This window comes from Dendropsophus ebraccatus, chromosome 12 (assembly GCF_027789765.1).
Source record: "Dendropsophus ebraccatus isolate aDenEbr1 chromosome 12, aDenEbr1.pat, whole genome shotgun sequence".
Lineage (NCBI taxonomy): Eukaryota > Metazoa > Chordata > Amphibia > Anura > Hylidae > Dendropsophus > Dendropsophus ebraccatus.
The window spans coordinates 52,411,147-52,672,987 of record NC_091465.1 but is presented as its reverse complement, the minus strand read 5'-3'; the positions used below and the strand labels follow the sequence as shown (position 1 = coordinate 52,672,987).

Below are 261,841 nucleotides of genomic sequence, written 5' to 3'. Positions count from 1 at the left end.
TGTCTGGTTCTATGTAGTAATAAAGGAATAAAAGCAGATACTGATTATATATATATATATATATATATATATATATATATATATATATATATATATACAGTGGTACCTTGGTTTAAGAGTAACTTGGTTTAAGAGCGTTTTGATATAAGAGCTCACAGTTTTTCAAAATTATGACTTGGTTTAAGAGCATTGCTTTGGTTTAAGAGCTCCTGTACTGTGGGAGCGCGCATGGAGGAGGGGCATGGTCTGCATAGCGGGGTCTACAGCCCTGTACTCAGACCCAGGAGGTCTTCCTCACCTTCCAAATCATACCAGATCCACTTCAGGCTGGGGACAGGACTGCATCAGGGGACAGGACTGTGGAGGTAATCTCTTCATAGCTGTTACCCCTTTCTCCCCGGACAGAGAGCGCTGCATGTATGTGCCCACATCTGCCCTGTTCATTCCTTCCTGCTCCCTGCAGTCTCTGTCAGCCCTTGTGTTTCCCATCCTCTCCATTACTGTACAGTAACCTATAATATCACATATTCTGCTGTTTCTTAATGTTTGTTTCATTAATTTTACGTGTTATTCAGAATAATAAATCATTATTTTTTGAGTGTGGAACCAATTGTCTGCATTTCTGTGATTTCTTATGGGAAAATTTGCTTTGGTTTAAGAGTGGATTTGGATTACAAGCACGGTCCCGGAACTAATTATGCTCGTAATCCAAGGCACCACTGTATATATATATATATATATATATATATTAATCTGTTTTAATTTTTCATTTTATGTTTTTAAATTCTCTTCTCTGTAAGTGTTGTACTGTTGGTGTTAACAGTATTCAGAAATATACCTTACAGCACCCACAGGTAAAATTGTATTTTAGGAACGTAGGACGTATGAATGTAGCGATACTGTTCATTATCTTAACAGAATAAAAAGTTTTATTCTGTTGTGATTCTTAATGCAAAGTTTTTAGAACACTAAAAAGTTCAGGAAAAAAAATCATAAAAAGTTCTGCAAACAATAAGGCATCTTCGGGTGACACGTTTCTTTGAACATGCTGTCATATAAAAATCCACATATAAATCATGAGACAAACAACGGTGACCACATGCAGGAAGACTTTATTTAAATGTAGTTCTGCGATGCTCTTTAAAGATTTATGCCTCGTGAATGCAGCCCTATAAATTCCAGCCCAATGTCGAAGTTCTTTTGGCATCCAGAGATGGCAAATCATTTGAGCTGAGCTCTGACGCGGGGTAGGAGGGACTGATTGACAGGTACACACACAGATCTTTTCATAGGTAACATTCCACAACATGGAAACATTTCTATCAGAGTGACTGTGAATACTTAGGTAGGTCCACTGTGGACTAAGGATAGGTATTGTCATGACACTGTATGGGGTAAGGTAGTTGTACATATGACAGTGACCTGCACAAGCATAAGCTCATATCCACACTTAGATACATGCTTTACCTTCTTACCTCCTCAGGGTCCTACAAAGAAGAAAATAATATTGATTCTATGGGGCTGGCTTATTCTGCTACAGTCATCCCTGTTAAGACAGGAGATCTTGGGGGTTGTTCACTAACTGTCGCTATTTTTTGTGTGAAACACATGGGCTATGAGTTGACTATTTGGCTGGTTCCACATGGTAACTTCAAGTTTTCGGACCCCCGTTCATAATCATTAACAAACCCACATGTCATACAGTATGGGCTTGTATAATACTGGCGTTAAAGGGATAGTTCAGCAAAAAATAATAAATAAATAAATTCTTTCAAATCAACTGGTGCCAGAAAGTGCCAGAGATTTATAATTTGCTTCTATTAAAACATTTAAGTCTTCCAGTACTTATCAGCTGCTGCATGTCCTGCAGGAAGTGGTGTATGCTTTTTAGTCTTAAAGGGGTTATCCAGTGCTACAAAAACATGGCCACTTTTCCCCTACTGTTGTCTCTAGTTCAGGTGCAGTTTGCAATTAAGCTCCGTTTACTTCAATGGAACTGCGTTTCAAAACCCCAAACAGTAGGGGGAAAGTGCCATGTTTTTGTAGCGCTGGATAACCCCTTTAAGAGCAGTAGAGGTTTTCTATGGGGATCTGCTACTGCCCTGGACAATTCCTTATACAGGCAGAGGTGGCAGCAGAGAGCACTGCATCAGTTTGGAAAGAATACACCACTTCCTGCAGGATATACAGCAGCTGATAAGTACTGGAATACTTGAGAATTTTTTAATAGAAGTAAATTACAAATCTCTGGCACTTTTTATGACCAGTTGATTTGAAAGAAATTTTTGGCTGAACCACTCCTTGTGTCATGAAGTAAACTAGGTCTATAGTAATGTATAATGTTAAATTTAACATACTTCAAATAATTTACGACATTATAACACAGCTAGTGGTCCTAAACAAAGCAGACCCTATTGGTCTCTTTTAAGGGGAACTTCAGTTAACAAATATTTAACCCTGTTCATTCCCCACTCATAATCTAAGCTTCTTTGTAATAGATTCCTATTACACAAATTGGTCCATTTGTCTGCAGCACATCCTGATTCAAAATGCCGACGCTGCTGAAAATCCTCACTTCCCGGACCATTCTGTCTCAGCTCTTCTGTTGTCCCCCTCCCTTCTGGGACAGAGGTGACATGATCTCTGTCTCTTATGTTGCCAGGTTAGCTGTAATGTAACACAAGGCAACAACAGCCTCTCCTGAGTGGTATAGGGTAAAGGAGACACTGTTTCATCTCATCTTTCTCTTATCTATGTAGATGAATAGATAGCTAAAAACTGTATTACTGTGCAAAGCAGAAGCAGATCAAGCCAGTAGTGGGTGGATGCTACCCAATTGCCCCACCAGATTCTTAGTGAATCCGGCGGGGCCATTGGTGACGGGACTTTATTTACTAGTACTTCAGCCCTCAAATCTTTACAGTGAGATGATTAGACAATCAAATCCTATCTTTTACTTTTGACTAAAAGGTTTCCATATTCCCAGTTGATTTAAGTCATGGCTGTAAATAGTATTTGTTTCCTTAAATTACGGCACCAGTTGGGATCCATGCACTAAGACTCGAAACTGGTCACCATTAGGTCATACTTCAATCTCTATACAGCCCTGTATAGTCTATTTGCATAGTATTATGTAAATTTTAAAAACACCCTAGGAAATGTTTTTTTTTTCTATAGTGTAGAATAGGCTATTGTTTATTGATAATAATAATGGAGAGGCTCTTGTGTATACCTTTTTTATCTATGCAGTGTGCATAGGTTGCCTGTCATCTTGATCCCTATTACTCCTCTGATTTGGCTCTCTATTGTTGCCTATATCTCCCATGATGCCTCTGGCTTTAAAGGGACAGAGAGGATGAGACTTAGGACTAACACCTTAGTGTGAACTACAATGAAAAAGAAAAGATTGGCTTCCTTAAGGTTGCCATACATATCAGTTATCTCTCCCATCTGGGGGTTGGGGATTGATTTTATATAACGCCTGACCCCTATCTCCATCGACATCATCTGCCAGTGGTCATTTGGGAAAGCCCCACAGACCTGATACTGAGCGTCGGGTACGGCCGACAAAGTGTAAGGTGTACAGAGGCCTTTAATGTGGATGGTTCTAAGTTTACTTTTCCAGTGCTTGGCTTCCTGTCTTCATCATAACATCAAAGGCACCGCACAAGCCATTAGCCATCAGGCTGAACATGTTACAGGGTGTGCCACTGGTGTAGTCCCTCTTTCATGAAGTGTGGGACAACCTTGTGAAAACCCTTGTGCAAGCATGACTACAACCATGACTGGTGTAGGACTTCAAGTCCCATGCTTTTCCATGACCGTACACTAAATTCAAGTCAAGTAAACACAGTATTGCAACACATATGCTATAAATATTATCTGGGAATATCAACACTTGGGCGTACCAGGTCCAAGAGGGAATCACCTCATCATGTGTCACTAGCATGTAGTAATATTCTATTTCAGCACATACTGTAGATTGAGTTACATTTGAACCTGTTTCACATTGTAAGTGACTCAATACATTCCCCTTTGGCCATATAACTAGTAATACAGCAAAAAGTGAGAAGCTTCTTTTCGTACATTTTCCCAGGAACTATTACACTTACTATAGGCTACTTATTATAAAGATAAAGAAATAGCATGAACAAAGCAACAATGTACAGAAACTATAATTACACGATTGGCATTACACTCATCCCCTTGCATTAGGGTATGTGTAATCTACATGCAAAATTATAATACTAAATAATATGCAATTATGAATTTCCTATGCAAAATATCAAGATATTGATAATGATTAATTCCGTTACCTTACTCTAATGCTATTAAACCCCACTGATGTGTGGGCAATAATCATAACAAAGACTATGATTATTATGTCATGTTTTTATATCAATCAGCCACCAGTCATACAGCCATGAAAATAGTAAAGTTTCATGTTAACTTCTGTTAAAGGAGAAGTCCCACCAACTGTAAAAACGGCAGGCCGGTTGGGATGGGTAAGAAAATAACAAACACGTTAACTCACCCATCCCCACTGCCCAGTCACTGACTGTCTAAGCAGGCAATCGTGCTCAGCCAGGTCGTGACATTGCTGCTCTAGGAGCCGGGTACGTGACGTACCTGGTTTCCTGCAGAAGATGACAGCCTGCGGCAATAAACAAGACCCCAGAGAGGTGCAACAGATTCACAGGGAGGGGGGAGTTCAATTGACATATCAATTGTTTGGGCGGAGAGCAGCAGGAGCAGAGGCGCGAGCCCTCCCATAGACACACTGTGAGACACTGAGGCAGGTGGGATTCCGCGGTGGAGGGCTCCGCTGTGGAATTCCGCTAATTTTGGACATACCCTAAGTTTATTTTAGAGAAAAATAGTATTACTTTAATGCAATTTTTTGTTATGATATTTTTTACTTATTATTTTTATTCATGTATTACCAGGTGGAATTACAGAGGATACACAGTTAAAAAACAATGGGCCTAATAATAATAGTAATAACAACTTCAATGTTATTTCTCAGGATTGCAAGTCTGTACTAAAAAAAAAAAAAAGCATGTCGGTGAAGGTGACCAGTCCTTTTTAATTGCTACCAAGAGGATGTCTTCTTACCCCTTCTATGTTGTTGGCAAGAGAGGGATCTGGCCAGTTCTCTTGATGAGGTGGAAGTGGGATACCCAACCCATTTTTATATCCATTGGGATTTCATCCTGAGACTGGAAACACACACTGCAGCTTTTTGGAAAACTGCCACTGTAGTTTTTGTGCCAAAACCAGAAGTGGATTCAAATGGGATGGAAAATATAAAGGGATGACTTTAGATGTTTTTCTGTTGGATCCTATTCTGGTTTGGGCACAAAAACTATTGTGGCAGTTTTCCAAAAAGCTGCAGTGTGTGTTTCTAGGATGTCAGGATGCAAATACAATATACAAATACTTGTGAAATCATTATATACAGGGTGTGGAGCTGTTGTTTTTAGGGGGACATCATGTGGCAGTATTATATTCTAGGGATGCAGTGTGAGACTGCTGTCTTTGTATAGAGGATGAGGATCTTCTGCAAAATAAAGGAACCAAAGGTGTCTTGGTGGCAAACTTTGTTCAAGTAAGATATAGCTGAAAGAAGTTATGGTGGTCTGCATCAGTTGGTGCAGAGAAGGAAGAAGTACTGAGAAGACCTCACCTTTGAGTCACCAAAGTTTATTGCATATACTTCCTATCTATATTCTGTCAGTACTGTGTTCTCTTGTAAGACCTACAGCAATGGTGGGTGAAGTAAAAACTCCTAGCATAGCTTTAACATTACACAGGTCACAATGGGAGCGGTAGTTTTAACATTGTGAGAATTCTATAAAGTGTTAGGGTGCCTTCACACGTAACGGATCTGCAGCAGATGCTGCGAATTTGCAGCGAAATCCACTGCGAATCCAGTGCCGTTCATCCCTATAAAAACACATACTCGCAGCAGAATTGACATCCTGCTGTATTTGAGTTAACCCTCCGCACGGCAGCACTGACTGGCTGAGCGGGACCGAGCCGAGAGCCTCACATGCAGCCGTGGCGCCGAGCAGGTAATGTATGCTCTTGGCGGCAGGCCACAGGGCTGCGTGTGGCATGGAGTTAACTCACATACAGCGGGATGTCAATCCCGCTGCAAGTATGTGTTCTCATAGGGATGAATGGCACTGGATCCGCAGCGGATCTTGCTGCGAATTCACAGCGTGAAATCCATTGCAGATCCATTACGTATGAAGGCACCTTTACTCTGATTGCTGATTATTAAAGTAGCAATAACTTTTTCACAATACATTGTGGGCATTCATTTTACCAAATGGGGAGCTAAATGTTATCTCTGGCTATGAAAACATTTGAGATGTTGCTATGGATACACTACACAGTCCCTAGCAACCACTGTGTCAGATAATTCAGGTTTTCAACATTTATTTCTTCCCTTCTACTCCAGAAATGGGCACAAATGTCTTACAGCACAATATCATTTCATATATTTTTATTGACCTTTTACAGTCATGCAGTTTCAATCTGGATCACATAAAATACAGTCTTCCTCATAGGACTCTTGTGAAAAGTAAACATTATGTGATCTTTAAAGCCCATGAGGTAATCTAGGCGAATACACCTATAGGCTGGGTTCACACTACGTATATTTCAGTCAGTATTGTGGTCCTCATATTGCAACCAAAACCAGGAGTGGATTAAAAACACAGAAAGGCTCTGTTCACACAATGTTGAAATTGAGTGGATGGCCGCCATTTAATGGCAAATATTTGCTGTTATTTTAAAACAACGGCTGTTATACTGAAATAATGGCAGTTATTTACTGTTATATGGCGGCCATCCGCCATACAACACAGATCCTTTCTGTGTTTTTAATCCACTCCTGGTTTTGGTTGCAATATGAGGACCACAATATTGACTGAAATATATACGTAGTGTGAACCCAGCCTTACTGAACTTTCTGACATTACAGTCTACAAATCCTATGAAAAAGCAGAGGGGGAAGCCATTTTTAAAACAGTCCAAATACAGACACAAGACCTCTAAATGTAGATGCAGAACTAGAAGGTGTTAGGGACCGTTCACACTACGGAATCGGCTCAGAAATTCTTTGTGTAACATGTCAATTCTTTTAGCGGAGAGGCGCTGAGAGCAGAGGCGCGCAAGCCCTCCCATTTAAACAGATAGCAGACAGGACTTGGTACCAAGTCCGCGTACGGGGGTTCCATATGGAATTTTGTCGCCGATTGCATAGTGTGAACTAAGGTATTAGGGCCTGTTCGAACTGAGCAAATTCGTTTATTTAAACAAAATTGAAAAAATGTAAACAAAATATTCAAACATCTTGTCTCCCATCAAGCACATCTCTGACGTCATTAGTCGGCAACTGCAAAGGGAGCTGCCAGAAGGGGATCTTAATGATATGTGTGTCCAAGTGCATTCCTCAAATAACCATTATTAACCTCACTGATGGAATAGTACAGTGTGTAAGTATGTGTGTATTTCTGGGAGTGGTCTCATATTTGATACTGAATAAATAGAGATGTTTTTGAAAAATTTGATCCTGTCATTTTCTTAAGTCCATGACTTCCTTCTTGGTGTTGCAACTTCAATGTTGAGTGTAACTATACTAATAGTTCAGATCATTTCCTTTTCCAAAATCAACTGGAGGTAATTTATCAGTGTTTTTGTGTAAGTTTTGGCAAATAATGTAGGCAAATTTTTGTGCAATGTCAAAAAGATAAAAAAAAAAAAAAAAAAAAAAAAAAGTATGAATTTCCCTGTTTTACTCAAAAATTGCAAATTTTTTTTACCTTAGTTTTCTGGCAAAAGCAACAATAAAGTCCTCTTACTGTGGATAGGGAACAAGTATGTTCTAACTGAAAAACCCCTTTAAAGCGACTCTGTACCCACAATCCCCAAACCGCTTGTTCCTTCAGATAGCTGCTTCTAATCCAAGATCTGTGCTGCGGTCCGTTTGGCAGGTGATGCAGTTATTGTCCTAAAAAACAACCTTTAAACTTACAGCCCCATGCCCAAAGGCCGTGGCTTCAAATATCTGTGCCCTAACTTTGCACCACCCCTTTGTCCCTCCTCCCCACCCTGTTCATCATTAGAAATGCCACTGGAACATTTTCTCCATGCTGAACATTTGCACAGGTGCCTTAACGATCCAGCCCATGTGCCGGGCTGACACAGCTGACGAATAGTAGGCAATCTGCCTGGAGCATTCCTAATGATGGGAAGGGAAGAGGGACAGAGTTGTGCCAGCCTAATGCATACACAATCTAGGCCACTCCTGTAGGGCACGGGGCTGCAAGCTTAAAAGTTGTTTATTTAGGACAATAACTGCATCACCTGCCAAACAGACTGCAGGACAGATCTTGGATTAAAAGCAGCTATCCGAAGGTACAAGCGGTTTGGGGGGGGGGCAGATTGTGGGTACAGAGTCGCTTTAAATGGGTTGTCCAGGCTTAGAAAAACATGGCTACTTTCTTCTAGTAAAAGCACCTCTCCTGTCCTCAGTTTGGGTGCCGTTTGCAGCTCTGTTCCACTGAAGTCAATGGAGCTTAGTTGTAGTCCCACACACAACCAGAGGACAGGTGTGGTGCTGTTTTTGCAATAAAGTAGCTATTCTTTTTGGGATAGGCTCTTCAAGTTTTTTTCCGTGGTTTTTTTCTTATGTGGTAGAGGGGCCAAAGAAATAAAAGGCTTGGTGAGGACTGCTACCCTACTCTTCCTATATGTACATGCTTATTAGTATCTAAAGGGAAATCACAAATCATCAGGGTTGTCCATTGCATTTCTCCCCACCTTACCAATCTTGATTTACAGATTTCTCCCAATGGCCAAACAGGAAAGGATCTAGAAAAGAAGATCCAGGGTTGCCCCAGTGTGGTTCGGGCAACATTAAAGTGATGAAAGAACCTTTGGAAATTTTCAAAAAGAACCTAAGACCAGAGAATGTGTGAGGTTAGGTATTAAGGGTAAGGATTCTAGACTTCTTGTGAGTAATGTAATTGAAGAACCAACTTTCTTTAGCCATCATATCTTTTTATCCCAGTTAAACAAATACTGATAATGAAAAACTACCCATAATACTAACACATAACTAGTTTGCTAATGCAGTTACATATATCATTCTATACACTTAAATGGCCCAGGAGGGGCAGCTAAGATTTGTTCTAGAGGACACACCTTATAGCCAAATCCTGTCAGCCTTTCAAATATCAGTAGGACAGGAATGCATAGCTGTAAGAATTTATATAAAAGATATGATGACATCCTGACCTTTTATGAGGACTGCAGATTAGAGATAAACCTTAAAGGAACCAATCAGCACTATTGTATTTTTAACATTTCAATTGTTGTTTTAGTCTTAGGAGTCCAGTGGGAGGTCCTAATATATACTTAGTTCTCTTTGCTGTAAAACATGATGCATGCAGACTGAACTGCATTTTCAATGTGAAGTGTTCCCTTTAAAGGTTATGTGTCAGCAGAAAATGATATATTATATAAATAATGATTTTATGCTAAGCATATTTTTATGCATATATTTTTGATGGCATTTTTTTTTTTCAAATTTCCCATTATAAAATAATCCTGATATCTTGCAGTTCTCTTTCTGACCACTGGGGCTACAACTAAGCTGAGACTTCATGTTCTTTCTGTAATCATTAAAGGAGGCTGCTGTAAAGTGTTTTGTACAGTATTGCAGCAACAAGTGAAACGAGTAGATAGAGTCAATAGCAGCTCCCTGTGAATTGGCCTTTTCAAAGGTCACAGAATACACTCAGTGATGTTTTACATTCATCTCAAGGGAACAGGCTGTCTATTGTCATCTATGTCCATGAGTCTTGCTGTAAAGCATGTCACCAAATGCTGTTAAAAGCAGCTCAAGCAAGATGGCAGCCCCCATAACAATAAAAAAAACTGTAAAATAAAATAAATTACAGTCAGAAAATAGAAACAGATTAGAATAAAAGAACAACTTTTAGTATCTGGCTCTAGGCCATGTTCACACAAGATATGAGACCGGAGACTGGCGGTCTCTAAAAAGATCATCCCGGCAGGTACTGCAGTACCAGCCGGATGATCTTTAGCCCCGCAGAGTTCGGATGCAGGCGCATCCCTGCGCGACCGCATCAGAACTCTCCACAGCACACTATGGAGCAGGCTGCCGGACATGTCGGTTGTTTGCGGCTTCGTGAGAGATCCTGGCCGGAGCGTATACTAAGTGTCTACGCTCCGGCCGGGATTCCTAGGCAGCAATGGCATGTATATTTCTGTAAAAATCTGAAAATATACGGCGTGTGAACATAGCCCTAATCAGTAAAAGAAAATCTATGTGACACATTCCCTCAAGTCTGTTCTGCCCAGTGGAGAGAACTCACTCTGTAAGTTCAGTTGACGTGAAAGGATGAGGTAGAAAAGCAACAGAAAAGTGTTAGGAGGGTTTTCATTCTTCCCTCAGATCCTAGACTTCTTTATCTTATACACTGAGACTACTTGTCAAGCTGTTTACTACCTAAAACCAGCATGAAGTGCACTGTAAACACCTACATAAACTCTTGGAAAGTGTTTTATGGATTTCACAAACATATAGCCAAGAGCCGGCAATAATTACCTCTTAACCTCAACAAGTATGAGCTATGTTCCACAACCACAGGAATTTGACATAGTTACCTTTTTGCATTAATTTACTCTTACTTGATACTAGGAAATGTTCCTGTCCTAATGGAAGCTCCATTATGTATATAGCAGTGGAAGCTGGATGCTAATGGATAATAGTTTAAGATGTCATTTCTACGGTCCGTGCGTATATATATATATATATATATATATATATATACATAATGTGCTATGGAATGAACTCAAGAACTTCCGGCATCATTATTCATGTGTCAGTACAGTAGCGCGAAGATGAAGGCTATGTTCCCACACAGTGTTTTTGCTCATTATTTTGCAACCAAAACCAGGAGTGGATTGAAAACACAGAAAAGCTATGTTCACACACTGTTGAAATTGAGTGCATGGCCGTCATTTAACTGCAAATAATTGCCGTTATTTTAAAACAAAAGGCTGTTGTTTTGAAATAATGTCCGTTATTTGCCGTTAAATGATGGCCATCCACTAAATTTCAACAGTGTGTGAACATAGCCTTTCTGAATAGCCATTGAGGGATCTCAGGCACCTGTTTGTATCAGGCACTAAATGTAACTACAACCCTGTGTGTGTGTCAGTCAGTTACAGTTAAAGGGGTTATCCAGCGCTACAAAAACATGGCCACTTTCCCCCTACTGTCTCCAGTTTGGGTGGGGTTCAGGGACGGATTAACTTTACCATAGGCCTCGGGCTGTTCACCAAACCTGGGCCCCAAACCCCACTGTAACTATGGCAACACTAGGGTGGTGTTCATAGTACAGGATAGATAATATCACGATGAATTGATTTTTGGTATAAAAACAAAACAAAACAGATTTTTTTGCAAATCATGACAGAACTGTAGCCAGGAGACATTACACCACTGAAAGTATAAGTCTTTTTGATTGTCCATGGGCCCCCTGGAGCTCAGGGCCCCGGGCTACCGCCCAAAAAGGACCTATTATAATCCACTACTGGTGGGGTTTTGAAACTCAGTTCCATTGAAGTAAATGGAGCTTAATTGCAAACTGAATTGCAGCTGAACTGAAGACAACAGTAGGGGGAAAAGTGGCCATGTTTTTGTAGCACTGGATAACCCCTTTAACTATGCTGTAAACTTTAAGAGGCAAGCAAACCCACAGGTCTGCAGGGAAGGGGGGGGGGGGGGGGCTGCCCGGGTGATTGCTAGATCGCCTGGACAGCCCATAGCAGATAGCAGTGGTCTTCTATTCCACGGAGCGACTACAGCAGATCGTTGCTATAGTAGTCGTTTGTCTTTCAACATGTTGAAAGACAAACGTCTGCAACAATCAGCCAACATTGTTCATGTCGACTGATCGTTTCCTTCTATAACACAGGATGATTATCGGTCGTAACGACTGATATTGGCCGAATATGGCCGATAATCGTTTTGTGTAATAGGGCCTTTACTCCAGTATAGTTGCTCACTGCTTTAATAGATGAGAGATGGGACTAGAACTCCCTAACAGGGTATATGAAAACTGTTCTTCTTTATCAGACAATGGCTGTAACGATTTATTGCTACATACAGTATCAGTTTTATTAATACATTAAGACTATTAATAACTCAAATGGCTCTTATAAGTAACACAGCCCTGAACATTCAGCTCCCAACCTTAAAGTAAGTGCCCCTTTATAATCATTAGGATAATCAAATGTCATTTCTGTAGTTTTCATCAGTGATCTATCTGCACATTGTATCACTGCCAAAAATAACTCTTAATAAGAGAGATCTGAATTGTAAAGTAGCACACCTATCACTGTGGTGTATATTTCGCTTTCCCAATATAGACAATATAAATAATAATAAAGATCATATGAGGTAACAGGAGCCAAATCACCTGGGTGTGCTGGATTACAGAACATTATTGTATCATTTTCCCTGTATCCTGCTAGTTGTAGCAGGTCTGAAAGGCAAAGCATTATCAGGCTATAACTTCTTAAAGGGGTTTTCCCATTTCAGCTTTCAGATGGGAAAGATTGGCCACTAATCCTGGTCATGGCAGGTATTTTTTAAAGCAGTAAATTGCCTTTCTGCCACCACTGTAGCTTATCTCTCAGAGAACAAAGGGTCCACTGATATAATCTATCAGTGGAGTCTCAGTAGACGCCCGTACATGACAGGTTCAGCCAACATAAGTATAAAGTGTATGGGGGACCTTGAGATCAGGCAGACTTGTGATAAATTTTATAGATGAAGTTCAATACAAGTGTTGGTGGTCAAGCGGTTACTGGAAATGAATAAATTTTTCATACATAGGATATATATTAGTGGCAGACATGCTCACATACCATTGATATGTAGATATCAATGTACATATACATGTAAGACCCAGGGCCGTATTTGCCACTAGGCACCCGTGGTCCAGTGCCTAGGGCACCTGCAGGACTCATTTTTTATTTTATTTAGTTATTTTTTTCTTAACCCCCTCCGCCGCCTGCCGCTGACGTCCGCGCCCGGGCGGCAGTTCGGGTGCCGCTGAGCCACATCTGTGAGCTTCTGGAGTGTGATACAGAGGCTGACTGTGCCGGAAGCTCACCCCGGCGCTGCATTACAGAGGAACTTCCAATACTGCCTCCGTCCCTGTCGCCTGGCTGATCCCCCTACCCCCGGGTGATCCCCCTACCCCCCTGTCACCTCAACTGCCCCCAATATTCTCCCCCTGCCACCCTCCCATCTTCCCCCCTCCTGTCCCCCTCATCTTCTCCCTCCTGGCCCCCATATTTTCCCCCTGCCACCCTCCCATCTTCCCCTCCCTCCTGCCCCCCCAGCTACCCCCCTCATCTTCTCCCTCCTGGCCCCACCATATTCTCCCCCTGCCACCCTCCCATCTTCCCCCCCAGCTGCCCCCCTCATCTTCTCCCCCTGCCATCACAGCTGCCCCCCCATCTTTCCCCCTGCCACCCCAGCTGCCCCCCAACTTCTCCCCCTGCCACCCCAGCTGCCCCCCAATCTTTTCCCCCTGCCACCACAGCTGCCCTCCCATCTTCTTCCCCTGCCCCCCGATGATCTCCCCCTGCCATCTCAGCTGCCCCCCATCTCCTCCCCCTCCCCCCCAGCTGCCCCCATCTTCTCCCCTGCCATCTCAGATGCCCCCTATCTCCTCCCCCTGCCCCCCCAGCTGCCCCCATCTTCTCCCCTGCCATCTCAGCTGCCCCCCATCTTCTCCCCTGTCATCTCAGCTGCCCCCCATCTCCTCCCCCTGCCCCCATCTTCTCCCCTGCCATCCCAGCTAACCCCCTGCCCCCCATCTTCTCCCCCTGCCCCCAATCTTCTCCCTTGCCATCCCAGCTGCCCCCAATCTTCTCCCCCTGCCACCCCAGATGCCCTCCCATCTTCTCCCCCTGCCCCCCGATGATCTCCCCCTGCCATCCCAGCTGCCACATCTTCTCCCCCAGCCACCCCTAGCTGCTCCCCCTCCCCCTGTTGCCCCAGATCCTCCCCCTGTACCCCACCTGCTCCCCCTGTCGCCCAGCTTCTCCCAGTCACCCCAGCTGCTCCCCCTGATCTCCAGCTTCTCCCCCTCCCTGTCGCCCCAGCTGCTCCCTCTGTTCCCCAGATTCTCCCTGTTCCCCAGCTTCTTCCCTTGTCACCCCAGCTGCTCCCCCTGTCACCCCAGCTGCTCCCCCTCCCCCTGTCACCCCAGCTGCTCCCACTCCCCCTGTCACCCCAGCTGCTTCCCAGCTTCTCCCCCTCCCCCTGTCACCCTAGCTGCTCCCCCTGGCACCCCCAGCTGCCTCCCTTCCCCAGTCACCCCCAGCTGCCCTCCTGCCCCAGTCACCCCCAGCTGCCTCCCTTCCATTGTCACCCCAGCTGCTCCCCTTCCCCCAGTCACCCTAGATGCTCCCCCTGTAACCCCCAGCTGCCCTCCTGCCCCAGTCACCCCCAGCTGCCTCCCTTCCATTGTCACCCCAGCTGCTCCCCTTCCCCCAGTGACCCTAGATGCTCCCCCTGTCACCCCCAGCTGCCCTCCTGCCCCAGTGACCCCCAGCTGCCTCCCTTCCATTGTCACCCCAGCTGCTCCCCTTCCCCCAGTCACCCCAGCTGCCTCCCTTCCCCAGTTACCCCCAGCTGCCCTCACTGCAGACAAGTTGTGGTTGGAGAAGTCTTCATGATGCTGCGCCAGATGGAGAAGAAAGCAAAAAGTGAGCGATGGCAATCGGAGAAGACGTCAACTGTGAGTAACTGCACTGTAATCACTTCTATAGTGTGCAGAGCCTGTGTATCATTGGGGTCTAAATGGGTCAGTGTATTGTTTGCGGTAGTGTACTGACACAGCCCTGCGGTCACTACAGTACACTAGCACAAACTTTTAAACTAAGACCCAACTACAACAGCTGCAGGCACTACAACTCCCAGCATATCCTGAATGCTGGGAGTTGTAGTGCCTGTAGCTGTTGTAGTTGGGTCCTAGTGCATTATACACTGGATGCTTTGTGGGAGATCAGAATACAGAGATCTGTGAGGGCTCAGTGTAGGGAAGTGACCCCAGAACATCACTAATAGGGTATAGAACAAAAACATCTACCACTATCCCCTATTAGTGATGTTCTGGGGTCCCTTCCCTACACTGAGCCCCCACAGATTTATGTATACTGATCTCCATAAAGCATCCAGCATCCAACTACAACAGCTACAGGCACTACAACTCCCAGCATTCAGGATATGCTGGGAGTTGTAGTGCCGGGCATCAAGCACAGCGGCACCCCAGTACGCAGCACCCAGTACTACTGACAGCCGCTCAGTAGTACTGGGTGCTGGGGTGCCCGCTTGCCAGCTGTGCCAAGGTATACACCTTGCATGTAACCTGCCAGTGCCGAGGGGGAGGGTGCACAGGGTGGGGGGGGGGTCGAGGTCTCAGCATGCAAAGGGCAGCATGAACTCTAAATACAGGCCTGGTAAGACCATAGTTGCTATGCTTATCCTTAAAGAAGTCGTGGGAAAATTTTTATTAAACCATTGTATTGCCCCCCCAAAAGTTATACAAATCCCCAATATACACTTATTACAGGAAATGCTTATTAAGTGCTTTTTCCCCTGCACTTACTACTGCATCAAGGCTTCACTTCCTGGATAACATAGTGATGTCATGACCCAACTCCCATAGCTTTACGGGCTCTAGCTGATGGAGAGGATGATGGCAGAGGGATGCTCAGTGTCCCTCAAGTGCCCTGTGTGCCTCAGTGTCCCCTGCCATCAAACTCTCCAGCAGCCACAGCCCGCACAGCTCTGGGAGTCGGGTCGTGACATCACCATTTTATCCAGGAAGTGAAGCCTTGATGCAGTAGTAAGTGCAGGGAGAAAAGCACTTTATGTGTATTTTCTGTAATAAGTGTATATTGGTGATTTGTAAAAATTTTGGGGGGCAATACAATACTTTCATAAAATTTCCCCCCAGACTTCTCCTTTAATAACCAGGCACTAGGTGCATGGGGCCAATGGCATCTGCCCAGTAAATCCCTACCAACAATCATAAACCAAACTCCAATATTTAATGTAATCTAAACATATAAGTAAAGTACATTCTGTAAAAATAAATCTGAATACAGTCATCATTGTGTGATGAAGTCAAATATTGCCTAACTAGCTAAACCCCTCGGGGCAGGAAAGGAACTAACATTATGAGCGTGACAGCTGACCAGGGCCGTTTCCAGGCTTTGCCGCCTGAGGCAAACCTGGCTACAGCCGCCCCCCCCCGCCGAACAGCCAAACACCCCCCCCCCCCGGGAACCTACCAGAGAGCGGGGTCTGTAGTTGCCAGAGTGCCGGCCCGTTGCTGTGGTGTGTGGTGGTTGTGGTGGCTCCAGTATTGGTACGGGAGGGGGGGGCAGGTCGTATGCAGAGGCTGGTCGCAGGGTTGTTAGGGGCCTGCAGTTGCTGGCGCGGATTCCTGGGTGGCTATGGGGGGCCTTCACTGTTGTCGCGGATTGCAGGGGAAGAAGGGAGATAGCTGCTGGCGCCTCGTGCTAGTCGCTGCGCTGTCTCTTTCCTTTCACCAGTAGCGTCTCCTGTCCCCAGCACTGAATGCTGCTGAGCTGCTACTGGGAGAAGGAAAGAGAGAGCAGCGGCGGTGACAGGTGCCGGGACATTGCTGTGTGATAGCAGTGTCCCGACACTTACCAGAGCGCTGGGCAACACTCCAGGTGACGTCGGACAGGGAACCTGGCAGTACGTGGGGATGCCGGGGAGCGCTGGCGGCAAGACATGCGGTGGGGCCGCGACTGCTGCTGTCATTTTAGCTAAGTTAAACTTAACTAAAATGACAGCGGTGAAGATCTTGCCGCCCCCTGCAGGGATGCAAAATCTGCCGCCTGAGGCGGAATACTCATTCAACCCCCTTTATCTTTTGAGGGGGTTTTACCTGGAACATCTTTTCCCCATATTTCTTGTAGGGGCTATTTATATATTTAATTAAATTAAAGGGAAATTATCAGCAGGTTAGACGAATCTAATAACTCCCTTTTGCACAGGACGAATAGCTCCCTATTGCACAGGAGACGCTGAGGAGCAAGGTAGGACTCTTACCTTCCTCCTCAGCATCATTCTGGTGCTGTCTTTTGTGCCACAATCCGGTGAGACCATTAGGAGCACTGGGGCAACCATAAGCAGCACTGCCTGTCCCCATAGCAATGATCTGTCAGCGTCTGGCCCACCTCTTTCTAATGATAATTAATGCAGCTGGCGGGCCAGATCGGCACTATCGGGGCGGGCAGTGCACCTAATGGTCTTACTGGTCCGAGGAGCAAACTACTAACTGCACTGGAACGGTGTAGAGAAGGAAGGTAAGAGACATACCTTCCTTCTCAGCGTCTCCTGTGCAATAGGGACATATCAGCAGGTTATATTCGCCTGACCTGCTAATAGTTCCCCTTTAAATAAATAGATAAATTAAGGTTAGGGTAGGGTTAAAGTTATGTACACTTTTAGAGCCAGTTAGACTACTCCTAAAGCCAAATATAAGGAATTTCATAGACATCATTAGAACACAACTTAAAAGTTGTCCTGCCCTGCCTTATGTCTATGGTTGGCTTCAGGGTGTAGTACAATCACAACGGGAGTGCCCTAGGTTGTACACAATATGTGTTCTAGCACAATAACATCACAAGACATGGTAACACCTGCAATATATAGAAGCTTTATGAATGTCATAAAACTTGCAATTGACATTCTCATGTGTATTACAAGAATAATAAAGCCGCAATCAGCAGTTCTAAGCACAGCATCCGCTTGTAATGACGACACCAATACTATTAGCCAATATCTTCAACACATCTATATATAGAACCAGTGTGAGGTCTGTATGATTAAGCTGAAATATTGCTTAATAATACATACCGCTACTCCTGTGTGATGACAATAAGATGACATAGATCTAGGTGTACGCACCAGGACCATAGTGCATAACTGAGTCAGGACTGATCTTTCACTTACAATCATAACTATAGTCAATAAAAGGGCATTGTGTAATAATAAATACGACTATGTAAAAGGCTGAAAATAGACTCTTGGAAATCTTGGCTTCTCGAAAACAATGAGCTATTTTGGCTCCATTTGCCATTATCTATGTGACTGTAGGATACATTGAATATTCCTCAGTGTACATCAGTGGGTAAAGGGATCTGGAACTGTGACAAGATAAAGTACAAGACATGCGCTAAATACTTCTGCCAGACCTGATGATAGCTGTAGGGGGTGATGGATGTGGTTACAAGCACTGAGCAATATGGATACATGCATGCTGCTGTGTGGACCTGTCTGACATCTATGGAGGAGAGCATCTAGACAAAAACTACCTCCCCCTCTCCCTCTGGTCCTAAATATCAGTGCTGAAGACTAGAGATGAGCGAACCGGGTTCGGGTTTGGGTCGATCTGAACCCGAACGTTCATTAGCTGGGGCTGCTGAACTTGGATAAAGCTCTAAGGTTGTCTGGAAAACATGGATACAGCCAATGACTATATCCATGATTTCCACATAGCCTTAGGGCTTTATCCAACTTCAGCAGCCACCGCTAATCAAATGCCGAAAGTTCAGGTTCGGATCGACTCAGGCATGCTCGAGGTTCCCTCATCTCTACTGAAGACCTATATTTCCACCAAGTGGATAAAATCCTTGAGCTAAGCAATATAGTTACATATATTGTGATAAATATCTTACATAAAGCATTTACACCTGACCTGCCATATTGTACTCTTATTTGTGTATGTCAATAAATTGTACTACTTACAACTACCAGGACTAGTAGTCTAAAAAAAGATATTTTACTACAATTTTCAATACAGGGAGCAAAGAAACAAACTATGCACTGCATATGGGATACCAGCTGAATGGAAACTAGTTTGTATATGTTGATCCCTTTATAGACTATAGATAAGTTTAGCAAACATATACCACAAAGAGCGTTACGTCAGTTTTAAAGTTACAACACTCTTAAATGCACAGATGTGAAGCATATTGCCATATTCCGTATACAGAAGAGTAATGAAACCATGACTGAGCATAAAGAAAATAAGAGGACTAGATTCCCATCAGGGAGCTTCATCCCTTCAATAAATTCATAGAAGAGTCAGTGCCACTTCCCCACAGATCCTGAGATAGAAGCTGTAAGCTGTGCAGTGCTTGTTATTGACACAACAGACGTCTAAGCCTCCTGAAGGTAACACGAACGCAAGAAACAGAACAAAAGGTTACCGCTCACCTTAAAACAGGAGCAGTCAGGCAAATCCAAGCAGGTTAATCCACAATCCCAGAGTGATAATCACACATTCCTTTTATGAAGGGCCCAAGGACAGCTCCCTGTGTGTGTGCACCTTCTCCAGGTCCACAGCTACTAGTGTGTGACAGGTGCAGGGCTCTCTCAGTATTTCTCACATGGGGCACACCCACATTCCACAACACTTGGAAACTAGGTGTAGTTTGGCAACCTACTCAAACATGCCACACAGATATACCTTATAGAAGGCGTTCAAGGTGGCTTTTTTAAGAGGCCTGAGGGTGCATTGAAAACTGATGGCAAAAAAGAGCTGCTACCCTGGTTCCCCGAAAATAAGACATGGTCTTATGTTAATTTTTTCTCCCAAAGATGCGCTAGGTCTTTTTTTCAGGGGGTGAAGAAGAAATCACATTTATTGTTGAACAAAGGGCGTAAAGAAGAAATCACATTTATTGTTGAACAAAAAATAAACATTTATTATATACTGTACAGTCTGGAGAATGTAACGAACACCCACAGCAGTTCCTGGACCACTTGTACAGCAGGGATGGTAAAGCAGCTTCCGGCCACCAGGGGGAGCTCACCACAGCGCACTCGCACATCACAGCAGGGACAGAGTACGGTATGGCGGCAGGTATCGGGATAATGGCAGACTGTGTTCAGCTCTACATCCGGTGGTAGGGGACAACAGGGATAGCTCAAGACAACGGGCATCTCGATGCCTTGCCTGCTTATTTACAAGTGACAGCTGCGGAACGGGAAATCAAGGTTTGCGGCAGGTGACGATCTTCATGTCCTTCATACAGCTGCTCTGCAATGGAATGTGAAGATACAGGACAATGGCAGCAGGCTAAAAAGAATGAAAGCTGCATGCCCTGGTGTTCTGTTCGGCGGGCATGCTTCTAAACAAAAACTTTGCTAGGTCTTACTTTATATTTAGCAATTCAGAAAAAACTACTACAAATCTCTACTACTGTATCAGGTCTTATTTTCAGGGGATGTCTTATTTTGGGGGAAACAGGATATCTCTCAGCAGCCACTTTACAGTCATGGCCAAAAGTTTTGAGAATGACACAAATATTATATTTTCACATGATCTGCTGCCCTCTGGTTTTTATGTGTGTTTTTCAGATGCTTTTATCACATACAGAAATATAATTGCAATCATATTATGAGTAACAAAAGCTTATATTGACAGTTAGAATGAGTTAATGCAGCAAGTCAATATTTGCAGGGTTGACCCTTCTTCTTCAGGACCTCTGCAATTCTCCCTCGCATGCTCTCAATCAACTTCTGGACCAAATCCTGACTGATAGCAGTCCATTCTAGCACAATCAATGCTTGGATTTTGTCAGAATTTGTTGGTTTTTGTTTGTCCACCCGTCTCTTGATGATTGACCACAAGTTCTCAATGCGATTAAGATCTGGGGAGTTTCCAGGCTATGGACCCAAAGTCTCTATGTTTTGTTCCCTGAGCCATTTAGTTATCACCTTTGCTTTATGGCAAGGTGCTCCATCATGCTAGAAAAGGCATTGTTGATCCCCAAACTGCTTGTGGACGGTTGGGAGAAGTTGCTCTTGGAGGACATTCTGGTACCATTCTTTGTTCATGGCTGTGTTTTTAGGCAAGACTGTGAGAGCCGATTCCCTTGGCTGAAAAGCAATCCTTCACATGAATGGTTTCAGGATGCTTTACAGTTGGCATGAGACAAGACTGGTCGTAGTGATCACCTCGTCTTCTCCGAATAAGCTGTTTTCCAGATGTCCCAAACAATCGGAAAGGGGATTCATCAGAGAAAATGACTTTACCCCAGGCCTCAGCAGTCCACTCCCTGTACCTCTTGCAAAATATCAGTCTGTCCCTGATGTTTTTTCTGGAGAGAAGTGGCTTCTTTGCTGCCCTCCTTGAGATCAGGCCTTTCTCCAAGAGTCTTCGCCTCATAGTGCGTGCAGATGCACTCACACCTGCCTGCTGCCATTCCTGAGTAAGCTCTGCACTGCTAGTTGCCCAATCCCGAAGCTGAAACACTTTTAAGAGACAGTCCTGGCGCTGAGGTGCAATCTTTCTAGCTGCGATACTCTTTCCTATTAGGCCATTTTTGTGCAGTGCAATGATGACTGCACGTGTTTCTTTAGAGATAACCATGGTTAACAGAAGAGAAGCAGCCCAGCACCAGCCTCCTTTTAAAGTGTCCAGTGGTGTCATTCTTACTTAATCATGACAGATTGATCCCCAGCCCTGTCCTCATCAACACCCACACCTGTGTTAATGGAGCAATCACTGAAACGATGTTAGCTGGTCCTTTTAAGGCAGGGCTGCAATGATGTTGAAATGTTTTGGGGGATAAAGTTCATTTTTTAGGCAAATATTGACTTTGTTAGTAATTGCTGTTAAGCTGATCACTCTTTATAACATTCTGGAGTATATGCAAATTGCCATTTAAACGGAAGCAGGAGACTTTGTAAAAAATAATATTTATATCATTCTCAAAACTTTTGGCCATGACTGTACATTCTTTTACAGGTATTGTCCAACTTTGAAAACCTCTTCTCCTACTGAGGGTTACCATTATACCTATTGAAGGGATTTCATATGCTGAAAGGTATTGCATTCAGAAATAAAAGGTAGTCATAGTGTACAGTAAGTGCTTGTTCTTTATCCAGTGTCACTATACATTGGCCAAGATTTTCTAAACCTAATTGTTAGGGACCTTTTACAGGCAGAAATGATCACTGCCTATAATAATTGGCCTGTGTAAAAGGGCCAGCAATCTGCCAATAAACGAGAAATTTCTCATTTGTTGGCTGATTGCATCACTAGTCAGCCACATGATTTTTAAGCCTAAAGGGCCTATTATTGTGCAAAAACTTGTTAAATTGTTACAATTTAAGCAATAATCTTCTGGTGTAAACGCTGCAACAATTAAACACAGTATACAGATATGAACGCAATCCTTCATAGTATATTTACGATCAAAATTACAATCATATTTACAATGGTAATTACGATCGCATTAACGACTTTTCATATCGATTTATTATCTTGTCTAAACATCTAAAACTACAAAAACGGACAAGGCACTACCCCACAAGATAATATAGTCAATAAGACAGCACACTAAAAAATTCCTAGGATGCTCGAACCGAATTGGCATGGAACAACACAAATCAAACCCACAAACAAAAGCATGCCAAATATATCGGTAGCACATCCAATGATAAATATTAACAAAGTAAATCAATTAAAGTGTAACAGGAATAAACTTTATTGGTACAAAAAAGCAAGTGGGACACACAGGTTAAAAACACTTAAAATGCACAAACAAACCAAACACTGTGCCGTGTATAATAAGCACGGTACAAGGACAAGCCGATATAAGGATATAGGGGATCCTCACTGGTGAGAGTAATGTGAAGTAAGATAGACATAAGTACAAAGATAATGCAAGATAAATAAAAAGAAGGGCCGAGGCCAAAAAGATGTATATCACCAGATGAGAGGATCCGTATCGGCGTCCACAGAACCCCATGCGTTCCGTCCCCACTTGTGAATTTCTCAAGAGTACCCTTGAGAAAGTCCCAAGTGGGGACGGAACGCGTGGAGTTCTGTGGACGCCGATACGGATCCTCTCATCTGGTGATATACATCTTTTTGGCCTCGGCCTTTCTTTTTATTTATCTTGCATTATCTTTGTACTTGTGTCTATCTTACTTCACATTACTCTCACCAGTGTGGATCCCCTATATCCTTATATCGGCTTGTCCTTGTACCGTGCTTATTATACACGGCACAGTGTTTGGTTTGTTTGTGCATTTTAAGTGTTTTTAACCTGTGTGTCCCACTTGCTTTTTTGTACCAATAAAGTTTATTCCTGTTACACTTTAATTGATTTACTTTGTTAATATTTATCATTGGATGTGCTACCGATATATTTGGCATGCTTTTGTTTGTGGGTTTGACTCGTCTAAACATCTATAGTTTAAAATAAAAAAATCATTGCTTGTCGTTCGCTACACAACATCTGTATGTGTAAAAAAGCTTTGCACATGAATGCTGATTTTGCTGATCAGCACTTACTGTATTTGAATTGAGTCATTGAAAAAGGCCCTTAGACCTTCATATGTGTGTTGGGAGGACACCTAGTCTTGCGTAGGTCCCTTTTGTGTATCCCAAACAGTTCTGACCAGTTGAGTTATTAACTCTGTGAGTCCTCTGAAGGGGCCTTGTTGTATCTGCTATCAGATCATTTATGTTTTGTGAGTTGCCTTGATGAATCAGACTTGTTTTTCCAGCACATCCCACAGATACTTGATTGGATTGAGGTCTGAGGAATTTGAAGCCAACACCTTGAACTCTTCAATGTGTTCCTCAAACCATCACCAGGACCGTGTTTCGTTTCATCTGGGGCTCCAAAATGGACAGAGTGAAGCGCTCCGTGATGTACAAGGAACCCTGCAAGGGCGGAAAAGGTGTTCCGGATATCCCTACCTTGCTGCGGGCAGCCTTTGTATGTGACTGTGTGCGGAGGACTCTGCAACAGAAGAATGGCTCTGCGGGCAGGTCCATGTCTCGCCTGTTCCTCCTCCCCCTCTGGAGGGGTCTGAGCTGGGACAAGTGGGACAGCTCCATCCCTTACAACTGGCACACTCCCTGGTTCTACGGGGGCGTCGTCAAGTTTGTGAGGGAACACCAACTGGAGGGACTCAAGCCCGACTTGTGGAAGCCAAAAACTGTCCACAAGCTCATCAGAGCACAGGACTCTATGGAGCTCGTTCCAGGGCTCACTGCGGCCACCGCAGAGACTGTATGGACTAATGTGGCTTCGGCGAAGTTGACCAACGGGCACAAGCACTTGTCTTGGATGGCCATTCAGGGGGGACTGCCTTTGAGGTCATTCATGCATGCCCGCAACCTGTGCAAAACGCGGTACTGCCCCCGGTGCCCCTTCGTGGAGGAAACATCTTTGCACCTCTTTTGGCAGTGTCCGTTTGCTCAGGGCCTGTTGGACGCCCTGGAACTTGAACTCAGTGACTGTGTGCCCAGGAACAGGCTAACGCACTGCGCGGTGCTGTACGGCCTGTTCCCTGGGAATTTCGGCGATGAGGCAACCCGGGAGGCCTGGCGCCTTATGAACTGTTTTAAGGACGCTATATGGCTTGCCAGGAACCGCCTCATTTTGAAGAAGGAGAGGATGTCCTTTCTGGACTGCCGCAGGCTGGTCCACAGCCTGCTCAGAGACTATTCCATCATGGACAGATCGGACCAGGAAGAAGAGGATTGATACCCCTCTCCTTCCCCCTCTCCCCTTGTGTTGTGTTGTCTTTCAATAAAGCTTCGGGCCTCCATCATCATACTACTACCTCCTTCATCCTCCTGCACCTCCATCATCATACTACTACCTCCTGCACCTCCAAGATCATACTACTACCAAATCATCATCATACTACTACCCATTCATCTTTCTGCCCCTCCATCATATTAATACCCCTCCATCATCCTCCTATGCCATTATACTACTACCCACTTCATCTTCCTGCCACTCCATCATATTACTACCCCTCCATCATCCTCCTACCCCATCATACTACTACCCCCTTTATCTTCCTGCCCCTCCATCATATCACTACCCCTCCATCATGCTCCTTCCCCCTTCATCCTCCTGCCCTTCCATCATCATACATCATCTACATCATCATAGTAGTACCCCTCTCATCCTTTTGCCCCTCATCAGCAAACCAGTACCTCCTTCATCATTCTCCTGCCCCTCCATCTGTATTTAAAACAAAAAAAGATATACATACCTCACCTGTATGGTTCCTCTAGTCCCCCAGCGACCCCTCTCCCTGCTCTGCTTGAGTGAGATTGCTAACGCCGGAAGGGACGGGGCTTCCCACGGTGTTGTGTGTGTGTGCTTCTCTGGACATGTATGTATAAATGACAAGATGAATGTGATTTTTTTTCAGACCCTGGGTGGACCTGTCAGACTGCCCTGACTAATCTTACTGATCATAATAAATGGTTGGCTGGGAGGAGGTGTGTAGTGTGGTATTTATGCAGTGGCACTGTTGAATGCTGGCACTGGAATATTTAGTGAAGTGTGCCTCTTGCAGGCGCTGGTCGCCCCCTCCCTTAATTGGTGGGGGGTGGCGGGCGCTGGCAGGGGGAAAAAGGTTTGTGTGTGGGCGGGTTGGAACATAATGGGCTGGTCCACTACGGTGTCTCAAATTATTATGCAGTTATGAAAGTTGCTGGTAATTATGTTATAAGTTTGTGAATGTTTGGTCCAGCTGGCCTGGCTCGGGTGGGCAGGCCTGGATTGGGGGAGTGTGGGGGGGTTGTCTCCATGCAGACAGATTAGGGTAACAGTTGTTTATGTTAATGGAAGGTTTAATGGAGTGCTAGGCAGGATACCCCAGGATTCGGGTTAACGCCAAGTTGGGCCGCGGGGTGACTCCACAGGTTGTTAATTTGTTGTGAGGGGTTGGGGATCTAGTTGGGAGATGTTCTCTGTATTTCGGTGGGATTGGGTTAAGAGAGTAATTGTAGATTATCTGTTGACTTTTGTAAAATCAATAAAAAATTTATGGGAAAAAAAGGAAATGCTGTGGCTGCACTGGATGGCACGTCATCAATAGGAGAGAAAATCAGTGCACTGGAGGTACTGGGCCCGTCTCCAGTGCTCCAGACTTGCTCATTAGCATATTTGGAAACAAGGATTTATTTAGGGATTATCTAGTATTAATTTAAGAATAAAGACTTTGGTGTACCTATACCTGCTATGTGCTTATTTCTGCTACTGCTTAATATATTGCAATAATGATCTATAAGGACATACAATAAACATGCTCTTGTTATTATAAAAAAAAAAAATCATGCTGTAAAACAAAGCTACTTACCAGAAATCCAGGTCCAGTCTCCTGAAAGCAGATTTTCTGACTTGTGCTGGTTGTAAAAAACAGAGACTAAACACAGGCAGTCTGACCAGTACAGAGTCGAAGCTCAATGTGTCCGTTAATCACATGAATGCTTTCTCTGTGAGTGCGAAGATGGCCTGGGAAACATGGGGCTTCCTGTATATAGACTCTTTGAGGAAAAAAAAGTCAGAAAACAGGAAGTACCATGTTTTCCATGATAAGTAAAAAAAAAAAAAAAAAGCATGTAAATTGCAAACTTGTTTTTTATCACATCTACTGTTGTTTAAGAAAGTTATAAAAACAGGTACATTTCAATCGCTGATGGTTTCACAAATCAAAACTGTAGCCATCAGATCAGTTTCCTTTTTTAAAAATGTGGTTGTCTTGGTGAGACATCCTTTAGGCTATGTTCACACAACGTATCAGACCGGCTGTTCCGTGACCCCGGCCGGATCATGAAACGGCCGGTCTGTGCCCGAATCATTGCAGCCGGTACTTGAGTGCCGGACGGATGATCTGTCCCGCCGCAGAGCTCTGATGCGGGCGCATCAGCGCGCGCCCGCATCAGATCAACCCCCTGCACACTATGGAGCGAGCAGCCGGAGCCGCTCGCTTCATAGTGTGAACTGACAGGGTTTCCTACGGCCGCAATTCATTGAATTGCGGCCGCAGAAAACTAACATGTCAGTTATTTGCGGGGCCGCACGGGATCCCGGCTGGAGTGTATACGGGATCCCATTGAAACGAAGGCATTGCCATCAGCAACAACGGCCGTAGTTTTACGTAGTGTGAACATAGCCTTAAAGTGTATCAGGGTCCTATGAACATGTATCAATAGTACATAGGTTTGGCTTTTCGATGTAAGATGAGGAGGTCCTCCTTCCATCCATATCCCCAAGCAATTGAATCTCTAAGTATACCAATAAATCACAGAGCTGAACAGATTGCAGATGATTATAAATTTCAAGGATCACATATGTACTAAAATGAAATATCTTTCCAAACGTTGTACAGTATTTACTCACAGATGTTCACATGTATTTTATTTGCATGTGTATTGTATAATACAAGCGGAATTGTTTTGTTATTGTGAAGCAGCCTGAGGTATCTGCAAGGAGACATGACGCAGGAAATATTCTCATCACTGAACGTACTCGGCCTGCGACAATGCTCATCACGAATGCTGTCTGAGCTGATGTACATACATTTCTATAGAGTTATGCTGATTCATTGGATGAAGTCATGTTGGAAACAATGAATCCCGGGAGAAGCAAAATACATCAGCTCATGACATCATGCACTATGACACTGAACTGCATTTATTTACATAATAGGTGTAGGTTTTTTTTTGTTTAATTTTTAATTTATTTCAAATACATTTAGGTTGAAACTACATCTACTACTTGTAGTTTGTAAGGAGACACATATGTATTTATCTGAGCTGTATACACAGGCAACACTTATTTCTGCTACATTCCATTGGCAGGGTGTCTTAAGTGTGACGAGTTGGGGGGAAAAGGGATCTCCCAGTGAGCAACCATAAGGAGGGTCTCTGTGACCACTACTACATGGTTGTGGTGAGTTTTTATTAACCTTTTAAGGACAGAGCCAGTTTAAATTTTTGCGATTTCGTTTTTTCCTCCTCATGTTTAAAAGGCCACTGCGCTTGCATATTTCCCCCTACAGACCCACATGAGCCCTAATTTTTTGCGACACCAATTGCAAATACAGACTTAATCTTTCTATAAAATATGCTGAAAAAAACTTGTATTTACGCCGTTCGCTCTATGGTAAAACTGACATGTTATCTATGTTCCTCAAGTCGGTACGATTACAACGATATGTAACTTGTATAACTTTTATATTTAACGGCTTTTAAAAAATTAAACCTTTTAAGAAAAACTAAATGGGGGAGATTTATCAAACATGGTGTAAAGTGAAACTGGCCCAGTTGCCCCTAGCAACCAATCAAATTCCGCCTTTCATTTTTCAAAGAGTCTGTGAGGAATGAAAGGTGGAATCTGATTGGTTGTTAGGGGCAACTGAGCCAGTTTCACTTTACACCATGTTTGATAAATCTCCCCCAATGTGTTTAAAATTGCTCTATTCCCATCCTTATAACGCTTTTATTGTTTGGTCTATGGGGCTGTATGAGGTGTCATTTTTGGCGCCGCGATCTGTTCTTTTGGCACCTTCTTTGCGTATATGCTAATTTTTGATAATTTGTTATTACATTTTTTCTGGATTTAATGTAAACAAAAATGCGCAATTTTGCACTTTGGCAGGGTCTTGTGCTTACGCCATTTACCGTGCGAGATCAGGAATGTAATCACTTAATAGTTTGGGTGATTACGCAGGCGGCGATACAAAATATATTTATTTTTTTATTTATTTTTATTTATAAAATGGGAAAAGGGGGTCGATTCAAACTTTTATTAGGGAAGGTTTTTTTTTTATTATACACAGCACTGATCTCCCATTGAGATGCTGTGTATATAATAGAGCAATGATCCATCAGATCGGTGCTCTATTATACTGGTCTGCTGCAGACCATCTACATGGATTGCCGAGCCGGGATCAGCATCATTACGACGCTGAGCCCCGGCCGGCTCATTACAACGGATCAGGCCCAGTCACTATTCAAATGCTGCTGTCAGATTTGATCGGCCACAGCGGCTAATACCCGCGGTCCCTGGCCACACATAGCAACTGGGAACCGCGGCCTCCAGAGAGGGCTCACGCAAGGAGCCCTCTCTGATCCCTCATAACGGCCGCATGACGGGTATACCCGTCATGCGTCGTTAAGGAGTTAAAGTAGGAAGTGGAGGCCTTGATAGTATGGGAATATAGGCTGCAGGTAAGGTCTGGGCAAAAATGGCCACTGGTGAGCGAGGGTGGGAGAGCAGGAGGACTTTGTGTGAGGGAAATCAGTATCCCGAATGCTAGATTAAGATCCCCAACCTCCACCCTATTGTTTTGTTGTATGGTTTTGTGCAATTGTCATCTTATTATGTGATAAGACGTTGATCCAGGGATTTATTCTGATTGCCATATTGTAGTCTGGAAGTTTTCTCCCTGTGGTGGGGCAAATTGGCATCTGCCTCATGATGGGTTTTTTTGCCTTACTCTGGATCAGTAGGGTTATATTGTGATATGAACGTTTCACTTTTTTTTATCAACCTTATTATAAGGGGTTATCCAGCCCTAAAAAAAAACATGGCCACTTTCTTACAGAGACAGTACCACACTTCAGGTGTGGTTTGCAATTAAGCTCCATTCACTTCAATGGAACAAAGTTAGAAAAACCTGCACCAAACTGTAGACAAGAGCGGTGCTGTCTCTGGAAGAAAGTGGCCATGTTTTTGTAATACTTGATAACCCCTTTAACTATGTACCTATTATGTGAGGCGGAAATCACTATCTTTCATCCAAGGTTACGATGGTCAGACTAGGGGCCTCTTGGCAGTGACAGACCTGCTTTCCTGTAGCGCTGCTGTCAAGGTGGGAGGTATGTCAGTGGGACTACCCTCAGAAAATGGACTCTTTTAGTCTCCTGGATGAAGGGTTGTGATTTGTATCAGGCTCCCCATTTGTACTTTAATGTTTCAAATAAAGTGCAGCTAATGCTGCAATATTTACCGCCAAAGTATGTTGTGTTTGTATTTATTGGGGTTTGCATAGGTATATGTATAGGTTTTGGGTTGTTTTAGAAGTGGGGTTAGGAGGTTCACCCCTAATACTTCTCCCATCACTGTGGTGCTGTGCCAACACCTAAATCTTGCTGGAAGCTTTTCTAGGAATGCGGGAGTCCTATTACACGCACAGGCAGTGAGCGGAAATGGTGTCCTATTGAAGTCAGTGGCGGTCTTTTGCATGGAGCGACACACAACAGACTGTCACCGACATAATCATGATCTTTTAGCATGTTGAAAGACTATGCTCATCCAACATTGTGCATGTCAACTGATCGTTGCATTACAACACACACTATTACACTAAAGGATTATCGGCCTGAATGGCATTCAGCTTTTAAATGCAATGATCAATGGACTTGGAGGCCTTTGAGGCAAACCAGTGTTCTGTTGATGACTTTTGGTATTCTGCAGGGTGATACTGCTCTATCGTTGCCTTCTCTCAAATGTGAGGCCTTTCTACAGATGACATACAGCCTTTTTCTCACCTGGCCCTGTAGCTTTAAATTCTCCTTCCTACATGACTGACAGCCCCAGGACCAGTGATGCAAAAAACACCAGTATCTAAAGTAAAATCATGCTTCTTTATTGAGAATGATTATAGCTGCTTCAGTATAAGCAAAGTCTGTGTGGGCCAGCATATCCATATGCTTCTTATACTGATGCCCTTGAGTCTGTTTTTATTAGAGCAACATTCATCTTTATGCTAAACTCAGACCCAGGCACTTTGTTGTATGGTTATACACCAAACACAGCTGACAATTTCAACTTTAGGGTGAGTAAGGTAACCATTCTTAATAATAATTTTGTTGAGTATAGATAGCTAGAACAAGCTTAGCTAAAATGGTCTACCATAAGTTTTGTATTTATTAATAGTTCGTGATGGCTTGGGAAGTGGATCTTTGGACAGCTAAGGGCTCTGGTAAGGGATCTAATATGGAGAGGGAAAATACAAGAATTAAGAGGGATTATTTATATAAAAAGGAAAAAGAAGGTGGTCATGCAGTACCAGATATGGAACTATACTACTACTACGGAATTTATGTACGAATGAAGGATATGTACATTGTAAAGGCATTGGCCTTATTGAGATCCAGGAGTCCTTTGAAGGGTGAGATTATGGGATTATAATAACAGCTCAGTAAATGGGTGGAAAAAAGGGGAAGGAGAGCAGGATGGGGAATATTAGAAGAGAGGATTAAGACCAGAATTAAGGGATTAGGGTTTGTTTTTGTGTGTTACTGTTAAAGTAGAAATGTCCTCTCGGTTTCCAGGCTAATTATATGAAGAAAATATAAATGTTATTAGCATTAGACAATACAATGATTATAAGACAAATGTTAGTTAATAATAAAGATATCTTGTAGGAGAGCTGCCCGAACTGATAATGCAGGGGAGGGATAACTGTCCCCCCACTGAAGGTTGGCAGGAAGTATGGGGGGGAGAGTCACTCCATAATGGTGGATCTCCTGCTCTGTTGCACAGGCAAGTCACGTCCAAGTGGTAAAAGGTTTGCTAAAGAAATTAGGGGGCCAAGCTACTCAAGTGCCACAAGCAGGAATACCTCATTGCTTGCCCTCACTTACCAATCCTCACTTGATTGACACACAGGGCTCTGTACAAAGAGACTCTGTCAGTAGGTTTATGCTGGACAACAAGTAGTCCTCTCCATTATGTGCATGAGCCCAGTAGTCCTGAACATTCATGAGAAGCAGAAAACTCCACCCACAAGCTGCGGATTAGCAGTTATCAATCCATGCTGTGTATAGGCAGCCAACTGTCAATCAGCAGCTGGGGGGGCGGGGGAAGGGTGTGGCAAGAATCCTACTCTCCTGCATATTAGGAGAATGGCTAAACAAAATGGTGTAAGTAATACACCGATCTATTCAGCATTTCTGTCAGTAATTTATGCTGCCCTCATTTAAGGCAGAATAAACCCAGTGATGGATTCCCTTTAAGTAGGGGCTGGGAGCTGAAGGCAACCAGGGAGGTGTGCCAGGCGGTGGCACTTGAGCAGCTTAGCTCTGTCTTCTTTACACTTGGCTATGAAATAAAATAGTAATTTTACCACAACCACCATCAGCTCCAAGAAAGACACAGTTTAGCCAAGCAGCTAATAAACAGTGTCCAAGCTCTTAGCATCAAATACAATTGATAAGATAGATACCTTTACTCTCCTTGTCTCCTCAGGGTAGTATCTGCTGGGAAAGGCTGCACAAAATGTGCCCCCAGGAGTTACAAAAAGTAGGGAATTTGTTATTAAAGCAAATATATAGCAAAGAAACACAGTACTCAATTATTCTATAACCCTGTTGATTCAGCTCAAATGTTCTGGTGGCCAGTCTCTGTTTATTGGCTGCCATGCTATGTCATGCCTCCACATGACTACTGCATCTAATCCCTGGCTGGCCTTAGTGGTTACGTGCCATACTTACTGGCATCACTAATCAGCACTGAGTGCTTTAGACACTCCATTGTTCCAAGTGACCTCAAAGGACCAAGCTTCTAAATAGAAAGCATCAATGCACTGAGGCCCTAAGGGATGATCCAGAAAAGATCATGCTGAAATATAGCCTCACCTGAACTTAACGTGTCACTGTTTTTTCAAAAAACTTTTGACGTTTTTGAAAGTTTTGATCAGCCCGGTATAAACAATCATGAGAATGAGTGGGGACGGGACTGCGCTGCAGTAAGGTCCACTCCTCACTCTCAGTTAATGAAATTCTATGAGGCCGTCTTTTTTAACTATGAGTCCAAATTATCTCATGACACAGAGTCGGGAGAGGACCGTGTGGATTTCAGACCCTAACCGCTTGTCAGAATGAGCCGGGAGAAGGCTGGGCTCACCACGGTCCTCTCCATGCTCTGTGTCATGTGATAAGTTGGACTCATGATAAAAGTCTAGGAGGCTATCTCTTTTAACTAACACAGAGTGGGGAGCGGACAACACAAAAGTCCTCTCCCTGCTTGTTCTCCGATCAGGGATTGTCTAAAACAGTAGCAAATTCCTACAGAAAACCCTTCCTGCTTTGGGCAGTTCCTGTCATGGACAGAGGTGGCAGCAGAGAGTCCCATGTCAGACTACAACACTTTCTGCAGGACATACAGCAGCTGATAACTACAGGAAATTGGAGACTTTTAAATCGAAGTAAATTACAAATTTATGTTACTTTCTGACCCCAGTTGATTTGAAAGATTTTTTTTTGCTGGAGTTTCCCTTTAATGTACAGTATGTGTATGAGAGAGGACACTTATCCCCTGAATGAATGATGTAGAAGCACATACACTGACCGGCCACTTTATTAGGTACACCTGTCCAACTGCACGTTACCACTTAATTTGTAATCAGCCAATCACATGGCGGCAACTCAGTGCATTTAGGCATGTAGACATGGTCAAGACAATCTCCTGCAGTTCAAACCGAGCATCAGTATGGGGAAGAAAGGTGATTTGAGGGCCTTTGAACGTGGCATGGTTGTTGGTGCCAGAAGGGCTGGTCTGAGTATTTCAGAAACTGCTGATCTACTGGGATTTTAACGCACAACCATCTCTAGGGTTTACAGAGAATGGTCCGAAAAAGAAAAAACATCCAGTGAGCGGCAGTTCTGTGGGCAGAAATGTCTTGTTGATGCCAGAGGTCAGAGGAGAATGGGCAGACTGGTTCGAGCTGATAGAAAGGCAACAGTGACTCAAATAGCCAACCATTACAACCAAGGTAGGCAGAAGAGCATCTCTGAACGCACAGTACGTGGAACTTTGAGGCAGATGGGCTACAGCAGCAGAAGACCACACCGGGTGCCACTCCTTTCAGCTAAGAACAGGAAACTGAGGCTACAATTTGCACAAGCTAATCGAAATTGGACAGTAGAAGATTGGAAAAACGTTGCCTGGTCTGATGAGTCTCGATTTCTGCTGCGACATTCGGATGGTATGGTCAAAATTTGGCCTCAACAACATGAAAGCATGGATCCATCCTGCCTTATATCAACGGTTCAGGCTGGTGGTGGTGGTGTCATGGTGTGGGGAATATTTTCTTGGCACTCTTTGGGCCCCTTGGTACCAATTGAGCATCGTTGCAACGCCACAGCCTACCTGAGTATTGTTGCTGACCATGTCCATCCCTTTATGACCACAATGTACCCAACATCTGATGGCTACTTTCAGCAGGATAATGCGCCATGTCATAAAGCTAGAATCATCTCAGACTGGTTTCTTGAACATGACAATGAGTTCACTGTACTCAAATGGCCTCCACAGTCACCAGATCTCAATCCAATAGAGCATCTTTGGGATGTGGTGGAACGGGAGATTCGCATCATGGATGTGCAGCCGACAAATCTGCAGCAACTGTGTGATGCCATCATGTCAATATGGACCAAAATCTCTGAGGAAGCTTCCAGCACCTTGTTGAATCTATGCCACGAAGGATTGAGGCAGTTCTGAAGGCAAAAGGGGGTCCAACCCATTACTAGCATGGTGTACCTAATAAAGTGGCCGGTGAGTGTATGTGGCCAGTGCTCCATTTATTCTGTTACAAAATTTGCTGTTGCCAACCTATTTATATTCAAGGGACAATAAACGTTTTTTTTTTCCTTTTAGGTTGTACACATTTTTATAAAATCCTGGAAAAATCGTGAAGGAAGGTCTACAAATAATGAAAGAGAGACTGGAATTTTTCACTGTAATAAATGTATTTATTGTCTACAACTACAATACTACTCTTATATTTGTCTGCAGACAAAAATAGATCAGACGCAGTATGGAAACAGGACTAAAACACCTAGATGTCATTGTAACACTACTCAACCGCTGTGTGTTAGATTATCAATACACAAAATGACTGCATTTACAAGGTACACCTACATACACCTGGAAAATATTGTAGATTTTATTATGATGAATTAATATTCCATTTTAAAATAAATTGTTTGTCAATATCACTGGAGAAAAAACATGATACTTCAAAACAAACCTAAAGATGGGTTTTCAGGCTCTCTATATTAACCCCTTTAGGACCAGTCCAGAAATGGCCTTAATTAATGGCCAAAATCCTTGCAATTTTCCTGTGTAAAAGTCTGCATTTCATGAAAAAAATGAAAAAATCTGCATTTTTCTAACTTTTTTCGAACTATGCATGTAATAATTTTGAGGCCATGTTCACATTGCGTAAGACACCGGCCATTCTGTTACCCGGCTGGGTCACAGAACGGCCGGTGTCAGAGAAGATCATCCCGACCGCACGCTCCGTTGTGTGAACTGACAGGTACTCAATGAATAGCGGCTGCAGAAAACTGACATGTCAGTTTTTTAGTGGCGCCCCTAGTGATGCCTGCCGAAGCATATACCATGTGTATACGCTCTGTCCAGGAATCCCTCTGACATCTCTTTGGTGGTGACTCTTTTCACTGCCTCTGAATGGTAGCTTAAAGGAGAATTAGGGGGATAGCTTGGCCTAGGTAACATAGCTTGTTGCAAAACAAAAAGAAGGAAAGAGGGAAGACAAAGGAGTCTTTGATTGTTTTATAGTTTGTTAACAACAAACAGCTGTTGTCTCTTCACTATATCATGATCATTGTCATGGAGGCTAACTCTTAGTCATCTGATACCATGCATTATTCTGTTTCTAATATCTTTATGCTATGTGTAACGGGCAGCAGATGTGGACTCGCTGTGCCATCAAACCAGTATGGCTTTGGGCAACACCAGGGGATGGAGTCTAAGTGCCCTCAATATCTTCATCCTACTGAATGTGAAAGCTGGACTTTTGTGGCTTGAGAACACCAGATTTTTCTAAAAGCATGGTTCTGGTATGGGTAGTGGCTGGCCCTAAGAATCAGACAGTGGTGGTGTGTGAGGCACTAGAGAACAGGCAAGGTGTGAGTAATCAGCCAGCTCGGTCATCAATGACAGACTCAGCACAATACCAGGGATGGTCAGCATTGTAGTCAATAAGGTGCACGATCATGGTAGTTGGCTTGGAATGTGGGTCATACAGTTGGGGTCAGCAACAGGAGAGGCAAGTGGCAAAGAAGGGGTCAGCCAGGCAAGTGTAATCCAAGAAACCAACACAGAATGGAACAGCAGACACAGAACACACCTTTACTCGGGAACATAGGGAACCAACAACGCTCAGGCAAGGGGGGGATAAGCTGAGCAACTTTAAATAGGTGCAGGAAGAAGAAATAGGAGACACACAGGCCCTTTAAATTCTAAATGAGCTGCCATGTGCACACCATGTGGACAGTGACAGCTAGAAGCAGAGGCCAGGAGGAATGAGGATGCAGGTGGACACCAGTAGATTGGAGCCAGCGAGGAGTGTGACACAGGATACAATACCCCAGAACCAATGTGTCATTGCTGTTCTGTCTCTATGTAGGTCCGCACTGAAAGGAAGCCTTTGGCTAAGTTTTCTGTGTAAGATGTCTTCTGCACTCCCACTGCTAGGTGTCTCACAGTATTCCGGGAACTGTATAGCACAGTTGAAGGTCTAAATGGTAAGAGTTAGCTATGTACATGTCTTAACTCATGTTTGCCTCCTGCTTGCCAATCGTTATCAAGGGTACCTCAGAAAAGTCTCTCCTTACTTTAACAAACTAATCAGAGGCCAGTCTCACAGTTTCCTTCTGTCTTGCTTCCTTTTTAACAGGTGGAGCAGGCCATGTGGGGGGATTAGTTAGTTTCAGTACTAGTCAACAAGTGTTGCCTGCTGAAAGACTTCGAAGGGCCCTATGCTGGGCAATACACTAATTAAGAAAGTGCATACAGATCCTAATCTCCATTTCTTCAAGCATCCCTACACTTAAGCCATGTCGGGCTAGTGAACCTGCGGTGCAGCTACTGTTATCAGGGATCAAATCGTATCCATGCTGAGGGGCTATCCTGAACTCTATTCTCACTGCTTCACTACAGACAGTAGTTTGAAAAGAGCAATTTAAGCCAATTGACTCTGCTGCACTTTGGTAGGCCCTAAAGGAGAACTCCAACAGCTAGCTCACCCTTAAGTGGGGCCTGTGTTCCTACGTTCCTTGACCAGCAAAAAGCAGATCGTAATAACCATAGACACAGGTATTTCTCTTAAGTCTATTGCCACCCAACCAAAGTGGTTAGAGCTCCAATTAAGTACTAAGGTGGACATTTATTAAGATGTGCCCCTGGTGTACGCCATGGAAAAGATTTTCTGTGGTGTAAGCCAGTCATATCCCCCGCTCGCGTGATGAGCGGGCAGGGGGCACGGTAAGGCAGGGAGAATACGTGGCCTCTTCATGCACATGATTTATCATGATTTACGCCCACTCATAGATAAAAGTAATGCTACAAATCTACACCTGCACCGACGAATTTACTAAGAGGCGTGCTCCTCTATAGGTCCCCCTTATGGTAGCCCACTGTCTCTTAAGTCCAATCTTTCATGTCAACAAGTAACAAGAGACTTTGTCTAAAACCTTTATATTCAGTATACCTGATTAAAGCAGTAAGTCAAGTGTCCAAAGTATTATAGGGATATTTCCAGCCAACTCTCAAGGTATTATCTGCATCTTGCTAACAAAGAGACTGTATAACATGTACTGCACTTTCAAGAATAAAAAGAGTAAAAAGAATACAAGCTGCAACCTGTTTTATTTTAGACTGTGTGTGGTTTCTTTGCACTACTCCTGCACCCAGGGCCGATTCTAGCCATTCTGCCGCCTGAGGCGAAAATTAAAATGGCGCCCCCCCCCCCCAATAATTAGTGATCAACTGCACACATACATAAATATACTAGCAGCAATTATACCACACATATAGGTATATATTAGCTATAAATATACCACACACATAAAAATATACCAGCAGTCACTGTATGACACATAAACATATATGCCGGCAGTGTATGTACTGCATAGTAGGTGCCAGCTGTGCGTATACTGCATGCAAACACATGTACCAGCTGTGTGACCAGTTACCATCATTCCCCCTGTCTCTGTGCCTTAGGCCATGTGCACACTATGTATAACACCGGCCGTTCTGTGACCCAGCCGGATCACAGAGCGGCTGGTATCACTGAAGATCATCAAGTCACTGCAGTATCGGCTGGATGATGTTCATTCTTTCTGAATTTGGGTGCGGGCCCACCCATGTGCGCCCACATCTGAATTCACCGCTGCACACAATGGAGCGTATGGCCAGAGCCACACACTCCATTGTGTGAACTAACAGGTTCTCTGTGGTCGATATTCAATGAATGAGATGGAGAGATAATGATGAACTATAAAGCATGGTATCCACATAATCGCTGTACCCTAACCATGCTTTATAAGTCACCTCCCTTGATCAAATGCAGTCATCCTCCAGAGTGCCCAGTAGAGGATTACTGCATTTGATCAGGGGAGGTGACCTATAACGCATGGTGCCCCCTGTAATGGTGGACATCACCTAATACCCCCAAACACCATCTTTGTTGGTGATACTGACCTCCTAATAGAAAATACCCATATCCCTCCCTCAGCAAAGACTCACTTTACCAGTCAGTCACCCCTACCACCCCAAACACACAGCACCTAGAAACACTGCATACCCACCCCAGCATATATCTACTGTATAATACACACATGCACATTCACACACATGTTTACACACACACACACACACACACACACACTTACGCAATTCACACCATACCTTCTGTTTCTGATCTGTCTCCTGGCTACACAGGTCCTGGAAGGCTGTGGAGAGTCAGGACCTCAGAAGACAGAGCTCATGGTGCAGAGGAGGGGGCCCAGCACACACAGAGGAGGGGGGACAGGCAGCACACACAGAGGGGAGGGGGGCACAGGACAGGCAGCACACACAGAGGGGAGGGGGGCACAGGACAGGCAGCACACAGCTCTGCAGGGTCAGTTTCCTGTTCTTCACACTGTGTTGACCTCTGCAGGCTGCCGTGCTGAGTCCCCTCCTCCTCCTGCTTCCAGTCCCGACGCTCAGGCAGCACACAGTGGAGGAAGCACAGGGATCACATGCTCCACTGTTTGCTTTGAAGAAAAAGCAGCAGGGACCCAGATAAGGCAGCAGGAGGGGGTCCTGTAACACTGCTGGGCGGCTGTTAAGTCAGAAAGGACTTAACTACAATGACAGGGCAGGATTGTGCCGCCCCCCTCAGGGACCTCCGAAGCTGCCGCCTGAGGCAGGATCCTCACTCTGCACCTACACCTTAATGGGTGCGGGTTAGGATCCAGTGCTGCAGCGGTACCGTAACACCCCACAACAACTAGCACCCCTGGGATACCACAGAAGCAGACAGGACTGACCCTGAGGCGGTGGGCAGTGCGGACAGGACCGGGGCTAGAACAATGCCAGGTGCACTAAGTTTAAAGAATACCAAATAAATTATGTTTAAAAAGGTGATGGAAAACAATCTATTGTATGCAATTGTCTCGTCTCTGAAATATTGACATACAAGGTGTAAAGATACTGTAAACCATTTCACAATATCACTTCCTTATCTAATCAAATTCTGCCAATAGATCTTGAATGAGCACAGAAACTAATCAGGGAATTTATAATCTGTGACAAAGGGAAGAAAGCTGGAAGAAATAATTGTGTCATTTCCGCATGCATAACCTATAAAATGATTCCAAGTGTAATAAAAATTGCCTGGGCTTACCTGTATGACTCTACCTATTGCCCAACCAAGACTCACAGTGCCGAGATCTGGCCTCATCATTACAGCTAAAAGCCACTTTCAAAAGTTTATTAAGAAATTGTTTGTTAAATATAGATAATTATACTTCACTTTGAGATGCATGTTCTATGTAAACATGGCCATACATTTTAAGTAACTGTTGGCTGACAGTATCTCTTCTAAGCTCTACATACAAATAAATGGTAAGCATGGCCAAGCATTCATGTTTCTTCTATGGGGAGGGGAGGTGTAAGCCACAGCCAAACAGTTCTGTCGGTGGCTTATCTCTCCTAAAACAATAGGGTCAGGTAGAAAAAAACAACAAGCCTGACCTTGGTCCTCTATCTATATGACCAAGAACAGTGTGTTGAGCTCACTTTAAAATTTCTGGGCACCTTTGAACTTTCCTTTCTAAGGGTCCATTCACACTAAGCAATAGACAAGGAATTGAAGAGGAAAGATTTCTGCTTGAAATTCCTTGTCTATTCAGCTGTGGTAGAACAGAAGCAAAATTTGAGTGGAATTCAATCAGAATTCAAGCCCCATTTACTTCTATAGGATTCCTCTAGCAGAATCCGCCCAAAGAATTGATGTGTCAGTTCCTTGGGCGGAAAGCAGATCTGTGGCAGAACATTCTGTGCAGAAATTCTGCTGTGTGAACAGCAGAGTGGAAATCCCATTTAACCCCTAGACGACCCTGGGTGTACAGGTACGTCCAGGATCGTCTACGGGTGTTCAGAGAGCGGCCGCCCCGCTCTGAACCGCCGTGGTCCCGGGGGCCACACGTAGCCCGGGACCGCGGCTATTAGTGTGCACGGTCCGATCGCCGTGCCCGCTAATCAAGTAATCAGATGCAGCTGTCAAAGTTGACAGCTGCCTCTAATTGCTTGCTGTCAGCCATCCATGGTGTCTAGTGGGGTGGACCGCCCCCCGGGACGTTATCCCGGAGGAGCGATCCACACATCCGGCACCGGCCGGGGTCTGTGCCGTAATGGCGCTGATCCCGGCTCGGCAATCGATTTTCTTTCGGCTGCAGCAGCTGAAAGCAATCCAGTGCCTATCTCATTAATCTATGTGGTAAACTGAGAAAATCAGTGTGCTTATACTAGAAGTCCCCCAGGTGTGAAAAAGAAAAAAGTGTTTTTATTAATAAAAAGCCCCCTCCCCTAATAAAAGTTTGAATCCCCCCCTTTTCAAATGTTAGAGATAAAAATAAATAAATAAACATACTTGGTATCACTGCATGTGCAATCGACCGAACTAAAAATTTTATTAATTCCTGATCTCGCACGGTAAATGGCGCAAGCGCAAAAAAATCCCCAAGGGCAAAATTGTGCATTTTTGGTCGCATCAAATCCAGAAAAATTGTAATAAAAAGCGATCAAAAAGTTGTATATGCATATATGAGGTACCGATAGAAAGAACACATCATGGCGCAAAAAATGACAACTCAGACAGCCCCATAGACCAAAGGATAAAAGCGCTAGAAGCATGGGAATAGAGCGGAGGAACATATATTTGTTAACAATGGTTTGAATTTTTTACAAGCCATCAGATAAAATAAAAGTTATACATGTTACATATCTTTGTAATTGTAACGACTTGAGAAACATATATAACAAGTCAGTTTTAGCCCAGGGCAAACAGCATAAAAGCAAATACCCCCACACATTGAATTTTTTCCTGGTTTCGCAGTGTAACTTATGCAAAAATTCAGCCTGTCATTGCAAAGTACAATTAGTGGCGCAAAAAATAAGGGCTCATGTGGGTTTTTAGGTGAAAAAATGCAAGTGCTATGGCCTTTTAAGCACAAGGAGGAAAAAACGAAACCGCAAAAATTTAAATTGGCCCAGTCCTCTAATGGTTAAAAGGATTGTCCAATGAAAAAAAATTTCTTTCATATGAAGTGGTGTCAGAAAGTTGTACAGATTTGTAATTTACTTCTATTAAAAAATCTCAAGTCTTCCCATACTTATTAGCTACTATATGTCCTGCAGCAAGTGTTGTTTTATTTTCAGTCTGACACAGTGCTCTCTGCTGACATCTCTGGCCGAGACAGGAACTGTCCAGAGCAGGAGAGGTTTTCTTTGGGAATCTGGAAATAGTGTGGGCTTTTAGTTGCCATGATGACTTTAGCGTTCAGTCACATGGACATGACTGCATTGCTGATATCCAGGGCATAATACATCACCCACGACTATACTGCATACATGTGGACCTTGGGTTTTGTGAATGAAGGCAGCATTGGCCTAAGAATTACACATAAAATGACGCACAAGGTTTCCAGTTATGTTCTAGAACTGCACAGAGGATAACAATGAAATGACAAATTTGTCGGCACTCATCTCTTTAGGATGTGTCCCATACAGGTGTGTACGTAACTTCATATGTCATGTTGTGGAATGGTTGCTATGTTCACTATTAGTCACAACCACAATGTGTGTGTCCAGGATGTATTCAAGGGAGACCATGATGTTTACTTAAGGTGTTACGATCATTTAATAAAACTTTGACTTATCATGGAGGCATGTGAAAAGTACTGATCGATTGGGGTCTGGGGCTAGAAACATACTCAGCTTAGTGCATTTCTCTCTTTTTTCTCCCCATGCTACATAAGATGGGCTCTATAGACTTTCTATATAGTCTATCTCCTGCAGCAAGGAGAAAGATGGAAAGAGAAGCGCATAACGAAGGGCTTCTCTCTGCTTCTTCTAGTGGCCAGTGGGGGTCTCAGCACCCATACTACAACCGATCAAAACCTTCGACCTCACTAGTTTTCCTTAGATTATAGTAACACTTTTGGATTCAAAAGCAGATGTGGCGGACATAAGACTCGCATAAAATATTTACACTGGATTTATGAAAAAATAATTTGATGATACCTTTTACAGGTCAAGGTTCTTAACAAGGATCAGAAATCAATAAGAAATGTTTTGTTCCAGAGCAGCCACCACCTTCTGCTATTTATAGCTCTTTAAGGCGTTCACAGGTCTCTTAATCTGCACTGAATAGGACAACATCCCTATGTGTGAGGTCACACGCACTGAAACATTCGCACAATGCAGGTGTGATGCTCACGTTGTTCTTACACAATAGAAAGCCATGTAGCAGAGGATATCAGCCTCAGCTCAGGTGTCAGTAGGCAGCAGCTAGTCGATTCTTCCCGGTCACAATTTACTGATTCAGAATAAACAGATCCATGTCTGTGATTTAGGAGAACACATGGGTGAAACTTCACACCACTTATCCAACTTTAAAACAGCTGGTGCCATAGTGACACCCAGCTAACATAACTACCATTACAGATCTCACAGGGCTAATCACTCCACTTAACCCAACATATCTGATAAAAGTTATGCAGTGATATGGTAGCAGTGGGACATTTCCAGACATTGGAGTAACTGGGAAAGGTAAGACCCCAGAGCAGAGACCATAATAAATTTACACCTTTGACCATGTCCCTCAATAAGTTCAAAACCCAGTCAAGTACAAGCGAATGTACCATCAGGTACATCACTTTGGGTTTTATACCTCAATGGATCGGTGCCGACGCAGGGATGCCGGTGGTGAGGTCCTTTTTTTTAAAATTGCCGCCCGATTCCTGCGCATGTCTCTGGTCTTTTTGGGCACACCGTCCAGGAGAATTGGGGGGGAGGCCCGCCAGCCACCAATATGAAAATCTCCTCTCTGTGAGGCAGCTCCATTAGAATCAATGGAGCCACGTCACAGAAGGGATTGGGTTTCGTCACACTGGGGGCCTACAGCCAGTGCTCCTGAAAGGTTGACACCGTACGTGGGAACTAGGCAGCGGTTAAAAAAGGTCCGCTCCACGGACTGTACATTAGCTTTAACTATTAATTGAAAGGGAATACACCTATTAAACTAGTAGGCTAGACATCAAGTTAAATATTTTTTCAGTCCAAGTAAATAGAAAGGAGATGAGGGCACTCACCCATACATTGCAAAATTCTTCTTTATTCACATATCGTGCAGTTAAAAATTCCAAAGATATCTCCCATGTGGGCAGACGCCATACTGCCTTCACAGCGTTAACATGATGGCCATTGGATGTCGCACTTCCCGTATTTACCTACATTTGAAGAGCACCCCCATTGCACCTTGGTCATAGTCCACATAATACGTCCTTGCAACACGTACTAGCCTATAACAAGGAGTAGTGCTGGTGATCTCTCTCTAAATATTTTTGCAAATACATTCATTTAGCAAACCATCCTCCTTCACCTGATATCCTGCTATTTTTCTCCCATTGTTGACAGCTCATTGCCTAGGTTATCAACCACCCCTCTGCTCTAAATGCAGTGGTCTTACAGATCACCTTGAGTCCTACAAGTTTACCTACATTACTTAAAATGGGAATATCCTTTAAATCATACCAAAGACCAGACCCCAGACTAGACTTCACAATAAAGAAAAAGTTTTTGCATAAATCAATAGTACAAGCAATATTAATAAACTCTGTAATAGGTTTTATTCTGTACTCAAAAAGCTGTTTTCCAGAACACGTCTTATTTACTCATTGTCAGGCAAAGACCCAAAATGAAGATGGGTTCAGCTGTGTCCATTATAACCTATAGAGGGGGAGGGGCTGAGGGAGATGAGTGAGAAGGAAGAGGAGGCTGTTGGTTTGGAGACTGTCTGGGCACATAAAACGCTGGATTCATGGTTCAAAAAGGTCAGTGTTGGTCTGGGAACTTGGTGAGATAACATTGCAGGAGTTGCTGTGAAGAGCTGCCTTTTCTGGTCTCCTCCCCATAAACCATAATGGACAAAGAAATTCTGCTTATTCTGAAATGAGGGGGGAGGCTGCAAAACAGCATTTTAAGTACAGAAGGAAACACTTTTGCTTAAAGGGGTACTCCGGCACGGGGGGGATTTTTAAGCTATGGCCGGGGAGGGGGTGGTTATGGACGGCGAAGGTCACTTACCTCCCCGGTTCCAGCGCCAGGTCCCGGATACACCCGTCCAGCTTCCTGGTGCGAGCCGCCACATGAGACGTGATGTCTCGAGGCAGCTCAGCCATTCAGCGGCCATAGCAGAGTCCCGCCTCGGCTGCTGAATGCCCAAGCTGCCATCCATAACCACCCCCTCCTCGGCCATAGCTTAAAAATATCCCCGGGCTCGAGTACCCCTTTAATAAAACCTATTACAGAGGATTTTTTTTTAAATCGCTGGTACTATTGATATTTATTGATTTCTGACATTCTGACATTTAAATGACAGTCACACTTTAAACATTGCGTAACGTTACTGCGGTCTTACTTTTATCCTCTATTGGTGTGTCTGCTGTATACTCATAGCAAAGTCTTTGAAACAGTCTCTTATACAGCAAAATAAAAAGAGCAAAAAACACAGTGTCCACAAAAGACCCACCAGGGCAAGCCTCCCTGCTGCTCCACACTGCTCCAGGTTGCGGAAGGCAGACAAAGTAGAGAAAGTGTGATCCTGGTGTGGGTATTTGTAGTTCATTCTGCCCTAGGCCTTAAACCCCTTAAACCCCTCCGCCCATCTAAATAATTCAGGCTGCACAAATGATTCCTTGGTTTATTTGGCTCTATTTGCCAGTGCTAAATGGCCATTGTGGCAGAGATCCTGAATGAAGCCTGGACCGGGCAGACAGAACCCTAGACAGTGCAGTTATATTGCAGTTCTGCCTAGGTTTTGCGAGGACGTGTTTCCACATTTGCGTTCGGAATGCAATCAAAACCATAGTCCCCATTTGTCATTATAGAGGGGAGGGGGTTTCCTCCCAATGGGGGGCCAGCCCACCTCCAGTGCCTCAGCCACGGCCGGTGCCCTGGAATAGAACGCCGCTGTACGCGGAAACCAGACCGTGGTTCAAAAAGAGGACTGTGTAACCGGCTTCCCTGTGCCAGCGCCATTCTATTAATGTGAAAAACTTAAAGCGAATATACTGCTGGTACATTCACTTTAAGTGAAAACAGTGCAGTTACATCCAGTGACTCACATGAGGTGTCTTCTCTGAGTTATTCACTTTTCCTCTTCAACCAGGCTGGGACATCCTGAAGATTTCTCCTGCCCATGAATCCTCTCTCCAGAATCTGCCAGAGAAACATTTTTACTTCTTTGTTCCAGCATATATAGGAGCCCCTATGTGCCCCTATATAGTTTTACCCCCCCTCATTTGCCCTCACATAATAGGTATGCTTTGATTCCTTATATAGTAGTAATTCCCCTATTGTATAGGCCTCCCTGTGCAGTCCTCATATAGTGTGAAGCTCCCTCTGTGCAGAATCCATATAGTTTAAGTTCCTACATGCAGTCCCTATGTAGTATCAGTTCCCCCTGTGCAGCCCCCATAAAGTATAGACCTCTCTGTGCAGCCCCTCATATAGTATAGGTTCATTCTGTTTAGCCCTCATGTAGTAGTATAGTTCCACTTTTCAGCCCCCAATATAATATATTCCCCTCTATGAATCTGCTATATAGTATAGGTCCCTTCTGTTGAGTTCTCATGTAATATAGTACACTGTGCAGCCCCCATATAGTATAGGCCTTCTCTGTGCAGTCTTCCCCTATAAAGTATAGGCCTCCTCTGTGCAGCCCCCACCCCATATAGTATAGGCCTCCTCTATGCAGCCCTAATGACAATAACGATTTAAAAAAATAAAATAAAATCACCTGAGAATGAATGGAGAAGCGAGTACTAGCAGCACCCACTCTGCCATTCTAATTAAAGGGGTATTCCCCCCCCAAAATCTCTTTTTCAGCGTTAAATAGCCTACCCATAGCTCAATATATTGCTAAAAGCAAGTAATTACTTGTTCTGAGCCATTCTGGGGCTACTTCTGCTGACTCACCCCCTTTGCATGCACAAAATTACCTAAATGGCGTCCACTCCGACATGCTCATTCCTCCTGGCCACCACCTTTGGTGTTGGGATCACGTGTCCTCCCCTCTCTGACACACACAGATGACAGGCTGGCACCCTCCCTTCTGTGCTGACTGACAGACCAACTCCCTCCCTCAAATGACAGGTTGGCTCTTCTGCTTTGAGGGTGGCCTCCCTTTAAAGGGGTTATCCAGCGCTACAAAAACATGGCCACTTTTCCCCCTACTGTTGTCTCCAGTTTAGGTGCGGTTAGCAATTAAGCTTCATTTACTTCAATGAAACTGAGTTTCAAAACCCCACCCAAATTGGAGACAACAGTAGGGGGAAAGTGGCCATGTTTTTGTAGTGCTGGATTTTGTGGAAAGGAATAATGGGTCAAAGCCAAGAGTCTTTAGAGATTGGCCTAAAGTCAAATCGGTTGGGTAGTAGAGTGGGGTTGGCACCCCTTGTTATAACAAAAAGGACACAGGAAAGTTAAAAGGGTTTAAAAGCAAATGGCTAGGTTGGAAAATGGGGTGGTTTAACTTGGGGGGAAAAGAACCCTTAAAAGTGTTCAGTACAAAGAACTTTGATTAGAAAGATGCATCAAACCCATGATGGTTGCGCAATATTTATTATTGACTTGCACAATAGTTTTCTACAAAATTCTAGTGAAGATGTATGACAGCCATGAAATGGTGTATGTGTGTAACATGTCATCAGTTCTGCCAAATATATTATGCACTGTGTACCGTTGTTCCAAAAATAACGTCTTTTGTTTCCTTTGTGTGGTTTTTGCCTTATTGATACTGAGCCTTATCATCTGCTACAAAGAAGATGATGATTTATAGCTCAGATAAAGGAGCTATATTCATGTAAAGAAAACCTGTAAATATATATCTATTTGAAACCATGTTGAAGTTATACCATTAGTAGAATCACATAATGCACAAGAGTTCTCCCTGCATAGTGTATAATGTAGTGCCTCTAAGCTAGTCATTAGGTCTTAAAGGCATCATTTTAGCCTCAAGATGTAGGTGTAAAGAGTCGGATTAAAGGGAATGTGTCACCTAATTTTTTCTTTTATTGATTTGAATTATTCTAGTTCTTTTTATTCTAGTTTTTTTTTTATTCTACATACTTTAAGCAAGCCTCATGGGCATAGATGACAATAGACAGACCCCTTGAAATGAAAGTGAAACATTACTGAGCGTGCTCTGTGACCTTTTAGGAGGTCATTACACAGGGAGCTGCTATTGTTTTGTATTCTACCTATCTCCTGGTGTCACATGTCGCTGTAATGCTGTACAAATCACTTTACAGCAGCCTCCTCTTATCACCACAGACACAACAGGAAGTCTTAGCTTAGTTTTAGCCCCAGTGGTGAGAATGAAAACTGCAAGATTTAGGATTATTTTATAATATAAAAAGAAAAATGGAAAATTAGAAAAAAAAAAAACATCACTTAAGGTTCCTATAAAATATGTTTAACAAAAAAAAGTAAATGACGTTCTGATACATTCCCTTTAAGGGCTAGATTATTGTCCAGGTTTCATGTTCTGTACAAATGCTCTGTGGATATCCTGGAATCAATGCTTTTTAGACCTGCTTGTGTTAAAAGAATACTCTGGAGAAAAATAACAGGTTATGCCTAGTGCAGGACATGAGGGGACAGCACATGACATAGGGGTTCAATGCACAGCTAAGAGAGGATACCTGCGTCATCCCTCCCCTTCAGGATGTGCACTAAGCATAACACACAATGCCAGTTTTGCCCAGACTTCCTTCCACAAACAGACCCTGTCCATATAAGTATACTTTCATAAGCTGGAATAGCACTATACTATTAGGTGGTCTACTAACATCCACTGCACGGGTATTTAAGAAAAAAATGTATGTGTTAGCAGTGCTAACAGCCATAAGGATTGTATGTCTGGCCGATCTTAAAGAATAAACTTGATTTTTCCAAGTCTAGAGACAAACCAATACTTTACATGTGGTTTAACCAGTCTGACAAGGATTGCGGGGAGGACACAAGGTAAGACAGGTAGCACTGTCATGAATACAATTAACCCCTTACTGACTTTAAAGTGTAACATAGTTAACATTCTTTTCATGCCCTGCCCTATGAAACATACACTGTGATAAGCACTGTGATAAGCAATCACCCACTCTGGTGTGAAAGGCATCTCTAGATAACAGCATAGGACATCAAGCAGCTTTAAATAACTTGTTTGGCAAGATATTATAGATACTGGATACAAAGAGGAAAAAAATTCTAGAATGCCACTAGTGGGTGAGTGCAGAGCAGAAGAATGCAACATCCGTCACCTCCTCATATCCATAGTTATTTCATGTAAGGCAATATAGTATTTTTTTAGATTAAAGTGTCACTGTTGTTATAACTTTTAAAGCCTAAATCAGTAGTAGATGTGATATAAAGCAAAGCGTGTTCGTACCCATGGAAACCGAAAAAAATGCAGAAAAAAATTTACGGTGATCGGGTCAGCGGACTTCAAGACAGGTACACTTTAAACACTCTCTTTTTTTTTGGTTATTAATAATACAATGTTTGCAAAAGGGGTAATTCATGACGAGTAATTAAAGCTGCAGCACTCACCAGTAACCTTAAAGCGTACCTGTCATCATAAAAAACTTTTCACATGTCAAAAGTTTTGATCAGTTAAGGTCTGCGTATACAGACCCATACCGATTGCAAGAGTGAGCTGGGGAGGACCGCGCTGCAACATGGTCCGCTCACTACTCTGTGACAGAAAAAAAGAGTTGACCTCAATAGACTTGCATTAGGAGCCCGACTCATCATGTGACACAGAGCCTGGAGAAAACTTCTCTTAGCGCTGTCTTCTCCCAGCTTGGTCTCACGATCCGTCAGGGTGTAAACACTCAGACCCGGACCAATCAGAACTTTTGGCATGTCTCTATGACATGTCAAAAGTTTTTTTTATGATGACAGGTACACTTTAAAACTTCTTTACTCCAACCACATGGTTCACAAAACAGACAAAAATGTTTGTGTCAGCGTGAAACGGATGCTGCCCTCTTTTTTTGTCTGTTCTGTGAACCATGTGGTTAAAATAAAGACAGTATTGGTGAGTGCCTCAGGTTATAGACTTTAACTGTATGGTTGCTGACCACCACCAAAGCAATAAGTGTCCAACAATCAGCCTCTCACTTCTCCTTACATATAATGCTCAGAGTGTCACCAGTGCCGATGATCATTAATTTGTTTTCTGCATATTCTGTGTGGAGATTCTTACAGAAAGAATGTTCTTTGTTGTCCATAACAACATCAGAGCTCAGCTTCAATTTTACCAGAACTCAAGAATATTTGAAAGCTGAGCTCTGATTGGCTGCAACAAAGAACATTCCGACTGTAAGAATGCTTGAATAATTAATTCTTCAAAGGGGTTATTCAGGATTAGTAAAAGCATGGCTACTTTCTTGTAAAAACAGCACCACTCTTGTCACCAGGTTGTGTGTGGTATTACAATGTAGCTCTATTTACTTCAATGGAGGTGAGCCACAAAATACTTCCAAACTGAGGACAAGAGTGGTGCTGTTTCTGGAACAACACTACTAAGCTAAGTTTTTCTAAGCTTTAAAGGGGTTATCAAGCATTAGAAAAACATGGCCACTTTCTTCCAGGGACAACACGACTCTTAACTCCAGTTCAGGTGTGGTTTGCAATTAAGCTCCATTCACTTCAATGGAACTGAGTTGCAAACCCTGCACCTAAACTAGTGATAAGAGTCATGTTGCCTCTGGAAGAAAGTGGGCATGTTTTTCTAATAACGGATAGCCCCTAATAACTTCAGCCCAGGTTACCTTCATACTTGTTTCCCCTAGTAGAAGCTCCCAACAGCATTATGCACAAGATTTGTTCTTTCAGTAGTCTGACTGCTCCCCCCTTTTTATGGAGTCTCATACAATTTGGCAGAGTAGGCAAGTATGCTTCAGCGACTTTACAGGCCATAGAAATAACATGAACATTAACATGATGGAAAAAAAGCTTCTAAATAAAAAATAGAACAATTTCCTTGTTTAATTAATCCACAAAAGCTCTTTTACGATTACACCAAGGACGTGCCTCGCTCCTTATAAAAGGTGATTTAACCTTACATGTGAAAACTCTTATACAGCCAAGTATAGGTGTATAGAGACAGAACACATACAGAAACAGAAACTAGACTTTAATATCACATAATGTACATTACAGGTGAGATCACGGGACTTATCACAGTAACATTGTACTTCTTCATATAGAGGCTAAATGGCCACTTATCTCCAGAGTATACTAAAGTCATAAAGGCAGCGGTGTTACACTTTAGGCTATGTGCACACTTCGTAAGAGACCAGCCGGTCACGGAATGCCGGCCTCTGAAAGATCCTCCCGGCCGGTACTGCGGTACATCTGTGCGCGCCCGCATCAGAACTCTCCACAGCATACTATGTTTATTTTATTGAAGTTATATTACAAAGTAATATAACTTCATTAAAGCATTGTATTAAGAAAAAAAAATGTCTCTGAAGTACCTCTTTAAATTTGAGTTCGTGTATTTCAGCCATAAATATTGCTAACTGATGTATAAAGACAAACAAATAGCAATGCTATCTGTATAGATATTCTTCCAAAGTGAGGAAAAATTGCTTTGGCACTCACCAATCGTAGCAAAATTTCACAACTTTATTCCAATTATAGTGCAGGTCATTCGGTGTGGACAGGTAAACAGGCAACAGCTGTTTCAGTATGTGTGAACCAGCACTTGCCTCTTTACCTGTCCTCACCGAATGACCTGCACTATACTTAGAATAAAGTTGTGAAATTTAGCTACAATTGTTGAGTGCCACAACAGTGGTACCTTGGTTTAAGAGCAACTTGGATTAAGAGCGTTTTGCAAGAAGAGCTCACAGTTTTTCATAATTGTGACTTGGATTAAGAGCATTGCTTTGGTTTAAGAGCTCCCTGAATTGGGTGGGAGGGGAATAGTCTGCATAGCATGGTTTACAGCACTGTACACTGACCCAGGAAGTCTCCATCACCTTCCAAGTCATAGCATTCAAAGGGGAACTTCGGATAAGAAAAACTTGTTTTCTATTAAAAGTACATTAAAAGTTATATAGATTTACCTATACAATGTATTACCATATCTGTATGGTTCTGCCACACTGGTAGCTGATATAAATCCAGGAAGTGAAGAAAAATGACCCCTGTGTCAATTCACATTGTCTTCTGCTCCCTCTGCTCTCCTTAGGAGACAAATCTTCCATGCCTCTGTCTCACATTGTGTGTGTTTGCTGAGCACAGGCTGATGATGCAGACAGGGGGCAGGGTGTGATGTCACAGGAGGCTTGGCTGGATCCCCCAATCCCCTGAGTGATTCCCCCATCTCTGAATGGCGAGAAGCAGCTGCTGCACTAATTTTACTGATTGTGATGGGTGGGGGACTGTGATGATCAGCTGAGGGAAAGCATTGCATTCTGGGAACTGCCCCACCAGGAAGGACAGAAACACAATACAGAACAACAAAAAACCAAGCAAATGGATTTTTGGTAGTTTCAATACTGGGATGTGAAAATTATTGTGTTAATTTGTTTTCCCTGAGACCCATTGGCATCACAACATATGGGGTATTATCGCCCCTGCGAGCCCCTGGGACGAAGGAATTTTAATGAAATAAATAAGCAAAGCTTTAATCCCCTCCTCCAGGAAGTATAATAAGCCCCACCTTCCCCACACACCTCAGTCAAATTATAACGAATACAATAACACAGGGCGGGTGCCTTGTGATGCCAATGGGTCTCAGGGAAAACAAATTAACACAATAATTTTCACTTCCCTATCGTCCCATTGGCATCACAACATATGGGGAACTAGCAAGTATCCTCATTGGGTGGGTTATTAATCACGGCAGCAGAAAGTACGGATTTAGCAAATACCGTTCTAGATGAACATAGAGACTGCAACCTGTAATGGTTGACAAAGGTGGAAACTGAAGACCAGGTCGCCGCCTGACATATGTCCTCAATGGGCACCGATGTGCGCTCTGCCCAACTAGAGGCTACTGCTCTGGTTGAATGAGCCTTAGTAAACTCAGGTGGAGAAATTCCAGCTGAAGTATAACAGAGGCCTATACAATCGCAGATCCAACGCGATATTGTAGGCTTTGAGGCCTTTTTACCTCTGTTTTTACCAGCAAACAGAATGAAAAAATTTTCTTCTTTACGAAAAGTATCCACTCTATTCAGGTATAACCTGATAGATCTGGGAACGTCCAACAGCGAGAGATCTAGGACTTCTTCAGACGAAGATGAAGGCGAGAAAACAGGAAAAACCACCGACTGGTTAATGTTGGCGTGAGATGCCACCTTGGGAAGAAATCCTGGAAGGAACTTCAAGATGACCTTATCCTGAGAAAATACCACATAAGGGGGCGCAGAACCCAAAGCCTGGAGCTCCCCAATCCTCTTGGCAGAAGTAATCGCCAAGAGAAAAGCAACTTTAAATGAAAGAAATTTGAAGTCTGCTTCTTCCAGTGGCTCGAACGGCGGAAGACATAGACGTCTTAACACTAGGGATAGATCCCAGGTATCTACCTGTCTCACCAGACTAGGCCTTAGCCTGGTCACGGCCTTAACAAAGCTCTTTATTTCGAGGATCTGAAAGAGACGGCAGTTCAGGTGAGCAGATAAGGCTGCGATCTGTACCTTAATGGATCCGGGTTTCAAACCCTTATCGAACCCCTCCTGCAGGAATTCTAGCAACTGTGGAGTAGATGGTTTTATAGGGTCGATCTCCTTGGTAGAACACCAGTTCTGAAATATCTTCCAGATTCGGAGGTAGGATCTATTCGTAGCACTACTACGTGCATGAGAAAGAGTATGCAAAACTTTCTCCGAGAACCCGGTACTTAGTATGGTCCCTCCAGCCTCCAAGCTGTTAGGCTGAGGCTGGCTAGGTCCTTGCACAGATGATGTCCCTGGGATATCAGATCTGGCTCTAGAGGGAGTTTCCAGAATTCTCCCTTGCTCATGTTCATGAGTAGCGTGAACCATGACCTCTTCGGCCAGAAGGGGGTCACAATTATAATTGTCGCCTGATCCAATCGAATCTTCGCTAGAACTCGTGGGATCATGGCGATGGGTGGATAGATGTAAGCCAGCCGAAATGTCCATGGTATGGTCATCGCATCGACTATTGTCGGGTTGTCCGCTGTATATAGGGAACAAAATCTCGTCAGTTTGGCATTGCTTGCTGATGCCATAAGATCGATTTGGGGAAGTCCCCATCTGCGTGTTATCTGAGTGAACACTCTCCTCGAGAGAGACCACTCCCCTGGGACCGTAAGTCCTCGACTTAGTCGATCCGCCAGAGTATTGTGTATCCCTCTGATGTGCATTGCAGATAGCCTGGACACCCTGGTCTCTGCCCAGATGAAAATCTTCTCCACCTCTTTGAGGAGTAAGGGGGATCTGGTACCTCCCTGCTTGTTCAGGTAAGCAACGCAAGCAACGTTGTCTGTCCTGATCCTTACAGACTTGTGCAATCCTATCGGTGGTGAAGTATCCCTTGAACAGCTCTTTCTCATCTTCCGATGTGGAAGATGACTCAGAAGAGGAGGAGGATTTGTCTTGTTGGCTTTTAGACAGAACCGACCCCTAGGGTAGAATAATATATGTATCAGATTCACTGAGAGACACCATTTCTCAGCCAGAAAATATATACTCACAGGCTGAGAAGTGGAAGGAGATATGCTACGCTTACTCTTCTTCTTGGAAGTATGCTGGACTATCTGATTAGCCAAAGACTTTTGTACATAATCCTTAACCCACACAACCACGTCCTGGACGTCAGGCTCATCATTAGACCTAGGCTTAGGTCTGCAAGACTCACATCGAACTGTAATACATACATATATATATATCAACATCTTTTCTTCTCAAGAAAAAAATGGAATAATCTTATCTGAATAGACGATCTTCATACGGTATTCATATCCGTCCGGCAACGGAGTCTCACAATCTGCACAAGCAAAATGCTTTCTTTTTGTAGACTCCATTTCCGACATCTAGGAAGAGCAAATACATGTTTCAATAGACCTAGTCTAATGAACAAACACAATAGACAGCAATTCCAAACCATGCCACAAGGTGGCAGCAGAGTACTTACTTTCAGTATAGCAGGTAGCTTTACCAAGTAGCTGGAAACAAGTAGTGGTGGATACTGTGTGCTCTGACAAGCAGGAAACAGCACCCAAGATCTAACCGAGATCAGACCTCACTCAGACGGCCACTGTCTCTCTATATATACCTGCAGCTCTGCGGTGGAAACGCACGCAGCGCGAGCTGCCCCGAAACGGGAAGTGACGCAGCGCCGACGCGGCGCTGACACGCACGCGTCATGCGTTCCACAGCCCGGCCAAACCGGAAGTGACGTGACACCGCTATGGAACGCACTATGCGTTCCACAGTAACACAAGCTAAAATAAGCATACCGAAATCATGATGAGCTGGATACGCCATCCTGCTGAATACCGGCCTGATGCAGGATCCTGCGGTGACACCTGGACATCCTGGCAACTCCGCAGGTATCTTAAATAAAGAAATAGGGAGGAGGGAGAGAGTCCCCTAGGGCTTTCAGGAAACGAAGTGAAAAAAGACTGAGGTGTGTGGGGAAGGTGGGGCTTATTATACTTCCTGGAGGAGGGGATTAAAGCTTTGCTTATTTATTTCATTAAAATTCCTTCGTCCCAGGGGCTCGCAGGGGCGATAATACCCCATATGTTGTGATGCCAATGGGACGATAGGGAAAGACAGGTAAGTAATGCTATATTCTTCTGCAGAAGTTTCATTTTTTTTAACCTCTACCTAGAGTTCCCTTTTAAGGCTGGGGCTTACATCAGGGAACAGGACTGTGGAGGTGATCTCTCCATAGATGTAACCCCTCTCCCCAGACAGACAGTGCTGCTATATACTGTGCTTACATCTGCCCTGCTCAATTCTTCATGCTCCCTGCAGTCTCTTTAAGCCCTTGTGTTTTCCATCCTCCCTATTCCTGCTATAATGTGCCTGCACTTAAACTCAGCTATACACACTGCTGCTATAATGTCCCTGCACCCACACTCAGCCATAAACACTGCTGTATAGAGAAGTTTGTCACTGTCCTCCTGCACAGCTCTGTGATTCTCACTTCCTGCTGGACACACGCCCCTTCCCTACTGCTGTCATGTGACCACACAGAACTCTGACAGCAGCCCTGCTTCTCTATTCTAGCCTATTGTACTACACTACAGCATTATGGGGATCTGCAGTTCCATTCTGTATCAACTGCAGCTGTTTTTTCAGGTTTATGCACTTACTATACATTATACACTTACAGCTCAGGTAGGGGGGTTTGAGTTGCAAAGAAGGCCCAACTCCATATTAATGACCATGGTTTTGTTGTGGGATGTCCAACATGCTCATATGCTGCAGGTTGGTCAACGGTTCACATGCCTTTGGCCATGTGCTGTGTAAAATCTAAAGTAGAGATATTTCTCATATAGGTTCCCAGGTGGGTTAGGACAACTACTATGTTCAGGACTAGAGATGAGCGAACTGGGTTCAGGTTCGAGTCCATCCGAACCCGAACGTTCGGCATTTGATTAGCTGGGGCTGCTGAACTTGGATAAAGCTGTCTGGAAAACATGACTATATCCAATGACTATATCCATGTTTCCCACATAGCCTTAGGGCTTTATCCAACTTCAGAAGCCACCACTAATCAAATGCCGAAAGTTCGGGTTCGGATGGACTTGAGCATGCTCGAGGTTCGCTCATCTCTATTCAGGACCTAAATAAGCATCCATATTGAAACTGACCTCCATAGTCAGGAACCAGATAAGTATAACTGGTGGTGGGCACATGCAAAAGTGAGAATCTTAGGCTACATTCACACGTTCTGTGCTCCACACGGAAGACGGACGGGAAATGCCTGTAACAGACTTCTGCCCCGCCCAGGCAGCATCTGTGATAAGATGCTGGGAGAGGGGGAACTGTACAGATATGCGCCGGTCTGTAATGAAGCAGCCGCACGGCTCAATCATTACAGCGCGGTGCATATCTGTACAGTTTTCTCGCTCTCAGCCTCTTATCACAGATGCTGCCCGGACGGGGGAGAAGTCCGTTACAGGCATTTCACGTCTGTGTTCCGTGCGGAACACGGAATGTGTGAATACAGCCTAAGGGCATAAACCCACACACCGTATATGCAGCGTATTTACTGCTGCGATACGCAGCAAATACGCAGCAGATTAGATCTAAATAACTGAACACAGCATCAATCTGTACCAACAAATCTGCTGCGGATTTGTTGCGTATCTGCTGTGTATACGGTGTGTGGGTTTGTACTTAGATTGACAGGTCACTTTATTGGCATAAAAACTCCAGGAATAGATGCTGCAGGAAGTCTTCTCATTGCACAAATACACGGCTTACATAAAGGTAATTGATACTTACCAATAAATCCATCCCAGCACCTCCACCCTTATTTTGCCAAGGAGATCTACATATTTTAGCTGACTACTAATGGATGAACCACAATAAAGGTATTGTGAGAACAGAAAACAGGGCCATGTGAATCATCTGATGACCAATACATTTGACATTATTAATATTAGTCTGCAATTGCTAATACTCGAGAATTCTATTATTGTAATGATCAACTCTGATCATCTGAGTGCAGATGGCGTCTCCAAAGGACACAAATAAAATGTCTGCCCCCTATAGACAGGAAAATACTGCCTCCTATTTCTAAACATATAACATAACAAAAATAACTTACTTTGTACCACTTTATACGTACAAGGATACATCTCTGATACTGCTCTCTATAGGTAAGAATATTACTACTACAGTACTATACTGCTCTCTATAGGCAAAAAATAACTATTAAAATATTGCCTTCTACGTATAGGAACATAACTGCTGATTTTGCAGATTTTTCCACCTTCAAATAATAGAGAGGTCTGTAATTTTTATCGTAGGTACACTTCACCTGTAAGAGACAATCTATAAAATACTTTGTGCGAACAGACAGGACGACAGCATTGTATTGAATGGATGGGGCCATATATCACCTCCTTCCTTCAGTAAGAGCATGGAAGATACTTTTTAACTGGAGCATACCATTTAACAATGAAATCAAGTTAAAGTGTATTAATTAATTAAAGTGTATGTACCACCAGGCCCAGGCAGAAGCACTGGAGGCGGGCCGACCCTCAGTGGCCTGACTCCATTAGAAACAATGGAACCCTATGAGAGGGGCTAGGGTTTCCTACCACTAAGGGTGGGTTGGCCCGCCTCCAGTGCTTTTGCCTGGGCCTGGTGGTACAGTCACTTTAAGTTCTATTGTAACCAATACTTATTTTATGCAATGAAATGCAAAATAATTTAAAAATAAAATTGTGATTTTCTTTAATGTCTTTTTATCGATTTGGTGAAGTGTAACTATGATAAAAAAATTACAGACCTCTCCATTCTATGTAGGAGGGGAAGCTTGCAAAAATCTGCAGCGTATCAAATATTTATTTTCTCCACTGTGTATAAGTTACCATATACAAAGTACTACTATAATGCTGCGTCCTAAGTATGGGAATATAACTACCATGATAAATTTACCTATAGACAAGAATATAACTTATATGATATACGAAAAAGAATATAACGACCAATAATTCTGCCCCTATAGACAAACACACTACTATAACATAACTACTATTATACTGTCACGTATGTATGTGATTATAACTACAACACTGCCCCCTAGTAGAAATTCAAGAAAGCTAAATACAAGAATGTAAAATCATATTAAATTTCCAGCAAACCTACAGTAACTGAATGTAAACCTGACCGGGATAAACATATTAATCTACAAGGGTGGACTAGCTTCTATGTTTCCATCAAATTATTATTATTTTTTTTTAGATTAGAGTCAGATACTGGAACATGTTTGTATTTTTTAATTGGTTTCATGTAAAACATTACTCAGCATACTCCATTAAAGAGTCATTCCGGAGTTGCTATAATGATTTTTATTTATACAGTGCCAGGTTCATATGTAGATAAAACAAAAATCAGATGCATCTGTGATGCCAGACCAAAGGGCTACAAACTAAAAATATTGGGGGAGATTTATCAAACATGGTGTAAAGTGAAACTGGCTCAGTTGCCCGTAGCAACCAATCAGATTCCACCTTTCATTTTCCAAAGAGTCTGTGAGGAATGAAAGGTGGAATCCGATTGGTTGCTAGGGGCAACTGAGCCAGTTTCACTTTACACCATGTTAGATAAATCTCCCCTATAATGTTTCTTTGTCTCTGACTGGGAATCAGGGGAACCTCTAAAGAGTTGAATGTACAGAAACATGAAAATATGCGTCCTTTTGTCTATGGTCACCGGGGAGCTGTTTTTCTTAATTGAGTAATAGTTACCTGCATATTCCATTTTGCCACATTTATATGAGATTAATCAAAACTTGAGATTTCATCTTGACTTCCTGTTTGGTTCTGGCTTTCTGATCATCGGAGAAGTTTGAAGGCTAGTTTTTAGCATTGAGCAAAATTTATGAAACTGACCAGGTTCGGCAACTTCTCCAAACCGACCGCTCGGCCTTTAACTCCCTGCATGTAGAAAAGGTGAAGGCAGCCCAAGGACTGCCTGAAAACATGGATACAGCTTCTGGCTGTGTCCAGGTTTTTGGGGACTCCCTAGGGCAGCATCCAACTTCTCTAGATATGCGGGGCCTATAAGCATCGAGGCTGCAGTGTGGATGATGATGCTGGGAGGCAAACCTCTGTCAAAACCTCCCTGAGAGCACAGATCCAGAGACCTCTCTGTAAATGATCCTGCATAGGAGCAGGAAACACTAAGGTGCTGGCATGGTGGCTATATCAATGAGTTAGAATTACGACTTACCAAAAATTTGCCTCTATTCAAAATAAATAGTTTTCATGAGTCCATTGTGACAGCACCCATATATTCCCTTTATTGTTACATATGTTAAGTATGCTCTCTATTCTGTTGGCTGTCAGTACTGAGGTGGTGCTGATATGTAAAAAAAAAAACACACAGCTACTTTCTTGAAAAAACCAGCAGCCCCTGTCCCCAAGGTTGTGTGTGGTATTACAACTAATGGTGCGTTTACACAGAGATGTATCTGACAGATTTTTTTAAGCCAACACCAGGAATGGATTTGAAAAGAGGAAAAATCTCAGTCTTTCCTTTATGGCCTGTTCCTTGTTTATAGTCTGTTCCTGGCTCTGGCTTCAAATATCTGTCAGATAAATCTCTGTCAACTGAAAGAACACATGCAATTCCGTGGTTCTGAGCGGTACAGTAAAGAAGATATTCAAAGAACACCAGGCATTTTTAAAATTTATTTGGGGGGGGGGGGGGATTGGCGGGTACCTATGGGCCCATTTATTCTTGCAATAATCTTATTTCTGGCTGCAGTTAATAGTTTGTTGTTCTAATTCTGTTTTACTTCAAAAGGTTATACTGTTTTCCTATTCAAATTTCTGGCAACAATGATTTGCTATTACAGTTCACTCCAATATTTATTGTGAACTTGAAATAACATCTACTATCTGGAGATGTTTTACACTTTTTCTACAATTTTCATTGTTGCTGGTACACTGTACGAAATTATAGGCATGATCTTGATTTATTGTATTTAGACAATATCAGGTTCTACTATTGTGAGCAATGTCTGTAATCCTAATTTTTTTCTGTCTTCTTGCTTTTGCCTTCTTAACCCCTTAGTGACCGCCGCATGTATTTTAACCGCAGCCACTAATGGGCTTTATTCCGATGCGTACGCCTGTTAACAGCGGCGGCAGCAGAGCGGGGGACCAGTGGTCAGTGTGACAGCTGACCCCCCCCCCCCCCCCCCCCGAAACTCCCCGAAGCAGAGGATTCTCCGCCCTGGGCAGATTAACCCGTTAAATGCCGCTGTCAAAGCATGACAGCGGCATCTAACGGGTTCCGGTGGGTCCCGGTCGGCACAGCGGTCATACTCACGTGATTGCGACGTCACGCGGTGCAGTCTGGTCCCCGATGTCTCCATGGTAACTCCAGGGGCCAAATGAAGGCCGCCGGGCATCAGAGCTTCCCATAGCACACAGTGAAGCGAGCGGCTGGAGGAGGTCTTTCTGCGGCCGGAATTCACTGAATGGGCTCCCGGCCGGAGCGCATACAGTGTGTGTACGCTCCGGCCAGGATCCCATTGCAAATAAGGCTATGTTCAACTCCTCAAAACTACGGCCGTAGTTCTGCGGCGAAAACTACGGCAGTAGTTTTACGTAGTGTGAACATAGCCTAAAACATTACAAAAAACTGATGAAAAAAAACACAAATCCTATACATGTTTGGTATCGTTACATCCGTAACAACCCAATCTATAAAACAATATCAATAATTATACCGCACGACACACGCTGTAAAGAAGAAAAAAAAAAAAAAAAAAACAGTACCAGAATAGCTGTATTTTATCAATCCACTTTAGAAAATACTTCATAAGGGTGCGTTCACACCTACAGGATCTGCAGCAGATTTGATGCTGTGTTCAGTTATTTAAATGAAATCTGCTGCAGAAAATCTGCTGCAGATCCTGTAGGTGTGAACGCACCATAAAAGAGATCAAAAAGTCATATACATATAAAAACTTGGTATCAATAGAAACTACAGATCTTCCCGCAAAAAATAAGCCCAAAACTAGCTGTCGCGCAAAAGATAAGAACGCTATGGATCTTGCAATGTGGCGACAGTTTTTGTGGGTTTTTGCTAGGAAGATAGTTAAAAAAATCTATACAAATGTGGTATCGCCGTAATCGTAGTGACCCAGAGAATACATGTATTATGTTATTAGTGACCGGTGATATGAATTTTTACGGCGATGGGGTCTATACTGCTGCCATCAGCTCTTTATGGCGATGGTTCAGAATAGTGCAGCGGCACCTGTAATACCTGCAGCCTCCTCCTCTCAGCTACCGGAGGGGTTGAGACAGAGTGTGGGGTCAGTCCCGGACGGTCCCCGCACAGACGATTGCCATTATTACCAGTATAATGGCGGGCACCGGTAACGGGCACTGCATGCTTTCATCTCCTCTCACCGTGAATGCACAGTGAGAGGAGATGAATGCATGTGCCCCCCCCCCCCCCCGCCCGAATAACCTTAGTGTTCACAGTAATTAATTCCTTAGGGTGCAAACACACGCTGTATCCGCAGCGAGTTTCTCGTTGCGTATTCGCAGCGAGCTCCGTTAACCCCCCCGGCCGCCAGAGACTATACGTCACCTGATCCCGACTCGGGCTTCCTTCGCTGATTACCGGCACGTCCCGCTCGGCCAATCAGTGTGCTGCCCCGCCGCAGCGCACTGATTGACTGAGCGGGCCATGAAGACGTCGGGACCCCCGAAGCAAGCCGGGATCAGGTGACGTTAACGGGGCGGGCAGCAGATAAATTCACAGCAGGGATGTACATCTCGCGGTGGATACAGGAAGTGTGTTTGCAGCCTTAAAAAAAAAAGATCAAACTCTCATTCTCTCCACCACCAGAGGTGGCGGAGAGCATGGGGCAATGATTGAGGACTAGCCGATGTGTTCCTGGTACAAGTGATCAGCGGTATATACTATATACCACTGATCACTTGTTCCAAATGCTGCCGGCAATTTTTATCCCGTCACCATAAATCATTGGTGACTGGATAAAAAGTCAAGTGCACCGGATTACCTGTACCCATCCCGCATTACCTGTAACCACCCCCGATTACCTGTTACCACCCTGCATTACCTGTAACCACCCCAGGCTACCTGTAACCACCCTGCACTACCTGTAACCACCCCAGGCTACCTGTAACCCACCCCAGGCTACCTGTAACCATCCCAGATTATTCATAACCACTCCAGTTTACCTTTAAACGCTCAGATTACCCGTAACCACCCCAGATTGCCACAAGCTGCCAATAACCACTACAGATTGCCCCAGATTGCCTGTCACTCCTCCCTCAGATTTCCCATCACCACCACAGTTTGCCTGTGACCCCTCCCCCAGATTACCAGTCACCACCCCAGATAGCCAGTAAACACCCCCAGATTGTCCGTTACCAACCCAGCCAGTAAACACGCCCAGAATTGTCCATTACCAACCCAGATAGCCAGTAAACACCACCAGATTGCCCATAAACACCCCAGAATGCCACAGACTGCCCGTCACCACCCCAGATTGCCTGTCACCACCCCAGATCACAAGAAAACACTCCCAGGTTGCCCGTCACCCCCCCCCCCCCCCCAGATAACCTGTAATCTCATTTAAAAAATTTTTTTTTAGTAACTGTGCTATTCTAATAACCGATACTAGCTGCGGTTTTGCTGTAGCAAAATGACGCTCCTTTCCTTCTGAGCCCGGCTGTGTGCCCATACAGTGGTTTATGCCCACATATGGGGTACCGTTGTACTCAGGAGAACCTGCGTTAGAGATTTTGGTGTGCGTTTTCTCTCCCATTCCTTGTGAAGTTGAGAAATTTCTAACTAAACAAACATTGGAAAAATTCTAGTTTTTCATATTTACTGTAAAATTTTGAATACTTTCCTCAAATACCTGTGGGGTCAAAATGCCAACCGCACACCAAGATGAATTCTTTGAGGGGTGCACTTTCCAAAATGGGGTGACTTTTTTGGGGGGGGTGGGGTGGGGGGTGCACTTCACTGAGACTACAGGGACACTGCAAACGCACCTGGCGCTCAGCATTTTCAGTGCAGATTTTGCTGTAGAAATTTCTAATTGGCGCTCCCTTCCTTCTGAGGCCTGCTGTGTGCCCATACAGTGGTGTACGCCCACATATGGGGTACCATTGTACTCAGGAGAACCTGCGTTACAAATTTTGGGGTGCTTTTTCTCTCCTGTTGCTTGTGAAATTGAGATGCTTTAATCTGAACAAACATTATTTGAAAATTTCTATTTTCCCTTTGTCTGTAAAATTGAAAGCATACAGAGGTACAGCAGATGGACCTCTATGACAGCTCTAAAGGGCCATTCACTCATCAGCAATATAAGGTCAGTGCATGGACTGTCAGAACTCCCACCATCAATTATTATAATGCCGGAAGCTCCAAAACAGTTAAAATGTTTGTGCTACTGTTCTGACAGTACTTCTCTATTCTCTATTACTTCGGTGGTTATTGCTCTTAAGTTGAAGTAATACAATGAAAAAGACAAAACCAAGTTAACATAGTTTTTATTTATTTATTTTTTTGCTCAGATTTTCTTTTCATGTGCTTCACCCCCTTTCAGTGCGACAAAAGCATGCAATGCATTAGATAAGATTAGATGTACTGCACGCCCATGTAGAACCTGAGGGACAGGAGATTGCAGCTGTATCTGCTGTAACAAATACATTATATATATATATATATTTATATTTCTCTGGAAAAAAAACAAAACTCATGCATATTGCACATTTCAACACTATGTATATAAAATAATTTTCCTTATATACAAATACAAGTCATTTAGTTGATTTTTTTTGTTTTTTTGCAGTTTGCCTGTTTTGTTTAGTTAATGAACTGGCATGGCACAGTTTAAATCCAGAAGATACATCTAGGCAGTGACCACCTTTGTGGGTCATACCTTGGCATAGAGAAGGCAGAGTTGGCAGTAATACTCAGAAGACTTGTGGAATAGAATAGCAGATGGGGAATGTGCAGTGGAAGATTCCAGGGAATAACTGCATAACCTGAGCCTTTAAGTGGGAATATTGATGTAGAATACATAAACAGATCTAGAATGAGCATGCAGTAAAACCATTTACTACATTAATTTTTTTTATCGCTTAATCCACACTTAGTATCTACTAAACCTGTTTTTATCTTGGTTTATTAACTTGGCCCTTGTTTCTGCATACCTTGGGCATATCTATATTAAAGCGACTGACTTCTACCAATTTACATTTGCCATGCCCAATAAAGTCATTATACATTGCTTCTAACTCTGTTTAGGAGGTGAAAAAATAGTTCTCTACAAGTAGTAGATCTACAGACACAACTGAGTCAATCCTGAAAGTTCTCTAGAACAGCGCCAGCAAGGTAGTCATTAATGGACAACACAAATCAGAATAGTTTTGGCATAAGAGGCCATAGAGGTAGCCAAAACACAGTGCTTCACTTCACAAAGACTTTAAGACAACAGAGAATCACTAAGGATTAAAGGTGTTAAAGGGGCTGTTCGTGCTGTGTTTTTATTTTTCTAATGCTGGATAACGCTTATGACTTCATTTAAAATCACACTGCTTAATACATAAAGTGCCTTCCATGCCAATGTTTCACTGTTTTTTCTTTATCTAACCGTTCACATGCATCGTATCAGTTGAATATGTGGCCATATTTCCTCCTTTCAGGTTTTTGACAATTGTAACCCAATAGTGTTCATACTGTGGCTCTCCAGCTGTTACATATCCACAACTTTCAGCATGTCCTCACAGTTGAAAGCTGCTCTAGCGTTAAACTGTCCGTAACACAAGCTTTAGGCAGAAGTTGTTTGTCCATCCTACTCACATACAAACTCAGTTTAGCTGAATGTGCATATTATCCCTACAGAGGAGTGGGCAACTACTGAATACTTTAGGGGTTGCTTACTCCCAAAAGACAAAAGACAAGAAGGGTCTGTTCACAATGGCTTCGGAGTTCATAGGATTTTATGACCTGATCTAAATCCTCTGCACTCTTAGGCTATGTTCCCACTGCGTAAGACACCGGCCGTTCTGTGACACCGGCCGGTGTCAAAGAAGCTCATCCTGGCCGGTATCTTCACTTCTGATGAACTGGGATGCAGGCGCACCCACATCCCTATTCACCGCTGCACACCATTGTGTGAACTGACATTCCAGTTTTTTGCGGCGCCGCTAGCGATCCTGGCCGGAGTGTATGCTATGTGTATACACTCCAGCCGGATTCCCTCAGCTGCAGCACAAAGTTCAGAAGTAATCATGGCCGTTGTTGAAAATCGGCAACAACGGCCGTGATTACTCCTAAACTTACGTTGTGTGAACATAGCCTTATATTGGGTTGTTTTTTTTCTCCAGATAGTACAGCATTCTGGATTATTCTTATACTCTTAAACCAATAGAAACCTGATAGGGAAAAAAAACATGCATGTGTGAAATAGTATGGAAAACATCAGACAATCCTGTGTGCCAAAGACACATGACGGAGTATTGCCAGTGCCCAATCTGTGTACTCAACCTGTGGCTCTATGTGCCAAGGTAAGTAATATTCATGTAAAGCTAGAGTTATGCAATTTTCTAATAAATGGTTTTGCTTGCTGTCAGTGAGTAACTTAATTCTTTACATCTACAATAATGTCTGCAAGCCAAGAAATCCTCTATGACTTAAACTTCTCTCTCCTGTTCAGTATTCTGAAAATACATTCAAATACTTGAGTATAGGTTGTTCAGCTCACAGAGCATTGTCTAAACTGAAGCCAGATGCACCCACCTCTGAATCAGGCAGCATTAGTTTTCATTGTTTAGATTACAGATGTAAATAAGTTTGCATTTACTGACAGCAAGAACTTGAAAATAAATGGCCATATGTAACATAGTAAATCAGAAATTGCAGAATGTACACAGGAATTATGCTTTATTCACATAAAACCAGAAGACATCTAACTATATGAATGCATGAGAGTCCAGACAGTGCCAAAAATTAAAATATACTGCTACTCCATATGAGGTTTTATTATCTGGCTACCTGTCTTAGTAAATCAGGACATCATGAACGGTCAATGGTAGCATTGTACTCTCCAATCCGAAGACTGGATTCCTGGCCAAAGCTAGAGGTAAGGTGACAGATTGTGACTCCCGTTTAATAAGGTCTGTAGGGTATAGATGGATACATAGTAATAGAACTTGGTGCATTTTCTGACATGTTTGGTATAAAGTGATATAAAACCATATTACAGTAATTACCATAAACCAAGATCTGCTCAACAGATCTGAACAGACACAACGTAAGTACTGTAAACTCTACCTATATCACATAAATGTAATACTGATCCATCTAAAAACTCTCATAGGTGATAAAGACAAAAACATTCTCCATATGTGCTAAAAGAGCATCAGCTCATCTAAAGAGCAGACAGATGCGTTGGTGTAGTACTTAAAGTATATAAACAGATCAGAAAACTGATCAGGTGTAAGCAAGATATAAGTGCTCAGGCAGACAGGAAGGTGAACACCTATGATTGATCTAGCTAGCCGCTTGCCTCCTGAGGAAACGGAATCCCATTTTCTTTAGCTTTATACAGACTTCGCAGACAGTACCCTGCCCCTTCTATCATTCTAATTCACTTGGTTCACCAGGAACTAATGATCCTCACACATGGTCACTCCTCCTTGATAGAGATTTAAAATAATAGCTGCAAGAACTTTAAGGGGGCAGTAAAGCTGCTTTGGACTGGTGGTGCCAGAATCACAGTAATTGGCACAGTAAGCCTTATAAGCATCGCTGCCTAAATTAAGAGTACCTGTCAATTTTAGTATATACATTATAACACCCATATAAAGTTTTGGAGCATCTTTCCTTGGAACTCTGCATTGTATCATACCTCTGTTATTCCTCCTGGAAATGTATACTATTATGACGAATAGGTGTTAGGCAATCCACTGGTCAATGGGACTTCTACCAACTCTGTCACCGTTCAATCGGAGCTGACAGCGTCAGACTTTAGGGACACACCTTACTGACATGAGAAATTCCAGAAGGAATAACAGAGCTATGGCAAACTGCAGAATTTTAAAGAAATGATGCACCAGCTCTGTTATTTCATGGAGAATACGAGTATTTACTAAAACAGACAATGCGGTGAAACAGTCCTCTCTACAGCCTTGACTGAAGACCAGAAGCTCAGAAAAACACAGGATGCAATAAGCGATAGGTGTTTGACATGGGATGAAGTCCTAACATACAATTTAGACAATGCAGCATAAAGGCATAAACAGTGTAACTGTTAAAAAGCTCTAAAACTTGTATTGCATACAAGTACATTCAAGAATACATCAATACACGCAAGTGTTCACAGTTGGAGAGGGTGCGTTACCTAAATCTTACAACCACCATTTTTATTTTTATTTAGGGCTACCTATTGTGGGGGTGCAGACAATAAGGTAACTGTGCATAATATAAATAACTGTATAGCATCAAAGCAGTTTGAACACTGCCCTTGGTTATTGCTGTATGGACAGATTTGCTTTTTTCTATAGACATGTTAGGAGTGCTGGAGTGGGTATAGAAGGGTTTATCACAGTTGTAGTACAACAGATAGAGGTCCAGTGGTTGCCCCATGGGTTAAACAGTTGTTTGGTTATGACAAAGAATGAAGCCATTTGTTAAGCCAAGAGAGCAAACTTGTCCGTAGGCATCACCTGATGCCAGTGCCATCACTTAGACATGTGAATATACATACTAGTATATATTTATAGATTATACATTAAAAAAAATGGATAAAACTATTTTAGAAACTTAGAGGATCTTCGATTTCCTTGAAGTTCGCAGATGGGGAGCTGGCTCTGAAAGTCTGGCTCCAGTGTGTGCAGAACTATGTCATACAAGACACCTTTCCTGTTCCCAATGCAGCTTTCCCTGCAGCAACGGCCAAATCTGGGAAGACGTTGATTCCTGCCAGGCTGGCTCATAGGACTGGTTGTGGCCCAGACAGGCTGAAGGTTGTGTGTCAGGTTGTGCAGTGTCTGAATGATGATACCCTGCGCTTTCAATTGCTGCCTCACTTGGACAGTTTGCTGATCACTCGTATTAGAGCTGCGTTCTCGTCCTTCAATCTTTGATTGTCTGCTTTCAAATCAGAGAGGACCTTTAAAAGTTAATTAAAAAAAAAAAAAAAAAAAAAAAGATTAGACATTAAGTCAAACCTTAAAATGCAGACCTTCTATAGTTTTTTTTTTGTTTTTGTTTTTTTACAGGACCAACATAACGGTAAGTTCATGTTGCCAAAACAGGCAACAGTCTACTAGTTAGTCATCAGCAAGCTACTGCTTTCCAGTGAAAGGTATAAAATTCAGGTAGTAGTGCAAGTTTGCTGCATTGGTGGATAGGCATCTCAACACCCCATCAACACAAACTTTTAAAACATCAAGAGGTAAATGAAATAACAATGACCCTTTATGAATGGTGTTAAAAAAAATGGTGTTATTACCTTTAACTCTTCTTCAAGTTCAGCAGCTTTCCGTTCTAATGCTCTTCTTTCCTGTAACAGATGGTTACACATTTTAAACATTCAGTTTAAAATCTACTTGGAAGTAATTCCGTAAATGTTTTCCTTTACTACTTTTGCACATATTTTGATCCAGTTATCTACATTGCTATATGGTGACAAATGTATTGCAAAAGCCTTAATTTCTGCATATATTTATGTACAATTATTGTAAAAATGTTATCTCAAGGTTGTATTAGATGGCCCAATCTGGGGGGAAACTGAGCACCGATCTGCTAGTTTGGTGCTCGCTTACAAAGTCTATTAGACAGCTCAATAATAGTGAGCTTTGTGAGCGCATCCTGTCAAACACAGTGCCATATTTTACTGAATGCACTTGGAACACGTACAGTTAAAGCGACTCTGTACCCACAATATGACACCTCCCCCCCAAACCACTTGTACCTTCAGATGCAGATTCAGATGCTGCTTTTAATCCAAGATCTGTCCTGGGGTCCGTTTGGCAGGTGATGCAGTTATTGTGCAAAAAATTTACTTAGGACATGTCCTATAATTGTCCAGAAATCCGGCACAGACGCCCCTTTAAAACCTTGTGGAGACATTTGGAATTTTTCCCAGAAGCAGAATTCCAGATGCACTGCTTTACAGCTCCGGCAAGTGCAACTAGGTGTCTACTCTGGCCCTTTAAAGCGACTCTGTACCCACAATCTGACACCCCCCCCCCCCCCCAAACCACTTGTACCTTCGGATAGCTGCTTTTAATCCAAGACCAGTCCTGGGGTCCATTCGGCAGGGGATGCAGTTATTCTCCTAAAAACAACTTTTAATCCTGCAGCGCTGTGTCTAACAGCCGGGGCTTACATTTGTATATGCATTAGGGTGGCACAACCTCTCTGTCCCTCCTCTCCACCCTCCTCATCATTAGGAATGCTCCAGGCAGATTGCTTCCTTTTCCCCACCTGTGTGCATAATGAACATGGGCTGGATCGTTAAGACACCTGTGCAAAGCTTAATCAGCAGTAAATGTTCCTGGATCATTCCTAATGATGAGGAGGGTGGGGAGGAAGGACAGAGAGGTGGTACCAGCCTAATGCATATACAAATGTAAGCCCCGGCTGTTAGACACAGCGCTGCAGGATTAAAAGTTGTTTTTAGGAGAATAACTGCATCCCCTGCCGAACGGACCCCAGGACTGGTCTTGGATCAAAAGCAGTTATCCGAAGTTATCTGAAGTGTTTTGGGGGGGGGGGGGGGGTCAGATTGTGGGTACAGAGTCGCTTTAACCTCTTAAGGACATAGGACGTATGCGTACGTCATATGTCCTCACTTGCACTTCAAAGTGCCGCGATCCCGGGTGCCGCGAGTAGCCCGGGACCGCTGCTATTAGCGGGCACGGTCTGATCACCGTGCCCGCTAATTAGCTAATCGGAGGCAGCTGTCAAAGTTGACAGCTGCCTCCAATTACTGGAGGCAACGTTTCCCTGGAGTCTAGTGGGGGAGATCGCTCCTCCGGGACCTTGTCCCGGAGGAGCGATCTCGGTTACTGATGCCGGCCGGGGACGCGTCCAAGATGGCGCCGTCCTCGGCTCGGCACTCGTTCGTTTTCGCTGCAGCAGCCGAAAGCAAACGAGTGCCGATCTCATGGATCTCTGCAGCATATCTATGCTGCAGAGATCTCAATGAGAGATCCAAGTGTATATACTAGAAGTCCCCCAGGGGGGCTTCTAGTATATGTGTAAAAAAAAAAAAAAAAAAAGTGTTGTTAATAGTAAAAATCCCCCTCCCCTAATAAAAGTCTGAATCACCCCCCTTTTCCCAGGTTTTAAATAAAAGTAAACAAATAAATAAATAAACATGTTTGGTATCGCCGCGTGCGTAATCGCCCGAACTATTAATCACATTCCTGATCTCGTACGGTAAACGGCGTCAGCACAAAAAAATCCCAAAGTGCAAAATTGCGCATTTTTGGTCGCATCAAATCCAGAAAAAATGTAATATAAAGCGATCAAAAAGTCGTATATGCGCAATCAAGGTACCGATAGAAAGATCACATCATGGCGCAAAAAATGACACCTCGCACAGCCCCATAGACCAAAGGATAAAAGCGCTATAAGCCTGGGAATGGAGCGATTTTAAGGAACGTATATTGGTTAACAACGGTTTGAATTTTTTACAGGCCATCAGATACAATATAAGTTATACATGTTATATATCGTTTTAATCGTAACGACTTGAGGAACATGCATAACAAGTCAGTTTTACCCCAGGGCGAATGGCGTAAAAACACATTTCCCCCAAATAAAAGAAATGCGTTTTTTTTTTCAATTTCACCACACTTTGAATTTTTTTCTGGTTTCGCAGTGTACTTTATGCAAAAATTCAGCCTGTAATTGCAAAGTACAATTAGTGATGCAAAAAATAAGGGCTCATGTGGGTTTCTAGGTGGAAAAATGCAAGTGCTATGACCTTTTAAACACAAGGAGGAAAAACCGAAAACGTAAAAACGAAAATGGGCCATGTCCTTAAAGGGTTAAAGGGCCAGAGTAGACACCTAGTTGCAACTGCCGGACCTGTAAAGCAGTGTATCTGGAATTCTGCTTCTGGGAAAAATTCCAAATGTCTCCACAAGGTTTTAAAGGGACCTCTGTGCCGGATTTCTGGACAATTATAGGACATGTCCTATCATTTCTGGGCCTATTTTAAGGCACAGACACCTTTCAGGAAAGATTCTGAAGGGTATCCATGAGAAAACGATGCACATTTCCTGATATGAAATCCGTATATATTTTCCTGACGTGAAGGGGGCCTTGGAGAGGTCATTAATAGTTAAATAGACGTAAAGTTCTGGCATGCACAATGGCAAGCAGTTTCTTAAAGGTTTTGAATCTTTTGGAACACTCCACGATCATTTAAACACAACCTTGTGATAAATGAATGATAAAAATTAACAAATACATACAAATCGCTCAAGCTCCAGCAATGCGGGCCTCTCTGCGTGACGTTCCTGTCGCTGGAAAGACAAAAATAGTTTTAGTTAGATCTTTACTGTTAAACTCTGCTATCCCCTACTGCTCCCCATGTCACCCAGCTTTCCCAGATTCATGAATTACACATATACTCTATAATCCATTGAGATACCCATCACTCCCAGAGTCAGAAAAATTGCATACTTCCCAGAATATTTTTTTTAAAGCAATCCTTTAGTTTTGCCTGACTAAAAGATCATCAAGCAGTCGCAAGTAGAAGACAAGGACCAGCCTAGTTGTATGCCAGAAGAAGCTGTAGCTATAATTCATTGGCAATTATTTGCATGAATTCTACTTCAGTACCATTCATCCTAACACGTACAAGTCATGTTGCTTTTCTGGGCTAAAATTCTCTCTGAGCAGATTTCGTGGTGTCTCTGAAATTCTTTGCAATTAGATCCTTAACCATATGACGTCATTCCCAGGGCACCACCATTAAACAAGTAAGTGTTGTAAACATACCTGCGTGACCCTCTCCAGCTCCAGCTTTATCTGGGTGAGCTTCAGCTCTGCCTCTTGAAGTTGTTCTCTCAGTGATTCATTTTCAGAAATTAAATCTTCATATAACTGTGGAATCAACAGAAGAAATTCCCACTACTGCATCAGGTATTTAATAAGATGGCTACAGCAAATTATATTTTAAGGACTGCTGCCTGTTAAGCAAGTGCTGTCCAAACTAATGGACCATTGCTTTGGCCAATGGCCAAGATGCCATTGGCTGTAGGGCCCTGACACGATCACTGCCCACCATCTTATGGCACCACTAGCCATGTGAAGACCTTTCTTCCAGCAGATTGCTGATGAAGTCTTCAGATTTGTGAGAAAGCATTCTCCTAGAACACAGACCACGCTTTAGCCTATTCTCCAAGCAGTGTATTCTAGCAATGGCATTACTGTTCACCCCCCTCCAAAAGCCATAACTTTTCAATTATTCAACAAAGCTCTATAACGGCTACACACCTTTTTGTAATCCTTGTCAGATTCATCCTTGTGCCTTGGAAAGGAGTATGTCCCAGCTCTGTACGGCAAAATACTGTTTACGCTTTCTGTTATCCTGCAATCATAAAATCAATAAGGCGATGTGCACATCATGTTTAAAGGGGTTATCCAGGAAGCAGAAATCCCTCTGGTCCCCATTGTTCATATCATGGGAATCTACAACTCAGAAGTGTTTAGAGATGTGGAGGGCAGAAGGTGTATATCCCGATCACTACATGCAGGAGAAGCCATGCTTGCAAGTGATGTCCAAAAGCAGTATGATGTCACTGAAGTTGAATATACCCGCCATCTCGAACCTCTAAGTTTTTTAGCTGGCGATACACATTCAACAGAAGGTGCAACATATGCAACTGTATCGGCATATACACTGCCCTCTACAAAAAGGAAGCCCATGGAAAGATGCTCAGCTCAACTCTCTGCAAGTGGACATGTCATCGCTGGAGTTTGACAAACTTATATTGATGCCTGCAACTGACAGGTGTCAAGATGCCAATGTATCACACATAGTCTAATACACTAATACAAATATCTCTCTCTATAATATAAATCTCTATATATATATACACATTTTTTTTTTTTTTTTTTTTTATAAATCCCAAGATGTGCTAGGTCTTCTTTTTCCACAAAGAAGAATTTGATTACACTTTCAGTAAAACAGGGGGCTTGCAAAGGGCTTGAGCCCTGCGGGTGAAAGCAGGGCAGGGGGTTTGGGGTTGTTAGGTGGAAGCGGGATGGGTGGTCTTACTTTGGGGGGTTCATTAAGGGCACTGTGGCTGCAGAGATAATCATTAACACATTATAATTACATTATATGGACTGATCTCCACTTCTTCTACATAATGGGCATGTATAAATAGTTGCTTCAAGTAAATCAGTGACTGGAAGCAGCTCCCCATCAGGGGCTGGCATTCAATAACTAAAGACAATACATATTGTTAGTGACCCACTATGAAATAAACCTGGGGCAAGTGACTATAGACATTGCTAAACATCTGCCTGGTCTTACTTTATATATATTCCATTTATTTGTCAGTATACTGAAAATCATTGTTAGATGGAGGCTTATTTGGTATGTATGTCTTGATGTCAGACATATGAATTGGGCTTACTCAATGTATTGTAATGACAATATCACATTCAGAATCCACACATTCCAAATATTACAATGTTTCAGTGAAGTGTAATGTAGTCTACTTAGGAGAAGTTACCCTGATGGAGCATCCCCTTTACAGTTTAACTGAAAGAACTAGGAAGTGACATAAGTACCTGTGCCCGGAGGTGTCATTGTGGTTTACAGTTTCTGTGTCCTCATTCTCAGTAACCTGTAAAAACGAAACTAATTTAATTACGAGTTTCTGGATAAACAGTCAGCAATGGTAATGAAAGGGCACACAGGTAAATACTGATAAAAACCACCATGTCCTCCCTTGGCATTCTGAATAGGTGACTCAAAAGCTCTGCAGCTTTGAAGACATAAGTAACAAATGCAGGTAAGACTCCTTACATCTACCCTGTAGACTCAGTATGGAGCATCTAACACAGATTCCATCATATTTCATAGAAAGAGTGGCAGAGCATGCGTCTGGTCAAAATGATAGACATCTAAATCTTATAGACCGGAATGTAGGGTTTGTAGGTCACTAGTTTATCAAATCAAATATTTTCTAATCAAATATCCACAAATGGTGTTGACAGTTGTGGTTTTTTTTTGTACACTTGCCCCATACTTTATGCTCTTTTCAATCAACCTATGGAATTCCAGTAGGGACCCTCCCTGGACTTCCATATTTTAGGAATAAGCCTTCTGGCCCTAAATGATTATTTGTTAAACAGTATTCTTCTTTTATTAGATATCTCCATCAAGCTCATAGAACCCAATATTCATACTGAAGGTCCTCCACAATTTCCCAAATGTAATCTCTCTTATATTAGCTAAGATTTCCAACAGTCATGGATGTTCAAACAGCTGAGGTAAATATGGAAGAATACATAACACTTTAGATGTATAGTATGAATGTTAATTGAAGGGGATCTCCAATTAAAACGTACTTAACCCTTATCCACAGGATAGGGGACAAGTAAGAGATTGCGGAGGTCAGATCTCTGTAACCGAAGGTCTCCAGATTTTCCACGGACTCCTCTGTTTTGAATACAACTGCGGGAAGGCACGTGACCTGAGGCTCTATTCATTCCATATGGAGCTGCCAGAAAGAGCCAAGTGCTGTACTCGACTCTGACAGCTCCACAGAGAATAAATAGAGCCGTGGGTCACAAGGGTCTTAATGTGTCATGAAGTTCCTAATTCTGTATCAGCATAAGGACGCAGCTGATGCCAGAAAATCATGTTATCGTATTTCCCACACCTGTGTACGTGCCCTATTTTAACCCCTAGGCGACCTAGGACATACCGGTACGTCCTGGAAGTCTGTCCCCAGACAACCCTGGACGTACCGGTACGTCCTGAGCTATGAAGCGCGCTCCGGAGCGGAGCGCGCTTCATAGCAGATGGGGTCGGCTGCAATCAGCAGCCGGGACCTCACCGGTAATGACACGCTGCAGTGATCGCGCTGCCGTGTGTCATTACCCCCTTAAACGGAGTGTGACTGCGGGGGTCCCGATCGTTGAAACAGACCGCCGGAGGTCTCTTACCTTCCTCCGTGCGGTCTGATCGGCGATCTGCTGCACTGAGCCTGCACAGGCAGGCTCAATGAGCAGAGCGCCAATAACACTGATCAATGCTATGCCTATGGCATAGCAATCATCAGTGTCTAAAATAAAAGTAGTGTATGTAGAAGTCCCCCAAAGGGACTTAAAATGTATAAAAAAAAAAAAAAAGTTAAAAACACTAACACACTACCCCAAAACCCCTCCCCCAATAAAAGTTTTAATCACCCCCCATTTCCCATTATATAAATAAAACATATAAAAATAAATAAATAAATAAACATATAATATACCGTAGCGTGCGTAATTGTCCGATCTATTAAACTATAACAAGCGTCATTGCGAACTGTGTGCACGAAAAGAGGGAAAAAAGTGCGCGGATTACAGATTTAATGTTACATTATATATATAAAAAAAAAAAAAAAAAAAAAGTGATCAAAACGTCCGATCTTCACAAATATGGTATTATTAAAAACTAGAGATCATGGCGGAAAAAATGACACCCCATACAGCCCCATAGGTAAAAAACGAAAACCATTAAAAGCGTCACAATAGGCCCATTTTATTAATATTTAATTGCCAAAAAAAAGGATTTCATAAAAAAAAAAAATATATAACAGAGAATCTGTGTAAACCTGCATATGGTTGTGTTCGGACTGACCTATAGAGTAATAGTATCATGTCCCTTTACCATATAGTGCATTACGTAGACACAGGAACCCCCCAAACGTTACCATATTGCATTCTTTTTTTACGATTTCACCTATTTATATCTTCATAAATAATATATTTGGGATTCCCTCATACATTTTATGGTAAAATGAAGATGCCATTACACAGTACAACTATTCCTGTAACAAACAAGCACTTACATGGCTTGTAGATAGAAAACTGAAAGTTCTAGAGCTCTTAGAAGTGGAGGAGGGAAAAACGAAAGCGCAAAGATCAAAATTTGCGCGGTCCCCTGGGTCATTTTGGGCCTGGTCCTCAAAGGGTTAAAGGAAAAGTCCAGTGAAAATTTTTACTAAAGTATTGTATTGCCATCCAAAAGTTATACAAATCCCCAATAAACACTTATTACTGGAAACACTTATAAAGTGCTTTTTTCCCTGCACTTACTACTGCATCAAGGCTTCACTTCCTGGATAAAATGGTGATGTCACGACCAGACTCCAAGAGCTGTAGCTGTGGCTGCTGGAGAGGATGATGGCAGAGGGATGCTCAGTGTCCCTCTGCCATCATCCTCTCCAGGAGCCACAGCCCGCACAGCTCTGGGAGTCAGGTCGTGACATCACCATTTTATCCAGGAAGTAAAGCCTTGATGCAGTGGTAAGTGCAGGGAAAAAAGCACTTTATAAGCGTTTACCCCAATAATTCTGTATTGGTGATTTCTAACACTTTTGGGGGACAATACAATACTTTAATAAAAAATTTTGCCGTACTTCTTTAATTATCAAACACAAAGCTCGGCCAGTCTCTACAGCAACCAGATATTCCAGCATCAGCTGTGATGGCATGCTGATCAGTTAGGAGCTCCTTCTTGCTCTATGCAGGGCTGTGGAGTCGGCAAGCCGCAGCTTCGACTCCAACTCCTGAATTTTATCAGAACTGACTCAGACTCCTGCTCCTTCATAAATGGCCAGTCATATACCAGGGGAGTTATATATCACACTGGCTGAGCAGCTTCTCCCTAATGTCCTACATGATCCTGGGGCGACTTCTGAGGGAATAAAGGAATACTGTATATAAAGCAGATTCTCCTGTGCGTGCAGTGTATGCAGCCAGTCTCCAGCCTCCATGTCCTAAACTACTCACAACTAGGCTAGATGGAGCAGGTGGTCTTTTCCTGCTGACAATCTTCTATGTTTCTAACTAATATTCACCATACACACAGAAACACTGCTAACAATGCCAGATACCTGTAATATAGAGGTCAGCCATAGTGATATAAAGGGGGTCACACATAGTGATATAGAGAGGGGTCACACAGTGATTATAGAGGTCACACAGTGATATAGGACACTGTGGGGGCGCGCGCACGCACACACACACACACACACACACACACACACACACACACACACACACACACAGCCTGCTGCGGCCATAGCACACATACACACAGCCTGCTGCAGCCATAGTGTGCACACACACACAGCCTGCTGCGGCCATAGCACACATACACACAGCCTGCTACAGCCATAGTGTGCACACACACACAGATTGCTGCAGCCATAGCACACACACACAGCCTGCTGCAGCCATAGCACACACCCACACACAGCTGCAGCCATAGAACACTGAGGAAAAACACACAATCTTCTCCCAGAGAGAAAACACCACACTGAGGACAGAGGTTACTGTTACACTACTTATAAAGATATCCTGTGTAATATAAAGGAGGAGGAGGAGGAGAAGACATATTACATTGCTGCTCATGTACAATCATCCAGCATTCAGGAAAAGAACAGCGCAGATCTCCCCCCACACAATGGGCTCTTCCAGCTCAGAAACAAACTGCCAAATAGTTACCGACAACTTTTCCTCGACCATACTTTTGTAATAGGGCCAGCGTCCGATTACTGATATATTCCCTGACCACCCTTATGTAACAGGGCCAGTGTCCTATTACTGATATATTTCATGACCTTCCTTATGTAATAAGGCCAGTGTTCTATTAGAATGTTGCTCATAATATATATTCATGAGCAAAACTTGTAAAATTCATATAAAAATTCAATTCTACATTTTTTAAAGATTTTTTTTAAAGCTGGAGTCGGAACATTTTTTTCGGACTCCAACTTCGACTCCAGCCAAAACTAGCTCCGACTCCAACTCCACAGCCCTGGCTCTATGGATAACTTCTTGGCATGCTGCCTCTCGGGTCTCAATTGTAAGTCTATGAAGATGGAGTTGGAGATCATAGCAACCTAGGGAGTGAATTGCTTAGCTTTGGTGGGAGTTCGAATATCCAGACCTAAACCACAATCTGACCCCCCCAAACTGCTTGTACCTTCAGATAGCTGCTTTTAATCCAAGATCTGTCCTGGGGTTCGTTCGGCAGGTGATGCAGTTATTGTCCTAAAAAACATCTTTCAAACTGACAGCCTTGTGTCAAACGGCCGTGGCCTTAATTGTGTATGCATTAGGCTGGCACACCCTCTCTGTCCCTCTTCCCCACCCTCCTCATCATTAGAAATGCTCCAGGCAGATTGTGTCCTATTCCCCACCAGTGTCCGCCCGGCACATGGGCTGGATCGTTAAGACACCTGTGCAATGCTCAGACAAGAGAAAATGTTCTAGGGGCTTTCCTAATGATGAAGAGGGTGGGGAGGAGGGACGGAGGGGGGGGGCAAAGTTAGGGGACAGATACTCTAGGCCACAGCCGTTTGATACAGGGCTGAAAGTTTAAAAGTTGTTTTTTAGGACAATAACTGCATCACCTGCCGAACGGACCCCAGGACAGTTCTTTGATTGAAAGCAGCTATCTGAAGGTAAAAGCGGTTTAGGGGGGGAACAGATTGTGGGTACAGAGTCGCTTTAAAACTTTTTGATTAGTTGACTAGCACACTTTAAAAGAAAAACCAAGGTAAGAGAAAGTGTTAAGGTTTTCATATCTTTCTGCAGTTTGTTATTGCCCTGCTCTCTTTACATTATTTTACTTTGAAACATCTTTCACATGTAGCTACACATCATCATGCACATGTGAGCTGGGATGGCATGTTGCATTAATTCCAGAAGAATTCTCAGTCACTGACACTAAGAAATTACAGTAATACATAAATGCCTTCTGGCTAAGCACATTGTTGGGATATGTGCACACTACAGAAACCAGGTGGATCACCCACTGTGGATTCTGCAGTTCGCCCCTGTTTGTGTGCCTCTCCCCCCGTGCAATAGACTCCACTCTATGGTCAGGCAGATTCTGCCGTCCAAAGCAAGAATTAACGGGTCCCTTCTTTGAGTGGGCGGCGGAATCTGTCTGACCAAAGAATGGAGTCTATGACACAGGTGGATTTGGTATTACAGGCACATTTAATGTTAAACACTGCTGTATCATAATTTACAATGATGCTGCAGGAACAGCCAGAACGCTACACTACTGAACACAGCTCTGTCAGTAGTATGAAAGATGATGCACATGAGTCTCATTACAGATAAGTGTTCAGCCTGTAATGTAGTTAGCACATGGGCCGTACATTACAGGCTGCACATGGATGTGTGTATTAAGGCAAACCTGTCTTAAGTCTGCAGACCTGATCGGTGATGAATTTCTCTCTACAACTGAATCAGAATGTGGATCACAGAGTGATAATATCGATGGATACCCGAACTTTTCGACTGTAGAATGGAAATCACTGCCAATGCGGTCAGCAGACTTCGTGACCGGTACATTTTAAGTGTTAAACTGGTCAAAAATCTTACTGACAGCAGGTCCTCGAGTACCCCATAGAGCTAAAATCAGACTCCTCCAGCCTGTGTCATCCTGCCCTGAATGCTGAACAGCAATCCTATCCACAAAGATGGCAGAGCATGGAGGAACATGGGACCAAGTCCCTCACTCTGTCTCCTCCATAGGCATATACAAGGGGTCAGTGGAGGACCCAAAGGAAAGGGCATGGTGACATGCTCCTCTATGGTCTGCCATTTTATGGACAGAATCCAGCAGATTAGGACAGCACAGCTTTGGCGTTTTAGTCAGTAAGTAGAGTATGTACATGTAATACTACTGTACACTGAAAAATGTTATTCTATGATGGCCAACACACTGAAGTAGGCTAAGGTGGTCACCGTACACACCATTCACGGCATAATTAAGGTGTATAGTCAGCTTAACAATTCAGAATAATTTACCCCCATGTTTGCCGACTGTAGTTCTTTTCTCCATCTCCGTCGGTCTCTTGATGTCAGATGGTTTGAGTTTTCTGTTTGACTATCTTCTTTATTAACACTTTCAAGTTCTGCTGTAAGAGAAAGTAAGTATTGTTAGATATAACACACAGAAACTAAGGAATTGTGCAATGCAATCCACTGTGTTATGAACTATTAGAGAATTCGGAATTAATAGTAGGGTGGGGGTACTCTGCTCAAGTACATTTTCTCTTTGTCCCCATAACTATTACCATTAATTTGAGTTTTACTCTATGTATAAACATTAACCCAATGCAGCAATAAAAGTTAAAGGTGTTTTCCAGGAAAATGCCTTCCTGTGCCGTAAAAGAAACTGTGCCAGTCACAGAGCATAGAGGGAAAGTGGGATGTCACTGGCAGGAACAACACGGTAATGGAGACCAGAAGATATGAATGGCATAGCATTGATCAGTATATGCAATCTAATAACTGTACATATAAGTTCCCAGTGTCCTCCAGTGCCATAGCTAAGACTAAGTCTGATCAGTAATGCCTATGACAGGCACATTACATTGCAATGCAGACTGGCACTGTAATGTGATATGCCTATCATCTGGCAATCAGATAGTGAAGTCCCCATGGCGGGACAGTAAAAAAAAAAAAAAAAAAAAATTACAATAGACTAGCTACAAATAGGCTAGATTAGCAGTTATATATGCTGACTCTACCGACCGCTGCTGGAGGCTTTGCTCGAAAATAGGTACTCTAGTTCATATCTTATGGTCATGCCCATCTATCTATGGTTACTGGCAGAGATGTAAAAATCTATTGCAGTCTATATTACCCTTTCCTTTACCTTGATAATTGCAAAAATTATAATAGCAAGACACTAGAAGTCCCCTCTGATCCCGGATTTGAAAGAAGTAATTGACTCCCTTAATAATACCTTTATTTATGAACGCATAATAGCCTTGGGCTCAGTGAGATACCCAAAATTCGCTGAGGAGTGGTCCCCCTGGATGAGCTCTCCTCACTATCTACAACCCCCCCCCCCCCCCCCCCCCCCGCGATGGCATATAAACGGAATCCCCCCTTCCCACAGTTGCCTAATCTACTCAAATATGGCCACGTACTGTTTTCGAAGCACTGAAGTTTAACTAATCGCTATAAGCAATTTGCTTTACATACCCTTGGTAGTATTAAAATTGTTGTTCTGATTATTTGTTCTTCTGCACACTTAAGATTTACAGTTTGAAGATGTAATGCTTTGCCATCTTCTCAATGTCTGGAGATGTTTCATAAGATCTTAACCCCTTAGTGACCGCCGATACGGCTTTCTACGGCGGTCACTAATGGGCCTTATTCTGCTGCCATCAGCTTTTTACGGCGATGGCAGAGAATAAGGCTGCGGGGCCGGGACGGCCCCCACCCCATCCCCCCGGCTACCGGAGGTAGCTGAGGGGTTGGGGCAGTGTGTGAGGTCCGTCCCGGCCCCCCCCCTTACCGACGATCGCCGCTATTAACGTTATAGCGGCGACCGTCGGTAAATGACAGTACCGGTGCCGCCGCCACCTTTCATCTCCCCCCGCCGTGAATCTACGGCGGGGGGAGATGAAATAAGTATCCCCCAGACCTCAGATCAGCCCCCCCTAGTGCCCCGATAACTAACCCCCCTCCCCCGGCGGCCATCATTTCCAAGCTGGCCGCCGCTATCGCTGTGAACCGACTAACGTCTGTTCACAGCGATTAAAAGGTTAAAATGAATGAAAGCCCCATGCTCTCCGCCACCGGAGGTAGCGGAGAGCATGGGGCAGTCATCGGGGACCCCCCTGTGGGGTCCCGGTACAAGCGATCAGCGGTATATACTATATACCGCTGATCGCTTGTACCATGTGCTCCCGGCACTTTTTATCCCCTGTCACCATGAATGATTGGTGACAGGGGATAAAAAGTGATGTCCCCCCACCCCCCAAGTCGCCCCCCACCCCCCCTGTCACCCCCGTCCCCCAGTCACCCCCCCCTTCCCCATATACTCACCGGATCGACGGAGCTCCTTCCTCCTCGACGTCCTGGCTGGTTATGAAGTGCGCATGCGCTTCACAACCAGCCAACTCTGAAAATTTAAAGTGACAGAGACCAATTTGGTCTCTGTCACTGAACTATGATTACTGAGATAGAAAATATCACAATAATCATAGTAATACAGTGAAAATGAATATGTAAAGTACAAAAAGTGACAAACATACAAAAAAATAAAACACACACTTTTTATTATAGTAATAATTGCAGTTTACTCCCAAATTACCCCTAACCCCTCCCCAGATTACCCGTAACCACCGCACGTTGCCCGTAACCACCGCACGTTGTCCGTAACCACCGCACGTTGCCCGTAACCACCGCACGTTGCCCGTAACCACCGCACGTTGCCCGTAACCACCGCACGTTGCCCGTAACCACCGCACGTTGCCAGTGACCCCCTCCAGATTGCCCGTAACCCCCTCCAGATTGCCCGTAACCACCCCAAATTACATGTACCCACCCCAGATTACCTATAAGCACTTCAGTTTATCAGTAACAATCCCAGATTGTCTGTAACCCTTCCAGGTTGCACATAACCCCCCCAGGTTCCCCGTAATCATGCCAGATTACATGTAACCCCCCCAGGTTCCCCGTAATCATGCCAGATTACATGTAACCCCCCCAGATTGCACGTAACCACTGCGCGTTGCCTCTGACCACGCCACGATGCCTCTGACCACCGCACGTCGCCTCTGACCACCGCACGTCGCCTCTGACCACCGCACGTCGCCTCTGACCACCGCACGTCGCCTCTGACCACCGCACGTCGCCTCTGACCACCGCACGTCGCCTCTGACCACCGCACGTCGCCTCTGACCACCGCACGTCGCCTCTGACCACCGCACGTCGCCTCTGACCACCGCACGTCGCCTCTGACCACCGCACGTCGCCTCTGACCACCGCACGTCGCCTCTGACCACCGCACGTCGCCTCTGACCACCGCACGTCGCCTCTGACCACCGCACGTCGCCTCTGACCACCGCACGTCGCCTCTGACCACCGCACGTCGCCTCTGACCACCGCACGTCGCCTCTGACCACCGCACGTCGCCTCTGACCACCGCACGTCGCCTCTGACCACCGCACGTCGCCTCTGACCACCGCACGTCGCCTCTGACCACCGCACCTTGCCTCTGACCACCCCAAATTGCCAATGACCCCCTCCAGATTGCGGTGCCCATGTCAGATTACAGGTACCCACCCCAGATTGCCTATAAGAACTTCAGTTTATCCGTAACCACCCCACATTGCCCGTAACCACCCCACGTTGCCCGTAACCACCCCAGATTGTCAGTAAGCACTGCAGGTTGTGCGTAACCACCCCACGTTGCCCGTATCCACCTCAGATTGTCTGTAAGCACTGCAGGTTGCCCGTAACCAGCCAACGTTGCCTGTAACCACCCCAGATTGTCTGTAAGCATTGCAGGTTGCCCGTAACCACCCCACGTTGCCCGTATCCACCCCAGATTGTCTGTAAGCACTGCAGGTTGCCCGTAACCACCCCACGTTTCCCGTAACCATCCCAGATTGTCTGTAAGCACAGCAGGTTGCCCGTAACCAGCCCACGTTGCCCGTAACCAGCCCACGTTGCCCGTAACCAGCCCACGTTGCCTGTAACCACCCCATGTTGCCTGTAACCACCCCACGTTGCCTGTAACCACCCCACGTTGCCTGTAACCACCCCACGTTGCCTGTAACCACCCCACGTTGCCTGTAACCACAGCAGGTTGCCCATGACCACCACACGTTGCCCATAACCACCACACATTGCCCGTAACCACCCCGCGTTGCCTGTAACCACCCCACGTTGCCTGTAACCACAGCAGGTTGCCCGTGACCACCCCATGTTGTCCGTAACCACCCCAGATTACCTGTAACCACCTCAGGTTGCCCATAACCATCCCTGGTTGTCCGTAACCACCCCACATTACCTGTAATCTAATTTTTTTTATCTTATTTTAGTAACTGCGCTATTCTAATAACCATTACTAGCTGCGGTTTTGCTCCTGTAAATCGGCGCTCCTTCCCTTCTGAGCCCTGCTGTGTGCCCATACAGTGGTTTATGCCCACATATGGGGTACCGTTGTACTCAGGAGAACCTGCGTTACAGATTTTGGGGTACGTTTTCTCTCCTGTTCCTCGTCAAATTGAGAAATTTCAAACTAAACCAACATATTATTGGAAAAATTCGAGTTTTTCATTTTTACTGGCCAATTTTGAATACTTTCCTCTAATACCTGTGGGGTAAAAATGGTCACCACACCCCAAGATGAATTCTTTGAGGGGTGCTCTTTCCAAGATGTGGTGACTTTTGGGGGGAATCTATTCTGCTGACACTACAGGGGCGCTGCAAACGCACCTGGCGCTCAGAAACTTCTTCAGAAAAATCTGCACTGAAAATGCTAATTGGCGCTCCTTCCCTTCTGAGCCCGGCTGTGTGCCCATGCAGTGGTTTATGCCCACATATGGGGTACCATTGTACTCAGGAGAACCTGCTTTACATATATTGGGGTGACATTTCTCTCCTGTTCCTCGTGAAATTGAGAAATTTCAAACTAAAGGAACATATTATTGGAAAAATTCGAGTTTTTCATTTTTACTGTCTACTTTTGAATACTTTCCTCAAATACCTGTGGGGTCAAAATGCTCACCACACCCCAAAATAAATTCTATGAGGGGTGCACTTTCCAAAATGGAGTGACTTATGGCGAGATTTTACTCCGCTAGCACTACAGGGGCGCTGCAAACGCACCTGGCGCTCAGAAACTTCTTCAGCAAAATCTGCATTGAAAAAGCTAATTGGCGCTCCTTCCCTTTTGAGCCCTCCTGTGTGCCCATGCAGTGGTTTACGCCCACATATGGGGTACCATTGTACTCAGGAGAACCTGCGTTACAAATTTTGTGGTACTTTTTTCCTCTTGTTCCTCGTGAAATTGAGAAATTTCAAACTAAAAGAACATAATATTGGAAAAATTCGAGTTTTTCATTTTTACTGTCTACTTTTGAATACTTTCCTCAAATACCTGTGGGGTCAAAATGCTCACCACACCCCAAAATAAATTCTATGAGGGGTGCACTTTCCAAAATGGAGTGACTTATGGCGAGATTTTACTCCGCTAGCACTACAGGGGCTCTGCAAACGCACCTGGCGCTCGGAAACTTCTGCAGCAAAATCTGCATTGAAAAAGCTAATTGGCGCTCCTTCCCTTCTGAGCCCTCCTGTGTGCCCATGCAGTGGTTTATGCCCACATATGGGGTACCATTGTACTCAGGAGAACCTGCGTTACAAATTTTGGGGTACTTTTTTCCTCTTGTTCCTCGTGAAATTGAGAAATTTCAAACTAAACGAACATATTATTGGAAGAATTCAAGTTTTTCATTTTTACTGTCTTCTTTTGAATACTTTCCTGTAATACCTGTGGGGTCAAAATGGTCACCACACACCAAGATGAATTCTTTGAGGGGTGTACTTTCCAAAATGGGGTGACTTATGGGGGGTTTTCTCTCTGCTGACACTACAGGGGCACTACAAACGCACCTGGCGCTCAGAAACTTCTTCAGCAAAATCTGCATTGGAAAAGCTAATTGGCGCTCCCTTCCTTCTGAGCCCTGCTGTGTGCCCATACAGTGGTTTACGCCCACATATGGGGTACCGTTGTACTCAAGAGAACCTGCATTACAAATTTTGGGGTGCTTTTTGTCTCATATTCCTTTTGAAAATGAGAAACTTTAATCTAAACGTATATATTATTGGAAAATTTAAATTTTCAATTTTTTTACTGCCTAATTGTGAATACTTTCCTCCAGCCCCTGTAGGGTTAAAATGCTCATTATACCCCTAGATTAATTCTTTAAGGTGTGTAGTTTCCAAAATGGGGTCACTTATGGGGGTTTTCAGGATACCAGACTTCTAAATCCATTTAAAAAAAGAACTGGTCCCTAAAAAAATCTGTTTCACGAAAATGTGATAATTTGCTGATAAATTTCTAAGCCCCATAACACCCTAAAAAAGTAAAATATGTTTACCAAATTATGCCAGAATAAAGAAGACATATTGGTAATGTGACTTAGTAACTAATTTATGTGCTACGACTTTCTTTTTTTAGAAGCAGAGAATTTCAAAGTTCATAAAATGCAAATTTTTTAAATTTTTCATGATATTTTGATGTTTTTCACAAAAAACACACAAAGTAGTGACCAAATTTTGCCACTAACATAAAGTGCCATATGTCACGAAAAAACAATCTCAGAATCGCTAGCATACGTTAAAGCATCACTGAGCTATGAGAGCATAAAGTGAGACAGGTCAGATTTTGAAAAATTAGCCTGGTCATTAAGGCCCAAACTAGCTGCAGCACAAAGGGGTTAAGACTAATATATTCATACAACTTCGCTACACAAATTGCCTAGCAACCCTGATGTGTATTGTTGTACAATACTGTTTTTCGCTGTTCTTATATAAAAATTATTGAATAAAATTATGGAAACAAAAAATTTAAAATAAAATAAATAAATAAAATGAATGAATGAATGAATGAAGTGCAATACACACACACATTCCTCGTGGCCCCTAATGCTATCAGGTAATAAATAATAATAATAATAATAATAATAATAATAATAATAATAATAATAATAATATACAAAATACACTATAAGAGAACCCATCATCTCATTTTATGTGTCCCTATTATAAAGGTTTGTGTCCCTGCATTTACAAAGATACAGACCGCCTTTGCAGTCCACTTCACCTAAACATCTCTCCTGATGCTGTAACAATGGGGCATCTTGGTGATGTCATTACGTTCCAGCGGCAGTCTGTATCTTTATAAATACACTAAGGGACACAAATTTTTATAATAGTGATACAGTGGTACCTTGGTTTAAGAGCGTTTTGGTTTAAGAGCTTACCGTTTTTCAAAATTGTGACTTGGTTTAAGAAAATTGCTTTGATTTAAAGGGGTTTTCCAGCGCTACAAAAACATGGCCACTTTCTCCCTACTGTTGTCTCCAGTTTGGGCAGTGCCTCTATTAGCCGGCGCTGGTCCCGTTGCCACGCCGGCTAATTAAGCCTCTAAGTGCAGCTGTCAAACCTGACAGCTGCACTTAGAGGCTTCAGACCTCACGTCCCTGGTGTCTAGTGGGACGGATCTCCCCCCCGCGATCGCATCGCGGGGGGGGGGGGGGGGAGATCCGTTCTTCTGCCCGTGCCGGGCCTCAGCGTCGGAATGACGCTGATCCCGGCTCGGCAATAGATTGCTATGGCCTGCAGCAGGCCATAGTAATCTATGACCGATCTAATCGATCTTTGCTGTGTATATACACAGCATTGATCTCTATGAGAGATCAGTGCTGTCTATATACAAGTCCCCCAGGGGGGCTTCTAGTTACAGTAAAAAAAAAAAAAGTAAAAAAGTGTTTTTATTAATAAAAAATCCCCTCCCCTAATAAAAGTCCAAATCACCCCCCTTTTCCCATTTTATAAATATAAATTAATAAATAAATAAATAAATTAACATATTTAGTATCGCCGCGCGCGTAATCGCCCGAACTATTAATCACATTCCTGATCTCGCACGGTAAACGGCGTCAGCGCAAAAAAATACCAAAGTGCAAAATTGCGCATTTTTGGTCGCATCAAATCCAGAAAAAATGTAATGAAAAACTATCAAAAAGTCGTATATGCGCAATCAAGGTACCGGTAGAAAGAACGCATCATGGCGCAAAAACTGACACCTCACACAGCCCCATAGACCAAAGGATAAAAGCGCTATAAGCCTGGGAATGGAGCGATTTTAAGGAACGTATATTTGTTAACAATGGTTTGAATTTTTTACAGGCCATCCGATACAATATAAGTTATACATGTTATATATCATAGTAATCGTAACGACTTGAGGAACATGCATAACAAGTCAGTTTTACCATAGGACAGACGGCATAAATGCAAAACTCCCCAAAATCAAAACAAATTAGTTTTTTTTTCAATTTGACAGTGCAAATGATTTTTTTCCGGTTTCGCAGCATATGTTATGGAAAAATAATGCCTGTCATTGCAAAGTACAATTGGTTTCGCAAAAAATAAGCGCTCATATACGTCTCTAGGTGAAAAAATGCAAGCGCTATGGACTTTTAAACTTAAAATGGAATAAGCAAAAGCGCAAAAACGAAAATAGGCTTTGACCTTAAGGGGTTAAGCATGCTTAGGAGGTAAGTTAGCTTCATAGAGCATGAGGACTGGATGCTCACAATCACTGTTAATGGCATCACATTGAATCAGTGTGATTGTCCCCTAGGGAAACTTAAAAAGTGTAAAATTACAAAGAAAAAACAAAAAACAAAAAAAACACACAACAAAAAACAAGCCATATAAATATTTATATATATATATATATATATATATATATATATATATATATATATATATATATATATATAGATAGATAGATAGATAGATAGATATTAGCTGCCCTCCCCATAAAAGTTTAAATCCTACCCTTTCCCATTTTATATATAACACATATAAAAATAAGCATATTATATAATGTAGCGTGCATAATTGTCCGAACTAAAAAAATATAACAATAGTGTTCCTGTACGATTAACAGCATAAACTGAAGAGCGCCCCAAGGTTGCCAATTTCTTTGTTACATTATATTTAAAAAGAAAAAACAAAAAAAGAAAAAAAAAAAAAAAACTAAGGCGATCAAAATGTTCCATCTACACAAATATGGTACCAATGAAAACTAGAGATCTTGGCACAAAAAAATAGACCCCAAACAGCCATGTAGATAGAAAAATAATAGCGATATGGCTTTTAAAAATGCAAGGAAGAAGAAATAAAAATGCAGAAATGAGAATTGGCCTGGTCCCCAAGGCCAAAATCTGCTGTGTCCTTACAGGGTTAAGGCACTTTCTGGACCAGTCCTGAAGGGGTTAATAGAAGCCAAAATATAAACATTATGCAATGAGCTCTCTCTAGTATCTATTCAGGGAAGGAGGAGCTCAGTGTCAGAAAACAGGCAAGACTGTCATGAATATATGTGAAAAGATTAACCAGCACTAAATTACACACACACGTTATATGTCATTTCCAGTAAACAGAGACATGCTTATTGGGTAGTGGGTGATATTCGTCAGTCACCACAGCTATATATTATACAAATGACAAGCAGAATAGCTGTAATGAAGGCACTACAACATTAATTAAGATGCAAAGTGGTAACATTATATCACCTTTCTTTGTTGGAAAATTCACAGTATTTACAGGTGCAGGAGTGACAGTTTCAGTGTTCAATGCTAAGCGAGATCTTCGGATTGGATCCTGCTCAAAAAGCAGACAGGGAAATACATAAAAACATTGTTTTGTTATGAAATACATCCTCACATGCTAAAGGCCTGTTGCACGGATGCTATAAGATTGGTAGTAAACTAAAAATTGCATAAATTCTGCTGCATTTTAGTGCCTAAAGTTGGCCACACACACATAGGACTTTGATGTCATATGAACAATCCCACCAGCAATGGCCAATTTAAAGGAAACCAAACACCTCGCTAAGAGAACGAAGGTTTATGTTGAACGCTGTGCAAACATAATGTGCTGGTGACTGCACCATATAGACACAGAAGTAGCAGCACTTTAGTCCAGTAAATACACCACATATGCTTCAGAATACATAACAGAAATCCTAGGCTAACACAATTTCTGCCTTATTTTTCCCTACCTTCTTCCAAATATTCTGTTTTGGACAGTCAATGTGAAATACAAGCGAACATATAAAAAACGGACTAATAAGAGCATATTTTATAACCCACGCCAAGAATGCATATTCACACTGAAAACAATCCTGAAGCAGAATACACATATAAAAAAAAGGCAACCAAGACCCGTTGTTGTGGAGCCGAATGATACAGACTGGTAAGCACACATATAGTGTCCTAAAGAACAAAAAAAAAACAACAACTTACTAAAAATATATGAGAATCTATGTAAAGTACTAACCATATTTTCAGCAGTCTGTTCTTTGCCCACCGGCTCTCTGTCATCTTTTTGTTCGGTGGACTGGATTTCTACAGACTTCCCCAGAGTCTTCTCTGCTTCCTTTAGATCAGTAAGTGTGACACCCTAATAGAAAAAACACACACATAAAAAAAAAAATATATATATACTAAAATTATATATAATATATATATAATATATATATATATATATATATATATAATATATATATATATATATATATATATATATATATATATATATATATATATATATATATATATATATATATATATATATATATATATATATATATACTGTAGGGATCTTCCCGGGGGATGGTGTGTTAGGACACAGTTCAGGCAGCAAACTTGTTAGAAACAGCTTTGGTGTTTATTTGTAGCATAAACGGTCCAGCAACATAAATACAGCAACCCCGTGCATTGATAATAAAACAAAAAGGTCTTGCCCGTCTGGGCACTTACTAACACAGGTCACCTAACTGTCACTTCCATAGGCGGTATCGTGGAGTGTGAACAGGCCCCAGCAGTGATAGAACTCCTTGCTCCCAGGAAACACAGCATGCAGGCTGTTCACCCTGGCTGAGAGCAAGAACCTGTACACTGAGCACACCTTTTGCCTTCTCAGGCTGATTGGGATCAGAGCTCACCTGATCCCAAAACCCACACTGGATCGAGGGGGAGGGAATGGCAAGTCCCACTACCAAAACCTACCTGCCATTCCATGTAAGTCCAGGCCCGGCAATAATAAATAATAGCTCAGCAGCATAACACTGCTGAGCACAGATGCCTCCTGGACTCACCATCTCACACTATGTATCAACCTGGGTGAGATGTACATCCCCTCGAGCACTTTACCAGTGACATGTCCACATATCCCCCCCCTCTTCTTCAGACCGGAGGGCTGAGCATTTTGTCCCCACAGGCAGTGTACCCTAGATAGGGCGTCAGCATTTGCCTGTAATTTCCCTGGCCTGTGTTCCACAGTGAAATTAAAGTTTTGTAGGGACAAAAACCACCTAGTCACCCTTGCGTTTTTCTCCTTGTTTAGCTTCATCCATGTTAGGGGGGCATGGTCTGTCACTAACCTGAATTTCCTGCCTAGCAAGTAGTACCTCAGGGACTCTAGGGCCCACTTCACTGCCAGACACTCTCGCTCCACAATGGCGTAGTTTTTCTCGGCCGGGGATAGCTTCCTACTCAAGTACATCACCGGGTGCTCCTCGCCATTCACGACCTGTGAGAGGACGGCACCTAAGCCTGTGTTAGAGGCGTCTGTCTGTACCAAAAACTCTCGCCTAAAGTCAGGGGCAGGGTGGATAAAAATCAATGATTTTTTTAAAAAAATCAAAAAAAAAAAATCGGATTTTTTTGATTTAAATCGGATTTTTTTGATTTAAATCGGATTTTTTTCAATAAACTGCTTTTTGAGGAAAATATTTTACCATCCAAAGGTTCTTCCATCATGAGATAAAGCTGAGTTGTTTAACTCAGTAGAATAAAGGCTGTATATGTTCTCAAATGTTACAACATGAACAGAGTTGAGAAAAAGACCTTAATCCTATTGTTCTACAAACCTATGAATACAGAATCATCCCCTTCAGTACCAAGTCCAAGAAGTTAGACAATATGTTTCTGATTGTTTGGACTATTTTTTTTTTTTTTGTTTAGCCAAATTAGTTAACATGGATGTTTGTTTAAGCAAATAACGTATGCTGTAATGTTGTTATTGTTTCAGTTGAATAAATCCATTTAAATTGTTATTAAGTTCAGGATTATTTTTCTCCTTCCTAAGTACAACAGAACAGTGGTGTCCAAATATGAATGATTAACCCATTAAACTGGGGAGAAAAAAGTAATATAAAAAGTGATTCTAAAAATCTTCATCTACTTGCATGTTAAAGTAGCAAGAACTAGTTTAAGTAGAAACTTTGATTTAAATCACTGATTTAAATCAAACCTTCGGGACTAGTGATTTAAATCGTGATTTAAATCAGTTTGATTTAAAACAAATCCACCCTGGTCAGGGGTAACTAGCACAGGCTGTTGGCACAGGGCAGACTTAAGGCTTTGAAAAGCCTTCTCGGCCTCTGGAGTCCATGTCACCATTGCGGACTTTGCACCCTTTGTCAGGTCAGTTAGTGGGGCTGCAACTGAAGCAAAATTCGGCACAAACCTCCGGTAATAGCCCGTAATACCCAGGAAAGCTCTGACCCGTTTCTTTGTGAGGGGTTGAGGCCAATTCTGTATTGCCTCGATTTTATTTAGTTGTGGTTTCACTAACCCCCTCCCAATAATGTAGCCCAATTATTTGGCCTCCTCTAAGGCTAGTGCACACTTCTCTGCATTGATGGTTAACCCCGCATCACTTATGGCATTTAACACCGCCTGGACCTTACAGAGGTGACTTTCCCAATCCGGGCTAAAAATGACCACATCATCGAGGTAATCACGATGTGGTCGCAGAATCAAGTCCATCAACCTCTGAAAAGTGGCAGGGGCTCCATGTAACCCGAATGGCATCACTACGTATTGGAAGAGCCCATCAGGGGTGGAGAATGCAGTCTTCTCTCTAGCCTTAGGAGTGAGGGGGATCTGCCAGTAGCCCTTAGTGAGATCGAGGGTGGTTATGTACCTGGCATTACCCATCCTTTCTATCAACTCATCTACCCTGGGCATGGCGTAGGCATCGAACTTGGAGATCTCATTTAACTTTCTAAAGTCATTACAGAACCTCCAAGTTCCATTGGGCTTTGGGATTAACACAATCGGGCTGGACCACTCGCTCTGGGACACCTCAATGACTCCTAGGTCAAGCATACGGTTTACCTCGGATGATACCGCCTCCCTCCGTGCTTCTGGTATCCTGTAGGGCTTCAGGTTTACTCTGCTTCTAGGCTCAGTTTCAATATGATGACTAATTAAATGCGTACGCCCTGGTAGGTCAGAAAACTTGCCTTTATTTCTCTGCAGGAACTCCTTAGCTTCCTGCTTCTGGGACACTGATAGAGTGTCACCAATCCTGACCGGAGGGATTGGTGGTGACAGATGACCAACAGGCTTTGTCGCCACCAAGGATTCCCTGTCTTTCCAGGGCTTGATCAAGTTTATGTGATAAACTTGGAAAGGCTTCCTTCTACCAGGTTGGTGTACCTTGTAGTTGACCTCACTGATCTTCTCTACAATTTCATAGGGACCCTGCCACTTTGCTAAGAATTTGCTTTCTACCGTGGGAACAAGAATGAGTACCCGGTCACCTGGGCTAAATGTCCTGATTCTTGCAGAACGATTGTAAATTCTGCTTTGGCCCTCTTGCGCCCTCTGGAGGTGTTCCCTTACTAGGGGCATTACAGTGGCTATACGGTCCTGCATTTGTGCTACATGCTCTATAACACTCTTGTATGGAGTGGACTCACTTTCCCAGGTCTCTTTCGCTATATCCAACAAACCCCTAGGGTGACGACCATAGACTAATTCGAAGGGAGAGAACCCTGTGGATGCTTGGGGCACTTCCCTAATAGAAAACATTAGATAAGGTAGTAAGTGATCCCAATCACGACCATCCTTTTCCACCACTTTTTTTTAACATATGTTTCAGGGTTTTATTAAACCTCTCCACTAACCCGTCTGTCTGTGGGTGATATACAGAGGTACGTAGGTGTGAGATTTTAAACAGTTTGCATAGCTCTTTCATTACCTTTGACACAAATGGGGTACCTTGGTCGGTCAAGATTTCCTTGGGGATCCCCACCCTGGAAAACATATAAAACAATTCCCGTGCAATTGTCTTAGACGCAATGTTTCTTAGGGGTACAGCCTCAGGATAGCGGGTCGCGTAGTCCAACACAACTAGAATGTACTGGTGTCCCCTAGCCGACTTTACAATGGGACCCACCAAGTCCATTGCGATCCGGTCAAAAGGTACCTCTATGATGGGGAGTGGGACCAAAGGACTGCGAAAATGCGACACTGGAGCGCTAAGCTGACATGTGGGGCACGACTCACAGTATTTTTTTATGTCAGCATAAATCGCAGGCCAATAAAACCTCTGGAGGACTCTCTCCTGTGTTTTATCTGTCCCCAAGTGGCCCCCAAGGACATGATTATGGGCCATGTCGAGCACCTGACGCCGGTACGACTTAGGCACCAGAAGCTGTTCCACAACCTTATCATTAATCCTAGTGACTCTATATAAGAGATCATTAGTCATAGAAAAATGTGGAAACTTTTTCTCAGCTTCTGGCTCCTGAGGTACCCCATTCATAACAGTGACCTGCTCTCTAGCATTTTTGAGAGTGGGGTCCTGTAATTGTGCAGTACCAAAATTATCCCTAGACACCTCTAAGTCTGGAACAGTTTGCGCAGTGGGAGGAGCCTCTTCCTCACCAGCCAGGACCTGCAAAGGAAAAGCATCATATCCCTTCTGTACATTTTTATCATTTACCGTGGGTAATGCAATAGACTTAGGGGTCTCCTCACTCCTTTCAGGGGATTGTTGTTTTCCCCATAGAGCCCAGAACAAAGGAAAATAACGCCCCAATATCACATTATGCATAAGGTTTTTAACCACACCCACTTCATATTGTACCGTGCCTAGTTCAGTCCCGACATTAGCCAGTATTATAGGGTAAACCTTTGTATCACCATGTATGCATACCACACTCATATGTCTTTTTGGCACAAAGTCCCCAGCCACCAGGCTGGCATGCACCAGGGTGACAAGGCTTCCTGAGTCCAGCAACGCCTTAACAGAAAAGTCATTTACAGTAATGTTGCAGACTTGTGGTTCAGTCTCTAGTCCAGTGACTGCAACAAAAGACGGCTCCGCAAATAGCGACTGACGCCGGCTAGCGTCACACTCCATGGGCTCAGTGGTAAGAGGGCAATGGGCAGACATATGTCCCGTCTCATGGCATCTCCAGCACTGGATAGGGCCTGGTCTCCTTGGCAGGGAGTCCTTTTTAGGGCCACTTAGCCACCGGGGACCATCACCAGTCTTTTGCCCCTGAGTTACCTCCTGAGCGCTCTTCCCTCTATCAGCACCCCTCCACACTCCCCCAATAGATGGAAGTCTCTTACCAGATGATGGCACAGATCTGGCACTCCGGGGAGGTGACGGTGCTGCAGGAACATCACGGAGGTAGTCCTCGGTCGCCTGGAACCTCTCCACAAGGCTGACGAGTTCGTCGGCACTCCTAGGGTCGCCTTGTCCCACCCAGCGTTGTAGATCAGCAGGAAGGGCACGGAGGTAGCGATCCATCACGACCCTCTCTAGGATCTGGGCAGGAGTAGAGGTGTCTGGCTCCAACCACTTTCTTGCCAAATGGATCAGGTCGTACATCTGGGACCTCGCTGACTTGTCCAGACTGTAGCTCCAGTTGCGAACCCTCCGGGCACGAACAGCAGCAGTAACTCCTAGTCGGGCGAGTATCTCTGCTTTTAGCCGAGGATAGTCTTTGACCTCTTGCTCACTGAGGTCATAATAGGCCTTTTGAGGTTCGCCTGTTAAATAGGGCGCAATCACTTCTGCCCACTCAGTGGAGGGTAACTTCTCTCGCTCAGCCACACGCTCAAAGACAGTTAAGTAGGCCTCAACATCGTCATCAGCAGTCATCTTTTGCAGCGCACGCTGCACAGCTCTTCTCACAGACAAAGTCTCTGGCGCGGCTGCTGCCACCAGCTGGGGATTAGCACCTGCAGACGCCTCTTGCTTTGCTATCAGGTGCTCAATAAGTCTCTGTTGTTGAGCCACCGCTTGTTCATGGCGCAGGTTAGCGTCTGTTAGAGCCTGTTCATGGCGCAGGTTAGCATCTGTTAGAGCCTGTTGTTGCAGCCTATTAGCCTGCTCATGGCGAAGGTTAGCGGCCTCCTGATCCTGTTTAGCGGCTGCCTGAGCCTGTTGTTGTGCGGCCAATGCCTGTTGTTGTTGCAAACTCACTTGCATTAACTGCTTCATCATCTCCTCCATGTTGCTTGTCTGTTTTTGGAGTGAAGCAGCAGCCTTCACCCAGGACATAAGCAGCTGTAGCCAAGTCGATGCACACCGTTGCCCCTAGCAACCGATTTGCCCGCTCCGCAGCACCAATTGTAGGGATCTTCCCGGGGGATGGTGTGTTAGGACACAGTTCAGGCAGCAAACTTGGACTTAGAAACAGCTTTGGTGTTTATTTGTAGCATAAACAGTCCAGCAACATAAATACAGCAACCCCGTGCATTGATAATAAAACAAAACAAAAAGGTCTTGCCCGTCTGGGCACTTACTAACACAGGTCACCTAACTGTCACTTCCATAGGCGGTATCGTGGAGTGTGAACAGGCCCCAGCAGTGATAGAACTCCTTGCTCCCAGGAAACACAGCATGCAGGCTGTTCACCCTGGCTGAGAGCAAGGACCTGTACACTGAGCACACCTTTTGCCTTCTCAGGCTGATTGGGATCAGAGCTCACCTGATCCCAAAACCCACACTGGATCGAGGGGGAGGGAATGGCAAGTCCCACTACCAAAACCTACCTGCCATTCCATGTAAGTCCAGGCCCGGCAATAATAAATAATAGCTCAGCAGCATAACACTGCTGAGCACAGATGCCTCCTGGACTCACCATCTCACACTATGTATCAACCTGGGTGAGATGTACATCCCCTCGAGCACTTTACCAGTGACATGTCCACAATACACACACACACATAGTAACTTGAATTGAGAGCATTTTGCAAAAAGAGCTCACAATTTTTCTAAATTGTAACTAGGTTTAAGAGCATTGCTTTGGTTTAAGAGCTCCCTGTTTTGGGTGGGAGGGTGTGTGGGGGAGGGGCATGGTCTGAGTAGTGGGGTCTACAGCACTGTACTCTGACCCAGGCAGTCTCTGTCACTGTCCTCCTGCACAGCTCTGTTATTCCCACTTCCAGACTGGTCCATGCTAAAAAAAAATACCCCCCTTCCCTATTGCAGTTATGTGACCACACAGACCTCTGACAGTCCTGGCACAGTTCCGGAACGAAATATATATATGCATATGTCTGTCTATCTCAGATCTATCACCCACAAGAAAGGTCTTGAGGGAGCCATTTGGTAGCAAGGATTACTGCTAGGCTGATTGTAATGTCACTGCAGATAGCAATCTGGGTGACTAAGTATTCTTTATAGGATTCCCCGCTGGTTGTTTTTGCAGACATTTTCAAATAGAAAAAAAAAAAAAAAAAAGTAACAAACGTGAGAAAGAGATGGAAGAGAAGTTTGGATATTTACCTGAGTAGAACGTCTTGACTGCCTCATGAGCCGAGAGCGAGCCTTTCTTTGGGACTCTGATTCTTCATCACGGACAGGTGTTTGATACGACCTGATAAATGAGTGTAATTAAACAGCTTCTTAGTGCACAGTGAAAGGTCTTAAGTCAACAATATCTTGTGTATAGTATTTAGTATGTGGAAGAAACCACTACCCCACTTTCACCCCTACGAGACATTGCTAGGATTATTGCCAACACTGGAAAGAAATGGGGGCATGGTTTCAGCCTCATTTAGAAGGTAAATGCGAAGAAGCTTTTTAAAGCAGATACGAGAACATCTGGCTGATGTGGGTCCTACTCTCAGCTGCCGGGAGACAAAGTGGCCAGCCAACCATTTCCCCTGAAGCCATTACGGTAAATTAGTTTACAGGACATGAGTCCCTTGAACAGCACCCCTCCCATTCTTGCTGGGGGGGGGGGGGGGGGGGGTCTCAAGCAATAGGATGAATATAGCAAAGTTATCGTCAACATTCACACTTAGGGCCCTATTACACGTGACGATTATTGTGCGTTGCATCAGTCGAATTTAAAAGATAATCATTCTGTGTAACTGCAGGCAACGATTAAAAATCATTTGTGAGTCGTTGATCTACATCTGAACCTAAAATCATTGGTAATTGTTTGCTAATCGTTCGCTATAATTCCACATTTGTTTACTAATCGTTCCGTGTAATTGCACATTGTTCATTGTTTTGCTAGGATCAGATGGAGTAACCATCTTAGTAACGATCTCAGTAATGATCGTAACTATCGTTCTGTGTAATATGGTGAGTGATTTCAGGTTAGCGATTAACAATAAACAATCGCAAACGAGATTGTTTGTCGTTAAAAAAGTCTAATAGGACTCTTAGAAGCATTTTGCAATGCGAAATCAAAGCTCATGGCTGAGCCCATAAACTAACAATGTAATGTACCAGGTCATCCATTGTACAAGAGTGCAATGCCCGATTATGAGCCAGCAGTGATCATCACAGGTAATGTAAACCCCCAAGAAGTGAGAAGGATATAGGAAAAGTAGGACATGCAGGTGAGAAGTGCCTTACCTTCGCTTGTCTTTGGGATCAGTAATGGAGCTTGTGCTGGAGGACGAGGTGGAAGAAGTGGCAGTCATGCTGGACAAAGTGTTTGTGTGCATTTGTGTGGTGGGAACCATGTCAAGTTTCATCTGTAGTCCACCTTCTAAGTCTCTATCAAGATGATTGAAGTAAAGATTTTTTTCCTAACCATTATAAAAAGCTAATTTCCAAGACTTTAAAGTCTATAATCAAACTTCAAAAACTAAGTTAGTACAGCTTGATACAATGATATGGTTTGTGGGTTAGATTAGTGGAAAACAGGACAGAAAGAATGATTAAGTGCATTGTGGATTAGAGAACAGGTTGGTGACATGAGGTTATGGTGGTGACTACCATAGACTGGGGTTCATATCAGCAATACTCACTCTTTCTTTGTATCTGGCAGATTGTCTGACTCTGGTAGGCTGAATATCCTCCTTGTTGGTGTTGGAGGAATACGAGCCATACGTGGCTCTTTGTTCTAGGATAGAGGGGGGAAAAGTTAAGTAAATCAAAGGCTTTTGCTTATAGATTTTCATTTGAAGTAGCAAAGAAACCAGGAGACAATAGGGTTTAGTGTGTAGAATACAACAAGCCACACAATCACCTGAGTCAAGGATTCAGGATAGTTTTCTAGTATATGTTTTACACATTGTTGTATCTACATTAGATTGTTTTTGAATGTACATAGGGTTTATCAGAAGTAACAGTTAATATGGTTATTATAGGACTGATCAGCACGTGTGGATAGTAATTAATGGTGTATATCTTTGCACACTCAACATACTGTTATTTTGAGATTATTGTATGATCGCTCACAAACAGGTACTATAAGTGTATATTTTACTTGTCCAAATCCTCACAGAACATCTGTAGCTTCTCCTCTACATGTGCATTTCCCATGATTAAGATTAAATATTTAATTTATTAAGGCAGTCTTACAGAATGTTTAAAAAAAATAAAAATAAAAAATAAATAAAAAAAAAAAACTGTTAGGGCACATTCACACTATGGAATCAGCGTGGAAATTCTGTGCGGAACCTGCGCAGACTCTGTGCCGAATCCTGCCTTCTATCTGTTTGAATGGGAGGGGATCGTGCGATTCCGTAGTGTCCATTGAAACTCTGCCACTAAAGAGATGGATTATCCCTGACTGGGGGTATTAGCTATACCCAGCCACAGGGGCATGTAAAGCAGCTAAACTGCAACACCATGTCATTTTCTGGAAAATTAATATTTATAGGCAGCTATAAATGGGCAAGGTCACTTAAAACAAAAAAAAAAAACCATATATAAACAATTTTCAACGTGTCTTTAGAACATAAGTAAAAGAAGTTAACTTTTTTTTAAACAGTACACAGTTACAAAGGTTATACTATTAATTGAACATTGTTATAAATATTGTATCTTGAGACCAAATATCTATGGAAACTTGTATATGGTTCTGAGGCCTCTAAAATATCACCCAAAAAAAAAAAAATTTTAAGTAAAGGAGAATAAGCAGATAACTAATATGGGTAAAGTAAGTCCTTACAAACAAACAGTCAGAAAGATCTACTGGAGACAGTTAGTTACTTTCTATGTAGAGATTCAGAGTGTTCCTAGGGTCCTGTACAGCTCACGCAGGGTCCCAGAATAAAATAAAACCGTCACCTGGTGCCCAAAGGAGCAACTCATTCTGGCACAGGTAAAGAGCAGCACAGGACATGTAGTATCATATTGTACAGTAGAGGAGATACTAGACAGCCACTGTCTGTACATGGTTACTTTTATTGGTTGATCATCTAGTTATTCACATGTGTCGCAGATTCTAACTGTGGCATTGTATGTGGAGTCTGGTCTCAAGTTACAATAGTCCAGAAAGAACTTGAAAGAACGTTGAAAGGCCAAAGTTAAGGAAGCATAGTACTGTTGAAAACGTACTGTAGCTAATTCCTAGGTTGTCGGGTTATGCTGGTCTTATTGCCAGGGTAATAAACATTAATGAACACCTTTATTCACCTTGTATAGCTATCTGGTATCTGAGCAATACGTCTAGTTCTGTAGCAAGTTATGTTATTAGGCTGAGAATTCATTCACATAAAATCTGGGTCTCCCTTGTGTACAGGGAACTCATCAACCTTCAAAGGGTAGGAAGCCAGTAATTATATATGAATTACAGTGCAGTATACAGTACAACCAATACACATGGCACTTCTATTACGAGTCACATTTCTAAAAGCAAGCTTTGTTTCTTGAAGCTGCAGCTACTACTTCTATACTACATCCAGCCATTTGTATGACCCTACCACTGAGGCTTGTAAACTCTTATCCAGCTGACTGCACAATGGTTTACTGTTTGTGGAGACGCTGCTGCTCACTGCGACTGCTTCAAGATTTCTTTTCCACTTCTGAAGGATCTCCCAAATGTCTGGCTTCTGAGACAGCACAACAAAGAAGGTCTATGTAACAAAGCATTGAACAGCAACTAGAAATAGTGACCCCACTTAACAAATGTGAGCTTTTAAAAGAGAACCTGTCATCACTTTCATTCTGCCTGACGCACAAGTCATTGGGGAGGTGGCCAGCGGTTTCTCCCGACCAGCCTTGATCAACAGATCGCAACATTTATCAAGGCTGATGGCACAGGGAGGTGAGAGGAAGGAGCTAGGAACAAGCCCGAAGACTGCTGGCTCAGGTCGCATAAAAGACAAGGGCCCTTTAAGACTAAAGACATACACACAATTGTCTAGTAATCATTTTTTCCTTGAGATATCTATCTATGTTAATCCTTTCTATCCAAATAAAAAAAAAAAAAAAAAAGTGTTCCTCAGGCTTAGAAAAAGATGGCTGTGTTTTTTTTTTGTTTTTTTTTTTTAACAACAAACAGCAGCATCCTTGTGTTCAGTTTAGTTGTGGATTTGCAGCGCCACACACACAACTTAAGAAGGTGTGAAGCTGCTTTTGCAAAATAGCTGTGCTTTTTAAATCATGGATAAGCCCTAATGTCTAAGGCAACCTGTACTCAAAACCTAAAATTTAATATATTTTCTGGGGGGGAAAAAAAAAAAAAAAATGTACTGCATGGCTGTGTCCGTATAGTAATGCAGATATTTAAACTGCTGAGAGCTCCCAGCATAATGAAGAATCATGCCACCAGGAGCTCTGGTTCGCAGAATACTGTGTCTGCGCAGACATACATTGCGGACGTGTATTTTTTCATTGATTCTGGATCCTACTTATTGCCTATGAAATCGATTTATGTTTAGCCTTTGTTAATACCTTTTTAAATCATATGTTTAATTTTGTCCACGTTAAAAGAAAACCAGAATCTTTTTAGAGGTCAGTTTCCTCAGGTTCTGTATCAAGTCAGACAAAGTAACTAGTAACTATATACAAGTATGAAAAACTTACTGTATGAGCATCCTACGACAGCACTTGCCATACATCAGCTTCCTGAAATAATGTTAGATACTGGGACTATCTGCCCTTACATGTAAACCAGATATTTATTCCATCACAAAACATCTTTTTTCTCATCCAAATAATGTAGTTAATAATGGTAGCTTCTTCTAACTGTAGGGTAACATCAATAGACAGAGGAGACTGAACATTTGCAAGTTACATTTTTAGTGAACTCCAAGGCCTCAACCACATGTTTTTCCTGTGTGTACATCGGGATGCTAATTTATAAGTAGAAAGAGAACTTTATTTTTAATGGGTCATCTAAACCCAGTGAGGCAGCTGATCCGCCCCCCACAATGGGTCAATTTTTTAAAGGACGACATATGGATGCATTATCTGTGTGCGGTTAGTATTTACTGATACATTGCCTGGCAAGCAATAAGCAGGCTCCTCCCAGCGGCCATTTATTACTCCTAATGCAAAACGGATGCATCACTGGTGGGAGGGTCCACCAGAACTGGTGGATACATACCGGAGGGATTGCAGCAAACTGGTGTGAAATTGTGTTTTCGGCATTGCCTTCTGTGGAGTGGTGAGAAACCACCAGTCACCAATTGTAAGTTCTAGTCTGAAAGGATTGGAGTGTATTCACATTTTAGGACGGTACCGCTGCTTCGCCTCTGGGCAGGATTTCTCCTATTCATCACTAGTCTAAACAGAGCACATGTGCCTTAACAATTCTAAGCAACACAAGTGATGAATAGGCGAAATCCTGCCCGGGCGCATTCCTAATGATAAGGAGGGAGGGGAGAAAGAAAGGAGAGTAGTCACAGACTTAGGGCACAGACACCGTAGGCTACACCACATTAACTAGTCTGCTGTAGATTAAAAGATAATTTTTGACCCTAACCAAGGCACAAGGCGTATTTTAAGAGACTCTTTCTGGGAAGGACTTACTCAAATTTACGAGACCAGCGGTTTATTTGGGGGGGATTCAATACAGTGTCGCTTTAAGACACCACAAAGGCCACATGTGTATACAAAGACCTACATACACCTTTAAATAGTATCTGCTCTCACTTTGCTCATCAACAGAATAAAATGAATGAGCTGCTCACCCTCTCCTGGGTGTCCAGTCGGGGGCTGGAAGCAGAGCGCTTGATTCCCGTCGCTTTGAAGCTATTGTCCTCTATTCTGGCATCCTGCAGAGCCCCGAAGCTGCCAGTTTTCCGTAAGCCTGCCCTCAAGTTGGAAAAGGAAAGCTGGCATTTCTCTGTGATGCTGCTTGGTGCCCCAGAGAACTATAGATATGAAGAAGGGTATGTATGGGGATTTGTGATGGATACATCTCCATTACAAAAAAAATAAATCACTTCCGGCATATAGAGAGACAAGAACTGATGCACCAGCTGCCATATTATACCGACTAAAATATTATTTTTTTATAATATAAATATATATATATATATATATATATATATATATATATATATAAAACAATAAAAAAAACTTAAAGAAAGGAAGTATGGCCATCATCTTTTAAACCTATAAGTGGATGTATATAAAGGGATAGTGAATTTTAGGGTAAAGTAGCTCAAGCACTACAATAAAATAAATGCTGGAATAGATGAGCAATGCAGTCCTGTTTAAAAAAAAAAAAAAAAAAACACAAAACAACTTAATTTGAAAATATTTCCCAAAAAGAGAATGACAATGACTCACTATGCAAATAAAACATTTTTTTGTTATATTAAATGCTCACAGAATAAGTTATTGGGGTGATAAATCATTTGTGGAAATTAAATGGATTCCGCCATGATAGCCTTCCTCAGTAAAAATTGTGGGAGCCTATGACTGCCCCCTCCAGTGTGTTTCCATAATCTCTATTGATTACAGTAGACCTTGATTCAGATCGTATCATTAAGCATATAGTGACCCATAATGTTTGACCCAACATGAAAATCTACACTGAGAAACCCCTTTTTTCATGAACAGTACTGTCGCACCATCCAGGATCCTTATACAACACTAATAAGGCTATGGACAGAGGTAATTAAAAAGGTATGGAACTGGAGCCACTACACCTCTGAATTATCACTTGTGACTGCAGTAGGCAAGCAGGGCCGGCCTTTGGGGTGTGCGACCTGTGCGCTTGCACAGGGCGCCTCACCCCCGGCCAGCTAGGGGGCGCTCCGGCAGAGAGCTGCACAGCACATCTAACTACAAATAAAAGTTAGATGTGCTGTGTGTCTGCCGGAGCGCCCTCCCCCCGCCAGGCTTAGACCCCAGAGGCTCCATCGTGTGCTATTGTCAGGCAGCTTTTCTGCACACAGGATCCAGAGGCTGGTTCTCCCTGACACTGTACTTCAGGAGAAGCGGGACGCTGCACAATGTGTCAGGAGCTGCTGCTCAGCTGCTGACCTCCTCACCTAGCTGTCCGGGCAGCAGATAAAATATAGCAGCATCTCTGTGTGTGCTGATAAGACCTATAGCTGCCGGTGCACAAGTTACAGAGGTTCAGAGGTTATTCAGCCCTTCCCGTCTGCTGCCTGGTGATGGTCCCAGGCTCCCAGTCAGGAGGCAAAGGCCCAAGAGATCCAGCCAGGTATGGTGGGTGACTGTAGTAGGAGAACTGAAGTGTGACTGTGCATGCAGGGTAGATATTGGTGTATATGTATGAATGTGTGCATGCAAGGTGGATATTGGTGTATATGTGTGACTGTGTGCATGCAAGGTGGATATTGGTGTATATGTGTTTGAATGTGTGCATGCAAGGTGGATATTGGTGTATATGTGTGTCTGTGTCCATGCAGGGTGGATAGTGGTGTATATGTGTTTGAATGTGTGCATGCAAGGTGGATATTGGTGTATATGTGTGTCTGTGTCCATGCAGGGTGGATAGTGGTGTATATGTGTTTGAATGTGTGCATGCAAGGTGGATATTGGTGTATATGTGTGTCTGTGCCCATGCAGGGTGGATAGTGGTGTATGTGTGTGTCTGTGCCCATGCAGGGTGGATAGTGGTGTATATGTGTGTCTGTGCCAATGCATGGTGAATAGTGGTGTATATGTGTGTGACTGTGGATGCAGGGTGGATAGTGGTGTATATATGTGTGAGTCTGACTGATGTGCACACCATTAACCTGAAAGAGGCCAAGGGTATACTGAAAAAATATACTTTCAATAGCATTAGTATACTTTCTTAGCCCCTTAAAGGGGTTATGCGCGATTTGCACACTTTTTACATCATGCTGTCATATAAGAAACCATAACAGCGTACATGAAACATAGAAAACATAAGATCTTACTTCTATGCGCTCCTCCCGTGTCCCAGTGCGGTTTCGCTGTTGTCTCCCACTGTCCCACATCCGAAACAAGATTGTCTTGGGAGTGACAGCCTGCTCAGCCAATCTTTGACTGAGATGGAAAAGTCCCACGGCCATTGATTGGCTGAGTGGGCTGTCACTCAGCGAGATGAACTGGGAAGTAATGTCGGCTAAAGACACCAGCGACACCGCATCAGGACACGAGAGGAGCGCAGAGAAGTAAGCATATGATGTTATGTTTTCTTATATGACCAGTTTCACTTTGTAAAATCCTCCATAGGGCCTTCCTGGGAATCCAGGAAACCTGTTATGAATAGCTGGGCTAACATATTAATCTGTGTGTACCCTACTTTAAGGCAGGAGGGTATGTTTTGGTTATGGGGCCCAAGCCCATTTTTTGCACAGGGGCCCACTGCAGTCTGTGTCCGCCCCTGGCTGGGGGTGGTAGTTGTGTGGGGAGCTGGGGGTGGTAGTTGTATGAATGGCTGGGAGGGGGGGGAAGGTGATTGGTGTTGTCTGGCGGGAGTGGGCGGCTGAAGGAGCTTTATATTACCTTAAGGGGGGGGGGGGGGGCACCAAAAAAAGGTTTCGCACAGGGTGCCATTTACCCTAAGGCCAGCCCTGTAGGCAAGCATACATAGGTAGCTGTGCCAATCTGGAGAAACACATTTAAAAAGCATGCTTGCATGCATCAATGTTGAACTTCAAAAAATAAGTTATTAGTAAAAAATAAAGTTCTGCCAGTGAAACCCCAGCCTACCCTGACATGCTAGAGCAGACAATGCAGCACACTGAAAGCAAAAGTAAGCGGTTGCAGATCACATAATTTAAAAAGGAGTTGTTTGCTCTCCTGACTGTTTTGCTCTATAAGATACTTATAATTCCTATGAAAGTACAAGTCGGATGCAACAGGCCATTACCATTCTTTGTTCCTACAACATGATGCTGTCCGTGCAGACGTCAGACACATCCCATTGGTAATGGAGAGAATAACGCCCAATTGTTGATTTATTCTTACATATCCAGAAGGAATAATAAAAGAAAAGGCCCACAGCAGCATTTTAAGAAAAGATGCCCCATGCAATATACTGGTGTATACTAAAGCAGACAGGTCAGGAGAGATCAGCTCCTTCTTATACCCCTCTTATAGCTGTATACATCAGCTCACACATGCAATAAGTGATATTGATAACTGGCAATAAAGCATGTAACATTTATAAGTAATACATATAGAAAAAAGACTGATTATTATTATATTCAGTACCTGGATATAATAAGACACACAGTTCCATATATCACAAAGTGTTAGGCCTTATTCAAACGACCCGTAACTTACGGATCCGCATTTCCGTATCAGAGTTAGTGCACATTGATGTCTATTGGGTTATTCACACTATCAGTAGATAAAACGGATGAAAATCAATGGCGAAAAAAAAAGGACATGTCCTAGTGCGGACCCAGATTTTTTTTTTACGGATCCTCTCATTAAAATCAATTGTTTACGGATTGCAACATGTTTGGCATCCGTATTCCCGTAAAAAAAAAACGGATGACTCATAGGTCACAAGGTTCTGTTTCTAAGCAACCATCATGTGATCATGTGACTTATTTTAGGGGTTGGGCAAACTGGTGCTATTTTTTTTAACCTACTCAACTTTATTAACTTGTATAAAGCAGTCAGTAGTAAAAACAGATTTACGGAAATACGGATGCAATATGGATGTACTACGAATGTCCAATCCGTAATTTTTGGCGGGTTATTTCAGGACTAGAAAATATTACTGAACGTGTGAATAAGGCCTTAGTCAGCTTTCAGCCAGCATTATGGTCAGGTATTGGTACCTGGAATCTACCATGAGGGGAACATGTTGGTGAACATACACAAAAGCAGAACAAGTGTTTACAAATGGATTTGGGCTAAATGATGATATAATCTATGCTTAAAACTGCAAATGATCAGATAAAAAAAAAAAAAAAAGGAAGCCCCCCCCCCCCCCGACACCACCAGTAATGCACACAATAGTCCTGCTGCTTAAATGAGCTGTACAAGGGTAAAGAAAATCTTTAGCCAACCTTAATGTTTGGAAGGTTATTTTAAGAATTTGAATTATATTGCTAACAAAGGAGTTTTTTCTGAAAGATTTATTGCTGTATTATCCAATGCAGATCAGAGGGGTGCAGATCCCTAATGGTCAGCTGTGTACTAAAGCTGTGGCACCACCATATCCAGTGAAATAAAGCAGGAAGCAGACAGGTAGGAGTTAGAATGACAGCTCTACTGTTCTCTTAAAAAGGGCAGACAACATGGCTGAAGCAGTGTTACATTCTAAGAGCCATAGCAGACAGCCAGATTAGCAGGGTAAGCGAGCCCCAACTTGCTAGATTGGAGCACTCTTACAGAGCCTATTATACAGTAGGATAATCGTGATGTTCATGCAGTCGTTGCTTTATATAGAAAATAATAAAGATTATACTTACTTGCCAATGCTCCCCTTCTGCCTTTTCCCCTCTGGTCACAGCCATCACTTCTGAAGCAGTCTCTGCGGTGACGCTGTCCCCTCTTGGTCAGTGATTGGCTGAGCGTCCTCTCACTTAAGAGACTGCTTAAGAAGCGGAAAAGGCAGCAGGATACGGGACAAGCATGGACAGGCAAATATAACCTTTATTATCTTGTAAAGACCTTTTAACACCCATCGGCTGCACATCTCTATTACACATAGTGATGCACGGCCAGCAGCCTATGATTTTGAAACATGTTGAAAGACCACGATCAGCTGATGATTCCTAGGCTGATCATTGTCTTTATTACATGGAGCGATATCTGCCCAAATAGTTCACAGCATCGTTTGTGCGGCCATGTAAATATATTGCTATCAGCCACACATCCCTAGCAGGCATTTTCCCTTTCCTGATGGTGGACATTTCACACGGGAAGTGTCAGTGTCGTTATAACTTTCAAAACCTAGAACAGTACATGTTTTATAAAGCAAGTCTGCCAGGTCATCTGGGTGCTCACACAGAAGGCAGTCATGTAATTGATGGACACATTGAACAGTGATTGGTCAACCCACCAATGGGCCTCAAGGGGGCGAGGCCAGCGGTGGCGTTGTGGGCGGGACTATGTGGTGCTAATGCACCACACTGTCATCAGCCACACTGTCATCAGCCAGTGTTTTTCTTAAATATTAAAAGATAACAATATTGGATGATCGTTGCTAGTGTCGAGCGAACCTGCCAAAATGTTCCAGTTCTGCAACGTTATTTGAACCACAATGGTGAGCATTTCATGCCCCGCGGCTGCAGACGTTAGATGCCGCCCTAGGGCTGCCAAGAGCAATATCTTCCTAAACAGGCCGGATTTGTCAGATAATCGCTCCGTATAATAGGGCCCATAGTATGAGACAGTCACATACCTACTGACCAAGTGTATGACAACAATATATTTCCAGGAGGAACAATGGAACAGCAAATGGCGAGGTCTAAGACAAGAAGCTTCATAACTCTTATTTAGGCTGCGTAAAATCCGCTGCGAGTTTTACAGATTTTCATTCTGCTGCAATAATGTAGTAACCTCCATAACTAATTAGCTGCTGGTTAAAATAATAATCAATACATGCTTACCTGCCCATGCTTACTCGTCACTTTCCTGCTTGAGTCTCCGTGTTCTGGCTCAATGACTGCCCGCACAGCCAATTGCTGGCTGCGGCGGGACAGCGCACTCAGGGACCCAGAAACTCAAGCAGGAGTACGATGAGGAAGCGTAGGAAGGGCTGTTTATTATTTTAACCTGCAGCTAATTAGTTAAACAAGGTGATAACTAAATGCAGGGCCAGCGTTAAAAGCAATAATGGTACAGAATTTTGCAGCACTTTGGAAACTTGAAATCAGCTGCAAACTCGCTACGTGTGGACACACCCTTAATGGGCACTACAAATATTTAGTCACATGTCAGGGAAAGCCAACTGGTTTACTTTAACTTCCAGAAGCAACAGAAAAATATTTGAGTAACAATAGAAGTTTTATAGCAACCTTTTACTTTTTATCTTCTATAACTAAGTAACAGAGGAAAGAAATGAGGGGATAAAGATAAAAAACAAAACCGATAAGACAACACAAAACCAAAAATGAACACGCACAAGCATTACAAACAAGACAAATGTTGCTCACCGCAGCCTTTTGGCCTCTTTGGGGCACCAGAATGATGCCGGTTTTGCGCAAGCTCTGACGCCACATGGAGGGACCTATTGGTCCAGCAAGGGGCAAAATGGGAGTGACAAAGGTGAGAAGGGGCTGGCGGGATGTAAGGAGACACACAAGCAGGCACACAGACAATCACACAGTAAGAGGGAGCAAGTAGGAAAGCCAGGGGAATGGAGAGGAAAATTAATAAAGGCAAATTAAAATCAGCAGAAGTATAAGGAAAAAAAAGACAAGCCAGACACCTCAGATGAAAGGGACAAGGTGAAGGGAGGAGGAAAATGAAAAGTGGTTAGAGACAGAAAGAGAAAAGACAAAGACAGAAGAAGGTCCAGAACTAGCAAATTTATCTTATGAGGTTTTTCATACAAAATAAGAACAATATGAAAAAAACACCCATTAAAATAAAGCTTCCAACTGGCGTCAGTCAGTGAGCTCTCTCCAAGTCCTCCATACAAAGCCTGAAAAAAAGGACTTTAAAGTGTAGCTCCGATTCAGGCACAAAAAAAAAAAAAAAAAAATTGTCAAAGCCTTTACATTGTTATTTCCCTAAATAAACATCAATGTATCTACTACCCAATATATAATGCATGTTCCTATTAGAACATCTCCACTCAGAGGAGAAAACCCTTCAAAATCAGCAGGAAAGCTACATGAAACCCAGCTGGGCATTCACATTTACCATGAGGAGGAACGGCCTGAAACAAGCGCAGCCCCAACCTGTTACATATACCATGTAAAGCTACAGCTGGAAGTTTATGGCATAGCCACATCTAAAGATACAGGCTCTCCAATAAAATATAGACTGTTGTAAATATGGTAGCTCTGCTGTATATGCATTTCCATAAGTTACCTGAACAGTGTAGTTCCTTATGCTTTAACAGGAACTGCCATTGTTATTAATGGAGGTTGCATGTTGCACAGAAAGCTTTGCTGTTTTAGACTTTCCAACTATCTCTGGCAGGCCACAAACTGGCTAAAGAATTTGGAAAGTAATGTTTTAGTAGCGAACAGGAGTATCCATTTAATAAATTGTGTATTTTTTATGTTTAGAATTGCTTTAAGTAGCCATAGCTTCTAGAGAGGTTGCTGCCTTTTGAAGGCAAGGAAATCCACTAGCCGAGGCAACCCAGCAGTAGGGTAACATGCAGCATACATGTTAAGTTAATTTCTGCATCAGGTGCCTGGATTGCTACAAACATTATTTAGATTAATGGGATAGTTAGAGATATTTGTACAACAAATCTGTGTGCACATATACTTAGTTTGGTATGCAGATCTTTATAAACTACCATAACAAATGATATTTCACATTAAAAACTATCATGTTTTGTGTACTTGGAGCTACACTTTAAAGAAGAAAAGCTCTGGCACTCCACAAGGTGTTGGCATCTGCAGCACAGAAACATGCATGTGGTCAATGAATTAATGGGGGGAAAGAAGCAACCTATAAAAGACTGTCTATTCATGCTGACAAAAAGCTCATAATGACAGTGGACAGACACAGCTGTCAAACAAATCTGTAAAGTCCTTTAATGTACGGTAACAATATGTGGATGCCATTGTGAAATATTCCCTATGCGCATATATCACACATTTCTGACTACTAACTATACCTCCTCAAAATAAAGCTTTTCCAAATGTGATGAGATCATCCTAAGTCAAATATAACCATTCATTTTCTGGGATGACAGACCCTTTAAGATAAAACAGGTAAAGCATCTCAAATGACAACTTGATACAGCGCTTCTGCCAGATTGTGGGCTCCTTTTGTTGTGCAAGCAAATAAAATGCATTATACCATGCATCAAGGAGTAGGTGCATAATTGTGGTCATGCAAGGCCTATCAGCCAGTTACATAGTTACCAGGCAGTGCAGGTCAGCATTAGGAGTCCCAAATAGGCAGTATCACTGGTTACATGTATTCGTTTCATCCTCTTACAGCTGCTTTAACTTAAAAGATTTTGCCACCAGAAGAATTAAGCTTTAATATAAATGTAATCGGTATGTGTAACCTACTCTATCAATGCTTGACATCACAGACCAAAAGCTGCACAGTCGTGGTGATCTCATGACAATTCAATAAATTACACGAATTCTATTCTACATAACAGAGGTTACAGGAGCACAATAACACCACACAGTGCAGCTCTCACCAGATCATCATCAATAGCATTCAGTGTGGTGCACCTCCACTAGACAGTACTACAGCCTCACACAATGCAGCTCTCTGTAACCACTACTAAAGGGTCTCCGTATACCCTCCTGATCCAAATCAATACTCACAGATGTTCATTTCCTATATGACAACTGTTCATTTAAAGGGAACCAATCACCAAAATTTAGGGCAATAGAGTAAAAATACAGCATTTTTTTTTGTAAAATAGCAGCAGTTATTTGATCCTCAAAATAATTGCTGTTATTTTCAGTCTTCAAAGATTTCAAGTCGATAGAAACAACGTCCATTAGTTCACACAATGCATACAAACGTTATTTGCTGCGGCTGTCAAATTAACGTTCAGGACATGTATTGGAGACCGGTATTTAGTGAATGGCCATAATTTTGAGTTGTTCACACTTTTTTTTTTATCTTGGGTCATCCTTTCAACAAAAATTAAAAGGATCTTTAAAAATAGCCACACCCAAAAGGATTGCTGCTCTGGAATTTGGAGCCAGGCTCCACGATCTCCTGCGCTGCCAACGTCTCGACCCGATTGATGCTCAGTCAGTGACTGAGGCAGAATGCCGCTCCATCACTAATTGGCTTAGCAGGTTGTCCATCAGCCGAGACAGGCATAACCCACCCCACAACAGCCACACACACAAATCATCACAACCTGGGAGAAAATGCCTTCTGGCGGGGGTCCCCGGGGCTGGCTGGACGGTGCATTGCAGGCATGGGGAGAGGTAAGCAATGCTTCATTGCTATGTTCTCCCCTGCTGCCTGTAAACTATTGAAAATGCCTGGACTTCTCCTTTAAGTGTTGTTATGCTATATCTTTACTTTGCTACCCTAAATTTTGGTGACTGGATACACAATGTATTGCTCTAAAACAAAATCAAATATTGATAAAGATCTGGTGTGAAGTGTTAGTAGAAATAAAAACAGGAAGAAAACTTTGAGACTACAACTATCCAGAAGACAATTCCCAAGAAATCCATAAGACAGACTTGGTCTTACCTTCTGATCAGGTGAGGATGGGCTCAAAGTGCTCTTCTGTGTCTCTGGCAATAATCCATTTTCATTGACCTGCACATTTGTTTTAGGATCTGTGAAATGAGAAAAAAAAAATTCCAATAAAGTCACATGCACAAAATTTAAGAAACCCAGATCATGCTGCCTGGCCAATTGAATTATAGAGCAGGAAGAGTGGAGCAGATTGATATTTATTATTGTGGGAAAATATTCAGTATAACATTTAAGATGTTGATAAAAATCCCCGATAATTCTGTGATAAGGAGTCCAGTGGGCGGTGTCACTCAATTGACTGAACTTATTAGCATGGAAACAGAGATTAAATTACAAGTTATAATGAATCTTTTCCCATAAAAATATATATCAATCTATTCCGCTCCTTCTGCTCTTCAGCATTATACTGATAGCTTAGGTAGTATTTGCATGGTGGTGGCCTCCCTTTTAATTAGCACAATTAGTTTTTTGTGGCAACTTTTCATTCAGTTTATTTCAGTCAAACCACCATGTGAACTCAAATAAAAGATTAAGTATTCTACTTATTCCCGCTGGATCCATTTCTCACTTCTCTTCAAAAAACTAAACTGAAAAACTGCCACAAAAAGCTGTGTGCAAAATCCCCTTTGAAGGCATTTTAAGAAACTGAAAAAACAAATTGCCATGAAGGAAAGTGAATGGGGCTAAGCTTCAGTACTATGGGATGCATTTGTTTCAAAAACATAAAAAACGTACTAAAATTTACTAAAAAAAACTAATATAGATGCTTGAAGCAAACCTATAGGAGATGTGGTTGGTAAATCTATAGTAATTCTCATCTCTCTCTATCCATACACACAAACATACAGAATATATGGTGGCAGACTAGACGATCCATATGTCTACATCTGCTGACAATTTTCTACAGTTCTTTTTCTTACAAATACAAAACAAACTGCTGTAACACATTGGTGTCAGATTTTCTATTTTCTTTCCCGAATAGATCAACTGCATTTCAGCCAGTAGATGGCAGCATACATCAAGCTGAAAACAAACACTACCCTCCATCATGTTCAATAAAAGGTCAACAAATCTGCAGTTATGGATTTTATTAAGTGATTTTCCATTTCCAGCCATTGAAAAGCCAATTAAAAATATGTCAGTCAGAAAATTCAGCAAATGTTTGCCCGGGAGGAACAGAAATTCATACTGAGCACCAATTCAGCTGGGCAATCTCCTCTAGGTAAGAGTACCCCTGACTTCCTAACTAAAGGAATGAGGAATTGCAGTGCTACATCACTATACATAGTCATTTCTGACTATGCAAAACTTCCACTTTTCTGCTACATCTAGTCTTGGAAAAGTGGAACAAATGCAGCATCTCATGTTATGTTAAGTCCTTTCAGTTTGCTGCCATATTTATTCCTAAGGCCCCGTTCCCACTGAGCAAAACTAGCAGAATTCCGCTAGCCTCCCGCTCATAATGGGAGTCTATGGGAGGCGCGCGCTCCTGCCCTGTCTGCGCTGAAGAATGAACATGTTCATTCTTCAGCGCTGACAGGGCAGGAGCGCGCGCCCCCCATAGACTCCCATTATGAGCGGGAGGCTAACGGCATTCCGCGGCGGACAATTCCGCTAGTTTTGCTCAGTGGGAACGGGGCCTAACACCTTAAGCATACCATGACTATTACATGGTGTCCAGACATATGGCCATCCATGCAATGACTTTAAAGGCTATATGGTCAGGAATATATATTTTATTTAAGGATACAATTGCATTTAAAATAACCACAATCAAACCTTCCCTGTAGGAATTATAAAGTCCTCTCCTCTTACCATTTCCAGAGTCATTGTCCTCTTCTGAGCTGGAAGAACTTTCCTCATCGCCGACAGTTATCATGCCTAATGTCTTCCTCTCCTTGGACAGGTCTTGTACAGATATCTTTTCTTTGCTGCTCATTCGACACACAGAGCTTCTAAAAATCAGCATAAACAAAGCCGGCTTCAGCAATGATGTCAAGAGCTGTGACGCTACAATCTTTGACTGCTGAAATGTAACGTACATTTCCCTTTGCAAGGGAATATGCAAACTATAGGGGCCACACTTCTCTGGGACTACTGGCTCGTTATTTTCACAGTAGGGAAAGCAAAGCACTAAAAGTGAAACCAGTCACTGGTAAAAATGACGAAAATAAAGGTGTGAAGATCACAGCTCTGTCATGTGTACAACACGTTCACAAAGCCGGAAATACTCTAACCTAGAAAGGATGGGGTCATACTGAAATGTAAGACAAATGATTACTGCAAATACTACTGTTTTATAGTCCACCAGCACTACAACTCCCAGCAGAAATAGATATCAGGACCTAAATCTACAAATGATCAATTTAGTGGTGCTCAGCTTGGTTATGGGACAGTCCACGTGTAAATAAAGAACATTCCTCATTGCCTGCCTCACCAGATATGCCTTGAGCACAGATTTATGCTTGTTTGCAGCGCCTCTGCAAAGCACGACAAATCGAAGGGGCCAGGCTGCATAATTGATCCTTGTATGGGTCATGCAGGCGGGAAAACTGACAGCACGGATATACATATATCCGCGCTGTAAGTTTTCATATTACAGAGCTGTACATACTGCTGCTGCAGTGATCCGGTATCCTGTTTCTCCAGCTCTCAAGTCCAGCGGTTGTGTCTCCTCCAGGCCTCGCCTCCTCCAAAATAATTGACAGCTGGATGTGACTGCGTCTAAAGACAGCTGGACGGGAGAACCGGAGAATAGGATGCTGGATCACAGCAGTGGTAAGCATCTACTGGTCTGTGATATGGAAACTGGCAGCATGGATATACATACATCAGTGCAGCCAGTTTCCCTTCCCTTTCCGCAATCAGCCTCACATCCCCTCTTTACACAGAAACAAGTACGGCCAATAGCAATAAATTTTAAAGCCTGCTTTTCTTGCAATGCTCCTGGAAGATAATCAACTTCTGTAAAAAGCCCTTTACTCTTTCTTGCAATGCAAAGAGCACTGGCCTTAAACTTACAAAAACAGAATCCAGCTTCTAACAGATGTATCTGCAGTAACGCTATATAACCCAGCTCACCTTCTGTGTTTATTTGTATTTACAGTCTGTTGGTCCAAGCCTGTATCGATAACAGCTCTTTTAAGATTTGCCTCTTTTTCACTCCGTAACTAAAAGGGAAACAAAACAAAGTGGGACGAAAAAGTGTCCACAGTAAATAAATTTTCCTTGCAATTAATTACAAAAAGAGGGGAGGTAAATGATTTCTAAGAATAGGGATCCTGGAGACTTCCCCAAAAACATAATAAATGGGGTATTCCAATCTTGACATTTATGACATATCCACAGAATAAACGCAAGTCCTAACTTTGGGACACACATATAGCCAGTAGGAAGCTGAAAGTTTAAAGTGAATGTACCATCAGGCCTGGGCTGAAGCACTGGAGGCAGGCCAACCCACCCCCAGTGGGAGTGATTCTAATGGAGCCATGTCAGAGTGGCGGGGGTTTCCTCCCACTGTGGGGTGGGTCGGCCTGCCTCCAGTGCTTCAGCCCAGGCCTGATGGTACATTCACTTTAAACTTTCAGCTTCCTACTGGCTGACCCAAGAAGGCCCAATGGGACTGGAGGCATGTGGTGGGTGTGTGGGATGGGATTTTAAGGGGCCTCATTCTCAAGATATATGCAGGTCCCAAGTCTATCAGACACTTAGAGCATAACAAGCTGGAAATACTCAAACAAATAAAGTGGAGTCTAGTATAAAGTATAGTAGATAGGGGACGCCATTAGACGGGTCTTCTAGCAAAACTATACCATGTTCAGTTTTTTCAGGAGACTTTGTAAATTTGTTTAATTAGAATATTCCTTTAAAAAAAAGAGGGGTGGGGGGAACACGCACACACATAGGATGAACCAAGTATTACTTACATCTTCCTGCTTCTTCTGCAGCTCTTCTAAAAGACTAACAACCTCTTCATCTGCAACGTCACAAGGCCTCTGACCCTGAAAGTATAACGTCTTGTGAGAAGGATGCACGGCACACAGACAACAGTATGAGAAAAGCCAACAAGGTCAAAACAGCTGTGGGTGGGTGTGTGGGCATGCTTTACCATCAATTGTAGTGCTGATGTAACAGTAAATAATACCTTACTAATAAAAAGGTCTATCTTTAACAGAACAGCAATTAACATACCACAGATACAGTCAGGTTTATGTGGGCTTTCTGATATTTGCTACAGATCTTTAAGGACTATTTAGGACCACTGATTATCTGAGAACAGGCAACCCCCCAAAGAGAAAAGCAAACAATAATTCTCTCACCACATTGTTGAGGGCATTCATGTCACAGAAGTTTTCTACCAGAAGTCGACAGGCTTCTTCTACTCCCCAGTGGGCAGCAGCATGAAGGGGTGTCCAGCCATCTTTATCCCGAACATTCGGATCAAAATTGGCCTGAAGCAGCAGCCTGGTCAGAGTGTGAACAGAAGAACTTTAATGGCCAACTCTAGATACAATATGCAAAGAAAGACCTCCAGTGGAACCAGATTACCTCATGACCTCTATGTAGCCTTTAGCTGCTGCCACATGCAGGGAGCTGGCCCCAGTCTTTGGATGCCTGATGTCTTCTATTTTCCCTGCGTTCAGCCATTGTCGGGCATCCTGAAGCATCACCTCCTCCTCTTCTCTCTTGGCTGCCTCAATGTCTACACCTGTAATGAGAAAAATGTAAGTCTGCATTGATCAAAATGCCTATCGTACCTGATTGAAACTTCTGGTAACCCCGAAAGGGTTATCATCCAGGCCCTGCTTTCACCTCTAGAATCATTCTTTAGGGAGTCATGGGCAGGAAGCATCTCTTGAGCAGTTCTTGGTGTCTGCTGTAAATATGTGACTGATAAACACATTACAGTCTTATTTATGCCTCCTATTTGTCACCAAACCTAGAATATCCAACACTGATAAGAAAATACAGGCAATAGCCTGTACTGATGTACACAGATCCTTATTTAGTAAATTCCTTTAATCATCCGTGCTATAAATAATTAAAATGTGAACCCTGTAGCGGATGTCCCCGGAGACGGTATATTCCACAAGCATTAAGTTGAACACTACAGATTACAGATCTTAATATAGCTCTACTCTTTCCCAGCAAATGGTTGTGTGCATACATGGAGAAGTAAAAGCTCTTACATATAGCTGGATCATTGTTTGGAACAAGCAAGATACTCTGTGCATTTGTAGATTTCAGGCCAGTTTCCATATGGAAAAAAGTCCACAGAAAAGCAGACTGGGAAATAAGTACAGGGGGCTTGAATGTTCGAGAATGACAGCACTACAAGTTGTACAGAACTAGCTAAATTTATACTCATCAATGCGGATATACAAATCACAGACACACACACACACACACACACACACACAGTACCCATTAACTATATGAACAAAAGTAATGGGCCCCACTAATCATTGAATTCAAGTATTTCGCTCTGCCCTTTTATCATGGGTATAGAGAACACAAAAAGGTTGTGGTTTCAAATGTATACATGAGCACAGACACATTCGGTACATACAATCCGCAGGTAGCCTGTATGCCATGGGCAGTGAGCTACAAATGTTAAAAAGGACAACTCCAGCCAAAAGTATTTTTTAATATATTACATATGGAAAGTTAGACAAATTAACTAATGTACATTACCTAATGTACATTAATTATGGGAAATACACATATACTGCTATTTCCCTTAATTTGGTAGATCATGGAGACTTCAAATTCTCTGAAATACAGTGACGTCACGAATCAGGTGTAATTCCAATAGAGTGTCCAGCAGGGGGCGCGCTATATATAGAATTCAATGAGTACCATTGACTTCTATATATAGTGCGCCGCTGCTGGACACACTATTGAATCAATGGCAGTGCATACAGTTTTACATTGACAGTTATATACTGTACTACTCCCCCATCATCTGCTCATAGTATGAGCAGATCATGGAGGAGTAGTACCAGGGCCATGCCCATCACCGCTACCAATGCGAGCCTGCTACGGATGCTGTTATTGAGGCCCCGGTCTCAGGGAGGAAGTAGGCCTGAGACCGGGGCCTACTTCCTCCCCGAGACCGGGGCCTCAATTACAGCAGCGGACCCGTCCGGCACACGGGAGCAGGGGGTCCGATGCTGTAATTGAGGTCCCGGTTTAATGGAGGAAGTAGGCCCTGGGAATAGTGATCAAGAGCTCCGGAATGCTGCCTCAGGATCAGGGGCAGGCTCGGCGACGGGGATAGCCCTGGTACTACTTCCCCATCATCTGCTCATACTATGAGCAGATGATGGGGGAGTAGTACAGTGTATAACAGTGCATACAGTTTTACATTGACAGCCCATGATTCAAAAGAGTGTCCAGCAGGGGTGCGCTATATATAGAAGTCAATGGTACTCATTGAATTCTTTATATAGTGTGTCCCCTACTGGACACTTCATTGTAATTACACCTGATTTGTGACGGTATTTCAGAGAATTTGAAGTCTCCATGATCTACTAAATAAAGGGAAATAGCAGTATATGTGCATTTCCCATAATTAATGTACATTAGGAATTTGTCTAACTTTCCATAAGTAATAACATATTAAAAAATACTTGTGGCTGAATTTCTCCTGTTGCTGTCATTCGAACTTTTAAAACTTAAAGGGAACCTGTCAGCCGGGATGCCGGCAGAGCCCGTCCGACACCCCATACCCCACACACACACCCACGTGGAGCCCGGCATACTTAACCCTCCCTGGAAGTCCCGAAGCGGAGCGCACGTGTTATGCAAAGTAGTAGAGATCCTTAGAAAATTACTGCTCCACGGTATCCCGGCTGACTGTTCCTCTTTAAGTCAATAGTAGATGTGATATAACGCAAACTGCAATTTACTTTACTTTACTTTTTTTTTTTAGTTATGATGGAAAACACGACACCTCCTAGGTTCTGTTTCCCAGGTCATATGCCTGCTCACAGAGAAGGCAGTGATGTGATTGGTGGACACATTGAGCCATGACGAAAAAAATTTACATATATTGCAAACTTGCTTTATTTGCCATTAAATGGCGGCCATCCCCTTAATGTCAACAGTGTGAACATGGCCTTTCTGTGTTTTCATCCACTCCTGGCTTTCGCTGCAAAATACTGAGCAAAAATACTGTGTATGAACCTAGTCTAAGGCTATGTTCACACTACGTATATTTGAGGCTGTATGTTTGAGGCTGTATAGCAACCAAAACAAGGAGTGGATTGAAAACACAGAAAGGCTCTGTTCACACAATGTTGTAATTGAGTGGATGGCCGTCATTTAATGGCAAATATGTGCTGTTATTTTAGAACATTGGCTGTTGTATTGAAATAATGGAAGTTATTTACTGTTATATGGCGTCCATCCACTCAATTTTAACATTGTGTGGACAGATCCTTTCTGTGTTTTTAATCCAGTCCTGGTTTTGGTTGCTATGAGGACCTGACATGAGGACCAAATATAGCCTCAAATATACATAGTGTGAACCCAGCCTAAAGGTGTATTCCACTCAGGTAAAATACACGTTGAATGCATTTTTCCAACCAGGGAGACTAACAATTATAGTGCTTGAAAAAGCACTATATTGTAATCAATCATAGGTTTCAATAGGATTTGTCTTGTATTTAAGAAATTAATGTTTAAAGGGAACCTGTCACCTGAGACCTCGAGAAGCCAGCCCCTCCGCGGAGAAATTGCCGCCCGATGGTCTGCACGCGTGTTATGTAAATGAGAAGAGAAGTGTCCAACGTCCATAGGAAATCACTGGAGCAGTGATTTCCTATGGACGTCGGACTCATCTCTTCTCATTTACATATCTCGCATGCAGACCGTCGGGCAGTGATTTCTCCGCAGCAGGACCGGCTTCTAGAGCGGGACTTGCAGGATGAGAAAAGCATCCGGGGCTCCACCGGTGGGTAGGGCGAGCTCTTCCCTGTGCTCTCAGATGACAGGTTCACTTCAAAGACCAAAAATTTCCAACAAAAATTATTGGCGGAATAGTCAGAAATTCAAATATCACACAGCACAGCTTTAACCAACCAAATCACAGAACACATGTGAGAAAGGCTCTCTTGGATGTGGAGAGCTGGAACGCGTTGTGCCCAATAAATATACTTCATTCTACCCTCGGATTGCGGATGGTTTTAATCAGCCACCCATTGAGGAGCTTTACCCCATTTTGAGATTGTATACCTGCGCCCAATCGCAAACTGAAGTTGTTCTGGGTCCAGTGTTCCCTTCTGGTTCACACCTGCAATACTTCGTACAACTCTTGGCTAGGTGATCTCCAGTAGGAGCCTCGGTATCTCTCTACCTATACACTGAATAGAGTTGTGCCTATTAATATTGCACAATTCGACCAGGTGAGCTTTTCATTATATACGCTAAGAGTTGTTTGCCATACTTTATTACACCAGGAGGCGCCCCAGTCCCTCTCTTTCTCTCTTTGTTTATGAGTGGTCAAATGGCACCACAGCGAATAAGCAACAAGAAAACTGCAGAACACCATGTGCCACTGATGTGAGATGTGAGGTGATGTGAGATGAATGTCGACTATCAAGATGTGCAAGAGCAAACTGACATGCTACAGTGGAGCAGCTTACTGCCAAATTATTCCAGGAAACTACAAAAAAAAAAACAAAAAAAAAACAAAAAAAAAAAAAACACTGGAATCAAGATACCAAACTACAGGTCATCCTTAACAGATTACACCAACACAATGCTTCACCATTTGCACTTTGAATTATTTATCTCAGCTTTTAAGCCTTCCTTGCCCTTTGTGGAATAAATGATTCAAAAGCTATTCGCATTGTGGAAATGTTTTGCAATGTAGTCAATGGTCGTGTCGGCAATAAGCCTCATTTTCCAGCATGAAGTCGTTTTCCTGTTATGGATTAATTGCTGCTGTTTGGAAGAAGATTAGCCAGTGCCAGGACTCTCACCTCTCTTTGTGATTTCAGCACGAAGCAGAGTCTCCATACAGTCATCTTCAGCAATGTCCAGTGGAACATCCCCATCACTGTTCACAGCAGCAATGTTTGCTGAATGCTTCAAAAGATACCTAGGTGAAATGAAGAAAAGTTCATCTGAATTTGTAACATAAGCTACAGGTTATGAAGGGCAAAAAAAAATACATAATATAAAAACGCTCTTTTGCAAAAACATTAAAAAGTCTGCTGAGAGGTTTTTTTGCTTTTTTTACGGGGCTTAGAATGTAATCTGTCAGCTGCAATTCAGATACCAAACTGCTGACACAGATAGCTGTTATAAAGGCAATGAATTACCTTTCATTTAAAAATTCTATGCTCTAAGGGTAAATTCACACGGGCGTCTCGCAAAGGAAATCCGCAGCTAAACCGCAGCTAATCCGCAATACACATATTAATAAGAATAATATGTGTATTGCGGATTAGCTGCGGATTTCTTGTGGGAGATGCCCGTGTGAATTTACCCTAAAGAGGCTTTTCCAAGCTCCTGAAGTGCAGCAAGCTAAAATGCCTCCTTACTCCCTCTTCAATACAAGACCCTGCATGATTGAAAATCAGAAGTAACCAGAGTCCCAAACAGGGTCAGGTATTGCAGTGGGAGTGAGGTGGTGTTACAGCTTGTAGCAGTTCAGGAGCTTGGGAACGCCTCTTTGACGCTCTGCCTCTTTAACTACATTCTAAAAGCAGGAGAGATGACAAAGGTACCATGTGTCTGCTTGACCCAACACCTAACTAACATCATCAGCGATTTAAAACCTAAGTTGTGGTTGACAGATTCCCTTTAAGCTGGCCATGCACTTTAGATTTAAAGGTGTATTCCCATCTAAGAATGTTATATCCTATTCTATTTAAAGGGAGATATCTTTCCCCATAAGTTGGGGCCAGACTGCTGGGACCGCCATCGCCCCAATCCTGGGAAGGGGAAGTTGAACTTCAGAATAAATGGAGTTGCAGCACAATGATTTATTCACTCATTTCAGAGATCAGTGATTTAAAATATTTAGCCACCTCATTAATAATGTATGGGGCTCTGGGTGCAGTCAGGATCAGTGTGGGTCCCAGTGGTCTATCCCAAAGAATTGATAACATGCTCAGATGATAGAAATATTCAGTCAACTGAACCTGCAGAAATTAGCAGGATTGTTTGACCCGCTAATGTTCGCCTAATGCTGGGCGTGTGTCATTAAATAGTCCACCATTTTGTGTCTACAGATTCTATACAGACCTATGCATTTCCAACATTGGACAGTCTGATTCTGCAAGTCACATGCCTCTCTATTTGTCTCCAACTTCCTTACACTATACATACAGTAGGATTAGTAAGAACAGGACACAAAGGCCTGGCATAAAAAAAAGCGTCTGGTTACTTAGGCTGTGTAATAAGGCTGACTCATCTTTACTCTGTTAGTTCAATTTAAAGCGACTCTGTACTCACAATCTGTCCGCCCCACTTGTACCTTCGGATAGCTGCATTTAATCCAAGATCTGTCCTGGGGTCTGTTTGGCAGGTGATGCAGTTATTGTCCTAAAAAACAACTTTTAAACTTGCAGCTCTGTGTCAAACTGCCATGGCCTAGAGTGTCTGTGCCTTAACCTTGCATCGCCTCTGCTTCCCTCCTCCCCCCCTCTTCATCATTAGGAATGCCACTGGCAGGATTTTTCCTATTCCTCTGCAGTGAACACTGCACAGGTGCCTTAATAATCCAGCTCATGTTCCCTGTTCTCACAGCAGATGAACAGGAGAATACCTGCCTGGGGCATTCCTAATGATGAGGAGGGTGGAGAGGAGGGACAGAGAGGTTGTGCCATCCTAATGCACAGACACTCTAGGCCACGCCAGTTTGACACAGAGCTGCAAGTTTTTTAGGACAATAACTGCATCACCACCAAACGGACCCCAGGACAGATCTTGGATTAAAAGCAGCTGACGGTACAAGCGGTTTGTGGGTGCAGAGTCACTTTAAACCAACAGTTGGCCTAAACTGAGCCAAAATTTAGTGCATCCTTTGTGTACAGTACTGCATCCTAAGCCCCTTTTATATGGAAAGTATGCTTTTTTGGATAGTTCAAGCCACTTTAGTCAGATGTGGAGAAACGTGTCAAAGTGTAAAAAAAGCATTTTTTTGTCATTTTTTAAAATTGTTCAACATATTTATTTTGTCAGTGAGAATCTACAAGGCCAAGGGTAGGCATTTAGCATTCACAGGAATCTCCTGCCACAATCACAACCATTCTCCACAACCATTGATTTTCTATCATGGCAAAACCCCTTTGTTTTGGGAAAGAAGCTTACCCCTCCCAATAATGTGTATGGTGAGGACAGGCAGTGGCTGGACAAATAACAGATGGCTAGATAATCGTTCTGCCGTCAGTCATTAATAATGTAGGGGAGATTTAAAGACAACCAACTGTAGATCTGGTTTATAGAATCCTATCACCATACGGCTTAGATTGATGGCCAAATCCGCAGCCGGTTCGGACGACTTAGGTCTATTAAGGTGTATAGCCACCTTTAGAGAAGAGGCTGCCTTTACCTATAGGTCAATAAAGAAGTCCGGCCATAAACTTTGCCCGGGATGCCTGACCGACCCCGGGGCCCCTTTTTCCCCAAGTTGTGATGACGTCACGACTCAAGGGGAAAATGCCTCACCTGGCTGATAGACAGCACATTCAGCAAATCAGTGACTGGAGCAGCGCCCCGCCCCAGTCACTGACAGGCTGAGCATGAGCCGGGTCATGACGAAAAGGTAATTCAAAAGGCCTTTAGGGGTCCCGGAGCAGCAATCCGACACTCGACAGCGAAGGGACAGTAGTGGTGGTGATTATGTTCCTCCCTGATTCTGCTTTTCCAAAAAATCATAACAGTCCTGGACTTCTCCTTAAAGTATTTACCTACCTTATGGTGTCTGTAGATTTAGTGGTACTGTGCCTTAAAAGGATGGCAACAAGAGCCCTTCTAGTGGGAATGTCAAACAGTAAAACTTATTTTAGGGTATACTGCATGCAATCCTTTACTCACTCTGCTATTTCCATGTAGCCACAGGAAGCTGCGACATGTAAAGGTGTCCATCCTTCGTTGTCTGCTTGATTCACATTGGCATTGTGGTTTACTAGGAACTCTACCACTTCTAAGTTTTCATCTATACATGCCTAGGAAAGCAGAAAATGACAGTCAAAAACAAGGGTAGAAAAACAAATCAAAAACAGGACACTGAAGAATTTCAATTTGTTATCAAATGTTTAAAGTGTACCTATGATCTGAACAAACGTCTAACATGTCTTTTCATCTGTTCCTCCACCAACTGCTAGAATTATGAGGCCCAAAACACGTGGCTGCACTTGCTCAGCCCTTTTGTCAATGCTCAGTATACAATTATCAGTGGGCAGTATAAAGATACAATGTAAAATCTATGGGATATCCTGTATAATTTGCCCCATATACTACCATTGTAATTCCATATATCGCTTGCTAAAATGGAGATGGAACAAAGCACATTGGAGGTCTCAGCACCAAGATCTCCACAAGTACTAAATTCTGACATGTTACTTGGACATGTCAGAAATTAGACGCGATAGGTATACTTAAAGGGGTAGTGCAGCAGTAAGCAATTATTCACTAAATAACACACATTACAAAGTTATACAACTTTGTAATGTATGTTATGTTAGTGAATGGCCCGCTTCCCAAGTTTCCCCCCCACCGGTGCCACCCCCGGAAGTGTAGTGCTCTATACTCACCTGATTCGTGTTGACCCCCGTCCGCCATCTTGTGACAATGGTTGTCATCTTCGGACAGACGGACTAACTGCTCTGACCGTCCCTCGTGCCGGCCGCCCTCTGCCGCGTCATCAGCTGCTCAGCCGCGATTGGCTGAGCATAACTGAGCCAGCATTAGGGACGGTTGGAGCGGTTCGGCCGCCCACCCGAAGATGACATCTTTGTTTTAAGATGGCGGACGGGGGTCAACACGAATCAGGCGAGTATAGAGCATTACACTTCCGGGGGTGGCGTAGGTGGGGGGAAACACGGGGAAGGGGGCCATTCACTAACATATTACATTACAAAGTTGTATAACTTTGTAATGTGTGTTATTTAGTGAATAATTGCTTACCGCCACACTACTCCTTTAAAGCGACTCTGTACCCACAATGTGTCCCCCCCCCCAAACCGCTTGTACCTTCAGTTAGCTGCTTTTATTTCAAGATCTGTCCTGGGGTCCGTTCGGCAGGTGATGCATTTATGGTCCTAAAAAACAACTTTTAAACATGCAGCCCTGTGCCCAATGGCCATGGCCTAGATTGTGTATGCATTAGGCTGGCACACCCTCTTTGTCCCTCCTCCCCGCCCTCCTCATCATCATTAGGAATGCTCCAGGCAGATTTTCTACTATTCAACACCTGTGAGAACACGGCACATGGGCTGGATCGTTAAGGCACCTGTGCAATGTTAAACAGGAGAAAATGTTCTAGGGGCATTCCTAATGATGAAGAGGGTGGGGAGGAGGGACGGAGGGGTGGTGCAAAGTTAGGGCACAGATACTCCAAGGCACAGTCATTGGGCACGGGGCTGCAAGTTTAAAAATTAATCTTTAGGACAATAACTGCATCACCTGCTGAACAAACCCCAGGGCAGATCTTGGAATAAAAGCAGCTGAAGATACAAGTGGTTTGGGGTGATCAGAACGTTTTGCACTCAACAGCCCCCTGTTACTAGATATAAACATAGCCTAAAAGACAATGAATAGCAAATTCAGGGGAGAGAGAAACCCTAGTGGCTAGGTTCTAAGAAAGCCAAATACAACACATTAGAGAATTGCTGGTGAATAGTCCTGCTATCACATACACATATATTATGTGAAAAGTTAGTTTCCATTTAAAGATCATTTCCAAGTCCATTTGGGAAATCAGCTCAGGGTTTTTGGACAGCTTTTCCTACAAATACCTTAAAAACAAATCTGCCTACTTCTATGGCCATGCATAAGAGAAGGATGTATTAGTACTGTATTACAAGTAAGTGGGATATTCCTCAAAGTAATAATCGTGCGAATCGGCCGATTATAGTTTGGTGGAATAGAGAAAACGATCAGCCGATGATCGTGTCATCGGTTGATCGTTTATTTTAGATGTGTGTCCTGAAGCAGCTATCCAGCGCTGGAGAGACACGGGGAGAGGTGAGTTAATATAATTTGTTATGTTCTCCCCTGTGCCCTGCCATTTGCAAAAAAAAAAAAATTTCCTCTGGACGGACTTCTCCTTTAATTACATTCAGTAGGTTATACACAGCTAAATGTCAGGACAACAACATATATAAGATCAAACAACACAGTTTGGTATTAACTGAAATATGTGTGTTTACAATTGGGGGTCTCAAGGCGTCATCCTCACAGGATGGAGGTCCAAACCAAAGTTACACGTCTTTCGATTCCATTATTCAACTATTGGGCTTATTAGCATACATACAAATAGTGGCAGGGCATATAGAGTACCATGGCTCCATTCAACCTTCGTAATGCGGTTTTACAGTCAATAGTAACATTCAGCCAAGATGTGCATTTGGCAAAGTATCTATAGTTACAGTAAACTACAACTATCACCCATTCCCTGAGCCCACAGATGCTGCACTGCATCGTGCCAATGTAGTCAGTGGTCACAAAGCATTCAAACCAACCTGGCAAACTCACAGACCATACGCCATGCTGAAATCTTTACTAGAAAGAATCTTAAAGCAAAAGCTCCCTCACAACCCAAGCTTAGCCCAACATCCTGAGGCATTTCTGTAGGTTCACTAGATTTAAAGGTCAATGACCTGGCAAATGTATGCAAGATAAGAATGCGGGACAACCAGGCTCCGAGACTGTGCCTTCCAAAGAGGACTAAACCAAGGAAAAGTACAGAACCACGTACCATGCAGGGTTTAAAAGAAGGACAAAGGTGTGACCAATTCTACTTCTCTCAATGACCACTTACAGGTTACATAGCTGGAACATTGTAGAATATTTCTATACAGCCATTTGCTGAATAATATGGTCTTGGCTGGCCTGACTGAACAACTTCTAGCCTTAAGGTTGCATGCACACGTCTGCAATTTTGCGGACCTTACGGACGGAGAGGACAAATCATGGATTCGTTCCCTGGCTGTCATGATGAGTCAATATCATCCCGGCAGCAGGGAAAGTCTTTGAATTGCTGCAGCACCGTAATAACAGAGCTATGCAAATGCTTTATTACAGTGCCGTGGCAATTCAAAGAGCTTCCGCACTGCCGGCTTGCAAAATTCTGGACGTGTGCATGCAGCCTTAAGGCAGCCATGTGCATGACCAACTAGGACTAGAAACATACAATCCAACATACCTATGTTCCCCCAAGCAGAATATAATGGTATGACTTAAGCTAGGAAGCAAGCCTTATCAGGCCATTGCACATTGTTGGATACCATATCTCTAAAGGTCCTCATACACCTTAAACTTTGATCGTCCAAAACTAGGATTTTACGTAACATTTGTTTTTAAGTTGTATCATGTAATATTCCTGGTAAAGAATTTTTGATGCAGGTATAGGTTTTGTTTTTAAGGAGTGCCCACTAGATTATTATTTTTTTTTTTACTAACTAGCAGATACTGGAACTTTTTTTATTGCAATTGTTTGTACATTATAATGGCTGCCATTTTGCTTAAATTATTAAAACATTTAGAGATATGCTTTACAGCAAACCCCATGGGCCATCAGCACAATAGACAGGACTTGTCCTTTTCAAATGTTATAAAAAATTTTGGTTAACATAAAAACTTGATTTAAACCAAAAGTCCATTTTCTCATGACACAAACTCTTTAAAGCGACTATGTATCCACCAACCCACCCAACCAAACCGCTAGTACCATCCATTTGATGAAAGTAAATCCTTACTGGTCGTCTTTTGACCCCCTTCAAGACTGGGCCCTTTGATGCACTAAAGTCTGGGTGAAAATTAATGAAATGTTCCTCTCCGCCTTCTTAGAGTCATAGCGCTTTTATTTTTCCACCTAGGAGAGCTGGTTGGGGTGTAATTTTTTGCGCCATGATCTCAAGTTTTTATTAATAACATATTGGTATAACAGAAAATTTTTGATAGCTCTTTCCTAATTTTTTTTGTGATATATAATAAAATCAGCAATCCTGGTGCGTTGTTTCCGTTTACGCCGTTCACCGTGCGGGAACAATAATGTTATATTTTAATAGATCAGACAATCCTGCACGCTACGATATGTAATATATTTATTTTTATAATGGGCAAGGGGTCTTTTAAACTCTTATTGGGAGAAGGTTTATAAGGGCTTTTTTAATACTTTTAAAAACTTTATTACACTTTTTTTACACTTTTATTCACTGTAAAATATGCAATCATTAGATTGCATATACTGATCTATGCTATGCCATAGCATAGCATAGCATAGCATAGATCAGTGTTATTGGCGATCTATGTATAAATCCTGCATTTTCACAAATCGCCGAATGGACAGGACGGGGGTAAGGAGCCGTAGCAAGCCTGTGGGGGTCCCGATCACTCAGTGACAAGACCCCACTCACCTCACCTCATCATTAGTAACATCCCCAGGCAGGATGAAAAGTAGGGATCGGTAATGATTCCCACTGTCTGCCTGCTCCGTGTAGCGGGCGGATCCAGCGGGAGGACCGCCTGGAAAACTGGGATACAGCCATAGCCTGTATCCCAGTTTTCCAGGCTTTCCTCCCGCTGTATCCGCCCGCTCCACGGAGCGGGCAGACAGCGGGAATCTGCTGCAGAGCGTTCGGGTTCATACGAACCCGAACCTCGGCAGGTTCGGACCATCCCTAATGAAAAGAAGTGATGAATAGAAAAAATCCTATCTGGGCGTGTTTTTAATGATGAAGAGAAGGGGAAGGCTAAAAGGAGAGGTGTCACAGACCTGGGGTACAGACATTGAAGGCAACACCAGTTTAAATTACCTGCTGCACATAAGGCTATATTCACATTAGTTATAACACCGGTCGGTGTTACTGAAGATCATCCCGGCCAGTAGTGCAGTACTGGCCGAATGATCTTCATTTCTATCAATTGAGATGCAGGCGCACCTGTGTGCGTCCACATCACAATTCAACACTGCATACAAAGAAGCGTTGTGTGAACTGACACGTTCTGTGAGGCCACTATTCGATTAATAGCGGCTGCACAAAACTGACATGTCAGTTTTCCGTGCTGCCGGTAGGAATGCCAGCCGGAGCGTATACTATATGTATACGCTCCGCCCGGGATTCCATTCATGAACATACAAATGTTTTGTATAAATCATGGCCGTTGTTGCAATGTGCTAAACAACTCCCAAGGGCAGCACCTATACCTCTAATGAGCATATACTTGAAACCTTGAACATATTGTAATAACAAAAGAAAAAAAAAACACTAGAAAACAAAAAGGAAGGTGGGATCAACAGAAAGGGGAGTAGGGGGCGCCAGGAGTCATCAATACCACAAGGGATATTCACGTCTCTTGGGAGGGGTTCATGTCAATCTCGGAACATCAGGCGCATTTTAAAAAAGACACGATCGGTAAGGATTTACTCTCAAACAGATGGTACTAGTGGTTTGGTGGGGTGGGTTGGTAGATACAGAGTCACTTTAAGATCTCCCTTTTACGGCTTTGATATAATTTACCCCACTAGCAATATGTTACTCTTCCAGAAAAAAAATACACCCTTACAAGTTAGTTTTCAGCCAAAGTGTGTTTGCCAAATAGTCCAGAAGATGAGTGAAGGAATAACAAATTGAAAATGAACAGGTCCAGAGAGTTCAGGTAACATATGAGCAATAGGCACATGCCATGTCTCACACTCAGACCATGAAATAGGTTGCTCTGTTTAAGTGTCTGGCACGGATCCTACTTGATTTAATCTCCCACTGGGAAAGAACGTGGACGGTGTTCAGAGCCAATGTTTACCTCATGCAAAAAGTCTTTTCTTTGCTAACACTACAAGTGGAGCTCTGCTGATGTCATTACCCATTGCAAATCCATTTCCAGCTGCAGAGAGTCCTGTTCTGCCAATGATGGGGTGAACACAGTTTTACTGAAAAGCAGATAGGGGAGCGTTTACTGCCCTGATCTCTTTCCCAGCGGTGCTTTTGCTGCCAATAGTCTTTCCGCAGGCTGTCACAACCACTTCCAGCACCCTTAAAACATCCTCTAACAACGTTGGCAGGCAAGTAGCAGGCATGAATGGTAAAATGACGTTCGTTTTGCTTTTAATGTGACATAATATTTAATATAAAAAAAATCAAACAATGTCCAATTAGGATCTGATGAAGAGGCCATTAAAAGACCCTCGAAAGCCTTGCCCTGTTTTACCTATATCAATGAAAGAGTTGCTGTATATAGCCAGTGGGCCGGACTCAGTTTTCAACATACCATGATGGCAAGAGCACTAATTGAAGTTACAGCTTTTCTGATTTCCTTTAATACAATGGCATTCTGGGAGATGTGGTTAAACATGTCTCCTATGATCCCAACACTTCCAGGGACATGATTAATTACTACTTTTTACTTGACAAGCGCTTTTAAGTTGCAAATTTTGCCACAACTAACCATGGCACAAAAACTTGTAACATTTATACCAGAAACTTGTCGGAAATACTTGATGAACTCCCCCACAGCGCTCAGACAAGCCAGCAGCCAGACACCCACACAGACGGCTCATTTTGACATGGTCTTTAGGCTTCTCTCAGACACAAACTTTTGCACAGCATTTTCTGGCGTTTTCCCGTAAATCTCATCTCTGCGCTGCAGAATCTGTTGGTGCTATACAAAATCATCATCATCTCTGGTGTCATGTGATTCTTTAGCATGTCATTTCAACTGAAAAACGCCAATATGCAGATAGACATGAATTTTTTACCCCCCTAGAAGCAGCTTAAGGCGGCCCTGCTGCTGCTAAAAAAAAAAAAAAAAAAATATAACACTGCAAATGCATTGAAAGACACCAAACTCTCAGCTAATATCTGACCGCAGTGTTTCTGATCCCAAAAAATTCCATGTGCAAAGTTAGTTGTTTTCTTTTAGTGGCATTATTTATGCCACTTAAGTCTGATTCCTGCCTTAAAGAGTCACTGTCGTATTTTTTTTTTTTTTTTTTTTTGCAGAAATCAATAGTCCAGGCGATTTTAAGAAACTTTGTAATTGGGTTTATTAGCCAAATCTGCCATTATCTGCATGTAAAAAGCCTTTTCCCAGCCCCCCCCCCTCCCTTCCTCTTTTTCATCCACTCCAAAAAATCTGAAAATTGTGACTTGTTGCAGGAGTCGTACCCTGTCTGCTCTAGGGAGAGGGGAGGGGGGAGGAGGAAGGAGGGAGTTAGCAGGCAGCAGATAACAGAGGATTACAGGCACAGCTGGGTGACAGCTGTAATCTGAGCTCAGACAGGTCACTGGTGATGGTCAGAAGAGATAACGGGTGAGGGATTTGTAGATTAACTCTTTGTTGTCCTGTTTTGGTCTTTTCTTTAGCTCTCTCCATAGGAGAACAATGAAGACAGGGGGGAGAGCTTCAAACTGCTTTTTCATGATAAAAATGCATTTTTCGGATAATAAACCCAATTACAAAGTTTCTTAAACTGGACTATTGATTTCTGCAAAAAAAAATTTCACGACAGTGACACTTTAAGGTCCCCATCCAGCACATCCTTTTGTCAGCTCTACCCACCACTCACAGCGGGTCCATCCATCAATATAAAATGGCCCTCCTGACAATCCGACAGGTAATGGTGGTGGAGATAGGAGCCTAATTCTGATGTCAATGTGTATATAAATGTGTGTGAAAAAGGATTTATAAAGCCTAATAAAAGAGCACATACATTATAACACAGACGTACAAGAGCAAAAAGGTTTTTTTTTCAGTAATTTAATTCAAAAAAATGAAACCCCTATATTATATAGTCATTACAAACAGGGAACTTTTTCTAGCATTTATTTCTGGTATGCCAGAAGGCAGTCACCGACACACCCCACAAGGAGGTTGAGCCCCAAAAGCTCATTGCTTCAGCAGCTGGCCGTTCACACAGTGCTGTATGGAAAGTTGACTGGAAGGAAAAAGCGTGGTAAAAAAAAGAAAAAAAAAAAGTGCACAAGCACCCAGGATAACCACAGCCTTGATAGAATTGTTAAGAAAAAGCCATTCAAAATTTTGGGGGAGATTTATAACGAATGGACTGCTGCATCAAGAGCCACCACACACAGACGCATCCAGGACATGGGCTACAAGTGTCATATTGCACATGTCAAACCACTCATGACCAATAGAAAACACCAGAAACATCTTACCTGGACCAAGGACAAAAAAGAACTGGACTGTTGCTCAGTGGTCAAAGATGTTTTCAGATGAAAGTAAATTTTGCATTTCATTTGTGAAGGTCCCAGAGTCTGGATAAATAGTGGAGAGGACCACAATCCAAGCTGCTAGCGTCATCTACTGGGGTAGGCCCACTGTGTTTTATCAAGACCAAAATCAATGTAGCCATCTACCAGGAAATATTAGAACTAGGGATGGTCCGAACAGAGTTCGGATCGGGTACGTACAAACCCGAACCCTCGGTAATGATTCCCGCTGTCTGCCCGCTCCGTGCATCCTCCATTTTTCCAGGCGGTCTTCCTGCTGGATCCGCCCGCTGCACGGAGCGGGCAGACAGTGGGAATCTGATGCCGAGCGTTTGGGTTTATCCGAACCAGAACCTCGGCGGGTTCAGACCATCCCTAATTAGAACACCAAAGGTACCAATACCTGGTTCAATAACCACAGTATCACGCTGCTTGATTGACCAGCAAACTTGCCAGACCTTAACCCCATAGAGAATCTGCAGGGTATTGTCAAGAGAAAGATGAGAGACACCAGACCCAACAATGAAAACGATCTGAAGGCCGCTATCAAACCAAACTGGGCTTCCATAACCCCTCTGCAGTGCCACATGCTGATCCCCTCCATGCCACACCGCATTGATGCAGACCGACTCACTCGACGGGAGCAAGGCAGTGCTCCTAATGGTGCTCCAGACCGAGGATTACACTGCTCACTTCCCCTTCAACTGTGGGTGGCGTGTCAATGTGAAAGGTAAAAAAAAAAGGTTTCCTTAAATGAGTGTAGATTCAGATACTGTAGCTCATCTTTCAAGATATAAAAAAAGTTAAAGGGCAACTCCGGCGTGGTTTTTTTTTTTTTTTAGATTTAACACACATTACAAAGTTATATAACTTTGTAATGTGTAAATAACCTATCTGGCTCTGATCCCGCCCTTTCCGACCCCCAACCCCCCCTCCCGGAAGTTAAGTATACATACCCGATCACTGTCGACCCCGTCCTCTTCTCCCGGGCGCCATTTTATGACGATGACATCACAGCAGGGGGCGGGCCAGGTCTTCATCCTCTTCGGCGTCTTCTGCTGAAATGAATAGGACATGAAAAGGCTGCTGGTGCACTTGCGCACCAGCAGCCTTTTCATTGGCTGGACCGCATCACTGGCTCCCAGCGCACCGGCAGCCTTTTCTCTACCATTCACTTCACACAGACCCGGAAGTGAGGGAGTTCTGAAGAACAGGGCCGGAGGTGACGGAGTCGCGGGCGGCGGGGGATTCAAGTGCCGATCGTCACTGGAGGGATGGTGAGTATGATCTGTGTGTGTCTTTTTATTTATTTATTTATTTTTCCGCGTACAGCCGGAGTTGTCCTTAAAAATAGGTTTGATGTGAAAGTCAAAAAAAGAAGAAAAAAAACATTTACAAAAGGGAGTTTGAGGAGATCCCTCATTAAAGAGTAATGATGTAAAACTGCTTCCCCCACAAGGTTCCCACGTATAATTTACTTGTCTTCTTACAGCAATGATCACATTTGGAGATCTCCACACACAATTCTCTTTCTAATTTAAATTAACAAAGCCTTGGTCGTCATTGAGCTCCTGCACAATACCAAAGAGGGAGCAGTCCCCTTTAACAGTAAGTGGGTTATTTCGGTCACTGCCTGTGTTCTATTGTTAACAGACCAAGCTTCCTGTCTTCAGCTCTGAGGAGACCAGGGCTTGTGTCAAGAATAAACTTGCCAAGAGTTTGTAGAAGTGCCCGATGACACATTTTACTGAGAGGAGGTGCGTGTACAGTGATATCTACAATTTACATATTTACAGACTGTATTCTAACATATAATAAACTGACTAGATTTGCATTTCCAGGGAAATACATAGTGCTTGAAAAGAGCGCCCCTTTACCAGTGACTTCCCTTTAGGGTGCCTTCACACGTACCGTTTGGCTGCTTATTTCTCGCACAAAACTCGCATGAAAGTAGCAGCGTTTTTTTGTGGTGTTGAACTCGCCTGTGAAAATCAAAACTCGCATGTAAAAATCGCACCAAACACGCAGTGAGAATACACATACATTGGCTTGATAGCAATCAGTATCACTGTGGGTTTATGTGCGAGAAAGTCGCAGCGATATATACACAGCAATACAGTACTTGTGAAGGCACCCTTAAGAGAAAATTTAACCCTTGATACCCTCCCTTTAAGAGCGACTTTGGTACTGTCCCTTTAACAGTGACTTTGGTACAGTCCCTTAAGGAGTGACTTTAGTGCCAACCCTTTAAGAGTTAACTATATAATGTCCCTTTAAAAGCAAGTTAGGTACCACCCTTTGCAGAGCAGCTGTCCCTGTAAAAGTGACTTTAGTACCATCCCTTTAAGAGTGACTTTGGTACTGTCCTTTAAAGAGCTACTCTGGTACCATGCTTTAAGGGCGACTTATGTAACATCCGTTTAAGAGTGACTTTGGTACCTTCACCTCTGCTACATAACTGGCTCACCTCTGCTAAGTCATGTGGGTATTGGCCCTGCTACATCATTGGCTCAGCTCTGCTGTGTCACGTGGGTATACGTGGTATAGATCAGTCATGTCAAACTCTGTCCCATGGGCCAAATCGGGCCCGTGGTGCCATTTGTGGCCCGCCGGGCAATTCAGAGTTTAAATTACATCTGGCCCCCCCATGGCTACTCTATAAGAGACTATGGGGGAGAGCTGGCTACTATATGAGACTATGGGGGGGGGGATGACTGGCTACTATATGAGACTATGGGGGGGGGATGACTGGCTACTATATGAGACTATGGGGGATGACTGGCTACTATACGAGACTATGGGGGATGACTGGATACTATACGAGACTATGGGGGATGACTGGATACTATACGAGACTATGGGGGATGACTGGCTACTATATGAGACTATGCGGGATGACTGGCTACTATATGAGACTATTGGGGAGGGCTGGCTACTATATATGGGACACTTGGGCTGAATACTATTTGGAGGGCTGGCTAATATGTGGGGCAGTTTTAGTTGGGTTGGTTACTACATGGGGTAATATTGGGAGTTGGCTATTACATGGGATGGGGTTTAACCATATTGTAGCAATTTATCACAGCACTGGGAGACACACACACTCACAGTGGCAGGAATGCCGCACGCGCTTCAATAATTATAGTTGGCCCGCAATTTTGTCAATTTTTTTTAATATTGGCCCACTGTGTATTTGAGTTTGACATTCCTGGTAACGATCATTGCTCGGTTACCATGACAATCTTACTCATGTCAGTGAGATAAAATTGTTAAGGACCTTCCATCTTCTACATCTTTTATTGGCCAATAGTGGACATGTGACTGCGTGGATGTTGTCAGGCGTTGACTGACAAGACCTTAGAATTTCTATTGGCTGCTTTATTTCAGCTATTTGCATATGCACTGTGATTGGTTGTTAGTGCTGTAGAGTGTGGGCATTATTTCCTATGGAAAATTAGGGGTCTTAAAACGTAAGTTTCTTAAAAACAATAAATCCGATTAAAACGAAAAATAGATAGCACACCTGTCACCGCCGAGGGCTTCATAATGCAGTTTGAACAGTGTCAGTGCGCAAGGGGGTTCGGGCTGTACTAATCACAGAATAATAGCTGAAGAAGCAGAAGAAGAACAAAAAGAAGAAGAAGAAGAATACGGATTACAATATGGTGCTTTTTCAAGCATTATAATATAGAGCTAAAGGCTAATAAAAGACTAAACCTGGAAATGTCCAAGAGTCACCAGATAAAGAGGGTGGCAGGAAATTTTAGTTCCCTCCCATTCCCTTCACACTTCTCTGTCAGCAAAATGTGGCCTGTGGGCCTCCAATAACTTAGATCTTGCCGATGGCGCAACAAATATGGACTTTAAAGGACAACTCTGGCGGTACGGAAAAAAAAAAAAAAAAACACCCACAGACACACACAGATCATACTCACCATCCCTCCAGTGACGATCGCCACTTGAATCTCCAGCCGCCCGCGACTCCGTCACCTCCGGCCCCAGTCTTCAGAACTCCCTCACTTTCGGGTCTGTGTAAAGTGAATGGGAGAGAAAAGGCTGCCGGTGGGCATGCGCACCGGCAGCCTTTTCATTGGCTGGAGCGCATCACATGGCTTCCAGCAAGCTCAGCCAATCAGGGCTGAGCAAGCTGGGAGCCAGTGATGCAGTCCAGCCAATGAAAAGGCTGCTGGTGCGCAAGTGCACCAGCAGCCTTTTCATATCCCATTCACTTCAGCAGAAGACATCGAAGAGGATGAAGACCTGGCCGCGCCCCTGCTGTGACGTAGTCGTCACGAAATGGCGCCTAGGAGAAGAGGACGGGGTCCATGTATACTATGTATACTTTATTTAACTTCCGGGAGAGGGGTGGGAGGGGGGGAAATTGGAGCCAAATAGGTTATTTAGTTATTTAGACACATTACAAAGTTATAACTTTGTAATGTGTGTTAAATAACCTAAAGAAAGAAAAAAAAACGCCGGAGTTGCCCTTTAATGCCATATACAGTCTATGGGTCCAGACGTACCACAGAAATCCATACTTTCCATACCCCAGCACAGTGCAGCTCGGGATCACATGACATAAAAGTTCTGTATATGTTTCCAATGTATGAATATGTTTTAAAGATATACAATGTGGGCCAAGAAAAACCCATGGAAACTCCATTACCAATCTGAAAAAAAAAAAAAAAAAAAAAAATCACAGAGTCTCAGGTATATATTCTGCAGCAATGTAATGAATAAAAACACTACATCAGACAGTAACCTGTGCAGGTTCTTTGGTGGATTCACTGCATTGGATTTTTACACCACATCTGAATGAAATAATAAAGGTTTCTGTAAATACAGTTTAGGCTCTGAGGAGAACATTTCTTTATTCATTAATAATTTTATGGACCAGTATGTAGAGAAGCCAACAATTGATGCTCTGTTGGATCTGGCCATTTCTAACAATGCAGAGATAGCTGGGAATGAATGTTTATGGAAACCTTGGTAATAATGATCACAATATAGTTATCCTCAGCCTAAGGGCCCAATTCCACTGGACGATTATCGTTTGCAGATGTGCAGCCTATAACAATGATTTTCCTGCCACACAAAAAGATGGATGAAGTGAGCTTTGCATGCAGGTAAAACAACCCCGCACACAATAACCCATAGCTACCCAATGTTGTAGCAAAATCAGTAGTATCAGGCAGCAATAATATACTGTGTGCGGGTGTGGGAGAAAGTGGAGCTCCATTCACAACATCTCCTCTAACTTGGTTAAACCTTATGAAAATCAGTCTTTTATAATTTTTTATATGTAGCTAGTCTTGAAAGCTTTAAAGTGTCACTGTCGTGAATTTTTCTTTTGCAGAAATCAATAGTCCAGGCGATTTTAAGAAACTTTGTAATTGGGTTTATTATCCGAAAAATGCATTTTTATCATGAAAAAGCAGTTTGAAGCTCTCCCCCCTGTCTTCATTGTTCTCCTATGGAGAGAGCTAAAGAAAAGACGAAAACAGGACAACAAAGAGTTAATCTACAAATCCCTCACGGGATATCTCCTGTGACAGTCACCAGTGACCTGTCCGAGCTCGGATTACAGCTGTCACCCAGCTCTGTGCCTGTAATCCTCTGTTATCTGCTTTCTGCTGCCGGCTAACTCCCTCCTTCCTCCTCCCCCCTCCCCTCTCCCTAGAGCAGACAGGGTACGTCTCCTGCAACAAGTCACAATTTTCAGATTTTTCAGAGTGGATGAAAAAGAGGAAGGAGGGGGGGGACCTGGGAAAAGGCTTTTTACATGCAGATAATGGCAGATTTGGCTAATAAACCCAATTACAAAGTTTCTTCAAATCGCCTGGACTATTGATTTCTGCAAAAAAAAAAAAAAAAATAAGACAGTGACTCTTTAAGAGTCAAGGCACATTAGTGCAGCATCGGACCATCTATGGCCGGTCTGAAAAACTAGCACCAAGTTATCTAGCGAGAAAACTTTCCTCCAGCTGTGAAAGTGTATTCTACAAAACACGCGAAATGCAAACCAACTTGTGGATCATCCAATGTCTGTCAATGTCACGGCAGATAATAGAGAAAATAATTTTAAATGCTTAGACAAACACAGAACACCAGCAGGAAGAGAGATGAACACATAGCTTGCAGCTTCAGGTCAGGTCTAATATACTTACACACACACACACCTCGAGAAACACAACCTTTCGGCAATAAACTGGTTCAATACTCAACAGCGCAGAGAGGTTATTTGTAGGACTGATTAAAGGGGCTATCCCACACTATTCTACAGTTCAGGTGTGGTTTGAAGTTAAGCTCTGTTCACTTCAATAAAACAGTTACAAAACATGAGTGGTGCTGTCTCTTGAAGCAAATAACCATGTTCTTGTAGCGCTACATTAAGGGTGCATTCACGCATTCCATCAATACGGCACATATATGGAAAATGAGCTACCGAAGATTTACCGCAAAGATACAAACATTTGCTGTTAAGTGAATCTGCTGTGCAGAACATCTACAGCGTTTGAACCTTATACACAGAACATGTGAATGCACCCCAACACAACCTGTATAATTTATGGGCAAAGCAAAAAGTCAATTACATGCCACATGGCTTGCCAGACCTAGATTATATATTATATATATACACTCACCGGCCACTTAATTAGGTACACCTGTCCAACTGCACGTTACCACTTCATTTCTAATCAGCCAATCACATGGCGGCAACTCAGTGCATTTAGGCATGTAGACATGGTCAAGACAATCTCCTGCAGTTCAAACCGAGCATCAGTATGGGGAAGAAAGGTGATTTGAGGCCTTTGAACGTGGCATGCTTGTTGGTGCCAGAAGGGCTGGTCTGAGTATTTCAGAAACTGCTGATCTACTGGGATTTTCACGCACAACCATCTCTAGGTGTTACAGAGAATGGTCCGAAAAAGGAAAAACATCCAGTGAGCGGCAGTTCTGTGGGCAGAAATGCCTTGTTGATGCCAGAGGTCAGAGGAGAATGGGCAGACTGGTTCGAGCTGATAGAAAGGCAACAGTGACTCAAATAGCCAACCGTTACAACCAAGGTAGGCAGAAGAGAATCTCTGAACGCACAGTACGTCGAACTTTGAGGCAGATAGGCTACAGCAGCAGAAGACCACACCGGGTTCCACTCCTTTCAGCTAAGAACAGGAAACTGAGGCTACAATTTGCACAAGCTCATCGAAATTGGACAGTAGAAGATTGGAAAAACGTTGCCTGGTCTGATGAGTCTCGATTTCTGCTGCGACATTCGGATGGTAGGGTCAGAATTTGGCGTCAACAACATGAAAGCATGGATCCATCCTGCCTTGTATCAACGGTTCAGGCTGGTGGTGGTGGTGTCATGGTGTGGGGAATATTTTCTTGGCACTCCTTGGGCCCCTTGGTACCAATTGAGCATTGTTGCAACACCACAGCCTACCTGAGTATTGTTGCTGACCATGTCCATCCCTTTATGACCACAATGTACCCAACATCTGATGGCTACTTTCAGCAGGATAACGCGCCATGTTATAAAGCTAGAATCATCTCAGACTGGTTTCTTGGACATGACAATGAGTTCACTGTACTCAAATGGCCTCCACAGTCACCAGATCTCAATCCAATAGAGCATCTTTGGGATGTGGTGGAACGGGAGATTCGCATCATGGATGTGCAGCCGACAAATCTGCGGCAACTGTGTGATGCCATCATGTCAATATGGACCAAAATCTCTGAGGAATGCTTCCAGCACCTTGTTGTATCTATGCCAAGAAGAATTGAGGCAGTTCTGAAGGCAAAAGGGGGTCCAACCCGTTACTAGCATGGTGTACCTAATAAAGTAGCCGGTGAGTGTATATATACACACACACACACACACACACACACACACACACATACATACACACAAATGATGCGGCCCAGCCACGTGATTGGTTGTCCCTTGTAAGAGGAGGCATGGTATCTCATCCGCGAATTGTCAATTTTTTTGGGCTATTGAAAGGGGGGGGGGGGGGGGAAGAAAAAGCTTGGTGGCATGATGAAAAATGCTACTTTATACTTATACATAAGTACAACCCAAACTTATACAGTATAATGGGTTACAAAAGCAAAACAAAAAACACACACACAAAAGGAAAGGTTTGACAATAGTAATTATAGTTTCAAAAATATTGCAATCCTCAAAGATATGAAACAACATCACTAGCAATCAGACAAAAGTCTGTTCAGCTTTGTACCGAGACACACACAAATAATGGGGTGTGGAGAGGATCAGAAATATTAGGAAGCTGCATCAGCCAAAAAAACCATGAAGTCATGGAAAAACAAGAGAGTCTGCATGCAGCACATCCCTTCACAGAGTAATGACAATCCCAGAGCAAGGCTCCACATAGACAGTACCGCACTGTAGTATCCCGACACCATGGATTACACTACTAGCAGAGGACATTTTGCATTTTCCTAGGCTATTTTGTGAAGTTGTAACCAATTTCAGGAAAGTTCATATAAATAAATAGTATGGCAGCTATAATTTTAAAGGGTAAATGCCTTTTGAAGACAGAGACGGCACATGTGAGGAGCAGGCTCCAGGCCCCCAGCAGTGTTACATGTATGAGCCTGACATGTGTGGTTTAGATGCCTGGGGCACGTAATAAAACAACATTTGCAGGTTATAGCCGCAGAGTAACATTTGTAAAATAAGGACAAATCCTGATCTCCGGTAACACATGTGATGCCACTTCCGACAAACCTGTTTTCCCTTACAAATACATGAACAGAAAAAGGTACCAGCGGCTGGCAGAAAAGAGTACAGTAATCAATGCAAGGAAAACTTAACTTCCTCCATGATATGCCATAGTGTGTGTTATGCCTGTCACGGATCAGCCATTCTCTTATACTTAGATCATATTCCTCTCTGGCTGTTAGGCAACTGGCTGCCGCAGAAGCTCATCTCTGCCTGATACATGCAGCAACAAGGAACAAAGGCCATCTTGGTAAAGGGAATGTGTCATCAGAAAATGACATTGTTTAAATCAAGTTTTTGTGTTAATCACATTAAAGAACTTTTGGTGACATGTCAATTCTTTAGGCAGATTGAGGATTGCGCTTGAAAAATCCCACAGAATGGGACAGGCAAAATTTCAAGCGGAGTTCACAGCACAAACTCTTATTGAAATTCCTCGCCGATTCCGTAGCAGTGAACAAAGCTGAAGCTTCCTATTCCCCTATTGTCTTATATCTGTGCTCAGTAACATATATTATACATATATACACACACACACCGTATACATTAAATGTAAACACACATTGGGGTGAACTCTTTACAAATGCCAGCTAGTGATGCAATGCAAAGTCTACTGATGCCCTGAATGAGACTATGCAGAAAGTGAGCTGCTCTATCCATAACTCAATGGAAATCAAACAAACTGTACATTACAAGCTGATAACGTGCTGACACTATCAACAGAAAGTAACCCTGCAACAGAGATAAGAGATTACAGAGTGTTTTCAACAGATGAACTTTTCTAGTCCGTCCACAAGAGCACCAGGGATATTGTGGCTGCTTTTTGTGCAGTACTCTGTGTAATATCTACATCAATCTATTCTTACTGGTTGGGCTTCCACAGATTAAGCAGATTTACCTGATGCCATTGTTTCAAACACAATGGAAGAATTAATACATTTACTGGATACATTTTCCTAGGCCAAAACTAGGAGGAGATGGCTTGTACCATATTTTTCATGCAGCCACAATTTTAGCAACAGATACATCTTTAGGGTAGCTTCACACGTAACTGAATCACAGCGGATTTTACTTTGCGAAATCCGCTGCGATTCCCCTCCTGTCAGTTTTAATAGGATTACATACTTGCAGCGGAATTGTCATGCCACTGCGAGTATGTAAGCGGCAGCCCCCTTATCCCCTTGCCTCTTCAGCCTGTTTTGACCTTAATGCCCGGGGCCTATTTTTCAAGTCTGATCTGTCTCTCTTTAGGTAGTAATAACTCTGTAATGCTTTTAACTATCGCGCTTATTCAGAGACTGTTTTTTCGTGACATATTCCTCTTTGTGTGGTATATTTTGGTTGATACACCGTAGTTTTTTGTAAAAAACAAAACATTTGCGCAAAAATTTTAAAATTTTACATTTCTTTATATTCAAAATTCTTTTCCTAAGAAAGATAGTCATGCCACATGAACTAATTATTAATGCAACATCTACAACATGTCTGCTTTATGGTGACGTCATTTGGTGAACGTCCTTTTACCTGTTAGGATGTTAAAGGGTTTCCAAATTTTGCAGCGATTTTTCAAAATTTTTATGAAAATTTCAGCTCTGATTTTATTAGGGACCAGTTTAGTTCTGAAGTGGATTTGTGGGGCCTGTATGTTAGTTATAAATCCCTCCACTGTAAAAACTGCACCCCTCAAAGTATTCAAAGTAACATTTCATAAGTTTATTAACCCTTTAGGTGTTTCTCAGAAATTTAAGCAAGTTGGAGGGGAAATTTAACATTTAAATTTTTTTGGCAGATATTCTATTTTAATTAATTTTTTCCTCTTAGGGCCAGTAATTCCACGGCAAATCCCGTCGTACTCAGTGTGCTGCTGTAAGTGAATGAGAGGCCGCGCGCTCCTCAGCTGCCCCCGCTAAAAGTAGTAACATGTTACTTCTTTAAGCGGAGAGAAGAGGGAGCGGACGAGTACTCGCCCTCTCATTCACTTACAGCAGCGCACCGAGCATGGCGGGACCTCTCCGCCGCGGAATTACACCATGTTAACTCAGTGTGAACTGGCCCTCTCATAGCAAATACTAACTGAGAAACACCACTCACTATTGATTCTCCTTATTTCATTGTTTCTAGAAATCCCCCATATGTAGCCGCAGTGCATCACCTGAATCAACCACAGGCCGTAGACATGAAAGAGACCAAGTGATTTTTGGGGCCTTTTTATATTTCAGGTTTTTTTTTTTTAACCATTATACCATGTCACAGATGCCTTGCGGAGCCAAAATATTTGTGTAAGACAAGTTGATGTTTTCATCGGTACCATTTGAGGGGACATGTGACACCCTAACCATTTTTTATAAAAAAAAAAAAAAACAATTTAGCAGCTGTTTCAGTGGATCTCTGTGTGACACAGCCTCCTACCGCTGCCTGATAGTTGTTAGGGACAGAGGGGTGAGGCAGGGAGAGAATGACGTTTCGGGAACGTCATTTTGCAGGAACTACCTGCATTACATGACACTCCCGGAACATCATTTTGCAGCAAGGAGTTAATCCCCTGGGGCCTAGTACATACATTACCAGTCTGTGCTCTGGCTTGTTCTGTGGCTCCCCGAGTCCTGACATCCTGCTCAGCCAATCAGTGCTCTGTCCTGCCGCAGCTCACTTTTTGGCTGAGCGGGATGTCCAGACGTCGAGAGCCACCAAACAAACCGGAGCACAGACCAGTAATGTATGCACTAGGCCCCAGGGGGTTAAGGAGGCTGCCGCTTACATACGCGCAGCAGGATGACAATTCCGCAGCAAGTATGTAATGCTATTAAAAATGGCAGGAGGGGAATCGCAATGGATTTCGCAGGCTGAAATCCGCTGCGATCACGTTACGTGTGAACCTAAGGATGCGTTCACACGTAACCGATATGCAGCAGAAATCCACTGCGGTCCTTCCCTGTCACTTTCAATAATAATACATACAGCATGATTTACACACTCTTAGCAGGATGACAAAGTCAGCCTGCCTTAACCACCACCCCCCCACCCCACCCCACCCCCCGGGGCCCTGTACATGCATTACCGGTCCATGGTCCAGCTTGCTTTTAGAGTTCTCAGCGTCAAGACGTCCCGCTCACCCAATCAGTGGCTGCTGCAGAGCACTGATTGGCCAAGCGGAACGTCCAGAAGCCAGAGCGCAGACCCATAATGTATGTACTGGGCCACAGGGCAGTTAAGGGGGCTGCCTTTTACTGCTACACTTCCTGCCACTCCACCCAGGATGCCTGGAAAAGCTGAATCCAATCCTAGTAAACTTCTTGCAGTTTCCCAGGATTAGATCCCTGGAAGGCCGGCGACTTGATGAGCGGACCAAACGAAGCACTTCACTTCATTTAGATGAGTGATTCATGCATCTCTAATTTTATCTTGCAGTTTTCACCCTGACCACTAATCCTACAACTGAGCTGAGGCTTTCTAATCTACGCAGATCGCTTCCCAGAAGAGTCCCATTTATTATTATAGGCAGGAGAAAAGGGATATCTGTAGATAATACATCATGTATTATCTACGGATATCCCTTTTCTCCTGCCTATAATAATGTCCACAGCTCAGCCTCCCTCAGCAAAAGAGCATGCCCAGTTTCAATATGTGGCTCATTTAGTAATAGAAAGAGGTCTGCCTCATGGGCTGTGTCTGGTATATAGCAACTCATTTAAATAGTTTACATAACTTTCTGCAGTGCAGGTATTGCTGCTTTTTGTTTTAGCCATATGCCTGTGTGATGATCATAACTAGTACAGAATTTTAGTATTTAATTTTACATGAAATGTTAATGACAGCCAGAAGAGACCTTATAGGGAACCAATCAGCCCAATTGGTCCCCCCCCCCCTTCTCCCAGAAACCAGCAGTACAGGTGAAATATACTTGAAATATTCTTCCTTCCCCAGATATTAGGTTGCTCCCTTATCTCCTGCACTAAATATTGGCTCACCTTACATTTATACTGTAAGCTTAGGGGACAGTCTAGACATGTTTCCAGCATACGTCAACAACTTATCATACAGTTTTGCAGACATAAAACTACAATGTGTTTCTAGAGCACCCATTGCTGATGTACAATAGCGATTTGTGCAGGTATTGTGGCCTTATATTAGAAGATTACTAGATTAGAAACTATTTGTCACATAATAAAATGGTATACCACATCCTATTTTATCATAGTTCAGACCATGCTAGTTTTCTATACGGCACAATAAAAGTTTTGTGCAGCGACTACTACATCGTATTCCCAAGATACCGGCATAGACTGCACAACATCTGTAATGGAGCGGAAGTGATAATGTAAAGCAAATGCTACAGAAAACAGACATTTCTGGAAATGTATTGGGGCTTCATTAGATAAAAAGACTTTAGACTTCAGATTGTGAGATGTTTGACTGCTGAGAGGATTATTTCCCAGAGGATTCATCTTGACCACCTTATTATTCTTTGGAAGACTGTAGAAGTCCAAGAAGCCAGCAAGAAAAACATAACAGGGATGCAGCCGGCTGTTCTCGCTAGCTGGCTTTCTCAGAACAAATCTGACACTGAAATAGGATACAACCAATCTGTTCCAAGCATGACAGACTATCAAAAAAAAAAAAAAAACACGTAAAAGGCTCCAAGACCGAATATTCATCTATTTCTACACTGCGCTAGAGAAAACATACGCTCCGAACGGACATGCAACATGCAACTTTTACGTTGACTATTTACGTGGCCATGTAAACGCCGCTTCTATCTCCCTAACGTATCAAACAGAACTTAGAGGGGTTTTCCAGGCAAAAACCATCCTGCAAACAGACTATGAATAGTTGATCAGCAAAGTGCTAACACCTAGCCCTCTCATTGATCCAATGTGGTGCACTAGTGAGAACACAGCAAGAAGCAGCTATCTCCATTGACTGTGAAGCGGCAGGGTACTGCGTCCTCAGCTCCTTTTCACTTTAATAACAGTACCCCAGCACCTGAGGAAATAGAAGCCAGTGTAGTACAGGCGCTGATCAACGGGGGGAAGGGAGCAGGTGCCGGCACTAGCCACCCCCCAACCCCAATCCATCAATTATGTATTCCTGAAAAACCTCTTACTAGATGCAAAATAACTTCTAATAGACTTTTACTGTATACCTGTAAGTAACCAAAAATTTATCCTGCGACCATGCAGTTTATAAAGAAAGCCATGCCCCATTACCAGATCCATTGCATAACATACCACTTACTAAAGAGCAGCATTGTGCTATAGGTACTGTCAAATCTTCTGGGAATACTGACTCTCTGATAGCAGTGTGAAAATAAAGTTCTTACAACAAACATATTTTTGAAGATGTTTTGGTGATGTCACACCACTAGGCCTGAAACTTCCTGCTCTGTCTGTCATAGGATATGTGCACACTGAGGAATTAATAAGCAATTGTAAGGGTAGCTTCACACGTACCAGATTTCACAGTTTGCAGCAAAATCCAATGCAAATCCATGTAGTATGAAGGTCTATGGGTTACATATCCGCAGTGGAATTTACATTCCACTGCGGATATGTAACCCAGCCTCTTTAACCCCCCGCCGCCTCCGGCCCGGAGCATACATCACCCACTCGGCGCTCCAGCTGGAGTTGGGCTCACGACTCCCCTTGGTCCCCATCAGCCAATCAGTGCACGGCAGCACTCGGAGCTGCGAGGGGTTAAAGGGGCCAGGTTACATACCCTTAGTGGAATGAAAATTCCGCTGCGGATATGTAACCCCATAGACCTTTACACTACATGGATTCGCATTGGATTTTGATGCAAACTCGTAGCGTGAAATCTGCTGTGAATCCGGTACGTGTGAAGGTATCCTAAGGGTGCCTTCACACATACCGTCTCGCAGCAGAAATCTCGCTGCGAGTTTTGCAGTGAGATCCGCTACAAGGTAAGGTCCGGGCAGGTCCCTGTGACAACATACTCGCAGTACTCTGAAAGACAGCTGCGAGTATGTAATGCAGCCGCCCCTTAACCCCTTCATCAGCTCCCGCGCTGTCTGTATATACATTACCTCTCTTCTTGCTGCACGCGGTTCCCAGCATCCTTCTCTACCGCCCAGCCAAATCAGTGTGTTGCCCAGCCGCAGCCACTGATCTCACTGCAAAACTCGCAGCAAGATTTCTGCTGCGAGTCGGTATGTGTGAAGGTACCCTAAAGGAAAGTTTTCTGCTTGAAATTTCTGGCTTTTCAGCTCTGGCAGAATAAGAGCGGAATTCAAGCCCCCATTGACTTCTATAGGATTCCTCGAGCAAAATCTGCCCAAAGAATTGACATGTGTGAACAACAGAGTGGAAATCCCAATGAACTCAATGGGACATTTGCTCTGTTCATATTTTACGGGAGGGATATCAAGCTGAAATAAGAGCAGATTCCTCTTCAACTCCTCGCCTATTCTTTAGTGTGCACACACCCATAAGCAGGACAGCACAGACAATAGCAGCTCAGCCTTCCTCTCTCTACAGGTCACAGAAGTTCGGCTTTATTGCTACGATCTAATGCACAGTCTGTATATACACTGTGTGCATACAACAGATGATCAGAAACAGGTTAAATCTTCCCAGTACTGTAATGACAGTGGTGCAGCTGTCATTACAGTAGCACGAAGATTTAACCTGTATCAGAGCTGCCGGCTCAATAATCCATTCTGATACACACCACCTGTATATATGATGTGTGCATGGGATGTAGCAATAAGGCCTCACTCAGCATGCTTACAAATAGTCACAGTCATGGCTGTCAGTTTATCTAAAAGTGTAAGACAATGAATAAACCATAATGCCATAGCTTCTGTGTATAAACATGCAGTAACTGGTGAGACTGATTTTATTGGGCACCACTGACTGAAGGTACTTTGGATGGCAAGAACAGCACCTCAAAACTGTGGTCATTGTAGCCATCAAAATTACTGCAAAGCTTGATCAAAATGGTGGCAGAATCTTACAGTGTACAAATAACATGTATACTGCCGAGAAGCAGACCAAACAGTCTATTTGTGACTGTTTAGTCTATTGAACCCTATTGCCATGATGGGTTACACATCAGAAAACCACTGTGTTGATATTCTGATGTATTCCAATGGCTTCGCATGAAGCAGGCCCCAGGTCTTATGGTCCTATTCCACGGGCCGATCAACGATGTAAATGAGCGCCGATCTGCTAGATTGGCGCTCGTTTACTGGGCCTGTTTCACGGCCCGATGATCGTTGAGCGAGGGCTGCAGACACATCGTTACCGATGTCCTTGCAGCCCTTGCACCCTACATTACCTGTCAGGGCTTCTCCTGCGCTCCGTCTTCCTCCTCGGGTCCCGCGGCGCATCAGCAGCTCCGGAGCTGCCTGACTGAGCCTGATTGGCTGAGCAGTCTGACTGCTCAGTCAGGCCGCTCTTGGGCTGCTGATGCTGCGCACGGAACCCGGGGAGGAAGACGGAGTGGAGGAGAAGCCCTGCAAGGTAATGTATGCTGCGCTTCTCAAAACGTTGGTCGCCTGCCGCGCACCGCTATTCCACTGTAGCGATGAGCGGTGGGGGACCGATAATTTTAGGTCTGGCCCTAAATAAACGATCAGCCGATGGCACAATCGGCTGATCGTTTTCTCTATTCCACTGGACGATTATCGCTCCCGTGGAATAGGCCCCTTACTGCAAGCACCTTTCATTGGTAAATGTAGGAATCTGCACTCTCACCAGTAGCTCCACCAGTGCACTGAAGAACAGATTAGGTCCCTTTAACACATTATAGGGACAAACCAAGCGTTTCACAGGATAAAAGAGAGCAAAGAATAGAGGTGGATTTTAACCAAATGCTTTCTTTACCTGAGGAAAAAAGCAGCTTTGCACAAGTTTAGTAGCTACTTGCATCCCTCCTACAAAAACAACATATTCTAAGGCAGGTCTATGGAAGGAGGATGTCTAAAAAACAATGTCAAATTAACACAAATAAATTGTTTCCTTCTATCACCGCATGTCGGCATGAAGCCCATATTTCACGGGCCGACAACGCAGCGAGCAGGTGAGGGGGCAGCGGTGGGGAGCTGCAAGGGTGATCACTAGCTCGTCAGGGCAGCCCATAGGGGATAGCAGCGGTCTGCTGCCGCTGCTCCTATTTCACGGAGCGGCGGCAGATCACTGCTATCATAGTCGCTTGTTTTTTAACATGTTTGAAAAAAAAAGTAAAGCAACGACCAGCCGACATGAACGATGTCAGTTGATCGTTGCCCTCTATTCCACAACACTATTATCGGGCGTAACAGCAGATATCGTCTGAATACGGCCAATAATTGTTCCGTGGAATAGGGCCTTTAGGGTCTGCTATAGACCGGTGGCAGTGCCGAGATTCTAATTACATGCTGTTATCAGTGGAGGGACCCCTCCCTGCTATACTGGAATATTAGTGGAAATTAACCAGAAATAGCAGTGCTTCCTTACCAGTCCCGGCTCTGCGGTATCTTTATTATCAGCCTAGAATCAGTCAGAGCCAGCATGGAGAAGACAAGATGTACATTCCTATGCATTTCTAAACTAGATTGCTAATCTGTGTGTGGGATCTAAGGCAGGACAGAGTTATGTAGCCAGGCCCTGTTCACACACAGGAGTGGGGGAGGGCAAAGAAGAGCACCATAAGTTCTCATTGAGGTGGCTTCATGTATCTGGGGAGACAGAAGGAATTGGCAGCTATGAAGTGTATGGGCAACCTGCATCTGCATCTACTGGTCTTCAACTGGTATGATGAGCAACCTCCCACATGATCTATGGCATTTGATTCATAATTCTAGAGTAGCCAGTCATACACTGTAAACTACAGCATACACTGTAAGGCTGGGTTCACACACAGTATATTTCATTCAGTACTTTGGTCAGTATTTTGCAACCAAAACCAGGAGTGGATTGAAAACACAGAAAGGCTCTGTTCACACAATGTTGAAATTGACTGGATGGCCGCCATTTAATAGCAAATATTTGCTGTTATTTTAAAACAACGGCTGTTATATTGAAATAATGGCCGTTATTTACTGCTATATGGCGGCCATCCACTCAATTTCAACAGTGTGTGAACAGAGCCTTTCTGCGTTTTCAATCCACTCCTGGTTAAGGTTGCAGAATACAGACCAAATACTGACTGAAATATACTGTATGTGAAGCTAGCCAAAGGCTGCGTTCACACGACGTATATTTCAGTCAGTATATGTACATTTCAGTCAGTATATTTCAGTCAGTATTGCAACCAAAAGCAGGAGTGGATTAAAAACACAGAAAGGATCTGTTCACACAATGTTGAAATTGAGTGGATGGCCGCCATTTAATGGCAAATATTTGCTGTTATTTTAGAACAACGGCCATTATATTGAAATAATGGCAGTTATTTACTGTTATATGGCGGCCATCCACTCAATTTCAACATTGTGTGAACAGATCCTTTCTGTGTTTTTAATCCACTCCTGCTTTTGGTTGCAATACTGACTGAAATATACTGACTGAAATATACATAGTGTGAACGCAGCTTAAGGGTGCATTCACACGTACAGGATCCACAGCATAAAATCCGCTGCAATACGGTGAGTGTGAAGCTACCCAAAGGCCACATTCATACATGGCAAAGTGCTATGGATTTTCAATGTGGCACTATAGGACAGTACAACGTATGTGAATGTGGTCTTGTAGAAGTCAGGATATGATCAAACTCAGGACAGTTGGGAAGCTAAGCTGTCAAAAGTCATTTTGTACATAAAGTGAAATCTTATTTAATTTTCCATCACATTTTCTGCTAAGACAGAAACTACATTAACATTCACACAGTTGTTGACTCAATTCACCCTGCATGATGCCAATACCAATCCACATACACAACATCTTATAGCCCTATTTCACGAATGATTATCGTTCATAGACTCGCTCCAACGACCGCTCGTTAACGAGCACTTAACGATTTTTTTTAAGCGAACGATAACATAATACGTGTGGGAACGTGAACGATATATGTAGTGTAATGATTTTTTTGCGGTTGTTAAATCGTTACATGGTCGTTGAAAACGTGGGGAAATGTAGGTACACATTTCAAGAACGACTGAAATATTTTTTATATTTTATATTTGAAAGACCAACGATTTTTTTTCAACATGTTGAAAAAAAATAGTGAACGACTCAACGACGATTTCGCTGTTGTCGTTCGCTCGTTTACAGCTATTCCACAGAAAGAATATCATTAACGAGCGGTCGTTTGAACGATTTTATGAACGATAATCGTTTGAAAAAGTTCAGTGGAATAGGGCCTTTAGTCTTGCATTTCTATTGTGCTGGTTTTTAAGATACTTTGTAGCCAGGTCATCCCAGCAGGGTGCCTAACTGCAACACTATTTCACTAATAGTTTACTCAGGCACAGACAGAGCCACGACTATGTCTGTCATTGATGGGCTGTGTCTAGATAGACCAGAAAGTGCAGGACTTTTTTTTTTTTTTTTTTTTAGTCAGAAGAACAGCAGCAGTGGAGCATAAGAGCAGGCAAATATATATATTATATATATATATATATATATATATATATATATATACGTGCTTTGTTTTAACCAAGCCTGAGCCCATTGCACTGTAAAGTACTGCCATGTCAACTCATCGGGCAGATGGCGAAGCGCGCGAGCCGCAAAGTCCGCTTGAAATTGCGAGCCGATTCTGTAGTATGCAAATACCCCAAACCTTGGCCCACAAAACCATGCAAGTATTAACAATCTGAAAGAGGAGTTCCAGGGAAACACCAATCCACAATAACATCTCCGTCCTGCAGGACCCTGACCACACAGTCATTGTAGCTGAGGATTCAGCTCAATTTGTGTTTGTTCTCTAATAAAAAATAAACATCCCACACACTAAATTTACAGTGGATGCTTGTTCAATGACCTCTAAATATGTATAGTTAAATAACATGTAACAGCAACACTTAAACACATCACATAAAGATGCAATGGTGTCAGATACTCATTGATCAGTTTATAGCTGAATCTCTATCAGCTCTGCCTGCAGATTCACACACTGCAGGCTGGGTACACGTTCTGCTCTCTTCACAGTGGTATCATGCTTCAGGCATGTCATGATCAGGCCCCATACATTTTTAGCATTTAAAATGTTACCCTTTTAAAGCCAAAACATCTTTAAACGCCCCCATACACATTGGTGACAAGTGTATAGCAGCAGGCCAACACTCTTCTGTATAAGGTGTACTGGATGGATTTTTCTGTTGCCAATGGATGCTATTTCTTATAGTCTCATCCACATTGCTGCTACTAGAATATGTTGCGGATTGTCTGCAGGGAATTTTAAATGGAATATCTCCAGGGAACGCGCCCTAAATGATCAGGTTAGGATATAAGCCTGAGGGTGCCTTAACACAGATTTCTCTGGTAGATTTTTGGAGCCAAAGCCAGGAATGGATTTGAAAAGAGGAGAAATCTCAGTTTTTCCTTTATGACCTGTTCCCGGCTTTGGCTTCAATGATCTGTCAGATAAATCCCTCTGTGTAAAGGCTCCCGGTGGGCGAGTGCTCTATGGTGCCTCCACAGATTCTCACTGCAAAGTAAATGGGTTGGTTTTGCAGATAGAAGGAGGATGAAGAGGCAAAACCAAAAGAGAAGGGCATACCTCTTTAATGCAATCATTTTGGTCATTTTAAGCTATTTTATTGCTCTTAGTTAACATCAATATTCTATTGGTCACCTTACTGCTCAGCAGTAGTGCAGTGCCCCCTTTATATAAATCTTCATATACATGGGTATGTCTGCAGGAACTGATCTAACATCTATAAGGAAACCTGACATGACAAGGCATTTTCCCCTGTAATGTAATATAACTGCAATGTAGAGAAAATATAGAACCATAAAGCAAGATGAAAGTAAAGCAATAAATGATTGACCCAACACAGCTCCTTAGTTTCTACTCTGAAAATCACACGTAGCGAAGTCTGAGGAAAGAATAAAAAAAATTATATATATAAATAATAAAGCTATGTAGCTTAGTAACAGTGTACTAGCAGAATAGCTTCTATTACTTGTCACCCAGTAAAAGCACAATCATGATAAAACTGGGCGGCGGTTATCTCCAGACTCCCAGCTGACAGCCTCCTCCTAGGGTCACTGGGCACTTGCCAACCAATTGCAGAGATAGAACAATGAGTGAAGGACCTGGATCAGTGACATCTGCTCTGTGCTGTGGGAGGCAGAGAGGAGAGGCTGCTGGAAATATAGTGGTGCCTTGGATTACGAGCATAATTCGTTCCGGGACCGCGCTTGTAATCCAAATCCACTCTCAAACCAAAGCTAATTTTCCCATAAGAAATCATAGAAATGCAAACAATTGGTTCCGCACCCCAAAAATAATGATTTATTATTCTGAATAGCATGTAAAACAGATGAAACAAACATCTAGAAACAGCAGAATATGTGATATTATAAGTTACTGTACAGTAATGGAGAGGATGGGAAACACAAGGGCTGACAGACTGCAGGGAGCATGAAGGAATGAGCAGGGCAGATGTGGGCACATAATCCAGCACTCTGTCCGGGGAGAGAGGGGTTACAGCTATGGAAAGATTACCTCCACAGTCATGTCCCCTGATGCAAGCCCCAGCCTGAAGTGGATCTGCTATGGTTTGGAAGGTGAGGGAGACTTCCTGAGTCAGAGTACAGTGCTGTAGATCCCACTATGCAGACCATGCCCCTCCTCCACTTGCGCTCCCACCCAGTACAGGGAGCTCTTAAACCAAAACAATGCTCTTAAACCAAGTCACAATTTTGTAAAACTTTGAGCTCTTAAACCAAGTTACCACTGTACTAGGCAGAGACCGCAAGAGACCTTATACCAAACTTACAGCTCACACGTCCTGTCTGTACCATCCAACAGAGCACAGGGGAACCATTCCTAAATCACTACGATAAGAAGCCCACTAACCCTCCTCAGCACTGTGCCCCATTACCGTGCAGGGGGCCTGGAATGAATAGAGCTCACCATGAATGAGCAGTCAGTACTCCATCCCTTCTCTATGGAACTCCTTAACACTGCCAAGCACCATGGACCACAGTTTTCATGGAATTGGTGGAGATCATGGCTGTCTAACAACCACCAATCTGCCCAGGACAGAGAATAAGTATCCTATTACACAGAGCGATTTTTAACGATTATCGACCAACGATAAACGATTGCAAACGAGATCGTTTATCATTAACCTGAAATCATTCACCATATCACACAGAACGATGGTCTTAGTTGCGATCATTACTATGATCATTTATTCCTTCTGATCAATGAACAATGTGCAATTACACTAAAAGATTAGTGAACAAATGCGGAACTTGAGCGAACGAATGTGGAATTACAGCGAAAAATTAACATTAATTTTGGGTTCAGATCTAAATCAACGACATACGAACGATTTTTCAATTGTTGCCTGCAATTACACAGAACAATTATCTTTTAAACTCGAACGATAATTTTTTGCATTATAATCGTCCCCTGTAAGGCCCTAACTCTGATGAGCACACCCCTTTAAAGAGGCTGTCAGGATACTGTGTCCAAAAATATGGCAGTAAAACAACGTTGTGTGACCATAGTATAAAAGCACTCATGGCAGAAAAAAAATACGTAAATGAAAAGACTTGTAGTTGTCTACTGATCCCCTATGGGCACTAAAATTGTTGTCTAAAAGTTTAGGGAATTAAACTAGAGACAGGAAACGTTTTAATGATGGAGAGATGGCATCCGGACTGGAGCAGCAGAGGGTTTAGCGGGTCAGTAATGCAAGCTTTTATGTTACAACTTTTCTCTCTCAGACAACCCTTTAAGTAAATGCAGACAATGACAGCAAAGATCCACAGCCAGATGTGAGTATGGGCAAAATGACTTGTCTGCCAAACTGGATCCATCTCCACTGTCTCTGGGAGATAAAGTTGGTGTGTGAGAGTCAGGGTGGCACATCTGTCACTACACAACTATGATCAGTGACTAACAGTGACAATACCAGTGACAGAGCGACACAGACAATAGGAAATCAACTAACAACACCCTATGGGTGGAGAAATACAAATGTCACCACAAAAACTACCTGACCCAACATGCATCTCTAATGGAAAGTCTGATGTCCATGCAGAACCTGGTCACAGCCCCCACCCCACCCAACAACCAGCAGGCACGGAGCCCCTCTCCCTTCCTGGACACTACTAGCTATACAGCCCCCAGTAGTCTCTAGTATACCTCCCTCAAGTATATAGTCCCCAGCATGTATACAAGCCCCCCAAGAGTATGCCATCCACCAGTATACAGCCCCCCAATAGTGGCTAGCATACCCTCCACCAGTATACAGCCCCCTGCAGGTATACAGCCCCCCCAATAGTGGCCAGCATACCCTCCACCAGTATACAGCCCCCTGAAGGTATACAGCCCCACAATAGTGCCCAGCATACCCTTCACAAATATACAGCCCCCCCCCCCAATAGCGGCCAGCATACCCTCTACCAGTATACAGCCCCCCCCCCAATAGCGGCCAGCATACCCTCTACCAGTATACAGCCCCCCCCCCCAATCGCGGCCAGCATACCCTCTACCAGTATACAGCCCCCCCCAATAGCGGCCAGCATACCCTCTACCAGTATACAGCCCCCCCCAATAGCGGCCAGCATACCCTCTACCAGTATACAGCCCCCCCCAATAGCGGCCAGCATACCCTCTACCAGTATACAGCCCCCCCCAATAGCGGCCAGCATACCCTCTACCAGTATACAGCCCCCCCCAATAGCGGCCAGCATACCCTCTACCAGTATACAGCCCCCCCCAATAGCGGCCAGCATACCCTCTACCAGTATACAGCCCCCCAATAGTGGCCAGCATACCCTTTACCAGTATACAGCCCCCCCCAATAGCGGCCAGCATACCCTCTACCAGTATACAGCCCCCCCCAATAGCGGCCAGCATACCCTCTACCAGTATACAGCCCCCCCCAATAGCGGCCAGCATACCCTCTACCAGTATACAGCCCCCCCCAATAGCGGCCAGCATACCCTCTACCAGTATACAGCCCCCCAATAGTGGCCAGCATACCCTCTACCAGTATACAGCCCCCCAATAGTGGCCAGCATACCCTCTACCAGTATACAGCCTCCCCCAATAGTGGCCAGCATACCCTCTACCAGTATACAGCCTCCCCCAATAGTGGCCAGCATACCCTCTACCAGTATACAGCCTCCCCCAATAGTGGCCAGCATACCCTCTACCAGTAAACAGCCTCCCCCAATAGTGGCCAGCATACCCTCTACCAGTATACAGCCTCCCCCAATAGCGGCCAGCATACCCTCTACCAGTATACAGCCTCCCCCAATAGCGGCCAGCATACCCTCTACCAGTATACAGCCTCCCCCAATAGCGGCCAGCATACCCTCTACCAGTATACAGCCCCCCAATAGTGGCCAGCATACCCTCTACCAGTATACAGCCCCCCAATAGTGCCCAGTATACCCTCTACCAGTATACAGCCCCCCAATAGTGGCCAGTATACCCTTCCCCTCAGGAGTCCCCGCAGGAGCTGCTATACGCCGGCCAGTGCGGAGCCCCCTCGGGCAGTGCGGAGCTCCTCTCACCTGGTGCAGGGCGCTGATGCCGTCCGTGTTGGTGCTGTCTATGATGTCCGTGCCGTCCTCCCCCCTCAGCATCTCCTCAGCCTCCAGCAGGTCTCCCCCGGCACAGGCTGCCAGGAACTCGGCTGCCCGCTCGAAGCGGACGGTGCGGCCATCCCCTTCTCCCCTGGAGCCCGGCTCTCCTTCATCCTCCTCCTTGCCGTCCCCAGCCCTCCTCCTGCGCCGCTGCCACCGGGGCTCGGCCGCCTCCTCGTTGGTACATGAGCGGGCCCACTGCCGTAGCTGCTCCTTCCGCTTCTCCTTAGCCTGCGCAGCGGCGGCGGCTCCTTCCGCCATGTTTTGTTTATGTCTTTCCCTTATGTCGTCGCCGCCTGAACCCCCCTTCTCCTCCTCCGCCCTTAACGCCTCAGATTCCTGCCGCCAGGCTGCTGCTCTGCGTGATGACGTCACCATGCTGCGCCCGAAGGGCTCGATGGGAGATGTAGTTCTACGGTTCGGGACACTTCTAGTCTATTGTGTCATTTACGTTTGTAACTCAAGATGTTTTTTTATGGACACAAATAGATCAGTAGCCTAATAGAGATTCCTGTTATCGTGATGACAGTCGGGTTTTAACAAGGCTGCACTAATTAAGCAATGGCGCTAGTGTTCAAATATAGCAATAGCACAGCGACACCTGCAGGACGGCGCTGGCTACTACATTACACATCCTACCATGCGAATTTTAGGATCTCCTCTTTCTTCTGTATCTTTTTTAAAATCATATTTAGCTACTTCGTCATATTTTATTCTCTGGACAAAAAACACCGACACGCTGTCTTTTTGGAAGTCAGGGTTGTAAGTATGTGAGAATATTCATGCATTTCCAGGAGGAATAAAAGAGGAAAAGCACTAAGAAAAAAATTATTTCACTTCCTTTCAGGAGTCTAGGAATGCTGAGTGACAATCCCTATGATGGCAAGGATAGTTGTTACTGACTTTCTAAAACATAGGACAGCTACTTCTTCAAGCAAACAGCGGAGCAGAGGGATGATGGGTAAGCCAATGCCTCTTCCTGACATCAAATGAACTTCAATATGCCCAATCCTACTTTCTACCTATTTTTGGGTCAAAAACACTACAGCCAGATATTAGCTGGAAGTCAATGGGGAACACTCAAATGCAATACCCACACAAGGCTTTTCAGGGCGGCGTGGTGTTTGGGAGGTATTTTCTGTCTTTTTCATTGCAGCAGGGCCCACGTTCAGCATTTTTCTGCAGAAAGATTGGCATTTTCCCACAAAGATTCCTGTAAAGGGATAAAAACGGCTGAAAGCCATCATGGCTATAAGCATTTGGTGTTTTCTCTGGCGTCCCCCCCCCCCCCCCCCCCAGTAACTGGGCATAAAAAGATAAAAAAAACCTACAGTAACTTACACTAAAATCAGAAAACACCCTTTTTTTGTGTGTGTGTGTGTGTGTGTGTGTGTGTGTGTGGGGGGGGGGGGGTTTCAGTCTAAAAATGCTAAAAGTTGTGTCTAAGCCTAAAGCTAGGCAACTAATAAAACCATGCTCTCCTATAGTGCTCCAGATATGCCCTGAGTATACAAATACCTCAACCTTGGGCATACAGTGACTGCACAGAGCCTAAATCTCCAGGGACAATAAGGAGGATTCTGGAAATGAGTCACTGCAGCCACTACACGTTACACGTGATGTACAACCTGCAGCAACTGGAAGTGTCACAATAGGAATGTGAAGTGGACCGGTTGGTGTCATGAGTTGGATCACTACAGACTCATTCATTCAGGATTTATTGAGGATTGGGTAACATGACATGAGTGAGCAGAAGAGTCAGCAGAAGATAAGATAATCTGCCCGATCCCTGCATAGGTGAGGGTGTGAGCTGGAGGGAAGTGACGTGAGGCGTAGATAAAGTCAGGTTTTTCCTAATATACAAATCAAATGATTCCTATTAGTTGCCCTAAATACTATGACCAGGATCATTATTATATTACGTATTTAAAGGGAACGTATTACCTTGATTTATTTTTACTGATTAGAGTCAGATACTAAAAGTTGTTCTTTTCTTGTAATCTTTCTATTTTCTGACTGTAGGTTGTTGTTGTTTTTTTTAAACTTTTTGTACTTTGTTATGGGGGCTGCCATATTGCCTCGACTGTTCTTACCAGCATTTAGTGACATGCTTTACCGCAAACCTCATGAACATAGACAACAATATACAGACTGTCTCCTTGAGATGAATGTGAAACATTACTGTGCGCACTCTGTGACCTTTGAAGATGTCATTCCAATGGGATTCTTTACAGATCACTTCACGGTAGTCTCCTCTTATCACCACAGACAAAACAGGAAGTCTCAGCTTAGTATTAGCCCCAGTGGTGAGAATGAAAACTGCTAAATTTCAGGATTAGACAGTAGGATGGAAGATTAGGAAAAACAGTTACCAACAATTTTCAAAAAATATGTTTAGAGGGAACCAATTACCTAAAAAACGCCTGTTATGCTATGGGAATGTGCTGTAGCAGCACCCAGCACACTTCCCAAACATGCTTTTACACCCCCCTCCCTGGAATTTACAACCCGAAAACTTACTTTATAAACTTGGCGCCCTGTATGTAAATTGCCCCCAAGTAGTTATCTGGGCGGTTAGCCGCCGGCAAGTATTCACTGTCCTCTGGGCGTTCCGGAGCGGTAATCACTCCCCTCTGGGTGTGATTAGACTGCATAATTGTGGTGACGTCACTGAAAGGCGTGCCGCCCCTTACATAGGTGCGCCTACGTGCTTGTTTTGCCGCACTTGTGCAGTACAGCAGGTCCACTTCACGCCGTACTGCGCAGGTGCAGAATAGCCTCAAACTCATTGCTGGAGATTGGGCAATGAGATCGAGGCTATTCTGCACCTGCGCAGTACACCACAGACCGGACACGCTGTACTGCGCACGAGCGGCACAGTAAGGACGTTTGGGACAGCGCGCCTCTCAGTGATGTCACCACAATTACGCAGTCAGGCAGTCAGGCGACAGTGACTACTTGCCGGCGGCTCACCGCCCAGGTGACTACTTGGGGGCAATTAACATACAGGGCGTCAAGTTTATAAAGTAAGTTTTCGGGTTGTACATTCCAGGGAGCATGTTTGGGAAGTGTGCTGGGTGCTGCTACGGCACATTCCCATAGCATAACAGTCATTTTTTTAAGTGATTGGTTCACTTTAACATAAAAAATGTTATGTGAAGAAGTCATTTTCTGATTACATATTCTCTTTAAACTAGCCTGGAAACCAGTATTTGCTACATGCAGATTTCACTTTCTGCATGGAAATAGAAGAATCTTCTATGATAATCGGTTTCATGTTTGAAACAGACTGGGCGAACCGAGGATCAACAAATCTACAAAATATCTAGAATCCACAGATTTTAGTTAGTTAGTGAATGGGGCGTGTTAAATGCCCATCACTTTCACTGTACTGTACTTTGTTGCAGCAATTTGGTGAAACTGAAAAGCAGCAACAAATATAACGTGTGAACCTACGCTGATGAGTGACAATGTACATGGCCGCCATCACAGCTTATTTTGTAACCTCTGCCTTGTTATACAGTGATTCATTCCATTTGTCTCATACATAATTAAGCTTGAGGTAACTAGAATACCAACCATATTGGTTGTCCATCAAAAGATTCTTGACCTCTAGAACATTGAACTTATAAAATCTTCTCCGTTATTTGTTTATCATTGAAATATGTTGCAATAAAAGTCCACTATGTCACGAATCAATATGCTTACACCCATAATGAACAATAAATGCATCCAATACACTGTGTGTTACTAGACTTAGAATAAATCACTGCCATGGGTCATGCCCTCTGGATATATAGCACAGGCTTTAACGCAAATTGAATCCCACTTTTCAACATCTAAAATGTAGATAAAGTAGGTCTTTTAAAGGGAATCTATCCTAGCATTCATGTTGCATGAACCACAAAATATCAGGGTGCACTCCCCCTCCTTACCACCCCTGATTGTTAGATATCTCCATGCTTGGGTTTAAAATAGCAAAAGCAGGGCCCCCTCCTCACTCCCCCGGGCCCCTCCCCAGCCACCTCAGTACCTTCTCCTGCTGCGTTCTCTGTCGGGACTAGAGGAGCAGGAGGGGCCCGGGCCGGCTGTGTGCAGGAGAGAAGAAGATGAGGACTGCACCTCATGCTGCCCCAGACTTTCCCTGCAGAGAATGTAAGTGTGTGTGTTAGTGGGTTTGTGAGGTGTGTGTTATTGAGGTGTGTGTGTTTGTTTGAGAGTTGGGGGGTCACCTGGAGTGGGGGTTAGGCTACCACCCTGTGCACACCAGATAGTAATGGTGAGCACAGCTCTGGATATCTGTATCCTCAGCCCCTGTGTGCTGTATGCTGAAACTTGTACAATTATAGCTAAAAGATTATGCTTTTTTTCTAAAGTGAGAGGCTTATGAAGTTCTGCAGCAGCTGAGAGATGTGTATTATGAGGTTCTGCAGCAGCTGAGGTGTATGATGAGATTCTGCAGCAGCTGAGAGGTGTGTGTTATGAGGTTCTGCAGCAGCTGAGGTGTATGATGAGGTTCTGCAGCAGCTGAGAGGTGTGTGTTATGAGGTTCTGCAGCAGCTGAGGTGTATGATGAGGTTCTGCAGCAGCTGAGAGGTGTGTATTATGAGGTTCTGCAGCAGCTGAGGTGTATGATGAGGTTCTGCAGCAGCTGAGGTGTATGATGAGGTTCTGCAGCAGCTGAGAAGTGTGTATTATGAGGTTCTGCAGCAGCTGAGGTGTATGATGAGGTTCTGCAGCAGCTGAGAGGTGTGTATTATGAGGTTCTGCAGCAGCTGAGGTGTATGATGAGGTTCTGCAGCAGCTGAGGTGTGTGATGTTCTGCAGCAGCTGAGAGGTGTGTTTTATGAGGTTCTGCAGCAGTTGAGGTGTATGATGAGGTTCTGCAGCAGCTGAGGTGTATGATAAGATTGTGCAGCAGCTGAGGTGTATGATAAGGTTCTGCAGCAGCTGAGGTGTGTGATGTTCTGCAGCAGCTGAGGTGTGTGATGAGGCTCTGCAGCAGCTGAGGTGTGTGATGAGGCTCTGCAGCAGCTGAGGTGTAGTATGAGGTTCTGCAGCATCGCTATCCAGGAAAAACAATGGTTTGGTACACAGATTTCCTGGTATTCGATAGTTCATATTAAGCTGCATAATAGCGCAGTTTAACATAAAGTATAGTACAGAGAACACATCAGGCGGCTTGCTGAGCAACGGCCACGTTCTCTGTGCGACCCTTGCCCCTTAGTGTCACCTTCGCTGCCCGGCCCACTCTCCGCTCCCAATGGCCCCAACTTTAAATAGTCGGCACTTAGTGATCACTTGTGCCAGCTGTTTTACAGTGTATGGTCCCGCCCCCCATCCTCTCCCTAGGACCCGCCATTGCAGTGGCCCTTCATCTCCCCCCAGGGATGGCTGGTACAGTGGTACAGGAACTCCCAGCATACCTCTTTGTGCACAAGAAGGTATGCTTGTAGTTGTAGTGCACAAGAAGGTATGCTGGGAGTTGTAGTGCAAAATGAGGTATGCTGGGAGTTGTTGTGTCGGGAGGCTGGTGCTGCAGCATATCTCCTTGTGCACTAGTATGAGGTTCTGCAGCAGCTGAGGTGTAATATGAAGTTCTGCAGCAGCTGAGGTGTATGATTAGGTTCTGCAGCAGCTGAGGTGTGTATTATGTTATGCAGCAGCTGAGGTGTATGATGAGGCTCTGCAGCAGCTGAGGTGTATGATGAGGCTCTGCAGCAGCTGAGGTGTATGATGAGGCTCTGCAGCAGCTGAGGTGTAGTATGATGTCTGCTTACCTTCATAATACACCTTAGCTGCAGCATAACATCATAATACACCTCAGCTGCTGCATAACGTCAACATACACCTCAGCTGCTGCAGAACATCATAATACACCTGAGCTGCTGCAGAACATCATAATACACCTGAGCTGCTGCAGAACCTTATCATACACCTCAGCTGCTGCATAACATCATCATACACCTCAGCTGCTGTAGAACATCATAATACACCTGAACTGCTGCAGAACATCATAATACACACCTCAGCTGCAGCAGAACCTCATAACACACCTCAGCTGCTGCAGAACATCATAATACACCTGAGCTGCTGGAGAACATCATAATACACCTGAGCTGCTGCAGAACATCATAATACACACCTCAGCTGCAGCAGAACCTCATAACACACCTCAGCTGCTGCAGAACATCATAATACACCTGAGCTGCTGCAGAACATCATAATACACCTGAGCTGCTGCAGAACATCATAATACACACCTCAGCTGCAGCAGAACCTCATAACACACCTCAGCTGCTGCAGAACATCATAATACACCTCAGCTGCTGCAGAACATCATAATACACCTGAGCTGCTGGAGAACATCATAATACACCTGAGCTGCTGGAGAACATCATAATACACACCTCAGCTGCTGCAGAACGTCATAGCACACCTCAGCTGCTGCAGAACATCATCATACACCTCAGCTGCTGCAGAACATCATCATACACCTGAGCTGCTGCAGAACATCATAATACACCTGAGCTGCTGCAGAACATCATAATACAAACCTCAGCTGCAGCAGAACCTCATAACACACCTCAGCTGCTGCAGAACATCATAATACACCTCAGCTGCTGCAGAACATCATAATACACCTGAGCTGCTGGAGAACATCATAATACACCTGAGCTGCTGCAGAACTTCATAATACACCTGAGCTGCTGGAGAACATCATAATACACACCTCAGCTGCAGCAGAACTTCATAGCACACCTCAGCTGCTGCAGAACTTCATAGCACACCTCAGCTGCTGCAGAACATCATCATACACCTCAGCTGCTGCAGAACATCATCATACACCTCAGCTGCTGCAGAACCTCATCATAAACCTTAGCTGCTGCAGAACCTCATCATAAACCTTAGCTGCTGCAGAACTTCATCATGAAGCTGCTGCAGATCATCATACTACACCTCAGCTGCTGCAGAACCTCATCATAAACCTTAGCTGCTGCAGAACCTCATCATGAACCTTAGCTGCTGCAGATCATCATACTACACCTCAGCTGCTGCAGAACCTCATCATAAACCTTGGCTGCTGCAGATCATAATACACACTTCAGCTGCTGCAGAACCTCATCATACACCTCAGCTGCTGCAGATCATAATTCACATCTCAGCTGCAGCAGAACATCATAATACACACTTCAGTTGCTGCAGAACATTAATTTAAACCTCAGGCACCAAAAAAGCTAGAATTGGCCCTGTGTATGAATAGTATGAATGTAAACATAAAATGTACATATGTTAAAGTGTGTGTTGTGTGTATATGATGTATGTAATATATACAGTTTGTGTTGTGTGTATATGATGTATGTAATATATACAGTGTGTGTTGTGTGTATATGATGTATGTAATATATATGGTATGTGTTGTGTGTATATGATGTATGTAATATATATAGTATGTGCTGTGTGTGTATACGATGTATGTGTGTTATTTTAATGGGGGTCATCTCTTCATGGTAAGCCAGGATATTTTGTCAGTCTGTTATTTTACCCAGCAATGACGTCACTCGGGAAATTACAGGTGTAAATAGAGAAGATATTTTTGTGTGAACCATGACTACTTCGCCACTGAGGGCCGCCCACATGACTACATGGGGTAATTTACATATGGTTTTTCAAAGTTGTTTTTTTGGAGACGACTGCAGCACAGTCACTCCCGCTCTGTGTTTGAAAAAAACACAAAAACAGGCTTATAATATTAGTCGTCTATGGTGTCTTTTTTATATTACACAGAACGGGGGAGAGGATGTGCTGCAGCAGTCTTCTCCTGATTGGTATGGGTCTGAATACTCGGACCCAGACCGATCAAAACTTTTGATATGTCTCTATAACATGTCAAAAGTTTTTTTTTTAAATGACAGGTACACTGTAAAGGGGACCTGTTACAAAGTTGATGTCTCTGGAGTGGTGTTCAGACGCAGATGCTGCTGGGAGATTGGGTGGAACTGGTCTGGTGTGGGACATATCGAATTAAACCCAATCCTCTATAGGCAGCTGCGTCTGCACACCGTACCAGAGACATCAGTCAAAGATATGTCCCGGATTTTTTGTTAATGGGGGGCCCAGACACTTTGAGTGTATGGGGCCCAGAAATTCCTGATGGCGGCCCTGACTGCAGCACTCCAACAGTAGTGAACAAAATCAGTGATTTATTGACTCATGGATACACACAGCAACATTTCGGATCCATCCATAGGATCCTTTCTAAAGCAAGTGAATAGATCTGAAACGTTGCTGTGTGTATCCATAAGTCAATAAATCACTGATTTTGTTCACTACTTTTGGAGTGCTGCAGTCGTATTGCTATTTGGAATTATCTACATTACACTGGTGGACCCAGGTATGACAGCCGGCATACGCTATTCATTTATTTGCACCAAGTGCTGCGGACTTATCTTACATGCATGCTTGGGTTTAGAGAGAGATCTATAAAATAAGGTGAGGTGGGGAAAGCCTCGATCTGAGCATAGGTTATATTTATGTACCTTAAACTAAATATTTGTGTACACCTTGCAAATCCATCAGTGCAGTCATGGTGAAGCTTCTGCTGTGGCTGAAGTTGGTATACTCATGCCGCCTGCACCAACAGGATTACTGGTACTTGGTACTAGTAAGCTGGGTGCAGAGATGTAAGCCAAGCCCTGGTGCTTAATGACATGGTGAGAGGGCCAGAATGGGCAAGCAAGGCGTAGCAGTCCTAGGACATGCAGAAGTTTAGACCTCACCTTTTTGACACTATTACTTAACCAATAAATACGATTGTTATAAAAGCTAAAAACTAAAAGTAAAGATGCAGGAATTAAAGGATTGACAACATTGCATTTATTAAGCACTCCTCAGCAGTACTAATATTTCCAAAGGCATAATGGGGGTGACAGCTACAGTAGTATTAAAAACCACAGATGACACACTAGGATAACAAAAGGACATGCGGCAGGGACAGATGGGTCACACCATCCATTATTACCTCTAATAGGAAGTCAGACCTGATTTAGCTTGGGATCAACTGTCCTATGGTATTCCTAACAATCCTTACAAAGTTCAAAGGGCGTCAGTGTTTACCTGTGTAGTAAACAAACCAAACACAATACATTACACTAAATGCTTTGTAGTATTAACTGAAACACATGTTGATTTGCTGCGTCGTTCCTGAATCTAACCTGTACACATTGAGGGTCCTATTAGACGGCTCAATAATGGTGAAGCAAGGGCTGCACAGGCATTGTTAGCAATGTCTGTTCAGCCCTCACTTTTTTTGTGTAAAATAATAAAATTTACTTACCTCTCCATGCTCCCTGGTGTCCTTAAAGCTTCTCTCCACTCACCGCAACCGCTGATGGCATGTCTAAACTTTCTCAGATGTGACAGGCCGCTCTTCCAATCACTGGCCGAGAAGGGACAGCCCTGCAGCCATAGTTGCCAACATTCCCAGTTTTGTTGGAACTGTCTAGATTTTGAAGAGACAGTCCTAGCAATATCATGTCTCGGCGTTCCACCTATGCCTTTAACTATGAGGGCCAATTCACATGGAGTAAAACTGGCGGGATTCCGCCAGCCTCAGTGTCATATTTGCAGTCTATTGGAGGCTCGCATGCCTCTTCTTTCTGCACGGTAGAATTGATATTTCTTTTCAGCGGAGGGGCGCGGCGAGAGGAGAAACGCAAGCCTCCCATAGACTGGCAGTATTACACGGAGGCTGGCGGAATTCCACCAGTGAACTCAGCCTAAAGGCCCTGTTTGACCAACAGATCTGACGACAGATTATCTGCCAAAGATTTGAAGCCAAACCCAGGAGTGGATTTGAAAAGAGGAGAAATCCAGTCTTTCCTTTATGACCTGTTCCCTGTTTAGAGTCTGTTCCTGGGTTTGGCTTCAAAGTTTTGGCAGATAATCTGTCGTCCGATCTGTTGGTCGAATAGGGCCGTAAGCACTCCTAATGAGTGCTTATAGTTAAACAGTGCACTGACATGTGGAGAACCATTAGCTCCCTGCTGTGACAGTACCTCTTGTGGTTGCATCCAGTGTTCTTCTGCCTCTTCCTGGCTCCCGGAGTATGAGTGCCATCACTCATGGAGGACCACAGGAGTGCTGAAGTCAGGTGATTATAGCTTTTTTTGTTTTAATTACACATGGGATCGTAGGGGGAACCTACATAGTGGGGGAACAGGAGAGATACCTACATGGGAGGAGGGGGGCTCACAGGGGAGATTCCTACATGGGAGGAGGGGGGCTCACAGGGGAGATTCCTACATGGGAGGAGGGGGGCTCACAGGGGATATTCCTACATGGAAGGAGGAGATTAACAGTGGAGATGCCTACATAGAAGAAGGGGGTTAACATGGGACTGCCTACATGTGAGGAAGAGGGCTAACAGTGGAGATGCCTGCATGGAAGAAGGGGGCTAACGGGACTGCCTACATGGGAGGAGGGGGTTAACTGTGGAGATGTCTTCATGGAAGAAGGGGGCTAACGGGACTGCCTACATGTGAGGAGGGGGGCTAACAGGGGAATGCTTACATGGGAGGAGGGGGGCAGCATTGATTATTCATGAAGGAGTGGTAAGGCACAAACGCTGAGCTACAACTCCTCTTTGTTCATTTCAGTAGGAGATGTGAGATTGCGCATTATCCATTCCGCAAGAAATTACCAAAAGGTACCATGCTCATAAGGGGACTGCCAACTACAACACACTGTCAAACCCTTAGATAGGGCCGTGGTGCTGACAGATTCCCTTTAAGGACCCAAGTAGGGCCTAAATTCTTCATGGGAGCACACAGTGTGCAACAATACAGTGTGGCGCAATAAAGTTGGGGTCTTTGTATAGAGGTGAGGATGGTGCTGGAGCAAAAAGCCTAGAATGTTTGTCTGGCAGATTCTGCAGAGATGGGTTTTAGCTGGGAGGAGTCTTCTTGATGGCCAGGCCAGATAGAGAAGAAGAGGAAAAGTGAGCAACTCCAATAAGAGAAGACACCCCCTGTGAGCCACTGAATATAACAGCACTGTAATCACTAATCTTAACTATTTTCTCTGTCCACATTACTGATTATCACTGCCAACAAGCAGCTTCAGAGATCATCCTCTTTACTCTGCTTTCTGGCAGTGGTATAGCGAAGGGTATACAGAGAGTGAAGAGGGTGATCTCTGAAGGTGTTTGCTGACAGTGGCATACTCTGGTCTGTAATATCCTGAAGCCTAATACTGGGGTCTGTAATATCCTGGAGACCTGATACTGGGATCTATAATATGCTGGGGCCTGATACTGGGGCCTGTAATATGCTGGGGGGGCAATATTGGGGTTTGTAATATGTTGGGGGCCTGATACTGGAGTATATAATTTGCTGGGGGGCCTGATACTGGGGCCTGTAATATGCTGAGGGACCTGATACTGGAGTCTGTAATATGCTGGGGGGGGGGGGCTGATACTGGGGTCTGTAATATGCTGGGAGCCTGATGTTTGGATCTGCAACGTGCTGAAGACTTGATACTGGGGTCTGTAATATCCTGGAGACCTGATACTAGAGTATATATTATACTGAGGATCTGATACTGGAGTATGTAATATGTTGGGGCCTAATAATGGGGTCTGTAAAATACTGGCGGCCTAATACAGAGGTCTGTAATATGCTGGGGACCTGATACTGAGGTATATAATTGTCTATCATCTATGATCGTTGTCTTTATTATACGAAGCACTAGTCAGGCAAATCAGCCCGATTCTGCAGATTATCGCTCTGTATAATAGGGCCCTGAAAGTTTAGGATATGTCTTGTCTCTGAAATGCTATGTGTCTTACTTTGTTCCTTGTGTCTTCCTTCCCCCCCCCCCAATAAATTGTGATTGAGGAAAACTCCCATTGGCAATAACAGTCATTTAGGGAGGGCATTTCCAAGGTAATATTTAAATGACTTACATCTCTAAGAACATAACACTGCCCTGGTTGCAGGTATTAAGCAAGTAATAGAAGGGTGGTCCCAATGTTTGCTGTAGGCCATAGATATATTTAAGCCTCTTTTACATGAACTACTCATACATATGCAGTAAACAAGCAAATAGGAAGCATTAGGTGGCTTTGAAAAAGGAAACAAAGTATAAGAAGCTGAATTTCAGATCACTGTTGACTCATCTAAACCGACTTTGAACTTTTGCTTGTGTTTCAGGCCATGTAAGCTGTTGACAGAGTATACTGACATTGTCAGTTGCAAAGGAATCTGCCTATAGTAAATCCATGTGCGTTCCACAAAGTTTCCTGTAGAATCTGCTGCAAAGTCTGGAACAAATTTAACCCTTTGAGAAACAAGCCCAAAATGACCCAAATAACCGCGCCAATTTTTGTTTTTGCTTTTTCATTTTTTCCATCTCCCCTTCTAAGAGCTCTAGCACCTTCATTTTTCTATCTACAGGGCCATGTAAGGGCTTGTTTTTTTCAAGAACAAGTGTACTTTGTAATGGCGCCCTTCATTCTACCATAACATGCATGATGGAACCCCAAAATATTATTTATAAAAATATAAATTGGTGAAATTGGACAAAAGAATGCAATATGGTAACTTTGGGGGGGGGGGGGGGTTCTTGTGTCTACATAATGCACTATACGGTAAAAGCAACATGATACCATTATTCTATAGGTCAGTCTGAACACAACAATGTGCAGGTTTAGGCTATGTTCACACTACGTATCAGACTGGCCGTTCCGTGACCCCGGCTGGTCTGATACGCCTGTGGCAGACTCAATGAGCAGAGTGCCGATCGGACCGCACAGAGGAAGGTAAGAGACTTCCGGTGGTCCGACACAGCGATCAGGACAGAGTCCCAATCGGTAACTGACAAAAGCTGCTCCTGTAACTTACATTTAAACTCCGCAACTGCGCAATGGCATTTAAGGGGTTAATGTCAGGCTGCAGTGCACTTGATGCAGCCTTTCATTGCAGCCAGCCCCCACCTGCTATGAAGCGTGCTCCGCTCCGGAGCACACTTCATAGCACATTAGACACCCAGAAGTCCAGTGATTTTTAAAATCTGGCTGACTCTCATTCATCAAGTCGGCAGGCATCATCTCATCATCTCTAGTGTCAGTTCCCAAGTCAATAGACACTATCTCATTTTCTCCTCGAGAGGCAGTCTCCAAGTCGGCAGACACCATGTCACCTTCTGCTTTAGGGTGAGTCCCCAGGTCGGGACATAATATCTCACCTTCTCTTGCAACACACTGGGCGGGAGAGCAGGACATCGGGACCCCGTGCGGCAAGGAGAGAGGTAATGTATACTCAGACAGCAGGGAGCTCTGTCTTTCAGACCTCTGAGAGTATGTATTGACAGGGGCCTGCCAGGACCTTGACTCGATTTAACACGATTTAACACTGCAATAGCAATGCATTGACGTCGATGGAAAGACAGACGTCCAATGTGCACAATGTATTAACTAACGGACGTTATCGCCATAGAAGTCAAAATAAAATAAAGTCTTGCTCTTGCAACACACTGGGCGGGAGAGCAGGACGTCGGGACCCCGTGCGGCAGGAAGAGAGAGGTAATGTATACTCAGACAGCAGGGAGCTCTGTCTTTCAGACCTCTGCGAGTATGTATTGACAGGGGCCTGCCAGGACCTTGACTCGATTTAACACTGCAATAGCAATGCATTGACGTCGATGGAAAGACAGACGTCCAATGTGCACAATGTATTAACTAACGGACGTTATCGCCGCAGAAGTCAAAATAAAATAAAGTCTTTTGCAAACAGAGGACGTTTTTTATTAGTTGTTCACGTACAGTTTTTCTTTTTTCACTGTTCTTTCTCCATTTTTAATTCAATGGACTTTTCAATTAAGCCGCACCCAAAGGCCAATTAATTACCCCAAACTAGAACAATGTACCAACAGCCATCATTGCAAGGGGAGGCCAGACAGCTAAATGAGGTCTGTTATTTTAGACTCAAAATGACGGTCGTCATTTTAAACAGAGCAGAAAAAATGTTGTGTGAAAATAGATTACAAGTGCCTTATCAATTACTTTAGGGGTACGTTCACACATACCGTTTCACAACGGAATTCTCGCTGCGAGTTTTGCAGCGAGATTCGCTACGAGTCAAGGTCCTGGCAGGCCCCTGGGACTACATACTCGCAGTGGTATGAAAGACCGTTGCGAGTACGTAATGCTGCCACCCCCTTAACCCGCTCCACTGCCGCTCGGCTCCCACGCTGTCTGTGTATACATTACCTCTCTCCTTGCTGCACGGGGTCTCGGCGTCTTGCTCTTGCAACACACTGGGCGGGAGAGCAGGACGTCGGGACCCCGTGCGGCATGGAGAGAGGTAATGTATACTCAGACAGCAGGGAGCTCTGTCTTTCAGACCTCTGCGAGTATGTATTGACAGGGGCCTGCCAGGACCTTGACTCGTAGCGGATCTTGCTGCAAAACTCGCAGCGAGATTTCCGCTGCAGGTCAGTACGTGTGAACTTACCCTAAGAGTGTTTCCTATTGGGCAGATGTCATCCCACTTTATAACTTATGTTTTGATTTATTGTGATATTTATGCCTATTGCAATTTATTTGTCAATATTCACCTGTGCTGCTGTTATATTGCATATGGGGTATATGTATTGTATTTAAAAGAGAAATTCGCACCTATTGACCCACCTCTGTCCAGGGGCCATTTTGAAGTTACTCCACAGATAAAAGAATTTTACCTGTTTTACCTGGTGTTCGAGTAAAGCCACTGTTGAACCATAATACCTCCTCTCCCTGTTGGCTGATTTCTACTACACTCACAGAATTAACTTCACCCAGGAGAGCTGTGAACACTGTGTACTGAACACACAAAGGGTGCTCTGTAAAACTGCACCTGAAATGCATCAGCGTTATTTGGAGTCAGTTGGTCATTTACACACCAGTGGTCTATGAATAAATTGGAATCTGTGTTTTACTTGCTGGATCTTCAAATAGTTTTTTTGCTTGGTCCACGAGAGCCTGTTCTCAAGGGCTACCCTAGGAAATATAGGTCCTGGATAACTGCCCCCATTGCCACCCCCTAAGGACATGTTCACATGGCAGTATTTGAGTCAGTATTTTGCATCAGTATTTGTAGGCCATAGCGTGGATGGAACCACATTTGCAACTTTTCTGTGCTTTGAACTTAGTTCTAAGTTTTTTCTGACAAATACAGATGCAAAACACTAACCCATATACTGTTATGGTAAAATGCCCTAAGAATGACCCTATGGACCGTCACTACGAAAACAGAAGTGAATTGAATTCCAGCTCCTGTAATGATTCATCACTACAAACCATTGGATTCATCTAAAACATCAAATATTTCATTTGTGTTGGTGAGTAAGATGACCGCAATAATAAATCACACCTCAGCTTCTCTGAGGGTTGTGGTAAACTGTAAATAAGATTCGATATGAAAAACATAAAAAATTTAGACAGATGTTTTTGCACTATTGTTTATTTAGCAAGGGACATTTTTGTGGTTGTTGGATCTGAAATACATGGAAATCTGTAGTCAGTTGTTGACAATGAATGTAGCTCACATTGTACTTATCTGTGCATTAAAAGACAATTGCAGCAAGAGCTGTATTATTGTGCTTGGATAAAGTCTTGTACTGACATAACATGAAATATAGAGCACAAGATGTATTTCTGGAAGATGGACACAACATTTTCCAGCACAGTGCACAGTCATCATAATGGTGCTTTACTTCCAACGCCCACCTACACGGCCTTTTCCAGCTCCTTTTTTACTAAGGAAAATACAAAAGGGATTTGTTATTCTCTTGTAGCAAACATATACTCCTGTGTTATAGAACCTTGTTTCAAAGACAAACAGGTCTTTACGGGATGTCCCACTCTAATTCAAATTACATTACATGTAAGAGGTCTGTCCACGAAAGTAAACTAGGCATAATTAGTAATTATTAAGTACCTGGTACAACACAGATAGCCAATATAGAAAAAATGTTATCTAGCGGTATCATTGGTCTCTTGGCAGATGCATTAATGGCATTGCATTGATCTGTACAATACAAGTACAGAAGAATAAAGAATAAATGAGATTAACAACCCCCCCCCCCCCCCCATGTTTAGTTTTGCTACATGCAGGATTGTCTGAAATTATCACTGGTACGTCATGGCGTCTCTAAGGGGGTACAGAGAGGGCTTACAACATTCTCCCAATCAGTCAGGGTCTGAACACTCAGACCTGGACCGATCATAACTTTTGACATGTCTCTGACTTCTTGATTTGAAAGAAAAAAGGGAAACTTTCAGCAGGTTAGATGCATCAAATCTGCTGATGTCTCCCTATAGCGAATCGGGCGCTGAGGATGAAGGTAAGTTTTTGACCATTTGCCCGGTAAGTTTTTGATCCTCTGTGCCATTTTTTGTAGGTAAATCCAAATGCTACTGGCTCCACTGATTCACCCCCGGCCAGTAGTTCCGCCACCAGTGCACCAAACCACCCTATTAGCATACGGATTTTACTAAAAGCTGCCTTCATCTTCAGCACCCCATGTGCTATAGGGAGATATTAGCAGGTTGGATGCATCCAACCTGCTGGTAGTTTTCCTTTAAGTTCACCCAGTGTTCTTCAAGCATTATTCCATAATTTCAAATACAAAACAGTATCTGTGAGTTCATTGAAAAGGGTAGAAAGTGACCCTGGGCACAAAACACAGGATGAGAGCTAATTATCTGTCAATCCAAAAGTCTTCTTAATGGGATGTACTGTCATTTGTAAGTGATAACTTTTTCTCCAAGATTAAGCATTAATTATTTTTTTTTGTCTATTTCTCCCCCCACTACAGACTGCCATGTATACTTCTCATTAATGCTCGGTATCCTGCAATGCGGCTTCATTCAGATCTTACAGCGCTATTCAAATCCCATTGGCGCCCACGTGCCCTCTTTATCAGGTGGCCCGCAGCTAAGTAGGCTGGAATTCAGGGTGTCCAATATATGTCTATTAGCACCCTTGTAGAGATTAATTGAAGACCCTGACTTCAAGCCTTCAAAATCCCTGGAGAAAGAAGAGGATCAGAAGAATTGTGACGTCACTGCCAGTGGGATCTGGAGCTGTAGGATCGGAATGAAGCCACCCCAAAAGACATTGATTATAAATGGTTATCAAAAATTTTCAACGATTATCAAGATTATCAAAAGTATACATGCAGCGGAAATGGGGGGGGGGGGGGGATAAATAAAAAGAAAAAACAATGCTTCTTTAACAATAAGTCATTATTAGAAATAAGCAAGCTCTTCTGTACTAGATCTGATACCAGTTGTATGTTGGATAATCGCTCATGTAATACCTAACAGCTGAGTTAAAGGGCCCATGGCTTGCTACCTGGTTATTAAAAGCCAAGTCCAATATGTAATACAGAAAAACGCTAACATATGTCAGTTATTGTAAAGAAGATGCAGAATCATGTAACGTGTGCTCATGTTCTTTGACCCCCACTTAGTTTTCAGTATCCAATAGAATAGTTTGTACTGTATAGTTACAACTTTGCAGAAAGACTTAAGATATTAGTCAGCATCTTGTCAGTATGTTTGGTTTCTTATTGAAAGCAACCAGGAAACTCCAAGAACTGTGTAAGTAGCAACAGTTAGTAAACCTTACCGAATGTCAGATAGAAAACATATGCCCTTACCTGCCCTGCTCTTAGAAATACTATATTATAAATTAAAAGAGGACCTGTCATCTACGTCACTTTTACATGCCTTTGCTAATAGTGTATTGAATCGTACTTAATTGCAAAGTCTCTGTGCATACTGTCCTCTCCATTGGTAGTAAGGATAATATTACTAAAAATCACCAGTGTTTTTTATTTTGTGCATAGTAAAAAATTTATTCAAGGCCACGTTGTGTAATAGAGCATAAAGCAGGAAAATCGGAGTGTTCATAGAAACATAGAAGATTATCGGCAGAAAAAGACCACTGGGTCCACCTAGTTTAGTATTTACCTTCTTATAATGTTAGGCTAGATATAGGTATATCCCAGGGAGGTTTACAATCTGTTATTGTCTCATGTTAATTCTGATCTTTCCCCCAACTAACCTCTCACTGTGTCCTCTTGTTTTTGAGTTTGAGGGTCCTGGAAACCTGCAATTTATAGTTCAGGGGTCCTGTAGACCTGTAGTGTATAGTTTGGGGATCCTATATACCTGTAGTATATAGTTGGAAAAGGTGCTGTATACCTTTAGTGTAGAGTTGGGGGTCCTGTATACCTGCACTGTATAGTTTTTGGGTCCTGTATACCTGTAGTGTATAGTTGGTGGAGGTGCTGGGGGTGTATAGTTGGGGGTCCTGTATACCTGTAGTGTATAGTTGGGGGGGGATTCTGTATATCTGTGCTGGTATAGTTCGGGAGGTCCTGTATACCTGTAGTATATAGTTGGTGGAGGTCCTGTATACCTTTACTGTATAGTTTGAGGTTCCTGTATACTTGTAGGTTTTTTTGGGGGGGGGAGGGATTCTGTATACCTTTACTGGTATAGTTCGGAGGGCCCTGCATACCTGTAATATATAGTTGGTGGAGGTCCTGTATACCTTTGCTGTATAGTTTGAGGTTCCTGTATACCTGTAGTTTATAGTTTGGGGATCCTATATACCTTTACTCTATAGTTATGGGGTCCTGTACACCTGTTTTGTAGAGTTTTGGGTTTCTATATACCTGAAGTGTATATATTTGGGGGGTCCTGTATACCTGTAGTGTATAGTTGGGGGTCCTGTATACCTGTAGTATATAGTTGGGGGGGTCTTGTATACTTGTAGTGCATAGTTTGGGGGGTCCTGTATACCTGTAGTTTATAGTTGTTGGAGGTGCTCTATACCTGTAGTTTATAGTATTGGGATCCTGTATACTTGTACTCTATAGTTATGGGGTCCTGTATACTTGTAGTGTAGAGTTTTGGGGTACTGTATACCTGTAGTTTATAGTTTGGGGATCCTGTATACCTGTAGTGTATAGTTGGGGGGTCCTGTATACCTGTAGTGTATAGTGGGTGGAGTTCCTGTATACCTGTGGTGTATAGTTTAGGTGTCTTGTATACCTGTAGTGTATAGTTGGAGGGTCCTGTATACCTGTAGTGTGTAGTTGGAGGGTCTGGTATACCTGTAGTGTATAGTTAGTGGAGGTCCTGTATACTTGTAGGGTATAGTTAGTGGAGGTCCTTTATACCTGTAGTATATAGTTTGGGGGGTCCTGTATACTTGTACTGTATAGCTAGTGGAGGTCCTGTATACCTGTAGTATATAGTTTGGGGGGTCCTGTATACTTGTACTGTATAGTTGGTGGAGGTCCTGTATATACCTGTAGTATATAGTTGGTGGAGGTACTGTTTATACCTGTAGTATATAGTTTGTGGAGGTCCTGTATACCTGTACTGTATAGTTGGGGTCAGGGGTCTACCATTTATTTCTGTGGATCAGTTCTGAGGCAGCTGGTCCTAGCAACCAATCAGATTCCAGCTCCCTTTAAAGATGAAAGTGGTAATCCTATTGGTTGCTGAGGCTTTCAACTGCCATTACTGCTGGGGAGCTGCAGCGCTAATTATGTCACCTGTGTGTGCTTGTGTGTGGGCGCTCATCCCCATCCCCCTCCCCTCCTGCATGGGGGACCTCCCCTCCTGGCAAGGACGGGACCTTCGCTCTAACCTTCCTGGGCACTTAATGTATCTGCCTGCCAAATTTGGGGTCAAGCGGTTCAGGTGTTCAGAAGTCTTTAGAGGATAGACAGACAGACATTTTTATTATATAGATTGAAGTTGAGCAATAATAATTTAGAATTTTAGTGGTTGAAAAACAAGTTGGGATAACATGGAAATCCTCCCTGTGCCTTCGCTGATTCCTAAAATAAGGTTTAGAAAATGGCAAAAATCTGTAATGAAGTAGGTCACTAATACCTCATACTTACAATTTCTGGGCATGGCTTATACGGTTGTATAGGACGTTAATCTAGAATAAAGAATAGCCACAGTTGTTGTTGCATTGTAATATATAGTTTGTGTTATTTAGATGTGGCCTCAGTGTACACTGTACCTCATATTTCTGCGTTTTCATCTTCTCCATGAGATCAAACTTTTCAGACTCCAGTTGATACATCCAGTCTGTAAGCTCTTTAGCTTTTTCCCTGTTACAATAAAGGACACATAGACACATTGTTAGAAGGAATCTCTTCCCACCTCTCTAACAAGCTCACAACATGTAGCAGCCATGAGATATGGAGATCCATGTTTCCATTAGTGAATGGGCTTGTGTTGCAACAGCTACTTCCAAGTCGCAACTCAACCCGATTCACTTACATTAGAAGAGATGTGGCACAATTAGGGAGAATGTCACAATAATCTTTGGCTGTATCAAGGTCATCAAATAAGGTAAAAATGCCTTCTGAGCTTGATGGGTCTATGAAATGTTAGTAAATTTGCTCCACAATAATTGTGTCAAGTGAGGAGTAGACATACGGACAGTTGTGACACCAGGGCCTAAATACAATTGCAATTGTCCCTAATTTAAAGAGGTTATCCAGCGCTAAAAAACATGGCCACTTTTCCCCCTACTGTTGTCTCCAGTTCAGGTGCGGTTTGCAATTAAGCTCCATTTACTTCAATGGAACGAAGTTTAAAACCCCACCCAAATTGGAGACAACAGTAGGGGGAAAGTGGCCATGTTTTTGTAGCGCTGGATAACCCCTTTAATGGCACTAAAACTTTGCAGCAGAGTTTACAAACTGATATGACAGATATTTTTATATTCTTTAGCTAGGAAAGGAAAACCTTGGCTTGCTTAGTTATGTGTAGCTGAAATGCTTCCACATGCAAGGAATACTCATACTGTATAAATTACTTGTTAATGGAACAGGTTTTCTGTTGCATGCATCTGGCTATGTTACTTGAGAGATGCTATACTTAATGAATGGATGCAATATCTTAATGAAAATAATCTTATCACACAGCACCAGCATTGGTTTATAAGGGATTGGTCTTGTCAGACTAATCTGATCAGCTTCTATGAGGGGTCAGTTATAGACTGGACCTAGGGAGGCTGTGGACGTTTTATATCTGGACTTCTCAAAGGCATTGTGACAAGGGGGCATCCTCTACATCTTGAGGAAAAAAGGTTTCACCATCAGCACAGATTGGCATTCTATACTGTAAGAGCAGTGAGACTATGGAAATCTCTGCCACATGATGGGCGATTCATTACACAAGGTCAAGGGAGGCTTGATGGACTCTTAACTATGTATGATGTATGATGTGTCATGCATGCTGCTCCTATGTGTGCTATATACTTTAGCTGGTTTTCATTCATGTGATCGATGCATAAAGGTTTGTGGCGCTCTGCTAGCATCTTTCTCTTCATTTCACGTCCGGTCTGTCTCTTCCCTCTCTTTTGCTCTGCCTAAGAAAGAAATAAAGATGGTTTACCTACAAAATCCACAGATATAATTCTGGTGTACACAATACATATATCAATGCTCTGTCTAGTGGTCATACTGTGTTTCACTGACATCATGACATTTTATTTATTAAAATACAGTATACAGTATGTAAGTAGGCAATGACAGTGATTTACCTTCATGAGATAACCTCCATACTGGGCTCCCATATTGGACAGAACTTTTTTCTTCTTGGCATCATCATCAGCACGTTTTTTAGCCTCCTCTTCTTCTTTTCTCATTTTTTCTTCCTATAAAGTATAAAGGTTTCACTATAAATTTCTGCATTTACTTGTCAGATGTCATGACAACTGTTTGTGTAGTACAGTTTTACATTGGAAATCTAAAGCTTGGTAAAACTGTTGCTAAAATGGTTAATTTTAAAGTTACTTCTCCTCTGTGTTTTTTTTTTTTTTTTACAAAACAGGAAGAAAACCCAGAAGAAAACAGAACAGACCACAGACCCTGATTACAGTACAGCAAAGCAGAAGGCATACTAAGAGGATGACATGAAACAAATTGTACAACAAACCCATGGCACAATTCAGCTAGCGTTACTGCTACTTACTGAGGGCTGCATCAGCCATGTCCTCATGGTGCCACCCACAGTCATCGGCTGTACACACTATAGATGTATAGGACCCCGAACAAATTAGGTCAAAATAGGACCACAGACATCAGCATTGGCCCATAGAATAGAATGGGCCCGATACACTAGACACAATTGTAGCTGAGCAATCGCACATAGTATGTTGACGACATATGCATGTAGCCTTGAAGCAGCTAGCTGACATGTCGGAAAAGTCTATTGCTTGGACATGATGATTAGATCACTTTTTTTATTTCCAATGTTCTGCTATGTTGGCTATATATAAAGCCAATTGTTCCATAACTGTGGGTCATTTACCGCCATTCTGGCTTGTCTCTCCCTTTCTTTCTCAGTTCTAAAACGCTGTTGTTCTGCCCGTTCAGCTCTCCGATGCTCCTGAAAAAAACAAAACAATTATCCTGACATTGCATCTTGTCCTGATAAAATGATCTATACATGTTAGATTAAAGTTAATGAAAATAAAAAAATGATTTAAGAAATTTAAGAACAAATTATCGTTTCAGCCAACTGGTGGTAGATTCTTACATTGCGAGCAGGGGATGGGGGCAACATAATAAAGAATGTATACTTACTGGTCCCCATGCCCCCCCTCACTGCATCCCCACTCCTGGACCACCGCTGGCATCCTTCTGCTCTCCCTTCTGCAAGGTAACTGCTCAGCCAGTCAGTGATTGAGGCGGGACCCCTTACTGATTGGCGGAGCAGTGAGCAATCAGTCAGTCATGGGCCTGTTGTTAATGTGGGGTTGTAGGCCATGGGGACTGGTAAGTTTATATTCTTTATTATGCCCCCCACCCTGACTCTCACTGTATTTCTGGTTTTTGCAAGCGTTCTCCTTTAAGGAACCGGCCATGTTTGAATGTTCCAGATTATATTTAGACAAACAAACATCTTTTGTTCATAAACAATCATCAGGAAAGATAGTGCTCTGAATACTCTCAGAATGTTCCCAGAAAGATTGTTCATCCTCTTCTCAGTGTTTTTGCTCATTTATGGCCAGTCTGAACAATCGTCTGACAGCTATCTCACCTGATGCCTTACACTGAGGGTTTAGCTTGGTTAAAGGGGTAGTGCAGGGCTAAGAAATTATTCACAAAATAACACACATTACAAAGTTATACAACTTCCCTGTGTTCCCCGACCCCGGCCCGTGTACCCGGAAGTGTAGTGCATTATACATACCTGATCCGTGTCGACCGACCCCGTCAAAGATGTCATCTTCAGGAGGCCGGCCGACCCGCTCCTGCCGGCCCCCCTCGGCTGCGTCATAACTATGACACGGCACACGTCATCAGCTGCTCAGCCGTGATTGGCTGAGCACAGTTATGCTCAGCCAATCACCGCTGAGCACAGTGATGACGCGGCAAAGGGGGTCGGCATTAGGGACGGCAGGAGTGGGTCGGCCGGCCTCTCGAAGATTACATCACTGTCAGAAGACGGCGGAAGGGGCTCGACACGAATCAGGTAGGTATAATGCACTACACTTCCGGGTCCACGGGCGGGGGTGGGGGAATACGGGGAAGGGGGCCATTCACATACATAACATACATTACAAAGTTGTATAACTTTGTAATGTGTGTTATTTTGTGAATAATTTCTTAGCGCTGCACTACCCCTTTAAGTGTTTATATGTTCTGATTGGAGGCAAGAGGGGTAAGCTATTGCTAAACTTATCTCTTTGAGATAAAATGATTGGGTTTATTAAAATCCAACATGCCCAATGCTTTTCTCTCACCCAACATTATATATCGGAGGACAGTTCAGAGAAGAAAAAGAGCGCTGCACCTCACACCTATGGCTGATACTAGTGCCCCTAGGCTAAATAAAAAACACATCAGAATTTTGTGTATGAATTGATCAAGCCACACTGCCCCATGTACCGTCGTGCAGGTATCTGATACACATGGGTCCCTACACTAAGTCCACACCGTGCCGGTCAGTGGCTACCAACCCCGCAGGCGTGCACAGTCAGGGAACGGGGCCATGGGACGGCCCTGTGACCCCCATGCCACAGGACCAGACCCAAATCCGTGGCCCCCCTTCTCTGCTTGCGCACGTTTTGCGGGGATTGTGGTGGCTGACCAGCACAGTGATGTTTTTTGGTTAGGGACTCATGTGTATCAGAAGACCTGCATGTGGTACATGAGGCAATATGGTTTGGCCAAATTATATACTAACTTCTGATGTTGGTTTTAAATGTAGTTGAATAAGCTTTCGTGTCAGCCATGGGTGCGATGTGCAGCCATTTCTGTCTTTTTGGCTTGTGCATATATCGGAGGAATACTGAGAGTCAGGGCATCACCATTAGGGATTAGTGAACCGGCCGAGGTTCGGGTTCGTATGAACCTGAACTATTGGCTTCTAATTCCCGCTGTCTGCCCGCTCCGTGGAGAGGGTGGATACAGCCTGAGGACCGCCTACAAAACTGGGATACAGCCTATGGCTATGGCTGTATCCCAGTTTTCCAGGCGGTCCTTAAGGTTGTATCCACCCTCTCCACGGAGCAGGCAGACAGCGGGAACCAGAAGCCGAGAGTTCAGGTTCATACGAACCCAAACCTTGGCCGGTTCACTAATCCCTAATCACCATACCTATTAGATGGTTGTTCCTACCAAAATATGCAGGTTCATGCCCACTTTCTTCCAGCAATAGCATGACTCTTAGGGGCCTTTCTGGACGATAATCGTTTGGTGTAGTAGCACCTGGTAAAAAACCGTAATCAGCCGACATTCATAGAGGTGCCAGCAGACCGCTGCTCTCTTCAATGGGCCGTGGAAATAGTAACATAAATAATAAGGTTGAAAGAAGACAAGAGTCCATCAGGTTCAACCTAGGGAAACCCAACTGTGTTGATCCCGGGGAAAGCGAAAAACCCCTATGAGGCAGATGACAATTGCCAATTACATCACAGGGAGAAAATTCCTTCCTGACTCCAATATGGCAATCAGAATAATCCCTGGATTTAAAATAAAATCCCACAGAATAAATCCCACAGAAAGATGATCGCCTAAACCCCACCCAAACTGAGTTGTGCTGTCTCTGAAAGAAAGTGGCCATGTTTGGCCTGCTAACAAGTAGGTTTTGGGGGAAGAAATTACATCCAAACTCATATGGAACATGTATGGAAACATATGGTCAAACACATGGTGCCTTTATGAGTGCAGATTTTTCTTCCTCAAAGAAAGGGGAATTACCTAAAATTACTGGACCCCAGTGCAAAATCCACAGCAGAGCATATAGGAACACATTAAATAATTTTTATGCTCTTTAACCCAACAAATGACTTGTTTGAAGCTAGTTTATTCTAAATCATCTACAACAAATATAACCTCTCCCACTGTAATTTGCTTATGTATTGTGTATACTTGTGTATAGCACTTACGCCCACAGCTGAGCTGTCAGTCACTGTGTTAATATTCTCATAGGGTGAGGGCAACACATATGGTATTATCTGGCTTGTACGTGTCAATACATGCACTAATGTGTAATTTACTGGCATGATAGACAGATTCTTGTTACATTGCGCTAACTTTTCAATTGCTAAGAGTGTCTGAAAAGCCAGGTTGTGGTGCATAGATTTTACAAGAAATTACGTTTCGGTTATGTGTACCTTACATTTAGTTGTGGTCTAAGCTTATTGAGTCCACCAATACAATTTTCCCACATACATGACATATAAAAAAAAAATTGGGCTACATTTCTTCTTTAAGCATATCATAGTGCTGTAAATCATGGTACAATTCCAAATCCTATCTAATGACTGTCAGTACATTACAGTGGATTGCATGTAAGTCAAATGCTTTCATCCATAATATGACATTTATGAATGTAAATGCAAATGTAACCTTTATAAAATGTCATGAAATAGTTAAGTGTACCTCCAGTGACTGACATGGCCCTGGGTCTCGCGCTGGCTTCCTGATCCTTCTTCTAATGCATAGTTATATTCAAAATTGATGTATATTAAAATAAATGGCTAAAATAAATGCACAGTTCTGCACCATTTTTAACTAATCACTGGAGATTTACTGTAAACCTGAAATATTTCTAGTGATCAATGATGCTGGAGCCACACCGTCATTAGAATCACATCTATCAATGTCAGGGTTGAATTTCTTGTCTTAAAGGGACTGCATAAGATTAGAAAAGGCGTATTTGTAGAAACATCACTCTTGTTGATGGGTGCTGTCTTGTACTGTACCTTAGCCCCAAACACTTGAATGGAGACTGACTGTAATACCAGTCAAAGAATGTGGAAAGATGAGGCGCTATTTCTGGATATATAAAACAGATCCTTTTTTTGATCCAGGATGATCCCTGTAAATGAACAGTCCTGAAGGTGTTTCCCCACACATGTTCTAGCTCTACTAAACAGAAGGTCCCATATTATGTATGGTTCTTTTACTTTTTCACAAAATTTTATGTAGTTAGTATGGTTGAAAAAAGACAAATGTCCATCAAGTTCAACCAAGATGGGGGTGAGTGAAGGGAAGGGGGGGTGGATGATGGGTAGGTTCTATACATATGAATTAATGTAGTCATTTCATTCAAAGGCTTTAGATATATAATGTAAATAGACATACTATTCTATCCTTTAGGCCAATTAGTTCTTCTTCTTCCTTTTTGCGTTGTTCAAAATGGACATCTATCAATGTCTGAAGTTCCAGGAGATCCTTTTCCATCCTCTTTCGATGAATATCCTGAAATGGCAAATGATGACAGTATACAGCTTTATTTAGGCATCAATAAGCTGTCTTATTTCCTGAAAGAGTCCCTGTCACTTCAAAAAAAATCTTTGACATTTCCAGGGCACACATCAAAAATTTACATTTGTCTGGGTTTTTAAGAGCAATGATTAGATCACTCCCTGCTTCACTCCCTGGATTGTTACAATGTGCCTCTTGCTGCAGAAGACAGGCACTATAGACTTACAATGGAAGCCATCTCCTACAGCCAGATGAAAAAGACAATGAAGCCAGGGAATGATGCGCTTAGCTAAGTGCTTCTCCCAGCGCTATCTAATGTATGGTTGGGGTGTGAACATTCAAACCCTGACCAATCAAAACTTTTGACATATCAACTTAAGAAATATCCTTTTTTTTAAGTGACAGTGCCCATTTAAATTGATATTCTCATCTCAGCTAATACAGTTATACTTGTAGGGCTCATCAAGTTGAATGTGTTTGAAAATACATTTATTTAACAAATTTGCCTCCTTTTACTTATATGCTGCTCTAAGTTAACGACCACCACTCTGCTCCAAAAGCAGTGATCAGACAGATTTTATATATACAGTATATATATATATATATATATATATATATATTGGATGCAGCACTCAATGTTAAAGGAAGATGGTGGGTGCCGATGGTGTCCACAAGTGAACCAATTGTGGTAGCTGTATACTCTAGGTATATCACCGCAGCACTCCGGATGAAAATCAAATAAGTGAGTTTATTGCTCCCACAAATGCAACGTTTCGCTTGTCCAATCAGGGCTTTCTCAAGCTTTCCCAAAATTTGCAATGTCTTCCTGAAAAAAGGAAGAACTTTTCTAAATGAGAATCTAAAATAATGAACAGAAAAGTATTTAGGTATACTTACATCAAAGTCAACTCTTTCTCCCTCTGGAATTTTTGGAGGTGCAAGTTGAGGCATCATGGGCCTACAAACAAGGTACAAGATATCTTACCATATTCCTAAAGTATGTTACTATATTATATTTCTAAAGTATGTTAAAACCTTGCAGAGTAGGGGGGAAACTATAAAGCACCTGTCAGCCAAAGAAATATCTCACTCTAGATTCCCTAGTTGTTACATCCTGTGAGCCATGGAGAAGACATGGAGCAGGGTGCTCAGATGTGATCGCGGGTAGAGGGGCCCCCCTAGGACACATGGGCCCCTGGGCAGTCACCTTCCCTGCCCAATTGGTAAGACGGCCCTGCTTTTAACTTGGAGAAGGGGCAAAGTACGGGTAAACATCTTAATAGGAGATAATGAAATGATCTGCACATACCTCTACATGTTCAGTACTCCTAAAGTGGCTATTGGCAAAAACAACACTTTGTTGTATGTTATTTTTTTATAAGTGCATTGTCTCTTTAATATTTTCTTAGTACTTATTAAAGGTTGTAATATAAGGTCTGACAAGTTTGAAATTCTAGCTTTCCTTCACCTGGGGCAAAGATTTAGTTTGCTACCCTAAGCTTTGTTTTTCAAAAACCCTGGCAAGGATTGTAGACACCCCACCATTGTAGACAACCCATCATCAGCAATGTGCCTACTACCTCATATCATTTTTGTAAGAACATTTAAATTTTTTTTACAACATTTTCCCTGTATTTGGCATGTTCAAACTATTTCATGCAATAAAATAAAAGTTTCATGTCAGCAATTTATCCGCGGATATTCAACCACTATTCTTTATTGCTTACTAGTGACAAGGCTGAGATTTAACAAGATCTATTATACAACAAGTCATGGGACTGGCTGACAGTTTAATGTGCCATAGAGAAGGAGAATGCTTACCTTGGCCTGGGGCGCTCCTCCTCTGTTAACAAAGAGACATACAACATTATTACAGTATTCAGCAAGTAATGATATCTGACATTCCACTGAAGTGTCATGACGTAATCCCATCCCTGTCACAAGCCTGTAGGGAAGGTGTTAATATTCTCTAATGTCAGATTTTACACTGTAACCTCACTTAATTTCTTATTGTACAGTGTCAATTAGAACACAACAAAAGACAAATGGTTCCTGCCCTCAGACACTGATGTCGCGTACTGATCCCCAGTGATCGAAGCAGCTTCATAATCTATCTGTCAGATGTGGATTTGCTGTAGCACCAATATATGTGATCACCTTGTAAGGTTGCTTAAGGCATGTCTCCAATGTAAGGCTATGTTCACACAACGTCAAAAATAGAGAAAAAGGCGGCTGATTTTAATATTTAAAAAATTGCTGTTATTGCCGCGATTTAACTGACTGCAATTGCAATGCATTGAAGTCAGTGAACAGACGGACGTTCAATGCACACAATGTATTGAGTAACGGACGTTTTTACCGTGGACATCAAAATAATGAACATGATCATTATTTGCGGATGTCTTTTGCAAACAGCGGACGTTTTAATTAGTTGTTACACAGTTTTTCTTTTCTCTCCATTCTTTCATCATTTTTACTATTAAATTCAATGGACTTTCAATTAAGACACACCCGAAGGCCAATTAGTAATCCAAACTAGAATAATGTACCAAGAGCTGTCATTGCACTAAGAGGGGGCTAGGCAGCTAAATGACGTCCGTTATTTTAAACTCAAAATGACAGACGTCGTTTTAAATGAAGCTGAAAAAACGTTGTGTGAACATAGCCTAGCATGCATGTTCTAATCTGGTTTACAAGGTGGTTTGCACAGACATCATACAATATTTCATGTGATTAAATTTTTCCATAATAGCAATGTATCCTATCTTTTGGACTTTCCAGATGTTTGCTGTAGTCAGTAGTGAGCCATGGACCTTTTTTTGTGGCTTTTTTCTCACTCAACAAAAAGCTTGTAAAAAAAAACCCTTAAGATTTATTTTTTACAAGCCACACCTAAAAAACACTGAAAAAACATATGCGTGAAAGTAGCCTGAAGCAAGTTTCACACACAGTAAAATACAACCAAGATACAGTAATTAAATAGGTATAAAATGCAGCTGTAGTTTGAATCTAATAACTTACTACATTACTCCAAGGGATTGTCCAGAGCAAAACAAATGATTTCCTACCCACAGGATAGACTTGAGTTTCAGGCTCCTAATACTGAGTTATATTGGAGTTTATATCTGTCTGTGCACAAAATATTTTTATAGTGTGTGCATAGATGGCTGTTTTTCCATACACTTTAAAAAAGTTTTCTAGCAGAAAATAATTGATAGCCTATCCATAGCACATCCGGCTCCCCTGCCTATTAGCTGTTCGGTGCCCCTAATATAGCTGGTTGGCTTTGTGCCCTGTATAGCAGCAGAAATGGTTTACTGCCCCCTCAGCTCCTATTCACCTCAATAGGAGCTGAGACTGCAGTACCCTTAAAGGGGTAGTCCGGAGGAAAAAAAAAAAAGAACTGGTATCAGAAAGCTAGATTTATAATTTATTATATTTAAAAATCGCAAGTTTTACGGTTCCTAACAGCTGCTGTATATGCCCTGCAGGAAGTAGTGTATTCTTTCTAGTCTGATATGGTGCTCTCTGCTGCCAAATCTGTCAATGATAGGGACTGTCCAAAGCAGTAGCCAAGCCCCATAGAAAACTCTTCCTGCTTTTGACAATTCCTGTCATGGACAGAGGTGGCAGCAGAGAGCCCCATGTCAGACTGGAAAAAATTATATCACTTCATGTAGGAGTAATCTACAAATGTATATAACTTTCCGACACCAGTTGATTTAAAAGAAAAAAAATTCTCTGGAGCACCCCTTTAAATTGGTGCTGTCATTAAAAAAAAGGCAATAAAAAGATTATCTGCTTGTTCTACTCACCGACCAAGGTCTGAACACTCAGACCATGACTTTTTAATGACAGGTACCCATTGAAAGGAGACCTGTCGCCCCCCATGCCGGGACAGAGCCGGGCCGAAATTACCCCCCCCCCCTGGTGCAGACTCATATACTCACCGCTTCCGCTCCTGGACCCGCTCCCACCTCCGAAATACCTCCGTCCGAAGCTGTGCGCACGCTCCCAGACATGAACACGATGCCCATAGAGAATGACTGGAGCTGTCATTCTCTATGGGCGTCGGACTCATCTTTGGGAGCATATGGGTCTGCACCGGGGTATATGGGTCTGCACCGGGAAGTCGGCCGGGCTCTGTCCCGGCACGGAGGGTGACAAGTTCCCTTTAAGTTAAATTAAATTAAGATTTCTAATTCTAAGAATGTGAAAAAAAAAACTTGCAACACACATAAGAAATGCTTTCCAAAACTGGCCAATACAGAGAGTCACAGCTCAGCACAGCAATGCGTCTGTCAATAAAATGACTGCCTTCTCTCTGTGAGCGCTCAGATGGCCTGGGATACACAGGACTTCCTGGGGAGATTTATGAAAGGGTGTAAATATACACCTGTTGTAAACTGCCCACAGCAACCAATCACAGCTCAGCTTTTAGCTCTGGTAAAATATAAGAGGAGCTGTGATTGGCTGCTGTGGGCAGTTTACACCAGGTGTATATTTACACCCTTTCATAAATCTCCCTCCCTATGTTTAGACTCTTTGGCAAAGGGAAGTATTTTCCTTTATAATAATGAATGTATATTGCAAACTTGTTTTATACCAACTACTGATTTAGGTTTTGAAAGTTATAACAACACTTCAAGAATAGGTGATTTTGGCCCCAACATGGATCTGTAACACAGATGTGTATAAGGGGCCATAGAAATAAATGGGTCCACATTTCATCCACATTTGTGTGTCCACAAACAGATGTGTGAAAGGAGTCTTAGGCTTTGTTATTAACTAAGAGTCTGTAACACTCCTTTGCTTCTTATTTATATAAAACATATTATAATAGAAAAGTCTGAAAGTCTTTTTAAAAAAGAAACTGCTATAACAGTAAAATGTAGACTGAATCCAAGCTACAAACATTAAAGCAATGGTTGCTAAGCATGTCACTATCATTTCTGTTATATGCATGATTTTATGGGATAAATGGAAAATTTGCACATATAGTTGACCATTATAGGAACTAGACATAATTGTTTTAATAAATCAGCTAGCGGATGTAGAGCTCGAATCTTTTAGTATAGAGCCATAGTGCCTTCAGGCGTTCTCATTGATCCTAGAACATGCATTCATTACTCTGCATACATACCGCAAACTATCTGCAAGAAGAAAAGGGGCTGGGAATTGTAAAGTCATTTTATGGGAACAAACACACAGACACAGTCAACATATTGGCTTTGAAGATGTGTAATTGCCTTCAGCTCAATTCATTATAGAAGGAAAGGCCAAGTTTCCTAAGTAGTGGTAGAAGAATTCCACTTCATGTTATGTTTTTGTGCATGTATGCAGATACTGTACAGTACTTATAATAAAAAAAGGGCCATACATAGACTATAAACAACTAGGAAGCACATGCAGGTAGAAACATGTACGCTTAAAGGGGTTGTTTGGGCAGGACTCTTTTAAGATGTTAGCCCCAGGAAGAGGGTGAATGAAAAAAATAACATGTACCTCCTTGGCTTCCACTCTGCTGCCAGTACATTGTCTCTCTGGTCTCAATTGTGTAGCCACTTCTGAGTTTGGGGATGTAGCAGGACCGCCTAGCCAATCAACACCTGAGGCGGGAAGCGGCATAGTGGTGGCAGCACAGGGGCCAGGGAGGTAAGTACATGTTATTTGTTTTGTTCAACCCATCCCCAGGCATATAGCTTCAAAGAGGCCAAAATTAACCTTGCCAGAAAAGACTTTCATACTGTTCATTAACATTCGCTCATTCATGAGATAAATCGGTAACCTTCAATAAATTACTATACTTAATAGTATTAACATCCAATCAACAAAATAGCCAGCCGTAGGGTCCATTTACACAGAAAGATTATCTGACAGATTATCTGCCAAAGATTTGAAGCCAAGGCCAGGAATGGATTTGGAAAGAGGAGAAATCTCAGGCTTTCCTTTATGACCTGCTCCCTGGTTATAGTCTGTTTCTGGGTTTGGCTTCAAATCTTTGGCAGATAATCTGTCAGATAATCTTTCTGTGTAAATGGACCCTCATACTAAACCATTCTCTATTCATGATAACTGTGGACAATTCTGGTGCAGGTCCTTGCCAATTGGGTCTTTATCTGCCAGTCTTCTGAAGCCCACCAGAGTAGGTGGTAATGCCTACAATGTCAGCACAAATACAGCAGGCCACTGTCATATTGATAGAAAGAATATTGGAGTAAGGCACCAGGCCTCATATACCTTATTGGATAGCAGTTTGGTTTAGTACACCTCATAGTTTAAATCCATTTAGATGAGAACACGATAAAACAACAAAACAAAGCAAAGGCAACAAACATTCTAAACAATACATAATGACAGCTAAATTAGTTATTCATATTTCCTAATGCAATATTATATGTTACCTTCTACATGTTCTCCATAGTCCTCTGTACCAGCAGAATAGCATGACAGCAGCATGGCAGGAGATACAGGCAATAGCATGATGGCAGAAAGCAGCGACAGGACAATGCAGTGTGCATGTAGACAGGCGGCAAGAACATGGAACATACAGAACAGAAAATACATCATGAGCTGAAATACATAATCTCACATCAGCGACTTGGATAAAAGATGAACAATGACCAGTTGTTTCCAAAAATCTTCGGCAGCTGTATATGTGTGTTAGCCATAGCATATCCCCCTCGCCATGCTGCTTCACTGAAACATTGAGGCAGAACAGCTTTACCCCCTCTTCTATCCTTCACCTGCTATATCTAGTGTAGACTGTTTTTCACAGACAGATTCTTGAACATTTACTGAAGAGTCTGTATGTAGGAAAATTTAAACTAAACTACAAGGGAATATCCATTTTTGCTTAATAGGATTTATTATAAAGTTTCATATTTCCACATGTATTTATTTCGACATAAAGTTTTGCAAAGTATAGCAATGAGACCTGGACACTAGAGATACAGAATGGACAGGTATGTTCCTTCCTTAGGCTGGGTTCTTACTACATATATTTCAGTCAGTATTGTGCTCCTCATATTGCAACCAAAACCAGGAGTGGATTAAAAACACGGAAAGGCTCTGTTCACAGAATGGTGAAATTGAGTGGATGGCCGCCATTTAATGGCAAATATTTTCTGTTATTTTAAAACAACGGCTGTTGTATTGAAATAATGGCCGTTATTTACTGTTATATGGCGGCCATCCCCTCAATTTCAACATTGTGTAAACAGATCCTTTCTGTGTTTTTAATCCACTCCTGGTTTTGGTTGCAATATGAGGACCACAATACTGACTGAAATATACGTAGTGTGAACCCAGCCTAATTATTGTGTATTGCTTCATGTTATAAAGCTAGAGATGATGAGCAGATCCATATACTGCTTTGTTTAAATAGATTTAGGGTACAAACCCACACACCGTATACACAGCAGATACGCAACAAATACGCAGCAGATTTGTTAGTACAGATTTGATGCTGTGTTCAGTTATTTAGATATAATCTGCTGCGTTTTTGCTGCGTATTTGCTGCGTGTTTGCTGCGTATTTGCTGCGTATCGCAGCAGTAAATACGCTGCTTATACGGTGTGTGGGTTTATACCCTTAATATAATTTGTATAATATCTAAGCGTAGGGGTCCAGTAGGTGCGTCTAATCCAATGAGTAACAGCTATCTGTGAGACTGTTTATACGAGGAAGGCTGTCAATTATTGAGTGAGACCTCCCACTGGATGTTAAAGGACAATATTATACAGGGCTATTAACGTCCGAACAGGAAAAAGAGTGTAAAAGAGCTAGTGTTCAGCTAATCAACAAGCATTGGGTCATTTGGACCTGTTGAAAAATCATCAGCCGTCCATCTTCCCATGTAATAGAGGATGCACAGCCGACAGCTGATAGGGGCCACACATCTGATCACATTTTTAATGACAACCAGTTGTAAATATGATTTCTTTTATAAAATCAGAGAACGAGAAAGAGAGGGAGAAAGAGGGAAAGTGTTTTATAAACTTTGCATATTCTGCAGAGGCAAAATAATCACCAACTTCTAAAGTTTATATGTCCGCAATATCTTGCATAAATTTTTTTCCTTATTAAAAAATTGGTGTAATATTTTCCATATGAATATAAGCCTGTGTGTAATCGGAGAATGGCAAGATCTCTGCAGTGTGTAATCATCTGAGCTTCTTAGATTGTAGCGCAGTCGTCGCTGTGAAGAATGGAGGCGTTACACACTGTATTATTATTAATACCTCAGACTATAATCACTGAGGGCTGACAGCCACTAATTTCTCCTGGATCTTTTATGGAATAAAAGCTTTAGACAAGAAGAATAGCTAGCTTGAGGTTGCCATGATAATATTAGGAGGAGAGACATATTGTTTTGTTCCCCAGTGAGAATACTAATAGAAAGAATGCAAAACTTTTCAACTTTTTCTCAAATATCTATAGTATTGACAACTTAGGAAAAATAGTTTTATCATGTAGAAGATTATTAATTTAATGTTTACCAGTAGAGATGAGTGAAGTGAATCTGACGACTTCAAATTTGCAGCGAATCGGGCATTAAATTTGGTTCATATCGATTAACGAATTCACCAGCTTCACTTTGCAAATTCACTAAACATGGCAGCCACACAAGTTAGCTTACAGAACTGTCTTTTGGCGGGAGCATTTGATTATCCATAATCCCTAACTCCCATCCAATCAGCTGCAAACCCCACTGTGATGGCAGCAAGCCCCCCCCCCCCATATAAGGTGATTGGCTTCCTGGAGGCGGCCAGTCGGCTGTGTACAGTGGAGTAGGCTGCAGAAGGCAGTTAGAGCAGGGAGAGAAATACAGAGAGATAGGGACAAAGAGGAGAGGATAGGAGGGTGGATTGTGGATGTTTTTTTTGTAGAGGCAGTGAAGCCATCGACCAGTATACCAAGTAACTGGGTGACCGTTATTCATTATACCAAGTCACTGGATACTGGGTGTGCATTATATGAAGTCACAGTGTACAAGGTGCCCATCTTAATACCTCACTGGGTGTTCATTTACCATCGTCCACTACTGTCCATGGCGGAAATTGAATGATTGACAATTTTTTTTTTAAATGATTTTTTCCAATTTTGACACTGTCACATCAACAGCTGTTGAAAAAATCACTACTCTGTATTAGTCCCACTATTGTAGCTACTATAGTTTGCCTGTTTTGATAAAAAATTAATTTGTATGGGATTCTCAAAACGAATTTCCGAGTGATTCGCTCATTTTTATTTACTACCCATGTATATGCAATAGGCTCGTTTGGGCCCTAAAGCTGCTTGTTTATTTGTTCGGGAAGTTTGGTTTACTCATCTCTAATTACAAGTTATGAGCACTAGATTTCATGTGATAGGACATTGATCCAAGGATTTATTTCAATTGCCATTTTGGAGTTAGGAAGGCAATTCGCATCTGCCTCATGATCAACACAGTTGAACTTGATGGACTCTTGTCTTTTTTCAACCTTATTAACTATGTACCTATGTAACAAGTTGTAAACATTGTAACACAAGATCAAAACAGCTGTACATGAAGCTAGCCTTCTGTATAAAACAAGAGGGGGGCTCAGCCTAACACCTGTAGGGGATGCGATTTAGTAATCAGACTAGAATGACAAGCTAGCCATTGCAATGGAAACATTCACACACATTACCTTCTCCAGCTTCTTCTGTGGGTTCCTCTGTTAAGTGTAACATCATAGCAAACACAGTGGAGGCAGAGAAGCAGATCATTGCCAAGCAAGAAAGACAGAGTTAGGAGGCTGCAGTTCAACATGTGTTAAATGACAATAGACTTCCAAGTTATAAAACTGCTCATGCTCAAGAACATGTGGTCTATTGGACCTTTTACCAGATGGCCTCATCTTTATCCAGCTTGCGGATCAAGTGGTATAGCTGGATGTTTTTGGGTGATGAAAACATATATGCAGTGATGAAGGCATGTATACTGTACTCAGCTACAGTTTGCTTTGCTACTAGTTTTTTTTTGTATTTATTAGTATTTATGATAATCCACCATCACATTTACTGTATGCACTGACTGTGTTATGTTAGGCAGAAAGAATGCATAGCTATGGTACCTGCAATACACAGTGAATGGAACCAGAAGCAGAAGGCCCATACATTACATAGTGGACATGTTGGGTTACTGCAGTTTAGCTAGAAATCAGTGCTTCTCAAATTTTTCTTTCGGACCTCACTTGGCGATCCATGTTGATGCTAGGGCCTCCCCAACAAACACATACTACGAAGCGCCAGATACCGCCATCAAATGCACATAATATCCCAAATCAGCACCAAAGTGCAAAAATAAGTACTGTAGTACACCAATGCACAAATAAATACTTTTCTACCAGTGACTAGCCAAAACAACAGTGCAAAAAGAATGACTGCTTCACCTGTAGTAACCCAACACTCCATTAAGGCAATACATACTGCTCCAACTGTAGTAAACTAACCCCACAGTGCAGAAATAAACATTAAACATATAGGGGGAGATTTTTCAAAGGGTGTAAAATTTAGACTGGTGCAAACTGCCCACAGCAACCAATCACAGCTCAGCTTTCCTTTCAGCACTGCCTAAAGCTGAGCTGTGATTGGTTGCTGTGGGCAGTTTGCACCAGTCTAAATTTTACACCCTTTGATAAATCTCCCCCATAGTGGTTAATTCTTCCAATAGTGTCCCACAAATAGTTAATTCCTTCAATATTGCCAAAATATTGCCCCACAAATAGTTAATTTCTCCAATAGTATCAAAATAGGGCCCAACAAAAAGTTAATTTCCCCAATTGTGCCACTATAGTGCCCCACAAATAATTCCGCAATAGTTCCCCACAAACAGTTAATTCCCCCAATATTGCCACATACTTCCACAGCTCACCCAGCCTGGAGACTGGGCTAGATTTTCCTGGCTCCCATGCTGCGGCGTAGGACGTCTGTGATGAGGTAACTCACTTCTAGGCCTCAGGCCTAAAACTGCCTGCTTCTAGAAAATTATGGCATGGGTGGTCTGGGCGGCCTTCCAGACTGCCCATATTATAATCTACACCAATGTCCTCCAGGCCAATGTAATGAAATTGATTGATTTCCTTGGCAGTAATTCTGGAGTCTCTGTTGTTTGCCAATGTTGGGCACAGACATTGACCCCTCACCTCATCAGACAGTTTGAGAAGCCCTGATGTAGATAGCCGTGGGCACCCCACCCATCAAATATTGATGGTCTATCCTAAAGATAGGCCACCAATAAAAAGGTCCTGGAAAACCTTTTTAAAGCTTTTAACTCTCCCATAGAAAAACATCATGCCAATGTGTCTACCCTTTTGTGTTCACTATATAGTATTTCCTACATTAATTCCAATGGGGCAAAACCATAATATTTAAAATACATGTAAAGGCCACGTTTGTTTTGAAATAATGGGCGTTTTATGGATGCAAAATGACGGCCGTCCGAAAAAACAGCTCTCAAAAAATTGTGTCGGTTGTGGCCAAAAGGTGTATGGCTTCTGTAAATTAGTAAACAACAATACCGGCTTTGTGTGAACACACAGGATCATCCTTAGGTTGCAGCATATTTTTCTACTTTAAAGTGACTCTGTACCCACAATCTAAACCCCCACCCTTGTACCTTCAGATAGCTGCTTTAAATCCAAGATCTGTCCTGGGGTCCGTTCGGCAGGTGATGCAGTTATTGTACTAAAAAACAACTTTTAGCCCTGCAGCCCTGTGCCAAACGGACGTGGCCTAGATTGCGTATGCATTAGGCTGGCACAACCTCTCTGTCCCTCCTCCCCACCATCCTCATCATTAGGAACGCTCTAGGCAGATTTTCTACTATTCATCACCTGTGTCAGCAGGGCACATGGGCTGGATCGTTAAGGCACCTGTGTGATTTTACTGCAGAGGAATAAGAAAAATGGTGAAGAGGGCTGGGGGAGGGGAGGTGCAAAGTTAGGGCACAGATACTCCAAGCCATGGCCATTGATCACAGGGCTGCAAGTTTAAAAGTTGTTTTTTAGGACAATAAATGCATCATCTGCCGAACGGACCCCAGGACAGATCTTGGATTAAAAGCAGCTATCCGAAGGTACAAGCGGTTTGGGGGGGACAGATTGTGGGTACAGAGTCGCTTTAAACTTTAAATCTTTACCTAGCACTGACACCTAGGTGAACTCAGATTTGTAACCTTGTTGTCAGTACAGATGAGATGCTGTAGCGTCTACTTATTAGTCCCACTGTTTTTTGTATGTTCTACCTGCTTTGTGTGAACACACAGGATCATCCATAATGCAGATAATGTCTATATGGTAAAACTAGAAAGCAAAGCATTAATACCTGCTGCCTCCTCTTGCTCAGGCTCCTCGGCTACTGCCCAGCACAAAGGAAAAATGTCAGTAAAACAGCAGCTTAAGCATTATGTAAAAAAGAGACATAGCACACAGCAAGCAAAATATATCACACACGCTTCAATGTATTCCAGATGCAGCCATGCTCAGCGGCATGAGCCTGTCATGTGGATAATACATCAGCAATAACATTTTATTTATTTAGTTTACAAACAACGACTAATAATTATTCTATCCATTGGGCAGAAAAGTTCCCCCCTTCCAGACAAAATAAGAGAAAATACTCTTAAAGGATAAATAAAAAAAAAAAACCTAAAATTGAATCCAATAAGATTTATATAAGGGGCTCTCCACATGCATTTTTGTACATAATGATGCTAAGAGATCAATGGTCTAAAATAAATCTCCCAGCTGCAAAATTGCATATAAAGCAGCAATATTGTTAAAGGGGTTGACCACCTCATAGTAAATTGTGTACAGTATTAGTAAAAGTACTCACTGTGATTACTTACAGCATCTCCCTTTGTACCTCATAGAGCTAACCTCATCAGCCTCAGTCCTCCAAGCTGTGCTGTCCTGCTCTGTGGTGATTCTGTCCATCGGATGGCTGACATGGAGGAGCATGTGATCATGCCCTGTCCTCAGTGTGTATCACTGACCCTGTATATGCCTATGGAGGATACAGAGGGTAAGGTATGGTCCTTCATCCTGGCCATCTTATGGGCAGAATCACCACAGGGCAGGACAGCAGAGCCTAGAGAAAGGGAGCCTGATTTTAGCTCACAGGTTACACAGGGAGCTGCTGTCAGTAAACAATGAGTACACTTACTTATACTGTACACTGAACTATTTAAATTTAAAGTGGCCAACCCCTTTAAGTACTATGCAATAAAAGGATACAGGTAATACCTCTGACTATTGTGCCCATGTATGTGTTCATTTCAATAAAAAGCACTCTTATGTGCCATCCAAGAGTCAAAGAGGTGGGGCCTGAGCTCTGCCATACTCGGGCTGCAACACCTCTGTAATATGAAAATTCCACCTTTCCACTCCCTCATAGACAGGTAGGGCTAGGCTGACTCTGTGCTACGGTTGCAATGCACTGTTAATCCACATTGCAGCATAGGTTTGGTAAATAAGTGAGGCCAATGCCAAACCTGACAAACTCATCGTGCCTGAGCCACAATGCAGATCAATAGAACAGAGCTTGGCCATGTAAGCCAATCCCTGTCTGTCAGTCAAGGAGTTGGAGGATGAGGATTTATGACAAAGAATTGTTGCAGCCCTAGGGAACATCCTGTTTGACACCTGGACAGTGCATAAACACGCTTTTTATGTTGGTGCTGGCACGCCTCTTCTAATATAGACACGTCTCCTATGCCAAGCCGGGACCGCCTGCTACACAGCCGCGCCCCCTGTCTTCTGCCCGGCCGCCCTGTCATCATGTCAGGATCACCAGCGCTGTCATCAGAGCTGCAGCATAGAGCGGGGTATAAGCCTACGCAGTAGGACTCATACTCCGCTCTGATGACGGTGATGGTGATCCTGGTGTGATGACGGGGCGGCCGGTCCCGGCTTAGCATAGGAGGCGTTTCTATATTAGAATAGGAGGTGTGCCAGCACGAGTGAAGCTGCCATGTCACCGAGGTGGAAGGAGAGGAGTTTAAAAAAACAGGCGCTGGGCCGGCCTCCTGTGCTTCACCTCAGCTCATTAGCATATTACTATTTCAGCGAATATAACGGCAACCGACCAACGGATTTACAAAAGCTCCACATCACTGGGTTCTAGACTGCAGCGCCGACAGGATGGTATGTATATGTCAATATTAACACTTTGGTGGTACATCCTCTTTAAGGTAATTTTCATTTATAGAAACTGATGGAATATGCTAGTTAAGATTTTGTTTTAATCCCCACAATGGATAGAATTTAAGAACATTTAGACATTTATGGCATATCCAAAAGATATGTCTTTTGTAATATGTAATAGTCTACACTGGATGCAATGACCCCGAGCTGAAAACAGATAGTTTGTGTACTTCCTATTGATTTTAATGGCGGTTGTGTAAACAGCACAGCACCTCGAGCTATGATGTTTTTCATAACTCAAACCTATTGGTATGCCGTAAATATCACAGATGGGAATACTCCTTTCAGATTACAAAATAAGGACCCAGAAAGATAATTTCTTCATCTTTCTCTTTGTTGCTGTGCACTTGATCTGTGGTAAAACAGCATGTAGTGTATACTCTCACCTTCCTCCTGCTCTTCTTCTGTTGAAAAGGGAAAAAGAAAACAGGGAAAAAAAGATTCGTTTTGTTTTGCCAATAATGACCCCCCCCCCTCCCATATGCCCTATTAGAGGATAGCCTAATGGTGCGTTTACACGTAACCATTATCGTGTGAATTTGCGCGATAACGATCAAATTCGGACGATAATCGTACGTGTAAACGCAGCGAACGATCAAACGACGAACGAGAAATCATTCATTTTGATCTTTCAACATGTTCTCAAATCATCGTTTGTCGTTCACAAATAATTCGCAGATCGTTCTGTGTAAACAGTCATTTGCCGATTTAACCAATGTGTGAGATAGGCTTAAGCGATCGCAAAACGATTGCAAAACGATTTTCCGTACCATATATCGTACCGTCTAAACGCTGATCGTTATGAAAAAAAAAATCGTTACTCCGACATTGTTAATCGTACGATCGGGCCAATTATCGTTTCGTGTAAACGCACCTTAAGAAGTATACATTGAAAAACCTGCAGTGGCCACACAACCAGCCCGGCCCCCCGCTCATCGGCAGCCCGACCCCACGGTCAACCGCAGCCCCCTGCGCCGCTCCCCGATCGCCACCGCTGCCGCTCTGATTGCCACCCCCACCGCCCCGATCTCCACCCTCGCTGCCGCTCCCGCACTGATTGGCTGAAGAAGAGCCGTTTGAAATTCCCGGCTCCCCTCTTCAGCCAATCAATGCACTGAAGAGGGGAGTCGGGGATTTCGAAAACCTGCCGGCCGGTGCGGCGGGGGGCGATCGGAGCGGCGGCGGGGGGGGGGCAATCGGAGCGGCAGCGGCGGGGGGGGGTGGCGATCGGATCGGCAGCGGCGGGGGGGTGGCGATCGGAGCGGCAGCGGCGGGGGTGGAGATCGGGGCGGCGGTGGTGGCGATCAGAGCGGGCCGGCGGTGGCGGGGATGGCGTTCGAGCCGGCGTAGGGGGCTGCGGATGAGCGGGGGGCCGGGCTGCGGATGAGCGGGGGGCCGGGCGGCGGGCAGCCGGACTGTCGCGACGACTGTTTACACGGAACGATCGGTGAATTTTTTGCGAACGACGATTTAATAACATGTTGAAAGATCAAAATGAACGATTTCTCATTCGTCATTTGATCGGTCGCTGCCTTTACACGTACGATTATCGTTCGAATTCGATCGTTATCGCGCAAATTTGCCCGATAATCGTTACGTGTAAACGCACCATAAGGCTAGGTTCGCACACAGTAAAATAAAATAAATATAACCAAAGTTTGGAGTTAAAATAAAACGTGAACGTGCGTCAACAGATGAAAATGATGAACAGATGTATTTTGCAAAAGCAAGCAAATACATAATGTGCATGTTCAAAATTTGGACAGTCGTAATCAATTGCGGGCCTTATTCTATGCACTATGTGTACTGCCGACCAATTTCCCATTGACTTCAATGGAGCACATATTATTACTGCTGTATTTTAACCTCAATTTATTTTACAGTGTGTGAACATAGATTCATAGATAACTCTTTTATTACTGACTTTTGATCACAGAATGGCAGTATTTTGGTCAGTATTTTTTCAGCCAAAACCAGGAGTGGGTTGAAAACACAGAAAGGCTACAACGACAGAACGTCTTTTTTTATCCGTTGGACAAACTTTTTTTTTTAGAACGGCCATATTTTGCAGCCAAATAATGTCCTTATACAAAATGGTATAACTTTATGATAGAAATATATATAAAAAAAAATATTCTCCAGAATACCCCTTTAGGCTATGTTCCCACACAGTATTTGTGCTCAGTATTTTGGTCTGTATTTTGCAACTAAAATCAGGAGTGGATTAAATACACAGAAAGGCTATGTTTACACATGTTGAAATTTAGTGAATGGCCGCCATTTAATGGCAATAATGGCTGGTATTTTAAAACAATGGCCGTTTTGTTTTCTAATAATGGCTGTTATTTGCCATTAAATTATGGCCATCCACTATATTTCAACATGTGTAAACATAGCCTTTCTGTGTTTTCAATCCGCTCCTGGTTTTGGTTGAAAAATACTTACCAAAAATACTGTGTGGGAACATAACCTTAAAGGGGTTATCCAGCGCTACAAAAACATGGCCACTTTTCCCCCTACTGTTGTCTCCAGTTCAGGTGCGGTTTGCAATTAAGCTCCATTTACTTCAATGGAACTGAGTTTTAAAACCCCACCCAACTGGAGACAACAATAAAGGGAAAGTGGCCATGTTTTTGTAGCCCTGGATAACCCCTTCAAGCTGGTTGTCGGCCCCTAGGCATATATTCTATTAACCTCATGTTTTTCTTACCCTATACAACCCATTTAACCGATGCAGTTTACACTTAACCCAGACTGATTGGTCAACATAAAGGGTAATGACAACAGCAACGTTAGAAGATAAATTACAAAGAAGACTTACCCTCCTGCTGCTCCCTACATGCAACAGACAAATGAGGATAAAAAGAAAAATACATTAACATAGCAAAAAGAAAGACACAAATCTATTTTTTAAATCAGTGGTTATTATGATGTAATAATATTATTGATATATCAGTGACAAAACTTATATTGAATGTATTAACAAACAAAGGTGACATTGGAGCAGATTTACTAAAAGTATCCAATTCTAAGGTTGGTTTCACACAGGCATATTGTGGCCACAAGTGCACCTTTAGGCTATGTTCACACAATGGTTTTTTTTGCCATATTTTTGAACATCCTTCATTTTGGGATTCAAAATACTTATCATAATCATAACATGACTGTAATTTCGCAATATTTTGATATTTACAGCAGTAAAAATTATTATTTTTTTATGGCCGTGATTATTGAAATCTGTCCATAAGCAGACTTAAAGGGGTTAGCCAGCGCTACAAAAACATGGCCATTAAACTGGTGGAACTGCCTGCATTCTAATTATCATGCAGTGAGCTCTGCTGTGTCAGTTCAGTAGTGAAGAGCTTTAACTCTTTCAGAGCTCACTGCATAATAATGAACTATGTTACAGGGAGTTCCAACAGATCAGTCTGCCTACACACCGTATATATGGAAACCAGTCATGGGCCACAACTACACAACATCTCTTTTTGGCCAAAAAATGGCCAAAAAGAAAAAGATGTTGTGTGGTCATGGCCTTCATGTACTCAGCATATCTCTGGTGCATCAAGCTCGATGTCTGGGGGTTACACTAGACTCTGATCTATCTTTTACTACCTATATACAAGCTATCGCTCACTCCTGTCACCTACAGCTCAAAAGCATCTCCAGAATCTGCCCATTTCTTACCATCGACACAGCTCAGACTCTTACTATCGCACTGATCCATTCTCTTCTTGACTACTGTAACTCCCTACTTATCGGTCTTCCTCTCTCTAAACTCTCCTCTCTCCAGTGCATCTTGAATGCAGCAGCCAGATTACTCTTCCTCTCCAGTGTTTACATTCACATCTCCCTCTAACCCATAAAACCCTGAATTCTGTAGCTCCATACATCTCCTCCCTCATTTCCATCTACCATCCTACCCCTGCTCTACGTTCTGCTAATGATCACAATAACATCTGGCATAATCAGCACCTCTAACTCCCGCCTCCAAGACTTCTCTTATGCGGCACCCATTGTTTGGAATGCCCTACCCAAAGACATTAGACTCATTCCCAACATTCACAGTTTCAAAGAGAATGTACCAGGAGGTACCCAGCGCCAGTGAAGTATGCCGGTGCTGGTTCTATTTGATCAGTCGCTTCAGCTGTCCTTTTTTTGAACCGCTGCCCAGTTCCCCTGCACGTCGCCGGTCTATTTCCAATCACTGGCCCGGCATGAAGCACTGGAGGCAGACCTGCCAGCACCCAGTGTGACGCTCTCCCCTCCCCTCTGTGACGCTGCTCCATTGATTCTAATGAAGTTGCATGACAGAGGGGGTTTTGACACACTGGGGGCTAGTGGACCGGGCCCACCCCCAGTGCTTCACCCCCAGTGCTTAATGCCAGACTGGGCTCACCAATAGAATGGCGCTGTGTGCGGGAATCAGTCGGCGGTTAAAAAAAGACAGCACTGGCATCCCTGCACAAGTGCTGGTTTATTCTGGGGTTATAGTCCTGCTGACATTATCACAGCAGAATTAGAGTTGCAGAACAGCATGTGGTGAGGGTGGGCTAACGTGCCCCCCTGGTGTTCGGGCCCAGTCACACTGGAAACTGTTGCCACCCCTATCGCTTGGCTTTTCTCTTCTCAGGGTGCATGTGGTACTGCAGCTAAGCCCTATGCATTTCACTTGAGTTCTGCTGCAATACAATATATGTTTTTAACAAAAGAGAACCATGCTTCTTCAATTAAAAAATTTGCAAATTTACAGTAAGTAATTTAACAAAGAGTTTTGACAGCTGGCTTATCATTCTGCTGCCTTTGAACTTTGTGTCACTCTGCCCTGGGTGCCTGGAAAAGCTGAATCCAGTCGTGGGGAAACTGGGAGAAGTTTTCCAGGACTGATTCCAGTTTTTCCACTCACCCGAAGCGGAGCGGCACTCAGTTTAAAGGTAGCCAGCTGATAAGCGCTTAACTTTATACTGTAAATTCACTCATCTCTAACTACAGTGTCACCCCTTTAAGTTGCATCTGATTGGCTGAGAAAACTTGTAAAGCAAAAACTTGATACATAAAGTAAATTACAGTGTATGTATTACTTACTCCTCGTATTCCACTTCTTCTGTATCAGACATTGTGGCAGTTGTTCACCTATAGATAAGAACACATAAATGTATTAGTATGTCACTAAAACATTACTGCCATATGATACTGCAAGATGTATTGCAAGATAATGTAAGATAATAGCTATGGACACAAAGATATGATGACTTAACAAATTTTACATTTGTCTGTACTTTAGCCACAAGCAGCGTGCAACCTGTAGTGTGAATAGAGTCATAGATGTGCTGCCAATTTTTCTTTTTTTTTCTATAACAAATGTTATGTCATCATATCATATGTGCTGCACCAGTTCTCTGGAATGCGCTTCCCAAAGACCTCAGACTTATTTCCAACACCCACAGTTTCAAGCGTGCCCTGAAGACCCATCTCTTCAGGCGCGCTTAAAACATTAAAACATTGCCTAATCTCGTATCTCTTTCTGCTGTCCCTTCTCTATCTTCTCTATAACCTCTTTGGTGCCATGTACTTTCTATCTGAACTCAGATAATGGCGTTTGACTGGCTCGCCAAATCACCTATAGGCACTTTGTGACTATGTACAATGAATGGAACATCGGCAGATAAAGCACTTGTTACCTCGAGTCTGTAAGCTCTCACAAGCAGGTCTCTAATTCTGTATCGTTTTATTTAAAAAATTTTTTATTGTACAATGTAATATAACTATAACCTGTATTGTACATATATATTTTTTTAAAAAGGCTGCAGAATCCATTGGCTCTATACAAATCAATATTATTATTATTATTATTATTATTATTACAAAGCTTATACATAGACAGATGTATTGCTGGAATCAAAATGATATTAATTTAAATGGAAAGGGTTCAGCTTTTCACATATGAAGTGACCACACTGGTGGAATCCATGAGCTTAGAACATTTTAAACTTTACAACACCCAACCTCTTTTGGTCCAGCACATGGTTTGGATTTCTGCAACACAATATTCAATATCAGTCTTCTCACAATATTGTCTACTTCTTAGACAGTGTAAACTTGGGGGCCCTACTACACGGAGCGATAATCTGCCAAATCAGGTCAAGAAGTTCACCGGAGAGCGCAGGGAGGTATGTACAAGGTTTATTATTTTTCACTAGAGTCGTGTAAGTGATCGCTGATCCTCTCCAGGAGCCACAGCCCGCACAGCTCTGGGAGTCGGGTCGTGACATCAACATTTTATCCAGAAAGTGAAGCCTTAATGCAGTAAAATGAAGGGAAAAAAGGCACTTTATGTGCATTTTCTGTAATAAGTGCGTATTGGTAATTTTTGGGGGCAATACAATAATTTATTTAAAATTTTTTGCCAGACTTCTCCTATAAGGATGGAAAAATGGTTTCAGTGGGTTTTATTCAGATGTTCACATGTACAGGGCAATACGTCTGCAATGTTCATTCTGGACCTTGCTGTTTCTGTTACTTGTATGATGTGAGGGATTCACATGTCATAAAAGTCAGTAGAAAAATATACATATGATAACAATATATTTATATGATGACTCATTTGTCAGACAATTAAACGGGAGTTTATACATAACACTTTGTAGTTACATTGATGTCTGCTGTATTATCCATAAGAGAGTGTGACTGATCTCTAGTCTCATTTCTATCAGCTTACAGTTCTGTGCCTATGATTCATTGTTAGGAGGTTTTTGCAGCAATGGATTCTATCTTGGGCGAGTGCCAGACCAATCTATATGTGTGTCATCTGTAAAGCCCCTGGATATCATTCTACTTCTGATATTTAACCAGCTTTTGGGATAAGGGTTTCTTGTTCCAGGAATGAAGAATGTAACTTTAATCTTCACATAAATATTATTTCTCCTTTCCAGGTCAGAAAATGCTAAAGTGAAGCTATCTGAGGGCTGGTCTATTTACAGCAGGCCCCGCTATCTAACCTGGTATTAAATCTACAACAGATGGGACAAATAAATGAAATACAGAAGTGTAATAGGATTATTGGACACTGTTGTAAGACTAAGGTCCCTGCATTCATCTCACAGATGTTACTAAAAACACTATTAGAGGGGTACTTTGGAGGGAAATATATATCTGTTCTGCTACAAAAAAAGTTATACAAATATGCAAAGAGGACTGTTGTGAAGTTCTTTCCAGTCTGACTTGCTGTACCTCTGTCTGTATCAGGAACTGTACAGAAGTAAAGAGGTTTTCTGTAGGTTTAGGCTTTTGCTATGACTTTGGACAGTTCTGGACATGGACAGAAAGGGGGAGCAGGAAGCACTGTTTCAAATTAAAAAATAACTACACAACTTTTTGGCACATACAGAAGCTAATAAGTACTTGAAGGATTTATTTTTTTTTAATAGATGGATTTTACAGATCTGTACAATTTTCTGCCATCAATTTAATCGAAAACATTTTTTTCACCAGAGTATCCTTTTAAAGGGAACCATCGTCAGGTTCGACAAATCTAACTTGCTGATAGCCCCTTATTGCGCACAGGAAGCTGAAGAGGAAGGTATGTCTCTTACCCTTATCCTTGGGGCCGTTCCAGTGCCATTAGCAGTGGAATCCTCGGTCCAGAGCACCATTAGGAGCACTGCCCTGCCCCAGAGTGCAAGCCGGCCCATTCTTTCTAATGATCACTTGCGCAATACGGGCCGAACAGTTCTCCTAGCGGTGCTTGGAACCGAGGAATACTAACAGCACAGGAACAGCCCATAGGATGAAGGTAAGAGACATACCCTCCTCTTCAGCTGCGAGGCAGCAGCGATGAACAGGAAGTGAGTAGAGCCATCGTTCCCATTGGGCAGGAGAAGCTGCTGCCCGGGGGCTCATCACTCATAAGGGGCACTTCTGACCCTGGAAGCTTCTATACACAGTGTAGTTAGGGTGAAGGAGAGGTGAGAAAAGATAATACTGCAAGCTGCCCAATACACAGCCTGATAAACTTTGTGTTAAACGTGCTCAACATAAATCAGTCAGCTGTGTGTGAGGCAACTGCAGTGTTATCTGTAATACAGGCCATGCTTCTTTGTCAGTGTGGTGACTATCTATCTATCTCAAATCTATTTCCTGGGGTACAGTGGCTTCGGATGTGGCTGGGAAGATGGAAGGGGTCGCAAGGTTGGTTTGGTTTGGTCAGTGTGTGTGTGTGTGTATGGTGGGGACAGTTCAGACCTCTTCCCAGGGGCCCATAATGCTGTTAAGGCCACTGTGGTATCCCACCACGGGTGTTACTAGTGTTTTACACCCCTCGCAAAAGTCTGTACTTCAAGTAACTGTGGTAATGAAGTAGTACCTAAGTTATGCCACAAGGTGCCACTATTGTATGTACTTGTGTTTTGCACAGCTGCAGGTAACTAAAGGGTTATTATTTGTTGTAATCTGTGCACCAATGGTCTCTTCTTCTCTGCCTACATCTATCCTCCTTTCTTTCTATGCCATCGCTCTAGAAAACTTGATTGTGGGAAGAAGACCCTTATGTTGTAATTTCTGTCCTGCATGAAGCTGCTGGCGTGTACCAGATTCAAAAGACCAGGAAGCTACCTGTGAATGTTCACCGCAATTGGCTAAAACTCTGCAGTGACAGGGATCTGACTACCAAGCCAACAGCTGTTGGAGGTCCTAAAGTGTATCCTGATCCACCTCATCTGCCCTCCATAGGAGAATTATTCTTAAATGTAGAGCCTCTCTATCTACCCTGCAGTTTGGCTACCAGCCCAGTTCCAGCGGAGGTTCCCTATCATCGACCACAACGCTCAGATCACCTCTCTTCTTACCAACCGTCAGACAACCGCTCCATTGACTCTGCTATCCTCCCAGAAGAAAACCTCCAACTAGAAAGATCCACCAGAACAAAGGTCAACAACCAGCTCACTACCATGACCTGGTATTTGTTTAGATTTGCCCTCGATTTAGGCCCATCGATCTATTATTCCCCTTGATTGTTTGTACATATGTTAGTGAAGTTAAATTTAGCTTAGTTAGGAAATTGTATCCAAAGTCATGGACTTCTTCTGAATGTATACATGTTGCTCTCAAGGACTCTTGATGACTAGTTACTAGAGATGAGCGAACCTCAAGCATGCTCGAGTCGATCCGAACCCGAACTTTCGGCATTTGATTAGCGGTGGCTGCTGAAGTTGGATAAAGCCCTAAGGCTGTGTGGAAAACATGGATATAGCCATTGGCTGTATCCATGTTTTCCAGACAACCTTAGAGCTTCGGTCGGGTTCGGGTCGACTCGAACCCGGTTCGCTCATCTCTACTAGTTACCAAGATGTTTTGCCTTTGCACTATTGTTCTATTGTTACTGTTGTATTGTTGCCTAATTGTTATTATGCTATTCAGGTTAAAACCCTTGCTGTACCTTAACTTTCCATCTAGCCTTTTGCCTTTTTCTCCAGGTGTTATGCCGTAGACAGCTTTTCTCAAGTGGGGGTGAATGTGGTGTTACTAGTGTTTTACAACCCTCGTAAAAGTCTGTATTTCAAGTAACTGTGGTAATGAAGTAATACCTAAGTTTTGCCACTATGGGATGTAACTGTACTTGTATTTTGCACAGCTGCAGGTAACTAAAGGGTTATTGTTTGTTGTAATCTTTGCACCAATGGGAACCCTCTCTTCTTCTCTGCCTATCTCTATGCGCCTTTCTTTCTATGCTTTCTTCTCCACCACTCAAAGGGGACATTACACCTCCTGTAGGAAGTTGTCACATGGGGAGAGGAAGTATATACCCACACTTAGTGAGTCTTACCCAAGTCTTGGTAGAGAGAGGATGCAAGACAAGTTGGTTCCTGCTGTAGTTCAGGTGGGCCCTGACTTTGCCAGGTCCCCACTCTAGAACTAGTCTGTAGTGTGGTCTATTCGGTGGTAGTTAACAGACGCACATGGGAGACTCAGACACCAGTTACTTGAAAACAGCACTTCCACACATTATGCAGTGTTAAGCTACTCCAAGGAGAGGATAAGTCAGAGATCACCCCAACCTATGCCGAGAACAAGTCTAAAAGTGAAGGACAGTATCCTAATAAGAGGAACTGATCCCTATAGAGCAAAATAGCTAGAAGCCTGCGCACTCTATCTTGCAGCGTGGGGGTCACCAGGAAATCTTGGCACTTTTCTCTACCCAGGTAACAAGGTCTGGGGCTTGTGTCAGCCTTGTAGAATGGGTCATCTGACACTGGTGGGTAAAGGGTGGTATACCGACAAAGGTCGAAACACGGGCACAAGTAAACTTCTATTTTTAAAGTCTTCAGTATTCTACTTCTTCTTCTTCTAAAGTTCCAGCAGAGCACACTTCTACCCTGGGTTAGGACTCTCAGCACACACTCCTCTCCACTACTCTGAACTTGAAGCACAAACTACTCTCTACTATTCTCAGCACACATTTTGTTCCGTCAAGTCTAGAGTCTGCTATGAGCTATTGTATAAAGTAAAGAAAATTTATGATAACTGTACTCAGTGATTATTACTCAGGCACCTACACAGTAAACACAGCATCCTTGGGTCATCTCCCCTTTATGTTGGGTGGCGGTACCAATAGTCCGGGTGGGTAAAAACTCCACTCCGGACCACCGTGATAAGTACCCAAGGGACCCCATCACAGCCCGGCAGGTCACCGACCACAGGGGAAAGGGTATAGCTCGCCACTCTAAATTAAAAGCAGGTGTGCCTCCATACCTGTGTGCCCACCTTGCACTGGTGTCACAACAATTTACCATCTGGCTGAGCTATACTCCGACCAACCAGCACAGTAGTGGCGTCACACGTTACCATCTAACAAGTGACCAGTCGAGAGTGCACCACACCAGCAACATTTTTAACCAGTGACAGACAAATTGGCCAAGCAACTGATTAAGACCCAGCAGATAAAGGTGTACATGGTGGTGGCCAACCCCCAACAGAAGCTGTTATCTGATGGTGCTCCTCACTGCATACCTTTTTGATATTACTTCTGACATTGATGTTGATTGTTGAGAATTTTAAATTAAAGGGAACCTGTTAAATGAATAGAGATGAGTCCGACGTCCATAGAAAATGACTCATCTCTAATGATCTGGATAACGTGCGCGCTCAGCTTCGGGCTGTGATTTCTCCGCCCCAGGACCAGGTCCAGGAGCGGGACTTACAGGGAGAGTTAAGTATGTGGGGCTCCACGGGGAGGTCTTCCGGGGTCCGCCACCTTAGCTGGGCTGACAGGTCCTCTTTAAGTGACATCACTATGCTAAGTTGAATTACATCATCAAGTTCTATCCCTAATAATGTTTACCTATGTGTCTTACTAGGAAACCCAGGAATAGATCAAGTTAATTATTTGTGTCTTCAGAAGATTAACAAACTATTTCAACCAACCCAGCTTCACTAGCTTCTAGTGATCACTTACTGGAGAAGCAGCATCTTAAGGCCCATTTATTGGCTGGCAGGAATGTTTGTTGCTAACACTTGGCCCATGTAAAATATAGGTTAATACTGTAATACTTGTGCTTCATTGCTTTGCAGAAAAAACATGCATTGCTGTACAGTACTCCCGGATACATGTGGTTTTTACTTCATTTCTGTGATAAAAATGTCAACTTCCTGTCATATATTGTGAATTCTTGTTAGTGAATCAGCATGTCAGCCTTCAGTGTTAATATTTCTGTGGTAAAGTGACGTTTTATTACTTTTGGCAGCCAGAAAATTGCAGAATGCAGTCCCTATTACAAGTCATTGGGGTCTGTCAGTTGTACAAAGATCTTCTGCAGTGTCTTCGGCTTTGGTTATAGATGGAATAATCCAAATTGTGTAATGGTGTTGTAATTTTTTTATATTATAGTAATTGCTAGATATATGAATTTGCTATGTTTGTACATCGCTGTATACTGAGGTTATGCATGTCTTTATGTAGTCAACCAGAGTGCAATTCCTGGCACCGCTTCACCAACTGTTTGGTATATATATATATATATTATATAGTGTTACGTATTCTCTGTACCAGTTTAAGTGTCAGGCAGAGAATGGGTTACATTGCCTCACTACACACACTAGACTAGACAGACTGTTAGGCAACAGTGACACCCACGGCCTTTAGTGGGAACTGCTTTAGGTAGTGTTCCAGCTCTTTATGCTAGAAGGTTGGTGGAGCTTGATATTATGGTCCACACAAAACCCTAGCTGTAACAGGAATTAGTGTTCAGTTCAGAGTTCAGAGTTTAGCTGTACTGTAAGCAGGTCAGTCAAGGCCTGGTTAGCCAGACAAGCCTGGGGAAAGGGGAAAGAGATCAAGGTGAAGGAGGAGAAACAACTTCAGAAGGAGGAAAGGTAGAAGTGAGAGGGAGATCTTCAGAAGTACTTTCTACTGAAATAAAAGGTCCTGCTACTGTTAGTGGGAATTCTCAGGACAGGAACCCTAAGCAAGTAGACCATATCGGGTAGCAGAGGTAACTTAGGCCTCTGAACCGTCTTTTTCTGGGATTCAAAGGGAAGGTTGAACATGGACCTTTGGATATTTCTATGAATCGCAATTAGTAGATACTGAACAGAAAGCTCCCTAGCTGACAAGGAGGGAAAGATTCATGGTCCATTGGGAAAGCCAGGATCACAGGATCAGTGTGCCCACAAGCATCCCTCACATAGTTACAAACTGTGGTTTTTGGAAAAACAACCAACATCTCTCCACACAGTGACCATTTAAGGCCCCAGTATTAAGAACTGCATGCGACTGGAGAGTACAGGTGCCTTTAAGTTATCAGAAAAGGAGGTATTGTTACCAGAGTAGTCTGCTCCTGAGGAAGCCCTTGTGCCCACCTAAGACCGTGACAAATGTGTGAGTAAGGGCCCGTTCACACTGAGTAAAAGTGGCAGAATTTCAAGCGGAGCCCGCGCCTCCTCTTTACGCCCAAGGAATTGACATGTCAATTCTTTGGGCAGAGAGCGGAGGCATGAGGCATCACATTGAATTAATGTAACAGGCTGAATTTCAAGCAGTGTCTGCGGTGCGGGCTCTGCTTGAAATTCCGCCACTTTTACTCAATGTGAACGGGCCCCAAGGTTGTGGTGCACCACAAGGCCCAGCCATCCTGCAGGTAACAGCACCACTCTCACTCTGCAGCTCTGAGGGCATATCCTCATTCCAGAGCTCAGCGCTACCACCCTCTCACTCTCACACCCCAGTCGCTGCATCTGTATTGCATCTATTTTTGCACATATACAATATAATAATATCCACTACTACATTTGTATCTACATGTATGACTTTAAGGGGGCCCTTGGTAGCCCTCTTTATGGCTACCACATGTGTAGCAGAAGCTCGAGGGCTATTATAGAAACTCATCACACAATTAGAGGTGGCACAGGTGACTGAGAGGGCTGCATTTGGTGTTACTTGTAGTTCCCTCAAGGCAAATATTGGCTTTTGGCTTTGTAAGGACTATTATAGACAAAGTCATACAGCTGGTGAGCAATACAGAAATAAGATGGAAGTCATAGGATCCAGATGCAAGTGGGAAAGTTTATTATAAAAACAGTGCTGGAATGCTCTTCCTATGTCACTGGTTAAATCTCAGTGGGGTTACCTTTGCTCCAACATAAACAGCAACAACTCTATATTTAACAAGTCCCTATGGGATCCTGAAACTGTGTTATTTATTGTACAAGGCATATTTGGAAAGGGATCTGAATTTGTCATTAAAGCAATCCTAAAATCTCAGGGTACTGTCGGAGCATCCAGATCAGAAGATCGAGCCGGGCAGCTGCTCAAATGTCAAGTTTATTTTCATGTTCTGCTATTGTCTTCTAGTCCTTTGTAATCTCACATCTCTTTATATATAACACATTCCTCTCCCTCCTGGGTGCCAGGGACGTGGGCTATCTGTATTAAGTAACACTTCTTCACTCATCCTGAAATCACAGATCATCACACTGCTCAAATAAACCACATGAATCATGTTCTTGGTCTATTCTTGGAGGACAAATAGGAAAAGATTGCAGTGTACAGTATTCATTATGCTAAAATGCACAGCATATTAGAGGTTACAAATATGGACTATGGAGACTGCAGTAATTTATTTTACAGGGAACTTCATAGTGATGTCCTATCTTATTCTCTTTACAATGCTTACAGAGTTTATCATTTGCAAGGTGAATTTGGGTCAAAAAATGTGATTCCGGAAATTTTGGGGGGTTCCATGTTTACGTAATGCACTTTATGGTAAAACTTGCATTTTTTCTTTATTCTATACATGTAGGTCTGAATGCAGCAATATTAATGTTTACTAGGTTTTCTATTAGTTTTTTTTATTAGCAGTAAAACCTTTTTTTTTTGCAAATAGGTATATTTAAAATGGCCCTGTTGTGACTCTTATAGCGCTTTTATTTTTTCACCTACGGGGTGGTATGGGGTGTAATTTTTTGCGCCATGATCTCTAGTTTTTATTTGGAACATTTTTTTTCTAGATCAGACATATTGATCCCTCTTTATTAATTTTTCTATACATAAAATGTAATTAAAGGGGTATTCCCCCCAAAACTATTTTTGCATTAATACGTTGCCCACCCGTAGCTTTCCATCTTTCCAATATAAAGTTATTGTGGATTCTGCACAGTTTTGCTGTTATCTAGATGCATTCACCCCCACCGAATGCATAGAATCATCAAACCTCAGTCCAACCCGACACGCTTTCTGCTCCTGGCACTCACCCTCCGTGTCGGCATCACGTGTCCTCCGTCTCTTCAATAGGCCGGGTTAGCGCTTCTAACCCAGTCAGGAGGACACTGACGGGGTGGCTGCTGTAAGAGAGGGAGACAGTGATCAGTGCAGCTGTCACTGTCTCCCTCTCTAACAGCAGACAGCCCCCTCACCCGAACCATGTGCCCCCCCAGCCACATGTGCCCCCCCAGAGAACTGTTGCCCGCCCGTCCCCACCCACCACCCCCGGTCCTCACCCGCGGCGGCACCCCGCCCCCGGTCCTCACCCACGGTGGCACCCCCCCAGTCCTCTGCTAATCCACCCTGCCCCCCGCTCCTCACCCATGGCGGCACCCCCGGTCGTCCCCCACCCTCACCCGCGGCACGTACCCGACCCCCGTCCTCACCCGCGGCATGTACTTGACCCCCCCCCTGCTCACCCACAGTGGCACGCACCCCCCCGTCCACTGCATGATGGGAGATGCAGTTTTCTGGCCAGCGCCATGGATATAGTTTTTTTTTTTTTAAAACTTGTAACTTTGGAACGGAAGCAGCTAGAAATATGGGAGAAAGCTAAAAATTCTCAGGGGGGCTTGGTGAGTAAGACCAGCTTGGGTTGGGAGCATTTTATTTTTTTAGCTCTTGGGGGGAATACCCCTTTAAACAAAAAATCAATCTCTGTTTTTTTACCGCTTCTTGTTCACGACGTTAACCGTGCGGGAATAATATTGTTGTATTTTAATAGATCGGATGTTTACCCACCCTATGGTATATTATATACGGTATTCATGCATTACATTACATGCACTGATCCCTGCTATGCTATACCTGTGACCTGTGAGACACGTTGCGGGGGGTCCTGATCGGTAAGTGACCGGAGATGCTCCGGTCACTTACACTTAAAGCCCGCCATTGAGGGTGAGGGCCTGGCTGCAGATACATTTTATGTTAAAATTTTCCTTAAGTATTCCACCCCTCTCCTGCTATAAGCGACACAATTCTATTAAAACAACATCAAGTATTTTTTTTTTTCTGGCAGTGATTTGGATGAAGCACCAAGGTGGGGAGTAAAGCGGGCTACCTAATGCTTTTCCCAGCTGTAGCCAGAAATCACACAGACATGTTAAAAGTTATGATTGGTTATGCTCTAAAGGTTGTTTTACATGGCACGATAATCCAGAGAAAGCGAGCGCTGACCTATCAGCTCAGCACTCGATTCCCCCTCGTTCCCAGCTTGCTGCAGTCTCCTTGTTGAGGTCAGAGATGGCCTGCTGTGCCACTCCTATTACACGGAGTGACACGCAGCAGACCCTCGCTGCACACATCAGGATCTTTCAACATGTTAAAACACCACAATCGGCCTGCATGTTGGCTGATTGTTGCTTTTCAACAGTCCTATTGCACTAAAAGATTATTGGCCTGAACAGTCAGTAATGACCAAAGTAAGGCCGATATTAAATAAACGTAGAAATATTGCGTCACTTACCACGTATCACACGTATTCACTCAATAATTGGCCTATGTAAAAGCGCCTTTGGACAATTTGCAGATATAGTGGAAAACTTTCCTGTTATCATTGTCTTCACTGAACAAGATAGACAGACAAATTAAAAAGTGTAACCATCATCATTATAATTTTTCCATCTGTGACATGACAGTAATATACAGGACTTTTAAATAAATGGGGTTCATTAATCCAATAAGCAGTATACTTTTCTTTAGGTCAGTGGAATCCAAACTATGACCAATCTATAACTCCCAGGATATCCTGACAGGCTCTGAGGCCTGCTGGAAATTACAGTTGTGCAACTGTTGTAAAGCCACAAGTTAGGGATTGCTATTTCTATAATATATGCCATTTCTGGTTTATATGTAAGGTAACTGGTGAAGGTAGGAAAGCTATATACATATATAGGGAGAACTGTTTTATACCACTTCTTCCCTGAGTCACTTAAAATGCCTTGTGCCTTTTAATAGTATTATCACCAAAGACTGTACAGTCATGGCCAGAAGTTTTGAGAATGATACAAATATAAATTTTTACAAAATATACTGCTTTCGCTTTTAAAATGGCAATTTGCATATACTCCAGAATGTTATAAAAAGTGATCAGCTTAACAGCAATTACTTGCTATGTCAATATTTGCCTAGAAAATGAACTTTATCCCCCAAAACACATTTCAACATCATTGCAGCCCTGCCTTAAAAGGACCAGCTAACATCGTTTCAGTGATTGCTCCATTAACACAGGTGTGGGTGTTGATGAGGACAGGGCTGGAGATCAATCTGTCATGATTAAGTAAGAATGACACCACTGGACACTTTAAAAGTAGGCTGGTGCTTGGCAACATTTCTTTTCTGTTAACCATGGTTATCTCTAAGGAAACACGTGCAGTCATCATTGCACTGCACAAAAATGGCCTAACAGGGAAGAGATTCGCAGCTAGAAAGATTGCACCTCAATCAACAATCTATCGCATCATCAAGAACTTCAAGGAGAGAGGTTCCATTGTTGCCAAAAAAGCTCCAGGGCGCCCAAGAAAGACCAGCGTCTTTCTTGGGCGCCGCCTCTTAAAAGTGTTTCAGCTGTAGGATTGGGCTACCAGCAGTGCAGAGCTTGCTAAGGAATAGCAGCAGTCAGGTGTGAGTGCATCTGCATGCACTGTAAGGCGGAGACTCTTGGAGCATGGCCTGGTCTCATCGAGGGTTTTTCTACAGAAAGGTAGTGGACTACTGAGGACTGGGGTAAAGCCATTTTCTCTGATGCATCCCCTTTCCGATTGTTTGGGACATCTGGAAAACAGCTTATTCGGAGAAGACGAGGTGAGCGCTACCACCAGTCTTGTCTCATGCCAACTGTAAAGCATCCTGAAACCATTCATGTGTGGGGTTGCTTCTCAGCCAAGGGAATCGGCTCTCTCACAGTCTTGCCTAAAAACACAGCCATAAATAAAGAATGGTACCAGAATGTCCTCCAAGAGCAACTTCTCCCAACCGTCCAAGAGCAGTTTGGCGATCAACAATGCCTTTTCCAGCATGATGGAATACCTTGCCATAAAGCAAAGGTGATAATTAAGTGGCTCAGGGAAGAAAACAGAGATTTTGGGTCCATGGCCTGGAAACTCCCCAGATCTTAATCCCATTGAGAACTTGTGGTCAATCATCAAGAGACGGGTGGACAAACAAAAACCAACAAATTATGACAAAATGCAAGCATTGATTGTGCAAGAATGGACTGCTATCAGTCAGGATTTGGTCCAGAGGTTGATTGAGAGCATGCCAGGGAGAATTGCAGAGGTCCTGAAGAAGAAGGGTCAACACTGCAAATATTGACTTGCTGCATTAACTCATTCTGTCAATATAAGCTTTTGTTACTTATAATATGATTGCAATTATATTTCTGTATGTGATAAAAACATCTGACAAACACACATAAAAACCAGAGGGCAGCAGATCATGTGAAAATATAATATTTGTGTCATTCTCAAAACTTTTGGCCATGACTGTACATACAATAGGATAGCTGTCATCTATCTATGATTGTTCAACCAACGGCTACTCCTCCTGAACTCCAACAACTAATGATCAGAGCACGTCTTGCATTGGGAGAAACTATGGATCCCCCCCAATATGGTTTGACCGGCTCCTCTGGATTCAACGGACATGTCTAGGTCTCCTTTAAAGGTATCTAAAGATCTTGGAGAGCTGTCAGCTGAAATGACAGTTATCTCTTCTGTCCTCCGCATACACATTAATGTTCAACATGGTGAAACATTCCTGTGCTTCCTTTGGGGATAGGCAAGCCACCACCACTGCTCTGGTGCCAACCTATTCTTTCGAGAACAAAGGGATTGGGCAGTGAAAATCCATCATGCCCGACCCCTATCTCCACAACATCATCTGTAGGTGGAGACTCTAGAGTGTCCCATAAACCTTAGACTGACAGCTAAACCTGCTGCCTGCTGGTGTGGCCAACTTTTGCATAAAGTGTTTGGTTACCTCCCAGTCCCATTCTTCTAGTATACTCAGTTTTAAATAACACACTATAAATAGTGAATTAACACTATGATTGTGCCTTGTTAATATTCATTAAATTGATCATATTAGTAAAGTTGCGGACAATGAGTAGTTCTCTGAGTAGGCATTCATGGTGTTAATGGGACATTGTTTCTTTTTCCTTGTTCTATATTTGGATAGTCTGAGTCACTCACTTACAAGATTAGCTGAGGATAACAGGCTTCAACTCGTCCATTATCACTAATGAGGTGATCCCCAGGTTCAGTATCATTCCATATGTTTTCTCAGACTACCACCTACTGTATATAAGTTAACAGGGTAATCTACTGTGCTTAAAGAGCTGAAAAAAATATATTCATATCTATATTTCTTTTTACAGTGGGGAAATTAAGTATTTGATGCACTGCCAATTTTGCAAGTTTTCCCACCTGTAATTTTCATCGTAGGTACACTTCAATCTCTCTAGAAAATGACACTGTATTATTTTTAAAATTTATTTAGCATTTTATTCCATGAAATAAACATCAGCAATATATATATATATATATATATATATATATATATATATATATGTTCCTGCTGCGGATGTTTTTATATATTCCTGACTGTGAGGGGCTTTAGATGTGTGCGGGACCACTGCAGTGAGAGCAGTCCCACACACATTGGTGTGTCTGGAGACGAGGATAATGTCAGGCAGCTGCAATTTCGCAGCTGCCTGTCATTACCCCTTAAACTTCACGATCTATAAGGAAGTCAGTGACAAGCGTAGCACCTTTCACTGACTGATAGAGACCCCCGATCCTGTTGGATCGGCGTTCTGTAGATAGTCTTCTCTAAGGCAGAGTATATGTACAGATCACCGATATTCCTAATCTATGCTATGGCATAGCATAGATCAGTATACATATTTAACTGTAAAATAAAAGTTTTTAAAAGTATTTCAAAACCCCTTATAAACTCCCCCAAATAAAAGTTTAAAATACCTCCTTGGCCATTATAAAAAAAAATGCAACAATAAATAAATAAACATATTACATAGCGTAGCTTGCGAAATTGTCAGATCTAATAAAATATAACATTATTATATTTCTGTTCCCGCATGGATAACACTGATATGATTCTAATAAAAACTAAATGACACCCCAACATACAAATGACACCCCAAACAGCAATGTAGGTGGAAAAATAAAAGCGCTATGGCTCTTAGAAGGCAAAGAGAACCATTACATTAGTTGTAGGCACCTGTCTACATAATGAATCACACCCCATCCTCTCCACCATGGCCAAGACCAAGACCAAAAGCACACCAGGACCAAAAGTGTAGGCCCGCACAAGGCTGGGATGGGCTACATAATAATGGGCAGGCAGCTTAGTAAGAAGGCAACAGCTGTTTGCACAATCTTTCTCAGTTTTCGGCTCCATGCAAGATCTTGCCTCGTGGAGTAAGGATGATTCTTAAAAAGATCAGCAATCAGCCCAGAACTACACCTGACATTGACCCATTCAATGACCTGAAGAAAGCTGGGACCACAGTCTCAAAGATTATCATTAGTAACACACTACGCCATCATGGATTAAAATCTGCCAGGGCATGCAAGGCACCCCTGCTTACACATATCCACACAGCACATATCCAGCCCCGGCTCCTGTAATATCTTGGCCCCACTAATGGATTGCCCACTCAGCCAGTCAGTGACTGCAGCCGTGTCTCGTCCCAGTCACTGATTGACTGAGCAGGCAATCCATCAGCTTGGTGTGTGACATTGCAGCTGCAGGAGGCCAGCGGCTGTCAGAGATTGTCAGGGAGTAGACCTACGATAAAACAAAAACAGACCTCTCCATTCCTTGTGGCAGTGTATGAAATACTTATTTTCCCCACTATAGCTATATACAGCTATCTATCTATATATATACACACATTTAGTAATATTCACTGGAAGTTACTTACAGTCATTAAGCTCACTATTCCACATTACAGGGCAGTTCTGGGCACCATAAATTCTGCAGCCCTTAACATTTCTTAGGGTACATAAACAGACATTGTCTAAATTACACATGAATTTTTATAACAAGGGGAGTGAGGGCCCTGCTTGGTATGCAGACCCTGGACCATGTAATAAATTCTGACTGTAGAACACAATCTACAAATAATTCTGATTTATTCAGGCCCCAGACCCCAATATTCATTCACACCCTAGACCAGATCTCTAAATTTATTTAGATCCCATTACCCCAAAATAAATATAGCCCTCAGTGTTAATGATGAACATTATCAAAATTGACCCAGATCCCATAATTAATCTAGACCTTAGAATAGACCATAAAATAAATCCCAAACCCTATTTCATACCCCTAAATGAACCCATAGCCCAAACCAGAACCCTAAATAAATCCAGACCACACCACAAAGATAACCCAGATGTAACACCACAATTAACCCAGATCTAAGACCAAATCTTAAAAAGAGCCCAAATTCTAGCCTAGACCCCTGATGAAATCCAAACTTCAGACCAATTCCTAAATTGAATGCAGACCTCAGAACAAACATCTAAATATACGTAATTATGGGTATAAGACGTACAAGCTGCAGACATACAAAGACATTGCAACTAATTGAAATATATTCATGTAATACAACACATACACATTACACTACAAGGCTTTTGCAGTGGTGTCCGACACCTATAATTATATTGAACAGAAGTTATATTATATACTGTATTGCCGGCCAACGTACTGTATGTAAAGCCAAAAGAACTAACTGGTTCAGTGTTAGAGTTGTTGGTTTTGCGCTTCTATAATGTAAATGAATATTAAAATGGAACTAATGTGCTCTGATTTTCTGAGAATGATCAAAGTGCAGAACAGATGAAAGAGAATTGTGCATAGTAGCATCAAGCATCTATTAAAATCCCCCTGCTGGCTATAACAAGATATAAAACATGTACATGGGATTGTCAGTGCGTTTTCTCTATATGAAGCTGAAGGTACAGTATTACCATTCATCTGGGCAGGTGTTTTAGGGTGGCACTGTCTTCATTATCACCTTTGCCCTGATGAAGAGTATGGGGTGACCCAAATATATGTCTGTACTACCTAGATGCCTTGTAATTTTACTGAAAAAACAGACCACCATAGGGTACTATGGGGGACACTACCATGTAACAAAATATTTCCCCCAAATCCCAGGTGCTGGAATGTATGTGTCCCACAGGAAAGCAGGTCAAAATTGGTCCAAATTTGTGAGTAGTATTTACTATTTACCTGTCAAAAGTATATATGAATGATTAGTAAATGAATATATATATATATATATATATATATATATATATATATTATATATATATATATATATATATATATATAGATACACTTGCAAACAATATATAACTTTTAGTAACTTAGAAGAAGAATTTTGTAAAGCTAAAGAACTTACCTCTGCACCTTCTAAGCGGTGGTGGAAGTGATTTACTGACAGCAGGGCCCCCTAATATCAGTTCTCTGTCCACAGAGCCAGGCTTTAGTGTGAGAAACTGGACACCAGTGTTTTGCATCAGTCACATTGTATTGGGTGGGAGATCCCAACATCAATATATGGAGAGTTACTATTTGAGAAAACACATAATGCTGCAGAGACTGGCACCTCAAAATAACTGTATAAGTGTGGCTAAACTTCTGTGTTACAGCAATAGCCACACAATCTTGATTGATTTCTTTGTATTTGCCAATATTTTATGTTTATTTCACAGTAATCAAGTAATGTGAACAATTACTGAAAAATGCCTTAATCTCATTGACTACCTAGTCCGTGTTAGTATTGATAAGGTACTATGACTTTGTGTGGTTATAGACAGAATTGTGTGAAATGCATGGGTACCTTTAGTGGATTGTGGAAGAATTACATGCCATTTGCAAGGCATGGTTTAGCTATAGATTTTTGTGTGGATATGAATGCCACATTAGTGTTACCCTGAAGAGAATGAGAGTCTTTCACATACAGTACCTATATACCTAACTTATATATAACTTGATAAATATTGCTGTTTCTATGTTGTAAAGGAGGTAGTGGTTTTAGGACTGTGAAATTATTTCATCAAGTCAGAATATAAAAAACACGCTGCCACAATGGTTACAGCACTTACTCACATCTAAATATATAGCTATAAAGAATTAGTATGTTGTAGGTTTCTACCATTTAAATTACTGATTGAGGTTTATTGAGTTGTGAATAAAATTTTTTGGCCTGAATCATCAAATTGAGAAAGAAGGCCCTATAGCACAGTCCAAATGAGCTACCCTTGTAGGAGAGGAGAACAGAGTCAACCATGGACCTGTTGTCCTCTCCGCTGGTGCACACCACCCCTAGCACAGAGGAAAACCCTGAGCTAAGCCTCCTGGCTCCATGGGCCAAAAAGTATCAAGGTCCATCTCTGTAGGTCAAGCCCCTAGAGTTCATGTCCTGTACAGTCGCACAGGAAATGTAGGCCATCCCCTTTGCCACTAGGCTATTCCAGGTGCTACTATGACAGGGACTTCTTATTAATCATTTTATAGTAATTTATTTCTCCACTTTATAGTCTTGTTGTTTTAAGACCTTAAAAGGGTATTTCAGAGGGAAATAAACTTATTCTATAAAGTTACACAGATTTGTAATTTAATAATCACAGAAACCAAATGTGGCAACCTCTACTGGAAAAAAAAAGTTGGTACATACCAAAACGCTCACCACTGAAAATATGTGACTTGCCCCAGGATACCTACTCACAGAGGGAGGGTGGGTGAACATAGCGGTCTTTGGGCCTATTCGGTCTTTGGGCCTATTCCTATCCCTGATGCAGATTGGCTGAGCTGGCTATGATTGAGCCAGGGCCGGGAGCCCCGCCTATATAGGTTCCTCCTTTAATTTATTATATACTGTTAATCTGTGTTTTATTTCATTGCTCCCATATTCTCTTATAGTCTCTAAGTCCATTCTTACCAAGTTCCCCCATCTACTATTGAAGGAGGGTCCGTTGATATCCAACTCCACAAGACCATGATTTTAGCAAGCAGCAGTAGTTCGATCACAGTATCTTTATACTTAGTCACCTCTTACGTACACCCAGGAATCACACATAGAGCGACGTGCGAGACCGAGATCCACAGTTTACTATTGATTTGTCTCAGCACTGTCTTCCAAACTTACTGACAATAACTGCAATACCAGAGTATATGAATATAGTTTGCATTGTCCTCTGTACATTTGGGGCATTTATCATTATTCCATTGTAACATTTTATAAAGAATTGAGGATGGATAGTTCAACCTATTATTTATCCTGAACTGAATTAGTTAATGATTTTCATTTATAGACCCCTTTGCCGTATTTCCCAAAACATTCGCCCACTCTTCTTCCGTAATTGTACCTAACTCCTTTTCCCATAAGTGTTTTTTTTTTTAATTCCTCATCTCACCTGTTGTGTCAGTCAGTAAGATATGGTATATTTTCCTTTGTTTTCCCCTCTTATTTCCAGTGCATTTTATTAAAGTGTCCACTAATGGATAGTTCTCTACTGTGAATATATCTTTGTGCAGTGTCCCAGAACATGCAGACTACTACTCCTATTATGCTCATTTCTATTGCTATGTCAATGCCTGTTCTGCTAATTGTTTGCACTGCAACTGCTGCTAGTATTCCCCTGGTATTCTCTGGTCATGTGTATTCTCATGCATATTCATATATATTCCTGTGTATTATTACATTGTACAGTGGTATGCAAGGCTGCTGATCACGTGACCGTGCCAGTGCCCTGTAACCATGGTTCCTCCAATGGCTGACTAGCTCTGGCCAGGGGCAACCATGTGACCTCCCACTTCCTCCTAACAAGTGAGTCTTCCCCCTGCTTCCAAGCAAGGAGGGTGTGTGTCGTCTCTCTCCTACCTCAGAGGAGTTGGACGTGCAGGTCCCACTTCACCACTAGAAGTGTGGATCAGGTGCTCTGCTGTATTCAAGTCTTCTGCTGTATCTGCCTGCTCAAGTGTCCGGAGTCCCTTCTCTCATCTGGGTGTCATTCCATTATTTCTCATCCTCGTTTCAAGTATTCACAGCAAGTATTTTTCTCAAGCTAATCCACCCAGCAATGCTACTTTCTCTCATACTCCCACTCCCATCATCCGGCATGTGTTCTCCCAGCCTATGCAGCATCACTCCTGCCTTGTTTGTCAAAGCCTGCTATATACCCGGTTGCAACCGGACAGAACTGTCGCTACTAGTTACCTCATCTATAATAAAACCACTGTTACTGAACCCCGGCATTGGTGTCCACTAACTGGTGCCCTGACTAGGTGCAGCGAGGAATCGCATGCCCGTCATCACCCGCAGATTCCACAGACCGGCCCTACAGCTGTGCCGCCCTCAGGCCTATACCGTGACAAGTATACACCCTGCAGCTGCCCCAGTTATTGCCCGCTCATAACAACAGCACTGCGGAAGTGGCCCCCAGGGGCCAGGGCATCGCATTTGTCTAACATGTAACTCACCGTGTGCTTAAAGTGTCACTGTCGTTAAAATTTTTATTGCAGAAATCAATAGTCCAGGCGATTTTAAGAAACTTTGTAATTGGTTTTATTAACCCCCAAATTTTTTTTTAGCATGAAAAAGCAGTTTGAAGCTCTCCCCCCTGTCTTCATGGTTTGTCCTATGGAGAGAGAAAGTAAAAGCAGCAAAACAGGACAACAAAGAGTTAATTTACATTCACATCCTGGGCTCTCTCGTTTGACATCACCACTGACCTCTCTGACCTCTAATTAGGGATCTGAATATCTCCCCTGCTGAGCAATCCTTTGTTCCTTCGCTCCTTCCTCCTCCCCCCTCCCCTCTTCATAGACCAGACAGATCCGACTGATGAGTAAACAGTCGAGATTTTCTGATTCTAAGGAGTGGATGACAGAAAGGAGAGGAGAGGGGGGGACCTGGGAAAAGGCTTTTTACATGCAGATAATGGCATATTTGTCTAATAAACCCAATTACAAAGTTTCTTAAAATCTCCTGGACTATTGATTTCTGCAAAAAAATTTTTTAACTACAGTGACACTTTAAGTTGGGCATAAATAAACCCAAAAGATCTCCCCAGCCCATACTATTCTTGTAGTCGTTCCAATGGAATAAGCTGGCCATTCTCAAATAATTGTGGTAACCACTTTATCCCTGCCCTAACCCATGGGGCATAATCCATTTTTCCCCTCTAAGAAATTTGGGTTTTCCCATAACCTTGTAAACCTTGTATTAGTCTAAATTTGGCATATTCTCTTAACTTTACTCTAAGTGTTCCACCATTGCCTTAATTATAGTGCTTGAAAAAGCACTATACAGTGGTACCTTGGTTTATTAATAACTTGGTTTAAGAGCGTTTTGGTTTAAGAGCTCACAGTTTTTCAAAATTGTGACTTGGTTTAAGAGCATTGTTTTGGTTTAAGAGCTCCCTGTACTGGGTGGGAGGGGGAGTGGAAGAGGGGCATGGTCTGCATAGCGGGGTCTACAGCCCAGTACTCTGACCCAGGAAGTCTTCCTTACCTTCCAAATAATAGCAGATACACTTCAGGCTGGGGCTTACATCAGGGGACAGGACTGTGGAGGTAATCTCCCCATAGCTGTAAACCCTCTCTCCTCGGACAGAGAGTGCTGCATGTATGTGCCCACACCTGCCCTGCTCATTCCTTCATGCTCCCCGCAGTCTCTGTCAGCCCTTGTGTTTTCCATCCTCTCCATTACTGTACAGTAACTTATAATATCACATATTCTGCTGTTTCTGAATGTTTGTTTCATTTGTTTTACATGTTATTCAGAATAATAAATCATTATTGCTGGGGTGTGGAACCAGTTGTCTGCATTTCTATGATTTCTTATGGGAAAATTTGCTTTGGTTTAAGAGTGGATTTGGATTACAAGCACAGTCCCGGAACGAATTATGCTCGTAATCCAAGGCACCACTGTATTGTAATTTGTATTCTTCTTCTTCTTCCAAAGAAGCAGAGCTGAGCCAGTGATGATATGTAGCAGAGCTTATACCCGCATGACACAGCAGAGCGGATCCAGTGATATGTAGCAGAGCCTATACCTGCATGGCTCAGCAGAGCTGAGCCAGTGATGATATGTAGCAGAGCTAATACCCGCATGGTAGAGCAGAGCTGAGCCAGTGATGATGTGTAGCAGAGCAGATACCCGCATGGTAGAGCAGAGCTGAGCCAGTGATGATGTGTAGCAGAGCAGATACCCACATAGCACAGCAGAGCTGAGCCAGTGATGATATGTAGCAGAGCCTATACCCATTTGGCACAGCAGAGGTGAGCCAGTAATGATATGTAGTAGAGCCGATACCCACCTGGCACAGCAGAGCTGAGCCAGTGATGATATGTAGGAGAATCGATACCCGTCTGGCACAGCAGAGCAGAGCCAGTGATGACATGTAGCAGAGCCGATACCCACATGGCACAGCAGAGCTGAGGCAGTGATGATATGTAGCAGAGCCTATACCCGCATGGCACAGCAGATCTGAGCCAGTGATGATGTGTAGCAGAGCCGATACCCGCCTGGCACAGCAGAGTTGAGCCAGTGATGATATGTAGCAGAGTCTATACCCACATGGCACAGCAGAGCTGAGCCAGTAATGATATATAGCAGAGCCGTTACCCGCATGGCACAGCAGCGCTGAGTCAGTGATGTAGCAGAGATGGATCAGTGATGTAACAAACGTGAAGGTCCCAAAGGGAAGGTACCAAAGTTGCTCTTAAAGAGACGTTACATAAGTCGCCCTTAAAGCACAGTACCACAGTAGCTATTTAAAGGACAGTGACAAAGTCACTCTTATAGGGATGGTACATAAGTCACTCTTAAAAGGACAATACTAAAGTCATTTTTACAGGGACAGTTGCTCTGCAAAGGGTGGTACCTAAGTAGCTTTTAAAGGGACAGTACTTAAGCTGATCTCAAGGGGACAGTATATAGTTAACTCTTAAAGGGTTGGCACTAAAGTCGCTCCTTAAGGGACTGTACCAAAGTCACTCTTAAAGTGAGGGTTTTAAGGGTTAAAGTTTCTCTTAAAGGGAAGCCACTGTTAAAGGGACACTCTTTTCCTGCACTATGTATTTTCCTGAGAAATGCAAATCTAGTTTTGTAATATTCTCCTTCCTGTTTATTCCCATTGTGCCCATTTCCAGTGTCGGACTTGGCAGCTTTAGAACCTGCACTAACACTGATTAACATGGTTCTTCATTGGTGGGCATCCAGGATCTGGGCATCAATTCCTCTGGTAGGCTCCAGATACCCCAGTCCAACACTGCCCAGTTCCATAAGCTCCAATACAGATTCTGCCATTGTGTTACTGTGTTTTAATATGTGTTTCACCACTGATGAACTTTCATTCTTCATTTGTAAAAGAGTTAATGCACAGAAGTAGGACCTAAAGTCTGGTGAGGCAAAGCCCCCATCCTCTTTTATCAGGGTGAAGGATTTATACCTAGTCCTCGGTCTCCTGTTTCCCCATAATGGTTTGTTCAGGGTAACCTCCAGCTCCCTGAAATATTTGTCTGGGATCCACACCGAGGATGCTGCCAGATAGTACACAATCTGGGGGTAAACTACTATTTTCCCCAATGCTGCCCTGTCGGCCATACATAATGGTTATTTGGCCCATATATCAATTTTCTTTTTTATTTTTATCCATATGGGCTTGATGTTACATTCTAAATATCTCCTCGGATCTTTAGTTATTCTCACCCCTAGATATTCAAAGTCTTGGTCCTCCCTTTTCAAGCCATAGGATTCATCATACTCTCCCTGAGCATTTAAATGGAAGTTGATAGATTTGGCCCAATTTATCTTGAATCCTGCCTAGAAGCCAAAATAGTTAAGTTGTTCCATCACCCTTGGTACACCCGTGTCTTGTTTCCAGACAAATAACAGGACATTGTCCGCTTATAGAGCTATTTTATCTCCCCTACCTCCCATCCCAAATCCACTAATTCATTTGTCATGCTTTTATCAGAGTGGACAAAGGTTCCACATACACTACCGTTCAAAAGTTTGGGGTCACATTGAAATGTCCTTATTTTTTAAGGAAAAGCACTGTACTTTTTAATGAAGATAACTTTAAACTAATCCTAACTTTAAAGAAATACACTCTATACATTGCTAATGTGGTAAATGACTATTCTAGCTGCAAATGTCTGGTTTTTGGTGCAATATCTACATAGGTGTATAGAGGCCCATTTCCAGCAACTATCACTTCAGTATTCTAATGGTACAATGTGTTTGCTCATTGGCTCAGAAGGCAAATTGATGATTAGAAAATCCTTGTGCAATCATGTTCACACATCTGAAAACAGTCTAGCTCGTTACAGAAGCTACAAAACTGACCTTCCTTTGAGCAGATTGAGTTTCTGAAGCATCACATTTGTGGGTTCAATTAAACACTCAAAATGGCCAGAAAAAGAGAACTTTCATCTGAAACTCGACAGTCTATTCTTGTTCTTAGAAATGAGGGATATTCCATGCGAGAAATTGCTAAAAAATTAAAGATTTCCTACAACGGTGTGTACTACTCCCTGCAGAGGACAGCACAAACAGGCTCTAACCAGAATAGAAAAAGTGGGAGGCCGTGTTGCACAACTAAGCAAAAGATAAGCACATTAGAGTCTCTAGTTTGATAAACAGACGCCTCACAGGTCCCCAACTGGCATCTTCATTAAATAGTACCCGCAAAACACCAGTGTCAACATCTACAGTGAAGAGGCGGCTGCGGGATTTTGGGCTTCAGGGCAGAGTGGCAAAGAAAAAGCCATATCTGAGACTGGCCAATAAAAGAAAAAGATTAAGATGGGCAAAAGAACACAGACATTGGACAGAGAAAGACTGGAAAAAAACGTTGTGGACAGATGAATCCAAGTTTGAGGTGTTTGGATCACAAAGAAGAACGTTTGTGAGACGCAGAACAAATGAAAAGATGCTGGAAGAATGCCTGACGCCATCTGTTAAGCATTGTGGAGGTAATGTGATGGTCTGGGGTTGCTTTGGTGCTGGTAAGGTGGGAGATTTGTACAGGGTAAAAGGGATTCTGAATAAGGAAGGCTATCACTCAATTTCGCAACGCCATGCCATACCCAGTGGACAGCGCTTGATTGGAGCCAATTTCATCCTACAACAGGACAATGACCCTAAACACACCTCCAAATTGTGCAAGAACTATTTACAGCAGAAGCAGGCAGCTGGAATTGTATCGGTAATGGAGTGGCCAGCGCAGTCACCAGATCTGAACCCCATTGTGCTGTTGTGGGAGCAGCTTGACCGTATGGTACGCCAGAAGTGCCCATCCAACCAATCAAACTTGTGGGAGCTGCTTCTCGAAGCGTGGGGTGCAATTTCTCCAGCTTACCTCAACAGATTAACAGCTAGAATGCCAAAGGTGTGCAATGCTGTAATTGCTGCAAAAGGTGGATTCTTTGACGAAAGCAAAGTTTGATGTAAAAACAATGTTATTTTAAATACAAATCATTATTTCTAACCTTGTCAATGTCTTGACTCTATTTTCTATTCATTTCACAACGTATGGTGGTGAATAAGTGTGACTTTTCATGCAAAACACAAAATTGTTTGGGTGACCCCAAACTTTTGAACGGTAGTGTACAGTATAGGGCAAATAGAAGCAGGAACAATGGGCACCCTTGTCGGGTGCCCCTAGTCAATCCGAACTCCCTTAAAAGTTTTCCATTATGGCTGCTCTATTATTTACTATAGCAGCTGCATCTTGTAAAATGTGTCTTGCACAGCATCTTGTAAAACCTAAAATTCCCTGCAAGATACAGTTTACAAGATGTTTCTGCAAGACATATTTGAACTCCGGCAAGTGGCTGCATACCACCAGAGTTCTAATGTGTCTAGCAGAAATCAAATTTTTTTTATACTTTTTTGTATATTTTGTCCATTTAAAGGATGTTTAAACAAAATATACAAACATTAGAAAGAGCAAATGCAATAGGTTTCTGCAAGACACATTATTATTATCATTATTATTATAACAATAATAATATTTATTTGTATAGCGCCAACAGATTCCACAGCACTTTTTTTTTTATACACAGTAAAGAGGTTACAATTACATATGATAAAACTAAATCAGAAAAAATAAAAATACATAATAAATACGAGACCTGCTCGCAAGAGTGTACAGGCTATGAACTGGGGGTGACACGAGGCATAAGTGCTTTATTTTCCCCTGATCCAGCCATTGTACTGGTAAGCCAGTTTTACACCAATGTCTTGTTACAGGTAAAACTAGAGATGAGCAAACCAAGCTTGGTACTCGTTTGAGTTTTAGGGTACTCGATGGTGCTCGTACTCGGACGAGCATCTTATGATACTCGAGACAATGGCATCTTCCTGCATGTTTGGCGGCTTTTTTCCGTAGCATCACAAGGGAACCCTACATGTCAATAGCAGCGATTAGCTGGCCAGATCAGATGACCTGGGCACATGAGAATCAGGTCCTGCAGTGCTCACGTCAGATTCAGGCTGGATGAGCATAGGGAGAGAGCTGCTGTCAGTCAGGGAGAGTGTTAGGCAGGGAATTAGTGTGCGGTTAGGCAGGAATCTGACACAAAGAACCCAACAGTCCTTCTCAGGGCTTAAAATTTTCAAAACTTTTTTTTTTGCTACTCTTGGCTGCTGGCTTGGACTTGTAGTGCAGCTGTCAGTAGTTAATTTGTCCTGTTGCTGACATTCTCTTGGCTGGCTGGGATCTGTAGTTCAGCTATACCTATCCTCACTGTGCTGTGTCCTGTGCGCGTGGTGTCTTAAAAAAAAAGCACCAGTTACACACATACTTTATACTAGTGTTTCTCAACCTTTTCAAGCCAAATACCCCCATTTGACAAGATGTTTAAGCCAAGTACCCCCAAGGATGCGATCAATTAGAAATGGTGCCTTAATAAAGCAGAGATCACACTGCAGCCATGGGCTCTGTATGAAGTCTCTGTCAGCAATGGATTGCCAGATCAGATCCCCCCAGAACAATGTAATTGACCTGTAGGACTCGGTAATAACGCTCAAGTAATCCCCCTTCCCTAGTAATAATGCCCCTGTAGCCATGATTAATGTACCTTCCCAATAATAAGAGCCCCTGTGGCCAGTAATAATGTCCACCCTGTAGCTAGATTAAATGCCTCCTGTAACCTGATATGCCCCTTTAGACAGAAAGGCCCCAGTAGCCAGGTATGTCCTGAGTAGATAGGTATAACTCTTTCAGCCACATATGCCCCTTGAAGTCAGCTGTGACCCCTTCAGCCAGATATGACACATACAACCAACCATGCCTACTGCAGCCAGATATGTTCCTAGTCAGGTATGCTCCTTGCAGATGGATATGCCTCTAGCCTGGTATGCCCCCTGCAGATGGATATGCCTCTAGCCAGGTATGCCCCCTGCAGCTGGATATACCTCTAGCCAGGTATGCTCCCTGCAGCTGGATATACCTCTAGCCAGGTATGCCCCCTGCAGATGGATATGCCTCTAGCCATGTATGCCCCCTGCAGCTGAATATATTTCTTGCAGACAGTTATGCCCCATGGAGCTGGATATGCCCCTAGCCTGGTATGCCACCTTGCAGCCATATACCTCCCCCCGTCACTGGATACATGTCCCCTTGCACACATCTATCCCCCCTTGTAGCCAGATACATGCCCCCTTGTAGGTAGATACATTTTCACCTGCGGCCAGGGTTGAGGCACTAAAGCAGCAAGGATGAGGCTAGTGGGAAGAGCTAGGGGAGGTCGGACTTGGAACTAGACCAATCAGTGACACTCCCGAGGCAGTGCACCCACTCTCTCCTTCTGTTTCCCAGCAGTATCACCAAGCCCCACCCCCTGTATGGAACACTGGTGAGCTGCTGCTGGGGAAAGGAGGGTGGATGGAGTCGGGAGTGGTGGTGATTGGCATCAGGACATTGCTGAATGGTAGGAATGCCCCAGCTCCAAAATCAAACTTTTTTTTTTTAACACCTCCCACTAGGGCTGGGAGTCGTAGTTTTTCCACTGCTAGAGAGTCACATACACATGCATTAAAGCGGATGTACCATGAGTTAAATTCGCTTTACCAGGACCCACGGTGCCGCGGTGCGTTTTTTGAACCATGGCCCGGTTCCTGTGTACAGCGCTGTTCTGTCCACGGGTACCGGGCTGGGGCTGAAGCACGCACTGGAGGCAGGCCAGCCTTCCCCCAGTGGGAGAAAATCCCCTGCCCCTCTATGACGTGGCTCTGTTAGAATCAATGGCGGGGGATTCCTCCCACTGGGGGCAGGCCGGCCCACCTCCAGTGCTTCAGCTCTGGCCTGGTACCCGTGGATAGAACGGCGTCGACACGGGAACCGGGCCGCGGTTCAAAAAAATGGACCACAGTACAGGCTTCCCTGCACCAGCACCAATCTATCCGTAGGCTGTGTTAAAGCGATGTACCTCAAGGTTCACAACACATAACCTGACAACCTGTGGCCATCCAGCTGTCTGGTCACATTGGGAGTTGTAGTCTTGCAATAGCTGAAGCAGCAAGCTCACTGTGTCACATTACGCATCAGACAACAGCCGCAAAACTACAACTCACTGTATGGCATGACAAGGCATGCTGGAAATTGTAGTACTATAAAAGCTGGGGATGCCACATACAGCTGCAACAGGCTCACATACCAACCTATGACTATTCAGTGGTTGAAAAACTACAACTCCCAGCAATTATGCACCACAGTAACCTTGCTTCATCTCTATGAAAAACTAAAACTCACATTATTGTTAATGGCTGGAAGTGGTGGCTTTCCACAGCTGGAGAACCACATACAAATGAAGCAGATTCTCTAATAGTAAGTGGCGTAGCTACAGCTGTCGTCACGGTCGCCATGGCAACCGGGCCCGGCATCTTAGGGGGCCCTCACGGGCCCCCGCCACCCCTCTTTGTCCCATCCATGCAGCCATGGGTCACAAAGACCCATGGATGCAGCAAGCTGCTGCTGAATAGCAGGGCCGCCATCACGGAAGTACTGGCGATACTGGTGTACGGGGCCTGGACAAAATGAGAAGTGAAAGGGGGCCCGCCGGAGGCAGCCTGCTCTCCACCTGCCACCCCTCACTAAAAATAAAATCCCACGGGACCCAGACGACCCCCTAGCCCCGCATAGGCAGTCTGCAGCACCAGGACAGGAAGTTCCGGGAAACTCACTGTGCTGCATGATGATGTCACCAGGCGGGAGGAAGAAGAGAAGGTGGAGCTTTGGCCTCCATTCATCTCCATTTCATGATGAGAGCTGTGAGTGTGAAGAGCCCAGCAGGGGGTAGGTGTCCAGACAAAGAGAAGCCATCAGCAGTGACAATGACACAGATTACTTACAGTGTCACTAAATCTGCTGCTGGCTCCTGCTGAGCTGCTGCTGGGACTGTCTGTGATTGTGTGGGGAAGAAGTTTTGGAGCCACTAAAGCTGTTGCCTCTGCCTGACTGTAAAGTAACAGGCAGCAGCTTTAGTGAAGGAGAGAAAAAAAATTATATATTATTATTATTGACTCATGGATAACCTGCTGTATATAAGATGTAACATACACTACTGCACCCAACATCTCCTGGATAACCTGCTGTATATAAGATGTAACATACACTACTGCACCCAACATCTCCATTGTAACCTGCTGTATATACCATGTAACACTATATACTACTGCACCCAACATCTCCATTGTAACCTGCTATATATACTATGTAACACTATATACTACTGCACCCAACATCTCCTGGATAACCTGCTGTATATAACATGTAACACTATACACTACTGCACCCAACATCTCCTGGATAACCTGCTGTATATAATGTATAGTGTACACTACTGCACCCAACATCTCCTGAATAACCTGCTGTATATAAGATGCAATATACACTACTGCACCCAACATCTCCTGGGTAACCTGAATACTGCATTAATCAGTATGCACAATCAACTAAAAAAAAACATTCTTTAAAATAATAATAAATTCCACCCATAGTAATAACTAAAGTCACCCCCCCGTTTTCACTATAAAAAAAAATGTGGTGAATTTGTGTACAGAATTGTTGTCAACACTAAATTATCACATTCCTGCACGGGGGATAGGTTTGGTGCGACGTGGCATTGTGTGTGTGTGCGTGCCGGGGTGGGGGTGGGGGGGAAGGGGTCCAAGTTGACCCCTTGCATCAGGGCCCATGAGACATTAGCTACGCCCCTGCTAATAGTGATTGCGAAACTACAACTCTCAGCATGAACTGACAGCTGCAAGTGGTCAGGGCATACTGGGGATTGTAGTTTTTTAACACATACAGGTGCAGCAGGTCTAGCTGTTAAAGAACTACAACTCTCAGCATACTGGGAGTTGTAGTTGTGTGTGTGATTGTTGAAGCAACACATGTGACTGGAGACCTCACCTTCCAGCCAGTGGAGCTGATGCTGTCCCCCTTGTCTTGAGCATCTAGTCTTATATCTGGGACAGGGAAAGCCTCTTCTCAGGGGAGCTCTCTATGGCCTGGCTGATCAGGTCGGTGTAGGACAGGATGGCCCAGGGGTTGCAGCAGGAGGAGCTCCTCTTGTTGGGCTGCTGGGCTCCCAGGAGGGAAGGGGAGGATGCAAAGGACAGGGCTGGTATACTGGGGGCGCATGCAGTGCTTCGGGCTGGGGGTGCTGCTGTAGCTGGAGCAGGTCCTGACCATCCTGCCACTGCAAGGATTAAGGAACAGAACACAAGATATTCTGCTTTACTATCCACCTGCACTGGTGAATCTCCAACACCCGCACACTGAAGTCCCAACTTCCCAGCAGCCCCAGGATGAAGGTGAGAGGTTATCACTTATCAGTACATAGCTGATAAGGCACAAATGTCCTGCGTTCTGGTGCCTTACTGATATAATAATTATTATAATAATAATAATAATAATATAATAATATTTATTTGTATAGCTCCAACAGATTCCGCAGCACTTATATCCTCTGACCTTCATCCTGGGGCTGTCAACAAGTTTTGGGACTTCAGTGTGCGGGTGTCGGAGGTTCATCAGTGCAGGAGAATAGTAAGACTGACGGGCCTCCTGCGTACCCTCTCAACCTCCGGTACGTACCCCCTGTGGTACGCGTAACGCAGGTTAAGAAACCTTGGTCTAGAAGACCAGAGCAGTGGCGTAGCGACCGCGGTCGCAGGGGTCGCCGCCGCGACCGGGCCGCTACCAAGGGGGGGCCCGCGAGGCCCCCCCTTACCACTGCACTGCCCGTCTCCCACTCCCTCTTGTGACCGCAAGCAATGTTTTGCTTGCGATCACAAGAGGCAGGGGCCCCCGGCTGTCTTGCGGCCCCCAGGAAGCTCTGTGTGCGGCAGGGGGGGGGGGGGGGGGGGGGGGGGGGGGGGGGGGGGGGAAGTACTTCCAGCGCAGGGAGCATCACGTTAAGAAAAAAACAGGTCCCGCGAAGCTCCGCCCCCTCCGTGCTAAGCCCCGCCTCCCGCCGGGGGAAGCCCGTCAGCGCGTGTGACCTGGGGGCTACAGTAATCATGCAGGTGAGTATAGATTTTTTTGTTTTTAAGGGGATGATGGGGGTGTAGTGGTATGATGATGGAACAAGAGGATGATGGGGGTTTAGTGGTATGATGATGATGGAACAAGAGAATGATGAGGGGTGTAGTGGTATGATGATGGAACAAGAGGATGATGGGGGTGTAGTGGTATGATGATGATGAAGGAACAAGAGAATGATGAGGAGTGTAGTGGTATGATGATGATGAAGGAACAAGAGGATGATGGGGTGTAGTGGTATGATGATGGAACAAGAGGATGATGAGGGGTGTAGTGGTATGATGATGGAACAAGAGGATGATGGGGGTGTAGTGGTATGATGATGGAACAAGAGGATGATGGGGGTGTAGTGGTATGATGATGATGAAGGAACAAGAGGATGATGGGGGTGTAGTGGTATGATGATGATGATGATGGAACAAGAGGATGATGGGGGTGTAGTGGTATGATGATGATGAAGGAACAAGAGAATGATGAGGGGTGTAGTGGTATGATGATGATGAAGGAACAAGAGGATGATGGGGTGTAGTGGTATGATGATGTAGGAACAAGAGGATGATGGGGGTGTAGTGGTATGTTGATGATGATGGAACAAGAGGAAGATGAGGGGTGTAGTGGTATGATGATGAAGGAACAAGAGGATTATGAAGGAACAAGAGGATGATGAGGGGTGTAGTGGTATGATGATGGAACAAGAAGATGATGAGGATGTAGTGGTATGATGATGATGATGATGAGGATGATGGAACAAGAGGATGATGGGGGGTGTAGTGGTATGATGATGAAACAAGAGGATGATGAGGGTTGTAGTGGTATGATGATGAAGGAACAAGAGGATGATGAGGATGTAGTGGTATGATGATGATGGAACAAGAGGATGATGAGGGGTGAAGTGGTATGATGATGAAAGGGCAGGAGGATGAAGGGGTAGTAGTATTATGGTGGAGGTGGTTGTAGTATGATGATGGAGGGGCAGGAGGATGAAAGGGGTAGTAGTATGATGATGGAGGGGCAGGAGGATGAAAGGGGTAGTAGTATGATGATGGAGGGGCAGGAGGAGGGGACAACATGGGGGGCATCTGTAAGGGGGATAAAATGGGGGGCATCTATATGGTTGATAACATGGGGGCAATCTATATGGGGGATAACATGGGGGGCATCTATAATAGGGACAACACAGGGGGCCATCTATAAGGGGGAAACATTGGGGGCCATCTATAAGGTGGACTACACAGGGGGTGTATACAATAGGGGGATATGTACTATAAGGGAGTCACATAGAGTCAGGCTACCCACTAAATGAGGGTGTAAAGGGGCCAATACAGATGTGCAGTTTGTAGAGAGATGAGGATGGTGTCAGTGTGAGGAGCCTAATATGTTTGTCTGGCAGATTCTGTGGATTCGTGGCTCCAAAAAGTTCTCATAATGGCCCTGGGCAGATGGAGAAGATGAAAAGGGAAGAACCCCGATCAGAGAAGACGTCCCCTGTGAGTCACCTGATATATTTGCACTGTAATGTATATGGTGTATAGAGCCTGTGTAGAGCTGGGGCCACCTCTATATGACTGGATGAGGTGATATTGGTCTATGTACAGAGGATTTTATTCAGTAGCAGCGGTTGTGTTAGTCAGTATGTGGTAAGGGGGGGGGGGGGGGGCCCAAGTTGACCTCTTGCACCAGGGCCCAAGAGACATTAGCTACGCCCCTGGACCAGAGAACCAGGTGAGTTATTTTTATAAACAAGCCCTGCAAATTTCTTGTTTTCAAGACAGCTTCTTAAAACAGGTATGGTCATAGAGATGTAGATTTGGAACATGATTGACATGATTGACCCTGCCGCAAGTTTCAGCTGATCATTGTCTCTAATCCACGGCCCGATTCTGCCTATTATCGCTCGGTGGAATAGGACCCTAAGGGACCTATTACACAGAGTGATTGTTTATCGTTAGCCTGAAATCATTCACCATATTACACAGAACGATGGTCGTTAGTTACTATCGTTATTGCGATCGTGACTATGATCGTTTACTCCTTCTGATCCCAGGAAAACAATAAACAATGTGCAATTATGCTGAACGATTAGTGAAAAAATGCAGAACTTGAGCGAACAAATGTGGAATTACAGCGAACGATTAACAATAATTTTAGGTTCAGATGTAAATCAACAGTTAACGACACACAAACGTTTTTTTGATCGTTGCCTGCAATTACACGGAACAATTATCGTTTAAATTCAAATTATATAATGATTTTTTGCACAATAATCGGCCCGTATAATAGGGTTCTTAGGGATAATCGTTACATCGTTCGAAACGAAGTGGTAATCGTTCGGTTGAATAGCAGTTAATTAAACGACGAACGAGAAATTGTTGATCGCTTAGTAAGACCTGGACCTATTTTTATCATTGCTCGCGCGCTGGAATAAGACATCGTTTGGTCGTTCGCAGTAGCGATGAACGCAGCAGCGACGAATGCAGTAGCGACAACAAGACGACCGCAAGAATGATCATAAGTAACAATCATTGTTCCATGTAAAAGGGTGAACGATTTAGGGTTGTTCGCAATATCGGTCGTTTGAGATCGTTTATCGTTAACGATTATGCAAACGATAATCGTCCCATTTAATAAAGCCCTTAGGGCCCTAATCGTCCCATTTAATAAAGCCCTTAGGGCCCTATTCCACCAGACGATTATCGTTCGTTAACTTGTTAACGATTAACAATCTCAAACGACCGCTATTGCGAAAGACCTGAAAACATTCACTCATTTCCATGGAACGATAATCGTTACTTATGATCGTATTTGCAATCGTTTTTTCTTTGCCAAGTCTTCGCTATTGCGTTCGTATCTAGTGCGAACGACCGAACGACGTCTTATTCAATGCAAACGATTTGCGAACATTTTGCGAACGAGCAACGATAAAAATAGGTCCAGGTCTTATAAAGCGATCAACGATTTCTAGTTTGGTCGTTAATTGTTAACTGCATTTCAACCGAACGATTATCGTTTAGATTCGAACGATTTAACAATAATCTGAACGATAATCGTCCGGTGGAATAGGGCCCTTAGTCTATGAAACCATCTCAGTCTTGGAGCACGTTCTAGCAATCAGTAATGGAAACCACACTCAGACCTCGACCAATCAAAGCATGTCAAATATTTTTTTGATAAAGTAACTAGAGAAGAGCATGCTTAGGTAGGATCACTCAGCATTTGAATACCGGTGGCTGACAGTTGGGTGCAGCCTTAGGGAGTCCTGGAAAATATGGATACAGCCATAGGCTATATCCAGGTTTTCCAGGACTCCGTAGGTATGCGTTAGTGATGAGCGAGTACTAAAATGCTCGGGTGCTCGTTACTCGAACCGAATATCTCCCGATCCTCGAGTGCTTGTTTCGAGTAACGAACCCCATTGAAGTCAATGTGAGACTCGAGCATTTTTTGAGGGGACTCAGGTTTGGTAGAGGGAAGGTCGTGTGAAAACCTGTCAACCTCAGAAATTGATGGAAACACAACGAAAAAGGACAAAAAACAGCAGGGGCAGTATGCATGCCTCTGAGGCTGCCTAATGGTACCATTATGCCTAATTCTGTGCAACAGCCTGGTTAAAACAGAGGTAGGCATAGGTACCACCCAAAAACTCAGCCTGACACAGCATGGCATTGAGAACACAGGGAACCATTAAAACAGAGGTAGCTTATCATGAACCACCCAAAAATTCAGCCTGACACAGCATAGCAGTGAGGAGAGAGAGTGAACAAGGTAGAAGCGTTATCCAGTCAGCCTTCCAAAAATTATACCAGACCTAGCATGGCAGTGAGCTCACAGAGAAACATTAAAAGTGGGTGAGGAAGAAAGTGAGCCTCCCCAAAATTAGGCCAAACACTGCATGGCATTGAGCACACAGAGAACTGCCGGGAACAGCAGTAGCCAACATGGAGGCCAGGCAGGAGTAACAGTAACCAACATGGCGGCCAGGCAGGAGCAACAGTAGTTAACATGGAGGCTAGGCAGGATCAGCAGTAGCCAACATGGAGGCAAGGGCAGGCACACCAGTAGTCAACATGGATGCCAGTTAAGGCCCAGCAGTAGCCAACATGGATGCCAGTAAAGGATCAGCAGTAGTCAACATGGATGCCAGTTAAGGCCCAGCAAAAACGAGGAAAGGGCACGCAATTGTAAGGCTGTGTTCACACAATGCAGCCTCATTGTTTAAATGGATCATTCAATAGCAGTACTAATGTAAGACAGACACCAGGTGTACTCAGTACACAACTAGAAAACTCTAAAGTTGTGTTCATACCCTGCAATATCGTCGTTTCACTGTTTTAAAAATAGCAGTATTATACGTGTAGCAACTCTAGGGGTGTGTACACACAATGCTGTTTCATAGCTTCAATGCAACATTAAATATCAGTAACAGTGCTAGAAAAGACCCCAGATGCACTCAATACACAACCAGCAACTTTAGGTTTGTGTTCATACAATGCACTCTCATAACTTCACTGCATCATACAAAAGCAGAGCTAGAGATCAAACGTCAGGTGTAATCAATACACCACTAGCAATCCTAGGGTTGTGTTCACACAACCCAGTTTCATAACTTTTTACTGCCTCATTTAATAGCAGTACTGAATGAAACATCAGGTGTAATAAAAAAAAAAATGCATCCTTCCACAGCAGTACCAGAGCAAGGAATCAGACTCAGGTGCAATAAATAGCAACTCTAGGCTTGTGTTCACACAGTGCATCCTTCCACAGCAGAGCTGGAGCAAGGAATCAATATACAGCTAGCAACTTTGGGCTTGTGTTCACACACTGCAATCTCACAGCTTCACTGCATCCTTCAATCACAGTACTAGAGCCAGGAATCACACTCAGGTCAATGAATCACGTGTCAGGTGTCATCAATACACACCTAGCAGATCTATGGTTGTGTACACACAATGCAGTTTAATAGCTTCAATGCAACAGGAAAAAGCAGTGCCAGTGTAAGACAAATACCAGGTGCACTAATACACAACCAGCAACTATTGCAAGAAATTAGCAACCAGGTGTACAAACAGCTCAGTGAAACAACTAGCAACTCTATCTAAGGCTGCATACACATATAGCAGATCCATAGTTTTCACTGTATTATTAAAGGGGTTATCCAGCGCTACAAAAACATGGCCACTTTCCCCCTACTGTTGTCTCCAGTTTGGGTGGGGTTTTAAAACTCAGTTCCATTGAAGTAAATGGAGCTTAATTGCAAACTGCACCTGAACTGGGGACAGGGGCGTAACTAGAAATGGCTGGGCCCCATAGCAAACTTTTAATTGGGCCCCCCCCCCCCCCTCAACCGACCACTACACCGTCAACATACCCAGCTCTACACAGGGTCTGTACTACATATAAATTACAGTGCAAATATATTTAGTGACTCACAGGGGACGTCTTCTCTGATCGGAGTTCTTCCCTTCTTCTCCATCTGTCCTAGGCCATTATGAGAACTTCTCCAAGCCACGAATCCACAGAATCTGCCAGACAGACATATTAGGCTCCTCACTCTGGCACCATCCTCATCTCTATACACACTGCACATCTGTTTTGGCCCCTTTAAGCCCTCTTTCAGTGGGTAGCCCTGGCTCCTTATAGATAGTCCCTTGTTCAGTCTTCCACATAGATGGCCCTGTGTGCATCTACTATAGCAGAGAGCCCCTATGTGTTTATAGTAGATGACAACCTCTGTGCATCCCCTATACCAGGGGTAGTGAACCTTGGCTCTCCAGCTGTTGCAAAACTACAACTCCCATCATGTGTAGACAGTCAAAGCTAAAGCTGTAGTTTTTAAACAGCTGGAGAGCCAAGGTTCCCTATCCCTGCCCTGTAGTATATGGCCCCCTCTGTGTAGTGCCCTTATAGATGACCCCTCTGTTTAGTCCACTAAAATAAATACCCCCCCTCTGCGCATGCCCTATTATATACATCCCGCAGTGTAGTTACCCTTATAAATGCCTCCTCTGTGACGTCCTCCTTATAGATTGCCCCTGTGTTGTTCCCCTTACAAATGGCCCCTAGTGTTGTCCCTCCCCATATATATAGCCCCCAGTGTTTTCCCTCCCCCATATATATAGCCCCAAGTGTTGTCCCTCCCCTATATATATATATATCCCCAAGTGTGCCTCCCCATATATATATAGCCCCCAGTGTTGTGCCTCCCCCATATATGCAGCCCCCAGTGTTGAGCCTCCCCCATATAGCCCCCAGTGTTGTCCCTCCCCCATATAAATAACCCCCAGTGCTGTGCCTCCCCCATATATATTGCCCCCAGTGCTGTGCCTCCCCCATATATATATATACAGCCCCTAGTATTGTGCATCCCCCATATACATATATATATATATATATATATATATATATATATATATATATATATATATATATATATATATATATTGTAGGGATCTTGGACTTGGGCAGCAAACTTGGACTTATAAAAACAGCTTTGGTGTTTATTTGTAGCATAAACAGTCCAGCAAAATAAATAGAGCAATACCATGCTTGAAAAACAGAACAAACAAAAAGGTCTAGCCCGTCTGGGCACTTGCTAAACAGATTCGTTACCTATCTGACACTAGGTAAGACAGCGTCCTTCCCCTGGAGACCGCAGGGTATGTATTAGCTCCAACAGCGGCTATCTTCCCAGCTCCGACCATACACAGCACACAGGCTTTTCACTCCTCGCTGAGAGAGTTCCCCTCCAGCTCTGTGGAGCATTTACCCTGTTGCAGGCTCAACAGGGCACACCTGCCTGCAACACCCGAAGTGGATCGGGGGGAAGGGAATGGTAGGTCCCACTACCAACCTACCCACCATTCCAGTAAATCCAGGCCCGGAAAATGGAAAGAACCACTCAGCAGCATAATACTGCTGAGTCACAGATCTCACCTGGATTCACCACCTCACCATATGCCGTAGCCTGGGTGAAATGTACCTCCCCTCGAATACTTCTCCAGTGACACTCCTACAATATATATATATATATATATATATATATATATATATATATATATATATACACAGCCCTTAGTGCTGTGCATCCCCCACATATATACAGCCCCTAGTGCTGTGCATCCCCCATATATATATATATATATATAGGGGATGCACAGCACTAGGGGCTGTATATATATATATATATATATATATATATATATATATATATATACAGCCCCTAGTGCTGTGCATCCCCCATTATATATATATATATATATATATATATATATATATATATATATATACAGCCCCTAGTGCTGTGCATCCCATATATATATATATATATATATATATATATGGGGGATGCACAGCACTAGGGGCTGTATATATATATATATATATATATATATATAATATGGGGGATGCACAGCACTAGAGGCTGTGTATATATATATATATATATATATATAATATGGGGGATGCACAGCACTAGGGGCTATATATATAAATATACAGCCCCTAGTGCTGTGCATCCCCCATATATATACAGCCCCCAGTGTTCCCCTCTGATAAAAATAAAAAAACTCACAACTCACCTAACCACACGATCCCCCGTCGGTCGCAGGCCTCTTCTTCTCTCTTCATCTGCACCCAAAAGATCAGCAGCTTCCAGGCGAAGTCCCGGGCAGCGCCACCACTGAGCTCAGTGTGCGCCGCGGCGGCTGGGACTTCCGGTACAGGGTGCGCGTCACTTCCTGTACCGGAAGTCCCAGCCGCCGCGACGCACATTGACCTCAGTGATGTCGCTGCCCGGGACTTTGCCTGGAAGCTGCTGATCTGTCGGGGGCGGGGGCAACACTCTTGTGATCGCAAGCAAATGCTACACACTACCGTTCAAATGTTTGGGGTCACATTGAAATGTCCTTATTTTTGAAGGAAAAGCACTGTACTTTTCAATGAAGATAACTTTAAACTAGCCCTAACTTTAAACAAATACACTCTATACATTGCTAATGAGGTAAATGACTATTCTTGCTGCAAATGTCTGTTTTTTGATGCAATAGCTACATAGGTGTATAGAGGCTCATTTCCAGCAACTATCACTCCAGTGTTCTAATGGTACAATGTGTTTGCTCATTGGCTCAGAAGGCTAATTGATGATTAGAAAACCCCAGTGCAATCGTGTTCACACATCTGAAAATAGTCTAGCTCGTTACAGAAGCTACAAAACTGACCTTCCTTTGAGCAGATTGAGTTTCTGGAGCATCACATTTGTGGGGTCAATTAAATGCTCAAAATGGCCAGAAAAAGAGAACTTTCATCTGAAACTCGACAGTCTATTCTTGTTCTTAGAAATGAAGGCTATTCCATGCAAGAAATTGAAGATTTCCTACAACTGTGTGTACCACTCCCTTCAGAGGACAGCACAAACAGGCTCTAACCAGAGTAGAAAAAAGAGTGGGAGGCCGCGTTGCACAACTAAGCAAGAAGATAAGCACATTAGAGTCTCTAGTTTGAGAAACAGACGCCTCACCTGGCATCTTCATTAAATAGTACCCGTAACACCAGTGTCAACATCTACAGTGAAGAGGCGGCTGCGGGATTTTGGGCTTCAGGGCAGAGTGGCAAAGAAAAAGCCATATCTGAGACTGGCCAATAAAAGAAAAAGATTAAGATGGGCAAAATAACACAGACATTGGACAGAGGAAGACTGGAAAAAAGTGTTGTGGACGGATGAATCCAAGTTTGAGGTGTTTGGATCACAAAGAAGATTGTTTGTGAGACGCAGAACAAATGAAAAGATGCTGGAAGAATGCCTGACGCCTTCTGTTAAGCATGGTGGAGGTAATGTGATGGTCTGGGGTTGCTTTGGTGCTGGTAAGGTCGGAGATTTGTACAGGGTAAAAGGGATTCTGAATAAGGAAGGCTATCACTCAATTTTGCAACGCCATGCCATACCCAGTGGACAGCGCTTGATTGGAGCCAATTTCATCCTACAACAGGACAATGACCCTAAACACACCTCCAAATTGTGCAAGAACTATTTACAGCAGAAGCAGGCAGCTGGTATTCTATCGGTAATGGAGTGGCCAGCGCAGTCACCAGATCTGAACCCCATTGAGCTGTTGTGGGAGCAGCTTGACCGTATGGTACGCCAGAAGTGCCCATCCAACCAATCAAACTTGTGGGAGCTGCTTCTAGAAGCGTGGGGTGCAATTTCTCCAGCTTACCTCAACAGATTAACAGCTAGAATGCCAAAGGTGTGCAATGCTGTAATTGCTGCAAAAGGAGGATTCTTTGACGAAAGCAAAGTTTGATGTAAAAACAATGTTATTTCAAATACAAATCATTATTTCTAACCTTGTCAACCTTGTCTTTCCCATACCGGGCGAACCGGTTCGCTCATCTCTACTTATCAGATAACCAACACATACATTTACTTGCAATCATACCTACAGGAAATAGGGGATTTTGGAAAACTGAGGGGAGTGGACCACTTTTCCTAGCTATGTAGTCTGACCCTGAAACCCCATCTCAGATCTCTGATGAAAAAAGAGAATGTTCTAAATCAGTTGATCTGTCACCAGAAATGATCCATGGGAAAAGATGCAGATTAGAGTAAATAAAAAGTGATTCTAGGAAAACCCATTGCTTTGTCGCTCTTTGAAAGTTGCAATCAAATAAACGAAGAAGGTCAGAGGCCGTATGATGCATTCTTCTAGGATTCGGAAGTCCCATGCATCCGCTCCATGGAATGAGTGAGAATATGGAAACTAATACTAGTCCTACAACCACTCCAGACAAAAAAAGGGAATACCCAAATAGTTGACTGGAGACTGCCTGGGCTGGACTTTGTAATATCATTTCATTAATATCAATATAAATATTTTTAATTTTATATACTAATATGAGTGGCAGCAGATTGTAACTTTCTTGCTTTATTTTTCGTACATGGGGCAGCCGTCATGCCTGGTCTGTTTTTAACAGCTATTAGGCATACTGTATTATTTACTGTAAGCCTCATGGACACAATGATACCTCCAGACCATACTCTTTGTATGGGATATGTTTTCCTCTGGATCCTTCGTCCTCAGCACCATTTTAGTGCAATCATGTGTTTTATTAATATATTAATTAGTTGGTTGGAGCACTTAGGGTTGGAACTAAAGCCCCGAGTGCACCAATACACCCACCTGCCGATCTTTATGAATATTCATCCAGCACTCTGCAGTGATGAGAGGCCAGAGTTATATGAAAAGGTGTGTATTCTGCTCTACTTACTATAAACTTTAGCTTTGTTGTGTATCTGAGTAGCAAACTAGTTTCTGAACTCCAGGCAAGCAGACACTGCTGCAGATGGGGGTGTCTGTGCTGCTGAAGCTCAGAAAGAATGGGAAAGCTAAAGCTTAAAATAAGAATTGCAGCTTAAAGGGGTTATCCAGCGCTACAAAAACATGGCCACTTTCTTCCAGAGACAGCCCCACTCTTGTATCCAGCTTGGGCAGGGTTTTGCTGCTCACTTTTATTGAAGTGAATGGAGCTTAATTGCAAACCGCACCTGAACTGGAGACAAGAGTGGTGCTGTCTCTGAAAGAAAGTGGCCATGTTTTTGTAGCACTGGATAACCCCTTTTTTATGAAAAGAATGGCAATTGTTTTTTGCAGTTAAAGAGAAATAAGTTGCATTGAAGTTTTCACTGCAACATCGGCCACTGTTTGACACTCACTAGAGCGGACGTTGTTTTTGAGTGTCAAACAATGGCCATTGTCTGTACCCTGTGTGAACATAACTTTTCCTACATAGACCAAAATGTATAAACAGGGCTATCTTTACAGCAAATAATTCCTACAAGACTGATAGCTCACACCAAGATATGATAAACAATATACACTTTATTGATAATTCATGTGAAGTTCATAAAAATACATATTTAAAATTCCAAAATCATGATATAGACAGATTTGCACAGATGACATAGGTGGGCCATAGAGATCACCAGGAGATAATTGAGCAGTGAGGGGAAGCCTAGTAAAATTAATCAGGCGCCCAAACAAAGTGCACAGTGCTATAGGATCTAGTGTCCAATCAACATGTATAGCAGCAATGATAGTATATATTAAGGTGCACAGTGCTGTAGAGATACTGTATATGAAATCTCTGATATATGGGCGACTGCGGTGATTACACATATACACAGTAATAGCGACAATGCCTAACCAGCTTCCAAACTAGTGACATGCTACAGTGCGGGATATACCTCAAGTCCGGTGACTGCGTGGTCCTCCTCCTCCCCAACGCACGTTTCGCGTTAGCTTGATCACGGGCGTGAACTTCACATGAATTATCAATAAAGTGTATATTGTTTATCATATCTTGGTGTGAGCTATCAGTCTTGTAGGAATTTTTTCCTGTGTTAACATAGCCTAATGGAAAAACACTTTAAGGCTTTGTTCACACAACGTACATTTTGTAGTGAAATGTGTTGTACTGAAGTCAAAGCAAACAACGGCCATTGTCTGTACATTCACCATGCACCTTATAGTTTTGTCCACCATACTAAATGCCATTATAAGGTGTATGGGTCTACACTGATCACCCACTGACAGAAGATGTTGTAAAGATAAGGGTAGACCTATTTGTTCTGGGAAAGATATATACGGCAGTGAGAGCTTTCTCGGTGTGGCTTAACACTGTTCCTGTGTATGGGGAGGATAGGTTTCGGACAGGAGAGATAACGAACTCCACATTTTTACCATTACAATAATCTACAATTATTATATCTCCATTGTAATTACGCTGGGACAAAAATTCCATAAATTATTATTAAATAGTAGGATAACTCACTTAGCAGTTAGCAGTGCTGAACTATACTAGATACTATGACATTGTGGATTGCATTGTTCTATATATGTGATAACACAATGAATCCCTCATGCCTTTTGAATGACAACTAACCAATAAGCTTCACAGATTTGTGATTGTATTGGAAAGACTTATAGCTTGCACCAGGTGTGGATAAGTGAAGCTAAGCTCCACGGATTTAAATAATCCTCCAACATTGTCAGAATCCACCCTAGAAGCTAAATTTATCCTCTGGACGGCAGCTGCAGGGATTCTAGTTACATAGCCATCTAGGTGGTTTTTAGACAATGTAACTTGACAGAACCTTTCACCCTTCGGAGCCTATAACAATGGCAGTGTAATATACAGATATAATGGTTGCTACATTGCTCTTGGATTGTTGTCCTGGTTAGAGGGGCCTCTTGAAAGCAACTGTAAATTACTGATGACCCTTCACCTTATTTCGCAATGAAGGATCAGCAAAGTGTTAAGTAAAATCATTTTCTATCGCTCCATTTTCATTGCAGTAAATAATGCTTTGATAAAGTTATTTAATTTACAGTGGTGCCCCCAGGGGGGCTTCTAGTATAAGTGTAAAAGTAAAAAAAAAAAAGCCCCCTCCCCTAATAAAAGTTTGAATCACCCCCCTTTTTCCATGTTATAAATAATAATAAATAAATAAACATGTTTGTTATCGCCGCAAGCGTAATCGCCAAAACTATTAATTAATCACATTCCTGATCCCGCAGTGTAAATGGCGTAAGCATAAAAAAATCCCAAAGTGCAAAAATGCGCATTTTTGGTTGCATCAAGTCCAGAAAAATTGTAATAAAAAGCGATCAAAAAGTTGCATATGCGCAATCTAGGTACCAATAGAAAGAACACATTATGGCGCATTGCCCCATAGACCAAAGGATAAAAGCACTATAAACCTGGGAATAGAGCAATTTTAAGGAACATATATTTGTTAACCATGGTTTGAATTTTTCACAGGCCATCAGATACAATGAAAGTTATACATGTTACATATTGTTGTAATCGTAACGACTTGAGGAACATATAAAACAAGCCAGTTTTACCCCAGGGCGAGCGGCGTAAAAATGAAAAACCCCCAAATAAAAGAAATGCGTTTTTTTTTTCCAATTTCACCACACATTGAATTTTTTTCTGGTTTTGCAGTATACTTTATGAAAAAATTCAGCCTGTCATTGCAAAGTACAATTAGTGGCGCAAAAAATAAGGGCTCATGTGGGTTTTTTAGGTAAAAAAAAATACAAGTGCTATGGCCTTTTAAGCACAAGGAGGAAAAAACAAAAATTCTAAAATTTTAATTGGCCCGGTCAAAGGCTCCACGTGCACAGGACACAGCACAGTTAGGATAGGTATAGCTGAACTACAGATCCCAGCCAGAGAATGTCAGCAACAGAACAAATTGACTCCTGACAGCAGATTTGAGGGTAGTTGTATAGAGCAGTGCTTTTTAACTTGCGGTACGCAGGTTGAGGGGGTACGCCAGAGGGGGGATAAATAAATAAAGTTTGGCTTTGGGTGCTGGGACATTGCTATCATTCAGCAGCTACCGCGGAAGCTCTCTCCTTCATTCCCCCAGCAGCAGCCCAGCAGCGTTCTGTGGTGGACAGGGCTTGGAGATGCTGGGGGAAAGATGGAGAGAGTCAGGCTGATCACAGGGGGAGCAGGGCACCAGCAGCGTCTGCTACATGCTGTCCCCCTGCGGCTGCCGGATCCGGGAGCAGCAGCATCACTATCCCGGTCGGCAGCAGGATGGTTATGGGGGTGACAGAGGAGGTGAGAGGGTGATGGGGGTGGATTAAGCATCGGGGGTCCAATCGGGATGGGAGGGTCCTATTCCGAAGTGAGAGGGGTCCGGCCAGCTGCCAAAAAACTGGGCCAACGATGAGTCGTGGTGATCCCCCGCCCCAGGCCGTGACAGGAGTGGAATGTGGACCCGGAGATGGGGCAGCCCCGGCGTCCAGGGCCACCAAGTAGAAACAGTGGCGGCGGCCGTGGACGCCGGGGCTGCCCCATCTCCCGGTCCACATTCCATTCCTGTCACAGCCCGGGGCGGGGGAGCCCCACGCACCATAACTCATCGCCAGCCCCGTTCTCTGGCAGCTGGCTGAACCCCTCTCACGTCGGAATAGGACCCTCTTGCCCCGATTGGACCTCCGATGCTTCATCCACCCCCATCATCCCCTCACCTCCTCTGTCACCCCCATCATCACCTCCTCTCTGCCACTCATCATCTTCTCTCACCCAGTGTCGGACTGGGGTACCTTGGGCCCACCAGGGAATTTAAATCTAGGGGCCCACACTACTTACACCAGATATAACCAGCATCATACCTTTCACATTACTATAGCAATTTGCACAGCACTGTGTATGTGACCAGTGTTGGACTAAGATACCTGGGGCCTGCCAGAGGAAATTATCCTTGGGCCCACCAACAAAGAACCAGTGAGAAATGACATGTTAGTCAGTGTTACTGCAAGTTCTGAGCTGGGGGCCCACCGGAGGATCCTCTGGTCCGCCAGTCCGACACTGTATGTGACCAGCGATGCTCGCTCACTGCTAGTAACTTGTCACTCACTCTATGCAAACAGCATAATGTGCCACATAAGTATCTTGAAAGGAGAAGTCCCATGAAACTAACAAATCTCAGGCAGGCAAGGGGGTGTGGGAATATAATATCCAAAGTATACATACAGGGCCGGCTCCAGGTTTTTGTGGGCCCTTGGGCGAGAGAGCCTCAGCGCGCCCCTTTGTATAGCACATACTCGGGGCACACCTACCAAATAAAGTTTGACAAAATACCGAAAAAAAACGTAATTCAGTAACTCACAGGTGACATCTTTTTTGATCTGAGGCGATCGCTCTCCGTTTCCTCTCCATCTGGCCCAGACCTCCATGATGATTTCTTCCAGCTACAATTCATCTCTTCGGGACCTGTCAGACAAACATGTTAGGCTCCGCACATTTCCAGCAACTTCCTTCCCTTTTTCCCACCCATAGACTCTCATACAGTAGTAACTCCACTGTTTGGTGTCATGTGCAGTAAAGTAAGGAGGTTTGTGGGTCCCGTGCTGTGCCCCCCATATAGTAATAATGCCCTCTGTCCCCATAGTAATGCCCCCTGCTCTTTCCCCATAGTAATGCCCCCTGCTCTGTCCCCATAGTAATGCCCCCTGCTCTGTCCCCATAGTAATGCCCCCTGCTCTGCCCCATAGAAATGCCCCCTGCTCTGCCCCATAGAAATGCCCCCTGTTCTGCCCCATAGAAATGCCCCCTGCTCTGCCCCATAGTAATGCCCCCTGCTCTGCCCCATAGTATATGCCCCAGCTCTGCCCCATAGAAATGCCCCCTGCTCTGCCCCATAGTATATGCCCCAGCTCTGCCCCATAGAAATGCCCCCTGCTCTGCCCCATAGAAATGCCCCCTGCTCTGCCCCATAGAAATGCCCCCTGATCTCCCTCAGCACAAGAAAATAAAAAAATAAAATCATACTCACTAATCCGGGCGGGGGACGGGTCCTCTTCTCCCTTGTGTGCACCTTGTGGATCCACCAGCAGGCGTGATGACGTCATTGCTCTGCGCCTGTTGGTGAGATCGCATCCATGCTAGAATGGACTAGAATGGAGGTGCTAGAAGGAGGTCGTCCCCCTGGAGTCTGTATTCTAGCTTCTTCACCATAGAGTAGGCTAGAATGGAGTTACAATAAGAGACATTACATGAGGTATACCAGGGGGAACTACAACTCCCAGCATGTCCAGCCTGTTATTATGGGATATCAGAGGACATTACAGGAGGAGATATAATAGGACTACAACTCTCAGCGTGTCCAGCCTGTTATTATGGGAGATCAAAGGACATTACAGAAGGAGATATAAGAGGACTACAACTCCCAGCATGGACAGCCTGTTATTATGGGAGATCAAAGGACATTACAGAAGGAGATATAATAGGACTACAACTCCCAGCATGGACAGCCTGTTATTATGGGAGATCAGAGGACATTACAGGAGGAGATATAATAGGACTACAACTCCCAGCATGGATGGCCTGTTATTATGGGAGATCAGAGGACATCACAGGAGGAGATATAAGAGAAGGACTAAAACTCACAGCATACAGAGGGAAGGTATTAGTGAGCCCCGCCTCCTCATGTCACATGACAATGATCACAGGTCCCTCATCCATATGCAGCCTCTCCCGTTCTCAGCCCCGCCCCTTATGACGTCACCACAGGTCCTTCATCCATATGCAGCCTCTCACGTTCTCAGTCCCGTCCCCTTATGACGTCACCACAGGTCCTTCCCCAGCCTCTCCGTGCAGCAAACACGGCAGGTCCTTCCCCAGCCCCTCCAGCCCTCCCCCGGACATGGGGTTGACAGCACCCGCTCCCCCGGAGGTCGGTGATGCGGCGGGCGTCTGTCTCACTGCTTGGGCAAGTGTCGGGGCCCCTTGGGCAGCCGTGGGCCCCGGCACTTGCCCGAGTATGCCGGGTGCTGACGCCGGCCGTGTATACATACCCGTCCTCATGCCCTTGTAGCGCTTCCTTAACCCCTTAAGGACCAAACCCTCCTCATGTTTAAAAGGCCAAAGCTCTTGCATTTTGTCACCTACATTTTTTCACCTATTTCTTACATAAAATATGCTGTGTAATCCGTGTGCACCCGCATCCCAATTCACCATAGCACACAATGCAGAGTGTGGCCGGAGCTGCACTTTCCATTGTGTATCCTGTGGATTTTGCAGGGGGGGGGGGGAGCTACCTAGGCCACACCTGGATGTATGTGTGTGGGGATGCAATACTTTACCTTGCCCCTGATGCTGCCCACACACACAAGAGCCACTGGGTTGTATATATACACTATGATGTAAATTTATGGTGGTGTCCATGTTGCAATAATGTGCTACCTTTTGTCCTTGCAGCTTTGCAGATATAGGTATAAACCTTGCGATGCATGTTTTTTCTTCAAGATTTGAGTGCCCCTTTAAGCCAGGGATACACACATACATGCTCCATCCTACTTGCGCTTATTGTGCAGATGATAGATCGTGTAGCAGGCAGATGTCCAGCTCTATCACTTTGCAATATGTGACGGATCCCCAACTCCCAAGAATAAGAAGTTCAACCAAAAACACAAAATAAAGACACAATACATTGTAATCAGGTGTCAAAGGGTGCCAATTTTATTTAAGATTACATGACACTAAAAATGGCAGACCCCCGACTCACGAAAAGTCACTCTCCAGCACTAAGACGAGGAAAAACCCCCTGTGGGAGCCATGGCTGGAGAGTTGCCCTCCTCTGGGCTTAGAGGGTAATATCATACTATAAATATAATATAGTGGATTTGAGAGAGATCTGGCTGAAATATGTCACTTTATTGATGGCTAGGCAGGCGGATGTATCTCTTCTAGGTGTAGACTCGATGAAGGGGTAATCTAAAGCAGACCACCCCTTTTCGCCTGCTAGAACCTCCAAATTTCATCAAGGGTAGGGGGCAGTAAAGTAGTCAAGCTCAAGGTCCTCTGGCGCATCCAAGATGGCACTGATCAGGGCGCGGTGCATTGCTTTATGGAACCTTCTTTATGACATAAGCGCTTGTCATCACAGTGCACGATTGCCATGGTTACTGCAGGTAAACACATCTGAAGCATTAACCCATTAATGACTGGCAATGCACTTTACTGCAGAGGTCATTAAACACATTTGTGACCAAGCACACAGCTAAGATCAGTAAATAATATGGTTTGATGTGGCCCATGGCAACCAATCACAGCTCAGCTTTCATTTCTCAAATTATTCTGGTAAAATAAAAGCTGAACTTTGATTGGTTGCCATGTGCAACTTAGTCTGACTTGCCCATAGCAACCAATCAAAGCTCGGCTTTAATTTTATAAGAGCTTGTTAAGATATGAAAGGTGAACTGTGATTGGTTGCTATGGGCGAATCAGACCGTGTTTTGTCTGTGGCTGATTGATAAAGCTGCTCCATTGCTGTAAAGCTTATGATGATGATGATGACTGAAAACACATAACATCAAGTTTCCCCATAATGCTTTGCAGTCAGCCCTTCCTCCATACCTCCCAACTTTTTGGAGGGACACTTGTGGTTCACAGAAATGTCTATACACTACAATTCCCAGCATTTCCTGTCACTCAGTTTAGAATACACTGGCATATGGTTATATAGGGCAAATTTCTTTACATGAAGGAGACTGCTGACAATCAGATGTAATTGTATGTGGAAAGGGCGGACAAAGAGTATTATACATACAGCTGTTGAAATGAATAGAAAAGAAGGGGATCCCTACCTGGAAATCCTCCAGAGTAAGGACAAGCAGTACAGGTGGCATGTAACACTACATTTCCCAGGCTTTCATAGGAAATCAGTAATCACCCGATTAGTTAATCACTGGAAAATGGAATTGACTGTTGTCAAGTTGTTTAAAAGTAAAATAGTCCACAGTATTAATAGGATACTCCACAAAAAAAATCATTAAAAAAAACCTGGTGCTCGAAATTTGTAATTTGAAGTGGTATATTCTTTCCAGTTTGACACAGTGGTCTCTGCTGCCACCTCGGTCCATGTCAGGAACTGTCCAAAGTAAGTTCCTGACATGGACAGAGGTGGCAGCATAGAGCAATGTGTCACACTGGAAAGAATACACCACTTTCTGCAGGACATACAGCAGCTGATAAATACTGGAAGGCTTGAGGGTTTTTAATAGAAGTAGATTACAAATCTATATAACTTTCTGACACCAGTTGATTTAAAATAATTTTTTTTTAGCTTGTTATCCCCTATCCTATAGATTTTAGGGGGAGCACTGGCCCAGCCAGTGTCAGACTGGGGTACCTTGGGCCCACCTGGGAATTTGATTCTGAAATAAAAGACGTCCACTCACCTCCCCGGTTCCAGCGGCGGGTCACTTATCGCGGCGCTCCGGTCCCCGGTTCCCGGCTGCTTCCTGGCGTCTGACGCCGCCCGAGACGCTACGTCTCAGGGCCGCTCAGCCACTCAGTGAAGGAGGCAGGATCCGAGCGGACTTCAAACGGTCCCCCCAAAAAGGTGCCCCCACACTGGATAACCCCTTTAAATATATTTGTCTGTGCTTGTATAGCATAGAATATCTTTTTATTGTCTAGTAGAAAGAGTCAGACAGGGAGGCCCAGGGCCGTCTTACCCATTGGGCATGGTAGGCGGCTGCCCGGGGGCCCTTGCGTCCTAGGGGGCCCCTGCCCTCTGTGACATACCTCTATTTTTTGCTTTATAAGACGCACTTATAAAACTAAGTGCGTCCTATAAAGCGAAGGCGGCTCCCAAGCAGTGCTGAGCACCGCAAGGAAGCCGTCCCGCCCGCCCCCTCTACTGCCGCTCACTATGCATATGCATAGTGAGCGGCTCTGAGCGCCCCGCCCCGCCCCTTCTGTCGCTTCTCAGCTGAGCCGATCAGAAGCCAAGGAAAGTGCAATGAGCAGCACTTTCCTGGGCTTCTGATTGGCTCAGCTAAGCGGCGATAGAAGGGGCGGTCCAGTTACTCACCTGTCCGACGGCCCCAGCAGCTCCTCTCCCGTAAGCGCGTCACTCCCGACATCCTCCGGCACAGGCAGTGGGGTATAGAGACGCTGCCTGTGTCCCGGATGTGTCGGCAGCCTCTATCATTCATGGCCTCTCTTCTTATTTGGCTTTTGGTCACAGTTTTCTGTCTGTGGTATTTAAAGAAGGAGCGTAAGCCTTTGAAGCGCCTCTTCCTCTTAATTTCCTGCGTTTTTTCATATAAAGTCATGGCCACCAGTGCAGGTCTCTGTGTCTTGGGCTTGATATCAGTTAGGTGTTTTATTATGGTGGTTACATCAATATGTGGCAGCCAATGGCTGGTGGTCTCAGCCTCCTCAGTGGGGGCTTCATCTCCACCGTCCATGGCCTCTTCTGGGGTCATATTCACCTCTGGCACATCTGTAATGTAAAAGGGAAGACATCAGAATCATCCTGTGTTATGAGCCTCTACCTCCTGCTCCATAGACAGAATACAGGCCGACATAGATAATACCCAGTATAACACTAACAGGGTAACTGAGGATCTAAATCTTAAAGGGGTACTCTGCAGAAAATAGTTTTTCTTTTAAATCAACTGGTTTTAGAAAGTTTATATAGATTTGTTATTTACTTGTATTTAAAAATCGGTACTTATCAGCTGCTGTATGCCCTGCAGGTAGTGGTGCATTCTTTCTAGTCTGAAACTGGAAATCCCCATAGAAAATATCTCCTGCCCTGGACAGTTCCTGACATGGACAGAGGTGTCAGCAGAGAGTGCTGAGAGACTAGAAAGAATACACCACTTACTTCAAGACATGCTGCAGATGATAAGTACTGGAAGACTGGAGATTATTATGTTATAGTAAGTAATACCTGGTTTATGGACCAGGACCTCTCTTAACTCCGCCTCTTCGGGCATTGGGCGACGCCGGCGTCTGATCCAATATATAGCGCTGTGAAATAATGCAAAATCCTTAAATAAACTTCTATAGATGAGACAATTCATTTACCTGTTCAGCAGAAAGCAGAAACTTACCAGAAGATGATGGCTACAAAAGCCAGGACCGCCGTGACAATCAGGGCGATAATGCCTCCGTCTGGTAATAACACAGTTATACTTATTATTAGTGTTATGATTATAATATGCTAATATGCTAAGATGATATATATATATATATATATATATATATATACACACACTTTATTGTGGAAGTAGCTACTCACTATTATGGCCGCCGTCCTCTCTATTGAGGGTCACTCTCCCTGAGGTCACTGTCCAGGAAGAAAAATACAGACATAAAATACAGAAAAGTAATTTCCATGTAGAGAAGTAAATTCCCCCAGTATGAAGCCATTACCTGATGTCTCCGTCACCTCGGATCCAAAGCTTGAAGCTAATAACACAAATATCAGGAGCAGCACACGCTAGGCCTCCATCCTCTACAGCTGCAGATTCAGGAGTGAGGCCAGTGCAGCCCGGACACACAGAGCACTGCACACAGCACAGTGATGTCATAGAGCACTGCACATTCCATGCTGATGTCATCACTCATCAGAGCTGTACTGTGAGGCTGTGTCAGTGATGATGTCACATAGTGTGAGGGAGGACCAGTGTGTGTAGGGGGGAGATGGTTTTCCAGCTACACAGCAGGAGGACGGATTGTTCTTTATCTCATAGTAATATACCGTCCATAATGTTACTAACACTTCTACATAACAAACAATCTGTGGTGGTATATACTGAGGGACGCCATACAGAACTGTATACAGAGGGATGAAAATCACTTTTAAATCAACTGGTGTCAGAAAGTTTCAATTCTCCAGTCTTCCAGTACTTATCAGCTGCTATATGTCCTGCAGGAAGTGGTGTATTCTTTCCATTGTGACACAGTGCTCTCTGTTGCCACCTCTGTCCATGTCAGGAACTGTCCAGAGCAGTAGCAAATTCCCATAGAAAACCTCTCCTGCTCTGCAGACAAACTTGGGTTGTACAAGTAGTTGCTGTCACATTTCAGTAGCACATGATGAATATCCCCATAGTGAGTTATATGCAGCTCGATGGATTGCATGGCTACATTTCTTATGTCTGGATGTTATGTTGATATATTATATCCTGATGAAACATACAATTACATCTGATTGTCATTCATCCCAAATTGTGGAACCCCCAACTTTAACATATACTATTCTGTACCACTAGGCACAGTTGATCAATGTGAGTATTGCCTGTCCTGGCTGATGGACAGCTTGCTCAGCCAATCAGTGACTGTATCAGGCCTCAGCTCAGTCACTGATTGGCTGAGTGGGCTGTCCACTAACTGGGTCGTTACGTCGGCTCTGCAAGAGATCGCAGAGTGGAAATCCAGTGCTGTAGAGGCACGGCGAGAAGTGAGTCTGGATAATTTGTTACCCCCTCTGCATTTTTACTTTTTTTTTTCCCCTGCTGGGCGGCCTCTCCTTTTAATAGAGGGCTTCTCCATAGACCTTAAAAATCTATGGCTGCTGTATTCTACATCTGTAGATCACAGATCTGTAAGAGCCAAGCACTACCAGATTATTTTCTGCCGGCTCCTAACTCCATCACCTCCACTAAAAGCATGAATTGCTGCCATTTATTTCATGTTTGAAAAAAAAAATAAAATAAAAAAAAAAGATCCTTAGTTCCTTCCATTTCTCTTCAGTTTTCACCCTTATATTAGCCTTGTAGATAGTAAACGTGCCCATTAATTTAGTATTTTTGAGTTGCTTCATGTAACACAGCTCTTCTGCTTTTTAGTACTTTTAAAGGGAACCAGTAAGCTCAATCGGAATGTACTGGCTGCAGCAGTAGCTGTATACCTGAAAAAAAGCAGTTTAATCCCTCAGGTCGCGTGACAGGCAGAGGCAGGGAGGTAGTCATCTGGGCAGCTCCTCGTCTGTGTCTAGTCACCGCTCTCTGCCTGTCAGCGCGTTCCCAGGAGATGAATGACAGGCAGAGAGGTCAGTTACAGGCCTCTCTGCCTGTCAATCTTCCCGCCGAGTGCACTGACAGCCAGAAAGCGGTGACTTGACAAAAACAGGGAGCTGCCCAAAAGACTACCACCCTGCCTCTGCCTGTCTCGCACCTGAGGGAATGCCGGGTATACAGCGGCTGCCATTTTAGAAAGCAAGAAAAAAAAAATTCGGAGCGGACTTCCAAAAATCCGAATCCGACCGGACTCGGACTTTTGGGAAAATCCGACCCGGATCCCATACCGGCCAAACCGGTTCGCTCATCTCTACTGATAACCTCTCATCTTCATCCTGGGGCTGCTGGAAAGTTGGGACTTCAGTGTGCGGGGGTCGGAGATTCATCAGTGCAGGTAGATAGTAAGGCAGAATATCTTGTGTTCTGTTCCTTAATCCTTGCAGTGGCAGGATGGTCAGGACCTGCTCCAGCTACAGCAGCACCCCCAGCCCGGAGCACTGCATGCGCCCCCAGTATACCAGCCCTGTCCCCAGTATCCTCCCCTTCCCTCCTGGGAGCCCAGCAGCCCAACAAGAGGAGCTCCTCCTGCTGCAACCCCTGGGCCATCCTGTCCTACACCGACCTGATCAGCCAGGCCATAGAGAGCTCCCCTGAGAAGAGGCTTTCCCTGTCCCAGATATAAGACTAGATGCTCAAGACAAGGGGGACAGCATCAGCTCCACTGGCTGGAAGGTGAGGTCTCCAGTCACATGTGTTGCTTCAACACTCACACACACAACTACAACTCCCAGCATGCTGAAAGTTGTAGTTCTTTAACATTTAGACCTGCTGCACCTGTATGTGTTAAAAAACTACAACCTCCAGTATGCCCTGACCACTTGCAGCTGTCAGTACATGCTGAGAGTTGTAGTTGTGCAATCACTATTAGAGAATTTGCTTAATTTGTATGTGGCTCTCCAGCTGTAGAAAGCCACCACTTCCAGCCATTAACAATAATGTGAGTTTTAGTTTTTCATAGAGATGAAGCAGGGTTACTGTGGTGCAGAATTGCTGGGAGTTGTAGTTTTTCAACCACTGAATAGTCATAGGTTGGTATGTGAACCTGTTGCAGCTGTATGTGGCATCCCCAGCTTTTGTGGCATCCCCAGCTTCCTTGCCGGCGCAAGGAAGCCTGTGCCATGGTCCATTTTTTGAACCGCGGCCTGGTTCCTGTGTACGGCGACGTTCTATTTATGGGTACTGGGCCAGGGCTGAAGCACTGGAGACGGGCCGGCCTGCCCCCAGTGGCAGGAATCCCCGCCCCTCTATGACGCAGCTCCATTGATTCTAAGAGAGCCACGTCATAGAGGGGCGGGGGATTTTCTCCCACTGGGGGAAGGCCGGCCCGCCTCCAGTGCTTCAGCCCCGGCCCGATACCCGTGGACAGAACAGCGCTGTACACAGGAACCGGTCCATGGTTCAAAAAATTCACTGCGGCACCGGCTTCCTTGCGCCGGCACCGCTCTATCCGTGGGTCCTGGTAAAGCAAATGTACCTCATGGTACATTCACTTTAATGCATGTGTATGTGACTCTCCAGCAGTGGAAAAACTACAACTCCCAGCCCTAGTGGGAGGTGTTAAAAAAAAAAAAAAAAAGTTTGATTTTGGCGCTGGGGCATTTCTACCATTCAGCAATGTCCTGATGCCAATCACCACCACTCCCAACTCCACCCACCTTCCTTTCCACAGTACTACTTTGGGTTGGGACTCCCTTGACATACTCCTCTCCTCTACGCTGTTCTACTCCACTCTAAAGCTCTACAAGCACTGCTGTATATTGAGCATTTATAAGTATCTTGTGGGTGAGAGGAGTATGATGTGGGTAAGAGGAGGAGATGAGGGGGGGTGAGAAGAGGTGATGGGGTGAGAAGAGGTGATGATGGGGGTGAGAGGAGGTGATGATGGGGGTGAGAGGAGGTGATGATGAGGGTGAGAGGAGGAGATGATGGGGTAAGAGGAGAAGATAATGGGGGCAAAGAGGAGGTCAGGAGGGGGGTGAGAGAAGGTGATGGGGGTGAGAGGAGGAGATGATTAGGGTGAGAGGAGGAGATGATGGAGGGCAGAGAGGAGGTGATGATGGGGGTGACAGAGAAGGTGAGGGGATGATGGTGGTGGATTAAGCATCGGGGGTCCAATCAGGGCAGGCATCAGCGCGCCCGCATCAGAGCTTCCCATAGCACACAGTGAAGCAAGGGGCCGGAGCCGCTCGCTTCACTGTGTGAACTGACAGGGTTTCCTACGGCCGCAATTCATTGAATTGCGGCCGCAGAAAACTGACATGTCAGTTATTTCCGACCCCATACGGGATCCCGGCCGGAGCGCATACGATGTGTATACACTCTAACAGGGATCCCATTGAAACTAAGGCATTGTTCCACCCCGCAAAAACAATGGCCGTTGTTGGTTATACCAAGCTAATATTGTAGTATAAGGAAGGGGAACCTTTGGCCTTCCAGCTGTTTCAAAAGCTTTGGCTGCCCAGACATGATGAGAATTGTATTTTTATAAAAGCTGGAGGGCTGAAGGTTCCCCATCCCTCCTGTAGTAGGTAACATGAAAGAAAAAGAAGTGAAATGTAAAATAAATGAGACCTGTGCCTGCTTCCTGTGTGGGTGGAATGGTATATACAAGCTTTTCTAGTGGTGATAGGGTATCATTGTTCCAAGCCTATTATGGACAGGTGGCTTTGCTATAGATAACCAGTATAATTGGTACTGGTCACATAAGGTGTTTGGATGTTATTTCTAAAGGTAGTCGTACACATAAGATAGCTGTTGGCTGAATGCTTTTTTGGCTGCCATCTCCCCCCAATACACACCCAAGAGTCCATGTTTAGCCAGTTAGGAGAATTGTTTAAGTTGCAGTCAGACTTCTGGCAGCTTTTCTTCCCAAGAAAGAACAGATCAGGAAATTCATACTTAGCCATGTTGTTGGGGCCATGTCAGTAATGTATACTTACCTGTCCTACTTCCCTGCCACTGCTGGGCTGCCGTTCTCTACCGCTGTCAGTGTTTTCATAACATTCAATAACGTCCTGTTCCCATAGGACATGGCTGATCAGCATAGACTCTATACATTGCCCCTATAAGAACCAACATTTACCATATCATCATATACCCCCCCCCCCCTCCCACTGTTACTACCAATTACCAGTGTCATGGATTCTGGTACTGCTATTATTGTCTTAACTGACTCCACTAAGCTTTTGTCTGTTCTTTCCATTCTACAAAACCTTCAATGAGATTCCAGCTTTGTAATGTTCTAAACTCTGCTTTACCTGCACACGTGATTCTCATGCAGTGGATTTTGTGCTTCTCTGTCATTGAATGGATTAATCAATGAACATAGAGTTTACTTTTATTGTGTTTTTTTGTATGCCTGACAATAGCAGAAATGCTCTTCCAAGCTGGCTGGGCTTTCTCACTTGCTTGGGCAAGACACTCATGAACCAACCCTAACACTGTCATTGTGTAGCGCTGCCAAATGAATGAGTGAAGTATTATTCAGGTTTTATTTTTTATTCTTCTGGAGCCGGAGGTCACCTAGCATGCTTCTTATATAGCTTTCTGCAATCCATCTTCCATTGACCTTTAGAGGAAACTCTTTCTGTTCTAATTGCAAACATTTACTTGGCAGCAGAGATTATTTGCTCTATGAATCCCTCCTGGAGTTAACATACAGAGCTTTTAGAACAACATCTTTGCGATTCTGTATTTTATATGAAGTTGATAGACTCCTGAGTAACACAAGAATCATTTTTAAATCTGGCCTATGATAACCAAATCTGCAAACCGTGGTCAGTTGAAAGAACAACATATAGTAGTCATATATACACATAGGGACGAACTGTGAGATCTTAGAACTTCTCTATCAGCTGTTTATGGGGAACTGTATTAAAGGCTTCACTGAAGTCCCGATAGACGATATCCACAGCACCACCTTCATCCAGCACTTTTTTGAGATATCAATGAGATTAGTCTGGCATGATCTGCATTCAGTAAATGCCCATATCTATGTTAGGTTGGATCCATTAAATTGCTGATATATATATATATATATATATATATATATATATAAAACTACAGACATTAAGCAAACTGTCCTTTAGTCACTGGGCTCTTCTCTAGTTCCCTTTTTGTGGATAGCTATAACATTGTCCATTCTCCAATCATCAGTAACATCTCCTGTTGGGAGGGATTGGTTATACAGAACCATCAGGGGAGCAGCAATCACTGAATTGGGGTGGAAACCAGCTGGGCCTATTGCCCTATTCAACTTTAAATGTTCCTCAGTTCCTCTGAAACATCCACCTCAGAAAATACTGCGTCTGAACCCATACAACTAGAGGCAATGC

At 43.4% G+C, this 261,841-nt stretch overlaps 3 protein-coding genes and 1 long non-coding RNA gene across 12 annotated transcripts in view; 1 reads left to right on the top strand and 3 right to left on the bottom strand.

Annotated features, from left to right (window-relative positions):
- Positions 1-19,508, bottom strand: part of EPS8L1 (EPS8 signaling adaptor L1) — a 76,359-nt gene extending 56,851 nt beyond the window's left edge. Inside the window, exon 1 of the mRNA XM_069947552.1 lies at positions 19,382-19,508. The gene's annotated coding sequence lies outside the window, so the exon portion shown is untranslated. The remainder of the gene's footprint in view (positions 1-19,381) is intronic.
- Positions 19,509-66,816: 47,308 nt separating this feature from the next.
- PPP1R12C (protein phosphatase 1 regulatory subunit 12C) lies at positions 66,817-158,099 on the bottom strand. Of its 4 annotated transcripts, none has more exons than XM_069948510.1 (22): positions 157,661-158,099; positions 124,917-125,047; positions 121,853-121,971; positions 117,414-117,573; positions 117,185-117,329; positions 116,792-116,866; positions 115,947-116,035; positions 114,681-114,820; positions 112,857-112,945; positions 103,271-103,453; positions 99,155-99,249; positions 98,757-98,900; positions 97,674-97,764; positions 90,411-90,533; positions 89,645-89,732; positions 80,334-80,443; positions 74,082-74,137; positions 72,777-72,870; positions 72,279-72,383; positions 71,750-71,800; positions 68,773-68,823; positions 66,817-68,430 (listed from the first exon to the last, which is right to left on the bottom strand). In XM_069948510.1, exons 1-22 carry the CDS (start codon positions 157,991-157,993, stop codon positions 68,344-68,346), a joined length of 2,559 nt encoding a protein of 852 aa, XP_069804611.1. In that variant the 5' UTR covers positions 157,994-158,099; the 3' UTR covers positions 66,817-68,343. The 4 variants fall into 4 exon arrangements, with proteins under 4 accessions (XP_069804611.1, XP_069804612.1, XP_069804613.1 ...); XM_069948511.1 differs by having other exon boundaries at positions 80,334-80,440; XM_069948512.1 differs by lacking the exon at positions 98,757-98,900.
- Positions 158,100-158,375: 276 nt separating this feature from the next.
- LOC138769826 (uncharacterized) lies at positions 158,376-180,615 on the top strand. The gene is made up of 3 exons (XR_011359320.1): positions 158,376-158,494; positions 158,580-158,693; positions 179,649-180,615. It is a non-coding gene; the product is annotated as an uncharacterized lncRNA (long non-coding RNA).
- Positions 173,217-201,596, bottom strand: TNNT1 (troponin T1, slow skeletal type). Of its 6 annotated transcripts, none has more exons than XM_069948520.1 (11): positions 201,590-201,596; positions 199,155-199,172; positions 186,359-186,380; positions 185,435-185,495; positions 184,415-184,531; positions 180,129-180,206; positions 179,359-179,472; positions 179,075-179,184; positions 177,826-177,916; positions 177,690-177,741; positions 173,217-173,527 (listed from the first exon to the last, which is right to left on the bottom strand). In XM_069948520.1, the coding sequence occupies exons 4-10, from the start codon at positions 185,489-185,491 to the stop codon at positions 177,697-177,699; spliced, it is 612 nt and encodes a 203-aa protein (XP_069804621.1). In that variant the 5' UTR covers positions 185,492-185,495; positions 186,359-186,380; positions 199,155-199,172; positions 201,590-201,596; the 3' UTR covers positions 173,217-173,527; positions 177,690-177,696. The 6 variants fall into 6 exon arrangements, with proteins under 6 accessions (XP_069804621.1, XP_069804615.1, XP_069804619.1 ...); XM_069948514.1 differs by having other exon boundaries at positions 177,701-177,741; XM_069948518.1 differs by lacking the exons at positions 199,155-199,172; positions 201,590-201,596 and adding exons at positions 194,212-194,238; positions 196,889-196,911 and having other exon boundaries at positions 177,701-177,741.
- Positions 201,597-261,841: the final 60,245 nt, after the last annotated feature.

Coding starts and splice junctions, on each gene's coding strand:
- PPP1R12C (XM_069948510.1), bottom strand. CDS start 157,993: ATGGCGGAAGGAGCCGCCGCCGCTGCGCAGGCTAAGGAGAAGCGGAAG. Junction 99,250..103,270: donor GACTGGACACCCAGGAGAGG/GTGAGCAGCTCA, acceptor CCTCTATCCTAG/AACAAAGAGCCACGTATGGC. Junction 98,901..99,154: donor CTGCCAGATACAAAGAAAGA/GTGAGTATTGCT, acceptor TCATCTTGATAG/AGACTTAGAAGGTGGACTAC.
- TNNT1 (XM_069948514.1), bottom strand. CDS start 185,491: ATGATGCCTCAACTTGCACCTCCAAAAATTCCAGAGGGAGAAAGAGTT. Junction 184,532..185,434: donor GAGAAAGAGTTGACTTTGAT/GTAAGTATACCT, acceptor TTGCCATTTCAG/GATATTCATCGAAAGAGGAT. Junction 177,742..177,825: donor TGAAAACGCAGAAATATGAG/GTACAGTGTACA, acceptor TCTTTATTCTAG/ATTAACGTCCTATACAACCG.